General features: G+C 41.1%; 14 protein-coding genes across 17 annotated transcripts; 7 read left to right on the top strand and 7 right to left on the bottom strand.

Annotated features, from left to right (window-relative positions):
- Window positions 1-10199: 10199 nt before the first annotated feature.
- On the bottom strand, window positions 10200-19040 carry LOC115801359 (uncharacterized). 2 transcript variants are annotated; one of them, XM_030759137.1, is made up of 7 exons: window positions 18845-19040; window positions 17997-18030; window positions 16561-16637; window positions 14220-15193; window positions 13385-13537; window positions 12529-12621; window positions 10200-11265 (listed from the first exon to the last, which is right to left on the bottom strand). In XM_030759137.1, the coding sequence occupies exons 4-7, from the start codon at window positions 14361-14363 to the stop codon at window positions 10945-10947; spliced, it is 711 nt and encodes a 236-aa protein (XP_030614997.1). In that variant the 5' UTR covers window positions 14364-15193; window positions 16561-16637; window positions 17997-18030; window positions 18845-19040; the 3' UTR covers window positions 10200-10944. The 2 variants fall into 2 exon arrangements, with proteins under 2 accessions (XP_030614997.1, XP_030614998.1); XM_030759138.1 differs by lacking the exon at window positions 18845-19040 and adding an exon at window positions 18712-18820.
- A 4617-nt stretch (window positions 19041-23657) lies between these two features.
- Window positions 23658-32106, bottom strand: prox2 (prospero homeobox 2). The gene is made up of 5 exons (XM_030719446.1): window positions 32069-32106; window positions 29073-30681; window positions 27249-27356; window positions 25703-25897; window positions 23658-24069 (listed from the first exon to the last, which is right to left on the bottom strand). The coding sequence occupies exons 2-5, from the start codon at window positions 30627-30629 to the stop codon at window positions 23902-23904; spliced, it is 2028 nt and encodes a 675-aa protein (XP_030575306.1). The 5' UTR covers window positions 30630-30681; window positions 32069-32106; the 3' UTR covers window positions 23658-23901.
- A 3517-nt stretch (window positions 32107-35623) lies between these two features.
- On the top strand, window positions 35624-42682 carry dlst (dihydrolipoamide S-succinyltransferase). Its single transcript, XM_030719265.1, has 15 exons — window positions 35624-35779; window positions 36584-36617; window positions 36701-36743; window positions 36976-37037; window positions 37335-37409; window positions 37492-37547; window positions 37836-37944; window positions 38035-38205; window positions 38346-38431; window positions 38523-38620; window positions 40533-40663; window positions 41070-41143; window positions 41232-41315; window positions 41433-41600; window positions 42052-42682. The coding sequence occupies exons 1-15, from the start codon at window positions 35717-35719 to the stop codon at window positions 42184-42186; spliced, it is 1389 nt and encodes a 462-aa protein (XP_030575125.1). The 5' UTR covers window positions 35624-35716; the 3' UTR covers window positions 42187-42682.
- Window positions 42683-44640: 1958 nt separating this feature from the next.
- On the bottom strand, window positions 44641-50120 carry rps6kl1 (ribosomal protein S6 kinase-like 1). The gene is made up of 12 exons (XM_030719036.1): window positions 50044-50120; window positions 49236-49345; window positions 48930-49092; window positions 48546-48670; window positions 48243-48335; window positions 47924-47971; window positions 47482-47614; window positions 45869-47317; window positions 45691-45780; window positions 45433-45515; window positions 45232-45327; window positions 44641-45118 (listed from the first exon to the last, which is right to left on the bottom strand). Exons 2-12 carry the CDS (start codon window positions 49317-49319, stop codon window positions 45008-45010), a joined length of 2475 nt encoding a protein of 824 aa, XP_030574896.1. The 5' UTR covers window positions 49320-49345; window positions 50044-50120; the 3' UTR covers window positions 44641-45007.
- Window positions 50121-55245: 5125 nt separating this feature from the next.
- Window positions 55246-56129, bottom strand: olfm4.2 (olfactomedin 4, tandem duplicate 2). Its single transcript, XM_030759133.1, is given in 6 exon segments — window positions 55246-55298; window positions 55301-55362; window positions 55449-55588; window positions 55688-55890; window positions 55893-55967; window positions 56066-56129. Coding segments are annotated over 6 exon segments (597 nt in total).
- Window positions 56130-58426: 2297 nt separating this feature from the next.
- Window positions 58427-63550, bottom strand: lrrc74a (leucine rich repeat containing 74A). The gene is made up of 13 exons (XM_030719524.1): window positions 63440-63550; window positions 63085-63260; window positions 62907-63014; window positions 62704-62797; window positions 62484-62533; window positions 62294-62375; window positions 62118-62203; window positions 61855-62049; window positions 61673-61768; window positions 60790-60933; window positions 60505-60609; window positions 60294-60379; window positions 58427-59033 (listed from the first exon to the last, which is right to left on the bottom strand). Exons 1-13 carry the CDS (start codon window positions 63546-63548, stop codon window positions 58427-58429), a joined length of 1938 nt encoding a protein of 645 aa, XP_030575384.1. The 5' UTR covers window positions 63549-63550.
- A 5745-nt stretch (window positions 63551-69295) lies between these two features.
- Window positions 69296-74151, top strand: angel1 (angel homolog 1 (Drosophila)). The gene is made up of 10 exons (XM_030718753.1): window positions 69296-69404; window positions 69961-70716; window positions 70833-71062; window positions 71151-71220; window positions 71307-71749; window positions 71884-72019; window positions 72132-72242; window positions 72344-72377; window positions 73365-73528; window positions 73630-74151. The coding sequence occupies exons 1-10, from the start codon at window positions 69338-69340 to the stop codon at window positions 73788-73790; spliced, it is 2172 nt and encodes a 723-aa protein (XP_030574613.1). The 5' UTR covers window positions 69296-69337; the 3' UTR covers window positions 73791-74151.
- Window positions 74152-77784: 3633 nt separating this feature from the next.
- Window positions 77785-82407, bottom strand: vash1 (vasohibin 1). Its single transcript, XM_030718873.1, has 7 exons — window positions 81478-82407; window positions 81146-81234; window positions 80680-80736; window positions 80239-80313; window positions 79569-79950; window positions 78889-78998; window positions 77785-78732 (listed from the first exon to the last, which is right to left on the bottom strand). Exons 1-7 carry the CDS (start codon window positions 81697-81699, stop codon window positions 78660-78662), a joined length of 1008 nt encoding a protein of 335 aa, XP_030574733.1. The 5' UTR covers window positions 81700-82407; the 3' UTR covers window positions 77785-78659.
- Window positions 82408-82640: 233 nt separating this feature from the next.
- Window positions 82641-87098, bottom strand: fcf1 (FCF1 rRNA-processing protein). Its single transcript, XM_030718536.1, has 8 exons — window positions 86880-87098; window positions 86482-86546; window positions 86320-86391; window positions 86062-86210; window positions 85859-85931; window positions 85677-85764; window positions 83288-83382; window positions 82641-83160 (listed from the first exon to the last, which is right to left on the bottom strand). Exons 1-8 carry the CDS (start codon window positions 86880-86882, stop codon window positions 83112-83114), a joined length of 594 nt encoding a protein of 197 aa, XP_030574396.1. The 5' UTR covers window positions 86883-87098; the 3' UTR covers window positions 82641-83111.
- Window positions 86865-99592, top strand: arel1 (apoptosis resistant E3 ubiquitin protein ligase 1). The gene is made up of 22 exons (XM_030718535.1): window positions 86865-87028; window positions 87796-88021; window positions 88394-88562; window positions 89924-90144; window positions 90744-90815; window positions 91097-91323; window positions 91428-91665; window positions 91762-91931; window positions 92279-92459; window positions 92575-92819; window positions 92958-93035; window positions 93143-93284; window positions 93383-93504; window positions 96336-96411; window positions 96513-96622; window positions 96700-96879; window positions 97208-97333; window positions 97835-97964; window positions 98079-98137; window positions 98221-98310; window positions 98398-98573; window positions 99180-99592. Exons 2-22 carry the CDS (start codon window positions 87874-87876, stop codon window positions 99280-99282), a joined length of 3063 nt encoding a protein of 1020 aa, XP_030574395.1. The 5' UTR covers window positions 86865-87028; window positions 87796-87873; the 3' UTR covers window positions 99283-99592.
- An 18906-nt stretch (window positions 99593-118498) lies between these two features.
- On the top strand, window positions 118499-204082 carry LOC115772452 (latent-transforming growth factor beta-binding protein 2). Its single transcript, XM_030718715.1, has 40 exons — window positions 118499-118962; window positions 121644-121717; window positions 133960-134230; window positions 151496-151761; window positions 152633-152806; window positions 155693-155899; window positions 157377-157648; window positions 158726-158828; window positions 167425-167499; window positions 171991-172113; window positions 172220-172384; window positions 173834-174154; window positions 175094-175113; window positions 175356-175392; window positions 175883-175960; window positions 176807-176932; window positions 177371-177499; window positions 177660-177779; window positions 178096-178215; window positions 181027-181146; window positions 181343-181465; window positions 181577-181702; window positions 181817-181942; window positions 182148-182273; window positions 182423-182548; window positions 183045-183170; window positions 184166-184291; window positions 184551-184670; window positions 186634-186756; window positions 187401-187529; window positions 193176-193304; window positions 194444-194578; window positions 195522-195719; window positions 195863-195958; window positions 196284-196412; window positions 196667-196807; window positions 196963-197136; window positions 197294-197566; window positions 199430-199579; window positions 201092-204082. The coding sequence occupies exons 1-40, from the start codon at window positions 118499-118501 to the stop codon at window positions 201265-201267; spliced, it is 6117 nt and encodes a 2038-aa protein (XP_030574575.1). The 3' UTR covers window positions 201268-204082.
- A 1146-nt stretch (window positions 204083-205228) lies between these two features.
- Window positions 205229-215565, top strand: pomt2 (protein-O-mannosyltransferase 2). 2 transcript variants are annotated; one of them, XM_030719622.1, is made up of 21 exons: window positions 205229-206074; window positions 206165-206249; window positions 206335-206439; window positions 207025-207133; window positions 207339-207447; window positions 210025-210184; window positions 210279-210385; window positions 210485-210567; window positions 211397-211506; window positions 211612-211678; window positions 211796-211856; window positions 211959-212037; window positions 212208-212359; window positions 212441-212532; window positions 212627-212703; window positions 212783-212854; window positions 212939-212998; window positions 213096-213201; window positions 213280-213420; window positions 213887-213998; window positions 214872-215565. In XM_030719622.1, exons 1-21 carry the CDS (start codon window positions 205770-205772, stop codon window positions 214975-214977), a joined length of 2298 nt encoding a protein of 765 aa, XP_030575482.1. In that variant the 5' UTR covers window positions 205229-205769; the 3' UTR covers window positions 214978-215565. The 2 variants fall into 2 exon arrangements, with proteins under 2 accessions (XP_030575482.1, XP_030575483.1); XM_030719623.1 differs by lacking the exon at window positions 212939-212998 and having other exon boundaries at window positions 213075-213201.
- Window positions 215566-216225: 660 nt separating this feature from the next.
- Window positions 216226-230149, top strand: lin52 (lin-52 DREAM MuvB core complex component). The gene is given in 7 exon segments (XM_030719098.1): window positions 216226-216286; window positions 217081-217269; window positions 221032-221106; window positions 221192-221229; window positions 221323-221389; window positions 221594-221677; window positions 229767-230149. Coding segments are annotated over 7 exon segments (570 nt in total). The 3' UTR covers window positions 229823-230149.
- A 4769-nt stretch (window positions 230150-234918) lies between these two features.
- Window positions 234919-240384, top strand: vsx2 (visual system homeobox 2). 2 transcript variants are annotated; one of them, XM_030718872.1, is made up of 5 exons: window positions 234919-235431; window positions 235659-235743; window positions 236264-236387; window positions 238867-239047; window positions 239474-240384. In XM_030718872.1, the coding sequence occupies exons 1-5, from the start codon at window positions 235014-235016 to the stop codon at window positions 239788-239790; spliced, it is 1125 nt and encodes a 374-aa protein (XP_030574732.1). In that variant the 5' UTR covers window positions 234919-235013; the 3' UTR covers window positions 239791-240384. The 2 variants fall into 2 exon arrangements, with proteins under 2 accessions (XP_030574732.1, XP_030574731.1); XM_030718871.1 differs by having other exon boundaries at window positions 239411-240384.
- The last annotated feature ends 6280 nt before the right edge of the window (window positions 240385-246664 follow it).

Raw genomic sequence — 246664 nt, 5'->3', positions numbered from 1 at the left:
TTCTACCATCCTGCTCCCAAGCAGGACCCATTGGCCCTGATTAATCTGCTGCTTTTGACTTAATGAGAGGTCATTCACATATCTGATCACAGTGGCAGGAATCAATGACAGATAGCCACTTGGTGGAAAAAAAAGCCCCAAACAATTGAATCTGTTAAGACGTTAGATATCCCCCCTCTGTACTGTGCAGTTCAGTGTGCTGTATTACAGTGTTTAAAATATCTCTGTGGCACCTTTAAAAGCACCTAAGATCACTTCTTTCCACCTCTGTGGTATTATATTCAATACCTGTAAGACAAGTAACTCAAGCATGCTATTTAAATTCTTAGTGCAACACCCAGGAGTTGGATGAGGCAAGAGTTGTGACTGAAATGCGTGTTTGTGTGTCTTAAGACCACATACACAATAGGTCATTCAATATTATAGCAGTGATACACACATCTACAAAGAGACAGATATTGCCGGTATTGGCACACACACAGAAAAACCTTCAGTTAGGAGATTATGAATTGATTTCTTCCGCCCTATAAAGCCGATGTCTTCCTCGGTGAATGCAGTAATGTGTCCACTTGACCTTTCTTGGTGGACTCCTTTCTGGTGAATTGACTCCTAAGTGTTTGGCCCTGGCCTTTTCAGCACCGTGGGTGTCCTCCATCTGCAGTGTGGCCTGGCTGGCAGACATCAGCAGCCTGTCAGCACATCACGCTCGCCCTTACAAATGCAAGCACGCCCACTCTCACACACATAGGTGCATTTAACTGCTGAGACATAACACAGAAGGCCTTACTGTATAGTAATACAGTATGTCTGTGTAAGGCTGATACAATGAATTCAGCTGCAGTTGCATTGCAGGGAGACAGAAAACAAGATATTGCATGAGAGTACCATATGACAATTTATTTCGTTGATCTACACCATTTATGTAGCCTATTAGACTGGACTGTAGCTTATAGTTCCACCCAGCATAGTTAATACATTATGCAGTGTAAGACATGCGTATAGAGTATTTACTGCCACTTAATTTCCTGGTCTTTGTCCAAGTGCCATCTCAGGTCTGTGGAGTGTGGTGGCAATGAGAATGGTCAGTGACACCGAGGTCTCGGGCATCTGAACTAGCATCTGTTGCGGACAGGAGCAGCACAGCGGCCGCCCTGTCCTCGCTGCTGGTCAGACACCATCCCACACTAGCCACTGTCTGTCACACCCAGCGCCATGCAAAGTTAATTGTGAACTAGAGTGGCGCGTTGGGGCCCTCTCGCTAAGCAGCCCCTAATGACAGGCAGAGAGACAGCTACACATGTTCACTGGCTCTCCCTCTGGAGGAGGCTACAGATAGTGCTCCGGCACAGACACTGACCTGTCACGGTGCTGTCAACAGCCAGCCTGTCAGCCATGCAGCCCAGCACGCGGCCTAGCTATCCCAGGTGCTCAGCTGACAATCTCTGCATCCTGTTCTGTCGGCTTCTCTGCCAAGTCTGCTGCCACTAAGATTCATTAAGGCTTTATTCAATGCAGCCTTGGCCACTTCATTATGAACACACTGAAGTGCGTGGGACACACTTTGCAAGCTTTGAATTGCTATTCAGAGGCTTCTAGAGTCAATGTTGTTAAGTAATCTTGTATGGATGTTGAATTTCTAGAAAATTCTCGCTTCTCTGTTCCACTTGGTCTCCCTCGTTACGATGGCTCCTGAGATGCGCGTTTTGTGTTTGTGAAGGATTTTCCTGGTGGTTCAATGGAGCTCAGCACAGACGTATGGAACACATGTGCTAATATCTCCTCATAGGAGCCCAAATGAGCCATTACAGAAGCTAATCTGACAGGCACACAGTATTCGGTTCCCCATCTGCCATCCATGGTGTTGAGAGCCACATTGTGTTCCTTCTGAGTGCAGAGCTGGAATAGATCAGCCAGATGGAAAACACTCTACTTTGGAAACAAACTACTGACCATGGATACAGAGAGATGCAGGGAGGAAGAGGAAAATTGATAGCCTTGTGGAATTACCTGGACATTTGTTTGACTTAACATACAATTCAGCACTTTTGTGACTGAGGTGGAAAGAAATCCTTATTCAAAATGATATGGCACGTTATGAACCTGGGTATGTGGACCCCCTGCATCCTCTCCTTCCATGCAGTTTCTCAGTTTCTTCCACACTCTTAACCCATGGATATCAGGAGAAGAAAATGTGGAAAGAACAAAGGGTCAATACAGGCTGCTGTCTACCTCTTGGGGAAGAAGACATATAACATTAATGGTATCTGTTAACATCTCCTTAACCTCAATCCTCTTGCTTTTGGAGCACCTCCTATCCCCCTTTTTCCCCCCTGCAGCCAACCGCAACCCACTCACAACCCCAACACGGTCCCTTCTACCTCCACCCCCCTCAGGCTTTGCTCCCTGGGGGCCTGTTTGTTTCCCTGCCAGGGGCACAGGCGGTGGAACACTGATGAGGTGCTCAGGCCACCGTGAAATGCACCATAACCTGCCAGTGCAGGGGCCTGGTGAGATTGCCGTATTTACTTTTTAATCTGGCCGCCTTAATACATGCGATAAAAACTTTGTCACATTAGATGGTGACAGATGGGCCCGGAGATGTTATTACTGGTTGGGGGGAAGCAGGGGGAGAGGGTGTTGGGAGGAGCGGGTGTGGGCTGGGGAGCACAGGGCGGGAAAAGGGGGGGTAAGAGGGAGAGAGGCAATGCCCCCAATCACGATAATTTTTCATCACCCCAATTACATTGTTGAGTGCGTCTCGCGGTGGCATGTGCACACCCAGTCCTGCTGCTGGGAAAAGAGCGAGGCAGAGAGACATAAATAAAGATAAAACGAGGTGCCCTAGGTCTTCTATCCCGCTGACTATTCCTCTGCCATCTCTCCAAACTGATGGAGGCCCTGTTTAAATGAAGGCTAAATCTTATTTAGATAAGAGAACTGAACTGCTGCCCGGGACGAGAGCATCATTGTTTGTTACTGATGGCTGGAGAGGTGGAGAGTAGGAGGGGGAGCTCGGGGGGAGGTGGTGGGCCTTTGCATGTTCTTATGCTATAAGAGAGATTGAATGTTGTTTTCGTGTTTTGCAGGAGAACAGTCAAAGAATATCTGTCACTATAGAGATAGACAGGTATGGTTTTTGTTTTCTAAGTGTGCATTTGTGAAGTCAGTCCCCTGGTAATAAAATTTCATCGTAGTATATCTATCCTAATGTCATTTCCTACCTGGGAGCTCTTTGGCTCTGTATTGCACGGAATACAATATCACAATATAGTTGTTGTTTATAGTTTCCCGTTATAGATGGACCTCAAAATGTTTGTTTGCATCTGTGTGTATTTGTTGCACAAACATTTTTGCTTGAGCCGCTGAGCACGCAGCACTGAGAGGCCTCGAGCAGGACAAGTTTAGCGACTGTTTTCCTTTTTTAATTGTTGCGGAAATTAAATAAGAGTGTTTGTGACATGAATGTTGTAGGTAATGAGAGCCTGAGAGCAGCTGGGAGGCTACGGGCCTGCGTGTGCATCATTAGGAGCTCAGAGGCTCCCAGGCTCCACGCTAGCGTAAGCCGCTAATGAAAAGAATGTAGTCACAGATCTCATTTTTCAGGCAATTCTTGTGTAAACTGGAGATTTTCCAGTGTATGCACAGTGGAACAGGGGCCCCACATAAATCACACAGGCTGGCTGCCCTCAGTAAGAAAAAGAGGGGGTTTCGAGCGCATGCTAACCACACAGACATATGCTGCAGAAAAGTGGAAATCTGCAATGGCATAGCTAGAGGGAGAGCAACTCACAACACCTACACCTGTCTGCCCCCCCCACCCCCACCCAACACATTTCTCCCCATTTCTTCAAGCTCTCTATCCATCTCCACTGCCCTGCCCAACAGCCCCTCCCCCCACTAACACCCCCTCCTACCCGCAGGCAAACCAACCCGCAATGCCTGCATGCAAGCCACTGAAATGGGTCATTTTTTAATTAAATACAATATTAATTACTGCGAGCATCATTACCGATATGTGAGATTTGACTAATTAGTGTAATAGTTTTGGAGTCACGCTCATTAAATATGAAAATTACAGCAGTAGAAAGGATTGGTTCCGTGATCAATCTTGTATGGACAAAGAGGAAATGATTTAGAGAATAGCTTTTATTGTACAATTAACTCCATTACAACCTGCCAGACAAGAATAAAGAGAGCAGGGAATTTGGTCGATGTTAAGAGTTTCACACAAGCGCTGCCTTCGGGTGCCGGCTCCCTCACTTTCAAACGCAATCTTTTTCCTCTAACTAAAAGAGACACTTGCCAAAGCATACAATACGCTCCCAAGGAACCTTAGCCTCATCACCCACTCAATTAGGACAGCTGCTAAATGGAAGACTTGTTGATCTCTTCTATTTGACACCCTCAGAGTTCATTGTACTTTAGTTTGGCAGCTTTGCACGCAAAGAAAAAAGTAGGTCATCATCAGCTGACAGGCCTAAATTGTTCTGGGAAACTGTGATTTATTTTGAGGTACATCTAAGCTCAAAAGCTGTCCCTGGAAATTGCAAATTGACCCGCAAGCGAAAGCTCATCAACATGAGGAGGAAGATTTAGTTATTACACTGTGATTTGCAAAAGAAAAAGTCAGGGAAAAAATGTAGCAAACAGACAATATTGTGCAAAATGAACAGTCCACATGCCAGAAATAGATTATGGATGGTCTCCAAGGTGGCCAGTGGGCACTGAGCTCCATGTTATTTGTGTGCATCAGGGTCTCTCTCCACTGCCCTGGTAAACACATTGCATAGGACCACAGCCAGTGCATAAGAGCTGAACAGAGCTCCTCTATGTCCTCACCATTTGTATTGCTAAACACTGAGAAATTGGCCCTTTTTCTGCTGTGGGTTTTTGTGTGTTTAGCATATCAAAGCTGTGAAAATAACCATGTTTGCTTTGCCTCTTCCCTTTCCAGGTGGTCTATCATATCTGGGCCTTCAGACCGGATGGCACGAGCTGTGTGTGTTGATCAATATAGCATCTGGGTAAGGGGAACACCCCTGGCTGGCACTGCAAGTGTGGTAGTTTCAATAGAAGTGATGGCAGCCATGACAAAACAAACATGTCAAAAACCTCATTCAAATTAGGCTTCTTTTTACATAAATGTGACAATTTTGATTTTCAAATATCACCATCCTTCGATAAATAATTCACTGTAATTCACCTTATAAATTATCACTTCTTAATAATCATTAAAATCATTTATGTAATGCATCAATTTTTGTTCACTGGTCTCACTCAGTAGTAAAAAAAAAAAATGAGATTGTCATTTCTAATCACATTAAAAGGGATCCAAATATTATTCTTGTCAGTTGTTTTGTATTAACTTTGTACTTCATTGGCATCAGTTTGAATACAATTATATCCTCCTTGCAGTAAAACTCCCTATTGTTCATGACCTTGTACCTTGAATGTCTTTGTGACCCTCTGCTTGTATTCGTATGTACCATAAACATTTCCCCCTCTTTGAATATATGCAATAATCCTATCTCTAACCACATGAATACTGGCCCTCCATATTATTGTAATGCTAACCTCCAGACTGCATGCCTGATAGCCACTACTTTATCACAGCTTTGCCTTTTTTATGGGTCTGGTGTCTCTTTAAAATGATTGCCCCTGTTTTGATCTGATTAATTTTGTGTGAGCACAAACAATTACTTTTCATCTTTATCTGCTCAAGGAATCACCCTTTTTTTATGGGTATCATTTATTACAGGTGGACAGCTACTTGTTTATTAGAATTTCAAGCAGCCTATCGCTGCTGAGATCTCCCGCGGTCTATATTTACATTTCAACTTCAGCTAAACAGGTATGACAAACACACACAGCAAAGGGCCAGCCATGGCCACACTTCATTTTCATATTGCCTTCTCACAAGCCAGGCAGGCTGGACTTAATGCAAAAGTTCCTGACATGGTGGCAGAAGGCGCTGAGCAGGAGGGAGAGAAAAAGAGAGAGGGAAACTGAATGAAAGAGGAAGCATGAGGAAGTGAGGAGAGAGAGAGAGAGAGAGATGGGGAGAAAGGAGGTGGGATGGTGAGAGCAGGTTGACTGAGTATGTATTTGAGCTTTCAGGTGAGTGTCCATCATTCAGGGAAAGAGGATGGGTTCATGGCCTCTGAAATCCATCCATGGCAAGGGGGTCTTCACAGTGAATATAAATATATGTGTGTGTGCCATGGCCAGGGCCACTCTTGACAAGCCAACAGCTGTTAATTATGAATTGGCCTGCAGAGAGGGAGACAGGCTAGTGAATATGCAGAGCTGAAGGAGCGCAGAGAGCCCATGCAACACAAGTGTCAGACCCCCACTGCACCTAGAGTGGCAGGGGTTGACCTGGGTGTCAATCACAAGCTCTGGCCAAGCAACAGGACAGAGTTTGCTTGGAAGGGACCCAAAAAAAAACTGCAGTTTGACTCACACAGAAATTAACTTTTCTATTTGACAGTAGTAAGCAAAGTGAAGTATAACCCTTACCTGGTAATTGTTGAAATATTAAAAATTAAGACTCAAGGGTCAAAGGAGGCACAACTCAATCTATGTACAGTGCTGATGCAGCAATAAGCCAGTCACATTTATTTCTGCCATTGTCTGTGCACCTAAAGCAACTCAGAGCCACAGTTTCAGCTCCCATAATGTTTAAGTGCAATTTGTCTTCTCAGAATATAAGACAGCAGGTACATTTTAATAAAATAGAATAATGCACTTAAAATATATGTTACAAAGTCACATTTAAAAAGACACAAACAAGGCTAAGTTTAGCTAGCTGCTCTCGTAAGGGCTTTGTGCTAATTGCTAACATCAGATTAGCATCAGCCTTTGCTATTTTTCCTACTGTTTATCTTATTGGTTTAACCTGTTAGCAAAGATAAAAATAGCTAATGAGAAATCCAGTGAGGGTAATTAGCTGAGGGTTATGCAGGTATTTGGACTTAGACACAAAGTCAAATTTTGATTTATGTCTTGTGGATGAATGTCACTATATAGCTTCCATGCAAATTCATTTTTTTCATATTTTTAAGGTACTGAGTTTAGACCAGAGCAGTAAATCAAGTAAGTGATAAAATGCACATCTAAGCAGAGACTAATTTAGATGGGAAGCTGCAATTTAAATAAGTCCTAATTTCCCATTGATTTTGGTAGTAGATGATTACAGCTGATGTTACTTTATTTTAAGTATGGCCAGAAAAATACCTGAAATGTAGTGATATTATTCTATACTTGGGATGTAATGGCTCTCTCATGCAGACCGGTGCCTAACTATGCAAATATTTTAAACTATATATATATATATATATATATCCTTCCAGTCACTGCGGAGAGCCCCCGTGTGTATACACTAGCTATTCACAGTAGGACCAGGGTTAACAGGGCCTGTGCCTTTAATGACAGGAATATCTCCAGGAATTTTAATTAATTTTCCACTCTTAGCAGCTGAATCTGCGTTAATTTCCCCCTCAAGGACTTTTATAAATTTCATCATTAATAAAATCAGACATTCAATTAGTCCCAAAATCCAGATTGCCAACTGTTTCATAACAGTCGTGGTCTGATTTTCCCTTTTTTTATTAGGTTGGGTGAAAAAAGTTAAAACTAATTTCATTAATCTAATTGTCATAACTTCGAACCATCTCTTAATTAGTTCAAATTAATATGATTAATCACAATAATGACAAAAACTCATTCAATTACAGGTTTTCAATGGCAAGTGGATGTGTTCGGGGTGATAGGGGCATAAAGGATGAGGGCGGGAAGCTGAGCTGGCTGTGAGAGTCGGGATTGGTCGTGATTATTTCAGTGACTGACAGGTTATCAATCATGCTGCACTTTTAATAAAGGCTGCCTGAACTTCAGTGGAAGGCCTGGCTCAGTTGTCTCCTTTCTTGTTTTATTTCTTCAAAATCCTTTGGAACTCTCCTCATTCCTCTATGAAATATGATCCCTCTTTGAATGACTTGAGCTGCACATTTTAATGAAGAGAGTAGTGTGCATGAAAACAAAAATGGACTCATCCATATGTAAATAAAAAGATGGTAGTGCATATGCTCATCTCCACTACCCCATTATTGCAGAAAATTGCATACGTTTATGCACTGGAATGATATCACTTTATTTTCATTTGTCTGAGCGTTCACTAAAGCTGCAGATGAGTCTGCCCCCTCTTGTGTTCCTTTCTCTCCAATTCTCTGCAGACACATGGCTGTGAGAGGTGCCTGCTGCTTTGCTTTCAATCAGGGCCACTGATCTAACAAAGCAAGGAGCAGAAGCATGTCACCATTTGTCATATGCCACTGGGGCACAAGTCGAGCAGCAGGTACACCCTCGGGTGTGTTAGGCCAGGAGGGAGTGCTGCAGCTGCCAGTCTCAGGCAGGTTCCCTCTTGTCCCATGCTGTCCCCCTGGGACCAGCCACCCAAATGTCCCCAGTCAGTTGTCTGGGACGATTTGACCTGTGATCCACCCATCTGGAGAGAAGGCTTCATTCTAACGGCTGCTTAGTTTCCATCACCCTGAGGAAGGACTCAGATGATCAGTAAGTCCATCTGCGGTTTGAGATCCCCCCTGGAGACCTCGGAGTCCTAGAGATGTACCTCTTTTAGCTATTCATGCCCCCTTATTCCCTGCATCACTTCAGACATCCTGCTTTGATCCCTTCACTTCTGGGAATTGGTACTCAACAGGGGAATTCACCTGCCACCCCAGGTGAAGCCAGCCAAAGCTTGCTGGAGCGTTAAGCAAAGCATAGCATAGATACATATGTTATGTCGCTGTGACAGTGCTTATCATGGTGCTCAAGGGCTCCAATCCTTTACCCAATGGTTATATCTCACACAGCTTTGGATCCATGTCTGATGCATATCTTTGGTGACAACATAGTTGAAAGCCTGGAACATGATAGACATGTAAAAGTATATATTGTATATTGAACTGCAAAAAGCAGTGTGCACTGCAGCTTTTAAGTTGCTGTGCTCTGCTGTGGCATTTGTTTACCACTGGCATTGTTTATGGAACCTAGTGATTACAGGCTGTTGGATGTAATGCAGAACCACACAGTGAGCGGTGCCATACTTTCTGGATGTTGTGACCACATGGGACAACAAATGGAGCTAGTTCCTCTTCTCTCTCCAAGACTTTTTAGACAGGTCACTTGGGCCTTAATCATGCATTTTTCTGTATGAGGGGCAAGCTGGAGTATCTGTGCCAAGCTGGCTTTTGTGCACATGCAGTTTTTCCACCAACAAAGTCAATCAATAGTACCCAGTATCAATATGTACACACACACACACACACACACACACACACACACACACACACACACACACACACACACACACACACACTCAGACAAGAGCAGTAATACAAATACACACATACAGTTTACCTAAGTCTCATTTAGGAGTCTGTGCTTATTCTGTCTGCTATTCAGGCCGGCATCCTTTACCATTTCCTTATTGTCATCATGCTTTTTAATTAGAAGACAGTGGGAACTGGCGGATGGGGGACCATACCTCAGTAGTTTAGCCTTCCAGAGACTCAGGGACAAAAAGGGCATTTTTCAAGGTCTAAACCCACCCTCCCCTCATATGCACAGCCATCTCTAAGTCCCCACACTCTTAACCCAAATTAGTTGAGTTTACTAGAAAATCGCGTGGAAACTCGTTGCCTTAAACCATTCTAGTTTTTACACAAAGATGAAACTAAACATGTTTAGTAGTCTTTACTAAAATTGATTAGCTCATATAAATTTCTTCCTATTTATGAGAGCTAATCCATTTTAGTAAATACTACTAAACATGTTTGATACATTGTACTAAGGTTCTAAGTTAACACAACTAAACATGTTTAGTTTCATCTTTGTGTAAAAACTAGAATGGTTTAAGGCAACGAGTTTCCACGCGATTTTCTAGTAAACTCAACTAATTTGGATTAAGAGTGAAAATTACTTTTAAGCTAAACTGTAAAGCAAATAAGCAATTTAACATTTAAAGCTATTTATATTTTGTTAATATGATTAATAACATTTCCTCTTACCCTCTTCCTATTACCCTTTTTATGTTCAAGTTGTATTGAATGTAACACTAAATTGTAAAGAGAATAAATCAAATACATTTCAATATTCCAATATTTTATTTTTGCAGAATACTTACGCAAAAAGACAATTTTAACTATAGTTTGTCATCATGCTTTTCACAAGTATAAAAAAGTATCAAAACAGTAGCCATTCAAAAAAAAGTTTGCCATCCAAAAGGCAAGTAAAAATAGGCATATGTGCTTGAACTCAATTCTAACATGTTTAGAGGAGGAATACAAATGCAGCAGCATTCAACAAAAATATTTGCATCCTTTTGGAAAAACTGGACACCTTAAAATAGGACACAATCTCCAACTTGGAAAATGCACAGATCAACTATGTTTAAGGGAAAATTTTGCATGTTTTATGTAAATGTACAGTCTGTGTTGTTAGTAAATGTAATCAACTGAAGCAATAAATTCCTGTGCTGCTATTGACTGAAAAAACCTGTAAAATAAGCGGTAATGTTGCTGTTGAGGAGGAATTACATTATTTTGAATTTACTGCTTCAAATGACTACATTTACCATCAACACAAACTGGACATTTATATGAAAAGTGCTGAATTTTCCTTTAACTGTATCAACTAAATATTACTATGGAGCCCTGAGCATACACGTCTAAATCCTGTTTTGTAGAGTACAAGTGGCCTGACATTGATGTGTCTTATAACACTGTAAACTGAACATTACAAACTTTCTTAAGAAATAAAAGTTGAGGCAGTACTGCTGCACTGAACTGCATTAGATAATGCAGATGGAGTTGATAAAGTTGCTCAAGTATATTTTCAACCCCCTGACTGTTCACTGACAACAACACACAAGACATTTCTTTACATCGCAAGCTGGTTTTTCAATGTTTGTAACTTTGGTTTTAGTTCAACGTGGCCCAGCTCAAGAAATATCTGTTGGATGAACTGGAACGTGAACTTCATAGAAATGGGGTAACTGAGATGCATTGCATATGCAAGTCCAAAGAGAAGACACATAGCTTTTGGCAGGTCTTGAATGTTGTCCATCACCACTTCTCCCTCAATGACAATTTTTAGTGAGGCTGGACTGAGATGCAGGGAGGATGAGGGCACAGCACCTTCAGGTTGAACGAGGAGGATCCCAATGTCAATGTTGCAGAAAGAGTCATCGTCATCTGAGTCCTTTATAAATGACAAGAGCACAACAATGATATTTCAGTGACATCAATAATTGATAAAAAGAAATAACTTCCACAATCAAATTGAAATTTCTGTCATATCATCTGTTTTATCATACTATGCAGCCCTAGTTTCCTAGTGTAAATGTTGAATGAGTTGGAGCTCCACAAAAGAACATCTATCTAGCATCTTCATGTGCTAGTGCTAAGTGGAACAATACCTTATCCTTTGAATTATTTAAAACTATGCTCACAAGTTTTCTTTAATCACTGGAACTGCCATCTGTTTTCCCACGTCTGTCTGTCTATGCCCAAATCCTGACATGAACCCAACACAGCATAGCATAAGATATAAATTAAGATAAAAAAAAAAACTATCCCTTTAAAGTGGGTTGCATGAGGTGCTTACAGATGCATCAGCATATTTACCTACAGTAGATGGTGGTCAGCCTTTCCCCACTTTGGAGAAGCAGCAGGTGGATCAATGTAGGTAGATAAGCAATTACTGCTGCAGCTTGTATTTTTAGATAAGTCAAAAAATTTATATCAGTTTTAGTGGACGCATACTATTTTCAGCATCTCAAACTGCTGTCCAACGGACCTATCTGACTAGAAAATTAAGTTACAGCACTCTCTTCATGCCAACCAAATGCCATAGGAAAAATTAGTAATTTTACCTCATAGAACACAAGAGTTGTTAGTCTAGCATGTCCTTGATCCTTAAATGTGTACTACTGTGTGAGTTTAGTGAACTCAAACCAACCAAATAATAACACAATCGAACAGACTGAGGCAGCAGTAGAAGAGCCGTTCCTCTGTTCAGCAAAGTAAACAGATTTTGTCTATGAAGTTTGGCAGGAGAAATCTTTATACAACTTATATAAAAGTAATTTTATGTCAGAGGTCTGACTGACAGTAATGCAGTGAAAATATTCTATGTATAGTGTACATTTCACTGATCTAGATTTTTTAGGTGGCTAAAATAATGTTGTTAGAAACACTGATCACAGCAGTATATTGCTTAGTTTCCTACACCAGTACCTCTGCTGCTTTTCCAAACAGGGGCCATGTCAAATGGCACTTAATGCAAGTAATACACTGACTTTGGATAAATAGGTCATACAACACAGCTGCAAAACATTATTGCAAAGTAAATATTAAAGAATTTAAAGTATTTCAAAGACCCATGAGAACCATGTATAAGAGTGAAAATTCAAGATTGAGTTGTTATTGTTCCTTTAGGTAGTCTTTAAGTAAAATTACTTACAAAGGCTGGTTTGTAGAAGTCTGTGGGGTTGTCACCAAGGATAACAGGAAGTCCTCTGAGCACCAGTGTTCGAATATCAGTTGGCTCTGCAGTCTTTTGGGCAGTAAAATGACAAAAATAAGCAAGTAACTAAGCACAATTGATTGTATTAAACAATATAAAGTCCCCACACCTTCTTAAGCATCGTTATTACGAATGTACAATATATCGGCATTAACATCGGTATCAGCCAATATTAGTCATTTGTTAACATGTGAGTATTGGTCCGATAAATAAAACTGGGTCAATATTAACAACCCATATCTATTTCCATCTTCTTGACGGGCAGGGGAGGAGGTTGGTCATGTGGTATTTGTTTGGTCATGTGACAGCGATGCAGCGCAAGATTGTGAGGAGTTCATCTGAAGCAGAGAATCAATGTCAGCGGTGGGATTGTTTTGTTTTTTCCAAGGTGTCGAAAGGGTAGTGAAATATATATATTGTATACATTATCAGTTATCTGCCATAACAGCAATATTAATATCGGGTATCGATATCATCCCACATTTTAATATCAGTGCATCCCTAATGGTAATCAAGGACTTTTGAAGGCACATTCCCTAAAATTTAAGAAATACATGGCTCATGGTTAATTAACCCACTGTTACAACACTGAGAAGAACTAGCAGGTTTTACTGAAGTTCTCTGAAGGTTTTAGTGAAGTTCAGAAACTCAGCCTTGTTTTTCCATCCCTAAATTCAAAATCTTTTAATCATTTCAACAATCTATGGGAAGCATGAAAATGAACACAGTTGGACTTAAAGCCAAGTCATTACATGAGCTGTTGCACACAATGCAAGTGCATAATAGGACCAACCTTTGTTTGTTGGGAAAGCTGTGTCAACATTTGGCCAATGTTCCCTCTCTTGGATCGAAAAATCTCGATAAGACGAGGACTGTGCCGATCAATGCTCTCATAGAATTCCTGTTTGAGATTCTTGCCAACAATCCTGTTGAACTCCATGCATACCTGCAAAATACAGAAAATGCTCCAATATTACATCTTTACAGCTAATAACTGAAGGTGGAAGCACCAGAGTGAGGCCAGCAATAAAAATTGCACAGGTGTGGACATGGTCAGCTGTAAAACACAAAGCCCCCTTCAACTCACTCACTTTACACTTTAAATTTGGGGATATTTCAGTTATTCTAGTCAAACGTCTTTGACAAAAACTTTGTACCGCGCACAACACAGGAGTTGCTTTTCTACTGCCCTGATTGTTTGTGGTATTGTGTTACTTTTGTGTAGCAGACCATTGCTACATATAAACAGACTATTAATATTTTGCGTCAAATTATATATTTTTGTTGGCAAGTAACCTTTTAATAAGCAGGATAGCGTACTGTGAACAGGGAATTAATAGATGATAAACCTCTTCAGAATAATCTGAAATCAGAGTTCTGCATCAGGGTGTTGGGATTGATTTCACAATAATGACTAACTCAATATACAATATTCCTTACCAAAAAAGATAAAGGCAGCTGTAGATAGCAACTCCCATGTCCTGCATGGTAAAATTACTTTTTTTTGCTGACAGTGGGAATGGCTAACAGATAAATATTTTTAGGTTTTATAAAGGCAGTTTCCTAAGAGAAACACAGACACATATTTAAAAAAAAGTTCTCATTATCTTAATCATGAATGAACTAACCTGATCTTCTGTGAAAAAAGCAGGCCAACATTCCACCATCTCACATACAGCAGGTTCTGACTTCACCACCTCTTTTCTTCTCAATGCAAATGTCAGATCCATCTTCTCTTTCACAAGCTGTCCATTTGGTGTTCTCTTCTGCATTTCATTAACCAAGTCTTTGTGGGCACCCTCAAGGGCTACCTGATTAAATCCCTCTGGAAAGTTGGGTAAGAAGTTGATCTCGCCTTTCTTGATGTTCTTGTTGGCTGGTTCTCCTTCAGTTGAATGCCCTCCTCATTTCCCTGCATTTACTGCTACATCAAGGCACCCTGATCTTCTGCGCTTTGTTCTGTAATTAGCCATTTTAAATTTTAGACTATTTTTCCAGCCACTACAGCGACTAGTTGAGCCTCGCTCCTGGAGAGAGGGGTGCTTGCTTATGAGGGCTTGTGCAACACTTTCAAACTGAGCATTATTTGGGTATGCTGTGCAACTATACATGCTCTCTGCCAATCTTTCAAGAATCTCATGTTTCAGCTCTTTTGTTACTTTCAGGTGCGTACCATCACGAAGAAACTGATGATCTGCTTGCCTAAGTCTATATGCTACATCAACAGAAAAATCTGGGATATCAAAACAATCTGGCCACTGTTTCTGTCGCTCCTGCGAGGATGTAGAGAGGATCTCTGTATCTGCTACACTGGGTGTGCCACTCAAGATTTCTTCAGATGTTGAGACAGATACCAACTCAAGTAGAGGGATGACCTTGACTGTTGGTTTTTCAGGAAGATCTTCGATATCTGTCAGATTGCACACTTCATAATTGAATTCAGGATCTTGGTACTGGAGACTGAAGTTAAAATTAAGTCCCAGTGATCTTTAAGCTTGCCTATCAAATCCTCCACTGTAGTGGGTCTCGTATTCAGAACAACCTTTCTTATATCCGTCTCTGTGAAAATTACTCTCAAGGTCATCTTCTGGTGTGCTGCCATCTTGGAAATAAAAAAAATAGCTTATTAGAAATATATACACAAAGACATAGATATTCAGTTTAACATAAGGCTTATCAAAAAAGATACAAAATTACCAATTAGGCTTACATTTAGACTCTATCTAGAGCAATGCTAGGACTGACAACACTTGTGGTTTCTCAACACAGAATATAACGAGTGAGTGTCACTACTGAATTTTCTCCAAATCTGTATGCTGACAGAGGGAAAACATCATTCAGCTCTTTTAGTTCCACCACACATAAAGAGGGATTTGTGCTGCCACAGAGTTCAAATGATCTGAAATGTTCATGGTACCATGCCGTCATTGTATTGCACACAAACAAGATCTCTGTGTTTATTGCCACAATCTGCTTGATCTGTTTGAAATTTGGGGAGGCCTGAACATGAACCAACAGAGTATCATATCAGCATAATATCTAATTCCATCTACAGAGACTGATGATGCAACCATAACCTTTGTAAGTTGGGGTACTCTATTGCAGAAAACTTGTTGGACATTCTCGGGGAAAGATGTGATCAGTGCTGTGGTAACCTTGTCCAGCTCAACTGAGGGCTTGAAAAACGAACTTGTGTCCAAACAGTAAGCCATCATTTTCTGATGCTTTACAGCCAGTGTAAGTGCCACATGTCTGAAGTTGTGTGCATTACGAATGACCCGCTTGAAGAATTTATGTTTTCCCTCGAAACGCATTGTCCAGACATCTGACAGTGGGCCAAATGCCTTAATCATCTCAGGATAATGCTCAATGAAGTGGTGTTTTGGACGCAATTTGAAATTTGGGAATGTAGTTTGCAACAGTTCTCTGTGTTCTGACACTTTGCATTCAAAGAAATGTATAGACTCTTCAGTGTGCCTTGTTGCTACAGCCAATTCAACAATATCTTTAAGGAGCATCAGAACGTTCCAGGCATCGTCCCCCTTCAGGCACTTTATGGCCAATGAGAAGTGGGAGCAACCTGATTAGAGCCCAGTTCTCATGGCCATTTCCACCTATGGTCCCTTTGGTAGAGAAGCCTTGGGCAATAGGCTGAGGCTGGTCAGTTTTGTCATGAAAAGCATATGCAAAAGATGTGATAGCATGGTTCAGTGTTTCTAATGTGAAATATTTCTTAGAAATCAGTTCTGAAATGCAGAGTGATAACTCAACAGGAACAACCCCTTCAAAAAAGTCGTGTAGGATGTCAGGGGGATAGCCATGAACAACATGAAAGTGCTCCAGACTGTCAGTTAGTACACATCGTCCCTTTACACCATACTGTTTTGCCAAAGTGGGATCCTGCTGTACCTCCTGTACCTGTTTGTTGTGAATGTCTGCAGTTCGGGGTTCAAAAGAGCCTGAGCTTACCTCCTTGTCTTGGATCTCACTCATCGTTGCCATGCAGAACCTGCAGAACTTGTCCACTCCAAAGCTCTCAAAGAATCCTGCAAAAGAATGAGCAGCCAAGTTATCAGCAGCCACATACAACACTGTGCCTTTGACACATGCTCCCAACTTCTCAACATTTAGGCCATCTTGCTCCAAAGAAACCAGATCCTGATCAGAGGATGAAGAGTTTTAGCATAGCCATATTCTTTTACATCAGAGGCTTTACATAAAAGAGCCAAGTTGAATGGACTGGAGTGTGGACCTATATTTTGATGGCACATTGGCAAGCACCCAATACACTGCACTCATTTTATGTTTTTTCTTAGATGTCCCGAATGGATTAGACACTTCAAAATCATCTGTGTAAAGTCCAACAGCGATTCTGAATTCCTCGCTGTTAAGGGGCCATTTTCTTTACAGTACAAACCATCTCTGTATGTACTGTACTCATGTGGCACATGTTTTTGTACTGGAAGAGCTTTATCTAAAATGTCTGCCCTGTTCAACATTTTCTGTAACATGGCATTTATAGGAACATATACAGCACTGGATTTATTTTCCCTGGCAATAAAGTACTCAACTGGCATAACCACATCAAAGTTTTTGTTTACATATGCTGCTCTCCTTTTAGAGGTTGATAAGGAGCCACCCTTGCCACAATACTTTAGTATGATATTGCTCTCTGAGGCAGCCCTGACTACTTGTTTCACAGTTGAATCATCTACATCTGTGTGTAGCTTCAAAATGTCCTTGACTGAATTGTGCAGCAGTGGTTGGGACAGTTCACGTAAATGTAGGAGCTGTTGTATAACTTCATCGATAGAACTTTGTGGAATGTGGAGGATGGTTTGCATCTTTAAAAAAAGAGCAGCTAGGTTGTGCTCCAACTGTTTCCCAAGATCATGATGCTCTTCATCGCTGGACTCTTCGCTGCCTTCTAAATCAACAGTGTTGTTTGGGGGCCCAGGTTCCTCTTCTGCCACTTCATTGGTTTCACTACCAGACACTATTTCTGGTTTGAACATCTTCCAATTGCCTGTTCTGTGCTGTTTACTTCTGTGTGCATTGAATGTGGAGTACACAGTAGTATTAAAGTTACACCCATTATATGGACAGTGGACTCTGTGATTAACTTTTAAATGTGTACTCCGCAAGTGAGTGATAAAAACTGCCTCTGTGCAAGCAGCAGAAAAATCACAGGACTGACAGTGAAAGGTCAGTGTTTCACACAGTTGTGCATCTTGGTCTTTCTGGTGAATTTTGGATAAGTGGACCCTAAGTGCACTGATGGACTTAAATGTGCATAAACACTCTTGGTGTAAGCAAGGAAATGAATGGTACAGTTCTGGTGTAGCTTCCATGTTTTAGCCTGTAATGTTTTAAGAGGTAACCCCTTTTCTCTGATGTAAACTCACAGTATTTGCACTTCCACTGCATCTTCACACGGACCTGTAAGAACAAAAAATAATAAAGATTTTAGCACACTTGTCCACAACCATGTCATCAGCGATCAAGGAAATATGGTACTTTTAAATACTGTCTCCCTTTGAAATTTCTGTTCTCAGCCTGAAAATTTTGTTTTCCCGTTTCACATTAGAGTTAAAATATTGCCGAATGAGTTAGGCTTACCCTTCTGTCTGCAGACAACTGACAGGTTTAATAACGTTTCTAACTTGTTGTCAGTTCTGTATTTTAAGAGTCTGCAGAGGTGAAGAAGAACAACTGGCGATAACCTTAGCCTCAGCTCTTTAGTCATACAAGATTTCAACCTTTGTGTCCGACCATTACATTTCAGTACATACGAAACCGTATAGAAAAAAACGTGTACTATGTTAACACAAGCACATGCTGTTACGAACGATGTGAAACACTAAGCTAACGATAGCATTTAGCTGTCTTGACACTACTGGAGCGGCTTTTTCAATTAAAAAAATTACTCTCAGAGACAGGATACACTCGGCTTAAACTTGGTGTAGTAAAGGTTTATTTCAGCAAACTACATCTCTCCTAAAGTAACTGTCCGTTATAAACTGAGACTCGTCAGTACGCTAACACTAAGCCAATGCTAACATTCGCGCTCGCCACTCCACTCGCGATATTTAACTTCGATTCCAAAACCCCTCACTTTACCTTTACAAAGTGTTGATAATGGTGGCAGTAGGCTGTAACTATAATTTTCAGTTATAGCTGCACATGGAACTCAGCTATCTTTTAAGCAAAGAAATAGCTAGTATTATTTAAAATAGTTATTCTTCACACTTACCAGTCAGGAGCCGTTGAACTTGCCACGGTGCATGTTGCAGCAGTTTGAATATGCCCCGCCCCTTCACTTCAAAAACATAATATCTTTAGTAATCTCTGCTTAACAAGTTCATTACACTCTATATTTGTGTAGAAACGTACAGTTAACTAATTTGATTTAGTAATGGGACAACATTTTTACCAAAGACGAAAGAATAAGTAATGATTACTAAAACGTTTAATTACAATTAATATCTGGGTTAAGAGTGCAGCCACCCTTGAGAGGGAAGCACAGCTTTCCATGTGCATAAAGTTGAAATAAACTGCAGTCTGTATTTTCATTGGGGAAAGTGAACCCAATTTACACGCTGCTCCATTGGAGATGAGCACTCTAGCATACCCTAGCTGGTAATCTCGCCCAGATTCCCCCTTTGTGTCCTGCATTATTGTTGAAATAAATAACCTTTCACTGCAATCAGTGTGGGGATCTTCACTTAAATTATCGCCCCACAGATAGCTCACTCATGATCTGCTTCTATATCCATTAACTATCCGAGAAAGTGATTTATTGGTGAAGGGTAAGAAAAAGGGAATGAGGAAAAGAAGAGGATTCAGTTTGATTAGACAAGAGTGCCCTCTACTGTGTGCAAAGTGGACCACCTTGACGGAGGGAAGCCTGGCATCTTGCACTGATAACATCTTTGAGCAGTGATGCTGTGATGGAGTTTTAGGGAAGGCTTCTGTATCTTTTCTAAACAACAACAAAAAAAAACTAGTTACATCTAAGTCTAAAAATTCAGTTAAAATGATCAGACATGGCAAGATCAGTAGAGTAGAAAAACACTAATGAAACACCACAAAGGCCAGTCTATCCAATACTCTATTCAAAGAGACACCCAAAAACACAGAACTTTCATTTCAGATGGCACTATGGGCATCATTATGCCCTCTCTCAGCAGCAATTCAAGCCAGGGCTCCAGTACCTACCCCCCTCTTCATGCCTCCATCCTCTCCTCTGCAGTCCCTCCATCCCCACACTCCTGTGATGTGTCGTTACACGCTCGACTGGCTCCTCTTCCATGACAGACTGTTACTTCCTGGAGCGGAAACACATTTGATTGTTAACATCTGGGCCATTACAATTGCAAACTAGGGCTCTGTACATCAATCAGGAAGTGATTTCAAAACAAAGAGACCATCCTCCAATCAATCTATTGGGAAGCGGGGGCATTACATGCTCCTGTAATCCCGGCTAATTAGCGGGATAATGGGAATGAGATTTATGAATCTGCTGAGGAGAGTGGAGGTGCGAGGGAACACTCAAATTAGCAGGGATGCACAGCAGCCATTGCTGCAATAAGGAAGATGTGCTGTTGATTTTTTATAAACCTCTTGCTGCCTGGCCACCTTTGGCTTGGTGTCATTGTGAAGGAGGCATTACGGGGTAATGTACAGGAACTATGTAAGGCAGGGGTACAGTAATCAAAAAGAGAACCAGGACTATAAAAGCATGATCAGTTTCTTAATACTCCTGTTGAACATCTGGCCCTTTGCAAAGGAATATGGTGTACATGTTATTAAACAACAGCACTAAAATGATCGCGGTACTTTAAAGACTTGCTATATTGGATGTGTGGTGTTTTTGTAAGTATAGTTATTTATCTTGGTTTGTTTCCTATAGACCAGTTGTTCCAAAGTATTTTCATGTTTTTCACCTACCTAACACATTCTTGTAAGTCCTTCTCAGCTAAAAAGTACCAACTTTGTGAGCTATATTGCTGTACACATCAGTCAGCTTTGGACTGGAGATAAATGATTTGAATAGGAAGAGGCAGCCTGGTGACTTGGTCATCTGCAGGGCAATATATTAGAAATTCAATATTTTGGGAGTCTTGACTTCTTTTGGGATTTTCTAGTTTTATCATCATCATCTCATCCCTGTCTCTCTTCATAACAGACTACTTAAAACCTGTGATGGTAGCAAGAAAATTACACTCTAACAGCCATAGTCTCCTCTTTTCCACAACTGTCTGTATGAGTCAGTGAGGGAGAGTGTATGCACAGCACTTGCTGTGCGGCAGGAAGTGCATGTGAGGCAGTGGATCCCTGGAGGTGGCTTTCTTGGTGGGACCCCAAAGCCTCTTTCGCCCCAGCGGGCCCCGGGCCTGACCTTGCCCACTGGCGGGGGGACATCTCCCATTAAAGCAGTGCATTGTGATAAGGCCATTTCTTTTCCTTCAGCATCCCTTTAATGTCATCCCTGAAATATGAAGTCATTAAGCGATATTAAAACAGTGCTGACAAACTAATTAACAGAAGACATTATACGGGATGGGCTCGATTAATCCGCTTTAATTGCTCTTTTAAATGGGGGCTCCAATTAAAATTAATAAAGATTTACTGGTGATCACACCAAACTACACCAAGAAGTGGTTGTCTGAAGGGCAGCCTAAAGTCAGCGGCTTCCATTCTCAAGTTACACTCCCTTTTGCTCCGAGGGCCCTCCCAGAGTGAGCCTGCCAAAAAGCCCCTATCCATGAGCAGGAGATTAAACAGAGGGACTCTCCCAGTGCCCCCAGTCCCACAGCTCCTATTGTTTCTAGCTCAGGGGTCTTTGATCCTGCCTTTGTCTTTCCAGGACCCTGCTACGGAGACCAGATCTTCTTTTTTCTAAAATTTTACACCACACATACCGAGTGTGCAAATCATTCATGCTCCCCCAGCATCCATACGTGCATTTTGCAGAAGAAAAACCTGTTATGGCAAAAGATTTCCTTCAATATTTCACAGGGTCAGTTTCCTGGGGGAGTTTGCTGTCCTGATTCTCTCGGCATCCTCTCAGATTCTTTACAGTGACGAGTGCACCCCTGTGTGGAGGATTGTGTGCACGACACAATCCGATGCTACATATTTAATGCACTTAAACAGTATTTGTAGAGAAAATTCAATTTCTAAAGAATTCTAGCAGTTGGCTGGAATGTAAAAATGCATTTATATACATTGTACACATCAAAAATATCATATCAGAGTTGAATCAGTCAAGTTTGAGTCGTGTGTGTGTTACAGCAGACAATCACTAGATGATGCTGTTACCCTTCTGTGAATAGATGAATCTATCTCCAGGAACTAGGCGACTGGCTCTGATTTTCTTTATATTGAATAAACAACATCATGTTACCAAGAGTTTCCAAGAGTTTTAATCCAAACACTCAAACAGTGTTTTTCTTTTAATTTGATCGCACCCCCTGCCTTTTACTTTCCATTTCATCTTCATTACAAAGCGCGTCGTTTTATCTGAGATTCTCTAATACAGAACATAATTTCATATCGTGCCTGTTTAAGTTGAAGCCTCGCCAGCCGGAGGCAGTCAAACAACTGAAGGTATTTTCTTTGTTTTCTTTCATTATTTCAGAGGTGACCAAGTCTTGTTCAGAAAATGTCACACAACAAATTAATTTGAGCAAAGCACTTTGGTCCAATCAGAGGCATTTTAATTGAGTTGAGAATGTAAATCAATTTACTGAAGAAGACTGATCTAATTGAAAAGAAATGTCTATTAAAAGATTAGTGAGGTTTATTGTCTCCAGTCTTTGTCATCAACCAATCCAACTAATGTTTTAATTTCCTTAATGTTATCATTTCTGATGTAATTGGTGCTTGGGTGCCTAACAGGTTTTCCAATTAAATGTTTGGTTTTGGGCACTGACATTTGAATCTCACACACTGAAGAGAAACACTCAGCCTCTACTTTCAGGCTCTTGTGCATGGTGCAGCCCACCTTGTTTTTTTTTTTATTTGTTTTTTTTAATGCATTTCGCAACATTTTGCTATAAGTTTTAAGTGATAAATTTACCTGCAAATATTGAATAATAGTATTGACAATGTCCATTTACAGTGACACAAAAAGCCGGTTGTTGAATTTGACATTTAATTCGCTGCTGTGTGTTTATATTAAGCCCTAGGCATCAAGATGAGCCCATCTGTGATTTCTGTGACATCACCAAACTTGCGCGTGTGCACGTGTGTTTGTGATCAGCTTGCTCGGAGTGGATGCCTGGAAGAAAGAGTCAACGGGTTTGTGGAATTTTGCTTTGGTGGCACAACTGTGATATGAGGTCACCTCGGGCATTAGTCATTAGGAGGGAATGCATTGTGGCTGTTTTTAAGACATGGCAGTTGTCCGCATCCGCACGGGCCACACAATGAATGCAGGCCTTAGAAAGTTGACTTGAATTGGCTCTGGTGAACAATGTGAACAGCATAGTTTGGGGCACATTTAACAGCTGGCTGTTGGACATGGATTAGAGGCACCTTAGGGGCTCAGTACTGGGCAACAGTGTTTTCACAGGAGAGTTAAACATTTACAACCCAAAATAAAGCATGTACCTGCTGCTTCTTGTGTCTTATAATCATTAAAATATGCTCATGTAATGATAATTGTAAAATTAAAAAAAAATTAAAAACACACAACACAATAGCTTATATTATAATTTAGTGCATCTTTAATTTCCATCATCATCCAATACAATGTCTGTGACTGAAACATCTGAAAATGATTGTTCTTTACATGATGAGTCACACCTTTACACATGATAATAAAAAAAACACAACACTTGCTTTATTTTCACATGCATTCTGTCAAGCTAGTAGTTTACAGCATAATTATAATACAATATGCAAGGTACAGCAGGTGAATGTACAGTTAGACGACACGCAGAGCGATGAAAGAAATAGATTTAAAACCAAACTAATACTGACATATTGAATGAGTCCCAAACTCTGGCTACACTATGAATGAATACACATTTTTAAACCTTTTTCTTTTTACACACCTACAAACTCAAAAACTCTCAGATTATATGAGTGAACACTACAAAACTCCACGAGTGCATTGCTATGTGTTGTTTTCAGATGATAGATTTATAACTCTTAAAATTGTGTGGGGAATGGGTTTGTACAAATTGAATCTACAGTTCACCTCACTAAAACACACTACAATAAATTATGATATGAGCACTGCCAGATGACTAATTTCAAAAATCACCTATTCCTTCACCTGCACGGTTTCTCCACTTCAGCCTATAAGTAGGAAGATGTCTTGAACTCCTCCGGGACGTCGCTGTCCAGTTTGCAGATTACCTTGTATATGGCTTTTTTCCAAGAGGGATCTGAATCTTTAGCTGCGGAAATAGCGTTGTAAAACTCGTGCAAGGTAATTTCGGCAACCTCAAGAAACCTATCGGGCACCTGGAAAAGCAAAAGAAAGTGAATTAGTGAATCTAGTCAAAATCATATTTCAAATGCTTCAGTTTGAAATGTGCCAAACCATCTGTCTTCAGTTTTCTCAAAGTCAAAAATATAAAATTAAGAACTGCAGTGCAATTTTTCAAACACTCAAACTGATGAAAGGGAGCTCCCCTCTTTGTTCTCTGCACAAACACAATAAGTGCAATGCTGCAATAATTAACTTTCAATTAGGGGCCTCCATGATTAGCTTTTCGTGTTTTCTTGAACCTTAACTAATTACAGGTAAGCCTTCTTCCCAGGGACTCTGTCAAGGTTCCTATAACAAAGCCTTAGTTAAGAATTTCAATCGGAATATGGCAAGAAGCTCTTTTGCTCTTGTATAAGCCTTTAGATCAATAAAGATAATTGTGGTTGAGTAAAGATTTGTAGCGGCTAAGAGGGAATATGGGAGTGACAGGATCCATAAAAAGACATCAACAAGTAAAGGTTGGGTGCAAGGGATGCTGGGAGGAAAACTATCCTGCCGTGCAGCACTTGTTTCCCATCCACTGTCCAGTTAGCACAACAGTTGTTGGCATAAGTTATTTTTCTTTCCCCTCATCTCCTGACACAAAAGCATCCCTGGGAAAGGAATGTCTTGGTCCCAAGGTAAAGAAAACGGTCTCATCCCTTTCCCACCAAACGGCCTTCTCCCTCGGAATCCACAGCGTCTTTCTCAGCATTCCGCATCAGTAGCAATCTCTGTCTCACTCAGGCGTACTGGTCCTCTAATCCCGAGTTGTTTTAGTGGGATTTTGCGGCTTCCTCTTCCCACAGTTTGATAAAGCATCACTCTGGAGTTTAGATAATGGCTGTAAAGGCTGTCCAGCCACAGGTGCGGCATGACACACAGGTCAGCACACAGACATACATGACCACCGCCACATGGTGGAGGTCTGACATGGTTACTATTGTAGGCGGTAAATAATGTGTCAGCACTGGCCCTTTTGATTGTTTGACATGCTGGGAAAAACACATTTTGGTGGAGAGTACGGTGAGAAGATTTACACTCCTCTCTTATCTGTCTGCTAAATATAAGGCTGCAATCAACAGCTGGGTAGCTTAGCTTAGCATATCTGTAAACAAGTGGGAACATCCATCTCAACCAAAAGTTAAAAAAACCCCTCTAAATATATATATTAAATATATTCTTTATGCTTAATGAGTCGTGGAAATCAAAGTGCAAAATAAACAGTTTCAAGTGTTTCTTGTCTTTTCTCGCCATCCTCTTGAAGTCTATGCAAACAACTCCACAGCATCAAGGAAATGCCTATTCCAGCACATTATGACCCCAATAAATGACAAACTGAACAATGTGTTATTTAGATTCATACTTTTTTGCTTCATGCCTAGCACCCGCACTCCTTCAATGTTTTAGAACCCCTTAAACTGAGAAGTTTAGGAAATACTGCTGACACACCTTTACTTTGAAAACTCTGATTGTGTTTTAGTTTGAATGAGCAGGAACTGGGACTGCTGATGACACAGACTTCCATATTCACAGCATGAGAGCAGCAACTCCTGACTATAATACCTGCTAAGCAAACACATCAGCTGGAAAATAAAAGGTGGGTGACTAACAGGTGACACTTACATGAAAGTCATTGGCTTTATTGTAGTGCATGTTGAGTGCCCGGAAAAGCTCTGAGTCCCTGCTAACCGTGATGTCTTTGACATCAGCGACGCCGTCAACGATGGCCTGGCGGGCAAACTTCTCCATCTGGATGTAGTAGAACTCCCTAAAGTTACTGAACCACTTGATCAGCTGGGAGGTGATGCAGCGATTGAACTGGAAGGGGAGAGAAAATACTATTTGACTTCATGCGCTTTAGAGCAAGAGACTGCCCTGCAACTGATGGCCCTCGACTGAGAAGAAATTGTGCCGTGAATTGACAGTGAATCCCTAGCAGTTTAAGAAATGGTGTTTTGTTGCGTGGTGTTGCTGACCTTTGTCCTCCTTGCTGAGCAGACAAATAAATGCAGATTTCTTGAAATGGAATATATTATTTCAGAATTCAATTACAGAATTCAATAACAAATCTTGATGCTTTTTAATTAAAAAGGTCTGATCTTTTGGCATTAGCAACCATTTCCATTATTGACTAAAAAAATGAATTTAGTACCTGTAGGGCAAAATGCCACCTAATGGTCTGTCACTCTACGGAACATTAATTGCTCTAATCTTTTCCCACCAATGTCCGGGATGAAAAAACATCTGTCAGGGCTTTGTATTTCTAAACTCAGTCTTGACATTAGTCCTGTTTTTCTATCTTGTCATCCAGAAAGACAGAAAAAAAATGCCTAAGGGCTGGGCAGGCATCAAAGACGCTTCTTCTCTCTGGTGTGGTGGGTGAGAAAGCGGCAGCATAAGGACAGAAGGAAGCTTCCCTCTCATTGACTCGGGCTGATAGGATGGAATCAGACACTGGGATTAGGTGCTCTTTTGTTCAGTGCCACTTCCCACCACCGGATTGTAAGCAAGGAGGAGACGTTTGCAGGGCTGCAGCAACAGCATCCTCCCCCCTGACCCCAGGGGTCAGAGCAGATAGAGAGGCATGGGGCCCGCACTAGCTCAGAGAGACAAGATAGGAGAGGAGATGGAAGAGAAAGTTGAGAGGAAGCGAGAGAGGAGGTACGAGTGCGTGAGGCAAAAAGAAGGAAGCAGAGATGCATATGGGCTAAAAGAATAATGCTAACAGAGAGAAGGAGATAACAGAAAAGGCCAAAAGATGACATGAGACCAAAGCCAAAGCACACAGGATGTTGTGTTTAGGACGAGCTCACCGCAGCCTAGTTGCCACCGCGTAAGTCTCTAATACCAACTCTCTGTTGACACTCAATAGCAATGCCTTGCCTACAGAGTCCTTTGTCAGTCCATTTGCTGACTGGAGTGGCTTTTTTTAAAAGAGAGAATGCCCCTGTATCTCCCTCTGCCCCCCAGGACATACTAGCAGCTCAGTGCCTTTGTTATTTAAGCCCTCTGCGTTTTTGTTGCTCTCCTCCAACACACTGCTGATTGTTTCTGTCCCAAACACACACTGACAAGTAGATACCAGGAAGTTAAACAAAGGGCAGCCCTTCTATAAATTGTTTGACATGTTAAGATAAGAAGCGTTATGTATGTTTATAACAAAAATTACCTTGACATCAGGGAAGAAGGTCTTCAGCACATTGGAGCTGGGGTAGCGGGTGTAGAAGAACATGAGCTTCGCCTTCTTCAGATGACTCGGGGTGAGACCCTCCTGGATGTTCACGTTAATGTTAAGAAAAAAAACTGAGAAACAGCACGCAGCACACACTCCTGCGCAAAGTGATAGGACAGCAGAGTATTGTGTTGCCTCGATCTTCAGCTAAATTGAATTTCACTAAAGAACAGCTCGGCATTAACGAGCGAGTCAATAATGACCCTAACATGTGCTTATTGGCAAAACAGAATCGCAAATTAGATTAGGGATTTTTAATTAGAGAGTGAAGCACTTCAGGCCTGGCAGTTAAGACAGCTTGTTGTGAAATGTTTTGAAAAAAGGAGCCGATTTTCAGATATAATTGAGCTGATTTAAAGATGGCATATGCTGCTGTATGTTTGTTCATTCTATATAAACCTGGCAAAAATGGGAAAATGGATTCTCACAGCTTCTCAGGTTGCATGTTATATTTAAAATTATCTTTTAAAATAATTTAATTCTGTCAAACTTTAAACAATTTAACAGTAAAAATATTACAACATTTCCTTTAATTAATACATTTATAATTAATAAATGAAATTCTTCTCTAAGTTCCCCCCCCCATGGCAATAAAGGTGCTCTGGATCATTTCCTCTGTAGTCCACCATCTCGCCTTTGGTCATAATATTTCCTTATCAGGTCACCACACTAAACATTTATTAGGGAATCCTACCTTTGAAATATGGAAGTTTGATAAAAGATTGATGTGGTATTGTTCAAAGAGAAGCAGAGCTCTTTACACTGTAAAGATAAAGCAGCTCCTGACAGGATCCACATAGTATTCATCTCTAACGCCTTACAACTACACTTTGTTAATGAGCGGTATTAAATAAATTATTCTCTGTTGTCTTAGGAAAAGAATGGTGTTACTATTACTATTTCAATAGTATCAATTGAAGATATTGATGAGCAAAAATGTTTAAAAATTTCAAACAAAGCCCTTTTTTTTTCCTAAGGAAAAAAAAACAACTTGATTTTCTTTGAGTTCCTATGAGGTACAAATACTGTTATCTTACACTCAATTTCAATCATGTACATTCTGACAAAGGTATCCAACAACAAATGCTCAAGACAAGAGCTCAAGTGTTATGGTTTGGAAGCACTTGTGGTTTCCACCAGCACTCAGATGTGACCTTTTAGATGCACCCCTATCACTCTGATGATGGAGAAATAGATCCTGCACCTTTTCAAGTCTGAAAAAACCACGCTTCCTGAAACAGAAACCGATGCTTTCTCTGCCTTTGAAAAATTGGCTTTTGTTCCTGGCAATTCTTATCAAAGCCTTGTATTCCTTTTTATTTGTCTTTTTCTAGACTTAAAGTCATTACTCTGCTCAGATTAAAGAAGATGCTATAATTTTCTATGGGGTTAGTGAGATCAAAGAAAAAATTCTCCTTGAAGTTTGTTACTGGAACTGCTCATGCTGCAATGAGCCTCAGCCGACCATTGTTCAGATGGGAGAGCTGAAATATGTGGAGTTTGTATAAAAGAAAAGGTAAATGTGGTCTTTATAGGAAATTATCAAACACAATCTGCTCTGTAAGATTCAAGTTTTCACAGAAATATATTTTATATGACTATACTTTAAACCTACATTTGTTAAAAATGAACTGCTAACATACTATTATATTATTAATAGTGATTATGATTATAGCTACAGATGACATTCTGAGTTATTTATCCCGAATGAAGAAAACACAAAAAGCACTCTGACTCAGCTGTTATCAAGTGAAAGGATATGTTTAGAGACATATACGGGTTTCTTTCAGCCATGCTCTGCAGTTCACCGCACTCGATCTTGACGTGAGGGAGACACAGATTGTCGACTGTCACCCCCCCCAGGGAGGAAGGACGAGGGTGATGGCCGAGGTGGCTGGATGTGACCTTGGATCTCATTGCAATGGTGTCCCAGGGCAGGTCGACCGAGTCTGGGGAGGTTCTGTCCATTGATGGGGGCAGGCAAGGGAGACCCCCAAAGTTGGAATGGGGCCCGTACTTGAGAAGGTGCTCGAGGATGTGGCTGTCATGCAGAGGGGTGCTGTAACTGAACTGAAAGGGTGGCTGGTGCACAGGGTAGGGCCTCTTCACTGTGGGAGTGGCTGAACTCATAGGTGGCACCGCAGGCTTCCGCACTACCAGTGACAGCGCCTCGGTCTGGTCCTGTGGGCTATGAGCCTCAGCACTTTCATAGTACTCTAATGACCGAGATTTTATTCCAGCTCCCTCAGCCTGGGATTGGTCAAGGGCAGAGCTGGCTTGCTGGCTCTTCCTCTCTGCACCTGTGCTAATTTGCATCTCTGGTGATGAGCAAATATGCTGCTGAGGGGACAGGTCCAGGCCTTTGGAGGACACATTCTTGAATACCCTGTCCACACAATCATTAACAGCCCTGGTGAGCTCCTGCTTCAGAGTTTCCTGTATATTCTGACTTTCTCTTTGTTGTATCAGGTAATCAGCAACTTTCATTCGGTCCTTACACTCTGCAGCCACCCTGTTATTTTTCCTCTCAAAATCATCTTCAGCGCTCATGTAATGCGACTCTGCTCTTTCTCCCAGGATGTCACGCTCAACACCAGCTTCTGCTTCATCTCTGTCATATTCAGGTTCTTCCTGGTTGTAAACCTGAAGGAACTTTTCCTGGAGCTGACGCAGGAGCCGCTGCATGCTGTGGAGCTGTTCTTTCAACTTGTGGCACTCCTCATCCTTGGTGTTGCAGTTATCACTATTGCTGCTTCCAGGTTTTCTGCTCACCTGCCCCGCAGCACTGTGTTCCTGATGCTGAGGCAACCTCTGCTTACGTTTGTTCTCCCTGTATGCTTCTCTGGCCTCTCTGGTGTCTCTTCCATCCGATTCAGACCTCTCACTGTCTCCATGCTGCCTGCTGTTGGGAGACCCAACCATGACTCTGATAATGTTCTCCACTCTGGCTCTCTTGGCCTGCAGATGATCAGACATAGAATGCTCTCCATCTGGGCTGCCTCCCGTAGGGGCGTGACCACTGGGGGATGCAGCTTCGACTGTGCTGTCCTTTGAGGAGACACTGCTCTGGTCCTCCTGGCCGCAGTCAGCAGCAGTGGAGCTGGAGAGGTAGAAAGGGCATTCATCTAGTGCCCTCTTGTTGTGGATTGTCTTGCGGAGGAGTTGAGAAATGATGGATCCGTTTGAGTATGAGGCCAGAGGCTCATCATACATGCTTCTGTGGAAGCACGGCAGCATGACATCAGGTTTGTCATCGTCTAGGCAGCCTTCACTGGAGCTGTGCATGCTTTGCTCAGGAAGACTGAGGTTCATGGTCATTGCAGGGCTTTACACTACACACTGCTGAACAAGATACGTGATATACAAGAATCTGAAAAGACAGAAATTCAGAGCATAGTTCAGATAAGAAATAATAAAAATCTGTTATTTTCAAATCATAAAAACATTTATATCTCTTTATTATTCAAATTTAATTAATTAAATTAAATCCCATATGTGCCTGTTTATACTATCTTACATGTTTCTAAAAAATGCTTACGAAACACCTATTTGCTAGACAGTGGGAAAATAAACATTCCTAGTAATGTTGTGGAGTTATGACAGTTATTTTCCTATTCAGGTTTTCAATAGCAGATAAAAGAGTATATTAATTTGTGAAGAAAGTATATAAATGCAAAGTGTGCAACATGCAATGCTGTAATTTTGTCTAAAACTTGAAATTAAAAATGTTCCTTTTACTCTAACAGAAAAACAAGAAAAACAAATTCATAAATGCTGAGCGTACATAAGGGCGCATATTCTTTTATACCCTTTCCGTTTTTGGTTCTGATAATGGTTGGCATAAAGGTTAAAAAGAACTGTGATATAACAATGAAGGGTTATATTCAGGTCACGAGCAAAGGACTATGCAAAACAAAGAGCCTCATCTATACGTTACTCACAGGAGAAACTATGAAAATTTCATCACAATTTCATCCTACGAACTAACAAAGATCATCGATGCGCATGAAAACAGGCGCACTGATGATCACTGCCTTTATTCACATGCAGTTAATGTTATAAAATGCTTTGTGCTAAAGCACAAATTACTCAAAATAATAAAAAAAAAATACTAACATGCATAGAAGCCGCATTGATGGTTTTGAAAGAGAGCGGGTTGAACTTTATATGTACAACTTGTGTGTGTTTCTTGCTTTTCATATGAAGAAAGTGTTCAGCACAATGTGGCAAAAAGAAAGAAAAGACTTCATTTACACACAAAACAAAGTCTGGGAGTAATTTCAGCATTTACTCATTACAGTTTTTACACTTTCTGCAATATATGTGGCCGCAGACCAAATGCTTTGTGGGCAAATGCTGATTTCGCTGATGCGTACTGCGTGAAAATAGAACGTGCGTTTTGCAGTTGAAATTAATTTTCAAATGTTAAATTTAATCTAGATAAATCTATAATAGGTTAGGGTACAGACGGCTTTATCTGTAACACCCACAAGAGAACATTTATGAAACAGGAAAGATTCTCTAAACAATAAATAAATACTTAATTAGTCGATCAAGACCTTCAGTTAAGCCAAACATACATTTATTAGCTGTACTATGAGTGTGTGATTATTATTAAGATCTATTTCACGGGAAAAAAAAATGAACTATTGACTTTTGAAACAAAGTGAGCTGCAGGCAGACATTTTCACACTTCTACGGGTCTGCAGCTAAAGCCCGGTTCGCAGACAGAGTGAGCGGCAGTGATGGGACCTTACCTGTTGCGCTGCGTCGCTGCTGTCGAGCTGATGGCCTGCGCAGACTGTGAGTTGGGTAGCGAGAGTGGAGGAGAGTCGAAGCGATGAGAGTCAAACTGAGCTGGGGCGTGGCCACATGAAAGCAAAGACAGGCCAGTCAATCTCACTCAAAAAAAAAAAAAAAAAAAATTTAAAAAGGGTCCTATCAAAGAAGAACTACAGCGGTGATGTTTTGTAGTTTTTATTTTTCCTAATGCCTTGTGCTTTATATATTAAAAGTACTGGATGGTGGATTTGACAAAACATATTTTTTGAAGTTCAAAAGCAGTGAGGCCCTCTGGGTAGAACTTAATTTTGCATGATCTCTGTACACTGTCCAACATATTTAATTTGTTTACATTTTTGGGAACAGCCTTTTACTTTTTTTAGAGGATATTTTAATATTTGTGGGTGATGTTATGTTATTGTGATAATGCCACACTTACAGTTTGCTAAAGTGATGCTATGGTTGATTCATACATGCAATAAAGCTCGATGATATAAGGGGCCATTATTGGCCAATCACAGGTCAGTATACTTTAAATGTTGTCCCCATTTGCACTGATATAAACCTTTTTTTTTTTTCATTACAGAACATAATGCAGAAAAAGAACCTTTAGATCATTTAGAAATGCTGTCATTGCTGATATTGTTTGTCCAGCAGAATTCATTGTTTACAGTACTCATGCATTACCCATAGCAGAGCAGGTCTAAGCATCACAGCTAATCAGATGATGATGATGATACACAGCCCAATGTTAATTTAAGTTCATTAATATTTACACCTTAACAATTACTAAAAAAAAACACTGTTTGGTACTGGCAACTAAAATTCTGTTTATTAATACTATGTAATGAAAGCACTTAAGCTGGTTTATCAAGTTTCAGAAGATTTCAACACCCCCATCCTTTTCTTTAAAATTGTTTAATTCATCATAATGTTTAAATGGGGTGCAGGTTGTGGCAAGTTTAATATCAAGAATTAATCAGGAGTTTCTCTTTTTCAAAGTCTACATTTACCTGATGAGCTCTAAAACAGTGAAACTGAAGAAAGGACAGGGAGATGACTCTGCAGGGAAATTCTTTTAGCAGAGTAAGGGGGCCTTTGATGTGGCTCAAGTTAGGTTTGAAGAATCAGTGCTGCTTAAATGGGGAGATGTTTTTCATTTTCTCATATATGTATCCACTTTAAGCTTCTATGTATTGTATTGACAGGATCAGGCAAGACATGGTATATAAACTGTGTGTGACCATAGAACATGCAGTCATGGTAAAGGTACAGCCTCTTACAATTCTAAAATATCAGGACATGATGAAAATAATATCTGGTCCTTAGCAGGTGTTAAAAATGCTGTGCTTGGAATCATTGTCCTGTTCCATGATCCAGTGTCAGCCAAGCTTTAGCTGTCAGACAGACGGCCTCACATTTGGCTCTAGATAACTTTGATATACAGAGGAGTTCATGGTCAACTCAATGACTGCAAGGTGTCGAGGTCCTCATCACCCTTCCACCACCGTGCTGACAGGATAAGGTGTTTGTGCTGATATGCACAAACAGATATTTGGTTTTTGCCAAGCATGGTGCTGTGCATTATGGCCAAACATCTCCATTTTGGTCTTGTCTGTCCAAAGGACATTGTTCCAGAAATCCTGTGCTCTGTTCAGATGCAACTTTGCAAACCAAAGTCAAACTGCCATGTTCTTTTTAAAGAGAAGACCTTTTCTACTGCCAACTCTTACAAACAGTCTGACCTTGGGGTGAATTTGCTGGGACATCCACTTCCGGAAAGTTTGTTTTGAATATTTTGCACTTGTGAATAATCATTCTCACTGTAGAATGATGAACTGTAAATTGCTTGGAAATGGCCTTAAAACTCTTCCCAGATTGATGGGCAGCAACACTTGCTCTAAGATAATGCCTGATGTCTTTCTCCCTTGGCATTGTGTTAACACACCAGAACGCTTAAGACCTGCAACCTGCCCAAACTGCTGCTTTTATAGAGATGCTCACACTTGCTGATGATCAGTTAATCAAGTGCATTTGATTAGCAGCACCTGGCTGCTACTTACCCTCATAATTCCTATAGAAGCTGTAAGGGTGTGCTTAGCCTTTCACACACTGCTTCTGCATTTTGGTTTAACTTCCTGTAAAATAAATAATGACACAGTCTAATAAGACATGTTTTCTTGTTCATCCGAGGTTGTATTTACCTCATTTTAAGACCTGCTCAGGACTAGATGATTTTTCATCATGTGTAGGTGTGTAAAATTCTAGGTTGTCTCATTTTAGAAGAAATCTCTGGGCAGGAAGTGGTGTAGTAGGGCACTAGACAGCAGGTGAAGAATGGAAAAAAAATTTCTAAGAATAAGACAAGTTGTATGTGCAGAAAGTGTAATGTTACCGAATAGTTGTAATCTAATTTAATCAACTTTGTTTGGAATAAAAAAGATAATTTGAATGACATTTTTCCCCTAAATGACACAATTGCATCAATTATTATACATATCTGATGGCTGCATATGAAGCAACATAGCAGAAAACCTATATACAGCCATAAATTATATGAAATCCTGTTCAGATAGAGATACAAACGTTCTTGATGTGACACTGACATCAGGGCCCTAAATGTCAACCCCAGTAGTTACTATGATCCAATAATTACATAACTTTATACTCTTAATGTGTTAATTTCAGACACCCAGTAGGGGTGTAGTGCTATACTGCAGTTCAGTGATAAACATGGCAGTTAAAAAATTCAATATTGATCTCATGACAATTTTGTACATGTCATTATTTTTGTACAGTTACATACTGTCTCACTGCAACTACCTACTCTCACATTTTAGGAGTATTTTATATGCCAGAGGTGACACACACAATAACTAGAAATTCATTTGACTGATGGGCATCAAATTCTTACTCTTATTTCAACTTTTAAACATATTGTAGTAATACTGTTATTATAAATTATTTTGGTCATTATTAGCTAATTAAAACTAAACTGTGTGAAATGCATGTCACACATGATGCAGGCCTTTATAAATCAACATAAGCCTCGACATCTTAATTCTTTATTTTTTTATTTACTAAATAAATTACTACATTTGTACTTGTACTGAGCAATAAGAATAAAGTTGAATCTATCTATCTAATCTATCTAAATCCAAAAGTTCAATATGATAATATGTTAACTAGAAACTAAAAAATGTAATTAAACAATCCCCATCTATCTTCTCGTGTTTAAAAAAAAAAAAAAGCCTAAAAAGATATGCTTTGTCAATTGGAAATGCAGCCTAAGTTGTCTGTACCTTACCTTATTCTATTTAGATCTATACTATTATTTCCGCGTTTACGCTGTTACTTGTTGGCTGTCTGCGGGTTTGGCTGACGGTGTATTCACAGTGAGCTGTGCGTACACAGTCTGGGGAGCAGAGGCTCCGAGAGGATAGCAGTGTGGACTCTCCTGTTCCCCCCTTCAGCAGTATGGACTCCTCTACCCTCTCCCCCCCTCCAGCGGGAGCAGTTGGTTTATCCCACAGTACTTCCTCAATTGTTGCGCGTGCCTAGCTTAGCGGGTCTGTGTGACCGGAGTTTCCCTTCCGCTGACGGGTTGCTGTCACACAGATACCATGTTTTCCCATTCCCGGTGTCTCACCAGGAATTTTGGCCGCTCCCTCTCTGCCATCCGCCAGGTAGGCAGCAACCTAATAAAATGTCGTTGCCGTTCGCAAGAAAACTGCAGCCTCTTTCCGTTCAGCTCTATCAGAGCTAACATTAGCATTAGCCGGCTAGTTGCTGTAGGCCACGGAGAGGCCGTAACATTGTAAGCCAAGGACAGTATGACACTTCGTCTACAAGTACCTGCTGCAGCGTAAAGTTTAAAACCGTGCCTCCTGGATATGCTTGATTTCGCCTTTTGACATGCGTGTTGGAAGCCTGTGGTTTAAGCAGAGTGTAGTTGATCCGTATTCAAGTAAAATCATGTTATAATAATATTTAGCTGGCTTCCTAGAACATGCTAGCCATTCAAAGCTAAGTGTACGGATAAGTTGGCTAGCTGTCATTTTGACGAGGTCATGTAGTGGTATATTACAATGTAGTGGTATATTACAGAAATCGAAAAGTCTTTGGCTCTGTTAGAAACTGAGTCAAGACAGTTGCAGTTAGTCTAGATTGTCGGGTTCTTAATGCAATTACAAACGGGTAGTCAAGCGTTAATATAGCCAAGAGTCCTCATGCTGAACACTCGGTCCAGCTGTCTGCCAGATCATGTTATTGATCATGTCAAAGGTCATGTTACGTCTGGGGTGTGGACGTGACTTTTGACCATCAGCATTCTTCAAAAATAATTTATGTGGAGTCACAACTGTGGCTACTATTTAACTTGATATCAGAGTTAATATTTTTATGAGTGCATGTTTGTGATTGTGATTAAATAGTTAAAGCATTGCAAAGGTTGCAGCTGTTTTGTAATCCTTGACTGCGTCTTTTCACAGGGGAATAATGTGTTGGCTCGTCGAGCTGCGGCAGGTATACATTATTACTGTTCAGACCTGTTCTTCTCATTCTCTAGAGAAGTTATTTACATGGTTGTCTTGTCATTCGTCTGACAGCTCTATCAGCTACCAACTCTGTCATCATCAGCCACAACAATGTGTAAGTGCATAAACTCCCTAAACTAGAGCCTGGGTCCTCAATATCAGATATGTAATGAATGAGTTATGTGTTATTGGAGAGTATAAAGCTGTATTAGCTGGCAAAGTTTGATATAAACATGTTTTCCAATTATCAGTGTCTCTTCCCTATATAAATGATTCAATAAAAAAGTGTACACTTCAGAATGCATAGGTTTCTTGTCTCATTTTTTTCTCCCCTCTTTTAAATTTAGAAAACACAATCCCCGATCCAGTGTCTTCCAAATCCAGTACTTCAGAACATCTGTAGCCTACAGTAAGTATTAACGTGTTGGGGCTTTTTTTGGGAGGGGGGGGCTTTATTGTGTCAGGACAGTGGACAGAAGAGCTGGGGAGAGAGAACAGGGGAAGACGTGCAGTAAATAGCCTCAGGGCAGATTTGAACCTGGGGCTCTGCATTAGCTTTACAGTATATGGGTTGCCTGCTCAACCCAGTGAGCTGAGCCGGTGCCTCAGTATTAGCGTTTTGTAATGGTTTTTTTTTTTTTTCCCCACTAATTCACTTTCACGCATTAAAGAAATGAATTTCCTTTTACTTGTCTTTATCCCACAGGAGATGAAGTTGTCACAGTTAACACCCCTGCATTTGCGGAATCTGTCACAGAGGGGGATGTGAGGTGGGAGAAAGGTAACGGTTTTAATTGCTAAACATAAACTAGTTGTTTCTGCTATAGACACCACATGGATGCTAAAACTTGTTCTCCTTACAGCTGTTGGAGACACTGTCTCTGAGGATGAGGTGGTGTGTGAAATTGAGACAGATAAGGTAAAACTAAGTAAATATTAAAATGATTCAATGTGTTTATTTCTGGTGATTGTTGGGCTTTGGGAAAATATCCTATCCCAAAATCTGTTTTGTTCTTCCCGCTACAATACGAAATTATAAAATCATATCAAAAGGTGAAATTGTGTTTTTCAGTATTTTTGCTCTTCATTACATATGTTTGGCACATGCCAGGTCACATTCTGTTAAATATCCTGGAACTTTGTATATTTTTGTTTTAAACTTATGAGCTTTATTTTTTAATTGTTACTGCTTTCCCATGCTTATTAGACATCAGTGCAGGTTCCCTCTCCAGCTTCTGGGGTGATTGAAGAGCTTTTAGTCCCAGATGGAGGGAAGGTTGAAGGAGGAACTCCACTTTTTAAGCTTAGAAAAGGAGGTCTGTAGAACTAAATTTTTTATGAAAACACAGGATTAAACACACTCTTAAGACTTGGCTGTCACAACTGTTCATATCTCGATCTTTTAGCTGGTGCTTCTAAAGCCGCAGAGACTCCAAAAACCGAAGCTCCAGCTGCTGCAGCTCCTCCGCCACCTTCTGCTGTCCCTCCACCCCCTCCCCCTTCAGCTGTGGGCCCCATTCCCACAGCCATGCCCCCTGTGCCACCTGTGCCAGCACATGCTATGGACAGCAAACCAGGTTAGTTGTCATCAGACAGACGGCCTGTGTCATGTGAGAACTGTTCTGCTTGACAGCTGCGTTCTTGACCTCCAGTTTAGGCCAAAACGTTCAGCAGTTGTAAAGATACTGACGTCCTTTTGCCTCATCAATTCTCACAGTTTCAGCCATCAAGCCCACTGCTGCTCCAACTGCACCAGTTGCACAAGCAGAGGGAGGGGCCAAAGCAGCCAGGACGGAAAGCAGGGTGAAGTGCATAGCATGACATTTAGGTGTATATGATAACTTTCAGATTTGTTTAATTTGAGTAATAATTCTGTGTGTGCGTGTTTTTTTAGGTTAAGATGAACCGCATGAGGCTGAGAATTGCCCAGAGACTGAAGGAAGCCCAAAACACCTGCGCTATGTTGACTACATTTAATGAGGTCGACATGAGGTAGGAAATTCTAAATTAACTGACCTTATTAAACCCTCTGTACTATTTTAGATAGTCAGTATGAAATGTTCCTTGTTATGTGAACACACGTAAATTGAACATCTTAAGGAAAAAGGATAGACTTTATAGAGTTTATGAGCCCAACTCTGTCTAAATATTTATATATGTGTAAGCATGCATTTGTTTGTGGTATTTTGTATGTCGTATACATACTGTATCAGTGTTAAAAGCCAAAGCAACACTTTCACAAATGGTTATAGATTGGAATCTGCCCAATAGGAAAAGCTTTTTGAAACCCAATATCCTTTTAAACACTGGAATGTAAATATTTGGTCATAATTCCATCTAAAACAAAGATAAGAATTGTTAAAACAGGTTTTATTAATTTACAAGGAAATGTTATTGTCTGCACTTGCCCCCTGTGCTGAAGAGGACACTTTGAGGATTTCTTTTCCCCACAAATGTGTGGTGTCAGCTTTCAGCTATTCAGGGTTTTCTATGTATCCTAATTAGATTGACATCGACGGTCTGGAGGAAGACTTCCCAGGCTAGGGCTCATCTGGAGCCGAAGGAGCTAGTCAGAACAGGAGGCTGGAGCATCTGCAGGGGCCCACAGAGACCTGCGCTCTGAGTGGAAGAGCTGCCTCAACCGATATGGGCTTTTATGACAGCCCAATAAGATTTACAGGCCCTAGAAAGTGAAGATTTTTATCGCTTCTTCTCTCCTTTCTCGGAGAGTCTGTGTCTTGGGAGGGGCTAATTATGTTAGCGGAGAAACCCTAGAGCTTCAACAGGGTTAGATACAGGAAAACAAACAATTAAAAGAGAGATACAAGAGGAAAAATGACCAGTAGTGAAACAATTAGCAGGCCAAAAGCTTTTTTTTTCACTACTATCTCCACCAACATTCTTTTATAGCCATCAAAAAGCGATATGTTAATCTTCAAAAAACACTGTGGTTACAGTATTTAAAAACTGTCTTAAAAAAGTAGCACAAGAGCTAATTGTTGGTTTATCCAACAAGTGTATTTCGTATTTTATTAAAGCTCAAAGATGGTTAGCTGTTGCTTCGAAAATGTTATGTAGCTACCTGCCACAGCCCTGTCTCTCTCTGTGACAGGAAATTGTAGACAGACCAGTAACGGCCTTCTAACTGGAGTGGTTCTGCAGTATTTTGATCTAGTAAAGGAACGCTCTGTAAGAGTTAAATGGGATGTAAACACTCAACAGGAGGAACCCTTAAACGTGTTCTGCACAGACACGCGGACGTTATCCTGCAGAGACATAAGGCTCTTGGTGCTATCACTGCTAACGTGAGCCAAACTAAATATTAAAATGAATTAAAATGATATTCTTTATAAAATAATTATAGTTTTAAGTGGCTTCTAAGTTCTTTCGCAAAAATTGTAAATTCAGTGTTGAACCTCGTCCCTTTAAATGTGCTCGATTTTGATAATTTTCTGAATGTTTACTTACCTTTAGACAAGTCAGCAAGTCTTTTTTTTCTTCTTCTGTTTAATCACCTGGTAAATTACTCACCAAGACCATCTGTAGCTTTAGTATGCCTTACTAGCACGAGCCATGGTGTCTCTGCTCTGAAGCACCATTTAAATCTTCAGAAAACCATTAAATAACTTAAAAAAAAAAAAAACAGTCAAGTATATTGAAGGATTTAGCTGCCATAGAAATGATCTCTAAGTAGAACATATAAATGGCCATGTGAACATCTTTCTTTGAGCGCATCTTTTCTTTAGTTTTGTGTGAATGTGTATTCAAATGTCCAGATCTTGTTAGACTGATCTACTAAGAATTTCCTGCTCTATTGACTTCCTTCAAATCCAGTGTCTCCAGGCTCGATCTCCACTTCATCCCAAATTTTTAGTTAATTATACATCTTTTTGTTTTCCTGCAGCAACATCACAGAGATGAGGAAGACTCACAAAGATGCTTTCCTGAAAAAGCATAACATCAAGTTGGGCTTCATGTCTGCATTTGTGAAGGCTGCTGCCTACGCTCTGGGTGACCAACCTGCTGTTAATGCCGGTATATATCAACCTCAAAAGAATGAGAAGCCTTACTTGGTGGTGTCAGTTTCACACCACTGCTTTTGCATGTTTGGTATCAAGTCATGGCAAGTGTATGTGGTGAAGAAAAAGATTTAAGTTTCAGTATCTTTCATTGCCTGACCACAAAACCAACCCTAACTTATTTACTGCTCTTAGACCACCCTGACCTATTTAGATGGACCGCAGTGAAGCACGGGTGGTCTGTATTTCTGCCCTATATATAATTGTCTGTGGGTTTCTCTTGCCATGTTTTTTTTTTGCTTGCATGTAAACGAAAATGGTACATAAGAAGAGGAACTTTTGGTTGTATGCGTTAGTGGTAATTCATAATTTAAACCTGCCTACAGATTTTTATTGATACAATCTTTTTGTTCTGTTTCCAGTAATTGATGACACAACCAAAGAGATCGTGTACAGGGACTATGTTGATATCAGTGTGGCTGTGGCTACACCAAAGGTAGGACAAGTGAATTTTATGGTTGGGCTCGGTGTAAATGCTTGATGGCTCTTTTCCGAAATCTGACACATGTGACTTTTTTTCTCAGGGTTTGGTGGTTCCTGTAATAAGAAATGTAGAGGGAATGAACTTTGCTGATATCGAGAAGGCCATCAATTTACTGGGAGAAAAGGTAAGATTATGAGACATTTGAAATTTGTCATAGTTCTGTTTTTCTTTTTGTTGTTGTTTTGCCCTGGTTGTTAAAGGGTTCTTATCTTTGGATTTCTTCATTATTTAAATTTCGTAGGCCCGTAAGAATGAGCTGGCTGTCGAGGACATGGATGGAGGGACCTTCACCATCAGCAATGGTGGTGTGTTTGGGTCCCTGTTTGGCACACCTATAATCAACCCACCACAATCTGCTATATTAGGCATGCATGGCATCTTTGACAGACCTGTTGCAGTGGGTGGAAAGGTTTGTGTTCTCATTATTATTCTTATTATTCTAAAGGATTGTGCATGACAGAATCACTATTTGATGAAAATGTGCTTGGTTTGATGAATCTCCTTTTGCAAACTGCAGCTTGGTTTATCATTTATGAATCAGGTGCAGGTATCGCACTAGAATGCACTTGCATGACATTTAAACTATTAAGCACAAATCCCACATTAATATGCTATATGGAGAACAGAGTCACTATAGCTTCTTTTTTAAATTGTATAGTTTTCTTCTGAATATATGCTTGATGATGTGAAGATTGGTTAACTGTGCATCAAATCTGAAACAGTTGTTGGTACTTGACTCCCAACAATACAGGTGTAGCATCATAACAATGTCTTTTTATAATTTTCTTTATTAAAATAAACTTTGAGGATAAATACTATCAGGTAAATTAAGCCTCGACTCTCTTTATTGTCTGGTCTAGGTGGAAATCCGTCCCATGATGTATGTTGCCCTGACATACGATCATCGTCTGATTGATGGAAGAGAGGCCGTCACTTTCCTGCGCAAGATCAAGTCAGTGGTGGAGGACCCCAGGGTGCTGCTCCTTGACATGTAAACCTTTGTGAACTCCAGGTCCACGCAAACAGCAGCTGTACTCACCTGGTGAACATTACCGTAACTACAGTTAATGTGTTGTTGTATTGGTTAACTACAAGAAAAAGATAACACTTGGGTTGTGCAAAAGACATTTGCAAGGTTAGCAGTGATAAAGGGTTTGGTGCTGCTGTGGAAACTTGTTGGGGTCTGGGGTTTCTGGTGCTGGTCTACAGATCAAAAGAAAAGAAATTCTCATACTCACGTGCGCCATATGTCATTTTCTACATAGGACTGAAAAATTTTCCACTTATTGTGAGATGAATGGCAAACACAGGTAAAACTCCATAGAATAATTTTATTGTTTTAGTTGAGAGAACAAAGAGCACATATTGGGCTAGAAACCAAGAGAACACTGTTCTAAAATCTCCAAAGTGATGAAGTCCTCAGAGAACTTATGCCACCTGTTCTCAGAATAAAAGGAAGCTTTTTGCTGTGTAAGAAAAACTATTTAAGAAGAAAAAAAGAACATTTTAAACAATAAAAGCTGAATTACTCAACTATAATCCTTGTCTGGGTGTTTTTTATGCTTTCAGGATTAACCCAAAGACGTAGATGGCTTAGAAAACGGCTTATTGACGTGTTTCAAATGAGTGATGGATATGTTGGTTTGCAACATGAGTGTCATATACAGTACCAGTCAAAATTTTACACACACTCAGCTGTGTGTGTGAACTGTTGACTGGTGCTGTATGGCATGCTATAGGAAATAATCCAACTCACTGGATGGTTTTGTTTAAAAAATTGCAGCGAGAGAGAGCAACATTTTTGGACTGTCCACTGTGATTTACACCAGAAAACAGTGTTGGAAGTGCTTAACAGACGGTTTCATGTGAGTTTTGGTCAGAAATATAAATTTCATCAGAGCCAGATGTCTGAAGGATTATTAGCTTTGCAGTTGTCTTACTTTCAAATTACCCATGACCTACCATAGCACACAGAGCTCTGTGAGGCAAAGCGCCATGCTGGCACGCTGCTTTGATTTATGACAGTAATGTTCTTTTGTAATGACAGCAGGCTGCGTGAATGTGGGGGGAAAAAGGGACATTGTGTAATTGCTGTTATTTTTCTTAAGACATCTCAGGCTATTAATCTGTTTTGTAAGTTGATGGTTCATTAAATGTGACTGTTTTCAGAGTACACTTGTAATTATACCGAAAAAGTGGGAACTCTAGAGGGTGTTTTTCTAATTGGATGATTACAAAGTAGTTCTTATTTTTGTGATTTTTGTTAGGAGGAAACAGGATTAGAAATGAGTATATCATAGGGACAGCTCAGGTTGAGCATTTTGGAGAAGTGAGGTTGAGATGGTTTGGACATGTCCAGAGGAGGGATGTTGAAGATGGAGCTGCCAGGCAGGAGGAAAAAAGACCACAGCGAAGACTAACTGATGTAGTGAAGGACATGCAGAGGGTTGGTGTGACAGAGGAGAATGCTGGGAACAGGCTGAGGTGATGGCAGATGATCTGCTGTGGTGACTCCTAAAGGCACCGGCTGAAAGAAGAAGATGAGGAGGAAAATGTTTAGAGTAGTTTTACCTTTCCAAGCCACTTGAGATCAAATTGGACTTTATGTGGCTCATCTATTTAAAGTTAAAAATCCCTGGTTTATAACATAACATCGCAAAGTTAGATCAGCCTACGTGCTCAACAAGTTTAAAAAAAAAAAAAAAACTACAAGATTCATGTAAAGCAAATAAAGTGGATAACTGAAACCAAATGATGTGACCACCCTTCTGAGTTTGTGACACAGAAGCAGTCATAAGAAGATGGTACCCTGTGGTCATAAAGGGACATGCTCTGTAACAACACTCAGGCAGGCTGTGGTGTTTAAATGATCCTCGGGGCCCGAAGTGTGCCACGAAATTATCACAGCACCACCACCTTGTGTCTGCCTTGTGTCAATGGTTCAGGTTGACACAAGGCAGAATGTGGCAGCAGAAATCAATACCCATCAAACCTGGATATATTTTTCCAATCTTCTGTTGTCCAATTTTGATGAGCCTGTGTGAATTCCAGCCTCGGGTTCTTGTTCTTCACTGACAGGAGTGGCACCCAGTGTGGTCTTCTGCTGCTGTTGCCCACCTGCTTCAAGGTTCAACATGTTGTCCATTCAGAGATGCTCTTCTGCATAGCTTAATTATATTCTTATGTGTCACTATCTAGATGTATTGGATTAGTTTTACTATACTTAGGATTTTAGAGATCTAGGTTAGTATATGGGAATTTGTCTTTGAAATTATTCAAATTATATGTATTTCATGTATTATGTTTTGGGCCCCTATTAAATTGATTTGAATAAGCTGAAACTTAAAATTATGTCAGTCTTTGAAAGCACAAATAGCCTTTCTATCAATGACACCCCAAAATGACAAAGGCTTTATAACAGGAAGGGATATCCAACAGTTTATTGCCTATTTATTCATTGTTCATCATTGTTTTTCTACATTAAGTAGTCCAATTTTTTTTGTCACAAGTTAGGTTTAGTTGGCATCAGGTTTCATGTGTGGTGATAGTGAAGTTGATATGTAAAACTATCAAAATCACATCAAATATATTTTACGTTCCATCTCAAGCGTTTAAAATAATCCATCTGTTTCACTGTGTATGGGACAGTTCACCATTTTGTCTTTCAGTTTTTATTACGTCATATTTCTTTGGGAACCACAACATTCTGCTGAAACCAGCGTATGCTGCTGCAACCATTAGGGCCACATCAGGATGCTTGGATTCAGCCCAGTGTTCTTTTTCAAATCCGGTGTAACACGCAGGGATCGTGTCCTGCTAGCAGCTCAGAGCCTTCCAGGAGACTCCGTTGAAGAAGGGATGACATTTGATGTCACTTACACCCCCACCTCCAGAGCCCAGGCGATAACCAGCATCAAACTGGAGCAGCTGCAGGGCGATATGAGTGCAATTACAGTTAAAATATTTGCTCACATGTCAGTTTTGTTGAACATGCTCTTTATAACAAAAGCCCTGCAGGTGTTGCAACTCTTAACTCTAACCTCAGTGAGCAGAGAAGCGGCTGCAGCGCTCAGGTGGTCGGGGACGAGCAGCTGAGTGTGGGAGTGGATTCCTGCTGGATGGAGCTGCCACAAAGGCTGCAGAAGAATGAGAACCAATACTTTTTAGGGATGATTGCATAATACAAAAAATAAGTCAGACTCTGTTATATTATGAATATGCTTGTAGAGCTTTTAGCTTACCATTCCTGTAAGAAGTTCAAACAGCAAAGCCCCAAGACTCCACCAATCACAGGCCTCTGTAATCCTGGACACTCCACCGATTTCTGTCAATAATGAGTTTGAATTATGTCTGACATTTCTCCAAAGTGTGTTTCTTGTTATGTCTTTATATTCATTTGTAATGTGAAGTGCCCGACAGCCGACCAAATACACATTGCCACTAGGTGGCAGTTTGTGCTAAGGCGTAAGCTCGGGTGTCAGCTCAGAGTAAAGTTTTACCTGGAGCACAGTACATCTGTTCCATGGCTTTGGAGCTAATCTCTGACTGAACCTCGCTCCACTGGCTGAAGAATGTCAGACACACCTTTCCTGTGAAAACATTATAGCAAGTTAATCTCAAATGGAGAGCGGTTTTCTTCATGCGGTCTTTCACTGGTGCTGTATTTGATAGACTCACCGTTGCCAGTGAGCAGAACATTTCTAGGATTAAGATCCCGACACAGGATACCTTGCTGATGCAGGCTCTCCAGGGCCAACAAGATCTGTGCCCCCCAGACACGCACTTCATTCTCGGGAAGGCCCCAGCAGGTCTGCATGGATTTATCTGCAGGTCCAGGGGACTTGACAGGGAATCGAGGCAGGTGGCACCAGCCATCCACCTCTATGATCTGGTCTTCTCTTTGATCATCTGGTCTTTCTGGTTTTAGGAAACCATCCACATCCTCTCTCTTCCTGTTAGGTGGGGCTCCATGCGAGCCAGAGGAGAACCAGCCTACAAATGATCTGTCTGTTGGAGGTACACACTTTTCTCCAGGGCTTAGCAGCTCACAGGCCTCCTCTACACCATCTACACCTTTTGCCTCACTTGAGCAGGCGTCTCCTTTATAATCAACTCCTGAAAGAGCCAAGGGAACCCGTGAAAATACATGTTTTTTTTCTGGAATATTGTGGCAGAGGGAAGCTGAGGAAGTCCAAGAACTGTCTGAGGTGAGTTGTGTATCTGTATAGTCAGAAAATACTGCTCTGTCTGTGCTTCTGATGACTACCATCCCATTTCTTTCTTCTACAGTGGGACTGCTGCTTTCTTGCTTTGTGTTTATTTCAGCAGAGTTTCCACTTAAAACAGATCCCTGGGGAGAGCCATTCATATCCCACGATGCCCTGCCATGGATCTGGGTTTGGCAATGAAGAGGAAGATGCAAAATGGCAGGAGAAGAACTCAAAATATTTTCACTGTTTGGTGATCCTGCTTTAATAAATAAGTCCTGATTTGTTTGAGGTGCAGTTCGTTCTAGGGGTAACTCATCATCAGTCACTGCATAGGGGTTTATTTTCTCACAGTTGTGCACTGGATCCGCAGCTTTCCAAGCCACTTCAAAATCGGAGCTGCACTCTAACAGCCCCATTCCAGCTGTCTTTTTATGGAGCTCCGACATGACATCGAGAGCTTGACTGACACGAGTGCAGGAGAGAGGAAGAGCTGGCTTTTCCTGAGTTTCACTAGAGTGCAAACACAAACTAGGAGCTGGTGGGTGGATATGAGTTTTGACCTGTGTCCCCGTTGGGCCAGACAGCAGAGTGAGTCGATCAAGCTTGGTGTAAAAAGATGCTGCAGAGCGCGTGTTCTGCAGACAACCCGTTTCCTCGATGTAGGAGTGAGTCCCGCAGCTCTCCAGCCGCTGCTGAGTCTCATCCCATGAGATTGGGAAGTCTGCATCTGGGCTTTCATCGCTTAGCTTCTCAGGAATCACCGCTGTTCTTTTGTTCTGCTGGTAGTCTGTGTTGATTGAGGGCGAGGTGCGGCTGGCCTTCAGCTTGATGTTGTGCTGCCGAGATGTGAAGCATTCCGGGTGTTCCTTACCCTTCTCGTTTCTCAGCTTATGCAGCTTGGAGAAGAGCCTCCCACCTACAGAGAACGAACAATGCAAGAAAAACCAAAACCACATATTACACTCTATTGTTGTTATTGATACTGTGCAAAAGTGCGAATTATAATTAAGCACAGTTTTAAGCTCCAAAATTCATCCAACATTGTTTCAGCAGCAGTGAGAGCAGCGATCAAAAGCTCACCTTTGACATGCTCCAAATGCAGATATACGGCATCCTCGCTGACGTAGTATCTAAGCAGCTTAACCATGTATGGCACCCCTTGAGGAATGATGGTTGGCTGGTCTCTGCTCTCCCAGCTAGACTTAACCAGGCTCTGGAACATAGGCATAATGACTCATATAGTTATAAAAGTAAATGAGCATTTTCTAGAGGGTGGAAAATGTATGCATTATTGCTCATTCAGACATAGATTAACCACTGCTTGGATTGCCCCTTTAGGTACAAGTGTCTGTCTGTTGCAGTGTCTATCTGTGCACTGAAATATGAGATGCAGTAGCACTGGCTAAAAAGGTGAGAGCTCTTAGGCTAATTAATGCGGGGTGATACCCTGGAAGACGAGCATCCCTGACGAGCATCCCGCAGAATACAACAATTAACGTGTTACTCTAGAGCGCATACTCACCTTTACAACAAACATCTCCTTGTTGACCATGCTTTGGACAATCAGGACCTTAAGAATGACAAATGAGACCCTCAGGCTACCACAGAAAAGCAGGTAAATTATTACAGTATATTTCAAGGCAACATCCTTCAAGGTTGGAGTGCAGTTGATCATTTACATTTTCATTGTGTACTGCAAGGAGAGCAAATAGGCACATGATGGACACTCCAAAGGAGCTTAGGGTATAAATGCTGTGGTGTGTGGCATCGCTTTGAAATACATACATGCCTCTATACAAAGAAACAATAAAAATCAAAATTAAAAGAGAAGTCTTTCATACCTTATCAGCCACTCCCACAACCTTGCACATCTCCAGATCCTCTACAGGTGAACTCAGGTGTCTGATTGGGCGGAATCTCAGACTGCTGTAGCCCTGATGACGCAGTATAATGAACCAAATCTCAAGCAAGAATTTGAAACTTAGTTTGTGACAGTAGGCACTAAATGTTTTTTGTCCTTTGACAAGAGTGCAAGCAAATGAATGCTGACATTTTGATGCAACTTAAATGTGCTACCACCCTGCACACGGACTAATGAACATGATGCCTTTTATCCAAATAACAGCAAACGATGATCGCCTTACCCCTAAATGAGAGCTCCCCTTTCCCAGGTTATCCTGCAGATGTGTTATAAAGATTTCTTCCGCTCGCTTCAAATACTGGGTTGTTTTTCTTTTCACAGCCTCCCGCCGATCCTTGTTTGGGTCCACTGTAAAACAATTCAACTCAATCTCGCACCAATAAAAGTGAGTAAAACCGTTGCTTTTATAATTAAATTAACCTTTGATCTAAGAAACAGCACCTAAAATATCTGGCCAGCAAGCAAATCTGTGCTTAACCTTTGGTTTGTGACTTCCTGTTTTTATACTTATTCACATCATCCCATCACATGTCTTGTGCAAACATGCATTTCCATGTTCCCCATTCACTCTGTCACGCAGAAAAAGAGCCAAATATTTTCCACTTACACTGAACCCCATTCAGCAGTAGGTCCACGCCATTCTTATAGTAACTGAAAGCTGCCTCATAGTCCTCATTCACCTCACTGTCCAGTGCCATGCGGATCTGCTTGGCCGCCTCCACCAAGTAATCTCTTTTTGCCATTGCTGTCTTGTCTTGGTCCGGATGGGCCTGCACATAACAGAGAAATGACTGTTAAATCAGTGGAACTAAATTCAAACCCAGCTGAGATACAAGCCAGCTGCCTAATCATAATAGAAACAGAAACTGAATCTTAAACTTGGGTAAGTTATTCATACTGCTAGTTAGTTTACCTTTGCTCTTATCAACAGCAAGATGCATCTCTGTCGGCAATCACTGGAATCAGAGTGCGTCTGTTCCCAGTGACTCCAAAGCATGGGTCTTTACAGCAAGGCATGTTCCTCTGAGCGAGTGCAAACAAAGAGTTAACCTTCAGAGCAGAACAGGAAGTGAGTACAAGCTTGTCCCTACTAGTGCTGATGAATGGAAAGAAGCAGAGCAGAAAATGTCCAAGATGACAGAGAGATGACTGAGAGCACTGAGGCGTATAGCCATATATCTCATAAATAATTTTTTTTTCTTACAACATGATAAAAAAAAAATTAAAGGTAGACACAAGTATTCCCAATAGAATATGCTATAAAAAAAATTTGTAAAAAACCCTGAACGTCCACTCCCACACTTATACAAATCACATGAAATTGATCATTTCCGAAGAGCAGAAAAGTATTTGCTAACAAGAATCTTGATTGCATTTCTATTATGCCATAAATCCATGTTACAATACACAAATTAATTACCAGTGTGCCACTGGAAACTATGGCACCTCGGAAAACCTCCCATATATGAAGATCCTGCATTATTTTCCTCCCCAATACATCCTATAGTGAAACATCAACACATACACTGCCCGTCCAGCCGTGGAGGCGTCAGCATCTAAGGAGTGTGAGCCACACAGACCCATCTCCAGTCTCCTCCATTATAATCCATCATCTTCCCAACATTCACTTCCATACTCAGTAAGCTAGCAGTTTATCATGATACATAAATGCACTAACACCGTAGAAAACACGTGCACCCGCACAAAATCACACTGTGTACCTGATGCAAGGCGAGCATGGCCTGGATCCTGCGCCCCAGCAGCATCAGCAGCATCAGCAGCAGCCCGTGCCTTTAGCAACCAGAACACATCATCCCACGAGCAGGACAAGACGAAAGAGCTCAGGCGAGGCTGCTGATTGGTTGAGCATGATGTCACTCTAAGGTACCGATTCACACAGAGACCACCGCCTCCCCCTCTCATCCTGACAGATGCTGGAAGATTTAAAGAGACAGCGCTGTTTTTGTGTGGACTGGCTCAAGGCTGTTCTCAGCCCAGATTTTATTTTATTTTTTTAAATAATAGATTTTTTTCCACATTAGTACTAAAAATCACATTTAGAATTATTCACTTTATATAACAATCGCTTTACTTATTTGATGTCTACCATGTACTGTTAATGGAAGGATCTTCCTGTTCAGGATGCAGAAGCTGCTGGGTCTTGGTGGGTCCTTAGTACCAGATGGAGCCAGGCTCCAACCAGAGCACAAAGGCAAGTCCTCCCCCACCCGCTCACCCCACCCACCCAAGGGAGGGATTGGGTTACGGAAGTGGGAGGAAACGCCAGCATGTCCCTGAAAGAAGGGGGGGAAAGAGGGGCATGAGATCAGATGCTGCAACCTTATCCAAAAAGGGAGGGGTATTAGTCATCACAGAGGGTTTTTTTTCACCCATCTGCAAAACGCTAATAAATTAAAATGTATTTTATTTATTTTAATTCAGACTGAAACAAAAATACTTTGATTTTGATCCATAAACACTATCTAAGAGATTATTTGTGTCAATCACAACAGGAGGCCAAGAAGATGCACCAGTGTTAAATATTTCATGATGGAAACATGATGTCACTGTATTTGTAGATCCCCTGATTAGTGGGATTGTGTGCAGGCTTATAAATTTCTCCTGAAATTTCTGAAAGGGGATACCAACCTCAGCAGACCTCCTCCTCTGTCTTCAGACCTTCTGACCTGGTGGCATACATGACCCCACATCGTTCCCTACTGTTACAGGCACGTTGGGGTATTTTCTATTTCTATTCCTAATTTAGGAACGTTGGCCTCCACTTTGGTGTATATTAGCTACAATCCAGGCAGTGCTTTGTTGAGTGAACATTTCATTTGATTTTGTGATTTGGTGTAACTCAGTTCGAACTTTCTGAATGGATTAGGAGCCTGGTAATATGTGGTATTACCATGAATGCTATAGTTATTGTCAATATCTTCATACCCTTGTGGTAGACCATGGCATGTGAATGACAGCTTCTGAATGAGTTTCTATTAATCAGAATAGATAGAATTCAAACACAGAGGGAGTACTGCATGCAGTACCAGTGCAATTTAGTCTGAAAGCTGTTGGATTGCTGACCAAAGATTTCTCCCAGGTTGTAGTTATTTGAGGAAAAAAAAAAGAAATACAAATACGCTCAGCAAATTCAAAGTGTATGACCTCCGTGCTGTTCTCATCTAGTCTCCATTTGATTTACTTTGAAGGTTATGGTGTGAATCAGACACATGGTTTGTGCAGAATTAATAAAATGACAGCAGTTGTTAATCTGAGCCTCAAGCTCTTTTCATGTCTGGAAGCAGACGGTCCACAGTGGGCTAAGAGAGGCTGAGGCACCAGATCCTCAAACTCCTCCCCTCGGTTGCTAGTTCAGCTCCCCAGCTTGGCCACTCTGTCAGGTCCCCCAGTTCTCCAAAGACGAAATCTAGTTTTTTGATCATGTACAAGCTTAAGAACGCCTCATCTGTTTGAACACTGCACATCATATAGTGGTCATTGTAGAATAGAATAGAATAGAATAGAATAGAATAGAATAGAATGCCTTTATTGTCATTATACAGGATGTACAATGAGATTGGAGGGCCACTCCTGTTCAGTGCCATGTAACAGAAAATCAAACTCTCTAAAATGAAAATAAAAATATTATAAAAATATTATAATCTAGTATAATCAATATGATCAAGAGATATATAGAAAATAAACAATGTGTAAAATATACAAAAAATAGAATGTATAAAAATATATACATACATACCTACATTGGTGCATCTGTACATTGTAAGAAAGTAAATGTGTGTATACATATAATAATGAAGATGATGAATATTGCACTTGGTGAATGAATATTGCACTAGTGAATGAATACTGGATATTACACAATATAGGAGTGATAGATATTGTTCAGTATGAATAATATAATATTGCACAGAGATGTGGGTGTTGCACAGTTACGGTGGGTGAGTGTGTGAGTTCAGGGTGGTGATTGCTCTGGCGAAGAAACTGTTCTTGAGTCTGTTTGTTCTGGCTTTGATGCACCTGTAGCACCTGCCAGAGGGCAGCAGGTCAAACAGGTCAAAGCCAGGGTGTGAGCTGTCCTTGATGATGTTCCTGGATCTGCTGATGCAATGGGAGGTGTAGATGTCCATCAGGGAGGGGAGAGGGCAGCCAATGATTCTTTGTGCTGTCTTGACTACCCTCTGAAGCCTGACCCTGTCTGCCTCAGTGCAGCTGCCGTACCATACTGTGATACAGTACGTCAGCAGGCTCTCAATGGATGAGCGGTAGAAGGTCAGCAGCAGGTTTGAGTCCAAGTTGTTCTTCCTGAGTACCCTCAGGAAGTGAAGTCGCTGCTGAGCCTTCTTGATAACAGCTGTGATGTTATCTGACCAAGAGACATCAGCAGAGATGAGGACACCGAGAAACCTGAAGGTGTGGACCCTCTCCACACGCTCGCCGTTGATGTAGAGGGGAGCTGGGTCAGTCCTGTGCTTCCTGAAGTCGATGATGATCTCTTTGGTTTTCATGGTGTTCAGTACCAGGTTGTTCTCTGAACACCAGGCTGTCAACTTCAGGACCTCCTCTCTGTAAGCTGCCTCATCTCCCTTTGAGATGAGTCCGACCACTGTGGTGTCGTCAGCAAATTTGACGATGAGGTTGTTATTATGGGCCGGACTGCAGTCATGGGTGTAGAGGCAGTACAGGAGGGGGCTCAGCACACAGCCCTGTGGGGAGCCAGTGCTCAGTGTGCGGGTGGAGGAGAGATGGGGGCCAAGTCTCACAGTCTGGGGCCGGTTGGTTAAGAAGTCCTTGATCCAGGAACATGTGAGAGGGGGGAGGCCCAGGGTGTGCAGTTTGGTGGTGAGAATGTCCGGGATGATTGTGTTGAACGCTGAGCTGTAATCCACAAAGAGCATGCAAGCGTAGCTCTAATGCTGCTCCAAGTGGCTCAACACAGAGTGGAGCGCTACAGCGATGGCGTCCTCTGTGGATCTGTTTGCACGATATGCAAACTGATGGGTGTCGAAAGTGGGGGGCAGATGGTCTTTGATGTGCTGGAGAACCAGCCTCTCAAAGCACTTCATGATTACCGGTGTGAGGGCCACAGGGCGGTAATCATTTAGGCTGGTGACAGATGACCTTTTGGGCACGGGGATGATTGTGGCTGTTTTTAGGCAGGGGGGGATGACTGCTTGGGCCAGGGAGAGGTTGAAAATCCTCGTGAGAATCAGGGTGAGCTGGTGGGCACAGGCTCTGATCAGGTTGCCAGGTACTCCGTCTGGTCCTGCAGCCTTCTTGGGGTTCACTGCCAGGAGCACGCACCGTACCTCATGCTCCTGGACAGTGAGTGGGGTGCAGCCTGGTGGAGGGGGCAGGACTGGAGCAGATGGGTGGTCCTGAGGCATCTCAAAGCGAGCAAAGAAACAGTTAAGTTCCTCTGCTAGTGACACACTCAGGTCTCCTGCAGTCACATCACAGCCTCTGAAGTTTGTGATGTTCTGAATGCCCTGCCACACCTCCCGTGTGGTATTGCTGGACAGATGGACAGATGTTTTGTCATTTATCTTATCAGCAGTATAATAATAAAACAAGGTATTTAAACAAGTTAATTCTGTTATCTATCCTATAATATCCCTCTTATTATATTAGCTAAACCATGTGACATCATTTCACAGTCATAAAAATGTAATTAGGACACCAGCACTGACCTTTAAGATTAGTGCATGTGTGTCCATTATGTATACTGTCCTGGAACTACTACAGATTTATCATCCATGACAGTGTTTTTGTTTGTTTGTTTTGTTTATATTGATCTAATAAATGAAACAAACATGATCATGGCAAATTTTAATCTTAGTACTTACAGGGTGAGAAAATTAACCGTTTAGTTTAAGAAACTAAATCCTGTGTAATGCTGTGGTTTGATGTGAAGTACAGATGCGTATGTTTTTTCACATTGCATTATAATAATTTACCTCCAGCTGCAGTTTATGCTCTGCCTTTATGATATTTTCTGCTATCAAGATCCCTGATATACTATGAGCACAACAGGAATTTATATCTCTAGTTAAAGTTAATAATCTCAGAGCAAAAATGCCAGTCACTCTCAGCAGTCATGTGACATGTGACTGTTCTTTTCCTCAGTCAGTTTGTATATTGATTAGCTAAGGTGATAAGCTAAGTGGTTAAATATTATGTTCATGTTTTTATTAAGGCCTGGAGGAAGATTTAATGAGAAAACAATAAACCAACCAAATCTTGAATTTCAGTGCAGGAAAAAGCAAATTTCCTCTAAACTCTGCAGTAAGTGTCAGAACTCCTAATTTAGTCAATGTTTATCAGTGAAAGCTGAAGTGATTAATCTATAGTAATGGTACATTTTATAACTAATTTTATGCATGTGTTGAATTTTGATTGGGACTCTTAAAATGCACAGACACATATATTCACAGATATTATGTAATCATTTAAAATCTTGTTTAATATGTGAATTGTGGACAAATGTGGACCTCCTATAGGAACATTTACTATATTTTGGTCCATGTTGTCGCAGTGAGATACACAATTTTAATCTTTACCTAAGAATGGATTTTGTCAAATTCTGTATTGATTTATCTGTTTGTTTATTAGGAAGCAACTTCAGTAACATCAAAATGAATTGATCCCATACGGCATTCAACTTTTTACTGTTTTGATTATCTAGAAACATTTAAAATCAAATATTAAATTTGTGTATCAGAATTTTATGAGGACATAACTTATATGCATAAAAAATTGAGGCACTTCACTTTATTTGAATGCTTCAGTTTGATTTTATTCCTGAAAAGACAGCCAAAACCCTGTGCATTACAGAGCACAGCTTTGGTGGCATACAGAACTCCACAGGCTGTGAAAGTATTACCGGCCAACTCCTTAAACACACCTCAAAGAGGTTTGGAGTCTTTTCCCCAACCCCCATAAACATAACTTGCGCTTGAGCATCCAGCTGAACCACCATTGGCTTGCCGACAACCTGGATTTTTGTGTGATTGCAGTTGCCTGGAAAGAAAAATAAAAAGGTTTTCAATGATTAGTAATGTCAAGACTGCACAATAGCATCAATCCTGCTAAGGCAGTTGCCTTTCCAATATTTGGATTGATGAGCTCTTGGTCCTGCTGGCACTCCTCCAGCTTCTTCTGCAGCTTAGCCAGCTCAATGTGGAACACTGCCAGGTCGTTCTCGTCATAAGTCTCCAGTTGGTTCTCAGTGAGGGTCATGTTGTGGATCTAGTAAAAAAAAACAAAACAAAAAAAAAACCCTATGATGTCTTTTAAAAAAAAGTGTGATTCTGTAATATTTGCACATAAGATGAAAATAGTTTTCACCTCAGCTTACAGACTGTCAAATATGGGTGAGGAGGCGCTGAGGGAGTGTTTGAGCTGAGATACCAGAGTCTCAAATTCTCTGAGCTCAGTGCTAAGCAGCTCAACAACTAGTCAGTCCTACTGCACCTTGTTCATTTGGATTTCCACCTCCAGCATCAGATTTTTAGTGACTTCTTGTATGTACTCAACCTGGTCATCAGGGAAGGCAGAAAAACATGGCAAACACACTGACCTGACTCACCCAGTGATATGGTCACCTTTCCAGAGTCCCAGTCCTCCACTGGAAAAAAGGAAAAACAAACATATTTAAAAATAAATAAATAATAACAAAAATGATAATCATTGTGCCTGCATGCTTTAATTGAAAATTACAGTCACTTACAGTCCAGACCACCACAGGGCTGAGAGATGGTAGGAGCAGCAGCAGAAGAACTGGCAACATTGTGTCTCTCCTCATCTCCCAAGTGTTACTTTGGTGGTTTTGTCAGAGAGTTTTTAAAGAAAACTCTCATCAGATCATCTCAGACACCTTCTCTCTTCACAAATGTATTATCTTAGTTCAACATACACACAGGTGTTCATTCACAAGCAGTCTGTCACAGGCATCGTCCATGTTTGCTTACAACACGCGCAGACGACTCCACCACGTCACGTTTAATATGAATGAGGGGTGTGGATGAGAAACACGGCATGTGTAACTGTTTCTGGCATACACCTTGTGTTATGTTTATGATTTTACAGTTTGGTCAAGTATGAGGTACAGAATAAGAAGTAGTAATTGTATCTGGAGAGTGCACAACATATTTCATTCAGACTGATTTACTTTACATCAGTTCTGTTCATAACTTATACCTTTTAGACGTTGTCCTGAAAGTCTAAAGTCAGAAGTTAATGAAGATTAAGTAACTCATATTGCTTCACCATCTATGTACATGTGACTTGGGTGGTGTTCCTGAGCATTATATTTCATGGAAAGGAAGTATTGTGTCACAAGGAACGTTGAACAAACTGCTGACAACTGGACTGTTGATCTGATAATACAGAGTATTATCACAGAGGATAAAATTGTTTCCTGTAAGAAAAACAACAACTATCCAAATTTTTGGCAACAGAGACTTCCGACCAGGCAGAGCAGACCCAGGTTTTAAGCTCTGGTCTACCAAGGGTATAGCTAAGGTGTCTGATCGTTTTACAAACATCTTCAGGTTTGGAGTTTTATCTTGTCCAAGCAGCAAAATAATCTTGATCTACCCTCTTTATCTTCATTAGAAGACATTACTATGAAGCACCTATATGGTAAAGGACAGGTGTCCCTATTTTACTCTTTGTTTGTTGACAAATGTAAGGAATCTTCAATCAGTATTTTACAAGCATGGAGAACAGATTTGGGAGAAACTGTATCAGATGAGATGTGGTCAGAGGCTTGCACTTTGGCTCATACTCAATCTGCCAACTCAAACTCCAAATTATTACAGTACAAATGGCTAACTAGGCAATATATCACTCCGTCTAGATTACACCACTTTAACCCTAATATTCCTGACACATGCATTAAATGCACTCACCAGAAAGGGTCTTTATTTCACTGTATATGGGCATGCCCTCGGGTGTTACCCTTTTGGAAGGCTGTGTTGACTGTAATTGGCCAGATGATTGGTAGGGAGGTTCCTTTAAAAATGTGCATCTTGAATATCTATCCGGAAGAATTTGCTGTTTCAAATAATCTAAAATCCCTACTTAATGTTTGCTTTTTGGAAGCTAAACGCTGTATTGAGACCTCATGGAAGAAAGAGACATTATATGGAATTGCGCAATGGATTAAAGGAATGTCTTTGTACTTTGCTCTTGAGAAGATCAGCTACTTTACTAAGAACAAGCTTGATAAATTTTGGGCAATCTGGGCTGTTCCAAAATGATATCCAACTCGACATGTGAAAGAGATCTTGTATTATGGTCATTTGGTAAGAAAATCTGATCGTTATGTTGATTGGTCTGTTGGTAGGTCTGCTTTTTTTTTTTTTTTTTTGTTCTGTCTGGGGGTATATTTATGTTCATGTATACATGTATGAATGGGCATGTTCTCTTGCTCTTGTTAAAATCAATACAGAGATGATTAAAAAAAATAATAATAATTGTTTCCTGTACCACGCCAGCTGTTGGTTAAGGTGTGATGCTGAAAGTTTTTTCTTAAAATTAGGTTCTTGTAGTTAGTGTAGAACCTAATGTCAACAATCGAGCCACTAATATACCCAGAGTACCAGTACACACACTCTCTGTATGGAATAGGTTTTAAATCTTTCCCCCATCCACCAAATTTGTAGCCTGAGTATAGATGGGCATTCAGTTGGCTTACTATGGGCTTACTGACCTTGATGATAACTGATCTCAGTTTACAGAATTGTTACCAAGGAACGTGTCAGGATATAGCACTTACTCTTTAGCAAACAGATTATGAACCTCCGACGTTTGTTTAAAATGATCCCCAAATGTGTGGGCATCCACGAGTACGACGTTCCCAGGTACTGTGAAATATTGTGTTTCTGATAATGGCCCATCCCACTCAGGGTAGTGAATTACAAGTTGGCTAAGAGGTGACCACTTACATGAACGTGTAAACAGCTTGTAATTTTTTTTTTAAACCAATAAGATTAATAATCAAATTCTTTATTTAATTAAAAATAGTTTATGACAAAGAAACTAAGGTGAAAATGCATAATATAGCATTATACAGCTTTCACATCACTTGACAGTCACTGCAGGGTTCTTCGAGGCTTTATCTGCATTCTTCTTAGGTTTCTTTTTCTTCACTTTCTTGGTTTTGACTTTCCCCTGTGACTGCTTTCCATTAAGCGCAGGCCTGGACCTCGTCAGGCTGTTAGAAGTGGGGCTTAGCTTGCTGTGGCTCATCTCTGGATCAGAGCGAACACCCTGAGCAGAGATGGACTTGTTTGGAGCAGAGTGAGGGGAGTCAGCCGAGAGGTTGGGTTGGGAGTAAGAGCGCATTCCAGGGGAAGTGGTGGCACGGTAAGGTGTGCTGGCTCTTAGCATGGGCAGGTGGACATGCTCATTGCTCATGTTAACAGAGTAGCGGCTGCTGTTGGACATGACAATGTGGTGCCACGAGCTGAGAGGGGTGGCAGAAAAGTGTTGAGGCCCACTTGAGTCTTCTTTGGCACCTCCCGGAGAGATGACCATGGAGCTGCGAGGCGTTACCGCCTCCACGGCACTTTGGAAGGTTTTGAGAATGCGGTCGCTCTTTTGCTTCTCTTTCTTCTGACGGGATTCAACTTTCCTAAGCTGGCGGCGGTGATCCCTCATCATTTGTTTCCTTGTATCTGCCAGTCCCCTGCACAGAACGGTCAGATTATATTATAAACTTCCATGATTGTTTTGCAGCGTTGTACTTGGAACACCATCCAGTGAGAGATGCACATCTGTTCTTTTCTGTTAAGCCTAACAACCTCAGGAACCTCTCCTACGTCAGTGATTGTGCAAGTTTTTCATTTTCAAGACCTTCTCTAGCTGCTGTCAAAAAATGAAAAACATCCACATACTTATTTTCTCTGGAACATTTTGTTCTACTCTGATAAGACTCTCTGACACTTTTGTTTTTGTGGTACAACTTGTGATATTTCTTCAATCAAGCAAGAAAGTTGAATGAAAATAACATTTTCTTCATTTCTGTGAATTTCATGTTTAAAAGTATATCTACATTTTCGCATTACTGTGAAATATAACAATATATTATTCAGAAATTGTCACTAGTTATCTTTTGCAATGTGATGTTTTTAATTAGTGTATGCTCAAATATTGGACTTTATAGGACGGCTTGATTTTATTTCATATTTTGATGATAACAAAGGAAAATTTCAGACTTTTATCTTGAATAATTTTTTGAGATATTCGTTGCACTGCAGCAGATTTCAATGAGTGAAAAAAATAGCTTGAAAGTGGGTCAGCAGACCATTTTTCAAAAAATTATATCTTGAAAAGTATTTGATATATGAAACTAAAATTTCAGAGCAATCACTGTATATGTTCAAACTTAGAACCATAAATTTTATATGCCATGCAGAGATGGATGAGCAGAAAATGTTCTGAAATTTGCTGATTTGAGATGGAATAATCCGTGTGAAGCCCTACACTCCCAGGCTCCTGCATATATCACGAACCTTTTTTAATCTTATTCCAGCAGTCGGGCTCCCCACATATGATCAGGGTCTTTTAACGGTGCAACGCTCTTATTTTAAATCTAGAGGCGATCACACTTTTGTGACTGTAGCCCATCAGTGTGGCTGATCTTGTCAAGAAAATATCACAAACTAACTGGAATTTCAGGTCTTCTGAATCAAGGGAGTGATCTAATGCATGAAGCCTTGAAGAGGTACAGTATGAAGCTTTGAAGGGGACAGTCGGGGTTAAGATCTGGGCAAATTCCCAGGCCATAGAGAAAAAAACTCTTGTCTCAGCTATACTATCAGTCAAAGAGTGATAAAACCAATCAAAATGTCAAAATGATAAACCTTAACCATAACAGCCCCACCTGGAAAAGCAAGTACAGAAGCATGATCTGTGAGTACATTTTGATAGTATAGGAAATGCTCACCTGTAGTCTACAATTCCTGTCCTGTCCCGATCAAGTCTCTGAATCAGCTCCTCAATCTGGTATCGGTCCAGGGGAATGCTTGATTGCTTGGAGTTTCACGCAAAAAGGAAAAAAGAATCAGTTTTGAAGTTGCTCTCTTTATCACAACGGACTCTGAATGAAACTCTGACTCTACACAACTACACAACATGTATCAGTTTGTTTGGAAAACCTGAACTGCTTTCCTGAAGTCAGAAACAGAGACTCTCATGATGCCATCTTTGTCGATGTTTCGAAAGAAATCCCACAGCCGCAGTTTACGCTGGTCCAGATAATCCTTCAGAAGCATTGGTAGAAGGGTTTTTTTTTTTTGACAATAATTAAATGCTGTACATACGGAGCAAACTAAGTAAACATATAAACAGTAAATATACTCAAATTAAAACAGATATAATAGCGTAAAACAATAAAATTACGAAATTTGTGTCAGATCCTCATTAAATGATCTGAGACTGACCTGAATGATTTTCATTGGATCGACACGTTTTGGTGGCTTCTTAGCGATGAAGCCTCCCACGCCTCCGTACTGCACATCCAGACCAGGATGCTCCTGACGTGTCACCTCCAACAGATGCACAAAGTTCTCATTTACGAGCACATTCTGTACAGATACAAAAAAAAGTGCACCTTTGACTTAATATGAACACAAAAGGGAACTGCAGAAACAGCTAAAGTGACTGGCTTAAAAGCAAAGTTCACCTCAAAGTTAAATGTGTTTCCATCTGGCCTGTGGTGCAGTTTATCTGTCTAGACTGTTTGGATGTGAGTGTCTCAGTTTCAGTGGCATTGACTCTTTCCAGAAATGGCCTGATTGCTCAGAATATTAAAAAAATTAAATTTACAAACCTTGTTGTGGGCAGTTTCATTACTATTTTCTCTCCACTAAACAACACCTGCTAACTGTATAGCTGTGCAGAAGGAAGCGTGCATTTACCCATAATGAGAGCCCGGTGTTTGTGACAGCTTGGAAGAAGGTAAACGCTGATGATGCCCCTCTCTGATACGCTGTAATATCAGCTAGCTGCATATCTACTTTGGTAGAAAGAAAAACACTTCCAACAAGAAACTACTCATAAGGTGGGTTTATTGGGTAACCGGGTCTTGATTTGTGGAAGGAAACACTGTGAAGTCAAGTTCAATTTATTTTCAGTATTTTCAAGAGACATCTCTACAGCCAATATCTCCAAAACTGGGACCCTTGCACCAGAACAATCTACATTGATAAATAGCACTACAGGCCAGCAGAGCAACATGTAAATTTGATTTGTGGGCGAACTGCGCCTTTAGGCCTGTGGTAATTTGTCATGACATGAAGCAGAGCAGGATGCACTATCACTCACACATATGTTGATCTCCTCTAAGGCAGTTTTAGGCGTGTTCTTCACCACATTGATAAGGGCCAGTGCTCCCTCTACTGTCAAAGAGTTATAAGCCAGCTGCAGAAGAAAACGACATTGTCCTGTATTTCACTTGAAGCCACGAGTGTGATAGATGCTACCCCAATGCAACCCTGTCCACCCACCATCAGGACTCTGAGCGTGTCATTGAATTCAAGACCCCTGCACAGCATGCTGACACCTTCATTGGTGAGGCGGTTGTTGCTGAGGTTGAGATGCACCAGAGTGTTGTTGAATTTGAGGGCCTCACCCATTGCCAAGGCGCCCTCATTCCCGAAACCATTCCATGATAAGTCAAGGTGCTTTAACATCATGTTCACCTAAATGGGAAGGCTGTGTTTAAGTACTGTACACAGAGTCACTGACTGATTTTGTTAAGCAGCCCTACCTTTAATCCAGCACAAAACGCCACAGCCCCTTTCATTCTTAGATGATTCCAGCTGAGGTCCAGCACCTCCAGCCCCTCATTGTTCGCTTTAGAAATTAAAAGGCAAAGTAAATAAGAAACAAACAAACAAAAAAAACATCCAAGATGCTTTTAAGACCCAGTGAATGTTACCATACCAAGCAGCTGCCCCAAATACTCCCCTCCTTTTCCACAAAACTCATTATGGCTCAGGTCCAGTTGCTTTATCCTGGCATTGAGCTAAAGGTAAACAACACAGCAATATGACAGTTGCCGGCAGCAAACGAGCAGCCTTTATAGGAATAAATAAATAAGTTGTCAAACAGCAGGAGAGAACTAATAACTTACTGACAGGGCATCTGCAAAATGTTTAGCATCATCATCAATAAATCCATTCCCTGCAGGGAAGAAAATACTTTCTGTTAAATATACAAAACAATCATGACAATAAATAACAATAATTATTGCTTTTAAAGCCACCAATCTGGGAGGACATTGCATTGTCATCTTTTACCTCTTGTTAGGAAAAAGGGCAACCCTTAGTTAAATGTGTCAATGTGCACATTACCTGAAAGCTTCACAGATTTTAATGAAATGCTGTCCAGCAACATTTTAGCGACATGCTCGGCTCCAGTGGATTTCAGATGGTTGTTGGATAAATCCTGAAAAAAAAAAAAAAAATTTCAAAATATTAAATTTGGTGTAGCGCTCTCAAATTGTGGCTCGCAATACACTTGTGCCCTCCAGTGGTCAGCCTGCAATCTTACACACCAGGTGCTGAATGGTGAAATTAGCCCTCAACGTCTCCATGATGTATTTGGCTCCCTCGGCTTGAATGGAATTGTCTGCCAGTTCCAGGGTGTTGATGTGAGTATCAGTCTAAAATACACAAAGCTCATCAACAGTTTTCTACCTGAAAGTATTAACAACACTTGAATTTTAAACCTACCACTAAAGCAATAGCAAGTGCCTTGCATCCCAAAGGTCCTAACCCATGGTAGGTGAGCGTCATGGTTGGAGAGTCGAGGTTTCGAATAAAATAGGAAACTGGCACCACACCCACCAGCTTGCAGGCCTGCATGTACACTTCAGCAGTGTGCAGCTCATTGTTGTCCATCTCATTTGCTGCAAATTAAGGAAGCCATGACTATAAACTCACAATAAGCATCTATTTCATATTATCACATGAATTTAATATGTCTTACTAAAATTAATAGTAAACTTTATAGTATCCTCTAGTAACGTACTTAGTATTTAAACAAAAACTCCAAGGATTATTCTATGACTGAATTTAATATGCTCACCATCTGACTCCAAGTCTTTGTCAAACTCATCCTCCGAGTCTTTGAGCTCAGCTGGGGATGGACAGTCGTCATCGTTTAAGCGGAGGGACTCAAGAGACAGTGTCGACATTGCAACCAGCTCGTCCTGTTTGAAAGTTTCCGCACGCAAACGTGAGCTGCGATGTGCCTGGTGAGAGCAGGGACTGTGAAATGAAAGGGGCCTGTACTATGCAGCACGTAATTCTACCCCTCAGGTTATGTGTCTTGTGATATTAACAATTTATGCCTCAGTGCAGTTTCAGTCCTATGGTTAACTCCAAGCAGAACTTACAGTTACAGCACAGCAAGACAGACTTAGGGTGACATTTTTATCCCTTATTGAGAGAATATCCCGCATTTTCAAAATTCAACACATGCAAAGCATGTACTGACGTCCACTGAAACCCTGAGATGATCCACACAGAGCAGCAGCTGAAAAAAACAAAAACAAAACAAAAAAACAAAAAACAAGAATTTTAACAAAGGAAAGGAGGAATACAGTTTTTGGAAGTTAGAGATTTTAAAATCTGAGATACCTCAGTAGTACTAATGCCTACTCTTTTCCCCACATTTAGCTTGTTGGGATCAATGACTATATAAAAGATGGAGGGCATGGCTCCACTTCCTCCCATTTAGCACACGCTGTGGTACAGGCTTGTAGCTAGCTAGTTAGGAATCCTTCACACCTGCGTTGCTGTCACAGTCAACATTTCTGAATAATTAATCATTCTTTAGTTTTTGTTATCCTCATTTAAGACAAAGAGAAAGCCCAGAGTTACTGTAAATATCAAAGTTATCTGGAAATGAGAATGAAGCACTCAGAGCACTCTGCAGCCTGGCAACAGAAAACTTTAAATACAATTTTAGATTTAAAGACACACCACTTTCTTAGAAATGTAATTTGTTCTTCTCATTTAACCACTAACAGGACACAAACTCCACTTGATCATCAACAGCTACATTCACCCTGGAGCACAATGAATGAGGGGAGACTATCAGGGCCAAGCTGGGTCTGGATTCCTGGGTTTAGAGGTTTGGAGAAACTTCCTTTTTCTTATCACAGGTGGCCTGTGCCAGATGTTCTGTTGACCTCCTGAGGCAGACATCATGTCCGAATCATCGGGAGCATTGAAGCTCATCACAGGGATCGAGCAGGACTCACAGTCTTCACCTGCAGTTCCCTCAGAGGGAAATCTTCTTCATACCTCAACCTGCCCCAGAAGATAGAGAAAAACTGTGTGAACAGAGTCATAGCATCGTTTGTTTTGTGCAACATTAGAAGCACTGCACTTCATCCTCAAATAAAGCACCGAGGTTCTGGACTTTTACATAGTGATGCTATATTGAGTCCTGTAGAAAAGTATGCTCTTAAAATATATATTATATATTATTCTCTCTGGTGACGCTGGTATGAATTCCACCTAATTACTTACTTAATTACAGTAACACACACACTACACAGTGTATGTGAAAGAATTCCAGTTTTAGCTCAACATTCAAGTGAAGACCTTTTACCTTACAGCAGGTTTGATTAATGCTGTCAGAGAAAATATCATGTCCCGTTCATGGAGCTGACCAAATTCAGCCCTGTCCACAGGGGGCGAGGTTTGTGACCTATATTACAACCAGACACCAGGGGGCGATAGAAACGTTTTGGCTTCACTTTTGGGGAGCTGTCAGGCGCTCCGTGTTTTCTACAGTCATTGTCTCTTAGGCTGGCTAATAAATGGATAGTAAGATTTGTATATACCTAAACATGAATGACTTTATCTTATAATATAACATTATACTACAGTATAAATCTAACTAACTAGGCTGCTCATTCTTTTTTTCTTGGCAATACTTTCTTTAAAGTTACAACACATTCTGGGGTCAACCTAAAAGAAAGGCAGATGCTAATTATAAAAGTGAGGTCAGAGGTCAAATGTGACATGATTTTTGGATTCAAACTACAATGTGATATTTAGAATCCCCATGTACCAGCATCATTTCCTAAATGCTGCCAGTACAAACAAAGGCAATGATATATCACTTTGACCTTCTGATCAAGAGGTCAGAGGTCAAATGGGACATATTTGAAATCTTTATGGGGTACTTCCTATATGTTGACAGTACATGCCACATGCTTAAGAATCATAGTTTCTAAATTATAAGGCTTTTTGTCAATTTTCACTAGTAAATCATTAAGTTGACCTTGAAGACTTCGATGGATGTAAGGCTAATTTTAATTGATTGTTAACATGACACCGCTCTACACCCCCATAAACCTTAGAGATGGCTACTGTGAACAGTTGGCTAATCACTGATCATCTGTTACAGTGTTCCTTTTGTTTGATTTTAAGAATGAGGACATCTGGGGTCTGTTGGGGGTGCTGACTGTCGTCCACTTCTCCGCTCCACCTTGATTGAGGGTCTACTGATGTAATTTTTGGGGGGAGGTAGTTTAATGGATGGTCCAAAGAACATACATTTGTTCAGCCTGATGATCAGCTTGGGACAGAAAATATGAGACTGCAGCCAAATCTGCAAACTTACAGAAATAGAAGGTTTTATAACTGTACTTTGAACTGTGTTTTTACCTTTATTATATGTACCGCATATCTGTGACTGTTCTAGATTTCAGATTTTTCCTGCGTGGCATGTAACAAATGTTTTCATGCTTTTTCCATCAGGATTTCAACATAGCATAGCACTGCAACATCTCTAGGTAAAGTCTTGAGAGACATTTACATACACCAATTAAGCATGACATTCTGACCACTGACTGAAATGAAAACACTAATTATCTCTTCATCATGGCACCTGTTAGTGGGTGGAATATATTAGGGAGCAAGTCAAGTTTTTGTCCTCAAAGTTGATGTGTTTAGAAGCAAGGAAAATGGGCAAGCGTAAGGCTTTGAGCGAACTGTGATGGCTAGACGACTGGATCAGCGCATCTCCAAAACTGCAGCTTTTGTTCGGTGTTCCCGGTCTGCAGTGATCTAACTAAAGTGGTCCAAGGAAGGAAGGAACAGTGGTGAATCAGCAACAGGGTCACGGGCAGCCAGGGCTTACTGACGCATGTGTGGAGCGACAGCAGTCCAAGAGATGAGCTACTGTAGCTCAAATTGCTGAAAAGGTTAAAGCTGGTTCTGACAGAAAGGTGTCAGAATACAGATTGCATCTCAGTTTGTTGCATATGGGGCTGCATAGCTGCAGACCAGTCAGGGTGCCCATGCTGACCCCTGTCACCTGCCAAAAGTGCCAATGATGAGCATGTGAGCACGTAAGTCACGTGGATGTTACTTTGACACCTACCACCTACCTGAGCATTGTTGATATCACAGATGATCCCTGTCATTCTTTTTTATATTTTCAAGATGAAAACATTGTGACAGTATTTGTAACCTGTGAAGCAGGTATTAAACCATTCAGATCATTACATGTTTGTACTGTTACTAACACAAGGGCTGCAACTAATAGTTACTTCCATTAATCATTGACCTGGCAGTTATGCTGCTTCAGATTTCATCTTTTCAGTTTCTAAAGTGCCAGAAAAAGGTTCTCAGAGTCCAACGTGGCCTATTATATTTGCACTTCTTGCCCAACCAACAGCCAAATCCAAACGGATTTTACTGCATTGATGTAAAACAGAAAATTCTCACATTTAAAAGATGCCAGTGACTGTGAGGCATTTTTTTGTTTGATACTTTGTTTAAATGCATTGCTTAGAGAAATATACAAAAAGATGTTTTGGTTCATTTAACATTCAAATAAAACTTTCAAACTGTTAAATTAATCTAATGATCTCAGTCTCTAATATGAGACAGCTTCTTTTAAATTCAAACTAAGAAATGAATACAGTACAGTATTGTGCTGCTAACACAGCAGCTGGTGTGCAGATGATCAGTAGTGCATAAGGGACTTAAATAAAATATTTTATGATACAATTTTTAGTTTCTTTGTGGGATTTTCTATTTTAAACCATTAGTGTTCAGTGATGTTGGTCTCACATTTTTCATTCTTGATACTTTTATGATCAGCCTGTTACTTTTGTTCTTGAACGGTGAAGCCACGGTGAAGCAGCTGGTTAAAAACAAGAAATTGACTGCATTTGCCCTGAAATGATTACTGACTGACTGTGGTGTTGTATAATCTCATTAATTATGTAGGCCTTTCTTCTTCAAGAAAACGTGCAGGGCTTACAATCATTATAAGGCTTGTCTTTATGTCAAGACTTCAGAGGGAAAATTCATTTTTGAAACAGGTTTCAGTTCAAGTAGACATGTTTTTGAAACTCTGCCTATCTTACACTGCCCTCTGCCAGGACTGAGTGAAGGCCCTGTTACTGACAGTTGGAGCAATAACTGCTACATCCTGAGTTTGGTGCCAAATGCACAACTCTAAAGAAGAAGAAGAAGATGACTAAGCGTCTACAGCTAAAAAATCTATAAAGTCATCATTGCTTAAGAAAATATTAACATTTTATTGGGCAGAATGAAGCAGGAGGTGCAGAAAAATCGAAATGTAGGCTCTGCCTCCCATTCTACTTTTATATACCCTAGGAACCACAAGTAATCCAGCAGTTTGAGCACAGTGCTCTGTTAGGATAGTATGGTACTATGAGGTCTTTAGGATATGAAAGGACCCAATTATTTAAGACTTTGTATGTGAAGAGAAGGATTTAATATTCAATTATAGATTTTGTAGGGAGAAGCCAATGAAGAGAATCTGATACAGGGGAAATATGATTAATTTTTCTGGGTCCTGGTAGCACTCTCACTGCAGCATTTTGAATAAACTGGAGGCAGTTCAGGGAAGTTTTAGAATAGCCAAATGACTGTACTGCTGTACAAAACCATCAGCTTTCCATCAGGTTCACACATGGAATTGTTTTTGTTGCTTACAATAAGAATTCGCCAAGATTTTAGAGGAAAATTATCTGTCCTTCATCCATTTTGAGACCAACTGAACCCACAACGTTGAAGCTCCAGACCTCAAACTAAGCAAACTTCTTTTGATTAACACAATATTTTTAAGATCTGGTAATGTAATTGCAGCTACCCAGGGCCGAGATACTTTTACCCGTACTGGCAACAGGGGTCCTTCTACCTATCTATTCATTTTCAGATGTACAGAGCCATGTGTTCTATTCACTGAGCCTGGCCTCCAAGCCATGAACAGGCTGCATTTATTAAAAGTACAATTAGCACAAAAAGAAGCCAACAGTTACTAAACATTTGACACACTGAGCAGGAAAGAAGAAAGAATAAAACCCTTTTCCAATTTAGCCTATTTAGCCAAATAAAGAAACATTACATTTTGCCATATTAGTGTCTTTATCGTCCCATTTTGTCTTTCTCAGCTGATTAGAACAAGTTCGCACTTGTCTGTGCAGGGAGCGGCACCCCCAGCTCATTGTTTACAGTAAGAATTATTTTAGGGTGCTTTTACCGCCATCTCATCCTAAACACTTTACTATTATGTATAAGCAGAATAAAAAGACAACTAACAGTTATAAAAACATGTTTACACCCACAAGATTTTAACAGGCCCTTTAAATATCTTGAATGACAGAGCTTACATAACATGGGTGTTTTCTTCATTTCTTTCCTGTTTTGTGGCTCGTTTAAAGTGTCACTTGTATGTTTGAACCGTATAAACATTTTCTGTTTGCTTTAAGTAAAACAGATGAAAAATATCTAAAATATTTTTTATCTGTTTTTTTTTTGACCATATTATCGCAAATGAAAAACTGAAGAAAAGAAAAAATAGTCGAAAAACAAAACAAAACAAAAAAAAAAGAACAAAAAAAACCTGATGTTTTCCTCTTGGCCTCTCTACCCTCTCACAACCGTCAGGAACTTCGGGGCGCGCATGCGTTGATTTATATACGGAAACATGATTGGCAGCCTGATGTTCTACGCGCTCTACTATTTGTCGCGTTACCTGCATGTTCGACCCTCAGGTAAATCTAACAGCCCATTTGTAAAGAACTTTGAACTTACGATCGTCGGCTCAGCAAATCTGGACTGAACAAACCTACGCGTGCTTTTCGGGCGACGAGCTATGGGGAGCTAACAGTGCTAACGTTAACTTTAGTCTGTTGCTGAGTGAGTGACGTTCGTGCCATTTCTGCGTCGCTGACGTGAGATTTTTTGACTCCTTTCGCCCCTCATAACCTCAGTGTGACACTAAGTGTTGCGGTTTTCACCATTTGGCACGCATTTAACACTAAACGTGTCCTCTGTGAAAACGGGAGAGCATGTGCTGTTGTTGTTTAGCTAAATTTATGCAGTGCCAACGTGGGTTAGCTTGCACCTGTTCTTGAGGTCTTGACCCCTCCTTATGACGCTAAAACATCATCACGTGTTTTTCTGTGTTGTTTATGTCTTGTAAGCCCATCTTTCTTTACATTGGTTGCCTTTTAAGTATCGTGGCAAACCTCTCAAAGTAAAAGGTTTAGTAACTTTTCGTATATTGTGGATGCACACCTGCTCTCTTACTGTATTCTTGTCTTACAGAGGCCTCAAAAAAGGATCTTCCTCCTGCAGTGGTTAATGGTAAGGCTGAGTGGGATGCCAAAACCAGGAGGTTCACCAACTCACAGACAGCACAGCTGGACCAGTGGCTCAGCCCAACTGGTGGTTCGAAGGGAGAAACGAAAGAAAGGGTAAGCGATCTAAGCCTGGAAGAGGGAAAAAACACAAGGCTCGACATGAACGAAGAACCGCTGCTGGCTGTGCCAGATAAGGACATGGCGAGTGACGGAACCTCAAAAATGACTGAGGTGCAATCTGAAGTGAAGCAGAAAGAAACTGGGAAGCGACATGGAGGAAGTCAGGAGAACCTGGAAGATTCAAAACAGGAGGATGGAGAAATGATTACCCACCATAAGATGGAGGGAAATGGAGAAATCTCACCAACGGAGGAGATAACACCACAGGAAGCACTTGAGACACAGGCAGAGGACAGCATACAAGAAACTACCTGCCATCTACAGAAAACTAAAACTGCTGTTGAAGAAACGGAGCGCTGCGATGAAACTGCTGTTGAAGAAACAGAGTGCTGGGATGAATACTTAGTCCCTGCTGTAGCTGAACCACATGATGAAGGCATAAATTCTAAATTAGTGTTTTTCTCAAGCGAGCAGCACAATGCACAAACCAACTGGCACTTCCCTGTAGGGCCTGGTCTGACAGAAGAAGTGGAGTGCCCACTGTTGCCTTTTCCTTCTATGAGCTATTACCCTCCTGCAGAGCCAGTGCACCCCTTTGAAGGTAAGGATAAGGGCTATGTTTTTTTTTTTTTTTTATTGAATATTTTTACTCCAGTGAGCTTTGTTACACTCTTTCACAGTTCAATAACCAGCTCCATGTATATGTTTTTCTCCCAGTGATGTGGAGATTATGGGTTAAGATGGATGAGAGCGCTACTTCAGCAGAGTCTGCCATGATACCTTTCACAAAGGCCTCAATGGATTTCACTGTAATGTCCTACAACATCCTTGCTCAGGACCTACTGGAAGCTAACCAGGAACTGTACACACACTGCCCCCTGGAGGTGCTGGATTGGAATTACCGATGTAATCTGCTTTTAAAGGAAATAGAAAAATGGCTACCAGATGTGAGTCATGTCAAATGCATGTTTCTGAAATTTAAAACAGCAAAACTTTATATCCAATGTTAGGTGTTCACTAATACTGTGTGTGTAGATTTTGTGTCTTCAAGAGGTTCAGGAGAACCACTACCATGAACAGCTGCATCCTGCCCTGTCTCAGATGGGTAGGTCAGCTGAGACAAAACAATGAAACAGTCAATTTGGGGGATGTTTTGACATTCCACATATTCTCTTCATGTTGTTGGTCCAGGTTACAACTGTGTGTTCAAGAGGCGCACAGGAACCAAGACAGATGGATGTGCTACTTGCTTTCGTAGTAGCTGCTTCTCGGAAGTTGCTGCCACTCATCTGGAATTCTTCAGGCCCGAGACAAGGTTGTTAGACCGGCACAATGTGGGCATTGTTTTGCTTCTTCGGCCACTGGTCAAACAGGGGTCAAAAGTGAAGGAGATGGGCCCGCCCCTCTGCATAGCCAACACCCACCTGCTTTTCAACCCCAGGAGGGGGGACGTGAAGCTGGCTCAGTTAGCTATAATGTTGGCTGAAATTGACAGCATGATCAAGTCCTGTAAGGCTAAAGGTGAACACTGTAACGTAATAATGTGTGGAGACTTTAACTCTGTCCCATACATGCCTCTGTATCAGTTCATCACTACCAGTGAGCTCTACTACCAAGGCCTGCCAACATGGCTGGTAAGAAAGCATTAGGAGCAACAGCTATCACCATGTGAACTACTTTGTAGTTATTCTAAGCCCTTCTTGATTTTTGCTGTGATGCTTGCAGCAGATGCCTCTGTAACAGTGTCTGTGTTCACCATGTTTGACAGGTATCAGGCCAAGAGGATCTGTCATACAAGGCCAATTGTTACAGACTGTCTGCCCCACTGTGGCCCAGCTCTCTGGGAATCACTGACAACTGCCAGTACACTACTGTCAATGAGATATTTGACAGACAGAAATCAGGTTAGGTGATGTCACTTCTTTGTACTGTTCCTTTTTTAATTTTGATTAATGGAATGAGTCTCATTCTTCAGTGATATATTTTCCTATTGATGTAGTCCTTATTCTTGTGTAGGGAAATGTCAGTACAGCCACAACTTCTTGCTACAGCTGCGCTATTGTCCGGCTGCGTGTGTCCGTCCTCAGGGCCTGCAACTGATTCCAGGGGTGACTGACCACACACCAGGTAGTACACACATAATACAGAAACTACACATGCATTTTATCATTTACAGTTCCTGATTTTTATGTTGATATGTCTATTCTCTGGGTTTTCTTTGTGCACAGATGCTTCAAGGGCAAATCATCCTGATGAGAAAAGGTCAGTTTACCTGTCACAGAAGCAACTATAGACAGTAATAACATAATGTTAAAACTACTTTAATTGATAAGAATTCTCACCTTTAGCAAGTTACCCATCACACATAGTTAATATATTATGCACAAAATAAGAACACATTATTATACCAATTTCTAACCTCATATTTTACTCTTCAACTCTATTAAAGTAGCTTTGCATGATTTAAATAACCCTTATTTATGATGTAGTGACCGTCGTTGCAGAGCTTCAGTTCATCCAGTGTCTGAAACAAGCAGTTTTAGCTCCTCTCCCTTTAAGGCCGCCCTACAGTTCCTCTGATTGGCTACTCATAAACAAAATATTTGAATAGCAGACGTAGGGTGTGCTGTGCCCACAAACAGAGCTGTGTACCTGGGATGACAATAGTAAGGATGGCCACAATATTAAGGGATTTTCTCATAACATTAATTTGCGCCACCTCATCTTTGGCAGTTTGGGAAATGAGAGCCATACAGATCCAAGAGTATGAGGGGAAAAACTTCATAAAACAGATGTCTGAACAGTACTGTGCAAGCCACTTTTCATTTCTTCATATTTTGCTAGGAAAACGGGAGCAGAGATTTATTGATGGATACTGAAAATACTTTTCTGGGTTCATAATTCCAAAAATTTTAACAAGATCCTCAACATTACTGGCTGAAATGCAACTATGACAGAGCCTCCACTGTGTTTTACAGGTGGCTGTAGACACAGATACTGTCCATTTGCTGTAGATTGTTTTGGCTGCTTGGAAGCAAAATATAGAGAAATGAGGGGTGGCTCGAGACTTTTGCACAGAACTGTATATATGTTGATCTCATTATTTGAACCTTTGGTTAAAAAAAAAACAAACTGATGATTATCCATGACTGCAGCAGTATGGACACATGAAAGCAAATGAGTAAAGGAATAAAACATCCACTGTAAGCATAAATGAGAATTATTAATCATTAGTTGTGTGGTTCACAGGGTCAAACCTGCAGTCAGTCATCGGTTAAACCTGGAGTCGGTGTATAAGCACATTCTCCCAGGTTCTGGAAATCCAGAAGTGACAACCCTGCATTCAGAATTTGCACATACAGTCGACTACATCTTCTACTCTCCAAAACCTGTTTTTACCTCTGATCACAAAGGTATGAGGACAGCACATGAAGCAGCAGAATATTTGAGCTGTTACAACCCTAAATAAATTATTTGTGACATTAAATATATAATGTTTATTTCTTTTCCCTAGCTGGTGACAACTTTGCAAGTGATGGACTGAAACTCCTTGGTTGTCTTTCTCTTCTATCTGAGGATGTCTTGTGGTCAATGAATGGACTTCCCAATCACACATTCGCCTCTGACCATCTCAGTCTTATGGCCAAATTCCAGCTGGACATCAGTAGTGTGTGACTGGAAAGAACTGCGATTGAATCTCAGAACATATTTCCTTTCAAATTGTTAATTTATACAAGTTTTTTTTGTTTTGACTACCATTACTTGTGGTTCACTTCTATCAACAGGATCATAGTTTTTTAATTGAATAGAAATTAATATTCAACAAAAAAATAACACCGTTATTCAATCTTCTTTTATGCGGTTTTCATGAGATAAATATTGAAATATGACCAGGATATGACAATTCTTATTTCTTTGTGCGTTAACAGTTTATTTTTAGAATGTTTGCTTTGTTATTGGTGTGAAAATACACTGACCGGTTCATTTTGCTGTTGCTGAGTGTTGTTTTTCATTTAAAACCAATTTTGAAATTGTGGATAATTTTTCAGATGGTTAATAATGCTGAATAAATATTTTCCATAAATGTGTGACTCTCCCTGTGTTTCCTGTGTGGCCTAGTCGTGACTCGTGAGACTGTGACCCGGATGTAGGCTCTTATCCAGTCACTGTGCGTGTGTGTCTGGATGGTGCCTGAATTAATATTTTGTGTGTCGTTGAGTGTTAGTGCACGATAAAGCTTAGTATGGAAGGCTTAAAAGTTGAACTCTCCCATCTTAGTCTGACAGTGTTTTAATTCACTGAAGCTCATGATTCCCCTTTATAGAGTTGTTTGCATTGAGTTTACTTTGTCCAGTCCTAACAGAGATACTGTTTAGAGAGCTCAATGTGCTCTTGTTCTCATACGCCTTTGTTCTGAAAGCTGCTTTTAAGCTGGGGACATGCCGGGCTCATGATGAACTGCTGGTCGATAGAAAACTGGAAAACTGGCACAATTCCCTGCCTGGCACCCAGACTGTGGACTAGAGTAAGACAATGCTTACCTTTTTTTTTTCCCTCACTTCAATTTGATATATATTTATAAAGCTACAGTATTGTGCAAAAGTCTTGAGCCACGCCTCATTTCTTTTTATTTTGCTTCCAAGGAGCCAGACTTGTAATTTTATCAAGTGGACTTTCAAAGTTTTTCTTCAGACATTGGCTGCTTTTTCACTCATTTTCAGTCCAGTCCTCATACATAGCCAGTTTGTAAAGCCACCTAACACTAACCTATGGATCACTCAAGCAAAAAAAGACATCTATAACTAGGGATTATCCAGTGTTTTGTCTACATATAACAGACAAGCTATCAAAGCACCAATTTTAAATTTTAGCTTTAGACACTTTGCTACTAAAATCTGAGAAAAAGGGACAAGTGGAGGATAAAAGAAGAAGTGGCAGACCTAATAACTACAGCAGATGAGCAGTACCTGAAAGTCATATTCTTATGTACTTACAGAGGAGGTCAGGAGGGAAGTTCAACAGTGAGTGTCTACAGCCATCTGTAAAACACGGTGGAGGCTCTGTCAAGGCTTGGGGCTGTATTTCAGCCAGTGGTGTTGGAGAGCTTGTCAAAGTTGATGGAATTATGGAATTATCAGATTTTGATCCACCACGCAATACCATCTGGGTAGCATCCCAAACACTTGTACAAACTTTATTTTAATTTATATACTGTATTTCCATTCATGTTTGCAGATGGGAAAGGAATGAAGGGTGGCTCAAGACTTTTGCACAAACTATGATTTGAGAAAGATTTTTTTATATGAGTGGGGGGAAAAAATGACAAAGAATCCCTCCAAAACAAAATTTCCGGATCCAGATATAGATCAACTCCAGAAGTTAATCACTTCTAAGTTGGGCTAAGCTCCACCTCTGATGCAAATGTGTCCATAACTTGCAGTTATCACTAACAGACAGCGGAGGTAATAAAAGAAACAAAAATGTGTTGTCACTATCAGTGTGACCCTTTATTGTGATTCTGCAGATCAACAGTTTTTGATACAAAACAACTGTGTTATGGAACATGAAAATGGACAACACCTACTGTATAGATAAAAATGCTGACTGCAGCAACATTCGAAACAGTGTGATATACATGAAGCATTTACTGGTGATCGTCAACACGGAGGGTAGTATAAAATGACGGAAATTTCAATTAAAAAAAATTACAAAATGCAGGTAAAAGTGCTGTAAACAAACTGCTTTACACCTTTCGTTTAAATGGAAGTCAGTTACTCGGATACCACTTAAGGCAAGTGAAACATTTTGATAAAGTTGCTACAAATAAAAGTTTAGAAACATGTGCATAAAGCAGCTGTACAGTACACACAAACTCTTTTTGTTACTTTACAATAAATGCAGCTGCGTTACTCAACAGTTTGTGTGAAAGACTTCGTATTTATCAGTTGGAGTAACCGATGATGAGTGTGTTTAATTCATAGTTATGCAGAAAAGCAGAGCTGCTTTTGTGTTTAGTTGGACAATAAGAATAATGGGTTGGATATAAAAAAGTATTTTTCCTCCTCTTTGAATTATACAAGGCACGAGGGAAGTGGTTTGCAAACTAGTCACTACACAAGTAATCCTTGCCCAGCAGAGTCTAAGTGGATACATACTACATGACATGTATTTGCACACTTACAGTACAAGTAGACAGATTGCAGACGAGCCTCAAGAGCTTTTGTAGACAGCACAGAGACCTGTGATATGTCCAGCAGCGGGCTTACACTGAGTGGTACTTTTGTCCAGCTTCATCACTTTGTTTTAACAAAACTTTGCAGTTATTTAAAATGTTTACATATTACTGCACTTGTACTCCCTCTTTGATTTAAGTTGGGAGTATTACCAGCACCGATTACTCTGCACAGTAACTGCTACAGAAAAATACTGTAACGACACGGGAAAGCAGATCGAGGCATTTGTTTGCGAGGAGCTGCTGGTAACCTATTCGACACTGAAGCCTGTGAACAGGCCCGTGTGTACAAAAACTGAACCTTGGGTTAAATCACTGGCCCCTTGAAACAAGCGCGCGGTCAGATTCACGTGACACGTAAAGCATTTACCGCCACTTGCGTGATCTAAATCGAAATCTGTGGGAGCAAATTCAATGAGTGGCACAGCCAGCTGTGAGTGAGAAACAAAACATAGGGGTGGGGATGGGGGCAGAGAGTGTATCAAGTACTTACACAAGCTCCAGCCATGAGACAATTTACAAACTCTCACAAAAAAAAAATTTCTACTTGTATGAAATGACCTGATTTTGAGGGTTAGAAATTATTTGCCCCTATTGTGATAGGTTACTTTAAACACTCACATGGATTCCTGTACCTTGACTGATGGCTATTGTTACAGGAAGTCCAGAGGTGGGGAAGAAGGAGAAGAGTTAATGGAGAATTAATAATGCTCATAAAACTCCAAATTAACTGCTGCACAAACTGGAGCTCAACATAACAAATTCAAGTATATATTTGTAAAAAAAAAAAAAAAACATTTATCATTACATACACTATATTGACAAAAGTATTCACTCGTCTCCCTTCACATGCGTATGAACTTGAGTGACGTCCCCATTCTTAATCCATACGGTTTAATATGATGTCGACCCACCATTTTCAGCTATAACAGCTTCAACTCTTCTGGGAAGGTTTTCCACAAGGTTTAGACAAGTTTATGGGAATTTTTTGACCATTCTTCCAGAAGCACATTTGTGAGGTCAGTCACTGATATTGGATGAGAAGGCCTGGCTCATAGTCTCCGCTCTAATTCATCCCAAAGGTGTTCTATCGGGTTGAGGTCAGGACCAGTCAAGTTCTTCCACACCAAACTCACTCATCCATGTCTTTATGGACCTGCTTTGTGCACTGGTGTGCAGTCATGTTAGAACAGGAAGGGGCCATCCCCAAACTGTTCCCACAAAGTTGGGAGCATGAAATTGTCCAAAATGTCTTGGTATACTCGCCTCCACTTTGTTATAATACCACTAACAGCTGACTGTGGAATATTTAGTATTGAGGAAATTTCAGGACTGGACTTGTTGCACAGGTGGCATCCTATCACGGTACCACGATGGAAGTCACTGAGCTCCTAAGAGCGACCCATTCTTTCACTAATGTTTGCAGAAGCGGTCTGCATGCCTAGGTGCTTGGTTTATACAAGTGTGGCCATGGAAGTGATTGGAACACCTGAATTCAATGGTTTGGATGGGTGAGTGAATACTTTGCCAATATAGTGTTTTTCAGAAACAAGATGCTAAGATTGTAGACATTAACATACTGTTAAAAGTATGGTCTAACCAGTACATTTAGAAGACACCATCACCATCATTAAGCACTTTTTTTTGTAAAATAAAATAAAATAAACAGTAAGGTGAAATAAATAAAAAAATACCACAGTGGATTTGGAGCCTTTTTTACCCAAACAAATATCTCCTTACCTATTTTTGAGTCAGAATAGGTACAGTTGTTTTGCAGCAAATGGGATCAGTACCAAACTTGTGGGTCTGCCCTTCTTTCCTGATTGGATCATGAAATTTCAAATTTAGTAACAGCGAAAACATCAGGGAAGACATCCTTGTTTTTACGCTGAGCACCTTGTAAACTGATAAAAAAAACAAAAAAAACAATTGGATATTGCCTTTTTATGCTGCTTTAACATTATGCAACATACAGACTGCTTTACAGTTTTTTAAAAAATATGTTTAAAAAGTGACGCATTTGTCAGCTCAGTCTTGCCACAGCATTAACCCGTGAGAGCACGTGAATGTCATCCAGCACCATGTGCCATTCTTTGCCTCTCCATATGTTTTGTTTCCCAATGGCAGCTGCGTGCACAACTCCTGGTCATTGAATCTGTACTTCAGGACTTGTGAGTGAGTGGCAGTTAATATGTGCACATGTGAAATAATATTAATTTCCTAAAGAACATGTTCTGTCATGCTCATATTCTATGGCAAAATCTGACACCCTGTGTGGTGCTTTAAAATCCACTAGTTATTAAAAAAATCCTTCAGACTCGAATCTGATATCCGTTCATATCTGTTGAGGATTTTTGTTCCAAAACCTTCTTGTCTCCAGAGGGGCTGCAAGAAAAATAAATAAAAATATTAGAAACAATGAGGTTTATTCATATAAGAAGAAAACTGTGACTAATTCATGAGCTCCTTCTTTTCCCTTCGATCACAAGACATCTGCAGCCCAAGTATAGAGAACTATCTAGAGCATGTGATTAATCATACCGCCTCTCAACACGGCTGATCCTCCGCATGGGGCTGCCTGGTCCTCTGAGGGGTGAACCCATGCTGTTTCTCCTATCTTTGGTGGGAGAGGGCGGTGCAGGCTTTCCTATCTGCAAAAACACAAAAAAATAAGAGCTTCATTCATCTGAAAGCATCACATGGGCGAGCTACAAATACTCTCGCCCTAACTGTGCGTGTCAGTGGCTGAAGTACGTGTGTCTTTAATGTGATTGTGCGGAGTGCTGAGTGCACAAGATCAGCTAGTGATGGATTGAGCCAGCCTTGCGTAAAGTACATCAGAACAGAGTCAAGTCATCGCATTAGTTTTGTTATAGAGCTCAGCATCCAGGCTGCCTTCATTATCTTAGCATGAGAGGTGATGAGAGAGCACCGTTTGAGAGAGATTGCTCTTCAAACAGCAGGTCAACTCAGTGTCACTTTGCATGAAGATAGAGCATGTCAAAGGAAATTTGATAAGCAGGAAGGGCAGTCCATCTGCTGATGATAAATGACATCCCTCATCATTGACTTTAGTCCTCTAAGAGCTCCAGTAGAATTTTCAGTCTTCACTCTTCCAGTCCAAAGGAGACAAGCAATCAATAACAACAAGTATGGTATTTAATAGCAAAGCTATCAATATGCAGCACTCTATATTTATCCAGCCTACCACGGCACTGTACCTTTAGCCTCATGTCTCGAGTATGTCTCTCCAGCTCCTTCCGTAGCTCCTCCTTGGTGAGCTTGTCAACATCAAGTATCGAATGTTTCCACTCTATCTGCTCCACGCTGTGAGGGTCGTGGGACACGTACTGGCCGATCTTGACTTTTCGTAGGGTGTGCCAGTAGCCCCTGTAGGCTCCTTCAAATTCCTGAACCAAGTCCATCAGTGTTCGGAATTCCAGGGGCTTAAACATGAGGTCCTCTCTTCGGCTCATGCCCAGCGCACCAAAGCGCCCCCCACTGTGAACTCCCAGCACAATGTGGTGGAAGTGGTTCCCTGAGAACTGAGATTTAAAGCTGAGGGGGAAGCGCTCCACACCGGGCATGCTGTTGGTGAGGTAACTGCATCAAGCTGAGTCAAGGAGATATACAACTAACCTTTAAATGCTAAGTATAGATGTCATGCAACGGCAAAAAAGAAATAAATAAAAATCAATTTAGGGCCGGGCATTTCTGGTGAAGCCTGCTGCTTCTTGTTATGTGGAAAATCCATCTGAAGCCAAATTTGGTGAGTCTGCCAAAAAACACATGTATAAATCCACTTGCCAACCTCTAAAGTCACTGCAGTGAAACATAAAACAAAGCAATGAATGAAATGCCATGCCATGCCCTCTGTGGCCATAAAGATACATTCCCAAGATCACCGCCTCTAGACATTTGATTGGCAGAGCCTCCCGTGTCATCTCCTTAGCAATGTCCATTAACCTGTGCAAAACAAAAGAAAAACAGAGCACCACTTTTAATGTCATTCTGTGTTGTGAGACAGCACTGTACTGCATTGCCAGTGCCAGGAACACACTCTTATTGATTTCATGAAAACAAAAACGCTGTCCACGAGCCAGGGAAATAATATCGGCGCTACTAAATCTAATAAAGTGAGGTCAGGGAAAGTGTTTTCCAGGCCTCTGCTGATTGACATACACACAAAGCCCTGGAGTAAACCAGTAAAACATGCTGTTCTCCATGCATTAGCTCTCAGCAACACTGGCTAAATATTGAGAAATCAACAACCATCATCCCAGACATGCTGTGACTGCTGCCATAAACATCTATGAGTGAAGAATTCCTTACGCAGTAAGAGGTCGGCTTTTCTTTATCTCAAAAAACTGCGTTCCTGTGTGATTGTACCTGTAAAGTACAGTTAAGTTCATAGCACAAGAAAGCAACGTGGCAGTGTTTTAGGAGGGAATTGTGCCTCATACAGTGAAAGGAAGAGACAACTCCTAAAGTGCTTTGTGGGAGTCACAGGCTGTTGGTTTAATAATGGATGAATTCCTTCTCTGGCTGGAATCAAGCTTTTACTTAATATGGGCTCTGTGGTGGCCTACATTTCATTTCTGAAGTCTGGCCCATATTTTAAACTGTGATAAAACAGTGGGTCAGTGGCATTCTGTTGACTATAGACATTTACATCCATATATCTTACGATCAGTGTGTAAAATACACATCTTTAAATCTACAGATACATATTCTCAAAAGCATTTAAATAGACTCAGTTATCACTGTTTTGGTTCTAACTGGCTTGGTCAAAGGATACTGCAATTCCCTGATGTACTTCTGTATGGCTTCCAGGCGCTGCGGGATAGTGGTGGTAGGCTGGTATGTAGGCACACTTGGTATTGGAATCTGTGGGACAGAGCATCCAAACATCTGCATTACCATAATACAATCCCAATATTCATTGCTGCTGGAGAATGTAGTATTATTTGACCTCTATGCTCTTCTCTAATTGGTTTAACTAATGGCAAAAGTATCTTAAATGCTCTCATGAGAAATGAATAAAATATAAATTTGCTGTGCAGGGAAGTTTGAACAAAACATGCATTATATTCCGTGCTGTGTGACCAGTTGCATTTCCTTCCACTTTACCTTGGGCAGGTCAGTGGCACCCCTTATCTCCTTCATCAGTGCTTCACTGCTGGGATGGATTCGAGCTACATGGCGCCACATCCTTTCCCAAGTCTCCTCATCCACCGGGAAGCCACTTCTGTTCACGTAGAAAGGCACCCCTCCATCCCTCAACTCTTCTTCACCTTCGTCCTCCTGCTCCTCGTCTCTCTCCTCCAATGAGCCGACTGTGGCCAAGAGCATCCTCCTTCAGCAGGAAGCGCAGCAGAGTTCTGGCACAGAAACGTCCTGACTGGTGCCTTTAAATCCTTTCACCTCGATTAATCTGCTTGCAGGTTTAAGCAGGTTTCCACGACAGATGGCCAACTCATGACACCAAGTAGATCATGGCATTAGTATTTCACTAAAGGACGATGCAAAAAGGCTGATCTGCTATAATTAAAAATCACCTCTGTGATCTCAGCACGTCAATTTGAGGCAGTCGTTTAATAACGTGCATTAAGAAGAAAATCTGTATTAAAATCGTGCTGCAAGTATTCGACAATTTGAAAAAAAATAAATAAATAGAGGCCATTCAATGGCCAGCTAATTAAATAAATAAATGGAGACAATAAGGCTACTTAAGGTATAAAATGCTCGGCCTGCTGTTAATGTTCAACAACCAAACACAGGCCAGCCAGCACATCACTCTACGGGAGGATTGACTTTGCAGACAACAAAGTAGAAATTCCTAATTCCCTGTGCCGTTAGAGGTCATTCCCGCCACTGATATCCAGCAAATCACGGCTCTTGTGAATTCCCATCTCCCCCGCACGCCTCATACGTCCACTTAATGTCCGTTTCACCAAACGATTCCCTCCCAGGTCCGCCGGTTCATTGTTCATGCAGATGCTGTTCTTGGCTTCAGTGTCTGCGGTTATTCACATCCGACGAGCTGCTCAGACACTCCCCAAATCCCTTCTCCTGCGCATGCTCTGCACTTAGCGGATGATCTCAGCAGCTATAAATGCTGCATTTAGGTGCTCCTAGTAAGATATCAACGTGAGGTCTCTAGGTGTTAAAAACCTGTGGGTTACTGACAGCAACAGAAACGCAGTTTTGATTTTGTTTTTTTAATTTCAATTTCCCAATTTAACCCTATAAAAGAATTTGAACAAGAAAATACCACTGAAAGACAAAATTTATTTCAGTAACACATTTATTTAATAAAAAAAAAATTGACAATGTTTCCATAACAAATTATTAAACTTTTTTGCACCTTGAAATGTGATCAACCACCCCACCCGCACAAAATTAAACTTCCATCCACCAATTTTTTATTTTTATTTTTTTTTAAGTTTATCCAATCCAGCTGACACTGGGTGACAAGGAGAATACACCCCAGCTTATCTCAAGCCTCATCATCACAATCATTCATGCTCACACTCACACCCACTGTCAAATCAGAAACAGCCAGTTAAAGTGAATCAGAATTCGAATTAAACTAACACGCATGTCTCTGGACTGTGCGAGGAAGCAGGAGCACCCAGAGAAAACTTCAAACCTCAATATATATATATTTTTAATACAAATGAAAGAAATAATCAAAAAGGAAAAAAATCTATTTACACAAAAAGACGATGCAAAAAGGCTGGTCCGGGTCAGCTGGAGATATATTAAAATCTTGGAGCACCATAGTCATCAGGCATCCGCTCAATATTATACCTGTTTTTAGAATTAAAACAAATTAATTTAAAAATTAATAATAATATATTTAAGTATAAACAAAAAATAAAACAGCATGCAAACAAAGCTGCCATATACTTTAAAATAAAACCCAGAACCCTGTTACCTGTGGTTTGAGATGTACATGATGGGAACTCCAGGGATCTTCCTCACCCTTCTCTTCAGATCTCGGTCGACAGTCGCCAGGATGTAACACTTATGCTGCAGAAGTATTTTTATATAATTTACACACTATAACAGTGTCTATTTGGCAACAGTATTTTCCATCACAGTACCTGCTTTTTGTCACAGGTCTGTTTCAGAAAGCAGGTTTAGTGAACTTCCCTACTTTTCTTACTGGCAGGTTTTCTTTAATAAACCTCGACTTTTTTCTCGATCTCCACTTCTGAGCCTGAAGCAGCTGTCTGACATCTGTCTTTCACTTCCCTATTCACACCACTAAAATAACTGTATAACATATCAGAACACATTCATTTGCAGAGATTAGATGTATTTAGACAAATGTGAATGGCATAGATTAGTTTAGATATCAGTGTAAGGTCAGTAAAAGAGTCTTCTGGACATTAATTCATCTTCAGCTCAGAAGAAAACCTATAAAATTTCCTTTATAAAGCTGCAACTGTGCAAGCATCGAGAGAGCCATCAGGCTGTCAACAAGTCCCCCACACTGATCCCTGTCAGGCTGCAGCTGAAAAAATACATTTAAAGCTACTTTTGGCTGCTTGCTTATTCACGAGGGATCTCCACAGCAGTCAGCTCCGCATATTAGGAAACTTTTATGCCCAGTGCTCACAACTAGCTGCAGCTGACGATTATTTTAGTGATCGAGTATACTATTTTTTATTCTATTGATTAATCAGATAAGAAATAATTTTTGCCTTATTAATGACCAACAATAAACATTAAAAAGAGAAAAAAAATAAAATAAGGCATAAAAGAAAATAACCTTTACTGTCTTCTTGGAAGGCTTTCTTACAAATGTAGGAGGCAAAAAAAAATAATTCTGACAGTGTTGTATCTCCTAGTAGATTTGGTGTGTGTTAATGTGTATGTATTGTGTATGTGTGTGTGTTTGTCTGCACAATTAAGAATGCTAGTGAATGAATGTGTGTCTGTAAGCCTTACAGAAGAAAAGCGAGCATTTCAGCATTCTCAGATCTGGGGTTTTACACTGATATATAAAATAATCTGTGCTTTGATGCAACATTTCCTGCTGCAGAAAACAAATGTTCTGATAGTGTACATGTTCAGAATTAATGGTAATAATTAAAGTTATTAATAATTCAGTGTCCAATCTTACTGGCCCCATTTTTACTGGCCTACAAAAAGAAAGCCTTTATTTTTCTATTTCTAAATAGTAATACAATTTAGTTTAATTACTAGAATGTCTTATTTATCCATGCATCCATCCATCCATCCTGGGCTCACCGCCTCAGTAACAGCTCCGCCTATTTGCTCTTTGCCACGTGCATATACACAGACTCCAAATTAATCTATAACGGCATCATCGTCACTGCCGCTGTTCTGTTATCCATCTTTTTGTTGAAGAAAAAAAAAGGGGGGGGGGGGGGGCTACATGAGCTTAATGTTCTAATACTTTTTATTCTCACACATGCTCCGCAGGTCTATTTTTAGTTGCAAATGTGGATGAAGCTCCTGCGCTTACATGGTGACACCTGAGCGCTACAGAGTCGTGCATTAAACAAAGCCTTGAAGCAAAAAAATATTTTTATAATCAAGTTACTCAATGAATCGTTGCAACCCTACTTGCAACATATCACAAATTTAACTCAGAGCAACCACAGAATTAAGTGAACTAACCCTGACCAGCTGTTCTCTAAATGAAAACTCTGAGGTCTTATTCACAGATGAACCCTGGACAATGTTGGGAGAATCAGGTTTTTACATTGTCTGAAAGTGTCCTTTCTCACATATGACACACAGAAGGACACAGATCATGTCAGCTGGGTTTTTGCTATTAGATGTTTGGTTCAAGCCTGGGTACGGGGTGCAGGAGGTGGGATACTAGGGAGCTGTCAGACTTAGAGACAATTTAATATCCAACTGTATCAGACATTTGTGTTCCCACATGCACCAGTAATGTCTGAAAAGTTCAATGATGCAGTGCATTTGTGATAATGGCTTGGTTTTCCCATTTCAGGGTTAACCAAACTTTGTTATTTTGTTAAACCTCCTTTTTGGAACCTATCCCTACACTTGTGATGAGGCAAATACTAACAATAACATTTTATACATCTTTTATCTAATTCCTTTGTTTGGGCAATATTGTAAAGACTCTGTTTGGTTATTTAATTAATACAGCTTCTGTGTTCAGTTTTTAAGGATCCATGATTGTAAGAGTTTACTAGCTTACCATTCAACTGCTGTGTCTGTCGATAAGCAAGCATTTACCCAGAAAACAGTGGACGCAAGTTAATTAACAGACATTTAATTGCATATATTTATAGCTGTAACTTTACACTTAAGTATATTACCTGTGTCACTCGTTGGACTAAACAGTCATCAGCGTAAGTTCCCTTGTGTGTGCAAGGCAGACGCTCAAATCTTGGATCTTTTGCTATCCTGCAAACAATAAAACAAGCAAAGACCATTTCAGTAAAAATAACATTAAATACATTCAAGTTTGCGGTGCTTATTCACATCAAGCAGCTTCTACCTGAGCGCGACTCTGTATTTCATTCCAAGCTTTTCAATCTCAGCCATCACACAGTCTGTAATATATGGTATACCTGGATCAAACAGAATTTATGAAAGAAATTAATATAAACTTTCTCTATTATTGAATGCTTATGTATAACAAGTGACATGCATCACTTTTATTATCCTCATGAATAATTGCCACTGAGCACTAATACTTACATTTGGCGTAAAGGCAATCCATCATGGACTGAACAATGTCCAGTTTGGCCTTGATGGAGAAGTTTATAAAGTTTGTGTCAACTAGAATGTGGTACGGTGGGCCAAGCTGAGTGTTGTATTGGAAAAAAAGGCATGATGGATACTTAGTCCTGCACAGAAATAAAAAAATAAATAAATAAATAAACAAAAGGCGGGAAATTAAAGAGCCATCAACCACTTTTTAAGGATCCGATTAACGACGTTTTGTGGGTAACTTACACTTCTCTCTCCTTGAGTTGCGAAGGGTCTTTCTTCTTTTTCTCCTTTGCTTTCGCTCTGTCTTTCTCTTTTCTACAAAACAAACAATGAGCTGCAGTAACTTTTAAGTGGGAATTAGTCAAGTATTGAACCACAGGGGTCTAAATGAATTATGAAACTCACATTCTTTGGTCCTTGAGATTGATCATTCGTTTCATCGCTGCGTACCTCTTCGTTTTCTGCTTCCCCTGTGAGTGATCGAGATAAAAACACAGAGAGGAATCACAATCAACACACATAGCAGAAGCACCAACTGTAGGAAAACAGGAGTGCAACCGTATTATTGTATACTGTTTCCTAATGGACTGACAAAAGAGAACAAAAACATTAACTCTCCAAACACTGCGGCTGCAAGCCCTGATGTATTAACAACGCATGTAGCACATTGGCTAATGTTAGCTTAAATGGCATATCTGCCCAAACTCTCCAACCTTTAAGTATTTAAAAAAAAAACAGCAACTTTACCGAGCAACAGTTGTCAAGACAGTGGTGTAACTGTAACACAATAAGAACCTACATACCATTTTAAACTTCAGTGCCTCAAACCGCAGACTGTCTACACTACAAGTACAGCTCGCTACCCTCGTGCTAGCAATGTGCAGACGTAATCAAAAATCGACGTAGGTTCTGCGCGTTTTCCGGTGGCTACGCTAGCGCCTCGCAGACGAAGGTACATTCCGTGTTTAATAATAGCTTGTCTGTGTTACAGTATTGCATTCGCAGAATTTTGCTTCGTCTTGTCGTGCTTTTGCAAAAAAGGCACCTCACGAAGCTGTTGCGGCGTGCATCTTGATAGCCGCCCCGGGCTGGCGACGCGTTTTGTGAAAGGACGCTGACACTCTGGGCTAACGCGGCTAGCTGTTAGCGCCGTGTTGTCTGAATGTAGCAGTTGTTAATGTTAGCCCCCCCCCTCTGTGTCAACACACCAGTGAGAATTCATCATGTTGCAGTTAACCTTCATTTTCCGAGTCTTTAAAGCGGCTCTCCAATGAACTTTACTAAAGCTTTTCATTTGAATAGGCTATTTCTTTAATTTGCCAGCTGTTTGTAGCAGATGCTTGTGATACGTGTTGACACCTGAGCTAGCGAGTCAAGAAAGGTTATCAGTATCATAGGCAGCAGCTGGACTGCTGGTTGCTAAATGGATTTAAAATGTGTGGGACCTGCGTTTTCTTGACTCTAACGGTTTGCCCGTGGATGGTGAGAGCGTTGGGGAGAGCCTTGTTTCATACATATTTCAATGCTATGGATGTCATGTGTTATTCTGGACTGTCCTCCAAGTGAGACTTAAATATTCATGCTTTGTTGACAGAGCAGTCTACAGTCGGGCTCCTCGGTCCTTTCCATCTGCTGCTTACTTGAACAACCAGTTTGTGGATTGGTCTAAATTTTTCTTAAATATCCTGTCTGGCTAAACTAGTTTTTCTTCTGTTGTAGGAGGTTTGACAAGCTCACTGGTGTGTGGTCTTTTGTTTGAGCACGGAGAGGTCTGAGTGAAGGCTGAAAGATGGTCTGATGGACCGCCGTTTCTTCCTGACCTTCCTCTTCTGCTCACTGTTGTGGATCTTCTTCTGGGAAGTGCGCTGGAAGAAAGGAAAGGAAAGTCAGATCGAGGAATGGCTCCAAGGACATAGCCTCTCTCAATACAGAAACTTATTTGAAGGTCAGTGGATTACATTTAGCTGATAGCTCTTTCTAAAAGTAAGCAGATGTCAGTGATATGTGTAAGAAGACCTTTTGAGTTTTTGAAGAAATGCCAGAGACTCAAAAGTATGAAGTTTAACTGGATTTATACTATGTTTATTTCAGGGAGATTGGATTACCTATTGCTTTAACCCTGTTGATATTTTTGTTTTAAACAGTGACTATTCACACTAAATGGATGCCAGTGGCATGAACAGATAATCAGCACAGGCTTAAGCTTTCATTATAGTAGATTTTAATAAGTATTTAGACCTTATGGGGCATTACTGATGTTGATTTGCTGGCAAGTATGAGTATGGGGATTTTTGTGTGCTGTTCATGTGCCATCCAGATGTACAGACGCTTGAGGAACTGAGTCTGAGTGTGCTTAGTCGTTTGGAAGAGGTGGTGAAGGAACAGCAGCGCTGGAGGGAGATTGCAGAGGCTCACATCCAGCTGCTCCGAGACTTTGCCTTCCAGGAGTGGCTTTGCTCCCAGAACCTGGAGCACTATTACCATACGTAAGCAATGACAGGTCTTAACTTGAACATTTCTACTAATCTGGTATGAGCAGCAACCCTTTGATGTAGTCAAGTACTTTTTGGCATGTCATAAATGTAGGTTATTCTAGGCAGAGTCTTAAATTAAAAAAAAATAAAATAAAATGTTTGGGTAAATTGTTATGGTCATGTTTTATTTTGGTTAACACAGGCTCTGTTTATTTATGTCCACTTGAGGGCACCCTCTTCATTCACAGTTAGCTGAGTCTGCTGACACTGAGCTGTGTAGGCTGCAGTGTTTCAGAGGGTCACTGCAGTAAAAAGCATTCTTTAGAGACTGCATTTGTGAGACCCTGCAGTAATGCAGATGTTTCTGTATATGTGTTGGGTGCTTTATACTGATCTAAACAGAACCGGCTATAATTCATACCCTGCCGCTTTTTGAGTAAATTGTTATGTTTCTAAAGGTCAGATTTGTTTCAGAAACACGGAAAATTATGTTTGTATGCAAAACTGACTGACATCTTTAAAGGGCTACACTGTCACAGTTCTGAAGGTCATGGCTGTAACTCAATCGCTGCCTCTATTGCTGTTGACTTTTATGTAAGCCTTCATTGCTCACATCATTTTGGCTGTACTTTTGAGTCAGTGAACAACTGTAAAAGCCAAAGTTAATTATTACTCTCATTTGCTGGAAGTTAAAGTTGCTTTCAGTTTTAGTTGTACTATTATTAACTCTATATACATATTGAACTTGGGTCAACAACATGCTGGTTATTTGACAAAGGATAGGGAAGGCAGTCTTACAGTTCATTTTATTTCAGTTATTGAGATATTTTATATTACAATCTTTTGAGCCATAAGATCATACTATGAAAGCATAACAGATGCATGAGCTCGGTGTCAACTGACGTAGGGACAGTGTGAATGTTGGCAGCTTTACAACTGGTAACAGTTTCTGTTTATTTTAGAGATTACTGACAACAATCTGCTTAGTATTTTCCTCTGCTGTGCCTACCTGTGCTCATCCAGTATCATCCATCTTTATGTACACCACAGTAATATAATTAGTTTTTGGTTTTAGAGGCTAGATGCAGTATGCCATGCCATCTAACTTTTCCTGTTGGCATGTAATAATGCAGCAGTTTAACTGATAGGATTGAGACTCTTGTCCTGAATTTTACTTTAACCAGATTTTACTAAGCATGCATGACAGCTTGTTGTGTACAGTTGGAGCAGCATTATTGTTTAATACACCTTGAGTAAGATCAGTCATTGCATGGTTTCATTTCTAAAGGCTATAGAAAAAAGGCTGTTATTTAATGCTGCCATTCATTTCCATTAACTGCTTGACACGCTTTCACTTTTGTTTTACACTGCAGATTGAAGACCTTGGGTTGTATGAATTTGGATGATCTCTCTCAGTTTGACAGTCAACTGCAGCTTTCTTTAGCTGCTTGGGGCTACTATTACGAAGACTACATAAAGTTGTCCACGGGCATCAAGATCCTCCAGACCTCCAGGGGGAGTCGCGACCAGGACTACGAGATCAGGCTGGTGCACAGCCTTGCTGAGAGACGTCTGAATGAGAAGTGGTCATTTGGTGAGACGGGTTTTTTTGTTCTGTTTTTTTTTTGCCTTTAAAGGACAATAGTTGTGGTTGCTTTCCACAGCTGCAGAGCATCAACAGGCATTCAGAGATACAAAATATAAACATAAGTACTGTTTTCAAGTGTTTTCACAAATGTTACTCAAAGAAGCACAGGTCATTTGAATGTAGCTCAAATTCTCTAATGGAGAAGTTATGTGTTACTTCATCTCTATGCACAACACAGCAACTCTTTGTTTTTATGACTCTTCTATCTTGTAAAAACAGTACCTTCACAATCACCGTGGATAAATGGCAATCACATAAAACACATAAATGTTGTGGCTAACTTATTAGCATTCTTATTGTTTCCCATGGGGTGGTTCCCACACTAAAGGGTAAAGCTGGACATTTTTGTCACACCCTTTCTTTGCCTTTGTTTTCATTGTGGTGCAGAAGACCTGCCCAAATTTATATAATAAGAAAACTATGTGTTAAAGGAAAGTAGAAACATTAACATTGAATTTGCAGATAAGGAACAGGGAGCGAGTTATGTCTGCATTTTAATTAATCAGTAGTACATTGTGGGTTTTTTTTGTTTTGTTTTTCTTCAGCGGGAGCTCTCATATTTGGCTGTACTGTGGCACTGTGCTTCTTGATAAGGGACCTCATGTTTTACGTGATTGGTGAGTACATTAACTGATTACAAAAGAGGTTGGGCTGATATGACTGGTGCTTACTAATGTGTTACTTATTTTTATTCCTCCTCACACTTTGGCTTCAAGGCGATTCCACTAGTTTTAAATTGTCAAAATATGGGTTATGAAATGTTAATTCAATTTTAGTTATTGCTCTATTTTATTATTGAAACAAATTTTTTTTTTTTTTCCCCAAGACCAGAAAAACATTTTCATTGCAAACATGAGTTCCAACTACATTTCCTGTGCTTCTTTACTTCTTGTGGCAGGTGGAATTACTGTTTCCATCATAGCGTTTGTCTTTACCATCAAGTTCCTCTGTGAGCTTGCAGCAAGGGTGGTCAGCTTCCTCCAGAATGAGGATCCAGGGCGACGCGGTGATCGCAGCATCTACGACTATGTCCGGGGCAACTACCTGGACCCACGTTCCTGCAAGGTGTCGTGGGACTGGAAGGAACCACAGGAAGTGGGACAAACTATGAGCTTCAGAGTTCAGGTAACACCAGAGTCCAAATGTCTTGGTATTACAAAGAAAAAAGAAAGAAAACCTGCTTTCTGTATTGAAGTACAGTATACATATTTGAACTTCTGTCTTCCCAGCTGTTCTATAAGAATGGTCAGCCTTTCCCAGCTCATCGGCCTGTGGGGCTGAGGGTCAACATCACCCACATTGAACTGGCCCTGGACATCCCTGTTACACAGGAGGTCCTGCAAGAACCAGAGTCCAATGTAGTCAAAGTGGCATTCACAGTGCGCAAGGCTGGACGTTATGAGGTTGCTGTCAAGCTGGGTGGCCTCAATGTGGCCTATAGCCCTTATTACAAGATATTCCAGCCAGGTATGACTATGATTGATATATATATATAAATAAATGAGAAAGTTTTCATCCAATTTACATGTCAAAATAAATCTTTATTTTGGCTGATTTCTTCAGGTACAGTTGTTCCATCCAAAACCAAGATAGCCTATCATTTCTCCACTTTGGTGCTAACAAATGGCCAGCAGCACACTTTACAAATTGAGCCCCGGGACGAGTATGGAAACCCTACCAGTAACTCCACATCTCTGACAGATGAAGCAAACTACAGTGTCCATGTGCACGCAGTAAGCGAGTGAACCCATTTTTCTTTTACCCATTATACTGAAGTTATTTTCTTGATGATGACCATAAAGCCTAGGATTAGTTTTTATTCTGAATGTGTAGGTTCTCAGTCATCCAGGTCATTGTAGTCTCTGGAGCTTGAAAGAAGTGTGACTGGACCTCTTTTTGTTTCTTGAAGACGTTTCACCTCTCATCTGAAAGGCTTCTTCAATGAAGAAATAATCAAAGTCATTGAAGAAGCCTTTCGGATGAGAGGTGTCCCAAGCTTCAGAGACTTTTTATTCTGAAGATGCAGAATCCATTAGCTTTAGAACTAGGCTTGGATTCATTTTAGTCTCTCTTCTTTCAGCTAGGCACAGCGGATGATGACAGTCTGGAGGGCTTCTACAGCAAATCAGTTTCACTCAACAAGCAGCAGTGCCAGGTTCTGTTGAGACTGATCCTGAGGAAGACGGGCTGTTTCAGGGCTCGCATCACTTACAAGGATCAGCCACTCAGCAACGGGGAATTTGACATAATTGTTCTCAGTGGTGAGCAGTGTTTACATGCTAAAGAAAAATGAATGTGCTACTATATAATAAAATGTATAGAAATGCAGTGGTGTTAGCTACTGTTTTCAAAGCCTAATGCTACTTCTCATTGCAGAGAATGAAAAGGCCTGTGTGGAGAAGAATGTATCCACTCCAGGCATAAGTATCTACTTTGAGGCATACCTTTACAGTAGTGGGAACTACAGCAGTTCATCATGGCAGTTACCAGCCTCCTCTTTGTTGGCTCCCCAGAGGAGGCCCTCCATGGGAGAAGAGGAGGATGAACATGACTCTCCTGTGGAGGGACAACCGGAGAAGGTCAAGAAACCAAAAAAGGTCTATTGTTACATATCGCCAAAGGTAAGTGACCAGTGACCCTGTAATGGTTAGGTGCAGTTGGTGTAAGTTTTCTTGTCCCCTTCAAGTTCAGAGATCTTAAATCTCAGTGCAACATAATATGAAAATAAGATGTCACTGAACTGGAGTCTTTTCAAACAGCAATTATCCGTGAAGGAATTCTACCTGAAAATTATTCCATGGCGCCTTTTCACCTTTCGAGTTTGTCCAGGAACAAAGGTAAGCAGAACTGATAGAAGATGATCCTGGAGATTTTTGTTTTTATCCCTTTGTTTTACAGGTCATTATTATGTTTTGTTTTTTTTGTTTTGTTTTGTTTTTTTTAGTTTACCTATTATGGTCCCGACCCAGTTCACAAATACCTAACTCTAGTAGTGGATGATGGGATACAGCCTCCTGTGGAGCTAAGCTGCAAAGATAGGAACATCATGGCTGCCACCTTCATTCGCTTCCTGCACAAGAATATTGGTTTGTTTCAGTCTAATGCAGTTACTTTTGCCCTGAGCTGCACTTAGCAAGTGCTCTCTTTTTAAAAAACTGTATTAGTAATTTAATGTTTTCTTTAGGTGGCTCTGAAACGTTCCAAGACAAGGTGAACTTCTTTCAACGGGAACTCAGGCACATCCACTCCAAGAGACCTCGCACCAAGACCTGCCTAAAAGTCAGCCGACACACCATTCTAGATTCAGTAAGTGCTCTTCTTTTATTATAAACCTGTTTTTTGTTTTTGTAACATTATGCAGTACTGTGTGAAAAGTTTGAGGTGACCTGTCATTTATTTATATTTTGCTTCCAAGGAGCCAGACTTTCTTGTAATTTTTTTTAAAGTGGTCTTGAGCAATAGTTTTCCAGGCTTACTGAATGGCTTTGTTTGTTAAACCACTTAACTTTGGCCTGTGAATCATTCAATAACAAAGGCATCTGTTTCAAAGGATGGACCAGAGTTGTGTCTACACAACACAAAACATAACTTAAAGAACCAATTTTAAATAGTATCTTCAGGCAACTTTTTGCAAAAACACATAATTTGCTCCCATTTCTTTAGTTTAATTGATGAAAAATGCCAAAGAGAGCACAGTTTGACAAGCATAAATTGTATTTTTGCCAAAGAGTTATTGGCTGAAAACTTGATGTATCTCTGCATGGTGTGGAGCAGGGGTATTCAACTCCAGGCCTCGAGGGCCGGTGTCCTGCAGGTTTTAGATGTGTCCCTGATTCAACACACCTGAGTCAAATGGCTGGATTACCTCCTCACTATGCAGTCAAGTTCTCCAGAGTCCTGCTAATGACTTCTATATTTGACTCAGGTGTGTTGAAGCAGAGACACATCTAAAACCTGCAGGACACCGGCCCTCGAGGCCTGGAGTTGAATACCCCTGGTGTGGAGTGTGTTCTTAAAAAAATGTGAGGAGACTGGATAAGTGGAGGACAAAATAAGTGTCAGGCCTAGAAACTATCTACAGTGGATAAACAGTGTCTGAAAGTCATCTTATTAAGAAATAAGAAGAGAAAAAAAATCCAGCCAAGACCTGACACAGGACCTGAGAGATGTTATCTGACCCTTTAGCTGATCCATCTGCCGTTCACAATCAGTGACAACGGGTGTGATGGAGTGATGAAGTTGACATTTGAAGTTTTTGGTTCAAATCTGTGTCGATATGTACGGAGGAGGTAACAGGAAGTGTCTACGTGTAAAACACGTTGGAGCCTCTGTCATGGTTTGAGTCTGCATTCCAGCCAGAGGTGTTGGAGAGCTTGTCAAAATTGTTAGACTTATGAACGCAGGAAAGTATCATCCGACAAATGCAGCTTCATTTTTCTCCATGACAATGATCCCATGTACATTGTCAATGTAGTGACAGTACCTGGATAGAAAAATGCCCAGGGGGAACACGTGGATTGGCCTCCCCAGACTGTCGGAGAGTGTAGGATCGCATTCAAGGAGCCTGGAGAACTATTCCTGAAGAATACTTAAAGAAAGAACACTTGCAATTGGTGCTGCATCCCAGCCAGTGGTGTTGGGGATCTTTTCAAAATTGATGGAACTATGAATCCAGAAAAGTACCGTGAAATGTTGATCCACCATGCAGTTTCATCTGGAGAGTGTCAGATTGGCAGCAGCTTTATTTTTTAACATGACAGTGATCCCAAACACACTGCCAATGCAGTAAAAATATACCTGGTTAGAGAAAAACCTACAATGGAATACTATTGCTGCTTTTCCACTAGTCAGCTTGGTTTTCTGTTAGGTGGTATTATCGAGTCAGGCTAAAAATGTGACCTCAACAGAATGCGTTCCACTTATTGGCCAGGCAGTGATGTCAGTAGATGAGTCATGAGAGCACAATTACAATAATCAACCCCGCTGTGTTTGAAACCTGGCTACACACTAACAACATAAATGTGTTTGTGCTTGGTGGCTGACGACAGAATTCAGAGCAAGCTAGGCAGATCCACTGGTTTGTGTTTGTGTTGCATACAAATTACATCACTGGACTTCCAAGTCATCTTGCTGAGGTGGTACTCAATCGCAGGGGAAACCGAGTAGAGTCGAGCAGAGTAGGTACGAGTGTGAAAGAGGCATATCAGTCATGGACTGGCCTCCCCAGAGCCCAGACCTCAACATTACTGAAGCGGTGCGTTGAAGAATAAAGGTGGTCACACCAAATATTGACTTTCAGGCTTGTTAGATTTGAACACATTTTTTGTTTTTGCCTTATATACTGTATTTCCATGTATGTTTGCAAATGTTTCAATAAATCTCTGCACCTATTTCCCACTTTCCTAGAAAAATCTAGACTTTTGTCCAGTGCTGTAATTATAGAATTTTTAATATAATTAAACAAATGAATGGAAACCAACAAATGTGGTCCAGAGCAAACAGCTGTTCTGGTGAACAAACCTTTTCAAATATTTTCTTTTTTTTGAGTCCTTCATTAAATATTATTCTTTCTAGTGGAATAAATTGTCTAATCCAGTGTGTAACATGTGGTATGTGATTTTTATTTCCCCAAGACTGTTCCAAAATGATCGGTTTAATATTAAAAGGTTTAACATTTTTTTATACTTTCTTTTTTTTGTAATTGTGTTCTGATCATAATCCTAGAGAAAATAGCTTTGGGTGTAGAGGAATTCCTTTTTTTTTTTTTAAAATTATCGTCTCACATGTCAGTCTGACCTTTTTCCAGAATGTTTTTCCGCACTGCCAAACACGGTGAAGCAGTGTTCCCTTTTGTCTCTGTGCATTTAGTACATAAATCTGATATATTCCTGTTACAACAATTCACCTTGGCAGGAGTTTGCATTAACCAACTGGAGTGTGTTAAGGCATGATTTCACAATTTGAGTATGAGCTCTACACACACAGATTTCTTTGTCTTTGTTCCTTACATTTAGCTTATGTCAGCTCTAATCATAATTTTTATTTATTTTTAAATAAGTGATCCATTAGAACAGGTGTAATGAGTGACATGAATACTGTGATCATATAGACCGTTTCATTTGTCTTCTTTTGTTCAGTCATTGAAGGCCACAAGGAACTTCTCAGTGTCTGACTGGAGTAAGAACTTTGAGGTCGTGTTTCAGGATGAGGAAGGTAAATGCAGGATTAATATGAGTTCTAATGGAGTACTGACATTTTATTTAAAATCTAAAATTTCTTAAGGTGACAAGAGTGTTAAAATCTTTCCTGTGCAGCGCTGGACTGGGGAGGTCCTCGTAGGGAGTGGTTTGAACTGATTTGCAAGACCCTCTTTGACACATCGAACCAATTGTTCACCCGCTTCAGTGACAACAACCAGGGCCTTGTGAGTTACTCTTCTGAACTCTCTCTGCATTCTGTGTTCACTTGTGTTCACGAAGAGCATTCATCTTCATTTTCCAGGTACACCCAAATCCCGAGAGGCCGCCCCACTTGCGCCTAAAGATGTATGAGTTTGCGGGTCGCATTGTAGGGAAGTGTCTGTATGAGTCTGCCCTGGGTGGAGCCTACAAACAGCTGGTTCGAGCTCGCTTTACACGTTCCTTCTTGGCCCAAATCATTGGCCTGAGAATGAACTACAAGGTATGCAACACAGCGCATTCCAGCTAAAGAGACATTTCGCTCGGAAGTTGGAAGGTCACGTCTCCACTGTTTATCCTCTGGTGTCAGCTGTTTTATGTCATCATTTAAACATTCTTCACAATGCCAAGAAAGCTCATTTTCTTTCTTGGCATTATTTAACAGAACTACCCAATGTGTTTCGCTGTTTATCCTAATTACTTAGATTTCAGAGTTGAGAACTGAAGTCCACCCAATCATCTTTTTAATCCTTCCCTGCTAGAAGATGAAATACCATGTTTATTTAAAAACGTCATTTTCCCCGTGTTTTCGTTTTATTTTCCACGTGCAGTACTTTGAGACGGATGACCAGGAGTTCTACAAAACTAAAGTCTGCTTCATCCTAAACAATGACGTGAGTGAAATGGACCTGGTGTTTGCCGAGGAGAAGTATAGCAAGTCGGGACAGCTGGAGAAGGTGAGGCAACACTTTGGAAAGGAACCTCCCCTTTTATCCCTGATGTAGGCGATCCCAGGAGATCGAAGTAATAAACCAAACAAAAGAAGCCATATTGCTTGTTTGGCAAGAGCTTTAATTTTTCTGATAAGAGGAGGAGTGGTGAGTTCATTTAAAAAGATGGACGGGTAGAGTTTGGCATCCACGACGCCTTTTTAACCTTTGTTGTTCACGTGTAAAATATCACACAATAGATGGCTGTGTAAATCTGTGGTGCTGCAGAGCTCGAACTTGCATTTTTTAAAAATTTAAATAATGACATTACTTCATCTAATTGTTCTTTTGTTTTTTTTTTAAACATTAAAATTAATTACCCAAATATTTATAAATTGGCTGATAAGTGTGTGACATTTTTAAGAAGGTTTCTGGTCTTACATGTGCTAATTCTTTCCTCTGTTACTCACTAGTTTTCAAAACACTGTCGTTTTTAGATCATTTTCATCCCATCATCCTCTCTTGCAGGTGGTGGAGTTGATATCTGGTGGAGCTCAAATCGCTGTAACCAATGAAAACAAGATGCATTATCTTAACCTGTTGGCCCAGTACAGACTGGCCAGCCAGGTGAGAGACGAGGTGGAACATTTCCTCAAAGGTAAGGAAAGGAAACTAGCACAACTGCTTTCCGATATATTTTCTTGCCAAATCCTTTCGTTTGAGATCTCTGGTAATGTCGACATAATTGGTGTATTTTCCTGATCAATTGCAGGTTTGAATGAACTGGTTCCAGAAAACCTGCTAGCCATATTTGATGAGAATGAGTTGGAGGTATGTGTGATGGTTGTAATTAAATCCTGCTGACATGTTAAATCCACACCGGATGTTTAGTTATTTTGTTTTAAACCCTCTAGCTGCTGATGTGTGGCACTGGCGACATAAACGTGCAGGACTTCAAGGCCCACGCTGTGATTGTTGGCGGATCGTGGCACTTCAGAGAGAAAGTAAGTCACGGAGGTTTCCTCATCTTACCTTCTTCTCTAACAGCTGACGTAAATGTCTGATCTCGTTTGCTTTTTTTCTCGCCTCAGGTGATGAAGTGGTTCTGGGCGGTGGTGTCTAGCTTCACGCAGGAAGAGCTGGCACGTCTGCTGCAGTTCACTACCGGCTCCTCCCAGCTACCCCCCGGGGGGTTCAACACTCTTTGTCCCTCGTTCCAGATCATTGCTGCCCCCACACACAGCACTTTGCCCACTGCACACACCTGGTGAGTAGAAGCCTGAACAGTGCTACTCTGTTTTTCTGACTGTTGACAAATCCCACATCATGTCCAAAACCAACAGTGTGTTCACCTGTTTCAATCTTTTTTGACCTCTTAACCTTGTCTGTGGCACCCAAGTCGGCTCACTGAAGATATAAATCTTTAAAACCAGATCACACATACAGTAAATAGTTTTAATTGCACAAAAAATGTTATTCAAACAGGAGAAAGTTTCAGTGTGGAATAGTTTCAGTGGCTTATTTATACATTTCTGCTGCTCTAATTAGTTTTTTATGGCAGCAGCAGCAGAATGGCCTGTGTGGGACTGAGTCAAAATAAACTGTGTGTTTTATAAAAAAAAAAAAAATCCCTCACTGCAACACTATGGCTCACTGATATGTGCTTAATAGTTTCTGGAAAACAATGGAGCTCTGTGATGCAGTGGGTTCTGCTATATCATGTCTGGAAATGCTTAAAATCATTTCCATTTTTGGTCTTTATTTGGATTTGTTTTCCCATTTATTTAAAAAGAAATGTAATATCAGCACATTTTTATTTTCAGATCAGCAAATCATTTAACCACATGCTGACTCTCTGTGGTGCTCTCTCTAGTTTTAACCAGCTGTGCCTCCCTACCTACGACTCCTACGAGGAGCTGCACAAGATGCTGAAGCTGGCCATCAGTGAGGGCAGTGAGGGTTTTGGCATGCTCTGACTCGTCCATCACTGGCACTGTGGTTTCTCTCTCTCTCACTCACTCACTCACTCACACACACACACACACACACACACACACACACACACGACCAGCACTGCTTCTCTGCCCTGGTTTTCCTGCATTCATTCACATTTAACACATGGACTTCTTGCCCCACCCCTCCCACCTCCCCCAAAATATAAATATTCTCTCAAGATGAGCGAGTATTTCAGGAAGTCCCAGAATGCTGTGCTGAATCTGGGACTCAATTGTATGAACTCTAGTGCTACTGTATATTTAAAAAAGAAAAAAAAAAATTTAAATCCACTTTTGTAAAAAGAAAAGGAAAAAAATACAAAAATTTCTGCTGAAGAAGGTGAGGTTTGGACAGTTTTTATTTCCTAATGCTAAAGTTTGCTTAGTTTTATATGTTTGAGAGACAAATGATGCTAGAGCAAAGGCCTTGAGTATAACTGTATAACTGCTTCTTTTGCATTTTGCAAACTGAGGAACACTTAAGTGCAACAGCAGCCTCCACATGACGTGGGTGACACATGCATCTACAGCACTTTGGCCTTAATCGATCAGGGACTGATGTGTGTATGTAAATATATAATATCACTCTTTAATTTGTACATACTAGTGTGTATACAAAGGTTTTCATCTCGTTACTTTTTGATTTAATGTTTCAGGAGAAGGGATTTCTTTCTTGTTGCACGTTTGATGGTTGAGGTAAAATAATTTCTACAAGCTATTTTTTTTTTTTTCCTGAGTGGAAGTGGGTTTTAAAAGGAGCCAAGTGATATTGTTTCTATATGTTTTAACTTATTGTGTCTTGAGGTAAAGTTTTTGTTGACCCAAACTTTTGAAAATGAGTATATTTTTTATGTTTTTTAACCTGCCTTATTCATACCCTTTGCCTCTGATTGTATCCAGAGAGGTGCGTAGGTGAGAGAAACATACTCAACAATAATAGGTAGTAGTTATATTCTCACATTTCTATTATTACATGCAGAGGTTAGTGTGGGTGTGAGTGCCGGTCGAGGGGGGATGAGCCCTTATATAACAAACATTTTGTTATATATCCTTTTGACCGACTCATTCACAGCCTTTTATGGGTTTACCTCAGAATCTCCTTTGCCACCTATGCATCCTCTGACACTGGTGTGTATGTTTTCATGCACATGCATGGCAAACATGTGCATACAATCTGTTCATAGATGCCTCCTTCCAGCCCTGACTGTACAACCTTTAGCCATATACCCCCTCATCCTCCTGTAAGCTAAGCAAAGCATTGTAGCTTTGGAGAATAAGCCCGGTTTCTTTGTTATATTGTTGTAAAGCTATTTATTTTTATTGCTGTTAGTGTCATCAATATCCTCAGCCAACAGAATTGTGTCCTTGTTTGTTTGTTTTTTTTAAATTTGTTCATATTTATTAGCACTTCCCTTTCTGTTGCAGAGTTTACATGGTCATTGGCCAACTTGGAACAGTCTGCTGACAGCTTGTAGAACATATAGGAACGGTGGTGTTTACTCATAGCAAGAGGAAAATGTTAATAGATGATGATTTGTCTCAGTAGTATTTTGATTTGACTGTGTTCATGCTTCCCAAAGGTGGCTTTGAATGCTTTTTTTTTTTTTTCTCCCTCCTATGATAATTTCCACCATGAGCGGTCGACTTTGACTCGGAAACTTAGAGACTGAACTTCCTAAATGGCAAAGGCCTCACATTTTGACAGTAGGTGTTGCAGGTTGGATGAAGTCAAGTTTTGAGCTTTAGCTGTTCTTACAGTGTTAGAGGTTTGGAGTTTAGGGGTTTGTGATTGTTTGGGTTGTGCAATGTTGACCTGATTCATAAAGGGTGCTGTTTTCAGCACCAGTACCAATGGCTTAGATCATATTTATCCAGCACAAGTTACATGTATGACATGATCACTGTAAACAAATATTACTGAGGTCTGTCCTGTCATTTTATGTTTGAGGTTTCCCTTTTCCCGATCATTTACTACTCTGTTTAATGTTTAGATGCTTTTTGGATTTGATGACCTGAGTGTTTTTTTTTTTTTTGTTTTTTTTTTTGTTTTTTAAGCAATGTAGTTATTGTGAAATACTTGCCCATGACATTGAAGATTCTTGCATCATTTTTTTTTTTTCTTGTTGTTTTATAAAAGTTGAGCCTCTGCTGATGAATGTTTGAGATTCTTTGGATGGAGAATCTTTGTTTATGGGAATAAAAATTGATGGAATAAATTCTTGTCCTCTTATTTCCACCTCTGTGCGTCATATTTATCTGATGTGAAGCTGTTATTACACACCCTTTTTGATGTAGGGTTGGAAATGGCACTTGCACAAAATGTTTTTAAGCAATAAACTGCACAAAAATGCCTGATGTAGCAAAAACAATACAAAATAAGACTTTTAAATTTATATATATTTCTTTTAACTTGTCAGAAGGTTCAAGAAACACTCCAGTTTAAAAAAATTTAGAATTTTCTGGCAATTATTTCATGGTTCAGACTTTAGAGGGTTAAAGCAAAGTTTTGACATTGAATGATGGTTCACTGTAAACCAACGTTTGGTTCATTTAGGATGCTGGGATAGGTGTAAGAAGACTTTCTTGGCTAGATGAATGCATGTTTTAGACACAAGAGGGCACTGCCTCTGCATGTGACACAAGCTCACCATGAGTGAAGGATGCATGGCTGCTTCTTCTGTCATCCCTTGAGACAGATTAGCTGCAGTAAATGATGAGGGGGCTTTCCTGTCTTCAGCTGACCCTCTATACTTAAAGTCTTCGACACAGAGGACAGGCCAGACTGCTCCGTTACGAGCATTTCTCATTTCCCCACAAACTCTCATACCTCATGAACATTTGAAAATGAAGTTCATTTAAACTTGAAATGAAAATGCACATGGAGTGTGATGATTCCTAACTGCTGAAAGTAAAATGGAAAACAAAGGCTTCCATCATGTGGAGATAATCATCGGCCGAGATGTGCTCAACTGCTTGCTTCCTCAGTCAATGTCTGATAAGCACTAAAAAAATAATTTATGGCTGTGGCTGTGCAGGTCCTGTGGCCATCAACGCTATACCCACATATTCCTGGCATTACTCCTCATACTGTGGTCTGAGCACTATCAGGAGCCAGCAGCAAGGCATCTTGAAGTACTTGGAGGCAGAAGTCCAGTTATTTGGTCTTGGCATGCACCTGTGAATTTGCATAATGGTCTCTCTCAAATTTCCCCCAGGAATGCTCGCTATAGAGGGACCACAAATCAGAAAGTCATCCTCTGGCACTAAGAATAATGCACCACATTCGAAAGGTCCTCTTTCCTCACAGAACCTGTGGGAGGTGGCTCAGCTACAATACAGTATATTTTTTTGTACATTCATCTGATGATACAAATTCCTTAGAAAAATGTGTTTCTCAGGCAAACTTTCCATGTACTAGTCCATAAACAGCTCCAGACCCAACTGTAGCTTGGTTGCGAGGTTTAGGGTTGCCAAGTTCCCAAGGGAGTCAGTTTATGGGTGGTTCTCCTCAACCAAAGAATTTACATGGTCAAAAATGCAGCGCCTCATTTCCCACTTCAGACACCCCCTGCCTCTGAGGAGATGTCCATCGGTTTCTCTGATCAAAGATAATTGTCCGCAGACAGTGATCTACACAAGGCAGAAAACACAAATGTGGCACGCCTTATGCATCTTTAGAACATGACCGCGCTCTCTTTCCTGCTAAACAGCCGTGGGGTTGTCTGCTTCCCATTCCAGCATGCAGGTCCTCATTACCTGATTGGACAGTGCTGATTAACTGCCAACTGGATTGGCTGCAGATATTTATCATCTGCAATGATTGGGCCAATTTAGACTCCAGTCTTAATCAGGGTTGTTGAAGGACAGCAGCAGGCCGAGACTTACATTTGCTCCAGGAAGTTTACTCGATACTGTACAGCGTATAGTGATTTTGTGATACATGCAAATGGGGTCCTCGGCTCGCCGTCCAAACACCCTCAAACATCAGGTCTCTCCATATGCTCACATGCTGGTCCTCTAGAAAAAGCAGAGTATGAAAGAAGAGCTCTCTTCCCTCCGTCCACAATGACTTACCACAAAAGTGACTTTGACTGTTTGGCTTTTGGAGGGAAATTCTGCCTCAGCTGTGTCTTCTCAGTTGGCCTATCAGAGGCTGAGGAGTGCGGTTCTGCTATTGACGTTGTTGAGGATTATGGAGAAAACAGCTGTAAGAAATGCATATCACAGTGATGACAATGGTCTGGCAACTGAGTGCGGCACAGGAATGTATGGATGGGATGTTAGTGCTGATTAAAGAGATTTTTTCCCAGTGATCTCTTGATATTTCACAGATTGTCTGTTGCTCCTATCAGTTCTCTGTTATTTAACTGATGAGATCTGGCTCTCAACACCTGGGCTGAGATGCCGCAAGTCTACCTGGAACAGCATGTAAAAGCGGCCTGACAGAAGAAATGGCCTCATCTGAATGCATTCCTTTATCGGGAGCAGGACCGCCAACGTGTGCTTTGTTTTGAAAATGATATAAACGCCCGTGCGTACAGCTGAGGTCAGAGACAAGCAGAAGCAAGCGTTTTGAAAAACTGCTAGCGATGAGATTAAGTGTCCCTCAGCTGATGGCTGTCTATATTATATATAATGCTGGAAAGAGACTATTGATTCATGGGGTTAGCTGTCCTCCTGGGATGTGCAGCTGTATTCTGCTTGAATGTTGGGAAACATTTCAGTAGTTATATTTCTTTTGTAATAACAGGGCCTCTAATGTAGATTGTCAGTCTGAAAAATACCTCGTGCTGCTCCGCCCTTATTGTCAGTACAGTTGTTACCGTAGTGTGTGGTGAACAGGCTGTGAATTTGGGTTAATTCTCAGCACACGCGCTGATTTTTCTTCAACTGTTGGATTTGACAAAAAAAATGATACAGTTCATTTAATGCTATCACTAGGTCAAAAAAAAAAAAAATCTAACATAAAATTATGATAATTCCTTTCCTAGTCTCTGCTGCTCTTAGAGTTTAATACTACAGTGCTGTGCAAAAGTCTTGAGTCACCCATTTCTTTATATTTTGCTTAGAAAATGGAAAACAGGTGCAGCGATTTATTGAAATGTGCAAACATACATGGAAATACAGCATATAAGGCAAAAACTGAATGGCCACAATTCTAACAAGCTTAAAAAGTCAATATTTGGAATGACCCTTTATTCTTCAGCACAGCCTGATGTCTCTTTGGCAAGTTTTCATATAATTTCTTTAAGCAGTCTTCAGGAATAGTTCTCCAAGCTTCTTGAAGGACAAAACTTTTCTCTGGATTTTGCCTGCCTTTTGTTCCATTCTTTGCAAAATCTGACAATATTTTCATAATTCCATCAATTATGACAAGATCCCCAAACCTGCTGGGACAGAGCCTCCACCGTGTTTTACAGATGGCTGTAGACACTCGTTGTTGGGCATCTCTCTTGACCTCCTGTGTACATGTTGAAAATGATTTGAGCTAAAAATTTCAAAATTGGCCTGAGATCACTGATTTTCAGTCTAGTTCTTGCATTATTTGGCATATGAAATGAATGAAAAAGCAACCGATGTCCAAAGAGAAACTTGGAAAGACCTTCAGCAGAAAGCCTGGAAAACGATTCCTCAAGAACACTTTAAAAAAATCTAAGAAAGTCTGGCTCCTTGGAGCAAATTATGAATAAATTAGAGGTGTTTGTATATTGCAAACATTGATGCACTAACCAGCTCAAATAAGCAAAAGCTAAATGTAAAAATGCTGTGCGTGTTGGACATTTAATTCAAATACAGCCTTACAGAGCCACTACTCTGGCTCTCAACTCTTTCAGTGCTTCTGCCTTTATCCTCATAAAGTTCCCCATATCAAATTGTCCCTTTTACTGCATGCATGTAAAATGCCTCATACAGTTCCTGAACCATGAAGAAGAACAGGACTGTTTACAACACATTCTTCCAGGGTCATAAAAAGCTGCATAACTCTGTTGTAGTGTCACAAGGTCAGGATCAAAGTAGCTGTCATTAATCCTAACTCCCACAGTTATGCAAATAGTAATATTAAAGTCTAGTTGAAAATGACCAATAATAAGCCTGGCAAAAGTCTTCTTTCCAACCACATCCACGCCAAGTCAATAAAGTGCTCCAGGCCACTGGGTTGATCCCAAGTACTGTAACTCATCACCTGGGAAGCATACTGAGTTCAGCACAGTGGTCATATTTTCTACTGTACTTTCTACTCTGTGTATTACTACAAGCTTCTTTGGTAATTCACTCCTATTTTGAAGAGAAGATGACAACACAGGAGCATTAAATGTATTTTTGATTTATACACTGTAACAGTACAGTAGATTCAAATGCTTAATTTCTTTAAAAAGTTTAAATAGGAAGAGCTCTATGGTACGCTCTTGCATAAGGTTTATAGACGTCAAGCATCCCACAGTTCCCCCCACATTGCCTAAGACTCAGTATTTGTGAAAGGACTACACTGCTGGTCTGTGGTTTGGGCCAAATCACTACAATGTGGAAATTTGACAGCTTTTAGTCATCTTTGGAGGTACGGTTTTCTTACTCAGGGGGGAATTAATTCATTCATACTTTCTCCAGTTAGAGGAAAAGAGGCTTTAAAATGATTTCACTGACCACAGCAGGGCAAGCACAACAATAGTAACCACATCTGGTCAACACATGTACCATCCAGCTCACAGTGTGTTTACAGTGCAGAGCCAGATAGCACCTTCCCTTCTGTGCTGTGAAGGAGAAACTGGAGAGAAAAAATAGAGTTTGACAGAAGCATCAAAAAGAAGATGTCAAAAAAAAACAAGCCAAATAAGTCGTCGTCTTCTTTTTTTGTAATTTGCAGACATCTAGCTTGGCTTAGGGAGGGTCTAGGCTGGCACTGAATGTGACTCTACATACTGCCGCAGATCAAGGAAAGTAGAGGTACTGCACACCTGCTGGAAACTGCTGAATGAGGGGAAGTGTGTTCCTGTCTGCTCTGCCAAGTTATACCGACAAGAGATGGGTGACAGTGTTGGGACCACCCTGAAAAGAGAGAGCAACAGGGTGAGGCTCCGTTCGAACTGACAGAAAGATTGACGGCATCCTATCAGCTGCTACTTCCCCAATGTGTTCAGCCATTTAGATGATGGCAGTCTGCTTCCTGAACCCTGTGAAAAAGAGGCTTCATGTTCTCGCCCTGATTGCGTTTCAGCTATGTTCTCATGAACAGCAGATTCATATAGCACTTCTTGACTGTCGCTCTTGCATATAGAAGCTTGATGATTGTAATCATGGTGAAGAAGCTATACTTTTCCATGCATGCATGCATCCATTTTCTTAATTGCTTATCCAGTTCAGGGTAGCAGCAGGATTGCAGCTTCTCCCAGCTGTCATAGGGCGAGAGGTGCCATACACCCTGGAGAGATCGCTAGTCCATGGCAGGGCACTACACTCGTCATGTGCAAGACAGCATTATCAGGATGTGATGTATTGTATCCAGGCTCCTTTCTATGATAGCACTGTAGGCGGTCATAGTGGGACTAGCTCACCTTTTAAAATTGTCCTCATCCAATAGGATGACAAGAATACCATCGAGGACACTCGGGGGCATCCAGAAATAAGTGTGGCCACAGACATGGCACCAAGTGTTTGCTCTGCGCTGGGTGTGAACTATGCAAGACGTTACCTGTGTGTTTTTTTCAAGGTTACATAGAGGAATTGCTGCTAAGGCTCATCACATTTCTATACAAATTATATTAAACCAAAAAAAAGAAAAAGTACATAAAATCAGGGTTTTCAACAATACCTTTAAAATGTGAGTTAAAATATTGTTTTTCTTCATTTTCTGATTTTTTTTTTTTTTTTAGAGCAAGTTTAAAGTTTAGTTTTAATGCCATACACATTGGCATAAATCACCCTGTTGGTGCAAAAATACTATTTTATGTCTGTCAAACTTGTTATTGTTGGCACTTTTTGTAGATTCAACTAAAGAAATGGGAACAAATTATGTGATTTTGTAACAAGTTGCTAACAAATAAGATACCATTCAAACACGCTTCTTTGGTAAGTTGTCTGTTGTGTGTTATGCTTAAACAATTACAACACAGTCTGGCTCCTTGGAAGCAAAATATAAAGAAACGAGTGGTGACTCAAGATTTTTGCAGCGTATTGAGCATACATACTAATCCTCTTCTGGCATGACTGACAGAGCAGAGAGAGACGCTTGTAATTTGTTTGCTGTATTTGGACAATGGGAAAAACAGGGATAAAGGCCCACTGTTGACATTGTCCAAGCTGTGAAACCCAGTAAATACACAGAACGCTGGGTATTCATTATATCTCCTGCCATTAAACTGTCATCAGTCAGACTGGCTGTTAAAATGTTACATTTCTTGCCAGTTAGTTCACATATGATGGAATCCCCCAATTTTAAAAGGCTTCCATCCAAAGTGCCATCATCATTTCAAAAGCTTCCACAACATGGGCCAGCGTCTCCACAAGGACATACAAAACTCTTTAGATGTCCAACACTGTACATGGACTGTGGCTCAGACATTTTCCATCCACTGAATTCATCTGTGATGTTGTTATGGTCGTTAGAGAACGCAACAGCAACATTTTTGTGGCAAAGTAAACATTACCTCAACAAAGAATTTGCCCAAAGACTTCTCCGAGGAGGTTTTGCATGGAAATAAACTTCCACGTAAATACAGTGTGTAACACTTTTCAGTCAAAGTCCATAGACTGTGCTGTATTTATTATGGCATAAATATGAAAACCTTCCATTTTTGTCTTTTCCTAAGAATGAAAATGACAAAATAAAGGCTCTTATGCAACCAAAGATGTTTCTGGGTGTTTCAAACAAGGAGATTGAGCTATTTTCTGTTTAGGTTTGTGATTAACAGCCCCCAGGTTGTCTCCAGATGTGGTTTAGCCTCAGACACACACACACACACACACACACACACACACACACACACACACACACCCACACACACACACACACACACACACAATATCGACCAGTTCACCAATAATAAAGCGACCCTTCATGACACTATCCATCATCATAAGGGATGACGCAGTGATCTAATAAGAAGATCAGACTCCTTGCTGCAAACATGAAATCATTCTTTAAGCTGGATGGTGGACAGCTGGTTGGGCCTCTGGAAGCACAGCCAACAATTACCAAACTTCTCATCATATATTATTAAACTGGTGACATAAAAACAATAAGGTGTCGGGAACCAATAGGAGAGCTAATATGAATTCGACCATCATAGCCACCTAGAGCTTTTGTGCATCATTTATATTACGAGGGCAACTTAACATAGTCACAATCAACCTATAAATCAACAATTACAGACTGAGTTGTTTGTAAATAACAACTGCACCCTTTCATTCCCATCTCCGTTTTGCCCATTCCAAAATCCTCTGGAGCCTTAAATAGTTTCCAAACATAAAAGCCGGGTACACAAACAAGACGTGCAAGATTTTAAACCACTTTTTTTTTTTTTTTCCTCTGAAATGCATCTAAACATCCCACACAAGTCATATCATGCAAGTCTTAATATGCACGCCCTGTGGTTGATTCCTCTGGGTTATCTTATCTTCAGTTAAGTAGAAACAGTTGAAGGACAGTTTCATGAATTTATCATTTTGTTAACAGCTTTTCATAATTGCCACGTCAGCATGTATTTTTCCACTCAGCCGTCATACAGTTTTTATTCATTTAGTAATTTAGCTCTTCCTTAGATAAACGCTGATCGGGACTGTGCCAAAATAATCCATGGAGAAAGGAGGCTGGGTGCTACAGGAAGAGCACTCTGGGAGAGCAGAAACAACACTGCATTAGTTATCCTAAAGTCAACGTGCTCCATAATGACAGAGTCATAAAGTGCAACCTTGATATACTCTTGTGTGTTCTCATTTCATTGTGCTATATATTACTGGGGTCTTGCATCTTAACATTTGTCATAGAAAACAAACCAAAGCTCCCTCTGCAGAGATCCTGGTTTTATATTTAGATTTAATGGTCTAATGCTTTGATAAACCACGATCAAACACGCTGTTGGTTGATAGATATGATTGTTGCAGATTCGTATGAATATATGCTGCATTAGGGTCATTTACCCTTCTGCAGCATTTTCCTTGAGTAGAGAGGTGCTATTTCTATTTCAGAAACTCCATCTGATAGCCTTTGCTACCAGTCAACCTGCAGATTAGCAAAAGTGAACAGGCCAGCACCTATGATATCTCTAAATATGAATAAAGATGCTACATCCAGCAGAGAGTTAGCTTGGCTTAGCCTTACTGTAAGGCAGAAACAAGCAGCTAGCCAGGCTCTGTCCAATGCCTCTTAAACTGCTAGTTTTTACACTTTCACTGGGTTTTTTATAAGGATTAAATAGATAATAAATCTGGATGAATGATCTTAAGGTAGGTGAATTTACAGATTTGTGTTTATTTATTTATTTTTTACTAGATATTAATGACACAGGTGTGGCTTTTCTCTTTGTACTCTTGACAGAATTCATTCCACTCATCAAATCCACACAGTTTTTCCACAGACCCGTCGTGCTATTCATCCATCCAATCAGCACTGAAAAATCCCAAAACTCAGTAGCGTCTCACTGAGTCACCCTGACCTGGTGACTCAAAAACACCCACATCTTGTTTTGAGCAGCTTCTTGTAGGAAATAGATTCTTTGCACCTAACGTGTACAGAGGGAGGCCTGCAGCCAGTTAACATTGCAACTGATCCAAGAGGGATGCAATCCTGTCTGTCGCTAGTGAAAGCTGGAGACAGATGCACACGTCCTTCTGCACCATGATACTGTTGGCAGGTGTTGAACACTGCAAACCTAGGTCTAGATTTACCTTACAGCAGTTATTTAAACCATGCATATTTCACAGAAGCCATTCTGTTGCAAGATTAGTATTGTATAAATGTGCGTGCATGCACATTTACATTGTGAAAGTTTTAACAGGAGGACTTTAACTTGTAAAGCAGTACTTTTAAATAGTTCTACTGCTACTTCTAGCTAAAAAAAGGGGATCTGAAAAGTTCCTCCAAAAACCTTTTTCTTCCTGATGAGAGAAGCATTAGCCTGATGGCAGAAAGTTTCATCTAATTGCTGGTTTACACTGCATGACCTGCTGGAGACTAATTTAGGGTAAGCAAATAAACACATTTGACTCTCTTGGATGACCTTGAGGTGCTGTGACTGTGAAGCAAGTATGACACATGCTCAGTCAATTTTCCTCTTATAAATAAAAGTCGGAGTAAACATTGCTTAACTCTTTCATCTCAATTCCTCCACTTATACTAAGTATGTATTTACATCCCGATGGTAAATTATGTACAGTATTTGACCGCTATGTCCTGTAGATATTTAGATGCATTGCTCACGATGCCATGAAGTCATGAGGATCAGCACGATAAGTAAACTCACCTCTTCTGGCACTTGAGGCTGTTTAGCAGCATGTCTGTCTGCGGGCTTATTAAAACTTGGCTCCCTAATGAACATTCGCCCTTGAAGCCTGCTGAGTGCTTAGTGCTGCTCAGGAGACGGGGCTCTGGACGCACGGGGCCTCTCTTCCTGCTCCCTACTGAGCGCTCGGTATAAAACTCAGCTGTACCGGCAGGCTGGGTTAGAGTCATATGAATACTTTTACATTACAGTGAACTGGAATGTTAACAAAAGACAGTCCGCGGAATAAATTCTGTGCTTGTTCCTCCATGTTTTATTTTATGAGGAAATTCATTTGCGTGAGCTGGTGTGGAGAGCTGTATTGGCTTAGTGACTGTCTCTGCATGTCATTCTGTCAGTGTCATCTTGTCAGGCTTTGCCTTGGGTGATTTAAAACATTTAAAGCCCACTGCTGCAGCATCAGAGAGTCCAAGCAAAAAAAAACAGTTCCACATGGGCTGAGTGAGACCCTGCAGCCATGCCATGAATCCATACTACAACATGCTAAATGTGTGTGTGTGTGTGTGTGGGCGTGAGAACTGTAGCTGAAGCTGAGTGTTGCTAAATAACATATCCATATTTCTCAGGGGTGTGATCCAGAAACTGGGCAGTGACAGGAGGCATCCAAGAATTAAGTCTGTCTATCTATCTATCTATCTATCTATCTATCTATCTATCTATCTATCTATCTATCTATCTATCTATCTTATCTATCTATCTATCTATCTATCTATCTATCTATCTATCTATCTATCTATCTATCTATCTATCTATCTATCTATCTATCTATCTATCTATCTATCTATCTATCTATCTATAAGTCTGTCTAAAATAAGAAGAAGACCACTGCTATCTATCTATTTGTCAAAGATGAATGTGAGGCTAATTTAAAAAACAGTTCAAAGAGATTCCTGAAAAGTGCCATGATGAATGGGGCAGTTTCCCCAAACATCTGTTAGAGGCCTCGGTTTCTGTCTGCCCGGAGGGCTCTCGCAGACAGGTCAGGGTAGTCAGAGAGACTTCCTCCCTGAACCTCACATGCCTACTCTTCCCTTCAGTCCAGCCCTGTGGATCCCATGGTCGTAACAAGGTTTCATTGATAGCCGTTCCACAGGCTGGACTAAAGTTTAGCCTTTGTTAGATGCTGCTGTTGATGTTACCCTAACTGACCTTCATGCTGGAGGGATTCCCACTCAACACTGGTGACTGATCATTAACAAAAGCCTGTGGCAGAAAACACTTTGAAGTCATCTCAGCTAATCGTCGCGTCATCTCCTTTTTACTTGAACTTTGCTTGTGGTAAAGAGAAACTAGGTTGTGGCAGGCCTGCGGTTTGTTCCGACTAAATGGACTATGGGGAAAAGGTTTAATGGATTGAAAAATAACAAATTTATCATGCTTAATAGGAAGCTATTCAGGTCAAATTGACCTCATGCGGGGGGTTAAATCGCATCATAACTTTCTGGCGCTCGACCTTCACTGTTAATTGGGGGCAGTGAAGAAGATTTTTCATTCTCCTAACTGTTGCTGAAGAGAGCACATGATTCTTTGCTCACGGCTACCCAAGCATGAGGCCCGTGCAGCAGGACTAGTAGTCCTTAAAACATGAGCATTGCACGAGTGCTGCATATGGAAAGAAGATTATTCCTTCAAAACACAGCTAGCAATTAGTTTCCCTCAAACTACAGCACCATACCAAGTTTATGCGCTATCATGTTGAAGGCTGGAAGGCACGTGTCATCAGTGAGTCAGCCACCAAATAGGGTTTATGTCTCATCCATTCCCAGCAGTAAAGATAAACAGAACTTAACCTGCATTACTCAACAGGCTGCTGTCTAATATCAAAACAACTGACAATTTGTTAAATCCTTGCTTTATGGTGCATGCAGTCAGACTAACACGTGGGTGGCTTAGGGGTGAAATAAAATAACACAATCAATGTCTGTGCTTAAAAAAAAAAAGAGGTTCTACAAAAAGTGAGTTCCAGCTGACACCGCTGTAAATAAAGATAACATTTAAAGGCAGATGTACAGTTTATTTGTCACACATGCCTGTACTTTCCACATTCTAAGCATTACAGGCTGTTTGTTGATACTTGGCTTAAATCACAGTGACCCTCTGGAGGCAATTAAAGGGCTATAATGTGAACAGTATTTTTACAGGAAGTTCTTTAAAGCTAGAGTCTATTTTATAAGATGCTACCTGTGACTAATAAAGTGTAAAATAAAGAAGAAATCCAACCAGTGTAGCCTCTTAACTTGTCCCACTTGATGAAAAAGAAATGTTCATTTTGTCTTACAATAAGAAACCGCAGATGCAAATGTACAGTATGGCTGAAGCTTGCACAGACTGAATTCAGATGGTTATCTACTTAAAAGTCAGGTGGTACTTTGAGGTGACTGTCTCCTCTTTGCCCCGATTTCTAAAATAGCTGCATCATTTTTGTTGCCTGTTATGAAAGTGTGCTGAAGGGAACCATCAGTTGCTACTTTTGTGAGGTACACGTGTGGAGCAGTTTGCTTTTCTGTGGTGGGTGGAGGGTGGGTGGGTGAAGGGTAAATGCAGCAGATATCCATTTCTATCCTGCTGGTAAAGCTGCTAATGTGGAAAATGCTCGACCTTGATTTTCCATGGTCGGTTGGTAGAGAGACACCGTAAAGCAACAAGAACAGGGACTGAAGCTTTGAGGCACGGCCATCTATCACCCCCTTCAAGACAAATAGAAGTAGAGTCGGCACAGAGCGCCTTGCGGCCAGGTCGCAACCAGGAGGACCAGAAGGAAGAGCGCCCCTGGGGCCTGGGCCAGCGGCTCGAGATGCACGCTAAATCGAGGGTGAGGGGCCAGGAAAATTGAAAGGGAGGAGAGAGAAAAACAGGGAGGAGGAAGAAAGCTCTGGTTGAAACGCCAGAATGATCTATCACACACATTAACTCCTCCCTCTGCTTTTTCTTGTGTGAACTGAATACTCAGAATTTACAAGAATGCATGTCACCAAGGGCACTCCATCCCACTCCTATTTAGACATTACTGCCAGTGCTGATTTATGCTGTGACTGATTTCTGAACGTTTTAGGCTACATCTGGCTAATGACTAGAAGGCCCCGCATCTTTAGAAAATGTATGTTTTCTGGAAAGTTATTGCATGTTCTTATTTGACCTAATTGGCTGCCAGCATGATTCACCCTTTGAGTCTGCTCCAGCAGCATTTATCATGCAGTAGTGTGACATCATTGTGCATATTGTTCATTGGAGACGTTTTTAAATCAAACTTCAAGAGACAGAATTTAAGGCGAAAGTGGAGCAGCAGAATCTCCACTCAACCAAAGTCAAAACACATCAGCCAGTATGTATTTTCACAGCCTACCGAAGTCGTTCAAGATTAAAACAATACAACAGTTTTAATGTGATAACTTAGAACTTTAAATTTGAATGAATCCACACGAATCTTCCACTTTTCCTTGCGCGATGTAGGATTGTTGGTGCAACACGGCTCTCTGGACTCAAGAAATCTTACATGTTTGATTAGATTTCTGAATTAAATTTCAAATAGCGTGAATTATTTAGCAAATCTACACTAATAAGGATCTAGAAGATTAAACCAATTAATTAAACAAGTGTTTTACTAGTTGCATTTCTAGCCCCAAGACTGAATCACTCTTTCTATCTTTTTAAAAAATTGACCTCAGGAACCAGAGTCTACCAATTTATTCAGGGCAAGAGCTTCATGGGGGTTCATATGCTAGTGGATAGGTGGGTGGATGCCTTGCTTTTATCCATTATATTGTTTATTATACACAGTTCTGCTGCTAGGAGTTTCTCTGTTTTACAGACTGTGCTGCAATATGGGTTATAATAATACATAATGATTTCTGTATGAAAGCCAGTCTTTTGAAAGGGGGCAAAAGGATAATTTGTAAAAGGGAAGTACTTAATCTAATCTTTGTTACAGTTTTCATCATTCCAGTCAGCTAAAGGTCTTTGTTAACTTAACAACTCACACCCATAAATGAAAGAGCCGATCATTCAGCTGTGAAGCAATGCAGGGTGGACGTGCTGCCAGTGCTATGACATGCATCAGAAACATCGCCAGTGGTGCTACAATCTGTCTGACTTTTGTGTGTTTCTGGACCGCTCCACCATTTGAAATTGTAGATGGAGCTGAAAGACTTTCCTCCTGTTTCCAGCACTATACAGCATGGCTCGAAGGCAAACACACATGCATTTCTCAGTTATTTCAGGGCTGCACTTGTAACACCCACAAAAAGTATGACTATCATGAAAGGCAAAGTGAAGGTGGCCTTCTTAAGTAACACCCATGTGACCTACTTCTATTACCCAGCTGACAGCACTTCACTCACACAAGCTGGGAAAGACCCCTGTAGCCCATGTCCTAAGTGCATTACACTGATCCTGCTCTATCTTTAACTGTTTCCTCTTGTTGTGTGAATGCCTGTTTTATGTACACTGCTCGGTCTATTATGAAGTTTGATGGAGAACTTCTGTAATGATCCTTCTAAGGAAAAGCTGTCATGTTCAATGAAAAATAACACATCAATAAAGCACGTAATTTAAGTTTTTACAAAGTGATTTTGTGCCAAACGAACCTCCTTTTTCCACATATTCCCCCAGGTCCTCACCGCTGCCCAGTCTGAACAATGTCAGCATTATGTTAGCTCCTGGGCAAAAAGAAAAGAGAGTTGAGGTCTTTGATACAAACAGCAAAAGGTAGCTAATGAAGAGATTGGCGTTCCTTGTTGTTGGTGCTCTCTATTGAAAGTCAATAGAGAGCACCAACAGAGACTGATTCACATAGATCGCTTAAAATTCTGGAGGCGAGGCTAAGAATACACAGTTGATACTTAGTTAAAATGAGAACCCTACATTCTGGTAAGGATACTGTTTAGACATCTAATGGGTACATGTGACCTCCGACCCCTCACTCGTGCAGCAGTGATGAGGGGGTCAGCTACGCAGATGCAAATGTGACCTTGGAGCTGACAGCACTGGTTCTACTTGATGCAGTTAATCAGCTTCAACACATTTGCCCAAGATTACACCATCGAACGTGAGACAATCAAAAGCACTTAATAATGTGGAGGCGATTCAAATCCACTTCAGGCTCACTGTATCAAACACAGGCACGCACACATAAGCGGATCGTCAGTTCAGTCATGAGACTTGGATATCATTGCAGCTCTGACCCTGTGCTTTGTGTGAAACCTCGCAGTGTAATGCAGTTATATTTCTGCTCTGCATTTGAAAGATGATAGGAGTGGCTTGGTTGTCATGCCAGAGCTTTCAAAGGACTCTTTGTGTAGAAACGTCGGTCATAGCCAGAGACATCCTCCTGGTATTTATTCTAGAGTTCCTCCAGATGCTGCAAATTGAAGCCTATCAAATTGGGCCACATTAAAGTCCACTTTCATAACATGGATAGGTGCTCCACAGATCTGTAATGATTTCCAAACAAGGCTCATGTTAAAGACTCCATGTAGGGTAGTCTGAAGCATCTATCTATCTATCTATCTATCTATCTATCTATCTATCTATCTATCTATCTATCTATCTATCTATCTATCTATCTATCTATCTATCTATCTATCTATCTATCTATCTATCTATCTATCTATCTATCTATCTATCTATCTATTTATTTATCACTTAATCAGGTCTTCCAACAATACACCTGCCAAGATTCCTTAGATAGCTGAAGAGCAAACAGAGAGAAAGACATAAATTTCTTCATTTATTATTAAATGATACATTCTGAATGGTTGACAGGCTGCTAAAAGTGTTGGACAGATAAAGAATTGAACATTTTTGGTGTAGCTGATAAACAGCTACTGAATGTAACTACCTAAAATGCCCACCCCTAACTGAGAAAGAACGTAGAAGTCCAATTAATATCGTTAAAAGAAAAAACATCCAGTAAAAGCATCAATTCACATGAATGTAACCGGAACATAAGGAGGTATTTAATTGTGACAGTGGTATACACCTGCCAGAAAAGGTTGGCAACTTCTGCCCTACACAGATACAAGAGCACGTAACACGACACAGAAACAGATTAAGACATTGATTTAAACTCAGCGAGGAACACTTGAGCAGCAGCCAGCTGCTCATTCACGCAGGTCACTGAGGACATCTGTCTGTCCAAGTAGGGGTCGCCCCCATAGATGCTGGGGTCAGCAGGCCATCATCTTTTTGGTGCCATCCACACCAGGAAGCCATGCACGATTTAACCATTATCAGCCAAAAATAAGGTAGCAGGCAACAAGCCTGGGGTGGGATTGCTGGACATGTGGCATCCTTCTGTAATTAGATTACCATGGGTTGGAAAATGAGGTGTAATCAATTTTAGTCATTTGCATGGATGGCCATCAGAAAAGAGGAACAAAGATGTCACTTTTCAGGGGTTTGGTATATCTTCATGGCTGGGAAAAAGAATAAATGTGTAGAAAACAGTACTGTGTGTGTGTTTTGGATGGCAGTTCTGTGAGTGGCAATGGTGCTTAGGGAGTAGGGAGACCGCTCATGAAAGAGACAGGCGTGCATCTTTGTGGGTTGAATGAGAGAAGTGAGCCAACTCTCTTTGGGTAGTATTAAAATCTTATGGGAGAAGAGAAATGTGTTATTTCCAGACAGTGAGAAGGAAAGTGATGATGCAGCGGATGAAAAGAGGAGATGAATGGGATCTGTTACATAACTTGACCAGTTTTCCAAGGTTTCAGTTTGAGTGAGTTTGAACTGTGAGCTTTTCACTGCCAGATCAAAATATGTGCTTATGGTCAGGAAACACGTTTTACATATAACCTATAATCCATAAAAAGCATAGCGGTTCCACTGTAAATTACCTTTAAAATACCCTTCGCTGTTTATAGTGTGTCCTTGGACAGAAATTGGTTAATAAGATAATTAGCCTAATTAATTGAAACAATTATAAAACAGTGACTTTGGAATAATCAAGCAATCAGCTCTGTGGGATCCTGCAGAAAAACGTCTGGGAGTTGAGTAATATTTTCTACCCTGTCAACTTAAATTTAAATTGAAGTTAATGATTAATGCAGCTGCGTCCCTAAATCAGTCCTGTTCGCAAGAATGTCGGAGCAACAACATGTAACTTGGCAGGAAAAGTGTGTGCGGGCACACGGACCGAGCGATGCTGTGTGTAGAAGCAAGAATACATCCGACAAGGGGGAGTTTCTCCACGCAAAGCGCATGCAATCCCTACAAAAATTCCCAGTGACTTCAGATCCAAGGAGGTGGTGATATTCATGCGAGCACGATTCAAACTCTCAGAGTAAGAATTCAGCCTCAGCCGCCCTGAGCCAGCGCGCTGCTCTCTCTGCCCCTCTTTTCTTGTTTAACACAAACTAAAGCAGATAGAATGATGTTTGCTTAAAAAAAAAACATCTTTTTCAGCGCTGGAATAAGAAAAGCTGGTAGTTTCTCCGTTTTGGACTGTAGTTAAGTAAAGATTTGATAACCTGAAGACATTGTTTACGTCTCACCTGGGCATTATGAAGAGGTATCCAGGCTTTTTTCATTCTTGGGAGAGGATGCCGTTTTGCTGAGCTCGTGTAAGACTCTCTTCTCCCCCCCCCCCCCCTTTTTTTTTTTTTTTTTTTTTTTTTTTTTTTTTTTGTGATTTGCTCATATTTTAGTGGCTCTTGATAAAACAGTAACGCGATCTGCCCTTTTACGCGGTAGTTTCAAAACTTTGCATGCCCAAGATGGACCGTGCAGGATTTGCTGTTTTAATGGTTCTGACTGTGGTGCTCATGCGAGTTGGTGACAGTCACAAAGACACGACAGGTGGGAGTATAGAGGGTGCAGGGGCAGGCCGCGCGGTCTTTGACCAGCCGCAGTCCCGGGGGATCAGCCGAGGTCACTCGCCAAGGGGACCACGGGACGGTGCGTCCTCGAGAACATCCGGTGACTCTTCACCTGGGATCAGTCAGTCTAGGACTGTGGTCCGCCTACCCAGGGGAACATCATCTCAGGAAAATCGCAAGCACATATCCAAAGCCAGAGATGCTGCTGGCACCTCCGGGGAAGATCTTGTCTCTGCGCCGCTGGATGGTGCGCGGCGCACCGCTAGACAGCCTGTCAGCCAGCAGCAAAGAAACAGAGTGAACCGCAGGCAGAGCAGCAGGCGCAGCTCTGCCAGCACTAAGCGACTTATCGGGTAAGAGTGACAGCCAAGTTCCCCACTGTCAGCAATATAAACGTTTTCTTTGCTTTACCAAACTCTGCAAGTCAGTCAAGTTTACTTCATGAGCAGAAGGCTACTTCAGGAGGAATGTGTGACCTATTTAACTGCCGCTATTAGTCCATGTGATTTACTGTAAAGTTGTGGTGGCCCCTTTAGCCGACTACTCCTTCCTGTAAGGCAAATCAATTGATTCCTGCAAAGTGCTCTGTGTGCTGCGTTAATTTGTCATCCGGGAGGCGACTTCTTTAGGCCAACTAAATATGAATTATAATAATGTATGAGTTTCGTTATCAAGGTCATGGCAGAACATGAAATAATAGCTGAGGTCAAACACCGCTGATTACTGGGCTGATAGCGGGGGCGCTGTAATGAACAGCAAATGTGATGCATATGGGTGAACTGTGTTTGAACTATTTAACATTACATTATCACCATTTCCTCCCATTACCGCACATTACAGAATATTCAAATTGTAGTAGGAGAGCGGCTGCAGACTAGTTCAGTGTGCGTGCCCCGGTTTCATGCTGTTGCCTGTGGCCATGCATTGTAGTGGCTCAACCAAAGCGCTGGCTGGTGAGCATTTAAAAAATTTGCTTGGTGATCAGAAACACCTGTTTCACCAATGGCACTCACTCTAGCCTGCAAATCTCCTTTTGGGTCTCTGTTAAACTCTAAACAGGATGATGGGTTGTTTCCATATTAGACCTCTTTTCTTTTTGTTAAATGAAGCCTCCTGTATCCACTCCTGTTTGTTCCATTGGGACAAGGTTTGATACACACTGAAGGGGTGAATGTTTACATAATAATCAGAGGGAGATTTGAATGGCTCACCTTGGACTGCTGACACCGAAATATAAATAAAGCATCTTTTTTTGTGTGTGTGGCATAACAGGGCTTTGTGTCTTTAGAAAATGTATTATTTATTCAGGAGAGTGTTGGAGGATAATTTAGAAGAAATAGATGGATTTAACGAACTGGTTTGAATAGGCTTAGATATAATATGTGTATATGTATATTATGTACAATATAATAGCATGCTCTGAGTATGCCACAGCTGCCTGCTTGCTACTGGCCTTTGGTGAGCAGGACCTTGAGTAGTAGCATGTCCCACTAAACTCTATGAGAAGTCATAGACAGTGGTGATGTCAGCACTCATATATACCTTTTACTGATTCTCTCCATGCAGCAGATGTGTTATGTCGTTGTGGTCCGATCCATTACACGTTAAAAACAACACTCACAGTCGTACGGTTATATTGAGGTGCTGTCTTTTTAAAGCCGTGTGCAAAGAAAATAGCTCGGTACAGGATTAGATCCAACATGCTTTATTGCAGGATAGGGCGAATGCCTTGCTTGACGTTGCCAAAAACACATATTCCAGCGTTGAATGAATGGGGTTCTTTGAGTTTTCGAGCAACATAAAGGTGGGCGTTACATAAATCTGCAGGAACATTACCTTTTAGTAGTCTGCGCAGTGATTTTAACACTTATTAGTTCAGATGAATCATCTGCTGCTTGTTAGAGAAAGTGTTCGCATGACACATTTCCTCTGGGAATTCCCACTCACCTCAATCATTTACTGTATCCCGCAGCACTGGCAGAGCTGGGTTCACTTACTGTAAATCTCCTTTACATTGAGGTTGACTCAGTGTGTCTGGTTTTGATGCACCTGTCAGATAGGTGACTGATCCAGATTGCCCAGCAGTGAAATAATAGTCCACCTCCTAATGTCCAAGTTTAAATAAAAATATAACAAGTTGTGAACAAGGTGTTATCTACATATATTTTGGCCTTGGGCATGCTACTAATTATGTTGTGTAAAGGTCTCCATTACATGCATAAATCCCTTGATGGAATTTGAATGTGATGACTGATGCCTTTGGCACGGGCCTGACCTGATGTGTTTGATTTATGACAAAGCTAAGCTTGCCAGAGGGCCCTAATAACTGCATTTTATCCCTGTGACGCCTCAGTAACACTCGGAGCATCCACCGAGTGCAATCCAACTGAGGTCAATGAGTCAATCCCCGTTATCTTCTCAAATCACCATGACTCAGACATCCACTTACTGTAATATCTTGTGAAGAGATGATGGGGCACAGAGCCATGCCAGCGTGTTGACTGTTGCCCCAGAGTTGCTCTTGCGGTCTGGTGCCTTTTCATCTATCTCACCACAAAAATTGGCCCGGACTACCAGTAAGGATTAAAGAGTAAAAGAATCCAGTTATAACTGTTTAAATCTTGTCATCTCTCATTTGCTCCATGATTTATAGAAGACACAGGGTGTTTTTCATGTCCCATGTGTCTCGCATAATCCTTTCAGGGCTCAGATAACTCTGTATTTGTCTTTACTCTGCACTCTCACGTAACAGGACGAGGGACTTGCGGGTCCGCGTTCAGATAAAGTTTCATGACTTGCCCTTAAATTCTTTTTTATCAAATAAAATGAAATTATAGCGTAATCTCAAAGGTTTTCCTATCAATAGTCTAGCCACATCAGAAGGATTTGAAACTCTTAACAGCCATTGCAATCAGATCTGTTTGTCATGCAAAGAGGCCCTCTGCACTCACAGTTATCGTCTTATGGATTAATACCTGAAAACAATTAATTTTTATTTCACCCTGTTTTTCTTTGCATGCGGTCTTTTGTTCAGGCCTAATGTCTGCGGAGGTCACCAGTGCTGCTCTGGTTGGGCTTTGGCACCAGGAACCAACCGCTGCATAAAACGTAAGTATTATTAACTCAGTATCCTATGTAAACTTTAAATAAATGCACCTTGCTTGAATAGTCTTTGATTCAGCTACTCAGTTTGGCAACCAAGGACACACACGGTGGTGAAGTGGCATACAGTCTCACTGACATGCATTATATATAAGAGAACTTTCTCCACTAGTAAACTTTGCAGACAGAGAGGCTTTGCAATCTAAGGCACACAGACTGAAAAATAACATAGTAAATGGCTACTAATGACTATCCTGTCAAGTGGAATTGCCCTATGAAAGTTTTCCCTGAGTGTTATTGCCCCCATGGTCATGTTCATCATGCAGTGTTTGCCTTATTCTTTTCATGTAAGACTCTCACTTGGAAATTACTGACACTTAGCTCTTGGCTCTCTTTGTGACACCAGTCCTTAATTATGGGTGGAACTGCTGCTTCTTTTATTCAACCACAGCAGTATTGAGTATCCCAACTGCCAGAAAATTAAAAGTGGAATTGAAGGCACAGGCTGTGAATGAATAAAGAGCCACTTCTTTAAAATGTAACACTGACCGGGGCTTTTCACCAAAACAGTGTTGCTATTTCTTTCTTTAACTTGCATATGGACTATCACTGCAAAAATCCATCTTTTAGACATGCTATTTAGGATTATCTTAAAGTAAAAATTGCAACAACTCATGCCACAATTGCTCTTTGCATGTCATGTTTCAATTTCACTTTTACGACCACCACTGTGTGCTGCAGGCAGAAATAAGAGGTTGGAATGAGAGCTTTTTTTTTTTTTTTAAGTAAAAGTTATCTTTAAATTTTACAAGCACAGTTAAACCCACACTGTTAAGTGACATCTATCTAGCAGTAAAACTAGCCATGCTTTTTGTGGGGGTTTTTTGGACTCGTTTATTGTTTTCTCTGTTTTGTTTCTGCTTAATTATCCCCCCCGTGTGCGCTCACACATGCAAACTCAGTTCACACACGTTTCAGCCTATCGAGTACGCAGAAAGCTGATTGGCCCCAGCGGTCTTCTTATGCTCGTCTCTGCTCACCACAGAGCCTCCTTCCATTATTTTCCCCTTAATGCAGAGTTAAAGGCGCACTTACCAAGGCGTAAATTACATTTAACATGGAGCCACAGTTACCCAAATTAAAAGAGTAAATACTTTTAATCTGCCAGAAAATAACAGGTTCAGCCTAACGCGCCTATGTTAAACAAGGCGGTGGATTTGAGCAGGCCAGGGGACTGTCTGACCATCTGGACCCTCTTACGACTTGGCCCTCACCCAAGTCTGACTGGAGGCTATGCTATCATCAGCTGAGAGAAGCCCCACAGCCGGCAAGGTGCCAACATAAAGGCCCCAGACTGGAGCACGGACTGGAAGCCGTGCAGGAAAACAAGCTCGGGCTATCTTTATTTCGTCTTTGCCCGTGATCCAGCCTGCTTTATTATGAGAGGGCAACCTGAGAAAACATGTTCACAGTGGGGGAAAGAAAAGGAGCAAACCTACTGGGTGGGAGCAGAAGTAAAAACATAAGGTGGCTGAGTTGTGTCTAGGAAACTTTCGCTGAAGGGATTGAAGTAATGTCGAATATGAAGTATCAGCTGCAGGCGTCACCCGCGAGGCTGAATTGGGTGTCTAGAATCATGCTTTCCTAACAATACCTCCTTGTTCTACTGCATTGAGGTCAGAACAAACATATGACAGGAACTGGATCACTAGTTGTGTTGGGAGCGCACCTATTTTTATGCTTTAGAGCTGTGCCTATTAAAAGGTTTACGTCTCAGTCTTGGTCTTGCGTCTGATTAGAGGTCGTCATCTGTTCACTTAAGACTCGGTCCTGCCCACATCCTGGAAGGTCTGGTGGTGACTATCTCTGTTTTCAGCTTCAGGATTGATGGTTAACAGACTTGTTTATGTATTAAAGCAAATTCCATGCACCGAAAATAGCCAGTGTGTTCTGGTAGAAGGCTTTGAACCATCAGGAAGAACATTGCATTTCCTCTGCTGTGTCATGATTGTTTGCCTTCTGGTGACATTAAATGCCTTTATTACAGATGAAAGCTCATAGGCTTTTAGTGCCACGGTCTTACCTAAAGAATATTAATTTTATTCATGGTGGCTGAGAACCAGAAGTGTGTGTGTGTGTGTGTGTGTGTGTGTGTGTGTTATTTGGCTGGTAAAGTGAGGCCAGGTGTGAGCTTGGCTATATTTCCATCTGTTTACTCGTAAGAAGAGTTGAAGCTCCTGGTGAGATAAATGGGGAATCTTGTTTCTGGGTCAACACTTAAACTTGTTCCTCACTCTGATGATTCACATCTGTTCATCAAAAGTACTGTTGCACAGAACAAGAGCAGAGAGAGTCCATATTTTAGCTTCACTACTAATAGCCAAGCAGCAGTCTTGCCTTAGTTATAAGACAGTGTGCTGCATTATCGTTGCCGTCAACACCTCCTTGACTATCGGCAGCGCTCAGATGGAAAACTGCGGATAGTTCATGGTCAGATCTCTAGATAAAACTTAAGATTTTCCATCAGTTTAAAAGGCTTTTTAACCAACAGCTCAGCAAGACATTCACTAAATACATCAGTAGTGGTAAGCCATGAGGATGTTGAACAGCTGCCTAAACAATAGTTGGCAACAAAAAGAGAAAGCAGCATGTTGGTTTAGCACCAACAAATCTGCTGCATTGGCTTCTCCTGGAAATGATCACTATTTACAAAACAATGAGATACTTAGATATGGAATTAGAGGGGAAGTTTGAATTGCTGGCATGTTTTAGAATAAATACAGTAACCATCAATTAGATGTCTTGTACACCAGCGTAAAATTACAGTTTTAACGTTTTGGTTTAAAACACTTTGTGAATAAAGAACCCAAACTTTTAAAGCCCCTGTAACCGGAACATAGATTTAAATCACATCACTTCTTCATTCCATCTGTTTTATGCTTTTCTTTTTTTTTTTACACTCATATCTTTGCACTCCTGAATGTGGTTGGCTGTAAATCATTTTGTGGATAGGGTACTACACATTGCTCACACGAGTCTTTTTTTTTTGCCAAAATGGAAGCAGTTTGTTTTAGAAGAGTATGCAGCGACAACAGCGGTCCCGCTAACATGCAGAGAGTTATTTTAGCATGAGCACTGCAGCCCTGACCTTTCTAGACATAACGTAACCAAGGCGTTTGCTAGACTCAGTGGGATAAAACATTTAATGCTTTTTAGTGCAAAATAATAGTACAGTCAGTGTGATGTCTGTTTGAGAATAGCCATTGACCTTTGAATTCACAGCTAGCAAGTGGTCATCATATGTTATGTCCTGCACGCTCTGTCTGTTCTCCATCCTGTTCCTGAACAAAATTGAGTCTTTCCAGCAGCGAGAACGCGTCTGAAGCGGACCACCTTCTTTTGTGCGCTACAGAAGAGAAAGGAGACCTTTGGACACGGTCCCAACCTGATTCCTGACCTGAACTCTCTCAGCTCATGTGTGGCTGAATATCAGCTCATATGCTGATATTCAGCAGGTATTACGAGCATTTTTTAAATTTAGAGCAATGCATAAAACACAGCCGAGGCTTAAAGAATGTCACAAGAAGGTGAGTTTTTTTCTCATAAACTGCAGCATTTGGCAAACTGAAATTTTAAATAAAGCCTAAGGGATCACCAGAGTCAAAGCAATTCATCTCGAGGAGACATGAACATCGTTACAAAATTTTATCAAATACTTTTGTCACTAAAAATTAGCAGCGTACACCTCGTGATGACAGCAGAGAAGACGGAAGACCGTAGCTGTTTGTTATTTTAAAAAAAAAAAATCATAACGATTTATTCAAGAGCTCTTGAAATATTTCAGTCTGCGTGCTGAAAAGGATAGCTTTAACGTGGCTTAAAAAGAGTGGAGTAAAGTTGCTCTGTGTTATTCTGGCTTCTAAGGTTGATGGCTGTTTTACTAATCAGATTAACGGCATGGTTTGCCACACACAGAGTGAATGCACGGGACAATATAGAATACTTAAAGGCAGGAAACACTGGGGAAAGGGTAACTGCAGCACACACTGGAACCACCGTTCTTTTTTTTTCTACCTCAGCTCGTGGTGCTCCCTGAAGCACAAGCTTTTGGGTTCTGCTGCAGAATTAATTTCACCACACTATTCATCACAGTGTTTTGACAAAAGCACGTGATACATATGGCAGCATGCTGCAAGTACAGCAAACAGTAAGAGCGTGACCCCACAGATGGCTGTTGATTCAAACCTGTTGTCTCTTAGAGAGTGGAGATGAAAGGTGCATCATTCTCGTGGAGGGATAAAGTTGTTTTCAGTCTTGTAGGCTGTTGTTGATTGACAGAGTGTAAGGTGGAAGAGAGGAGTTTCTTTTTGATTCCCTTCCAGCTTTCTTTGGCCTGCTGTGCTCCTCAGAGCACCGTCCTGGCTCTAAAATAACTCCTCATGCAGAAAAATCTCCCTGTTTCTTACCTTTGCCATCACAAGGTAACTTTCCTCTCAAAGCAAAAAAAAAAAAATAAATAAAATAAAGCATGCAACATTTTTCTCTGATTCCATCATGTCCCCCAGGGTAGTATTCAGCAGGATTACAACTTTCCTGTCTGGAACACTAAGAGTATAGTAAAGGCTCGACCTTGCTGCTTAAAATTTCATGGTTATCCCTTCCTACCAAACCATTTAGTTAATTAAATACATTCATGGCAAAATAAAAAAAAAAAACACAACTCCTTCTTTGTTGAATTATTCATCACAGTGCTTCATGTTTGAACCTGATATTGTGTTTAAAATGCTGCACATGCTATACAGACAACACCTTATAATCTTCAAATTCAGGTGTTTTCAGTCCCATTGGCACAGGTGTAGAAAATAAAGCACCTATCCATGCAACCTGCCTTTACAAACACTTGTGAAAGAATGGGTCATTCTAAAGAGCTCAGCGAATTCAAGCCTGGTGCTGTAATAGGAGGCCGCAGTTGCAGTAAGTCAGTTCATGAAACTTCTTCCCTCCTACACAGTCCACGATCAACTGTAAGTGGCATTACTGCAAAGTGGATGCATTTAGGAACCATGGGAACTCTGTCGCTCTTACAGATCGGGATCACCAAGTGCTGAGGGGCATGCTGCGCAAAAGTAACCAACACTCTGCTGAATCAGTAATGGCAGAGTTCCAAACCTCCTCTGGCATTAACATCGGCACAAAAACTGTGCGCTGGGAGGTTCATGGCATGACTTTCCATGGCCGAGCAGCTCCTGCAGCGGTGTAGGTGGCCTGGTGCTTTTGTCCATGTAGTGTATTTTACTTGGCACATTTTTGGCATATTTCTTTTTTTGCATATCAAATGTTTGAACTAGTATAACTGGTTTGTCATGGCATCTGCACTTCACAGAATAGTATATGACATGCAAAAAGAGGTCATGAGCCAGGGGTCCAGCACATTGCTGTAGTGTGCAAAATGGCCTGCTGAGTGACCGCATCATACAGCTGCATGCAGTAGTCTTTCAGTGGAGTTGCTGATGATAGGAAAATGTGTAACTGTGTAGCTTTTAGATCTATGGCATTCCCAGGATCCCCTTGATGCAGAGCATTAAGAATTTAGTTCCCAGCATATATGATGAAGGGGAGTTTTATGAGGAACAAGACTAATATCACACTAAAGAAAAGATCATTAGAAGAATATTAAACAAAAAGAATCAAGAATATTCCAAAAGCTGTAAATTAAACTGACAGCAGACCAGTGAGATCCAGGCCACCATAGCAGCATTCTCTGTTTTACAAAAACAGGAAGAGGTTTTCAGGGTGCTTGTATTTCTGGTGACGTCATGTGTCACACGTGTGGATTTGTGGAGGTTGCACAGTTTACACTTCAGGGGCATGACACTCCTTTTGCAGTCCTGTAGAGAGTTATGGCCTGTTAGACAGATCCTGTAATCAATACACACCCCATCTTCCCAGACCCCATCATTAACATAGACACTGGACAGCTTGCTCTCAGTTTGTCTTCCCAAACCAGGAGTGCTGCTTTCTTCACTCCAGCTGGTGCATCTCTTTGTAGGTTGCAGTTGGGCCCTGTTTTGGCCTCCTGCACCACATGTTTTTCTAATTGCTACCACAGACAAAAGTGTGGTGGAAATTATGTACTACTCAGTGTCTGGACACAAACATCTACATGTAAAATGCCTTTTTTTATTTATCATCTTTCATAACCTGTTAAGAATCAAACAGTTCAGTGAGAGGCAGAGCATAATTAGTCACACAAAGCTTCTTCATTAACATGCAATAACACTTTATTCATGACATCATTTTGCAAGAAGTCCATCTGCTAAAGTAGATCTATCAGCAGTGACCCTAAGAAGCAAGCCTGAGCTTGAGTGACACTTACAGATGAACATTAACAACAAGCGCGGCTCTCAGTCTCTCACACACACACACACACACACACACACACACACACACACACACACTGAGGCCACAGCCTGTAGCCAACCATATATCACAGCACCCTCCTGCTTAAAGACCATATGGAAGTTGTTGGGATGTGATCCCTCAGGAGGATGGGGTTTGTGGGTTTTTGGTGAACACCACGTCTCACAGAGTCAGCTTTACTAGATGCATGCGCACTCCCCAGATACAGATATCCCCCACAGACTGCCCCAGCATGTGGCCCATTAGAGGCTGAATGTGGGAGTTTGAGGGGCGTGGTGGAGGCACACTGCAGCACGGCTAAACGTAATGTACACATTGTTATGGTTCAGATGTAGGTTAACAAATCCCCCCCCCACAGATTTGAGATGGGTTTGGAAAATAAAAAGCTTTTAACTACTGTATTGGACCAAAAAACCCACATTGTGACTGAAACTGTGCATCTATGACAGAGGCACCTTAATTTAGTGAAATATTACCCTTGTAAGCTCCACCACAGAGAGCAAATATGGGCTCAGTCAAACAGTGTCAGCCACACTCCCCTATGGTTTTGATTATAAAAATAGAGACGTTTGTTTTTGATCTTTTAATGAAGGCTTGCAAAGTTACAGTAACAGCAGTTTGGTTATAGACAGCAAAGTTAGCATTTGGGAAAGCATGAAATGATCGCACTCGCTCCAGCAGCCATGTGGAAATCACATGTTGTGGAGAGATTAACACTCACTTGAAATGGTTAGCATTGAGGGTCAATTGTATTAACTGCTCAATAGACCAATTCTTACTTCTTCAGTGGACAGTGAGTCCAGATGAGGGGAATTTTGTTTTTTTAAGCTTGCCTCTTCACTGTGGCCCCCGAAATCCTGAACACTTGACCTATTTCATGAGACCTGTCAGGTTCTGTGGTGACTCCTAAAAAGAGCCTCCTGCTGTCATCACATGAGGTTTACCCCACTACATATTGAGTCACAAGATTTTTACTCTTCCCTGGGATGTTCTGAATGGTTCTCGGAATCTCGAGCCTCTTCACAAATATTGCATCCACACGCAGATTTGACCTGCAGCAAGTTCCTTAAATTCCACAGATGTTTTTTTTTTTAATCTTTCATTCTTATTTTCCAACTTCCTGTCTCTCAGTTTCAGGGTTTTTGAAAGAGCCTTTAGTCGAACCCTTTATCATATTGTGCTAAATTCTAATCTCCAGAGCAGCTTTCAGACTCTAAATCTCATAATGGTGCATAATACTCTCAGCCTGTAGTGAGTCCTTCCCGAGATTACTGTGATTATGCTTTCAATATCAATATTATTTTCAGAAATGTCAGGTTACCTCTTGCAGACTTGTTGACCCGTGTAGAGCGAGGAGGTTTTTCTACATGCTTGTATTGTGTCAGATATGGTTTCAGATTGCCCTTTGCGGAATGAAAGGACTGTAAAGATTTAATGGGTTTTGTGACTTTGAGTCAGGGAGAAGGGAAGGCAAATCTCTGATGGATTGTAACGTGCTGGAAACGAGCACTAAGTTGGAAATGAGAGTCCAGAGGAAGAGGCACAAGAATCTGTCGTACTTACGTGCACATGCAAACCTAAAGTTATGAGGTAGCTGTAACCCAATAGAGAAACTATAAACAATAAAAAACCCCTGGCATTGCTTTTATAGTGGTAGAGAGTTACTATGCTAACAAGAACTTCCCCAAATGAAGTAATTTGAAAAAAATGTTTGTTTATTGCATAAGTGAATTTTGGATGGAGATTTGCATTAACAGTAGCTATCAAGCATTCCCTTGAAGATGCCACTCAAGCATTAAAGACTAAAGACAACATTGTTTCTGCGGTGCATTAATCATGTGTTTATCTTCTATTTGTGTGGATCAGCATGATTGCGTTCATCGATCAAAGCTTTCAATAACCGTCCAACAGTCCTCCTCTTTTCAGATGACTGAATGCGGACACAATCTCCCAAAACTTGGCCAGTCTGTCTCAGTTATAATTAATGCTGAAGTGGCAATGCCAGGAATGTTTGCCATTTCTTCTCTTTTATTTCCAATGGATTCTCATTTTATTATTACTCTCACAAAGTAATAACTGCTGCACATATTTGTGAAATGGATGGAATGTGAGGCAATTAGTTTTAATGATGTGCAAGACAAATCTGCACGACAGCAATTACTGTGACAATGTGTTCAACAGCCCAGAGGCAGGGCCCAGAGACAACACGGATCGGCGGTGACACTGCATATCATGGGTTATGCGAGATTCATATGGGGCATATGTCAAGCCCAGAGTCACTGACCTGTCCACGCTGTTGTCAGCACAGGCAGCATTTGTTTGTTTGTCTGGTGTTGATTTTGCACCTCGCAGCTGAAAACGGCTCCCGCGATTGAACATATCTCATCCTAACCCGGCCGTGAATGCGTTACTTTTGACTGCATCTAGTGTGTCCCTCCAGCAGAATGTCCCGGGAATCTGTGGCCTGCTTGATCAACTGCTTCATCCACAAACTTGAGGTTAAACAGACTCCGGACAAAACGGTGGCATCCAGCCAGCCCATGCTTTAGTTAGATGATGTATTTTGATTCTTGCCAAATAGAGCTCAGACAATCCCTGTTTTATCCCATGATGGAAAACTCGGATCACATACCAAGTTATATAAATCTACAACCACATTTCTTCCCATGTGTATACTTCATCAAATAGGGTGTACATTTTCCTCAGAGTAATTAAAAAGAAATGAATTAGGTGGTCTAAATAAAATTTGCTTCACCGTGAAGCTGAAGAAAGTGGTGAATGTCTGATATTTAATCTGCAATTTGTTAGGATTTCTCATCATACCACAGCCTGACGATGCGTAATGCAGTGGGTTTCAATTAACCATGCACATGCTCTAAGGAACACCAAAATACAGAGCTCCGAATACAAATTTGGCACTGTTTGTAGAAATATATCTTTGAAAATCGACGTATGACACCACAGTTGTTACACAGCACTGTCATGTTTCCTCCTGTCAGTTTGAACTCGTGACATCAGAAACAATATCCTCGGGGTCTGGTGTGCATTCGCTCAAGACTAAAGGAAACATAAAATGTCCAAAAGTCAGACCAGTAATGCAATAACAGGAAGTGTGCAGCAGGTAGAGCGGTGTTTGCACCCGATGGGGTCCGTCTGACTGCCAGCACGCCTCGCTGCCAAGAGCTGTGGCTCCGTTCCTGCCTGTGATTTGTCAGTGTCCACTCCAGCATCTGTGTCAATAGCATTCCATAGCCATGTTGACAGAGCGCCGCCGTTTGCTTTAGCCACTGCAGACCAGTGGCTTGATTTAGTGTTTGAGGATAATGTCATAAATCCTTAAAGGCCGACAGCTACATGCGTTTGTGTTGCAAGATCGAGAGCTTATTTCCTTTCAATTAGAGCCCGATCAATATATTGGTTGATGTTGGCGTACCATGGATACACTGATATCGACACAAATATTGTCTGGTAAAGCCGATATGAAAACTTTGTGATTCGAAAACCAATTTAGAGTTTGTCAAACGGAGCAGCGCTGACTCTGCTGTTAAATCACAGCGCTGTCTGTAGCACATGTAGCAGAGTCTGCAAGTCATTCCTTGCATCTTCACAATAAGTTGCTAAGGAGTCCATGAAATACTGAAAGTTAATAAACAGTCATTGCATAGTTATTTATTTTCAGTATGTCTTTAACATACCATATTATCTGTACAGTATAGAGTACTGTGCACAAGTCTTGAGCCACTCCTCATTTCTTTATATTTTGCTTCCAGTCTTTATACCTGACTATTTTCAGAATAATGTTTTTTGTTGTTTATTAAGTCACTTAACACTGACCTACAATATGACTCATTCAAACATAAAAAAGGCACTTAAGGGATAAGTTAGATGACAGACATGTCAAACTGTATTTTTCAAATAAGCTATCAGAACTGAAAGTGTCTACACATAACAGAAACTTTAGCAAAGAACCAAATTAAATTGTATCTTTAGGCTCTTTGTTACTAGCAGCCTGTCACAAAAACACATAATTTGTTCCCATTTTAGTTGAAAAATGCCAAAGATAACAGTTTGGCAGGCACATATTGGCATGGTGTGCAGTGTGTTCTTAAAAAAAAATCTGAGGAAACTTGACAAGTGGGGAAAAAAACAAGAAGTGGCAGCCCTAAAAGAACCATCTACCTACAGCAGGTCAACAGTATCTGAAAGTCAAGTCCTTAAGAAATAAGGGGAAAAAAATCCACCAAAGACCGGACACAGGAGCTGAGAGATGCATCTGGCCCTTCAGTTGATTCATCTCCTGTTCACTGAAGCCTCATCAGAAGTGATCTTAGTGGAAGGGTGGCTGTCAAGAAGCTGTTCTTAAGGAAGGGAGTGTCTCCGGCCATCTATAAAACACGATGGAGGCTCTATCATGATTTGGGGCTGCGTTTCAGTTAGTGGTGTTGGTGATCTTGTCAAAATTGATGGAATTATGAACCCAGAAAAGTACGATCAGATTTTGATCGACCATGGAGTACCATCTGGAAAGTTTTCAGCCTTACAATGAACCCAAATACACTGCCAATGCAGTAAAAGCATACCTGGATAGAAAAACAGTCAGTCATGGCCTGGCCTTCCCAGAGCCCGGACACTACTGAAGCAGTGTGGGATCATCTTAGCAAAGAACAGAATAAAAAGGAGCCAACATCTAATGAAGAGCTTTGGAAAGTCCTTCAAGGAGCTTGGAAAACTATTCGTGAAGACTACTTAAAGGAATTACAAGAAAGCTTGCTCAGGCTGTGTCGAAGGATAAAGATGGTCATACCAAATATTGATTTTCAAGATTGTTAGAACTGTACTATTTTTGCTTTATATATGGTATTTCCATTTATGCTTGCCCATGTGTCAATCAGTCTCTGCAACTATTTCCCATTTTTATTGGAAAATATAAAGAAATTAGGGGTGGTTGAGACTTTTGCACAGTAATGGATGTATGTAGGTCAAGAATATTGCCTGATAAATCATTATCAGAATTTTTTACTTGCTGAAAATTGATATCAACATCAGCCCCAGTATCAGTCAGACTCTCCTTTAAATTGCGTGCCAGTGTTTTCCAGTATTTGAAGTGTCTGGACTGTGATGAGAGGACATGGGTGGGCTTTTAGAGTGACATAGCTTATTTTTCCATGACCATGAAATAACCTCAGTACTGTGTATTTGCAGACTATTGATAAATATTATGCACACATTCATCTTTTAAGTACGGTAAGTCCCATCAGATTTAGTTTGTTTTTCAAATAAAGGATACAGCTTTGCAAGACATTTCTTTGATGAAGTGTCAGATATTTGCAGTTGGCCTCCTGTATAGTTTTTCCCATTTGCTCATTTTTTAAAATTTTTTATGGCTGCTTACTTTTTTTATCTTTTTGCACCAGCTGTAGCGAAAGCACACTCTGGACTCTAGACCAGAGACAAAAGGTCTTTTTAGGAAACCTTTGTATAGAGAAATACCAGCATCGCTTGAGTGAGCCATGAACATGTCTTAAAGGCTTTACCTCAGAGAGAAATTGGATGAGGGTCTAATGTAAGTGATTATATACATTTAGACTAAACAGAGCAGCTAAAGACATAAGAGAAATTGAACCTGACAGCCCCTGCAGGCTCTCTGTTGAATGAAAAGGAGCAACATGGTTAAAAAGTGAAACTAATGGCCCCTTGATTGAATCAATTTAAAGTGGACCCTTGTGTTCAGGGAAAGCCTTTTCTGCTTCTGCCCTTTCATGCACGGGGGGCACATGCTTTAACTTGACCTGCTGATAACTTGATCTCCATCTGTGGTTTCTCTTCAGCTGACTGTCAGCCCCCCTGCCAAAACCGTGGCTCCTGCAGCCGACCACATACCTGCGTATGCCGCTCAGGCTTCCAGGGCCCCCGTTGTGAAGAGGTGGCTCCAGAACAGGTGTACATCCGTGATGGAGGCGCCCTGAGGCGCATTCAACCTGGCACCAACCCCTTCCAGAAAGACCAACCACAGAGAAGGCCCTCAGAAAAGCATGCCGCTGAGACCACCAAGACCAAGACCACACAACCTACGGCTACCAAACAGCCCATCCACACTGCGTAAGTGATCACCTAACTCTTCTTATTTTAGGCAGAAGTAGCCTCATAGCTTTGCCAATAGCTTTGAGGTCTGTCACACCAGAAAAGTGGTGACATACGGTAGGTACTACTCAGAGATAGCAAGCGAACAGCTAACACACAAGAATTAGCCTACATTTACTCAAGCCAAGGTTAGCATTCCATTTCATATCACAGTGAATTACAGTTGCAGGTTATTAACCAAGACTGCAAGTCAGCACTTTTATTCAGAAATGGCGAAATTGTGCTATCAAGTCATGCCTGCAAGCACAGTTGTGGCTGTTTTAATGTCAATTTTGAGCCCATCAGATATTTCTGTTCAATTTGTTGAATGTATGTTAGTATGCGGCACTTGTGGTTTTGCACAAAGAGATATTTATTTTAGCTACAATTACTATCATGCAGGCAGGCTAACAGAAAACAAATCAACACGTTGCGCTATTAGAATTGATCTAAAGGCTTGTGAACAAACAGTAGCTCATTCCCATCACTTCAGTGCTGGATATGTATACCATTGCAATAAATCAAGCCAGATGACTGGGCTCATATGTTAAATCCTTAATACACTCTAAGTAGAATAAATATCAATTAAAGCAAGTAAGAATTTGCTGCCTTGCATTGAAAAGTATTAAGTTAAATCTGTAAAATGTAGGAAAATCTAACATGGCCTACCAGACAGAAGTATTAACCCATGATGTTTACTCTGAAAATAGTGCAGGAAGATTCTTTCCTTTCTTTAGGCTTTCACCATTTGAGTTTGTTCTTGGATTTATTGGAATAACTTAGTGACTATAAAGTATCCAACTAATAATTGCTCAGATGAAGGCCTCTTTCACAGTGCATTCAGCAAATTCTCCAAAGACTGCTAATCAGACAGGCTTAATAGTTTCTTGGCTTGGACGACTGACTGTTTTAGTTCCAATCTTGTTGGAAAAGACATTTTGGTTTGATTAATCACTTTACCATGACTAGAGCCATATTTTTGATCAGTGATGTTGAAATGGAGTAATTGTTTCCGGGAATAATTTTGATGGATTTTTATTGCTTACAGCTTCAGACTTATCTTTTCAAATTGTGCTCCACTTTGGGCTCAGGCCCAATGCCTTTCTAATCCGCTCAGAGTCGGCGTTAGTGCCATAATTTGTTTGGGCACTGAGGTCATCATTTACATTTTTTGGCCAGTTTCTCTCCACCAAACCACTGAATTAATTCAATTACGTCTGACATTTATGGTGTTCTTCCTGCTAATTGTGAGGGTCTTGTGTCATTTTGGGCTTTTTTTTCTGGTATCGTGGAATTATGCTCGATGAACTATCCATGTGTTTGTGGTAGCACAATAAAACTCAACTAAATGTTTTGGCAGATGGCTCATAAAAGAGATTTTTTTTTCACATCCTCCTTCCTAAAACAATTATCTTGAACTCATAGTAAATCTTTTAATCAATACAAGACTTCTGAAGATTGCACAGTTGCTATGCATATGTTTTCTTTGTTCTTGACTCACAGGACATATTTTCGCCCTGAGTCACTGATCTGGGATAAATAGTGAGACTCGGCTGCAGGTTCAACATTGTAAGAAGCAGACAGTGTTTCTGAATCACAAAATACCCCAGCTATGACTTCTTCACTGTCATGTTTCTGCTGAAGCTGACTAACTGCTTGTAAGAAGTGCTATTAAGTTTAAAGGGGGTGGGGGGGGGGGGGGGGGGGGCATTTTTCCAAGTATTAGTTGTTGTGACCGACATGTTTCTCTGTCGTTTTCTGAGCAGAATAAACGCTTCTGCCAACACTGTAAAATGTCTTCATTTAAACATTAATCAAATAGTTATTAGAATACTTGACTCTGAACACTTCCAGGAAGCTATTTGAGTGCTTGTATAATTCACGTTTAAAGCTCGGCCCTTGTGAACTGCTGCAAATTTTCTGCATTCTCAGCCTAGACTGATCTTTTAGAGGTGGAACAGTGTTCCCCCTGGAGAAGTGGTCGATGCAAGTCTTGGTTTCATATATCAGGCTGAGGTTCCACTGTTTTCAAAGCCAGGAAAGCGCGAGCAATGTGAGGTCACAGAGAGTGAGAGTAAGCTAGAAGGACCGGTGCCAAGGCTCAATGAAAGAGTAAGAAGAGTGGAGTAGGGAGGACAGATGTTCAGGCTGAGATGGATCATGCTGGCCTTGCCCCCACTTATATACTCAGATAGCAGCTTCCCAGTACATGCAGCATCAAGCTAGTCTCCTTTAGTTTTTCTGCTAGAGAAGGTGTGAGGTACTATATATATATATATCTTTCCTGGAGCAGGCTTGGCTTGTTATGTCAGCAGCACCCTGTTACTAACCCTGCCTGTCAAGTGGCGCCAAGAGCAAGACATAGTGTAGAGAAGGAATGAGTCAAACGAGGAGGGAAAGAACAAAAACAATGATAATAAGAAAAAAGCTAACAAGGTAACATAAAATTCCAGGATGGACTGCAGTTTAATCTGTTGTAATTCTTCTGTCCAGACATGCTGCTTGGCCTTTTAACTGTCCAGTCAATATTCAGCTTTGAAACCCAACTACATGCACACGTCAAGAGGCGGCAGACAGGGAAAGTGTAGTGTCTGCGGCTGAGGTTTGTCAACATCTCTAAGAATCTGATACTTTCCTCAGTTTTCAGCAGGCCAGCATCTAAAACTTGTGTGTCTGGACTCGAGCGTCCTTTTTGTTTTTTTTGACTAGGCATTGAGTAACCAAAATTCATATTGTGGTTTGGTAAGTTTGTTACAGAGTGCTTTTCCTCAACTATGTACTCAATAACCAAATAGAGGAGATTGCAACATCATCTTGCAAGCTGCTATTGTATGAAACAAATTACTGTGTCAGCACTTAACTAAAATATTTATTTGCTTTGGTTTTCCACTGGTACTAGATATTTTTAAATGTGTTATATAATAAACAAGAGAATATGGAATTACTTAGGCCTTAGTCACACTGGCCTAGAGACCAGTTGGCAAACTCCTGCCAACTTCCTGTTGCTGGGGAAAAATGTGTATTCCCCACCCAGTTGGTGAGCGGTTGCTGGCTGTAAAGAGGGTGCTGCACCAAAACCCTTTGTGATTGCTATGGTTCCTAGCACATTGCCCATAGTTTGTATGGAAGACGCCGACTTGTCTGCAAACCACTCGCCAACCGGCTGCAGAATACTCACTTTGCCCTAGTGATGGGTTGTTGCCAGGGGATCACTGACTGGTCTCTAGGCCTGTATGAATGGGCCTTTAGCATTCAGTTTCACAGTGATTGCCAGCAACCACTTGCAACCGCTCAGGGAATACACATTTTTCCCTAGCGAATGGAGGTTGCCAGATGTTTACCAACAGATCTCTAGGCCTGTGTGACTGAGGCCTTATTTGAGCAATGTTATGCATATCATCATCATAGAAACAAGTCTTGCAGTTAGCACCGTCTAAAATAATTTGTGTTAGGATTCAAAATACCTTAGCATAATGTTATAATGTAATATTACTCAAGGTTGAAAGAGTCAAACGTTGCTCTGGAGGTATTCTCACCTTTGAGGCAGCTAGATTCTTGCAAGATTCAGGAGATTATTGAGCTCATCTTACAAGACTTCAGTCAACCTTTTGTTAAGAACTGGCCAAAAATGTCACACAAGAATCGTCTAACAACATGCTGACCATATAGAGAGCTGCAGTGACTGCTTGCTAGCTTTCAAAGCTCCTCACACCGAGGCTTGTTTTTCCTCTTCGGCACTCTTTAGGTCCTGTGGTTTTTAGATTTTTGAAACTGCTCGCCCTTTTTCCAAACAGTTTTCTTCCCAGGTGGTTCAGAGTAACAATCTATGCATTCCTACTACACAAGCCATATTAATTTGTTACCTCTATAGTCCGCTCCCAGGCTCATGCATGGGTCACATGTATATCGTTTCATCTGATTTCTTGCTGCCTGTCACAGCCCTTTTTTTGGTAATTTCTAAGCTTGCATCAAGGTTTTTTTTTTTTTTTTTTTTTTTTTTCCCTGTTTAGAAGAAAACACAATTAATTCCTCATTATTAGCTCACTTTGTGAAAATTGTTTATTTTCAATTACCTGTACAGATGTTAGGCCTAGCTAAGCCAAATAATGTGCTTATCAGTGCTTGTGTGTCAGTCTGTGTGGCAGGTGTCATTTTTGCTTGCTTAGTTAGATCCAACATCTGTACAGCCAGCCATGCTAGCCAGCATTATACATGCTAAGTGTCTTTATGTTGAATCTGCATCCATTTTTTTAATCTAAAAAGTCCAGCACATTCAGTAACTCCTTCTTTATCCACATTGGTCTCATCCATGGTGGAAAATACTTCTATTGAGAAAAGTGTCCATCGCCATCCTTTTTCTTTTTTTTCTTTTTTTTTTTTGCAGGGAGGGGGGTATCTGAGAATAAGCTTCTCCATGAATACCCCCACTGAATGAATTTATGTTTGACAGCATAAAATAAAAGTCTTGGTGGGATGGACAAAACATATGAGGAGCCCCCTTTGCTGTGGGATTGTGGGACATGGAAGCACAACTCCTTGTCATACTCCCTCCTCCTGTATTCCTGTCTTCAGTCTTCTGCCTCCCCTCTGACCCTTTCGGCTGTGTCCCAAATGTCCCAACTGCCTGTTTTGTGGGATTAACTATAAAACTTAAAATTCGGCACGTCCTATATGCAACTGGCAAACCAATAACTGTTTCCTCCCTCTGACCTGTAGAAAAAAATCCATCTCACTACCTTGCAGTGTTTCCTATAATGTCTGTGCTGAGCTGTAATGAAAAAGTTTGTCCCTGTCAGCATGAGATCCTGTAGATCACAGGCCTCCAAATTGGCTCCAAGTGTGAAGGTCAGTGCCAATGGTGAATATGCCTAGCTAAGCTCAAACTGTGCTAACGCATAGAGGGCGTGTTCACCACCGCCACCGCCTATGAGTCTTTCATATAATCTCCACTGCCTTGCTGTTCTCTGACATCAGTATTCTGCAGGAAACAGAGCTGGGTAGAGCAGGATGTGTGCTGTATGCAGGTTACCCCTCTAAAGGTCATCTGTCTCTGGTCTGTTACATGATCTGACTCAGGGCTTGTGTCAGCAGCTACATAGATAACAAAGCTGCAATTCATAGCCCATATAATTCAAGTTATCCTTAGACTAGGCTTCAAGTCAGTGTGATGACTAAACTGATGTCTTTCACACTAATATGCTGGTGGCCCACTTTCAGAAAAAGTGCAGCATTGTACCTTTAGTGGTACAACAGCTTGTCACTGGGGTGGTGCCCTCTAAGTTACTGTCAGTGTACCCTTCACAGATTTGTAACATGAGGTTTTGTACCTCAGTGACATGTACAATAGCAAACCTTTTACAAAGGTGCAAACCAATTAACCTCGCATGTATTTAAACTGTGGAAGAGAAGCCCACCAGACACAGGTAGAAAGAAGGCCCCTGAAGGGCTTGAATGCAGAACCATTTTGCTGTTGCATCAGTGGTAAACTCTGTACATGAGATGATATTAAATGCTTTTCTTTTAATCCAGATAAAAAAAAATAATTTAAAACCTCAAAATCTAGAAGTAAAGGTATTGCACACTGATACTGGAGAAGAGGCAGTTTTCCAGACTTAAGGTAGAGTTTCCCTCTTTTTGGTTTACTGTTACTGTTTAATGCAAGAAAAAATAAATCAACCCCCTAAATTACAGTTAAAAGTCAACATTTCAGTTGCTTTTTGATTGTTTCATTTCAAATTGTGGTGGCACACAGAACCAAAATTATGAAAGCTGTGTCCCTGTCCAGACACTTTTGAATGGTTTAGCATCCATCCATCCATCCATCCATCCATCCTCTTCCATTTGTCCTTTTCAGGGTCATGTGTGCCAAATTAGTGAAGATCTTGGATAATGTGACTGTTACAATGAACTTTAAACCTTGCTGTTCAAAGACAGACAATGTGGTCATACCACTTTATTGAAAAACAAATTGAACACTGATTAGATTTAATGATTGCAGCAGCAATACAATGTAATGTGGTAAAACTGTCCATTAAAATAAATATACAATGTAAAATACAGTAAGTCTGATATTCATTTTGATGTGCATAAACTATACAACATGAATATAAATATATGTAAAATATATATTTGGGTTTAAATACCACTCTGATTGCAGGTACCTCACTTGCTGTACTAGATGAAGTGAAGTTGGATCATTGTGTCTTCGACACCGTTTTTGTGTTTAAAGTTTTTCACATGCAGTTCATTCATATTTGAAATAATAAAAACACCCAGTATTCAGGACAGGCTCTCTGCTTATATCGGCCCCACCATTTTCCTGGTGACTAATAAGGCTGGCGGTTATGTGGCTTGTTGACTCAAGGCTTTGTACATAGCCACACGGCCATTTCTCAGAGGAAATTGTGGTTATAGTGGGAGTTTTCCATGTTAATCATGGATCACTGGTTGCTTTCACTCCCACTCCAGACAAACCACACCACCAGCGCTGCCGGGACCTGTCAAAATCCCCTAGGTGTGCTCTGCACCTGCACTGAAATATTGTTTTACTATTATCGCCAATGTTTGAAGGAACAATGATCATAATGCTCGCTGAGGAATTTCAGGTATCAAGAGCAAGAGAAACAAAGAGCTTAAACACAGAAAGGCGGGAGTGGATATTCGCTCAGCGAGTCTCTGTTACTTTAACTGAGTTGAGAGGATAATAAATTAAGAGCAGCCCAAATCCCACATTAGCTTTACATCACATATTCCTCTTGAAACGTATAACTTTGATCAGATAAGTGTTTTCTTATGACTGAAATGTATATCTGAAGGTTCAGCCTGGGAAACTTTTCTGACTGTACCACCTGGCAGTCTGCTTTGCAACTCAAAGAGAAACTGTATAGAATCATCCTCTTTTTTTTTTTTTTTTTGGATGCCCACAAAAACAAGAGGAGTTGCACAGGAAGTTGGGTTAAAGTAGAGGGAAGAGGCAAAAGTTAATTCCCACAGGTTGTGTGTGCTGCGCCCCTCTGAATGGGGCTCTTTTCTAAACCAGGCGTATGACCGCATGTCTAGAGGCCTAATTTATGTCCCAGCGTGCAGTGAAATTGTGTGGGGTCAGGTTCACTGGCTTTCTGCTTGTTTATACAGTATTTTGTGCTGGTGTTGCAAACATGACATGTGCCCTGACCTCAGTCCCTGGTGAGCTTTTTTAATTTATGAATGGCACAGGGCTTCCTTGAGTATGGCTGAACATCATCTGTCGTAGTTTTATAGTATTTGATGTGGTAATGGAGGATGCAGGGGGTCCCTGTGTACCTCTGCAACTGTGGCTTTAACATTAATGTGGCAGAGTGGAGCAATGGGGGCTGCCCTGTCCTTAGGTGAACCCTTCACATGACAGAAAAGGAAATGATAAATTCTTCTTAACATGAACTAGTAAAGACTGATTAACCATGTGTTATTACACTTTCTAATATATGTGTTTAAATGTACTCTAGATCACTGGATGTGAGCAATTTTAACACACAACAATACTAACAGAGCCCGGCCAGGAAGAGTTGGTGTTTTTTTTTTTTTCCTACTAACACAGAGCCAAACGAGTCCCATGAGTGTTTGGCTTCCTGCTAGGCCAGAGGGAACAAAGGACCATAGAGAACTCAGCGCTCAGCATGGGACAGATATGTCTTTCTCCCCCCATCCCACCTCTCCTAAAACCCCATCTGAAACACACTCTCTGAGTCGCTGTGCCAGCGGGCTCTGTGTCCGTGGCCAAATCCACCTCATCAAGCTGGACTGTGCAGATGCAGCTGTCGGACGAACAAATACTGAACAGCATTTATAGAAAGAAAGAAGCACGCCTGTCCTGGAATGCTCTCCGGCCTCCAGCTCCGCCACCGAGGCAGATGGAGATAGCATCAATCAGCCTCAGTCTCCCAGATATGGGGCATGGTGCTGAAAGCATGAATTAGCGGTATGGCTATGCATGGGACCAGTTAATCCATTCAGATGTCAGGATGTTGGGTTCCTGTGGGTTCCCCGGAGGATGAAGTAGACCTCCAAAAGTTTGAAGCTATACAAGTCGACCTCTAAAAGCAGGTCTTCTTCACGTCTGCGGTGCTGTTCCGTGTACTCTGTAAGCCTGTGCTAGATCTCTTTTCACACTAGCATTACATACCTATTCAAAAATTTGCTTAATCACTTTGCTAAATGGAAAACCTTTTTGGCTTATTGTGAAAGCAGTTTGACATATGACTCTGACCAACACATATAGCCTCAGTCAGCACTTGGTAATGGCTCTTCCTGCTGACCTGTCTTGCGGCATTTTACTAAGCTAATGATCAGAGCAACTACAATAAACGGGAGAATATTGAATGGCTTCTCAGCTCCCCAGGCCTGCAGGCGGTTTGGTTCTGGCCCCTGAACCACAGCAACCACACTGATTTTCTTTTATCCAGATTCAGGGCTTCCTGGATTTCTTTTAGCTTGAAAACCCTGCTGTCTAAATGCTGAGGTGAAAACTTGGCTGATTGACTCTGCTACCGTCAAAAAAAGTTTAAAAAGGAAGGTGATTATTTCACAGGTGTTAGCTTGCGCTGCGTTTGAGCAGACAGCAGGAGTCATATGTTTTGATCGTGTAATGTCGGCAAACCTCAGTGAGGTCAGATTTACAGAAAATCTATTTTCATGCAGACGGTGGGGGAAGTTATACCTATAAAATTAAGTGGAACTTCATCTCTTCATTTGTCTGCATAGCACTCAGGCTGATCCAAATAACAGTCTTTGCTCAGTCGATTTCTCAAGACTTTTTTTTTTTTTTTTTTGCTTTCCATAGTGCACTAGGCCCAGTTGCTGGACTAATATAAGACTCTTCCCCTTGGGGAGAATAAAAAGCTTTCTGAATCAATCCAGCTCCATTGTAACTCATTTCACCCAGGCTCTGGCTGCTACTAGTGGGATTCCTGGAAGGCTGTCCAGACAGAGAGAACATGATTTAATCCAGCCTCCATAGCTGGTGCGATAAGCCCTTAGACACACCCATATTTTCACAAGGGGAAATATTCTGCCAGGACCCACAATTATCCAAGTCATAATGACTAGAGATGTTATCAAAGAAAGACTGGGCCTTAATTGCTCACTGATGTTTGGCCTTATGTGGCCACGTATACTAGAAAAACTTGTTTTAGTAGAGAGGAGCTTATCGTTAAAGCAGTGCACATGTTTCAGTTACTAGGTGTTTTCCTTTTGACCACTGGCACTACTGGCACATTTAAATTAAATCTCAAAGGAGCACTCAGTAAGAATTTGATCGTTTTCGTATAAGAGGTTGCTCTTCGGAGAAAGAGTGCAGAAATTTGGAAAAATTCTTAATTTTCTTTCTTGCCACAAGTTAAATGAGAAGACTGGTACCACTCTCTTGCCTGTGCAGCACAATTGTAGCTTAGTCGAGGCGCAGGTAGAGCATGCATTCTGAAATGTTGAGATATTTGTTTAATCTAAGACTCAGAAATTGTAAAAATGTGTGCAAGCTTCATGATTATCCTGCAAAACAAGCTGCGACAAAAGCCAAGACTCTGGAGGTTAAAACATTTACTACCCGACATTAAACATTCACAAAAAAGCTGTAATTTAGGGTAAGATTTTAATGTGACAGAGGCTGGTGTTGAGTTATTTCTGAAGTTTCACTGAACACAAACTTTACCACTATGTCACTGCATGACCTTGTTGCTATGAGGAGCACACAACAACAATAAAATGAAAGTGTCCTTGGGGTTGGATATTATATTTATTGGTGCATGCTTAGGATCAGACCTCAGGGTTTTATTGAAAGAAACACACAGGGAGCTCAGTGGTGAGTGATGAATGGATGAGAGCGTTCTCCATAAAGTCTGAGGAATGAGATGTGTGACCACAGTGAGGTTTTGACCACTGGTGGTACAGATGGCTTGGTGCATTGAGTGGGTTGGTAAGAAAGAATAAATTCTGTTTCAAGATTTCTTTCACCTCCTAAAATACACCAAGGCTGTTAAGAGAGACCAAAATCTCAGTCCCCCCCATTTTCCTTGGGGGGGTGGGTGGGGGGGTGGTGGACAGACTGAGAGGTAGATCAAATGTGGGAAATAAAAGGCTATCATTTCAAAGCAAAAACAAAATAGACTTAAAATATCCAATGAGTAATTAATTTCTTATCAAATATCAGATACAAAAGCTCAGATTTTACTAAATCAAATTCTGAAGTGAACAAGTCATAGTTGGCAACAGGAATCCTAGCCATCCTTCCAGGATCGTTCCTGCTAATCTGGAATATTTTCTATTTTCCTTGCTACATTGTAGTTAAAGTCTTTGACCATCACATGGATTCACAATGCTGTTGGGATTTGAATAGCAAAACACGAACAAGAGTCAAGTGTGTATGTCTTTGCTAATGTTCTTGAATAACACCTCCTGGGACTAGTTTCAACAGTCTACACTCTCCCTCCTTGTCCGCAGGCTTTAGTCTGTGTAATGCGGAACACCATCTGTTGTAGAGATTTTGCTGAAAAATATCTTTGCTGACATTCTCAGTTCTAAAATATTGTGCTTGAAGATAGATGATTTCTGTCTGTTTCGAAGATTTGGTTTAATAGTGCTTCTTACGAAAAGTAGAGGGTTTTTGGCTTTTGCTTTTTTGTTAGTTGCATGGTTAATTCTTTCTGGGTTCAGATCTCTTAAGCATTACTTTGCCACCTACCAGGAAACTCTGGAAAGCTTTGGAATATGGCCAGCATACTTCGTTATATCCAAAACTTTTCGTACCCCTTTGCAAAGTGCTCTGTACAGTTCACAGTGCTCCCTCTTTGACTGCGAAAGTGCATGTCCCAAATACACTCATAAATCTTCTCTTTTCTTTGTTGCCAACAGCAGTGTTTGCAGTGCTTGAGCAGTACAAGGTTTTCATTGTTTCAGCTGCTGTTTGCACATTTTTTTTTTCCAGATTTGTGCTTTTCCCTCTAGTTTGAGTGATGATATGCATATCCAAACACAACTTTTGAACTGAACAACAGTGTTTAACGCTTCCTCTGAACGAGATGGATGTGAGTAAACTCTGATTTACACTTGGTCTTTGAAGACCATCATTTATTTCCCCCATTTAACAAGTAGGCTTCAAATTGCCCTAATTATGTTCCGTTCTTATGTAATAAGGGTTTTGGCTGACGTTCCATGTTGGAAAGCGGTAAATGGAGCTATTTAACGTTTTGTTTAAATAAAAAGAATAATGATTTGATTTTCCTTAGCGTTATTGAGTGACTCCTGTTGATTGGTTTTCAACCTGCTGATGGATTCAGAGATTTGCCAATCATCACTCTAGAGGTTATGTCCCATTCCAGAGAAAGAAAACTCAAACTGGACAAAATGACAAGGCTGAGAGCCACTGACCCAGACTGGGATGCTTATGCCAGACACTTCTGCCTACTGTCAGACTGTCTTGTTTTGACAGTCTGGTCAAAGCCAAATGGTTCCATCTAACAACCAGACAAGCTCCTCATATCAACCTATTTTCTGCATTAGCTACTATAAGTCAACAACTCAAGCCATTACATATGCCTTCACACTTTGGTATTCTCAAACAAATCAAAATGAAAAATGTGCTTTACCAAAAGTTGGACATGTGCTGAGCTTCAAGTGCTGAAAGAGCTGGTGAAAAACCATTTAATATCACACAATGCTGACCTTTCCAATGTATTCAGCATCCCGAGCCCAGAAAAAAAGTGTTTCTGCCTGAAATACATTAAACTGACAAGTGTGCTTTATTTAGCTTTGAGATTTGGAGACAGTAGGTGAAATGAAAGCACCACAGAGACAGAGCTGTTAGTGAAGGAATCAGCTGTGGCCCATATTTTACTGTGCAGTGCTTCACATAAACACTGATCTGGCCTCGTCATGCAGCGTAGGCTACAGAGATAGTTTAAGGTGTAAACAGTTCTTGAAGATCTAGGTCACTGTGTGTGTGTGTGTGTGTGTGTGTGTGTGTGTGTGTGTGTGTGTGTGTGTGTGTGTGTGTGTGTGTGTGTGTGTGTGTGTGTGTGTGTGAATGTTAGGGGTGAACAAGATGATTGGAAGTGGTGCTTTTCCAGCCACCACTGTTGGAGTTTCCTGGCGCTTAAACAAAGCCACGTGACTGAATTTATCCACATTTGTCCCCACCCATCCACAGATCACAGTGTTAACATGAAAACTTCAAAGTACACCTGGCATTATGTTTGGAAATGTCATTGATTTAGAGGATCTCCAGCCTTTTTGACTGTCCTCCAGTTCTTGATATTGGCTTGTTTTCACAGTGCTTGACTATGTATTGTTTGTGCTCCAAAAATGCCTCCTCTCCAACTCATTTGGACCTGACAAGGCTGGAACAAGCATTCACGCTGCCTGTCATGCCTTTGTGAGAGCTAATATTCACATATTGAATGAGTTCAAAGATACAGTATGTTGCAAGCTGAGTGCCAAGGAATACTTTTTGCAATGTATTGGAAGCTTTGCGGTGTTGATTCATGCACAGCTTAGATTCTTGGCCATCAGTCTGATTTGTAATTTCTTCACATGTGATGAGGTTTAGCTCTAATTGCTTTCCATATATGTGAAATGAATGATAATGAGTGATGGTGGACACTGACAGTTACTTTATGTCTTAATTGGAGGCTTCCTTTGGTGTCAGATATGAACTGATGCTTTGATCAAGTGTTTGGAGCAAGATTTATCAGAATGCATTCTCTCTCTTTGAATATAATTATTGAGCACATGTTCTGAACATGAATTAATTCATGTTGTGTGCTTACCTCAGACAAGCTTTGCACCGTATGGTCGTGAACCAGCATAAAGAGTCTAAACTATAAAATGGATATAACCTGATTTCATTTCATGATTTCAACTGCTTGCACTATTTTGGCTCTTGCTAGTGAAATCATAAATTACATTATGTGTGCTTATTTTGGAGAGGAATATCTGATGACTACCAATTTCATGTCTGCGTGTTACGTTCTTGAATTGTGCTTTAGGGAGATGGTGGGGTCCTTCCCATGCTATAAAAACATCTCACCAGAAAATCTGATTGAATCTCTGGCACATTTTCATATTACTGATGCTTTAGCATAAGCCCACCCACTGCCCGCTTCTATAGCTTGCATTGGATTTGCGTTGGAGCTGCCACCCAATATGAAAAGCAAAGACATTTCCAGTCTTTGTGTCAGTACAGGTTTACTGCATCTTGTGGAAACGTACTGATTTTTGGGAAAGGGAATTAGCTGTTCCTGTAAACCTTCACTATTTAAATAACATGAAGCAGAACTAGGATTCAACTGAAGTCACATTTCTGGAGGCCTGGGTGAGGTAAGTACACTCTTTTTTAGCTGGTCTCAACTCTTGGGAAATCAAATGTTTGACTCCTCGATGGCTAGTTTCTACACTTCATTTCTACACTGGTTGGGCCTGTTTTGCCTTCAAAACTGCATTAATTCCTTGTGGCAAAGATTCAACAAGGTGCTGGAAACGTTGCTCAAGAGACTTTGGTCCATATTGACATGATAGCATCACACAGTTGCAGATTTCTTGGCTGCACATCCCCTACGCAAAGCGCCCGTTCCACCACATCCCAAAGGTGCTCTATTGGATTGAGATCCGGTGACTGTGGAGGCTGTTTGAGTACAGTGAACTCATTGCCACAATCAAGAAACCAGTTTGAGATGATTTGATATTTGTGATATGGCAGTTATCCTGCTCGAACCAGCCATCAGAGGATGGGCACACTGTGGTCATAAAGAGATGGACATACCAACAATACTCATGTAGCCTGTGGCATTTAAATGATGCTCAGTGGTACTAAGAGGCTCAAAATGTGTCAAGAAAATACACCACCAGCAGCCTGATCCTCTGATACAAGGCAGGAGGGATCCATGCTTTCATGTTGTTTAAAGCAAATTCTGATCCTACAGTACCATCCGAATCTCACAGCAGAAATCGAGACTCATGACCAAGTGGTCTTTTGTGGTCCAATTTTTGTCAGCTTGTGTGGATTGTAGCCTCAGTTTCCTGTTCTTAGCTGACAGGAGTGGTATCCGGTGTGGTCTTCTGCTGCTATAGCCCATCTGCTTCAAGGTTCAACATGTGCGTTACTTTTGTTGTTTGTGTTACTGTTGCCTTCCTATCAGCTCGAAGCAACTCTGGCAGGTCTGCTTTGACTTCTGTCTGGCATTTTCTCCCAGAGACCTGCCACTCTGGATATTTTCCTCTTTTTCAGACCATTCTCTGTAAACCCTGGGGATGGCTGTGCAGAGAAATCCCAGTGGATCAGCAGTTTCTGAAATACTCAGACCAACCTGTCTGGCACCAACAGCCATGTCACGTTTAAGTAACAAAAGTCACTTTCTGATGCTCGCTTTGAACTTCAGCAGTTTGTCTTGATAATGTCTACATGGTTAAATGCATTGAGTCACTGCCACGTGATTGGTTGATTAGATATTTGCCTTGACAAGCAGTTGAAAGTGTGTCCCTAGTAAATTGAATAAGCCAGTGAGTATCTGCTCTCTTCACCAATTAATATCACGTTGTCTGTCCTGTTTGGTGCTTGGTCAGTGGTTATTTCCTGGCAGCGCCACTGATCGGCGTGAAAGTAAACTAAAACTGTGGGTTGTATTAAAAAACAACAACAAAAAATGAAATAAAAACAAAGAGCTAATAGATGCTAACTTTGTAGAATTGAAAAGAACTGCAGCGTCAGATGATAACAGCTGCTGAAAGACAGAGGACTACTCGACTATTATTATTATTTTCACTTTTTTCCAGTCATTTTTATTGGTCTTATTTCTTTGTACCACGTGCTCAGCAGTTCTGTTATTGCTAACATAAGTGATTTAATTAAAACTGTATGGCCATCACTTGATACCCAAAGCATTATTTCCATCTGTCTGTACAGACCATGTCCCATGTAATCTTCAAAATTGCTTTCAAGTCACCCAGAACAAGGGAGGGGACTGATTCCGCTTTAAGCTGCAGGGACCTTGACGTTCCTAATGACGACACCAGAGTAAGTTGTGCTTGCCCCGTGTGCCCCCTGATCTGTGGGCAAAGAGGATAACCGTGAGCACGCCCTGGGAGGAAGCCCCTTTGCCACTGAACGTGAGAGAGGTAGAAAGAGCAACATCTGGCTATGCCTAGGAAGTGAGACAGGATGCTTGCAGGTCAGGTGTCACTGTTAGCGATGGAAAAACCCAATCATAACTGAGCATGGAAAGTGCAGCTCTCTTTGCCACCTCCCGTCCATCCTTACCACCTTGGCAGTAGCACCACTTGTTTCCCTGTGTCACATCCTTTCTCCAGAACACACCTAGGCCCTGCAGCACCTTGTCAGCTTTAGGTGCTGCCTAGATGATGTGAGAGAACATTATTACATGTTCGTCTCCCTTTTTCCCTTCTCATTTAGTGTCCAATTCCTCTTGGTAGCAGGAATGCGGTTTGTACTCAGTGAATAAAGAGACAGGCAGAGACTTGTGTTGCATCTAGTACAGCTGGGGCAGGGTGTGTGTGCGCTTTTGTGTGGACAAATATGCATTTTTGTGCGCATGTACATATGTTTATTTGCTTGATTATTGTGGTGCGTGTGTGTGGGTCAACAGAGCTGACTCAGAGCTTAAATACGTAATGTGTGGTTCAAAACCACATGTAATGAATGTTAATATGTGGTTTATGAACACAGGTGTGTTTTGTAGAGCTCTTCGTTTGATCTATCCGGCACGGCTCATCTTTGTCCTTCACTGCCTGTCTGTCAGGGCAGATCAGTGGGATCCAGATGTTTTTGTTTTTTGGGGGTTTTTTTTTGCAGGACTGAATCCCAGCACTCCAAAATCAATCCTAGACCCAGGTAGGCCTGTCTGCCTGTCTGTCTGAGAGGCACGCGCCTCCCCCAGGTCACTCACATGAGCTCAACTTCCAGGTCGTGCAACACTGGCTCAGTAATTGACCCAAATGAAATGCTCACCGGGGAAAAAAACGTGCCCCTTGCAGCCCTGGTCGAGCTTTGTTCGTCGACCCTAGCTTTAATACTTCCTCCAATTCAGTGCAACACTCAGGATGTTGCTCCCTGGTTGGCCACAGTCATACAAAACAAGGAGTTCATAATCTAGTCAAGCAGACACAATGGGTGATGGAAAGGTTTTGTAGATATGATGGAAAGATCTAATGTGTTTAATCACACACTTTTCCAAAACGAGCCACACACAGACTCACAGGCTGCCTAATATTTTGTTGGTTATCAATCTCTTCTTGTGAAATGGCTTTAAAATATCTGCAATATTCTATCATATATGCAGTGATACAATGTTTCAAGTAAGTTTCAAATAAGGAGTTATTCCTTTGAGCCGAAAGCTCGGCCTCAGACGGCTGTTGCTCCTCAGTTTCCAGTGTTTTTTTTAATTCTTGGATTTGTATGGGAGAGGTCGGAAGAGAGATCTCTGCGTAGGAATACGCTACAAGTTTTTTGTGGGTGGCAGGAATATTACTAGGTACACATGTAGACAGTTTTTTTTTTTATACAGCTTTTGATTGAAGGACAAAATCAGGTAATGAGCATAATCATTCGGGAGCAGACACATTGACAGAGACGACTGTAATTTTTGTAGCTGCGGATGTTCGTGGTATCCGCTGTCACGTTTCAGATTGGGCTCGAACGTGTATGGATGGATTTGAGAAGTTGACAAAACAAGAAATTGAGTTTTGTTTCATAAGATTAGAGTTTGTTTTTGGGGACCTCAACACCAGAAGTTGAAGAGGTGGTGCTCACAAGCACCAGATTCTGTTTGCAGATACCAGGGAAGTGATAGCCTCAGGAATGACCTCAGGGATCACACACAGATAAATGCTTTTCTAGTGGAAATCTAGAATAACAGCGTGGAGCTGAGCATACGGGATTGGGCCACTTTTATGTCAAAAGTATTATTTCATTCATTAGTGTGGGTTGTGGTCCTTAAACAATGATACAGTATTATCAATTCAATTAAACCTAAATTATTTCCAAATCATGGTTTCTATAAAATCAATTAAATAAAGCTGTGACCTAGACAGCCTGTTTGTCTCTTAGGAATCTTATTCTCTGGTGCACACACTGACCACACTAAAATGGATTTCATGGTGACATATATAACGCTTATGGGTGTATCTTTGTGACTGTATATATATGTGGGACATTAGCTTTTGTCTGAGCTCATAGGTTTGTGGTCTTCTGATAATTTACAGGACCCAAGTGAGACGGGGACCCCCTGACTCCTCCCCTCAGCAGACTGGGACCTCCCGTACTGTGAAACGTTATCCATCATCCTCTGGGCCTATAACCTCCAATGCTCTGCCCAGTGGCAATGGCCACTCTAATGGCCATGGCAATGAGCACGGGAACTGGCATGGACACAGGAATGGGCATACCAACTCACATTCCCATAATACTCACAGGCCTACCAGCAACAGCCAGCTGCACAGACAGTTCAACAATGCATTATTACCAGCAGGTAAGAACAATGAGACTAAATATGTACATATATATTCCATAAATATTGTAAATCTTGGCTCTTGTTATCATTTCATATCCACTTTCCATAACGGCTTCAAAACAAATCCATTCACTCTGAATGTCTGACAAAATTCAGAGCGACCACAATACAATGCATACACATCCTGTGGTGTCATTGTTCAACATTAGCCACAAGGAAAAATTGGCAGCATCCCAGGATGCACTTCCTTTCTGCCTCTGTCCACCCATCTCACACTGTCTGTGGTCTTCATCACACAGACAGACGTTTCATGTCCAAGCTGCATTCTCAGTGTGAGCATGTGTGAGACTGCACGGTTACATGCTTGGGAATCTTTGGGAATTCATTCTGACACCTCTCTGGCATGATAGACACTGCCTTTGGAAATGTGAACTTTACCAATTTTTTTTTTCTTCCTTTTACTTCATCATTTTTCTTTGATCCAACATACACAGCTGTCTGCTGTACTAGATCCCCCTGTTTTTTAGCCCTGTACCACGGCAACGGCTGTTGAACAGCTTCCCACCATTACACAGTGTTCACCTACACTCTCTTTGTTTCCTTCACACGTACACATATCCAAAACACCTTCTCTCAAAGATAAAGGGCTTGGAGGCTAGCCCAAAAACTAACAGTATTCTCTACCCCTTTTGCTGGTCTGTGGCACATCGCTTGTTCAGCTGCAGCGTGCCACTGGCCAACCATCAGCACACACCCTCACACTTATAAACCTCCCTTTTGCCCAGACGGGGAGTGTGTCACAGTGAAGCTGAAGGTGGAAGGATGCAGCTCGTCTCTAGCCTGTCTCTGCTGCTGGCCCTTCTCAACCAGGTGTGTGTGTGTTTTCCAGGGGCCAACCTCACCTCTAACCTGGATCGCATTAAGATCGTCTTCACACCTATGATGTGCCGCAGGGTGTGCAGCGGCGGGCGTTGCTATAATAGCTGCAAGAAGGGAGACATGACTGAGGTCTACAGCGAGACCTCGCCTCAACAGCCGCCGAAGAACCAGGGCTTCCGACTCTGTGAGTGTCGACCCCGGCCCTTTGTCTATCAGTATTGCTGGCCTTTCTTGTCTGCCTATTTATCTTCATAACACTGCTCTGTGTTGTCCCTAAGTTTCTATCTTTCTGTCTTTCAATTCGCACACACATTCTGTGTCTAGTATCTCATTCCTTTTTTATTGGGTGAGCTTGACAAAATGGGTTCCCAGTGGCATGCTGTCTGTTCTGAATACCAAGCTTAGAAAGGAGGCAGAGTGGTGTAGATTAAGCCTGAGAGCTATGCTAAAAACTTTCACTGTCAGAGAACAAGAAAGACAGGGTAGAGGGTAGAGCAGATTAAAAGCAAGCTCTGTAAAAAGGGACTAATCTCCCCTTGTATACAGACACGTGGACCTAGTGGTCCCACGCTCCCCAACACTTAGCCCCATCTCTTTGCGGTTTACACCTCGCGGTTGGCCTCGCCGTTAACCATTTAACATGCTCTCTGGGAGGGCAGGAATGGATGAAAAAGGAGAGGCAGAGGCAGAAAGAGAGAAAGAGTAGCAGCATGAACAGGATTTTACAGGGATTACATTAAACCTGTCATTTATCCAGCGGGCTTTGCTCCAAATTCACACAGGAGTGTCCATGGGAAGGCAGGGGGTGGCCAATGCCAAGGCGAGGGTCGTACCCCCTGCGTGTTTCTGGGTTTTCTCATCAGGTTTAATGGTCCAGCTTAGACTCAGACTGATTATGGATTAGACATGAAGGGTGCACATACCACACACATACATATATAGGTCGGCTCCAGTTACAACTCTCGTAAATATAAACTCAAACAGAGATACAAACATGCAAGCAACCTTCACTTAAATGTACTAGGCTATTCAGGGAGGACATCACTGGCTTATGAATATATAAACAGGCTGATGTTGCAGATTTATGTGCACATTAACAGGGTTTTGGAACATGCTGTAGATATTCTAAACACTTCAGCATCCTGGCAGAGACCCTTCGCAAGATTACATTCCTGGCATCTCCACTTCTTCCTCACTGGTTCATTTTTATGCCCCACTTTTATTCTCCAAAAAAATCTCCCTTCATTATGTAAAAGCATGTGTTAAAGAGCACGTTAAAAAGTGATTGCTTTCCATTTAGGCTCGCATCCTGTTTTTGCTTGGGTCTGCGTGTTCGTCCAGGAATGTCAAGTGGACAGCAAACAGTTATCTCATGCTGTTGTTACGTTGCCTAAACGGCGCAGTAAAAATCGGCCTGGTAATTGCAACAGTCCCTCTTGATGCACACCCTGTGTACAACACTTACTTTAAAGCTGATATTAGATTGGTAAAAGTCTGTTTATTGGGTGAGAAGTGTATGTGCTTGTGTAACGCATTGTTAGAGGTTGATAAATGGACAGAAAGATAGGCAGACGGGGAACCTGGTGTGGAAAGTCGACAGTAGGATGTTGTCTAAGAATAGTTCCTGCCCCATGCCAGGGTGGGACTGGCCTGACACAGACCAGTGCAGACATGCATCCCACATCGAAAGGTTTTAATAGCCACCTTGAGTTGATAATTTAGCCCGCATGTCAAATCACAGGAGGCCTTCCTGGGTGTCTGGACGCTAACACTGGACCTATTTAGTCTTTCTGTCATCTTTGTTCCAGCATTGTTTCACTCTCTTTCTATTTCTGTCTCTTTTCTGTTTTTAATCTATTCTGTTAGCATTCTCCTGTTAATCCTTTTAACGTCCTACCTGATACACGATTCTATTCTTGTTCTATCGCTCCCTCTTTTAGTCCTCCAGTCTTACTCTTGTTAATGCTGTGTGACAGGGAGCTCATTCCCTACATGCCATCGAGACTGTCCAGCGCCTCTCTGTTCCCTGTTTGCACCCTGTTAGTCTCAGTGGGACAGAGAGGATGCAGTTCCCTGCATGTTTCCATGACCAGTGTTCTCTTTAATCTCATAGTATGTGGGCCATTCGTATCTCTTACTCTCTTGTAAAACAGTCTGTTGTTTTTGTGGTATGTGTTATTGCTGAGCCAAAAAAAAAGTGCATTGCTTCACTTTCTCATCCTTTGTGCTCCAGAATAGTTCTATATTCGTCATGGTTGGATAGATTTTTTTCTTTTTTTTCCCCATTTGATTGCCTTTGATGTTTTCAGTTAGGAGAGGTCAGGTCAGAGTGAAACTGTAGATGGGAATAGGCCCAGGTATGTAGGGCGCTGGGCTGGCACCCCTCCCTTATGCCAAAAGATAAGGCAATGAAAGGGCTGTTAAAGCACGACTGTCAAACACCATCTGGCCACTGCTAGTCTGTCCTGTTTTTCTTTCCACGGTAAATTACAAAATATAAATCAAATTGCAGACAGAACAGATTTTGGACTTCGATTTACTTGGGTGGCTATGAGCCAGTTGCGTGCCTTTCAAATTTTGTACAATATTTAATATTTAGGGGAACTTTTTGCTTATTTGTCATCCAAAACACGTGTCCCAAATGGTATCTTGTTATTTGCTCCAAATTATTATAGCATGAATCATGCATCATCACTCAGCATCGTGCACAGGAGTATGTAATTACTGATGAGAGGCAAAACATGCCATTGAAGGAGGCACAGCATGAGGGGCAGGGCTCTGCCGCGAGGACAAAGTTGAGATTTGATAAACGTCATGTGGAATGAGGTGTCTGGTAGTGCCAAAGTAGAGAGCAGCATGACCGTTGCTAACCGTTTGCAAACAAAGCCTGTCCACAGGAAGCCATAGCACATGCCCTTCCTATTAGGACTACGCCTTCTGTTTCTTATTACCGGATACTTGTGTGTAAGGGTACATGATGCTGTGCAATTAAATGTGGCATGCTGTGTATGCTAAGGATTCTCTCACTTGTAACCCTTATTTCTCTGTTTCCTGCCCTTCATCCTCGCAGTCTTCTGTCAGATCCCCTGTCTTAATGGAGGCCGGTGCATTGGCAGGGACCTGTGCTGGTGTCCCTCAAACTCAACAGGAAGGTTTTGCCACCTGCCAGCCCCTCCTCCTGCCCGACCCACCCCTCACAGCCACAGGAACACCAACCACCAGAGACCAAAATCTCCATCCCACTCCATGTACACCCTCCCACTGTCCAATCAGCCAGGTAATCACCCTCCAGGATACCGCCCACTCACTTCTTTTTGGTGCAAAATTCTTCAAATTATGTGGGCTATAAGCTTGACAATTAATAGCTTTAATTGGGGAATTCCCATCATCGTAAGACAACAGTTTACATGCAAACTGTAGTTCTGTGTTGCTTTGTACAGGTTATTGGCCTTCAGATGTCATTCTGGAAATCGAGAGCTCTTAAATATGCAGAGTGACTGGAAGTTAGCTAGCTAGTTCATTTCTTAATGACTCTAGCTGTATCCATACCTCATAATTGCAGGTTGAGAAGCTTGTACTCCAACAGAGGTGTGTCAAAAAAAGAAGCAAAACACAGTTATTAAACAGTAATAAACAGTATTGTGTTCCATTGTAGATTTTCTGGCTGTTCCTTCCTCCAAAAGCAAAGAATCTCCAAAATGCTTCCAATTAATCAATTGAACTTAACATAAAATATTCACTTGACTTGAATTTTGCAACAAAATGTGCCTTTTTTTTTTCTTTTTTTTTAAGGCACAGCACTTCATTTTTAACATTGTTTACAGTGTAGTGTTCTAGCTTTCTGGGCCAGCAGCGGAGGTCACTTTCTATTTTAAGCAGAACAGCTAAGAGATGACTCAATATAAATCATTTTATTGTTCACACAATGCCGCTTTTGTCAGGGAGGACATATTAGAAACAGAGCAGGGCAACAATATGAATTCGTAAAAGACATAAATTCACTCACATCTCCTGGTATAAATTTTCATATCCTCCTTTCTTTGTGTCTCATTCTATTGAACAGTTAAGTAGAAACAGAAGGCCACTCTAAATTTATTCAAATTACCTTCAGACACATTTAATCCTCTTTTTTAAAAATACATTTCTTGAATAATTGTATTAAATGGCAAGTCCAGTGTCTGTGTTGTCATGTTACAGCAAGAAAATGACATATCCCGTCTGTATGCTTTATATATGAAATGGAGCAGTTGTTGTCCTGACTCCTGATAAGTTTTGCATTTTCTCCTTGGATTCTGCTGTCTGTCTGTGAGGTTATGATTCATGAGAGTGGGTTGGGATTCTGGGAAAAAAAACCTGGCACTCCCTGAAGATAGATGCTTACCCTCTGTCAGAAGGACAACAGAGCTTCACATTGCAACATCTTCTGAACTGTTCAGCAAAACTGTTTTGAGTCTTTAAAATTATTTGATTTAAACCAGAGAATCCGAAAACTCTTTGTGTTGTTGTTTTGTTGTATCTTAAGAACCTCTTCACTGCCGGGAATTCCCAATGTACACCAAATCTCATAACTTTGTGATGAAGCAAGTGTTTGTTGAACAAGTTTATCTAAGACTTTAGCCTAGATCTCACTGCACTGTGGTGTGTATATACAGATTTTATCCCTTGGCTGAGGATGCTTCCACTTAAACTATTAAAAATCTGACACTGTAAACTGTCTACTACACTGTGTAAGCTGAGGATCTCTTCTTCTCCAGCATCTCTCCACCCATCCTTAGTGAACGTCCACATTCAGCACCCTCCAGAGGCTGATGTCCAGATCCACCAAGTAGCTCGAGTCCAACCTGGGCAGAGACCAGCCACCACAGAGGGGGCTCACTCTGTCCAGCAGCGCTCCCAGCCTGGGAATGGACACGAACACTCCAGTGAGCACAGCAGCAAACACCCACATGGGAATGGCCACGCCACAACGCACATCCGTCAGAGTGGACACGTTGGAAGATGCTTTCAGGAGACAGTCGATGGACAGGTACTGTGCTATGTCATAAAAGCGCCCTGTGTAGACTGTTATCACTAGCTGATTTAAAACACCTGAAGTATTATTATGGTCGAGGTGTTGAAAAAATCTTTTAGCCACAGCTGCCATTACATATTCACATCCCCTCACCTTCTCTGCTAGCTGTCGTCTCGAGCACGGAGTTTGTTGGAGTGATTTATATGTAAAGTCCAGGATTTATGGGACTTGGCCAAGCTGGTCATCTCATGTTCCACTACTTCCTCAACAAAAGCATGTTATGAGTTAGGATGCATTCGGAGGAGGTGAAAGTGAGTCTTGAAACCTCGCCACGTGGCTCAAACAGGGAGACTTCTCATTGCCTGTGTGCTAAGAGTGTGGCACATTCTATAGCTTTACTTGGGAAATGGGGAAGGACTTAAGTGGCAGTGCGTGAGTTTGGCTAATCTGAGACCTCGTACAGCATCTGTTAGCTTGGCTGTTGTTGAGTCTTATTAGTATTACAGTTGCAACAACACAATGAGTTGTTTTTGCCAGAATTAGCTCTTTGAGTTTCTTTGTAGTCGAGTGCTGTTCCCATCCCCCCCCCCTTCCTCTGGTTAAGTAAGGAGTTTGAAATTAAATCACTTAGTCACAATGTCAGAGAAGAACCAAACTTCACCAGAAGAGCAGCGTGAGTGAGCTTCACCCTGTAATTTTCCATCCTATTCTGCCAGAATGCCAATGATCTCTTAGGGTTCATTTTTTTACTAGCCAAAATCGGACAAGTAGGCTTTGATAGGAATCTCGCTGCACAGTTAACCAAGAGCCTTAATGCAGCCCGCCAGGAGGCTCATAGTTGTTCTTAGGACTCGATGTGTTTATGCCCTTCTCAAACTAAACAGTCTCCGATGTGTCTGGTTCACTCTGCCCTTGCAGAAAGGTAGACACGCACACCCTCACACAAAAACATTTACACCCTTGCCAGCACACACACACACACACGCACGCACGCACGCACACTTGCACACAAACAAGCACGACTACCCAAACATGTAACACTCATTCTCAAAACTTGTTTCATAGATTTAACACAGATGTGTCCTGTTGTAGTGTGGCAAGCCTCTTCCAGGGCTAACCAAACAGGATGATTGCTGTGGAAGTATTGGTGCCTCATGGGGTCTAAACAAGTGCCAAAAGTGTCCAAGCAAACCAGGTAAGCCGTTCTGACTAAAGCCACCAGAGTTATGTAACTTTCTTTTTGTTCCATTGCATACTTTAACTAATCTGGTTTAATTCTGTTAGTGTAATAGTCTGTTTTGCTGTTGATGTTATTCATTTGGTATTCTTGTTCTGTTCCACACATTGACTCAAAAGGTAGAGTTTCCCCACTCTGATTGCTGTGTATTAAGGTGTCTAAAACTTAATGCCTTTTATATTTGTTATCAGCCATTGTTTATGCTTGGCGGAGTTTTATCACAGCATGTTTTATAGGCCCAAACAATACTAATGAGCGATGATGATTAGAACATAGCAGCCTTTGTTAGATTTCTAAAATCCTTTAAGAGCAACTGCGTGACTCGCCCGTGCAACCAGTTGTTAAAATGAAGCTGTTTTCACTTCCATAAAACCAAAACTGGGAAGCAAATGAAAACACATTTAGCATGAAGATGAGAGCCTGGCAGTCGTGCCACCCACCCTGCGGGCAGAGCAAGCCAATGTGGCCTTGAATGAATGAGGAAATGAGCAGCCGCGGCTCAACTGGTTCCCAACCAGAGCTGCGGTAGGTAAGAGAAAGAGCAACAGGGTGGTTGTATGTTGGCAGGAAGGCTTGGTGGGGACACTGTCCACTATAGATTGGGGGGGGGGGACAGCTCTTTTTTACTATTTGGAGAGCACGATTTAGTCTCTGCACTGATTTAGGCCTCCTGCAGCGTGCAGCTACACTGCCACATGGGAGATTCAGTTATTTCCCAGCTCTCTTAATCATATTATGGTCATACCCACAGATGCCTGTTTTGCTATTAGATTGACTGTACCCTCTTTAATATCTGACCAGACCTTGATCAGAAGCAGACATCATCTCCCTCTGTCTCCTGCTTTGATAATAGATGTCGATCTATTCTCTTCCCTCCCACACACTGTCTCCCCAGGCATGCCAGATTCCCATTCTTTCTAAATCCGCGGCATGATCTCTTTTGGCTCCCAGATGTTTTCCCCTGCTCCGTCCTTTGAAGTTTGGGGGAGAAATAGAGTGAATACCCAATTTGCTCTTTTTTGTGGCTCTCTTTTTTTGGGGGGGGGGGGTATATCATAGGCCAGGGTCGCACAATGGTGCAAAACTTAACTTAAAAATGAAGTCATGTGCTCTGTCCCAGAAGTCTTTGAGAAAACTTTAATAAGAGAAATACTTTGAATTCCTCCAGAGTGTTACGGTTCTCAGTTTAGAGACTGGGCTTTATCTCTAAGCTACATTCCTTGCTTACTCGTCTAGGTGTGTGCTTTCTCATGCGTTTGACAGGAATGATATGGAGCCTGGATTCAGCAGCTCCTGAAGGATGATGTGGATCTATTTCTTTTATAGTGACTGAGTCAGCTGTCGACTTGCAGTGAGGAGAAAGGTCATGTAGCTTTATAGGAGTCTCCTGTGTGTCTTGTTGAATATGTGATAATGATGTCATGAAAGCCCAGTCTGTTTCTAGGCGTGTGTTGCTACCATTGGTCAGCTTATTGCTAAACATGCTGTTGACTAAGAGCAAGGCTTGCTACTTCATTTTTTTATTATATCAGTAGAGGATGCCAGAATGACCGCAGTTTAATAGGGTGCTTTTGCAGAGTGGACTGTACTGCTACTGTTACAGCCTGGCTATGTCTCAAGTCCATAAATGTACAGTTGATCATATTAGATAGCTGGATATTATTTATTATTATGGAACAAGAATATTGTATCATTCAGGGATATTATGTGGGCTTGTTTTACTGTTTATGTATGTGTTTGTGCGTACATTATGTTAAGGGGCTCTGACATTGCAGAGGCATGAATGCCAGTGTGTCCCATCTCAGTGGGAGATGAAGTCTTAGCAGTTAGAGCCTTTAAAAGTCACATGCTGAGGATTCCTGGCCCGTAATGAGTTCCAGAACAACCACAATAGGCTGAAGTCAGCTCCATTTCTTTAGTTCAGATGATGAGGTGGAGTAACAAAGCAATCTTGTGCTTTTCTTGGATATAACTTGGACATTCCATCATTGCAATTTCTTTCAGTAATGTAGAGGTGGTCAAACTGGTCCTCAACTTTGAGAACTAACCAGTGACTTGTTAAGTCAAGTGTGGAAGAGAATAGGTAAGTTGGACAGGAGGTGATTTGGTTACACGAGCCCCATTAGGGAAACTGGATCCATTGTGTAGTGAGAGGAATTTTATCCTTGAAAAGAAGGCGATAGGGCTGCTTGTGTAAATCTTGGGTTCAGGATACATTTCAGTCAGAAAAGTTATCTGAAGGCAAATTGCTGTGGCCCAAGTTTGACCTATACTGCCATGTTGGCATTACTCTCTATAGCTGGCAGCCTCCCCTCACTGGGTTTCACTGCTCACAGAATTTCACAAGCCAGTTTTCTACCCATCTGTCACTGATGGGCAGCTTTCCTCTCAGTGACTCTCCCCATCAGTCATGCTGAAGCCTTGGGAGGCTTCCCAAGTAGTCAGATGAGAGGTCCCCAGGGACTTTAAGTAATCACCACGCCTTGGTTTCCTCTCTCTAACTCTACCTTTCTGGGTCATTAAGGTCATTGTGCTGTTACTGCCCTCACATGGTCTTTGCCCCACCCTCCACTTCGACCCCTGTCTGTGAAAGTTGTCTTCCTCTTTTGCACCCCAATCCTCTCTGTTTTCTGTCTGTAATGAGGAGGCTATTCTTCATGAGGTTTAGATCAGTAAAGTCAGATGGTGGTGGTGGTGTGTGTGTGTGTGTGTGTGTGTGTGTGGGGGGGGGGGGGGGGCACTGACAGAGCTCCACAGCTTCCAGATATTCCCACATGAACTCATCCCTCCCAAATCTTCCATCTATTCCCAAGACATTTAAACTGACCAGCCAGAATCTGTGCTTCTTGTTTTTTATTAGCACTGATCAAACATGAACACTTGTTAATGACCAACAAAAACCAGAAATGCAATTACTTTGCCTTAGAAACAGGCAGCCACAGAACAGATGCACTGGAACAGCTTCACAGCAGCTTCCTCATGGTGATCAGATAGAGATGTCGCATCTCTTTGACAGCATGTGATTCATTGATGTTGACTTAGTGTTATCCCTTAACAACTAGAATTATGGAATCTATTAGCTGGGCAGCAGTGTGGCTAATCAGCGTTGTGCTGACCTAACCACTACAAGAAATAAGTCCCAGTTGGAGGCACATGAATTTGAAATTTGCGATGCTTTACTTGATTGGATACAAGCTAAGTTAAGCATATTTTTTATTGGGAATGTACTGTGGCATGCCTTATTTTGGAAGAAGCCCAGGTGGTAAATATTCCACAGAGATCATAGAGGAATGTGGGTCTGTTTTAAATGTGTTTGATGCGGGGTACACTGTCATCAGGAGAAGGGCATTAAGCAAAATTGTCAAACTACAAACAATGACATAGCATGCATACTTTCGTGAATAGAGACAATGAAGAATATGTTTTGAGTAAAGATTTAATGTAGCAGAAAAATGAAATAAACTCCTCATCAAAGCTTTTTTTTTTCTTCTTAGCATCACATGTCCCATGGGATGGTTGTGTTAAAGCAATAAGATACAGATACATAGATGAGAGTGCTAATGATTGAGCAAATACAGTATGTTTTAGTTTATGTGTGTGCAGAGTGAGGTTGATGCTAACCACACATATCTTTACTGATTAGCGTTAGCTTCACTTGCAGGGACATATTTACAGGCCGTGCGATATGAGCCGTGCCAGATTGGCAAGTATGGCTTTTGCCAAGGAAACATTCTGTTTTGAGGGGAAAATGACTTCCCTTTTAAGTTGTTTGTTCCAATCAAGTATTGGCTCAAAGGCCAAGAAGAAATGTCTCTGCCATCGTGGAGATTCAAAAGACCTGAAACTCCGTGATGATTAAAGAGCTCCGTTTGCTCCTTCTTTCAGTTTGTCCTGTGGCGGAATGTCAGAAAGTAATTTGCTGGAAAGGATCATGAGGTCTTGGCTTTGCTCTTGGATCTTTTCTTAGAGTATACCCCAATGGAAGAGAAAAGAAGACTGTCTGCCGTTTGCATCCTGTGGATGGCATCCATCCCTCCTCCCTCTTGTCTCCCACACGTTCTCAGGTTTTCCAGTTGGTTAAGAGAAGAAGCCCAACACTGAGGCAAGTCCCTGGAGAAGCTGGTGAAGGGCTCTGAGCCCTGTGATTGATGGACCAGACCACTCAATCGTCTTAGAAGAACTGCCTGCAGGCCGGGTGGTCTACATTGTGATTGCACCAAAATTTGCAATTAAAGATTTCTGTATGGCTGAGAAACCCATCTGACTCTAAGCTTTCACCCTTCTCAGCTTCCTGTCTCTTTTTTTCTTAGCCCACTCTCTTATTTTGCATAAGCTGTCCTTTCATTCGAATACCCAGCAGTGCCTTTCACTAAACAAATTTTACTTAAGGGATTTATTCAGACTTAAGTTAGGATAGCACCAGCTATCAAGAAGCTTCAAGGAATCTGAATTACACTTTCAGGTCAGGGAATTTGAGCAAATATTATTGAACAGCCTTCAGTGGAATGCACAACACAACTGAATGGAGACGGACAATAAATTAGTGAGGCGTGACAAAGTCTTTTGTTGAACAGGGCTAAATGGATAGACAACAATTGAAAGGTTTTGTCTGTTCCCTCTGTGGATACAGACAAGTCTGAGTTTACAGTCTTTGTAACCAGGGGTGACACTAATGATGCGCAGCTTGAGCTCACTCTTGCAAGCCACTGGCTGTGGAGCTCTATATTTTCTACACAAATGATTGTAGAAACAAGCATGGGAACTGGCACACCATTAAATCAGGACACAATCATTCTTTGCTTTTTGGATATTAATGAAAATTACATGGCCAAGCTGTCGCTGATTTTTAGCTCTGGGGCTGATTATCCTTTCTTGAGGTGAATGGTTCAGGAGACAAGGGTCTGATTTGCAGATACAGTCTCAGTCTTAGGAAAGTCGTTGTGAATCTGGCAGGCAGAGGTTTTTATGCAACTTTTTTTTTTTTTTGCCCCAAACAATTTGGCCCTATGGAACAATAAACTTCAACTGAACTGAACTCCAAGCGCAACCATTTTTAGGTCCATAACACCCATAAGGAAAATTTAAGTGCCATCTTCCTGTCAGATTGTAATGAGGACTCGATCCAAATGCAGGATGCAGAATCTGAGACACAAAAAGCTTTATTGACTAACAATAAAGCTGACACTTTTGTCAAGTGTCATTTGTTCTTGTCAAGTGTCAAGAACAAATGACACTTGACAAAAGTAGGAGAACCCAGAAGCCCTACAGAGGAGAAAACCGATCGATACTAAGCAAACTAAACTGAGGCATAAAGAAACAAACGGGGAGGGAGGAACCGAGTCAAGCCACAAACTTAGAAATCTGGTAGGCACATGAGCATGAATAACAGATAATCTAACAAAGACAAAGAGGAAGAAGGACTCTAAATACACAGAGCAGTGATTACATGATGAGACACAGCTGGGAGCAGACAGGTGAGCAAAATCAATGGCAGGCAAAGTCAGTCACAAAGGAGAAAGTAAAGCTAATGGGAGACAGCAAAGAAAACCAACCTTCAAAGTAAAACCTGAAATAAACAAAAGACCTCTAAACCTATACACAAGCCTTGCAATTAACATGATAAGAGATGGTATGAGCATGTAGGCTAGATAGAGGAAACACACACAGGAAAATACTGAAGGAACTAAAGACACACAGTAATAATAAACTCAAAATATGAGCCAAAGCTCATAAACAATAAAGTTATTCAAAGATGCACCAAAACTACATAAACATAAAAAGTAAACAGGAAGCAGAACTCAAATAATAAGCTCACAATTACTAGAATCATAATGACATCAATAGGGGAATCCAAAACTCAGACACAAGGCAGAACCCTAAAACCAAAGCAAACTGGAGCCTATGTGCAAAAGTTTTACTGTTTGCATGTCTAGAATATGTGGAAAAAAATCCAGTGTTGCACCCCTCTTACTCACATCATTAGGTTTTAAAGATACAAAAGCATAACATATGACCTGTCATATTCATCTTAAAGCTGTTAGTCACTATAGGGAGTCTTCTTCTCCCTGCTAATAAGCTTTATTGAGACTCCTGGACCTTCCCCACTGTGCTTCCCTTGGCATGTGCGCCCCGCTGTCACTCAGACCAGACTTTCCTTGATCCCATCACTGCAGGAGGACGTGCCCGTCACCCTACCACAACATCTCATTACTCAGAAACTTTGGAGGGGGATTAGGAGGGTCTGGAGGAAGATGAGGAAGTGGGCAGACAGGAACAGGGGCGTTGCTTTGACACGGTTTCCCCCTTTTCTTGTTGCTTGCTTCATGCTGACCCACTTCTGCTCTGTCAACCCTCAGGTACATTGACCCTGCCTGGTCGACTGGGTCACAGCAGGACCAAAACATAACTCAGCTTCCAGGACTCCATTCCCAGAAAACCTCCATGTGCCGCACATTCCAGTCACTCCTGGGAAAATGACACAAACTCATGACTGATTGCTGGGTTTTGGTTTGATGGTGCATATTTACCAGACTGCCGTCTTGGCATTTTGATTCTTGTATACTGTACGGTACAATTTTTTTTTTTACAATGTACTGTTGAAAGTAAATAGTGGCTTCATGGTGTAGTGGTTTACACATTTGACAAACAAGAGAATGATCCCCAGTTATGTGTTTGTATAATATTTAATCTCTGGTGGCATAGGCAGAGAAAACTCATGGATTATAGAGGTGGGTTCTTGTCTGGTTCTGCTTGACCAGTTAGACATCATTTACATCTTACATCAGCAACACAAATACCTCTGCTGGCAAAGCGGTAGTGTTGTACGTTCTTGCATGCGTCACGTCTCTTCTCAACCCTTCATCACTGTGGCAGCAGATCCAAAGCAATGCATTTCTGTGGTATAATGTTATTTTTTACGCCCATAGTGTGAATCCAAAGATTGTCATCGCTGTCATTCTTTTCTTTAAGCAGAAAACCTTAATGTTCTTTCTTTCTCAGTGCATGATGACATGAAGAGGATGAGTCTCGGCCAAATCTGTTGTGTAGCGTGGGTGCTGAGTGGCAGTTGTGTTGGTGTGGTTAAAACTCCTGACTTTTAATGTGCTGTATGCTGGCGCAAGATCATTTACACTTAATATCCTCCCTCAGATGCTTAAGGCCATTACAAGAATTCTGCCTTAATACTCTGAGGGAGTAATGAGCATCCCAGTAGTCGTGCTCCTCACCTGATGCCCCACTTGAACAGGCTTGGACACTGCAGACTCTTATATAAGAAGACTGCTGTTTGGTTTCCAACACCCAGCTCTCATTACCTCCAGAGACATTTGCTCTCTGTATGCACAAATTGCGAATTAGCTTCTGCAAATTACCATAATGGGACTTCCAGAGAGCATTCCAAAAGTACCAGGAACAATGGAAGCACTCCAGATGTGCACAAAGAGATGACCTTGAATGGGATAGACCAGATTTAGTGCATTTAGACTTTTTATGGGCAGAGATGCAGAACTTTTGATTGCACTTCATATACTGTATAAAGCACAGGTGAGCAAAGTTTCATAATCATTCCTCTGAGCAGTCTGGTATGTGGTTATTTGATCTAGAATAACTAGAGACAGTTCTGTCTTAATAACAACCTTATCATTATTCTTTACAACCCTCTGGACCGAAACATACATTTTTTTTTCTTCCAGAATCAGAAGTTGGATATTCTCCTTTCAACATTTGTAGAGAATCTTGTCATCTGAGTCATGGAAAGATCTGTTACCAATAATCACCGTTTATGTTGAGATTGCCCTTCGTACAATTTCTCCCTCTCTCTGTTAAAAACAGATACGCATATATTTAAGCACAAACAGACTTTCTCTTGGCCACGTGATAGCCACATTCACCCCCTGTACATTTAATGGAGCGTGCCGGGTTTTGACTGGGTGCCGAATGAGTTTCAGGCTTCTCACACTGACAGTCTTGCTGCACTGGGGCAATAACCTACAAACCTGTTATTTACTGCAACACCTCCCGAGCGCACACCTGGAACATACACACATTATGGGATTTTTATTGCTGTGGCAAAAACAAGCATTTAGACATTCTGGCCAATCACTTTCCTGTGAGCAGTACATTAATCGCCATTCCTTGTGCGCACAGTTAAAGATTTAGTCTCTTGCTTAACTAGATTTGCACTGTGGTTGATGAAAACAGTCAGGGCTGTCATGTAGGCTTAGTCAACATATTTATGATGATGTGCCGGGGGACTGAGAGTTATATAATTTCAAACGGCATTGACTGGTATTACATTCTGCTGGATGACAGAGCTGTCTCATAAATGTACTTGATGAGGATCCTGTTCCACTCTTGCTGGAGTCCCTCAAGGCTCAGTTGTGGGTCCCCTTATTTTTCCTCTTGTTGAGACTATCAAATCTATATGTTACATGGTTTTCTCCTTTACTTGAGCTCCTTCTTTTCTCCATCTGCAATTAATACAATCCTCTGTAACAGCATGGCACTGTAACATAATTTAGCATCTCTAAACTGTTGTTTCTCTTTCTGTTTGCAGCATTTGCAGTGATTGCAAATGGACAAGTGGAATGTTCCAAAGGTTTTAAAAGGATGAATCTCACACACTGTCAAGGTAAGCTTGATCATAAAATATACTGAAGAAGGTTTAAAACTTTTAATAATTTACATCACTGCATTTTTATTTTAGCCATAACAAAGATATATTAAAAAATAATTCCCTAGCTGTGATAAAATCTTACTATCCATTTTTCCATGTGTACGTGGATCCCTGAGGACCTCTATAAAAGTACTACTTCTCACTATTTCCCACTGATTTAGATGGATTTTTTATTTTTTTGGCAATAACAGGGTGTGTGTGTGTGTGTGTGTGTGTGTGTGTGTGTGTGTGTGTGTGTGTGTGTGTGTGTGTGTGTGTGTGTGTGTGTGTGTGTGTGTGCATGCGTGCATGCGTGCATGCGTGCGTGCGTTCCACCACATCCCAAAGGTGCTCTATTGGATTGAGGTCTGGCCACTGTGTGGAGGCCGTTTAAGTACAGTGAACTCATTGTCATGATTAAGAAACCAGTTTGAGATGATTCAAGCTTTGTGGCATGGTGTGTTCTGATGGCATTCTGATGACAGTGGCATGGTTTCCTTCTTTAAGCGGCCATCAGAAGAGGGGTACACTCGTACCATCTTGAATGGTACTTGTCAAAGCTACATATGAACCAGTTCTCCACCTGCTGGAGGTTCTGCTTATAGTGATCCTGGAGTTCATCCGACAAGAGACTTTCTTGAGAGCAGCTGAATGACACAGAAGCTCTCCGACAGTAACCTGGTTAGCCTGCCAGTGGGGAAACACTAGATGGCAAATGAGTGAACTTTTAAAATCTTCAAAACATATTGTGGCAGCCACACATATACCTGGACAGCTCGCCTAATTAAAGTCTTTGTTTGGGAAACACTGACTTCTTGCTCCTCGCATGTCTAGCCTATATGGCAATCAAGTCAAGACCACAGTTAGGCTTTGTCAGGGGTCAGAGTTCAACAGCCAATAAGCATCTGGGGCTCCTGTTTTAATTGGTCTTGGGGTTCTGAGTTGGTATGGCAGGCTGTGATTATGGCATGGCTGGCTCTCTAAGTACTCGTGAGGGAGTCTTTTTTGCAAACAGCTGCTTTGCCTTTCGAAATGTGCCAGCAGCAAAATAGCTGTATGACTGCCAGCGTACCCATCCATCTGTATGCAAAAACAAACTTAGATTATTCCTGAACATATACACTGCGCTCTGCTGTTTGTCAGCTGGTGTTTGATTCAGGACTCAGTAATCACCCACAGTATCAACTGTCCCTCTAAAGAGTTCCAACCATTTGTATTTGTTGTTGGTGTTAGTAAATAGTTTTGGAATCGACATGAACAAATAAACCCTGGCTAAAAGTCACACACTTGATCTGGGAACAGGACCTAACACTGACAACTGATGTTGACAGTTTTGACTTAACAAAATGCGGCTTTTCTGACAGTTCACATAAGAGCCGTGCCGCTGACTTGATTAGTGCCATAATCCAAAGTGCAATGCTTACTGAAGGCTATGGAGTTTGAAACATAATGGTCCTGTAGACAGTTTTGACTGCCTCTATAACAGACCTCATCCTCTAGTTCAGCAAGTTCAACACGTTTTCTGCTCTGCAAAGAACAGTCACAATATTGATGATTTCAAGTAATTATTGAGCAGGGAAACATATTTTAATAAAAGAAAGACCTGTGGACAAGGATACTCCTGTTTTCCAATAATGTGTCAAGCAGCCAATGAATGTAGAAATTTATCTTTCTATTATTCATGCCTTTTCTTCTCTGATAGTTTCAAGATGTTTCTCCCTCTCAGTTGCTCATTTCTTGAGTTCCAAAAAAGCAAAGCTGACAGTTACCCACAATATTTACTAAAATGCTTTAAAGCTGCGTTCAGCTGCTGCTCCATTCCCCCAAATTATTTCTAATTTAAGGACTCTTATGAAATGCCAAGAAGCGGGGGAAAAAAAATCAGCTTTTCTGAAATTTTGTCATTATTATAAGGACGGGGTCACGTCTGCCTCACTGTGGCTCCAGTTTTGAGCTGCTCGTAATGTGTTTTATTGGAACAGAACGGAGCTTGTCTCAAATTTTGTAATAGTCCTGATTTACTGCCAGTCTGCCTGTGTTCGCTGACCTTTGCGGTCAGTGACATCGTTACTGCAGCACGATAAGATTCCCTAGCATCACCGTACTCTCAGCTCTCAGACTTCAGAGATGATCCCTTATCTTCAGGAGCTCCTTCTCAAAATCTAGGTCACTGAATTGGCCATTTGTAGCTGCGGTTGTTAGATGAAAAAGCCCGCAGAGATGCATGTGCAGGCCCTGTTGTGGGTGGTAAACTAGTGCCGGGAGCAGGTCACATTACTCATACACCACTTCAAAGAGGAGATTAATGGAGTCTTATGTAACTCTTTGGACATTTTTGATCAACTTAATAAAGGCTGCTTATGATTTCACAACACTGACATTTGACACTCATCATGTTGACAGCTGGCTCAGTAATCAAATTGAGATCCTGATATAGTAGCAGAAATTTGCCTGTAAAAACCTACTTTTCCCAGTAACAGCACTTTGGCTAAATTTTGATCATATATATTCACTGTTTATAAATGGATACACTTTTGGCTCCATTAGTTATGTCTGGTTTGAGACGTCCAAAGTAGTCCAAAGGTGCTCTCTTTACTTATAACACACAATACATAATATAAGGAGCAATGCTGCCAATTTACTTTAGAGTCTCCATAAATAATTCTGCAGGTGTTTATGTGAATTTTGGATGAGGGACGGTAAAGGTCAAGTAAGGCTGCAGCAGACTGTTTGACACATAAGTTAAGGAACTTTGTCGTGTAGCCGTAGACTAAAAAAACAGTCACGCGAAAAGCTGTTGATGCCTGGCAGTTCTTACCACAAGTGATGTTTGTCAGAGTAACCAAGCATAAATTCAGAATCAATGTTGAGATTAGTGCTGGTCACGACGGGTTGTCATGGAAGTCGGTTTCAATTTGAATCAACCCACCAGCAGACTGTAACAATAGCACTAATCTGGGACCATGTGATAAAGGCTGAGCCCAGTGGCGACTTGATCTGTGACCAGATGCTGCCTAAACTAAACTTAAGTCACTGCAATATCTGCATTCAGAATATTAAATGTAGACTCAGGGGAAGCCGCTCTTGTGCCAAAAAGTGATCATCTGCTGCCATTGAGCAGCAGAAATCACAACAAATGTAACATCACAGTTCTATAAAGATATTTAAAGTGGCCAAAACGGTCTGGATCGATTATGTCGGTACAACAACGCAGAGTCACAAAGATACTTGCAAAACAGGTCATTTCATTATTTTATATGTAATTCCTTCATAAATCCTGTTGACTCGATATTACGCATAAAAAACACACAGAAACATCATAAATTACTTTTTGGCAGCTGCTTCTGTTTTTTGGCATAACACACCTGGCATGACATTTGTAGTTTGCTTCATTGTCTTCACAGTATGCGCCACACCCTTACTCATCCAAACAGGTCATAGCATAGGAGCTGGAGACGTTGTCACTGTAAGGTAGAGGTAGAAAATGCAAAAAATCAATAAAAATGAAAAGGGGGCAACAAACAACAAGAGAGACTTTAAGGCATTCCCTGGATTTGTTTCAGCCCACTGAATTTATCAGCCTCGATCTTTTGCAGTCTCGCTTTTTCCAGCAGGAAGAAAAACAACAAAACAAGAGCAGATTCATTAAAACTGGGAAAATCTGTGGTGGCAGGTTGTCGGTTTCCAGCCGTCAAAGCAATGGGAAAAGACCTAATGATGTACTCTTTGTTTAACACGGTAGAACAACAAACTTTGCCTGGTCCCAGTGTGATCGCATGACTAAGCGCCTTAAGTATGTCCCCCTATGTTTCTGGCTGGCACATTAACAGGCTAGCTTGCCTCCATTTAGTTCAGAGACTCAGGAGCTGTCAGAGCAGCAAGCAAAGTCCGCTGGCCGCTGTATCATTCCCGCATGTGGTTTAGGCCAGACGGGGGGAAAAAAACCTCTTTAATGACTTTCACTTATTGACGTAAACTGAGGATCCTGTAACCATATTGGATGCTGTAAAGGAAAGATGCTGATGAAGATGACAATCTAAAACACTCTGTAATATCTTCTATATCTACATGACTGCATGTGTTCCCACAACTGTAATATTTTGCTTTCCATGCAATATGGGGTTTTGAGCGTGTATTGTCTTACACCCGTCAAATGTGTATGTTTCCCTCCTGTCATCACGATTTCATGCAGTTGTGTAACCTTAACGTTTCCATATTTCATCGCCTCCCTGCAGCTAGCGGTTTTGCTTACATGATCTGTTGCAATTTTCTGACACCTTTCAAAGTGTGAATTATTGCTGCTCAATGTATTGGATAGAAAATGCACAAAAGTTGATATCAGTACGTGCAGTTTGGCGGGGAAGCTTGAAAATAAATTTTTCCGGGGATAAACATGACTTCATGAAATTTCCATAGCCAGAATGTATCTGATATGACTGATGTACTGATGCACTGCATATTTCACAGACATCAACGAGTGCCTGTTGCCTGGAATATGTAAAAATGCTGATTGTATCAACAGCAAAGGAAGCTACAGGTGCACATGTAAACCAGGCTACATGTTGGACCCTGCCAGGAGCCACTGTGTCTGTGAGTGCTGCTTGATTTATTTGAATAATAACAAATAATCTAAGGCTAGGCTTTCTTATGTCCTTCTTGTGTTGGATTATAATGACCCTATTCACTTCTCTACCAGCGGACAAAGCAGTGTCTGACCAGAGGGCATTGTGCTACCGGTCAGTTTCGGCAGGTGCATGCTCTCTTCCACTTGCTAATCACCTCACAAAGCAGATATGCTGCTGCAGCAGAGTGGGCAAGGCGTGGGGACCTGGGTGTGATCGCTGTCCTATACCAGGATCAGGTACGCCCCCAAAAGCTTCCCTGTCTCTACTTCTGCTGACTGTGTCCCGAAGAGTTATCTTGTCTTCTATTTCTGCTTTTACTGTACTTCCCTTCTTGAGTTAAATGCTTTTGCAGAAATAAAGCATTGCATGCAATCTTATGCAAGGGGTAGCAATGGTAATGAAAGAACAGGAAAAAAAAAAATTTGCCACTCAGTCACCATTGTGTTCTTTGCCAGACATGTAAAGCAGTTCAAAATAGCTAACTGTGTTTGGAGTGGAAAAGGACCAAAAACATAACAGTTTTCATATTTTGGAGGCTACATAAGAGTGGGAGTCAGTCTTGTGTTATCGCTCCAACCCTCAGAGAGAAACCCCACTAATAAACCGGCAAAGCTTCACAGCAGAAATGCATAACCTAGCCAAGTGAAACATGGGAAGTAGTTGTCATCTTTTTTTTTTTTTCATCCTGATTTAATCTTCAAAGTCTCTGAGAGAAACAAGCTGGTTTTATGGAGTGTCTGTGCTCGCCAGTGATTCATGGGGATTGTCATAGATCAGATATCATAGACACAGACCTCCATGGTGCTGCTCAGTTAGGACCAACGCAGTCCACAGACACACAGCCTTTGATTACTTCGGATGCTAGCTTTTGTATGGTCTGAAAAGCTGTTAGACCCCTGAATGGCGCAGCCAGAGTCATTACTTGTGACTTGGTAACAGGAGCCTGTTGAGTTTAATTCCATATTTACTCCAAATCCTCAGATGTGGCTTCTGATCATATGTAGCCCCATTTTCCTCCTCTTTAAGTTCATCATTCAGTAGCCTATCATATCCACGTTTCCTGCATTTACACAAGCATTTACGGTGACCGCATATCTGTCATTACTCATATCTCTATTCCAGACTCTTTTGGCATAGAGTAGCTGGTTTCAGGTCAGATAGGGGACAAAGAGCCTCTCACTTGTAATGGATTCACCATTGCTGAGGTTTTTTGGACTCAGATACAAAGAGGGGCAGTATCCCTCCTTTTATCTAGCTGGCCAATCCGCTGTTAGGCTCTCACTCACATGCCTTTAGACCAAAGAGTTCAAAGGTCATTCACTATTATATGATCCTCCACTTCCTGCGGTGGCACGGTTGTGTGTGTTTGAGAGTGCCGATATGCTCAAATCTTTTCAAATCCCGTCGCTGGTAGCGTTCTGTGACAGCTGTCACTGGTCTGGCAGCTCGCTGGTTCTGCAGCAGTCACCGAAACCCAATCTCCCCATTCACAGCAGACCATAAAGTACAGCATGCCTGTCATAACTGTATTACATGGATGGCTTATGGTGTTACTTTGAATATCAGTTAGAAACACGAGCCACAATTATACTGTCAAAATTAAATGTTTCTCGAGCTCAAGCTCACAATATAGAGGTGATGCTTTCTGTCACTTACTGGTTGCTTCTGTGTTTTCTGTGCTACAGACCACTTCAAGGAGATCTGCCCCGCTGGCCACGGCTACACTTACTCACGATCTGACGTCCAGATCTCTCTTAGACAGCTGGATGATGTTGAGCTGCAGAGCATGGGAGTGTCACTCGAGGATGAGAGCCCAACCTATCCTCAGTTTCCATTTTCTCAGCCATCATTTCCCAGTGGGCCACAGTACCCCATCTACCCGGAAACACCGCAGCTACCCCAATACCCTGAGTACCCCGAGACACCACGAGCACCCCAGCCCCCTTTGACTCCACAGCACCCCTCTCATCCAGCCAGAGAAACACCTAGACAGCCACACACATATGGTAAGAATAAGTTTTATGTTGGTAAAAATTTGCACTGCATGCTAAAGAGATGAAATGGTGTTCCTGGTGAATGCTTGGTGTATATTATGCATTTAGGCCTTGGATGTTACCTAAATGTGCTTTTCACTTAAACAACTGGAGCTGAAATAGTGGTTAAATAGCATATGCCATTTGGATGCATAAAAGAGTATGAGCTGACCCATCAACTGATATGGGCTGGCACATAGATCAGCTGATGAGTCTAGTCTGTCTGAATAGCAGTGTGTTTGATATTTACCACAGCCTGTGACAAACAATTCAGAGCAGCTGCATGCATTATTACACAATGGTATTTTTTTTTAAATACAGAATGCAGTGCATTAGCATTATTGTGAAAATCTAAACAACAACAAGATGTTTTGATCTCCACGAATCAAAGCTTGATAAATCGAACATATTCACAGTCGTATTTATGTCCACCGTCCATCAAAAATGAAACCCCCCTGAGCTTCAAAAAATGCACACAAGTAATCCACATGGGTCGTGTATCTCGATCCTCAGGATTTTAAGTAAATGTATCTTCTTGATTTAATGCTTTTGAGATACTGTATTGGCAGTGCTGCAACATTTTGATTTGTGTGAGGAGACAGTTCTTCAAATATTTAGGGATTTTTGTCTTCATTATCAGATATATCTAATCCCGTGTTTTTCTTTGTGTTTTTTTTTTTCTTGGCCAACAGTGATCACGATCTCTCACATATTAAAAAAAATTAAATTCTGGACAATTTTTTTATTAGAAAAAATGAAAAGAAAAAAAAAAGGATCACCTAAGCTGCAGACCAGCGCCTAAAGGCAAAACAAGTTTTTGTGTGTATTGAGTGTGTTCACTAATGGTACTTGTTAATGCAAACAGAATTTCTGCGTTCAATACTGATAAACTTTTCCTCTTTTATGTGCTAGATGTGGAAATTCTGAGCCCGGTAAGTTCTCCCTCCTTGTCAGCCCTTTGGCACACGCCTTTGAAATGCTTCTCCTTTGTACAATATCTCAGCTGGTAGATTTGTTATGATTATGTAACTTATTCAGACCACATTTTGGTGGATGCACACATCTAATTACCACAGAATTTAGCAACAAACCAGGAAGACTATGAATATGAATATGGGGATGAAAAATTTAAAACAAAATGCTTTTTGATGAGTAATATTTGCTTGTTTTCTAGCCAGCTGTTGTGACAGACTCGCCCCCGCAGTATCCAGGTATTTTCTCTTCCTCTTTATTCATACCAATCATACAAAACTGCTTATTGAACAAGTGCCTCCAGCTGTTGTTTAATGCCTCTTTGGGTTTGAGGGCCAAGCTTGAGGGCCAATAGCAGTTTCTGTCAAGCACAGGCATGTTATGTGATTTCTATAAACTGCTCCCACACAGTAGTGCCATTCTCAGTCTTTACTTTGCCATCATGCCAGTGAAAACATTGACATTCAAGTCTGAAGGCAGACTGCATTCAGTGAGTCTACCTGATTTATTTTTGGTCATTGTAGTTTTTTTTAGCCTGGAAAAATGAGTAGATCACTTTTATAGTGTTGAATAATAAATGGCAGCTAAAGCAATAGTGGCTGGCAGAAAACGAGCAGTGTCTTGGTACGTAGTAGAGGCTACAACCTGTTGAAGTGTGAGACAGATTTAGCTGACTTTCTTATTTGTACTCATCCAGTGCTTTATGACTCACCCTAACTGTCTTAATAGATACACCTCCTCCAGAACCCCCGGGCACCAACCTGAGGCCAGACTTAAAGGAACCATCCCATACAGATTCAACTACGGGTAAGCTGTACATTAAAGGTATCGTTATAAGAAAGCAGACATGTTCAGCCCCACTGCTTACATCTAAAAAAAAAAAAAAAAAAACAACAACAATTGACAGGTGGGCAGGAAGTTCTGGATATTATGCGAAAGAGCACCACAGGGCTCAGCTCTTCATTTTTTATGCACTCTGTCAACTTCTGGCAGACAACAGCACAGCTCATAAGGAATTTTTGCAGGCTTACCCAAAGTAAAGCTGGAGAGAGCTTAATTTGACCTCTTTTCTCAGAGCCAATTTGGCTTGAAGCTGTTGTGCTGCACAGAGGGTGAGAGGGCGAGAAACCAAGAAAGAGTGTGCCTTTTGGAAGGGGAAGCAACTCTGAGCGGACAGAGGCCAGATTTATGAAAAACTGAGGAAGAGCATGGGACAGGGTGAAAGTGTTGGGGTGACAGATGCAGTGAGAGAGTGACAGGGAGATTTAGGAAGTGAGACGAATTTATGGTAATCCTATAGAGAAATACCCGTTTTTTTTTTTGGTTTTTTTTTCAACAACCAGACACAGAGGCCCAGTTTAACATCTGTTTTACCACACTCCTCTTTGACAGAAAAATACAAGTACAAAACTAATGTCAGGCTCTACTGTGCATGACCTGTTTCTTGCCGAACACTTTGTACGCACTCCATACCACCTGTTAGAACGCTACAGTGCTGTAAAACCAGCCCTCCCATCCAAGACCCCACCTATAAAACAGCAAGATAAGTTCCCATGGAGAGGAACATGTGTCTGTGGAATGCACATTTCCATTTTTTAGAGCAACGTTGTGTATCCTTAAGTTAAAAATATTCTTGTTTGTTGTTGTTTGTAGGTATTGACAAGTGCGCGACAACCCCCGCTATATGTGGCCGTGGGAGATGCATTCCTGTGCAGACCGGCTACACTTGCCACTGCGAGCCAGGATTCGAGCTCAGTGCACTGCAGACCAACTGCATTGGTAACTAATAAATGGAGTGAAAAATGAAGCAAGGCAGGGGTAACAGTGGGACACTCAAAGAGAAGGAGGAGCACACAAACACGCACATGCTGACACCAGATGCCACAGCAACTCTGTTCGTCATCATCGCAGTAGAAGCCCGTCTTCATCACTACTGATTAAAAAGCCTTGAGAAATTAAGTGAGCCAAAATGAAAGGGCTCTGTTTGTTTATACTGTCATGTCCTGTGATGCCTGAAAACAGCATACAGCCCATCCAAAGAGCTGATGCTGTGATCCTTTATTTCACAAAGGCCTTTGGACACAGCCTTTACTCCACACAGCTGGGCTTTGGCCTGTATCGTGTCTGTTACACAGAGGAGTTTGAAACTCAGTGCTTTAAGAGTGTATTGTGCTGATGACGTGCAACGGCAGTATGCTTTTCTTTCTTCTTCTGTAGATGTGAATGAGTGTGACGAGGATCCATGTGAAGGAAAGGGACGTTGTATAAACAGCTACGGGTCCTACACCTGCCAGTGCCACAGTGGCTACAGCCAGGTGATCACTCAGAACAGGAAGTTCTGTCAAGGTGAGACACAGCCCCAATCAACAGTAGGAGATATAATGTTTCCAATGGAAACTAAGCACTGCAAGTCCTTGTCTTTCAGCGCTGTTCATTTTAAAAGCATTCTGCCCTAATTAATGCTGCAGAGCACAACAGTAACTTTCTTTTCCATTCTCCTTGGCAGACATTAATGAGTGCAGCATGCCCAACAAATGCCAAAATGGCAAATGCGTCAACACTGAAGGATCTTACACCTGTGAATGCAACAGTGGCTACGCCAAGTCTTGGAGAGGCCTGTGTGAAGGTAACTTGCATGCATGCACAAGCAGTTGCGCACACAGACTCGAGTTCACATAACGGCGCAGTCCTAGCCAGACCTATTTGTTTGCTTCCATGAATTAGTTGAATGAGCAGGCCAGTAACAAAACAGTATTTTCCTTCAGTCAAAGCCAGGAAGAAAACTTTGTTCATTCCATGACAGACGGACTGTGTATGTGTACATTTGCAACCTGACACACCCTTTCTTCCATGCATGCACATATTGTCTTGGTAGCATTGTTTTAGTAACAACTAATTCAGATTTTTTTTTTCTCCATATTTTCCACTTTCCCCCGGAGCAGATACAGATGAGTGCAGGGATCCCAGCTCCTGTCCCAACGGTGTCTGCATCAACACTCCTGGCTCCTTCCAGTGCCAGGTTTGCGGACCGGGGTTCAGGCCTGTCGGTGAAAGATGTGTGGGTAAGGCAACCTCACACCCCATTATAGCAGTGGCACCACCACTGCTACCCAGGATCCTTAGGGTGTTTCCAACCACTCCATGGAAATAAGCAGGGTTTCCCTCTTATGTGTTAGGTAACCTCTACCTAGATGTAGCCGCTGCTCTTGGTTGGCATCACCAAAAAAAAATAGGCAACAGGCCATTCAATTAAAGACGTGTTGACAGCCGATGATGTAGTACAGTTACCCAAATATCACAAGCAGAACTAAATTTGCAGAATTGTGGCTTTATGCTCAAAGGGACTGCTGGTGTGTATTAAAATGATAAAATAAATAGTATTTTTGCTTCAAACGACTTCATATTGGATTTTTTATGTCCAGTGTGGAGCACTTCTGGGCCCAAATAACAGGCAATACCACAGTGATGATGGCTATATAGCATGGACTGAGAGCACAACTCCACCGACTTTGTCTAGTCAGTGTTTCCACGCGTAATATATCGACTCCTCCACCCAGCAGCCCCAGAATATCCTCAATATTGTTTAAACACATCCACCGTGTTATTGCCGATCTTTTGATATCACAGGCCCTGTAAAAAGATTGTTTGTAATACTTCAATTTGGGAGAGTCCAAATATTTTCTCCTGGCTACAGCCTTGAACAAACAGTCTATTATTGTTGGAGAGCTCTAGCCACTGTACTGTTGGGCCCAGCAGAGGCCGGCAAGGCTTTATTACCACTGCTGGTCTACGTAGGTGAGAGGGCCAGAGAGTTTCAGGAGATGTATGAGAAGGTCAAAGGATCTGTTCCCTGATGCTAAAAGGTCCCGGCATGCAAACAGATTTCCTCACTCACCCATGATGTTGTCTGCGACCCGCTGTAAAGGTCTTACTGCAGATTACTAGATGTGACCACACAAATGGTTGACAGATTACACTCGGTGTGTTTTGTTTAAGCTCACATGCCAGCGCCTACCAACCTAAAAGTGGCCCTGTTACATAACAAACCCAAATGGTGTTACTTACCACAGCCCCTCCGTATGACCTTGCACCCCCCTAATTTGTTTGGAAACTTAAGCTCCCAGAACGAGTGATGCAGAAAAGCTTGCGCAGCAAAAAAGAATGATGGAAAAATAGGGAAATGAACTTCAGTAGTGCTTTTGAGTCCTTTAAAATTGATTTCTCAGGTTTAAAGTCTCACAATTTCCTTGCTACCAAAGAAAAAAACTGCTTAAGCTGCTTTCTGTTTGCCAGTCTGCTATTATTACTATTCATTCTGTGTAAATCTGCGGTGTATAAATAGTAACTGAGAGGAACTGTGTAAATGAGGGCTAACACCAGAGGTAAATATTTTTGCTCCGGACGTTCACACAAGTAGCACTAACAGTCCTACGGTAGACGTCTGGCGCTTTGGGAGTCACATAAAACATGCAGCATTAGCACTGAGTTTCCAGCATTTGCTGCAGTCAATTGCCGACAGCACAGTGCAGTAGTTTGAATCCAATTGACCAAATCGTGGATAAGCCTAATTGTTGGTGTGATTGAGAAAACAGTTCCATTCCCTTGTTGGGGCTTATCGCAGGCAGGCCTGAGAGATTCCGGATGATAGCAGAAACAAAACATTGGGCCACACTGACAGACATCTGGCAGTGCCCTTGGCTAAGCAAACAAAACCCACTCTGTGACTCCTGTGCAGTTTCCAGTGTGTGCTCATGTGTCTCCGAACCTCTATCACCTCTCAGTATGGTCTTCTCCCTACGTCCTTTGCAGATCAGCACCCCCTTACCCCACTCCTCTTTCCTCTTTGATAGTCTCCTTCTCGGTCTCTCACATCACACTTCATTTGATTTCTCTTCCCGACAATTTAATCTAACCTTTAAAAAAAAAAAAAAAAAAAAAAGTCCCACCGTTAACACTTGATAAATTCCACTACAACACTATAAAACTCTGTTTCTGCATGAGGTTTTCCACAAATATAATTCCCGGGTCAACAGTTCTGACTCATGAGGTGGAAAAGACAGCTACTTCCACAAATAGTAAAAGGCTTTCATGAATGAGGCATGGTCTGCGCCCTGATGTAATTTACTGACTGCTGTTTGTAGTCATTACGCACACTAATTATACTATAATTGTTTCCCTTTTACTGCTAAACAATGCTGACACAGCCCTTATTTTGAATGGAGATCTAGAGATTTTTTTTCTGTATTGTGTTCAGTTTTCTGCTTCGAGGCCTCATTTTGATCAGACTTCATGGCTTGTATCTTTTATTAAAGTCTTGATTTACATAAAAGGCATTTTTTTTCCCATTTATCTCCAGTGGCATCAAGCCAAGCAGTGACATTTTTGAAAGATTTTGTAAACTTTGTGCGCAGAGGCAGATTTCTCAAAACATGAAAAAACAAATCTGTAATATTAGATACCACAAAATTGGTGAAAATTTGTTTTTTGTTCTATTTTCGGTGAGTTAAGCCTTTTAATTTGTCCTAATTCCACAGTACAATCGTGGCAGGATGAAACCTAAAATCTGTACATCCACCCATCCATCCATTTATCCATCCATCCATCTTCTTAACCACTTTTCCAACTTATGGTCACAGCCGGGGCTGAAGCCTGTCTCTGCTCAGATGACCAATCCATCACGGGGCTACCACAGAGACACACATAGCAACATGCTCTCATATCCACACATATGGCTAGTTTAGAATCACAGAGTAACCTAAAAAGCTGTGTGTATGCAAACTCAAGTTCGAACCCAGAACATTCCTATGGAGCGGCAAAGCTGCACACTACGCCATGCTGCTGCCCTAAAACCTAAAATATCCTTTTTGTATCAGATATGAACGAGTGCTTGAACCAAACCGTGTGCGGCCGTGGAAGGTGCGTTAACACGGAGGGCTCCTATAGGTGCAACTGCTTCCAAGGCTACAAACTCTCAGTGGACAGCGTTTGCCAAGGTAAATGTCAGTCAGAAAGTCAGTCAGACATTATTCACACTCCATATCAAAGTAACAGCTCTGTGAATGGTTCTCCACTGTCCTATTACAGAAACCTTGCGGTATCATTGAAGGCTTATAAAAAAAGCTACAGTTAGAGGTTGGCTTTATTTTCTGAGGGCCTCTTGTTTTTACCCCCCTTATATCTTCTGTCCAGATGTGGATGAGTGTGTGCTTCCGGGAGTCTGTCTCAACGGCCGGTGCGTCAATCTGGACGGAACCTACAGATGCACCTGTAACCATGGTTACCAAGTCACCTCAGACAGCAAATCATGTGAAGGTCTGCAAAGGATTATCTAGAGCTGTTGGGTGTAACTCATCACTGCATTCTTTTCTGCTCGTGGAGCACTGTCGACGGCAGCTTAATGTCTGCAAATTATTTCTCTGCTAGATGTCAATGAGTGCGCAACTGGTAATGCCTGCCCCGCGGGAATTTGCATCAACTCTGCAGGTTCCTACACTTGCCAGAAATGCAGGCCTGGGTTTGAACCATCTGCTGATGGACTGAGATGTGAAGGTATGAAATTGTCTGCCTAATAGTTTACACTAACATGCGGTTTTGAAGTAACACTGGAAAGTAGGGGTGATATTTCTGCCCAATTGTGATGAATTTCGCCTTTTTTGCTTCCAGATGTTGATGAGTGTACCCAAGGTGACTTGTGTCTAGGTGGGGTGTGTGCCAACACAGAGGGGTCCTACATTTGCACCAGGTGTAAGGCTGGCTACAGAGTGTCTCAAGACCGGCAGAGGTGTGAAGGTAAAAACAATCTCCAGCTGTTCTTGTCATTCAGCAGAAGTCATTAGTATTGTTATGACTATTAAAGGCTTACTCAACACGTTTGAGCGGCTCATCATTTCACTGTAAAATATTCTTTGCCGTGCAGCTGCCTTTTTCCCGCACATGTTAACTCTTTATACTGATATCCCTGCATGTCTGAGATGTGTGCATGTGTTTCCTTCAGATATTGATGAGTGCCAGTCCCCGTCTACCTGTGCCAACGGGATCTGTCTAAACGCAGAAGGCTCGTACACCTGTGAAAACTGCCCTACAGGGTACAGAGTGTCATTTGATGGAGAACTCTGTGACGGTTGGTTTTTCAAAAATGGGGCTTGACACAGGACTATTTTTATCTTATTATTTTCAGGGTCACAGTTTGAATCTTTTTGTTTGTTTGCTTGTTTAAAGCCTTTGTAGTCAGCCAGTGAATGTCTAAGTCTCCATATTGTTTCCCAACAGATGTTGATGAGTGTGCGCTGCCCACCACATGCCCCCGAGGAACATGCACAAACACAGAGGGTTCGTTCACATGTGTCGTCTGTCAGCCTGGTTTCAGAGTGTCTGAGGACGGACAGCAGTGTGATGGTGAGAGTTTGTGGTGGAATGTGCTTTGTTATGTTTGTATACTTGAGCCCAGGTGTGTGTGTACATGCTAGACTTCACCCAACAGAGTCTCAGTTGAGGTTAAAGATGGCAGCTCTGTAGATTTGTTTCCCAGCTGCTTTATGTTGTATGTAAATAATGTGAGATGTGGTAGCTTGAACCCAAAGTCTCCTCATCTGAGGCAACAACTCTAAAATACTTCTAGACATCACATCATAGCTGGATCCTGGACCCCTCTGCCTCTGGCACCAATCATCTGCTCCTTGCTCAACACAATGAGACACCAACCCTCAAATAGAACAGGATGATGTCAGGCAAATATCCTGCAGATCGCTCAGCTAAAAAGATAGAGGTGTCGACATTTGTGATTCCTAGCTGCAGTGATTACCCATCTAACTGATTACCACTGGAAAGCTTTATTTATCTGAAGCCAGAGATGGTAATCTGTGCTATGATGTGTCTTTGTATTTGTGTCCAGATGTGGATGAGTGCTCAGTGGCTAACTTGTGCCCGGGTCAGCTGTGTTTGAACAGCGAAGGATCTTACACCTGTAGGAGCTGCGAAGCTGGCTTTCAAGTGTCTGAGGGTGGTCATTACTGTGAAGGTAAGACTACGTCTGTATTTTAATACCTGCCTGGAAATGTTTGATATGTCACTATGCTTAAAAACTGAGCCAAAGCTGCAGTGGACCACAGTAAAAGATGAATGCATTAGGCCCAGAACATGATTACAGAAAATCTTTACAGCATCTAGTAATTTTTCATGACACGATTTATGAGATAAATGCAGTGAAATGGCTGCTTTGAGGAATCCAGTAAAGTTAGATCTGTCATGACTTCATGGGAAGCAGAACAGGAATGATTATTTAAATGGATTAAAACATGGTCTCGGTTAGTCTCGTATACTTTGGTGTGTTTAAATAGAAGTGTGGATCTAGCCTCAGAGGAAGATCCCCCACTGATTTGTCTTAGCGCTGGGAAAAAGTCGTGCAATAAAAAACAGAGTCCAATTCAGCCTCTGATAGGATTTTAATGGATGTCTCTGATGCCATGGAAAATATTAAGGACCCAATCTGAAGTGAAGTCAGCCACTCCCCTGCCTTTCACTTATTGCAGCAAACTTGCCCTGTTGAACTCACTCTGTTCACCCAGAGGCAAAAAATGGAGCCATCTCAATCACTTAACAATGGCCTGCACTATTTTCACAACAAGAAATACAATCCGCACCAGCTTGAGGAATTTTGAGCGATCACATAACAGCGAGCCAGTGACTGTTTGTAGATATAGTAATTATACGCCACCTGTAATAGCTTGCTGTTTTGGATTCAGCGACCGTCTCACATACTTATCTTTCCACCCTTTTTAATAAAACACTGTCAGTGCGATCTAATAAGGAAGGCTTTGCTTACCGTATGTTAGGTGGTGGGTTAAGCTAAGCCACACTCGGTCATTAATGATTTTTAACAGATAAGTGGAAGCACAAAAACTGGGCTCTTTATATATATATATATATATATATATATATATATATATATATATATATCTCTTTGCTTAAGATGATAACCTACAGCTAACCTTTTCTTCTTCTTCTGTCTCTTAGATATTGATGAGTGCCAGTCTCCAAGTGTTTGCCCCACAGGTGTTTGTGCCAACACAGAGGGCTCCTTCTCCTGCATGGCCTGTGATCCAGGCTTCAAGCTGGCATTTGACCGGCGCTCGTGTAGAGGTACAGTAAAATGGGTGGCTCACTGCGGTCACTCAAATTTATGATCTCTATGCAATCGTTTTCACAGTCATCTGTTCCAGTGTAGTAAGTCGTTACTTGCTGTGTTAGATGATGCATGACGTTCCTCGCCTGTTCAGTGTGGTCTGGAAGTTTTTGGTCTAGATGTCAAAACTTGGGCAAAATTTGAAGTGACGCACGGTTGATTTACAACTGGTGTGGATATGTCATACCGATGACGTCTGTGTATGTGTCAATTCAGATGTGAATGAATGTAAGGACGCCAGACTGTGCGTGGGAGGTCAGTGCACCAACACCATCGGCTCCTATAGCTGTTCCTGTCCCTCTGGTATGGAGCTGGTGGATGGGACATCCTGCAGAGGTATAAACATACATATACACATACAGACGCACTATAGCTCTAAAATGTGCCATTAGTGGTTAGCTGTTTCTCGTGGCTTACCTCATTTTGGCATGTTGGCGCAGCTGTGTGAGTATATTTGTGCTTGTTTGTGACGGATATCAACGAGTGTTTAACCATTGGGGGGATCTGTGGGGAAGGAGACTGTCTGAACACTCAAGGTTCCTACTTATGCAGCTGTCCTAACGGATATGCCACCATCGATGGAAGCCCCAGCTGCCAAGGTACCGTAAAGCACTGGAGTGACAAGGCTAAGAGCAGAGGGAAATCTTTGCTGTCTTGGGCTTTGTGTAAATAAGTGAAGCAGACTTGGGAGTGGAGCAAGTTGTTAATAAAGTAATAATGGCGTTTGCACATATTGCTTAAGTCATTTTACAGTAACATTGTTGGCTTGCTTTTTTTTTTTTTTTTTTTAATTTAGTGCAGACAGGCTGTTCTCACCATGCTCTATTGGGTGCTGAAGCCAAGCCTGGGACACCTGGCATGGGTGCATAGGCTGTAATGGGCCATGGCCTCATCAACTATCTCAGCTCACTCTCCCTCAGCTCGGACAGTTTGATGTTATTCCAGCCGCACCCAGTGACCCACTGGTAGTAGCCTGATCATCAGCTAAGGAAGGCTTTACAAGAATCTGGAGCAATTACTAAAACAATACATGAAATAACTCTGGCTAGAATGTCAGAATTGGATCAGTGTTGTTTCTGGTGGGTCTTGCAAGCTGGTGGAGGTGGAGTTAAGTAAAAGATGTCTGGCAGAGAAATATTCTGTCATGATATGAAACAGGTAGGCTGGCCCCTGCAAGATGCTGGCATGGTCATGCAGTTGGCTAGATTTACTTGCAGCAGAGGACAAGGGTCAGCCCTTGAGCAGGGGCATTCTTCTACAGAGGCTCTGGTCTTGGAGTGCTTTAGATATCGTCCACAAACAGAGCAAGTTTCCCAGTGTGTATCAGGTACTTTGCCCAGCCGCCATAACAAATACTAGGCCCTAATTATCCTATAAATCAGCAATTGTCATATATTTTCTTGCAGTCTGCCATTGTGTGTACAGACACACAATGAAAGCCAGGCCCCCTCTGACGTGAGCCTGAAGGCTGCGAAGAAGGGAGGATGAGGGTTTGTGAGGTTATGGGAATGAAAGATGGGTTTAGTCAGGTAATGCCAAAATGATGCTTGGCCTTGACCAGACCAGCCTTTCAACAAAAACAGAACATATGCAATAAAAGACTGACAGCAGACTGAAACACATCTAAACTTAATCCAAATCAACACATTCTGCCATAGCCTTCCTGTGCCTTTCAGTAAGACTTTGAAGCAGTTGAATATACTCCAAAACTATCCAGTCACAGCATATTTATGTATTTACATAAAGTCTGGAGTGTTGCTTTTTTTTCTCCCTATCACTGCAAATGGGTGTTTACCCTGTCGTCTCTAAAAGATTCATCTGATTATCAAAGGTTGGAAAAAGGAAAGCAGGCGTTTTCCTCAGTGATGAATTTCCTCTGGCTTCTTGTGTTTCCCTCACCTTTCACCACAGGTCCAAGTACCTTATAAGCTATGCTGTAATGCTGCAATTATCCACCCATCTACAGCTAATCAGGCATCTAGCATTCATTATTAATTTTAATGAGTCTGGGGGAAATGTTCTCAGCCTGAAAAGCTGAGGTAGATCTCTTTTCTGCTTTGTTTCCTGTTTGCAAGTATACCATTAAGTGCTCCAAACGGCCAGCGCGTCTTGTGGTTCAGATGAGCGCTTGATTGCATATTCTTTTTCCTGTTTGCAAGAAGAAGTTGTGCTCCCTGTGGACTTAATGAAGGTGGAGGATACGCGTGGATAATTACTGTTAATCAGTATGTTTCTAAGATCTTGATCCACACTTTCTCCTAATTTGTCTGCCTTGCTTTCCCACTTTTGTCTGCCTCAGATGTGGATGAATGCAGCAAAGATGACGTGTGCATCCGGGGACAGTGCATCGACGCCGAGGGCTCTTTCTTGTGCTTATGCGAGGCTGGCTTCAAATTTAATACTGATACAGCTGACTGTGAAGGTAAGACTGATTAAAACTTCCTTTTATTTTCAAGTTGTATTTGTCATGGTTGTTACTGACCCCTCACTCTGCCCAGAGTTTTCATCTGTCTGAGTAAAACAACATGTCAGCTTTAGCTGTTTGATTGTTACGCCACATTAAGGCTTAAGCATACGCAGTATAGCACAGTTGGATATGATTGATTATCTATAGCATGTCAGGCTCCAGTGAAAGTGTCCAAGCCTGGCTTAGAGGCTTTCCTCCATGGTCTCGGGACTGAGGGGTGCCTGGATTACGTGGCTGGAACCCTCAGCTCCCTCTCCCCTGTGGGAAGTATGAATGACCCCATTGTGAGCAGGAGGTGTTTCTCCCTCTGGAACATCTCCCTTTAGCTCCTTCACAAGTTCTTCGGTTGCTGTGATAATATTGTTCTTGGCCATTCCCCTTTGCCTGCTGCGTTTACTGAGGACAGCTACACCACAGGCCTCCTGGCCAACTCCTGCTTTACAGCCATTACACTGGGAGCAGAGGAGCAGTGGTGGGAATATGAGTTTGCGTGCGGGGGTGCGTGCATTTGTGTCTGATTGCACATGTGGTTACGTTTGCGCCTCTGTTTGTCAGTTACTGACAAACATCTGTCTTTCTCGCTCTCTTTTTCTGTATAGACCAGAACGAGTGCAAGGAGTTTGGGAGCTCAGTGTGTGGTACCTGGCGCTGTGAGAACACCATCGGCTCTTACCGGTGCTTCGCGGGTTGCCAGCCTGGCCAAGAGGGAGAACTCGCCACAGACTGTGGTAAGTGTTCAAAATTGCACCGTACTTAAAAAGACTAGCACACACAGTTAATTTGAGAGAAAACAGGCCTTTTACGCCTGTCTCTGTGCATAAGCAAATTTGAATGTATTAAAAGGGTCTATCTATTTATGAATTATGCATGACCCTAATTCATTCTGTTCCTGTATGGCTGTAGTTTAAGATAGAGCACAGGTTGAAATCAAGTCAACACCATACCACTCTACAGATCTCTCGCCCCATCATAGATATCAGTCTGGCATGCACACATAAAGACAGATGCAAGTTAAAAGCTATCAAGTGGTCTGGGTTTTCCCCACATAAAAGGCCACCATGGGAGATAATGAGAAGTAGCCCAATATTACACTGTCATTGGAAGCCAATTGTGAGGCCAGAAGCTGATAAAAGTCACATTCACCTGACAGAAGAGTTAATGGAGCACTCTGGCAGAGTAACAACGTGGAATCGGATCACTGCTGTTCTTCTAAGAAAAAAAACAAAGATAAGATTGCCGGGCCAGCTTAGATGGTCCCGTACTCTTTGTCCCCCCTGTAGAGGAGTCAGAGTCACCTGGCTTGGCTGGCTGGGTTTGTACTTAGGCTACATCTGTGAACACAGCCAGCCAGCAGCAACAGGCATATCTCTGTGACCTCCAGAATGCATGAAGACTCATGTGTTTCCTGGCAGGACTGAACACCTCGGGCTTAAGACATTTGCCAGGTTTGTTGCACAACAAATTGGTTTTATTAGTCTTTATTTTGTAGTGTGGTATTGCTTGTCTTTGTCACTCTCAGAACACCATAAAACAACAAATGGGGTTTATGAGTGACTGTGAGCAACAAAAAAAAACCAAAAGTCCAGATATTTTCCTCATGTTTAGAGGGGATCCAAACAGTCACTGGAGAGTGACAGGAGAAGAAGGGAAAGCAGACTGAGAGCATCAGAATGGAATGATGTGTTGGACCGTAGATCGAAGCTGTGGGTGTTTGTGGGTGATTGTGTGTGTATGTGAGCATGACTGTGTGTGTGCATGCGGTTAACTGTGGGTTTTTTTGCATCCTCCTGTGTGTGTTTGTGTTGGAGAAAGAGAACCAGAGACTGTAGTGGTTGCGGAGATGCACTCAGGGCGGAGTGCGGCTTCACATATTCTCATGACCCTGAGTTTTTATTGGACTATCGAGTGATGGAGCCCTTGAGGGAAAATGCTGCCACATGCGGTGTTGACCGGTGACAGATCGCTCCTCTGCCCCCTCCATCACACTGATCCTGTCTATGTGTGGCTGCCTCCTCGCTGCACTTTATGATGTTGTCTGTCTGGCACCAGCTAAAGCGTGCAGAGGCCTTTAGTGTGATAACGGCTGATTGAAACCAGCTGCTCACCTCTGCTCTTTCAATGTCAGAGTCAAAACACTGCTAAGCAGCTCATACAGGTTAAGGTCACTTTAGCGCTGCTGAGTGTGTGCATTAGGGGGTAAGGATTTTCTATGCCATGACATGTGCCTTAATCTTTTTTTTGTGTCATCTTGTTGCCTCTAGTGTGATCCTTTATTTACTCAAAAAGGAAACTCTTGCAAGAGTGGGCCAGGAACGGAGCAGAGAAACCCAAGCTCCAGGAGAAAGCTCAACCAAGCACGTGGAGAGCTCCACACAGAATCGTTCTGCCTGGGTTCGAACCATGAGCCCTCTTGCTCTGAGGTCGCTCACTGAACCACCGTTGTTTCAGTTTACACAGTTGCTAATGTTGTCTGACATGTTCCCTAAGAGTCCCGAGGTGTGGCCTGATTAGAAAATCTTCACATAATTCCTTACGGTGCCACAAAACTCTATTTATCTCATCTCTATGGGTGCTTAACTATCTTATGACCATCTTTCTCCTGTTGCTATGTTGTGATGCTGTTTTCACTAGATGCTACAACAAAAACACTCATACAGCTCGGCATTGACTCACAGCCCCGGTTTGAGAACCAAGCCCTCTTAGGTTTAAAAGCTGAGTGCTACACACAATAGTGGCTTGTTTCACCTCACGATGGGAAGTTGTGGGAGATGCTGCCGTCACCTCAATAAAAGTCCAAGGAGAGAGCGCAATTACTCCTGGGCATTTTTGTCGGCTTGTAAAAATCATCAAATATTCAAGAAGAGACCAGACGCTGTAATTTGCAGTTTCTGCGAGGGGGTATTGCTTTATTTTTACTCACCCGCCTTCGAATGGGGAAGCGGTTGTCGTTGGCTCCGCTCCCTGCACTCGTTTAGATTTAGAGTCCATGACACAAAAAGGAAAAACAGAGTTTTCGCCGCAGCAAACATCACCGCAACTGTGCTGTAAGGGCTACACTCAAATCTAACATGATCCTGCACACGGGGAATAGTTTTTGGATACGTGTGTGTGTGTGTGTGTGTGTGTGTGTCCATGTGTGCTGCAGATCATTGTTTTTAGCTTTAATTCACCGTCATGCTCAAAAATTCCCTCGAGCTATGCCTCGTCTTTAATAAGGCCTACCCAGGGGCGGAAATTGTCTGCGGTCACACTCTTGCCAGCCTCCCACCCCTGTAAATGTATAGAAATCTGAAGACTTTAACATGTGTGTGACTCCTTGTGCTGTTATGTATTTTTTTCTTTTTTGCCTTTTTTTTTTTTTTTTTTTTTTTTTTTTTTTTAGAAGTACATTCATGATACTCCAGATTGGTCATCATTGTAGTTAACCCACGACATGTTGTAGATGTAATATCTGATAAAAACCCACATACAAGCTTTCCTGAAAGCAAATACCTCACCTCACCTCATCCCTGTCCGGTCATGTGTGAAATAACCTCTGCATATGGGTCCAATCAGACAAGGGGTTGCCCAGAGAACATCAGAGAAGTGTGGACCGCGGAGGGTGAGTCAACAGCCATTGATTCCTGTATTCTCTTTGCCTGCCGCCATGTGCTTCTGATTAACACATGGCAAAGAGAGCAGTTTTTAACACTCCTCCACACCCAAATCCACCATCACCGGATCCAGGAAGCATAGCCTCCTGGGTCAGGCCATTAGAATGGGTTGTTTTTGGGCCCGTGTTGCCCCTTCATCTCAGCTTTTCCTATATCAGCTGAACTTCTCACAGTCTTTCCCACCTCACTTCTTCCCTCCAGGCAAATTACAGCACTGCATGTGTCCTGACGTAACTCATGATTGCATGGAAAGACTAAGAAAGGCAACCCCATGTCCTGCTCGTGTGAGACTCACTCTTGGTGGAGTTATCTCATGTTGTAATATTCATTTTTTCCCGCAAATCGTTAGCGCTTCAATTAGCGTGCTGACTTTGTCTGTGGATGACAGATCTAAATGGCTGGTCAAGTAATTCTATCAGTCAAACACTACAAGAGCTGGATACACCAAATAACAAAAGTCATTAAAACATTTTTTTGGTCTAGATTTTCTTGTTCCTGCCAGAGATGATACTTTGATTACAACTCATCCCAACATGTGGTTTGCAACAGTTTTTGTTCCATGTTACACATGGATGAAAATCTGCCTGCAGACACTGATTATTTCTTATATTAGCAGAGAGCTTTCATCGAATTCCCTCCCCGGACCTCCCAGCTGGTCTCTTCTGTCATTCCAACATTCCTAACTCCGCTTAAGAGCTTCACACTTGAGAAAATGTTCCTTAAACTTTGATATACAATACTTTTCCCTTTAATCGAGGAATATGACTAACTAAGCCTTGGGGATATTATTCACTAAAATTTATTTTTTCAATTCCATGCAATTCCGTAAAGTGTTCAAAAGCTTAAGGGCTGCTTCATTCATTCGGAAGCTCCAGCTGGAAAATGTACGTGCAGTAGGTTGGTGGTTCTTAGTATGCGCCCATCCATTTTTCTTAGAGCCATTTGAGCCCACAAGTCTATTCTAGCAATTTCGGTCCTCCAGTGAAACATTTTACAAATGACAAAGGCAATTTTGTCTCTGCAGTTTTATTAGCTTGTGGGAGACCCTGTCTCTGACCCCAGAGGCATGTTAGAGAAGTGTCCAAGTCAGGACAGAAACACTGGCAGAGGACTAGTCCCCCCTAACAAGCCTGAGAAAGGAGTTTTCTGCGTTGGAGGAGAGGACAGGGCCAAGTGTGCTGTTCAAATTAGATGGGTTGCGGTTTCTCTGTCCCACTTTCTTCTTCTCTTTTGCAATTGATGCGGCCTGTACGAGTGTTCAGAGGCAAAAATTGAACTGAGTTCGACAACATGTGAATGATGGTGCTTTTTACACCATAAATCATGTTGTCATGAAAGTTTGAGGTACCACTGGACTTAACATCTTGTCTTTATTACAGTTAGGGGCAGATGTATGAGACCTTTTAGTGGAACCGATCAAAAATAAATATTCAAGTTGTTGTGATTTCATTTTTTCCATATTTAGAATAGGTCTTCCTGTTTTTTTTCCAAAGCCTATTATCACTCCAGTGGAGTTGCTATTAGTCATGGAAACTTTGAATGGAATGCTCATGGAAGGTTGTTATGAAAGTTAAAAAAAAAAAACATAGACAGAAATCAAATTACGCTTACAATGAAACAGACATAGTGAAGTAGTGTCCTTTAATTTCATCAGTAGGATTCGTATCAGTTGAGAGGCCTGTCTGTTGTGAGTTCTTAACTTAATGCCTTGCAGAAAATGTGCAAGCACACAGCACAGCTTAACTTCTGGCTGTGTTTATTCCACATTTATTTTATCCAGGTTGTTGATCAAGTTACCTAAATTTATATTTGAGCAACCCAAGAATGAGGGAAACTGACCAGAGACTAATTTCATGTGACTAAAGTGTGACCATTAAACACTGATTGTTTTTTAAAACAATTATAATCAGCTTCACCTCCCCCCCAGCATCAGTCTTTGGCTGCTGCTGTGCTGGCGATGCCAAGAAATACTAAATCATGTATGTTAGAAATTGCAAACAAATGTTACCTTTTAAACGGCAACTGGTAGGGAAACGGTGCCGCTATGAGGTCCAGTGTTAACAGTTTCGACAAGCCAAAACTGACATAAAGCATATTTTTTCTCTCATGATTTTATCAAACATGTTTTATGATTTAATGCCTTGCAAACAAGAAACTACTGCAGACCTGCCAGATTCTTAACTTCCATTTTAGGCCCCGAAAATTCCTCCTATGCTCTCAGTCCTTTCAGTGAGAGGTTGTTTTTTAGTAGAATCATTGATTAGATTGGAAAGCGGTTCCTGCCAGAGGGCTGCTCTTAATGCCAGATCTGAACTCTCCAGCTGCTTGTAAAGTCTGGGTGAATACTGAATGTTGGCTTGGATGCTGCAAACTCCTCTGTCACTTCCCACTCCACTGACACAACCAAAGAACATTCACTTGCAGCTTTCCAGATCCACATTCTGCTAACTTACACTGTGTGGATGCAGAGAGAAAGTCCCCTTGAATCAATCCACGAGGAGCAAAGTTTGAAAAGCTTCTTAATGAATAGCCTGATCTGTACACTGTCTCTGACATGTTATGATGCCAGTGATTTCTGTTGTTATTGTATGGTCAGTATGGCAGTGGTGTTTATTTTGGAAAAGCAGCACACAGTGTTTACGGAGGCAGTTTGAAAGTCTGTTGTGCAGAATGACATTGTAAACATTAATGCTGTGCTCACCTCTCTGCCTGCTCTTCCAGATATTGATGAGTGTGACAATGAAACCATCTGCGGGAGCCACGGCTTCTGCGAGAACACGGATGGCTCCTTCCGCTGTCAGTGCGACCAAGGCTACACCAACCCACCCGGAGATATGACCAGATGTGTTGGTGTGTAACTGCTGTCCAAAAAGTATCCCAAAAGCCCAAAACCAGAGTACGGTCATTGTAGCCAAAGCCTGACACCCCTTTTTCCGTGGACGCTGAAGTTTTCGAGCTACTTGCGTGTCTTGAGTGACACTATATTCAAGAAATCTTTTATTGTGAATAAATTCAATTTTGTGATTAATATGTGAATCCAGAAAGTTTAGTTTGTTAATCGAAAACCTTTCATTTGTTGAACAAAGGCAACATTTTTGTAGTCTTGCTTCTGTACACCACCAGAGTGAATTTTAAATCACGCAATCAATATGTGATTGATGTGCAGACTTTCAGCTTTAATTTAGGGGGTTTTAAAAAATTTTGCATGAATTGTTTAGGAATTAGCCATTTTTATCTGTCCCCTATTTTCAGAGGATCAAACCTAATTGCACAAACTAACATACTCTTAAATGTAGGGATTTTTCTAAATACTTGGATGGGAATCATTTGCAGTCAATGACTGCCTGAGGTCTAGAACCCATGAACGTCACCAAATGCTGTGTTTCCTCCCTTGAGATCCTCTGCTAGGCCTTCACTGCAGCCTCTTTCAGTTGCTGCTTCTTTGTGTGGTTCTCTGCCTTCAGTTTTTATCTTCAGTAACTGAAAAGCTGCTCTATTGGACTGAGATCAGGTGACTAACTTGGCCATTGGAGAGTATCCCATTTCTCTGCCTTGAGAAACTCTTGGGTTGCTTTTGCAGTTTGCTTTGGGTCATTATCCATCTGCACTGTGAAGCCTGTCAGATCGGTTTTGCAGCATTTGGCTGAATCTGAGTAGAGAGTATAACCCTGTACACTTTACAATTCATCCAGCTACTTCACAACATCAGTTAGATGCTGTGAAATGTTTTTTTTCCTAAACAGTTAATGCAACATTTGTGCAAAACTCCTTAAATTAAGGCTGAAAGTCTGCACTTCAACCACATCTTGATTGTTTGATTTAATCGTTTTAGAAAACTGCTGGTTACATAATTTAAGAGTTCATAAAGAAATGCATGAAGTGCTTTTCTTTCATTTAGATATTAAGCACTCTTCCGATAACCATGTATGCACGTGTGTATGTGCCTGATCCTTTACTGACCTAAAGGCTTCCTGTCTTGCTTTTCTCAGACGTGAATGAGTGCGAGATGAGCCTGGCGCTGTGTGGGGAGGTCCTGTGTGAGAACTTCGATGGCAGCTTCCTGTGCATCTGCCCCAACGACAATGAGGAATTTGATCCCCACACCAGCCAGTGCCGTTCCATGGGTAATAGAGCAGGACTAGAACTCACAGTGACTCACAGGACTAAATTCTCAATCCCATCATTGGGAGACGGAGTTTTCCCTGGTTTAATGAGCCGTCTCTCATTATCCAAACAAGGGTGACGAGGTGGACATGGCTTACTCCACGTCTCTTAGAGTATCTTTTGACCTGTGTTTTTTTTGTTTTGTTTTGTTTTGTTTTTTTTATAAGCTGGGGTTATGGTTGGGTGGGTTTCCTACAAAAATTTGCATTAGCCTAATCGGGCAGACGATGAAGTAACTTCTCAATTATGGCCAAGCAAATGCCCTGGAGCCTTAGTGACTGTAAACCCATTTCCCCACCAAGACAAACAAGGATAAGGTGTAGCTATTAGCAATTAGAGCTAAAGACACATTGCTCTGTTCTGTGCTAAAATAATTTTGAGTGCAGAGGTTAAAGATATGCAATGCGGTGCAATTTCGGGATGACTAAATCCTTTTGAGTCATGGAAATATCATCACATTTCCAGTTTGATAGGCATATGTGTACACAAATTGGGGGTATTTACATTATTAAGCTACGTGCCCTCAGCAGGGATGTTTTTTCTTCTGCCTGGGCACTAAACCCCAGTTATGCCTTTGTGTACCTTTTCGCCACATTCCACTGTTTGCTTTTGACGTGTGTTAATCAATCATGTGAGACTGAATGGTGTGTTGACTCACATGCCAGTGTTTCCATTTGGCTAAGCCAGGAGCTTAACGGCGAAATGCCTGAGCCCATGCCTTTGGACAAATGAGCAGGCTCAGCAGTGGCAGGCGAGGGTAATGCACTACCTGCTGAAGGGATGTGGATGGATAAAGTGCAAAGGCCCTTCGACACTGTTATGGTGTAATGATGTGCAACTCAAGTGTAGAATTTATTGTAACTTTACCCTACTGAAGATCTCATCTTTTTTTTTTGCCTACAGCTGAGAGACACCCCAAACCCATTCCTGTGTTCCCTGCCTTGACAGAAGAGAGGAAGGAGTGTTACTATAATTTGAACGACGCAAACTTCTGCGACAACGTCTTGTCTCACAACACCACCAAGGAGGAGTGCTGCTGCACAGCCGGAGCAGGCTGGGGCGACGACTGTGAAATCCACGCTTGTCCTGTCCAAGGAAGCGGTACAACAAGAGCGTTATTATCTGCATAAAAACTTTATCAGAATAAAGTGGACAAATTGCATGTTGTCAGATTAGCCCCTCAATTTTTTAGCATTTTGACATCTTTGATTTTACTAGTTAATCCACTTGTCTTTGTTTTTCAGATGATTACAAGCAGCTGTGCCCATATGGCAGTGGATTGCTACCCTTGCCCGTTTCATCCACACAAAGTTTTGGAGATGAGCAACGGCCTTATATAGGTACACACTCTCGCTCATGAATGCTAATGCGTTTTGTGGATTTCCCTGCATTTTAAAGCTTCCCTTCACACAGAACTTTACACTGGAACAGAAAGGTGGAATGTTTTATTCTCACCTGCAGCAGCTTTTAAAGCCAGATGGGCAGGCTTCATGGTAAACACGCCCATATACTGTATCTGACTAGTTACTTTAATTGAAGGGTGTCCTTACAGCTTTTTAAAAGTGCGAAGAATGACATTTCTAGCACAGTGCCAAGGCTTTTAGACACATTTGAAACTTTCCAGCTCACTTATATCAAGCGGTGAATCTCTCTCTTTGCCCATAGATGCAGATGAATGTGAGATTTTTGGACAAGACATTTGTAAGAACGGGCAGTGTTCAAATCTCTTTGCTACATATACCTGCTACTGTCGCTCCGGCTTCTTCTACAACAACATCCGGCTTGAGTGTGTGGGTAAGAAATTATTATTTTTTATTATTTTATAACCTATTATAGCACTCATCACCACAACCAAGATGACTGGTTGCCTATTTCTCATTCCCCTGTTTTTTGCTTCTCGCTTTCAATACAGTCCAGAAATCCAATCCAATGCCAGTCACATATGTTCAAAAATGTATGGTCTCATTTGTGGTCTAATTTGAGTAATAATGCTAATGTGCTAAAATGTATGAATGTCTGTCTGACTCTCTCTGCTCTCGTGCTTTTAGATTATGATGAGTGTGAATTTGGATATGTGTGCGAGAACGGAGCGTGTGTGAACACGGCCGGGTCTTTCAACTGTTTCTGCAGTCCTCCGTTAGTCCTGGACAGCACACGGCGACGCTGCATTAATCTCAACACCACAGAGGGTGTGAAACACACACACACACACAAACCCATGCAAATTTTTGATCATTTTTTCCCCTGAATATTCAAAGAAAAAAAACAGTAATTTAGTTAACTGACTCTTTAGCTTATGTTTTTCTCATTCTCTTTGTTAAACTCTTCTCATTGTATACCCCAGAAGCTGTAGTAACAGATGATGACATGCACGTGGGCATTTGCTGGCAGCAACTCCAGGTCGACAAAATGTGTGCGAACCCGCTCACAGATCACAGAACTACATACACTGAATGTTGCTGTCTGCATGGTGTTGCCTGGAGCGAACAGTGTGCCCTCTGTCCCAGGAAAGACTCTGGTGAGAAGCAGGATTCACAGAAGTGAATAAGATCATGATTATTCTGTTTAATTTGTAATTTATGCAACATAGTATATTCATGTGGTAATGATTTTTAAATTTACCATTTGATTTAAAAAAGAAAAATGACCATTTCCTTGTGCGCTGGTATACACAGCTGACTATGCAACAATGTGCAACGTGAGAGGAAGTTCAGATAGTCTGCGAGAGCGACCAGGATATGAGTACGGTCTCGAGGGGATAGATGATCCTGTCCCTCCATATTGGGATAATTACGGCGGCGCTGCTGGACCCTATGATAATCCTGAGAGCGTTCCTCTCTTTAACGAGAATGACTACGGCGTCCAGCAGCCACCCATCCACGTCCCCATCCGTGTTCCCAGTGCACAACCAAGAGAGTACCAGCCACAGCCAGTGGATTCATATGCTGGTGGGTATATCCATTCAGTTTGGTTTTGTTCCAGTAGTTTAACACAAGATTTAATCAGCTTATCATATTTGGTATAGGTAAAACAGAAACAGTGCAGAGAAATTACTGACCTCTGAATTCTTTGTTGTTCTGTTTGATAGACTGTAACAATGTAATGATGCTTTTTTATTATTATTTAACTGTTTCTAAAACTTTATATTTAAAAAACTAGAAAAGCAAGTCTGGATGAACTGTATTGAATCATTAATAACTAATGATTAAATGCAGAGTGGTGTATAAACACAGAGAGAGTGAAAAAAGGTGGGTGAAGAAGAAACACTTAGTGCATCATGGGAACCACCAGCAGCCTAGGTCTATTGCAGCATAACTAAGGGATGGTTCAGAGTCACCTGATCCAGCCCTAACTATAAACTTTATCAAAAAGGAAAGTTTTAAGCCTAATTTTAAAAATAGAGAGGGTGTCTGTCTCCTGATTCCACAGAAGAGGGGCCTGAAAGCTGAAGGCTCTGCCTCCCATTCTACTCTTAAGTATCCTAAAAACCACAAGTAAGCGGCAGTCTGAGAGCAAAGTGCTCTATTGGAGTGATATGGTGCTATGAGGTCCTTAAGATAAGATGAGGCCTGAGTTTTCATAACTTAGTATGTGAGGAGAAGGAATTTAAATTCAATTCTGGATTTAATAATAAAGAGAAGCCAGTATGGGAGAAATATGCTCTATCTTTTTAGTACCACACTGCTTCAGTAATGTTGAGGTCCAGGCTCTGGGAAGTGTGTTTTTTATATCCAGATATGCTTTTACTGCATTTCTAGACGGTATTGCGTGGTGGATCAAAATCTGACAGTATTTTTCTAGGTTCATAATTCCATCTATTCTGACAAGATCACCAACACCACTGTCTGAAGTCAGTTGCGTCTCTCAGGTCCTGTGTCCGGTCTTTGCCAGATTTTTTCTTCTTTCTTTAGGACGTGGCTTTCAGATACCGTTCATCTGCTGTAGATAGTTTTTAGATCTGAAACTTCTTCTTCTGCCCTTCACTTGTGTAGTTTCCTCATGTTTTTTAAGAACACACTGCACACCATCCTGAGATATGCTAAGTTTTTGGCTTTCTGGGAATCCCCTTGTTGGTGCAAAAATACAATTTTATGCTGTCAAACTGTGTTATCTTTGACATTTTATGTACATTCAAATGTGCTTTTTGCAACAGGCTGCTAGTAACAAAGTGAAAGAAAGATACAATTTAAAATTGGCTCATTACTTAGTTATGTGTAGACAATGCTGCCTCGTCCCTTGAGTTAGGTGCCTTTGTTATGCTTGAATGATTCATAGGTCAGTGTTAAGTGATTTAACCAACAACTACAATAAAAATAAAAAAAAACATTCCTCTGAAAAGGTCAGGTACATGGACTGGATGGAAAACAAGTGAAGAAGCATGAGGAAATGAGGGGGTGCCTCAAGACTTTTGCCCAGTACTGTATAGACTAACAAAAACAACATAAACAGCACGTGATGAAGGCTATCAAATGACTCATCAGTGGATTAGATAGCAGCCTAACAGGTCAGCTGAACCCTAACAACTCAGTCGAGTTTGCTAGTATTTTAAATTAATGTTGCTGTGAAATTTTTTTGTTTCATGTGTACTGCACTTTGAATTGCATCTCTATTTTATGAAAAGTGCTATATAAATAAAGTTTAGATTGAGTGATGTACATTTGGAGAAAAAGCTTTTTTTTTTTCAGTCCGTTTGTTCAAGAGTTTTATTTGTCACTTCAAAAACTTTATACTGTGTGTTTTTTTTTTCTTTTTTGTAGTAACATTATCATAACCATTTTTACTTTTTGTCCATCTTATATTTGTCCAATCAGAACGCTATGAAGGTTTTGAAGGTCTCCAAGCAGAGGAATGTGGAATCCTGAATGGGTGTGAAAACGGTCGATGCGTCCGTGTGCGAGAGGGCTACACTTGTGACTGCTTAGACGGTTATGAACTCAATCTAGACAAGATGGCCTGCATAGGTGGGTTTTTCTTTTCCTTCTTTGATGTCCTTCTCAACAGGCCACCCACATTTTTGACTACGTATGACAAGTAAAGAATGTTCAGGGACTTCCTTGGATCAACAGGGGAATCAGTTGCTTCACATCTTCTTTCAAAATGTGGTGCTCAATCTTGAAACCAAACCACAGTGAACTCTCCTTTCAGATTTAAACCTTTTGGAGCCACGACTTGGGTTAATTTCAGCAGGGTAACTCTTCACGCTGTAAATCTTTGCGCTCAAGGAGAAGCTTTAAATTTAACAACCTTGCATTAAGTTATGTTTTATGGGAAAGTAATGAAAGCAGTGTATTCCACAAAACCATCGTGTGCTACCCTTTGGTCTGAAATTCCCTAGTCGTACCCTGCCAAGAGTAAGGAGGCCTTGAATCTCAGCCACTTGTGTGTTACATGAGATATTATATTTTTTTAAATGTACTTTCTTTGTTTTGTAAGAAAATTGAGACTGTCTTTTTGTAATGAAATGCTATGATTGCAATATTCTGACTGCATACAGGCTTATCGGCTTCAAGGCCAGCCAGTTTTCCCAAGGAAAGTCACTGAAAACCATGGAAACATGTGGGAGCTATGCTACTCATGCTCTGCCTCCTTTCATAAATATCACTTCTAGCATTTCTCCAGCAGAACATGACATAAACACAAAGAGGGTCATTTGAAATTGACTGCTATGAAATGACAATCAGACCGCCTGTGCTGGCAAAGGGAAAGAACAACCTACTGAAAGCCAAAAGAAAACACAATCCAACGCATTGTTAATTTTACTGTCATTTTTAAAAGTGCCGTGCTCAAGACTGCTGGGAAATAAAGTACAGATCCTGTCCAGCTGACACGCAACGTGATAGCATGTTTGATTAAAGATATGATATGTTATGCAACACATTATTGTGTTGAGTGAAAGTACTTTTATTGGTCACTTGACTGTGGCTAAGGAGATAGGGCGAGTTGTCCAGTTATCAGAAGGTTGGTTGTTTGATCCCCACCACCTCCAAGATGCTCCTCCAGGCAGGATACTAAAGCTCAAATTTCCCCTGATGCATTCACTCATATGTCACTAAAGAACTGTATGAATTGGAGATTGTATGTTGCAGTGTAAGAGTGCTTTGAATGGTAAGCAAGACTAAAAATGTGCTAGACAAACACAGGTCCACTGATTATATTATCACCGATTGATAACTGTATGCTCATATTGAATGTCTTATTTTGTCTGACCAATACTTCATTCAAACAATGCATCAAGAAAAAGACAAATGCCTAACCCTCACATTTGAGAAGTATTTTTTTTTAATAAATATTTGATTATCAAAAGCAAAAATGGAAAGCAAAATAAGGTAGCAGGAAGTAGGAAAGGAAAAGAAAACCAGTAGGAACAGAAAAGGAATTATAGTTTTAACATTGGACTGGTGACCGCTCAGCAGCTGGCAGCGTTACCTTCTTGGCTTCTCCCTGCTGACTAACTCGTGTCTTTTTTCCTTCAGACATCAACGAGTGTGAGGACATCAGCGACAAAGTGCCCTTGTGTCAGAACGGAGAGTGCATCAACACCGAGGGATCCTACAAATGCACCTGCTTGCCGGGCTTCGTGGCCTCTGCCAAGCCACACAAATGCATCCCAGCAATCCCAGAGTCTAGGCTTAGGGAGGCAGGAAACTGAGTATGTTGGAGTGCTGGCTTCTCTGCCCATCTCCCCCGGGGCGTGACTCTAAACCTCCAACAGTAATGCTGAAACGTCCAGACTCGTTTCCCTACATACCACACATACACACATACTGTACTGACACATGTACATATAGAAAGGACACACACACTTGCGTTCAGCACAGGATGCATTCATATCCCCCTCATACTCATTCAAGAGGACCAGGAATTGTGCAGTGAATGTATTACATGGGATTTAGCATTCTCCAAATATCCATTTGCCTTAAAGGGATTTTATGGACTGATCTTTTTTTTTTTTTTTTTTTTTTTTAATTCAGTAAGCCCAGGCAATTTGATATGCAGATATATATTTTCCACTTTATTTTCTCTATCACCTTCTTTTTTTTGTGTTATTTATTTCATTTACATGACGGGCCTCTGCTAACTACGAAAGCGACCTATTTCAGAGGGCATACTTGATTCGTCTTGTTTTACTTGTCTCAGTAATCGACTTCAGAGACAGTGTGGGGAAATAATAAAAGAAGGAACGTCACCAGATATCAGCCATACTGTATATCAGAATGCTCATTGCTGTCAAACCTCTCACCAATTTCTCAGTCATTATAATTACATTTACCTTTCAGCACAGAACCGTTCCCGCAGCTGCCTTTCTTTAACATTACCTACAAGCTACCATTGAAGAGGCTCTGGACCATGAACTGGGACCTCAAAACAGCCAAACGTGACATGGGCATGGAGAGACTGTAGATGTATAAGATGATGTGTGACATACTGAAAATATTGTAATATACTCTCACTGGCCACATCATTAGGTATACCTTGCTAGTGCTGGTTTGTGGTACAGATTCAGTCATTTCAGCTACTCCCTTAATCCCAAGAGGTTGCCACAGCAGATGGATCTGCATATTTGATTTGATACTGATTTTACGCAGGATGTCTGTCTTGTCACAGTCCTCCCAGCGGTGTCTCAGCAGTACACTAGCTTGTGACCCCCTGAGCCTGGGTTTGTGTCTTCCAGAATCAAACCACTGATCCATGCTTTCGTGTTGATTATGCCAAATTCTGACCCTAACATCCAAATATCAGCGTCTTCCCAATCTTCTATTGTCTGACTGTGGTGAGTCTGTGCGAATTGTAGCCTGTTTTTAGCTAACAGAAGGGGCACCTTGTTGTGGTCTTCTGCTGCTGTAGCCCACCTACTTCGAGGTTCAACGTGTCGTACGTTCAGAGATGCTCTTCTGCAAGTGTTGGTAGTAATGAGTGGATATTTGAGTTACCGTTGTCTTGCTATCAGGCTGAAACAGTCTGGCCATTCTACTCTGACATCAACAAGGTATTTTCACCCCACCCAGAGAACTGCCGCTCACTGGGTGTTTTCTCTTTTTCAGACCATCCTCTGTAAACACTAGAGATGGTTGTGTGGGAAAATTCCAGTAGGTCAGCTGTTTCTAAAATTCTCAGACCAGCCCACCTGGCACCAACAACCATGCCACATTCAAATTCACTTAGAGCACCTCTCTTCCCCATTCTGATGCTCGGTTTGAACTTCAGCAGGTCTACATACTTAATGCTTTGAGTCACTGCCATGTGATTGGCTGATTAGATATTTGCATTAAGAAGCCATTGCACAGGTGTACCTAAAGAAATGGGTGGTGAGTGTATATAACCTGTCTTCGTCTGTTTGACTCCATTTTCATGTGATACCAGCAGCAATGTAGGGAAACTGTTACTGACCCAGCACCTTTCTTATTAACAGTATTATGCTTGTTTTATACCAGGCGACCGTGACTTTTATTCTTGGCTTTGTCGGTTTTGAAAGTATGGGATGGTAAATGTTTTTTTTTTTTAATGCAACCACATCACACAGGACAGAAATGAGAGGATTTCTTTTTCACCTGTAATGCATTTGGAATTCAAATCTCACACCAGGCCCTTCCCATGTCTGCATCTCTGAACACATGTAAAGACAAAGGCTTCACTTGTTGGAGAGGTTTGGTATGTTTTGTACAGCTCTAGTACTATGTAATATTTTTGTTATGTATTCTCTTAATGCATTATAGCACAACAAATATTTTTGTTTGACATAAAACATAAAATGTAAGAAATATCTGTCATTATAGCTTTGTAGATTTATATGTCTGTAAAAATGTTTTTTTTTTTTTTTAAAGCATATCTTTTTATGTATGAGGAGAGTGGCTGACACTGTATCAGAGGAACTGTGTGTATACCCTGCCCTGTGGAGCAGACAATGAATTATATTTTTTGGAAGTGGCAGCACTGTTCTAATTACAGACATTCTGACTCCTTAACTTCATTACAAAGACAACGCATTTGAAATGCAAGCACCCACGTCTGTGCACCACAACTTTACAGCTAAATATTAGTAATTGTGAACTATTTGCTTTAGTCTGTTGAATCATTATGTCATGAATGTATCATAGACAGTATCAGCTTTCTGGTTTCTGAGTAACCATTTGTGCCTTGTACTCTTTGTATATTCAGGATGAAATCACAGCAACACAAACATTAAAATCTAATCCTGAATCTGGAGGATCACTAAAGTTTGCCATTAACCTGCATCCATAATCTATAAACCAGCAGTTGTACAGATGTTTTGTCTTGACACCCACTGTACTTTGCTGGTTAAATCATTGCCCGAACCTGACCCTAACTTTTAAGATTTAAGGTCAAACTAAAAGAATATTTAAAGTCTTTTCTTTTTTTTTTTTTTTCCAAACCCACGAACAGCCTGAGATAAATGTAAAGCTGTGGTCAGCGGAAACATCATGCTCATTCATTTTGTTCACCTCTTGACTGTAATCACTATCAGTCATCAAAATAAAACATAAAAAAGATCTGCCTCTTTGATCATTTACTTTGACAAATGGCACCCAGCACACATTGTACTCACCATGTGTATATGCGCAGAGTAATTTGGGAGTTTATTGTGATAAAACAAGAACGGTAAGTTTGTTTTAGTACGCAATATACAAATGATGGTCATTAAAGTCATTAGAGCTTATTGTTACACGAAACTGTGAGGTTCCCAAACAGTGTGGTGTAAGTATCTAAATCAATCATCAGCACATTATTGTGTAATTGTGATGTGCTTGGCCTTGAGTGTTGGAAGATTTTTTCAGATCCTTTAATTAAGTAAAAAGTAATGCACTACTTTAGATTTTAAAAAGTGCGGAATTGTACTATAAACTAACAAATTATTCAGACATAAAATTATTGACTCATAAACGTCCCTTATGGTTTTCTGCGGTTTCCCCTCACATATAAACTAATAGATTCAGCCATGTTAGTAACTACTGATGCCACTGAATTATTATTAAAATAAATATGTTTGAGACACCGTATAAGGTAGCATTTTATATTGATAATTTCACTTTTGTTTATTGGTAGTTTGATCTATAACAATGCATCTTATTTTCACTAATATGCTTGTTTTGAATGCAAGCGTCGACATAATCGAATAAACAAAAGGGCCGATAGTTTTCTTCAAACTGCTGTGAAGTAAAGGCTTTAAAGAAGTATGCGTCAACCTCGCAGTGCAAGACTGATCAGCGATGGACCAAATCCATTTCTTCACAAGCACGTGTCCCCTAGGTTAATCTGGTCAGCAAGTGCGTGCTGCATTAACAAAATCAACGGTAAAAAATTTCACCACGTTATTAAACTTATTTATTATACTATATTTCCCTCTAGTGGGCTTGTTACTGAACTACTTAAAATGGTGCACTGCTTTTCTACTTTTCCATGTCCTTTTCCCATTTGCCAAATAGAAATGTATTTCTTTACGATCTACAAAGCGTTTTCCTTAACTGACAATATGTTATGACCATGAGTATATTGAGAAGAAGTGAAGGGTACCAGCGCAACTACCGTTTGTATCAGGATTGAGTGCAAAGCACAGAAAGAATTCCCAACGTGACACTTCCGGGACTCCGTAGGTAATCCAGTAGGATTTTGGGAAATTGTGTTTATCCATTAATAACCCACAGTTCACGTAAATGCGTGGATATATTACACTGGAATACATCTCCTAGAAGTCAGCGTGTCTCCAGCGTGTTTCGTTGAGTCGAGCTACAGCCTCCTGTGAGGTGTTGGGTTGCTGCTAATGTAAATCACTGATTAATTAAACGGTAACTGTAGAATGTTCGCACCTAGCTAAGGTTGTGATGAACGTCGCCATTGGACGAGCGGGTACTTGGCTAGAAAGTAGAGAGGTGGAGTTTTATTGAGGAAATTTCTTATTAGGTTGGCGACAGTGTAACTGATATCATGTATAGTCATTTGTTGAGTAGAAAAAGCGTAACATTCACTGTTTCGTTTGTTTTGACACACAGCGCTGAGAAGTGATACTAGCCGCTCAAACATTTCTGCTAAATCTAGCTGGTCGCCCCTGAGTGTGCAGTTACATATAATCACAAATCATATGGTTAGGTAGCATAGTGGGGGTGGTTTTTTTTTTTAAACAGATTTATTTTCCTAATGGCAAAAGTAGAATGTACTCCAAATTGGAAAAAAACAGGGGACACTTCATCACTACGGAGCAGGAAAACCTGTCTCACAGCAGAAAAGAGCTTCCAAACCCCAGTCACTCCTGTCTCCAAGGACAAAGACAGCCAAACTCCTGGATGCTTAACAGGAGATGACACCCAGTCCTCAAATGGACCATCTGCTCAGTTTGTAGCCAGAGGAAACATTGAGTCTCCAAGCAAAGTGCTGCTGATCCTGGTGACAGGGCTGTCTTTCTCTACACGCCTCTACAAGATAACAGAGCCCCCTCATGTGTGGTGAGTAACGTCTTTGCATGAAGGGATATTTATTGAGAGTCTTAATTGGTGTGGCTATTCTTTACAATATAACTTCTTTGGGTGTTTCAGCTGGGATGAAACTCACTTTGGGAAAATGGGAAGCTACTACATCAACAGGACCTTCTTCTTCGATGTCCATCCTCCTCTTGGGAAGGTGAGATGGCAGAGTACGACTTTGGTCTCTCTTTATGCAAAGCTCTTTCGTTCTACGTCTGTTGACCTTTGTCACTCTGTTGCAGATGCTGATAGGCCTGGCTGGTTACATGACTGGCTATGATGGCACCTTTCCTTTCATAAAGCCAGGAGATAAATATGAAAACCAAAACTACTGGGGGATGAGAGGAGTATGCTGCTCTTCACACTTGGAAAACTGCTTTTTGGGTCATTCCGTATCAGTTGAACAAATTTAAGAAAGATTTCCTGTCTGACCATCTCTGAGCTGGATGCTGCCTGTATAAACAAAAGTAGGAAAATTCCATATGAATTCAAATTTCAAAAATTCATTTTGGGAAAATGATGCAGAACCCCCATCGCTGATTTAGGATGTTACAATCAGACATCCGATCTTGATAGAAAGAGTCAAATTTATCATAAAATTTAAGAATTTTATGATGAACTTCAGCTACACTTTTGAAATCCCATATTACTGAAGTCATAGCAGCTCCTAACATCATCAAATAATATTTTTTATGTGCGAGCTAATAAGAGTAGAAAGCTAAAATATGGAGGTTTCCCTGTGAAGAATCATCACTCCGCTGGAATTTTTTCAGGGAAATCCAATATGGTCCGGCTGGAAGCATTTGCTCGGTTGACATGGAATGATCCTTTTCCTAATTAATTGCCAGTACAGTCTGAATAGAGATATATAGGAATTTCTGATGGACAGTGTTCGGCCTGCTGTTTTGTTTGTCCTGACTCATTTCCTGCAGTTTTGTGGCGTGCTGGGCTCCTTCCTCCCAATCTTTGCCTACCTTATAGTGCTGGAGCTGTCTCAGTCTCACACTGCTGCTATCATCACTGCTACCTTGCTCATATTTGGTAAACTGTCATTTAATTATTTGAATGTTGAAAGTTTGTTTTTCATACAGTATTTTAGTGGTAAAGAAATGACTACACTATGTTCAAAGTGACTTTCAAATTATTTTCCATGCTGGCCATCGGTTTCCTTTTCAGTTAATATCTCCTTTGCTTACTGTGTATGTTGAGATGAGGAGAATCACTGTGTTGAACACCTTTCTGACAGACACTGGCTGCATCACCATCTCCCAGTACATCCTGTTAGACCCTATCCTCATGTTCTTCATCATGGCAGCAGTGCTGAGTATGGTGAAATTCAACCAGCAGAGATACAGGTAGGACACCAGTAGAACCTTTCTTTAATGTTTTTTATCCTCCAGCGCAAAATAAAGTGATGATATTGTCGTCATACTGTGCGCCTGTCCATCCTTTCATCCGTCTGTCCGTGAGGTTTTACCTTTTCAGTGTGGGGATATTTTTACTACTTCCATGTATCATCTATGCTTCCCTTACTGTTATCAGAGGCCCTTTCAATATTTTGTACTGTATGCTGGGTGGGTCTTTCCCACTGGTAGCAGCCTTACACATTGCTTCATATGCAGGACGGGAGTCCCCGCCCATAGCGGTGGGGCATCTATCATTCCATACCATGTACTGTGAGGACCACTCTTTCATTGCTGGGGCACTCATTTATTATCTCAATATTTTACTCTACTTTCCCCATGGCTAATTACTGGCCTGGGGAATACTGTATGGGAATATATCTACTCTTATTGTTCACCTATGTTATTTGTACTGTCACTATTTTTATGTTAATTACTTATGCTGAGACTATTTTATATTCTATATGGCCTTCATACTGGTGCATGGAGTCATTATTCTCATGTTTTAGATACCATGCATCACTTTTATGGCTTGTGCAAAGTAAGAGAAAGCCCCAGACACACACACACACACACACACCAATGTATAGAGTGCTTTATGTTCTCTGGGTCACTGGGGTGAGGGTGAGACCTGTTAGATCTTAGTTGTGTGTTTGAGGCTCTTGAAGAGTTGCCAGAGTGAGCGCTGCTCCTCATGACAACTCTAACACTATGTTATACTTCAGCAGTGTTTTATGATGGGTACATTCCTAAAATGGAGTTCCGTAGGCCCTCCACCCTCGCACTCTTCTGGCCAGGAGGGGGTAGAGATAAGACTTGGCTAAGTGGCGTGGTACTAACGATGTTATCCTAGCAGATGTTTGAGTAGAAAAAGTTCATCATTTGTGATACCTGTCTGAACTGTCATAAACCAAAAGGTACCCCTGTGATGTGTGCGCCTTGAACATGTGACTTTAGAGTCGGCGTAGTTTAACCAAAAGATAGTTGGTTGGGGTTCAGGTTTCATGGGCTAAGACTTTATGTAAATTAGGAGGGGTCAAAGGCAAGTGGGCAGTTATCATGTTTAGTATATAAAATGTTTGCCACTCTTTGTCTCACCTGACCTCTCTCTGTGTGCTCTTCTCTTTCCTGTCCTCTCTTTTCCTTTCCTGTTTCTGCATCTTTCTCTGTCTCTGTGTTTCCTGCTTCTCTTCTTTCTTCTTCTCTTCTCTGTGTGTGTGTTTCTTAGTCTCATCTATGTTACTGTCTGTGTTTTGGTTTTTGTCTGTGTTGTGTGTAACTAATATGTCTAATAAACAGCCTGCACCGGAACCTGCTCGTCCCAGTGAGTTTTTGGATATTTTGGGTTTAATTGGGTTTGAATCTTCGGCCAAAAGGAACAGGGAGACCCTAAGGAAATGTCACCGACATCAGTCTGTAGACTCCAAAACCACAAAGAGTTGAGCCATGAAATTTGGCATATGTGTCCTTTACTTTTCTAAGATGTGCAGCACAATATTCATGTTCCTGGATGTTTAGTACCCTTTGTACACTTTGGCTGTATTTGCCTGAATTGAAGAGTAAACAATATGAAGGGTTTCCGGCTGCTAATGCTATAATAATATATGCTAATGATGTGCCTGAGTGGCTTAGCCTGATCATCTGATTATTATTATTATTATTATTATTATTATTATTATGCTGTGTGATTGGCTATGACTGACCGACCATCCATCCATCCATTCTCTTCTGCTTATCCTGTTCAGGGTGGTGGGGGGTCTGGAGCCTATTCCAGCTGTCTTATGGTTAAAGGCAGGGTACACGATGTACAGGTCGCCAGCCTGTCACAGGGCTAACACAGAGAGCCAGACAACCATTCACTGACTGAAATGGAGAAAGTAGGGATTCCCCATATCTGGCAACTGATGTAGGTCACTGAACAGCTGGCGGTAGCTGATAGTGAGAAACTGGTGAATCTCAAATTTCTCTGTAAAGAGCCAGTCTATTTATAGTAACATCAGTTCTAGGCTGCAGCCTTACGGATTAGCCTGTGATGCCAGCTTCTGATTGGCTGATCATTGTGTAACATGTTGGTCAGGGATGACTCATGGCCATAAATGGCACAGACTATGACTCATCATTGAGCAATATTAAAGACATACCTACTGCTCAGCAGTATTGCTCAAATGTAAACAACATGGCTGCGTTATGTTTTGTACACGGGTACCTTATGATTATAGTGATGACATACATAATGCGTTAATAGCAGCAGATTATGTAGTATGGGTGCATTATATAGTATACTCCCTTGTGGAAGAGTGCAGTATGTACTTTCTCTAATTTGTTTACCATGGAATTTTTTTATCTGTTCTAGGATGTGATTACCAAAAGTATTTGTAGAAATGATAAAGATAATCAGAATATCAATCTCTTACAGCATGCTTAACATTGTTTTGATTTAATATTGATTTTGATATGTATTATACTCAAAGTGACTCAAAGTATTTGGATAAAAGTTGAGGGCAAAGTCTTTCTTTCCTCCCCCCCCAGGTCCTTCACTGCCTCCTGGTGGCTTTGGTTGGTACTTATTGGTATAAACCTCGCTGGGGCTTTGGGGGTGAAGTTTGTGGGTCTGTTTGTCATCCTCCTGGTGGGATTGAACACAATCTGGGACCTATGGAGACTTCTGGGAGAAATGAGCCTCTCACTGGTAAACAGCAGTTTTGAGCCTACTGATCCATGATAGTGTCAGTGAATACTGCTAAAGGATTGACCGCCCTTTCCCTGATGTTTCCGTACTCCAGGTGGACATTGCAAAGCACTTCCTTGCTCGGGTTTTTGCACTCATCCTGCTTCCCCTCCTCCTCTATGTTACCATATTTGCAGTCCACTTTGTTGTGCTGAACAAAAGGTGAGAGTGAGTGTTTAATAAAGCGTCATCAGTGCCCGTTTCACACCTCTTGACGTCAACTACATTATTTGAGAACTCATGATTGTCTTCTCTTGCCAGCGGACCCGGAGATGGTTTCTTCAGTTCTGCCTTTCAGTCTCGTCTAATTGGGAACAACCTACACAATGCATCTATGCCTGAGTGTGAGTCGCAAACAGAGCTCTAAATAAAACCAAATGTCATTGCAGCTGCAATTGTTTACGTAACCGCTACTCAGAAAGTGGAAAAAGAGGTCAAAGAGAAATGTAGACATTCCTCTCTAATATAATAGCCAGATGGGCTGAAAGGTTTGCTTATATTTTACTGTCTGGAGAAAGTCTTGTAAGGATTTCACTATCAAGGCTTTAATGCTATTAATCCCATTATTGGCTGGTGTGAACACCACTTGTTACTTTTCAAAACATTTTCAAATTCATTTTTAATAAATCTAATTATTTCCCATTTCCATGATCTGATCCAGTGACATGTTACAAAAACTGCTGTTGAGAAATGGGAAATTTATAGCTGATGCATGTTATTAAATGTTATTCATGATTAATAGCATTTACTAATTGTTTGATAGTTGGTTTGTAGAACATTGTTATTATAAAGTTGCAGCTGCTGCAATACTATTTTGTATCACACTGTTAAAACTTCTGTTTATGATATTTTGGGGTGGCATAAATCATAATGGAGCTGGAGACCACAATTTGGGTCCTGTTTCACTCACTGTTGAGTTTTGCTTTCCTGTAACTGTTTGGTTACGTTTAGGAAAAGATTGTGGTTTGAGGTGAAGTATTAGTTGGGACACAGATTCGTCTGACTCTCAGGATCAACGCAAAAAGAAACCTCGCAGCTTTGAGTAAACGTCAGCATTAGAATAAGTTACTTTTTACTAAAGTTTAAATATCTATCAGTGTACTTTTTTTTTTTTTTAAACAGTGGTACTCAAACAGTTTTAGTCATGATCCTCATGATGTTTTTCTGGTGCAGACCTGGCGTTTGGCTCTACCATTACAATAAAAAACCTCCGTATTGCTGGAGGCTATTTGCACTCTCACTGGCACTTATACCCAGAAGGAACTGGTGCAAGGCAGCAGCAGGTCAGGCTACTACTAGAAAAATTAAATATTTTATTTACTTACATTCGTAGTTATTCCTTTTTTTTATATATACTCTAAATGTTTTCCTCTGGCTTTTGCTTACAGGTGACAGCCTACCTCCATAAGGACTACAACAACTTGTGGGTGGTTCACAGACAACATGATAATGATTGTGAGAGGCTGGTGCTGATGTTCTTTCCAACACTGCCAAATAAGTTTTTTTTTTAAATCCAACTGAGATGAAGCATGGTTGTTTTATTGTTTATATCTATTGTTTATTTTGAATAAGCTCAATCTGGGAACCCTGATCTTGTTCGTCATGGTGATATAATTCGGCTGGAGCATAAAGAGTAAGTGATGACATTGATGAGAAAAATGCACCACCGATTTAACAGACTCAGTCTCATTCTTATCCCATATTTTGTGATTTTTCTTTTTCTTTTTTCTTTCAGGACAACACGTAACCTTCACAGTCACCTCCATGTGGCCCCTCTAACCAAGAAGCACTTCCAGGTTACAGGTTATGGCATTGTGAGTAGGCTTTTAACATAAATCTGCACTAAGAGTACAGATTCAATTGGACTTCTATTAAAGTTCCTTTGTTTTGGAATTGCTAAGATGTTTGTTGTCATACTGACACATAATTTTATCTTCTTTATTTATCTATTCCCAATACTAAAATGCATTCGGGTTATTCGTAGAATGGAACAGGGGACGCCAATGACCTGTGGCAGGTGGAGGTGTGCGCAGGTCGAAAGGGCGACCCAGTAAAGGTGCTGCGCAGCAGAGTTCGCTTTCTGCATCGAGCTACCGGTTGTGTGCTTTACTCCTCTGGCAAAACTCTCCCAAAGTGGTAAAACTAAGTTACTTTTCTGTTTAAGGTCAATTTGTACATGTCCAGTCAAAATGCATTACAAGGTTTGTTTCTGTTTAGGGGCTGGGAGCAGATAGAGGTGACCTGTAGTCCCTACTTGAAGGAGACCCCAAGCTCTCAGTGGAACATTGAGGATCATATTAATCCAAAATGTAGGATTAATGCATCCTGTGTACTCTTTCTTTGTGTTCGCACATCTTGATGTCAAACAGCAACTAACACATTACATGTTGTGTTTTCTGGCAGTACCCAACATTAGTCTGTCTGTGCTGAAGCCTAATTTTCTGGAAATCTTACTGGAGTCTCATATTGTTATGTTTAGAGTAAGTAACTACGAGAAAATAAATAAGCGCATCTGCTTTAAAAGAAAGTATATCTTCATTTCTTTTTTTATGTTTTTAGGGAAATAGTGGCTTAAAACCCAAAGACAATGAGATGAATTCAAAGCCTTGGCACTGGCCTATCAACTACCAGGTGCATTAAGCTCTATTTTACTAAATTTTTTTAAATGAACAACTAAGTTTAACTAAAAAATAAATGTTATTTGTTTCTGTGAAGGGCTTGAGGTTTTCAGGAGTGAATGGGACGGAGTACCGTGTTTACCTGCTGGGAAACCCTGTAAGGTTTTTTTTTTGTTTTGTTTTGTTTTTTTTTAACTTGCTTCATTTTCTTGCTTTCACTCTTGTCTAACCAGCGGATCAAAATGACCTTTCAGGTTGTGTGGTGGATAAATCTGATCAGTTTGGGCTTGTATCTCACCATGGTGGCAGTGGCCTCTATAGCCACCCAGAGAGGTTTTTCATTGGGCCGGAAAAGAACAGGTATGATTAATGATAATGGTCCAACTGTATGTTTTAGCATAGTGACTTTAAGTAAAGTATAAATGTCCTGTGTTTCAGAGCATTCTCATGTGCTTATGAGAGGAGGGGGACTGCTACTCCTCGGTTGGCTCCTCCATTATGCACCTTTTTTTATGATGGGCCGTGTCCTCTACTTTCACCACTACTTTCCTGCAATGCTCTTCAGCAGCATGCTAACAGGTACCAAACTGTGTTGAATTTTGCCTTCTTCTGGTGTTTGTACTGTAACATTTAGAGGGGAGGTTCCTTCAGACTATTGGTTGTCTGTGTTTCCACTGCAGTCTAGAGACCCAGGAAGATTAGGCAAATCCCTTGCATCTAATAGTGCTGCTGTAGACTCCATGTGAATAACCCAGTGAGGGACAGTGTGTCAATAATTCATAGAGAAGAGCAGCAGAAGTCTTAGCCTAAGCAAACAGTTTTTATAAACTTTTGAGGAGACTGACTTTGAGTATTTGATCAAAAAAGTGCTGCAAGCTCCATCGCAGAAAGTCCTCTGCCCTGACTGGGGAGCAAAAAAGTCCAAACAAACAAGTTTCATTTTGCACTATCAGTGCTATCAATGAATGGTTTGCGTTAGAGTTGACAGTGTTTGGGACACAGTGTTTGCAGTTGTGGTTGACTAGTTTTTGTTTGTTTGCTCCAGGAGTAACATTAGACATCCTTTTCCAAAGTGCTGACCTCCTCCTCCACCCACCTCATTCTGATTGGCTGCAGCGAACTGGGCAGATGGTGTTTCTGTTTAGTGTTCTTTACAGGTGAGCTGAGTACTAGTGCAAAACAGTTTGTTGTTAACACTGTCACAAATACTGTACATTAAAAAAATGTATGTCCAAAATTCTCACTAGTTGTCTTTTGAAATGTGAAGTGTTTTATTAGTGTGTACTCAAATACGGGATTTTGCAGGAGGAACACTGGAATATCCAGACCTCTAAATGGATTTCATATTTTCATTAATCACTGGAGGTTATCGCCATCAAATATGGGTCTTGTTTTTCATATTTTAACTCACCAATAATTTTTCTGATGTATCTGTCCCAAATTACAGATCCTGATTCATTTTGATGGTAACAAAGACCAGCAAAAGTTTCAGGCTTTTATTTATATTCATGTTCAAACTTTGCCTCAATTTGCGAAGAAAAAAAAAAGGCCATTTAAAAAAATAAATAAATAAATATAAATATATATATATATATATATATATATATATATATATATATATATATATATATATATATATATATATATATGTGCCAAGTATTTGATATATGATGATAAACTTTCACAGGACTCATTATATATGTTGAAATTTTGGACAATAAAATCTTTACACAAAACGACGACAGTCAGGCAGAAAGGTCGTGTTGATTTGAGATGGAATGGCCCAATAGGATTAATCTTCTCATCTGGCTCTCAGCAAGAAGCTCTTCTGCTAAACACCACTTGTATAAAGCAGTGGGGGCAGTTGAGGATCGTTAAATGCTCAAAAAAAAAAAAAAAGCACGAGTAACTGAGGGTCTCACACCAACTTTTCGCTGTTGTGACTTTAGCCCATTTTAAGACTAGAATAAAAAGTATCTACTTTGCATCTACTTTGTGTAAATGACTGTAATCCATTCACTGGCTGTCAGCTTCTACCTGTTTCATCCGCTGTCCTATGGCATGACGGGTCCACTTGCACACGAGCCGGGAAGCTCCATGGCTGGTCTGAAATGGATGGACTCCTGGGAGTTCTAGTTTGCTTTGACACTGATGTGATGAACACCAACTGTTCTGAATGTGAGGGACTTTAAATTTATCTGTGTGTCACAGAGTAAATAATTCTTTAAAGGTACTGACTGAATCTCTACCGACTTAGTATTTGTGTCACAGCATTTGCACGTGTTGTAGTCTCTCATGTATGAAGAATGCTTGATAAGACTGACCTGACTCAATGCATGTGAAAGCCAGATTGTGGAGTGTATGGAAATCTAGACTCTGTCCATCTCTGAGAAGCCTTAACTCACAACACAACTTCTATCCTGGATTTAATGTGTACTGTATTTCAAAACAATAAGCTAAAGTGCCTGAAAGGATAAAATGAATCTGAAAGGAAGCTTGGAAGGTTTAAGTGCTACATGTCCCTGATTGTCCGTTTTAACATTTTGTACATAGTTACAAGCTAGAGACTATTTTGATTAGGGATTGTCTGATCTTACTTATGACTTAGTATTTTGATACTGTATTTAGCCTTTAGTGCTGGGTGTTACAGGCTGTTTTACACTGTATAAGACTATTACTGACTGTGTACATTCCAGTGTGATCAATAAACAGTGATAGTGTATTCTGTGCTTACTTAAGCTCAATATCAGTATGTCATACTTAGTTTTCTACAAATTTGAAATTAAAAGGAAACCTTTAAACTGTTTCATATGTTCAGTACAGTAACATGAAGCATATATTTATTATTTTGAATTTCAACTTTTTAAAATATTTTATCGAGATTGAAAGGATCTTTTCAGTGTTGTTTGGCAAAGATAGGCAAAAAAAAATATGACTACTGAATGAGATACCCTGAAAACTCGGAAATGTAACAAATTTTGGGGAAAAAATGAAGAAAAGTCATACAGTCCAAAGGATCATTCTAGAAATACCCATGTAAAACCATAAAAAGTAATGTGGTCTTTGAGATGGTGGGTGGTGTCCTGGAGGATCTCTTTCCAGATCTTGACCAGGGCATCACTGAGCTCCTGGACAGTCTGAGGTGCAACCTGGCAGCGTCCGTTGAACCAAAACACAATGTCCCAGAGGTGTTCTATTGGATTTAGGTCTGGTGAGCATGGGGGCAAATCAGTGCTATCAATTCCTTCATCCTCCTGGAACTCTCGCCACATGAGCAAGCGTCTCCCCTATGGATATACCTCCCCAGACCATCATTGACCCACGACCAAACTGGTCATGCTGAATGGTACAGGCAGCATAATTTTCTCCTTTGCTTCTCCATACATGATCAGGGTGAACCTGCTCTCATCTTTGAAAAGCACCAGTGTTGGACCTGCCAATTCTGGTATTCTATGGCAAATGCCAATTGGGCTCCACAGTGCTGGGCCACAAGCAAAGGGCCCACTAGAGGATGTTGGTCCCTCAGGCCACCCTCATGAAGTCTGTTTCTGATTGTTTGGTCAGAGACATTCTCAACAGTGGCTGCTGGAGGTCATTTTGTACCTCTGTTAGTGCTCAGCCTGTTCCTCCTTGCACAAAGGAGCAGATACCGCTCCTACTGGTGGATTAAGGACCTTCTATGGCCCTGTCCATCTTTCCTAGAGTAACTGCCTGTCTCCTGGAATCTCCTCCATATACACTTGAGACTGTGCTGGGAGACACAGCAAACCTGGCAATGGCAACGTGTTGATGTGCTATCCTGGAGGAGTTGGACTGCCTTGTGTGGGGTCCAGGTATCACCTCATGCATCCAGTAGTGACACAGACCCTAGACAAATGCAAAACTAGTAAAAAAAAAAATAGAAAAGATGAGGAAGGGAAAATGTCAGTGACCTCCACCTGTAAAACCATTCCTGTTTTTGGAGTTGTCTCGTTGCTGCCCCTCTAATGCACCAGATTTTAATTTCATTAACACCAAAGCAGCTGAAACTGATTACTACTTAACTGACCAGATCAGTATCCCAGAAGTGTAATTGCCTTGATGCTATACTCTGATTAAAGTGTTCCTTTAATTTATTTTTTTTTTGAGCAGTGGATGTCCCCTTAAAAAAAAAAAGAAATATAGTGTAATTGCTTTGGTCGCAGGTAAAGGTTAGTTTTAATGTAGGAATCGAAGTCACCCAGACCATATAACCGTCAGCTACTGTTCGTTATAAATATTTTCCTGACTTTCATGCTGGATTTGTGCTCCAACAATAAACTGGCGGGCCGCCTGGTGGCGTGTTTCTGAAGCACACTGACACGCGTTAACTCCCAGAACTGCTGCTGCTGCCACCATTGGTTGTCGTTTGTCACGTGGTTATTCTGAAGATGGCGTCTCCAAATGGAGGTAAATTCTAATTCCTTATCCTGCTACGCTGTGTATAAATTGCAAAAATGACATTTTAAGCACACTAAACAGTTCCGGATTAAAATTCCGTCTTACTTGAACTCCCAGAGACGACAGAATACGCATGTTAGTGCTGTATTTTTCCCGTTTGGACATGTTTTTCCGTTGGCTAAAGCCCTCACTATCCCCGGTGTTGTGTGTCCAGTAAGCGGGAAGGAAGAGCGGACAGCAGGCTTGGATCTTGTGCTGCCTGGCACACAGAGCTGACTGTGGATGCTATTAGCTAAAAACATCAGCCTCTGGTTACTGCTGTACTACCAACGGGCTAAATCATCTCTTTTTACACTAGTTTCGTAACAACAGCAGTGTTTTTGTTTCGGTTGTCTCCCTCCCTCCCACACACACACACACACACACATTTTGAACATATCGTTATTGTTATTACTGCAAGTTGTGTTCTCAAAATTTATGATTTTGTACGTTTAACAGTAAAGCACCGTGTGCTATACTCAGTAGGTACTTTAATGGGTACATGTTTACACTAAAGCATTCCACTAATAATACGGTGCTCATGTCACATATGTGAACAGGGAAGACAAAAAATGACAAATACTGAATTAGTTCGCTTTTACTGGTAACCTTAAACCAATATATGACTTTACACATTTCTGACAATGTCACTGTGTAATACAACTGCACTTCATCTCTATAAAAGTGCACTTTAATGCAGAGCTATTGTACTGAATGGCAGTTGGTTGTGCAGCTGTACCAAATAAAGTTGCCTTTATTGTTAACTGGGGAGACTATCCTAGTTTATGCAAGTATATGAGGACAGATTTTAAAAATTTAAATGTAGAAACTATGAATGTGAACTTGCATTATAACTCTATTAATATATATCTTGTCATAGATTATACCAAATAAGTACATGTTTCATATACATATGTGCTATATTTCCTGTATACATGTATAATAACAGTGACATACTACAGTAAAAGTCTTGAGCCACCACTTATATTTTGTTAGGCAGATGGGTGCAGTGATTTACTGAAACATTTGCAAACCTGAATGGAAATGCAGTAGATAAGGCAAAAACTGAGTTTATACAAATATTGAATTTCAAATTCAATATTTGGAATGACCACTTTTATTCTTCAACACATCCTGAGCTCTCTGAGGCAGCTTTCTTGTCATTTCTTTTAAGTAGTCTTCAGGAATAGTTCTCCAGGCTTCTTGAAGGACATTTAAAGCTCTTCTTTGGATTTTGGCATCCTTTTATTGCGTTCTCTGGTGAGATGGTCCCACACTGCTTCAATAATGTTGAGGTCCAGTCTCTGGGGAGGCCAGCCCATGACTGATAGTTTTCCATTATGTGTTTTGTTGTGTTTTTTTTCCTATCCAGGTATGCTTTTACTGCACTGGCAGTGTGTTTTGGATCATTGTCACACAGAAAACTGAAGCTGTTCAGACCAGTCAGACACTTTCCAGATGGTATTGCATAGTGGATCAAAATCTGATGGTACTTTTCTGGGTTCATAAATTCATCAATTTCAACAAGATCCCCAACACCACTGTTCTTGTTACACGCTGCTTACAAACTGCCTAAAGATACAATTTAAAATTGGTTCTTTGCTGAGTTGTCTGTCGTGTGTAGACACAACACTGGTTGATCCCTTGAGTGAAAAGGCACCCAGTGTCCAAAGAAAAACTTGGAAAGAGCTTCAGAAAGAACTGCAGCTCAAGACCACTTTAAATAAGTGACAAGAAATTCTGGACCCTAGGACGTAAAATACAAAGAAATGAGGGGTGACTCAAGACTTTTGCACTTGTTCTACATGCAGATGTAGAACAGAAATATGTGCAAAATCATAATGTAAGAATGATATATTATTTTCATATACTACATGATTTTGCAATAACTGTCAACTATAGGTGCAGAATATTTCACCGCAAGGTGCATTGCTTCAAAATGTGGCTTGGTTCATAACTTTAAGAGAGTGCATGGTATATTTGTAAAATTTAATAAAAGGCCAACTATACATTTTTAACCACAGTGGTAACATTTTGACATTTGTTCTGATGAATAGGAGAGCCCAGACAGATATGCATTGACATAGACGCATATGTTGGTCCATCTGTGATGAATTGAAAGCTTTTTTGCACTATTTAAATAATAAAAACATGTCTGGGGTTGTCTTAGAAAAGGTCTTATCGTGTAATTTGCCCAGGAGAGTGGCTCTGACTCCATTGTTTACCAGTATTGTCATTAGTGTGTGCAACACAGAGTTCACATCACAGCTGAGCAGATGACGTGAGGAGTCAAGCAGTGTTTGTGAAAGTTTGCAAAAGACTTTGCTGGAAAGTTGCTAAACAGCAAGTTGTCCCCAGCATTTTTCTTTTTTTTTTTTTTTTTTTTTTTTTTTTTTTATATAACTGCAACGTACTGTATGTATCATAAGTTTGGACACACCCATGGGTGTCCTTTCAAAAGATAATTCCTTATTTGGTATTTTGATGATGGAGGTTAACAGTACTATGTAACACATCAGTAAAAATCTCCTGGTCCAAAATGTCTAGTGATTGTGAGGACCACAGAATGTGGTTCACAACTATTTTATACTAAAACCATTAAATGACCCCCTCGCCTTATAGATGGGATCATTGTTATCCTGGAAGAGACCACTCTCATCAACATAGAAGGGTTTTATTATAGGATAAAGAGTTTAACACAACTCTGTATTGATTTTAAGTGACTCTTGTCTCTACGGACAAGTGAACCCAAATCATGCCAGCAAAATCTCCTCCACATCATAACAGACATTGAATCCCTGCTCGCTACAGGTCAGCTGGTATATGTAAAAAGAATATCGGCCTGTATTGTAATTTTCTTAACCAGTTATTCGATTCAGTGTTACAGGGAATCTAGCTGTCAAGCACAGCTGTCATTGGAAGAAAGGCAGGGTTCACCCTAGCAGGTTGCCAATTTATCACAGGGCTACTCAGGAATTTTTATTTTATTAAAAAATTTTATTCCTTAAAAATCCATCCATCCATTTTGTGCCACTTACATGGACTGGGAATTGTCGTGGGGCAGCAGTCTGAGCAGAGGTGTTCAGATCTCCCTCTCCCCAGCTGTCTCTGCCAGATCATATGGAGGGACACCAAGGTTTTGATCTCTCCAGTGTGCTCTGGATCTGCCCTAGGGTCTTCTCCTAATTGGACATGCCCAAAACACCTCACCAAGGAGGCATCTAGGAGGTCTTCTTGTCAGATGCCTGAACTACCTCAACTGGCTCCTTCCTACGTGGAGGACTGTTCTCTGAGCCTCAGATGTGACAGAACTCCACATCCTACCTCTAAGGGAAAGCTGTTTGTATCCACAATGTCAATCTTGCTTTAAACACCCACAGCTCATGGCAACAGTAGGAACATAGATCTGCCAGTAAATCTACAGGTTTTTTGGATATTGGATCAGTCTGTCTGTCGCCCCCCCCCCCCCCCCCCCCTCCTTCTTTTCACACTTGTGAACAAGATCCCAAGATAATTGAGGACGAGTACTTTAGGAATCCATAAAACAAATAACTTGTGGACCACGGGAAATCCAGTGTCAGTCACGTGTTAATTTATCCATTAAAAAAAGAAACGCATTCACAGCTCTGACAGTTTATTGTAATGCCATAATGAAGTGAATTCATTACATTATATACAGAATAAATTCACCATTTTCTATGGAAATTATTCTTTTTTTCTTTGTCTTGATAGGTGATGATTTTGAGTCATCATTGCTGAGTTTTGAGAAGTTGGATAGAGCATCACCAGACTTATGGCCAGAGCAGTGTAAGTTTATATCCTGCTCCTATGTAACTGGTTACCATGGCATTTATTATGCATAAACTTTATTGTCCTGTAATCTCTCATGCAGTGCCCGGAGTCTCAGAATTTGCTGCATCTTGTAAAAATGTGAGTTAGATTTAATAATGCTGAGTTACACAGTAGATGTGTAAATAGGCACGACATACTGCATAATGCATGATCTCTAACTCTTTATCACAGCCCATCACCAATTCACCCCCAAAGTGGATGGCTGAGCTGGAAAGTGAGGACATTGAAATGTTGAAAGGTTGGTCCAAACAGCCAAAATTAAGTTTTTTGTTTGTTTTTTGGGTTTTTTTGGATTGATTTTCAGTTTACCTGCAATAGTTGGTGTTGAACAGAAAGATTGGTAGACAATGGGCAGTCTTATGATATAATCCTGTCAAATGGGATAACATTTTGCTAAAACTAGTCTAGCGCTTTCATTATGGCTCCTGTTATCCTTCTGTAGAGCTGGGTAGCCTGACCACAGCCAACCTGATGGAGAAGGTCAAAGGACTTCAGAATCTAGCTTACCAGCTGGGCTTAGAGGAGTGTAAGTACACGAACAGCGCATGCTAATGCACAGATGATCCAACCTTTAAAATGTGCCTTTGTATGGGGCCAGAAGCCCCATACCTTTGTACTGTTTTGAAATCACAGAGAACACTAAAAGAATGTGCTCACATGTTACCACTAGATGGTGCTCACAGGCCTTTCTTGGTTTTTGCTTCTCTAGCTAGTGGAGTTCACGGCATCCTTAGGTGCCGTCACACTGAAAAACCCCAACAGACTGACTTCATGTGGGCTTTTTATTTATTTATTTTTTTGTCCAAAGACAGAAAAGAAACAAATGAAATTGTAACTTCAACTCCCAAAACATAAGTTGACCTCAAGGTTGTAAATACTGTATTTAGGTCAGTTTTGTTAAACGTGAAAAGTAAGAAAGAAAAGGTATGCCCAGAGGAGACAAGTGCTCGAGCATTTGATGGATGCAAAATCTATTTTTTAATCCATTCCCCAGTGCCTCCATTGTCATAATCCTTGTGGAGTGTGGATTAGAGAGATGTAGCTAAGTGCTCATATTTCCCGAAGAGAAAAGTGGGTATTAATTTTTCAAGTGAAAAAGCATGTGAGTGGTGAAGAATTGCGATATACCCCCCCTCTCACTGGAAATACAAACTTATCGCGTATATGTTTACAAATGTACATGGAGAGTTTGCTATCCAATGTCAGTTAAATTACCATGAAAGGCCTGTACATAAGGGTACAGTGATCAGATTTTGCTTTAATAACAGTAGATATGTTGCAAAGCAGCTTCCAGACCAGAGTGCAGAGTGTACCCAAATAATGCTAAAAATAATTTAGAGAGGCTCTGATAAAATTTGATGGCGGCATAGGTGGCACACGTTTAACTGTAAAAATATTATTGGATTTTTAGACGCTTGAGTGGTTTTTAATGTAAAAGGTTTGCTACAATGCTCTGATCTATAAATGTCTGAAGAGACAATACATAAATATTAACAGGCTCCCTGTGCTGTAGTTGCATAACCCACAAGTTGCAAATGTATTTAGTTGAAAAACGCCTGATTTCCCAGACTTCCCTAAACCAGGAGAAGCATGTAATCTGGCTGGTATAAAGATGTTAGCTGTCATAGGTGCAGGACTGCAGGCTTTGCAATCATGTCATGTACCCCAGGATGACGGGACACAATGACGGTTATTATTGGTGTCAGAGCAGCCCTGTAATCGGTGCCTGTTTAATGCTCTCTGGTTTAATTTTCTCCTTTTCCGGGCTGTCAGGGGAGGCCTTGTAAATCTCAGCTACTTTTTCATCATGTTTGTGCACTCTTCAGTACCCGTAAACATACTCCGCAGAGGCATGGCAGAGTGAGGGCAGGGGACAGGATTTACTGCCCTTCCCCCCCTCAATGTGTGGACCATTAAAGTTGGAGCTGGTTAATGGGCAGAGCACAATCAAGTAGAGAAAACTCACCCACCCTACAGCAGTGAGAAAGATTTGAACCAGAAATTCCCCTTTTCCTAGAATGCGGTTAAGCAGCATTAGTGTAGATTTCTGCTTTTTCTAATATTTGTACATATGTATTAACATGGATATGAGAAGATAAGGACACACCCTCCTCCCACTACCAATCCTAAAAAAAGGGCTGTGTGATGCTGGCCCAGTTTGTCCCAGAGGGGCTTGGCGCGTGCCTATTCCTCTGGCCCCAGCTGTTACTCCGCCCCATGATGAATGCCCCTGTCGTGGGCCACTGAGCGTGGGCATCAAGCCTCCAGTCTCCAGGGAAAACTGAGGACTCTGATAAGTGCTGTTATTGGAGGTAATTGAAAGCTGAGTGTGCCTTTGGGATGCGCTGAAGGGCCTCATCTACTGAGACGGCTGGTAACATGGTCAGATTTTACACTCTCACACTTGTGGCCTCAACACTGCTGACTGCCATTTAATAGTTGTCTTTGTAGGATGTGCGATTAGCTGTTGTTACTATAGATTTTATTTTAAGCTTGCTTTAAAACACAGAACAGAAAATTAAAAAAAAATTATACTGTGGTCGTTCAGTGTTTTATGAACTTAAAAGCATGACATTAGCTGTCTTTCAGCAATAGTTAATATAAAATATTCAGAACAAAAGACATACACCTTTTCAAAGTTGATAAGCATATTTTGCCAAAATTATGTCAGGCGCTTGAACTAATAAAATACTTTTCTATCATCTCCACATTGTTATAAAAATTGTCAGAAAAATATATCATTTATAATTCAAGCCCAGCAAAGGATTATAATTTAAAAAAAACAAAACAAGCAGCATGACTTGGTGCATTCTGGATGTACAATCACCTGTTGTGGCTTCTGTTGCACCCTGGGTTACCTCTCTGCTGCCATAATGCCACCTAGCACATACCCAGGCTGACCCTGTTGCATCTTCTTGTGTGAAGGTGAGACTGGAGGTCACTCTGCTCTGACAGCTCCTAATGGGTCTTCATCCACCACCACCTCCTCCACACCCTTAGGATCAATCTCCAGCCTATTAGAAGCATGCCGCTGCTGAATATGATTGCATTCACCGGGCCCCACTAGTGCTAATGTGCCTCCATCAATCCATCAGGGTGGGCTGACCGCAGGGCGGGTGGTTATGAAGTACCTCAGCTGACAGTCGCTGAATGAGGAACAGAAGATGCCTCCCCTCCACCACTGCCAGTGCTCTTCCTCCTCCTCCTAACCTCTGCTATTTCCCTGTGCTTGTCTTTTTACCTGTCCCTTGCTTCTCTTTGGTCTCATGGTTGCAATGAAGGGTGGTGTTGTGGTGCATCTCATTCACAGTGGCACCTCCTGTGTGAGACAGGGAAATAAGGATCTAGGATAGTTATCTTCTTGATCATCGTAACCACTCAGTACCCTTAGGCTTTCTGTTGTTAGTTCTCTGAAACAGGCTCTCGCACAGGCATTGCTTAAATTATTGTGGGTGTTTTTTCATTACTAGCACTTATATTTATACACATCATCATCCATCTTGTAAAAAAATCTTAAGTAGTTCAACAGGCATTTTACAAAAGGATGACATGAGCATCTCCTTCCATGGTAAGCATGTTGCAGCTGTATCTGACAGCGCTTCCTCATATCTTAAACAGAATCAGTGTTGGAGCTGTGTGAGAGAAGAGAGAGGGAGAGGATAACACACACACACACACTGCTCCTCAGTCCTGCCTGCCTGCCGCCTCCCTGAGCAGATCGGAAATGACACCTCATTTCCATAAAGGCATTAGGAATTCATTGGATTTTCTTTCCCAGCTAATCATAGTGCGGGTGTAAAACCTTTTAGGCTTTTTAATGAATGATTTTTGACTGATTGCCTATTAATAAGGACACCTCTTGAACAGGCATAGGCTGGGGCAGGGGTTGGGAGGTGCAGATGTGTTTGTTTTGGTGTGTGGATGTGTGTGTATGTGTGTGTGTGTGTGTGTGTCAGCCAGGCGAAAATGCATTGGAGGAGGAGGAGGGGTGGGCCTCTCTCGGTTGGGACATAAAGAGGAACCAGTGGCTCCCCTGGGAAATCACAGCTCGTGTCTGCATCTTAAATATCCCTGTGAAGTATCAATAAGTGGGTAATTGAATTTTGAACACAAACATGAGCGTCAGGTGTATGTGTAGTAAGGCGGGGGGTGTTCGGCGGGCGCGTTGGCTGAATATGTGTGCCTCCAAGTGTTTCCATGCTTGAGTGTTTGTGTGTGTCATTTCCTCTGTGTCTCCCTCATCTCTGGGGAAAGGGGCAGTGAAAGTGGATGTTAAATCCATTAAATAAAGCTTACACCCCGTAATAGCCGAGCACCTCTCAGAGATGGGCATTGAGGGTCAGATACGTCCGCTTAACTCTTAATGAAAGCGAATTGGGGCAGTCAGGCTTGGGGTCTGCGACTTCAGTTAACCCAGGTGGTCATCTGTCCTGGCTTCTAACAGGCGTTCAGCAGCTCACTGGGAGCATGCCAAGTGGGGCGGGGGGGTTACAGTGTGATGATTACTCTCATTTTATACACAGGGGAGTGGTGGTAGGGGGCTGGGAGTGTGCTGTTACAATGACACCCAGATCACTTGTCGTAAATGAGGGGAAAGTGAGATGTTACACCACCGCGTTTCCTCTGCATTTACATTTCAGCCACATGGGATTTACCAAGTGAAGATGATTTACCGGTGTGGAGCAGAAAATTGCAGAAACATTTGGGCTGCAACAGTGAAGGCTCTGATACTTCAGAGGACACATTTCCTGGCATATTTAGCTGCTTGCAGATATAGGTTAATCTCCATTTTTTCAGTTGTCTAAATCAGAGCCAAAATCCACATCCAGAGGGTATGGGACTGCAAAGGGGAATATTTCATTTAGGTAAAATTAACATATACTGTATGTTGTGGCTGTGTTTGATAAACCTCCATAACATATGATGATGGAATCTCTGGCCATTAGGGCTAAATGATAATTAGAAGGTAACAAATCAACAGGGCAAGGTGATGGCCCACAGAATCCATAAGGTTCCATTTAGTATGGATGGTAGTCGTAACAAGATGCTGATTAACTTAGTGCAAAATTAGTAATTGACCTTTCTAATCAACTAAACAAATCTCTAAGTCTCCCTAATCAGTATTGATCTCTTTGGGTGTATGACAAACCGTGTGTGTATGTGTTTGTGTGTGTTGATCAGCATGCTTTTGTCTTAGTGGGCGCAGTCTCTTTTGATCAGTCGTGGAAAGTTTTCAGATAAAAATACATAATTACTGAAGACTAAACTTAGGCTATCCTAGCAAAATAAAAATGTTAATTTTCAGCCACTTATTGTGAAGTTTTATCTGAGATACTGAAATCCATCTGAATGTTTTTGCAGTGTATGGCACTCCTGGTCTGATGTTTGGGCTGTGAGGATACCACTTTGGTCAGTCTATATTTTGAACTGAAGTGAAATAATCTGACAGTCAGTAGACATGGACACAGGACCCAAATCCAAAATGAGTTACAGAGACAACAGACGGCTGGACATGAAGTAGAAAAGAGTGAAGTGCAGACACTCTGAGTGGGAGAGAACACAGGCTGTCTTTAAATTATCCTCTTGGTCACTCACACCCCCAATAAGAAGTGTAATATAGTGGACTAACTAGTTAACCACTGCAGACAGCTGTTAGCTTTTGTCTTTCTTTCTTGATAGTTTTTGTCTTTGTCTCTGTGCTCCTCTCTCTTTTTTTTTTGTCTTCTCTTCCCCCTCAAACCCCAGCCGGTTGTGGCTGCGCTGAGCCTGGTTCTGATGGAGGTCTTTTCCTGTTAAAAGGGAGTTCTTCCTTACCGCTGTCAGCAGGGGCTTATTTATATATTGTAGGGTCTTAACCTTACAATATAAAGTGCTTTGAGGTGACTCTTGTGCATTGAGACTTTATAAATAAAATTTAATAGAACTGCGCTGTTGACACATTCCACACATTACTTGGATTTACTACCACTCCAAAATTATGTATTATTATTATTATTATTATTATCTCGTATCGCCACATTTAAGGCTATGGGCTCAACTAAGTTGATATTTTTTTTAAGTATACATTGTAACTGTCATATCTCTCCACACGCATACACGACTAAATTCACCTACACGTGTATGCTGGGGACTGCAGCTGTAACTGTGCTGTAAATTTTCAACATGATTGAGAATTAACATCGTTCATGCAAAGGAGTCAAATATATATAAATAACTGTTTAAAAGCAGCAGCAACCCTCTCGTTATAGCTCAGATGCAAAAGGCTATAACTAAACTCTCAAACATACTTTTAGAATATCTTTTAATAAAAGATATGTTAAGTTCACATCAGCTGCTCACTGTATAATACACTGTATGGTATCTGCTTTGTGTTTGGTATATTATTTTATCTTAAGGTGCCATTATACCTTCAAGTGCAGCCTCACAGAGCCAGTGAGATGGTTCCAGACAAATTCAGTTGTCCTACATTGTGTAGCAGTATATTTAGTTATAGTTTATTTTCACTTTGCATTTCTATTTTTTTTTTAGCTTTATAAATAACACAGAGCCCCCATGCTGCCAGCACATCTCTTTTTTTATGAAAATAAATCCACACATTCCAAATTTCTAACTGATTGATGTGTAATGGGGTCTTTAATGTTATGATATTAGAGATTTGAGCTTCTATCTGAGAAAGGGGAGGCTGAACTGAACCGTAATTAATGAGACATTCAGCAGGGTGAGTAATCTCAGGAGAGGCACTGCTGTCTTTGATCTGTTTTACAGTTTGGGCTCGTCAGGGGTTGGAGAAAGTGATAACAAGAAAGAAGCATTTCATGTTAAAAATCTAAATATTAACTGCTGCCCTTTACCATTCCTGGTGATTGTGCTTCAAGTAAAAGTGACACCATCTTTCTCCCAGTTTAAGGGTCAGCCCAGTGTAATTGCTTTGCCTTGCCTAATTTTTGATGGCTTCACTTCAATCTAAAGAATCCTGTGCATGTCCAAGGGTCTGTTGATGACTGTTTAAGGTGATTTGAAGAGATGGAAAAGTGGAAAATGAACCCATCCCATTCCAGTTAGCATCATCTTCAGCCTAATGATGGACACCTCAAGGTGACATGGCCCCCACACCCAGATGCACCTTTATCATTCCACCCTAGGCAACTCATCTAAATTACTAAGTGCCCTGGCTTTTTCATTAGCCACCTTGGGCGGAGGAGGCGGGGCCCCCTCTGCACCAGCACACACAGACAGCAACCAGTTGAGATCCTAGTCACATTCTTCCTACAGGCATTATGAAGGTGGATGACTTTATGCTTAGAGCCCATTTAAAATAAGTTCTGTCTGCTACTCTGTCATCATATATTTGTGTGATATACAACGCTTGTAATGCCAAAGAAGGTGATCCTAGCTGTGTAGTTTATAAAGTCAGTAGTGGAGCAGAGAGGCCAATCCTCTTCTTATCTTGAGCAGAGTAATTACTGTACCTGGAAGGTTCCTCTCTGGGGTTTATGATGATGCTGCAGGAAACTGTAGTCTGTATTCAGACATGGGTTTGTTTTTGATAGAAAAGCATCAGCAATGATTGGTCTCACAGAGATAGCCAGTTTAATAAAGGATCTTCAGCAGGGACAATTCTGTTTCAAGACTGCAACACTGGCAAACCTGCTTCACTGATTAGTGTATGGATTTGAAAAAGAAAATCGCTGTTCATTGTACATATTTCAAATTGAACAGCCTAGATTCTGCTATAATGTAAAATTTAAAAAGGTATGAACTCTCATCTTCTATAGATACAATATTAAAGGACCTATTACGCTCATCCCCAGCTCTGTTTCTTCTGTTACCTAAGGCACCAGCTATGAGAGAAAAGGGAAGAAACAACAGATTTGAGACCTGATCATGTGTAGGGTATTAACTAAAGCAGTGACTGCCAATCTGTTAGCTTAGTGTGCTGTTAAGACAAAGCAAAAGTATCTTGTCCTGACCCATTATAATAGTTATAGTGCTGTAATAAACTGTGGATCTTTGTTTCTTGTCTGATTAATAAAATGTTTCTTTGAGAGGATGACCTGTCACAACCCCTTAAATTTATAATGAGACCTGTGGGTTGGCAACTACTAGGTTTCATTATTACAATCATAACAATGAAAGCTAGTGGTCTCATTGTTAATACTCATTCAAGTATTCAGCTTAATACTTGAATGAGTAAGTTTCTGTTAGTTTTTGTGACTGGTCATAGTCTGTAATCATTTGTATTGACATTTTTGCTTCTACACACTAATACTGGCATTTATAGACGCTTGGGTCCAAGTACCCGTATCACCCTACAGAGAGACAACAGTTTTGTAATCACAAGACTCTTTGGTAGTTAGGTCTCAATTTTATGTTGATTTTCATGTCCTGGAGGAACAGATGTTTGTATAAATTACCTCCCAATGTGACACTGGAGATATTAAATACATGCTTTGCGTTACTAACCAAGGTTTTATGAAGTTGTTAGACCTGTAGGCAAGTGTTGTGCAAGACTGATTTGTTTCTGATTTTAACAACTTATCAGATACTTGGACTGTTGAAAGGTCTCTGACGCTGTGCTGTGCTTTATCTTAAATATGTGTTTTCTTGTTTTCCAGCCAGGGAAATGACCAGGGGGAAGTTCCTGAACATCTTGGAGAGGCCCAAGAAGTGACTTATCTTTAAATTTTCAAGGGATGGGAATTGTTGGATTTCACAGTGATTGCAATCTATGCATTTACCAGTGTGCTATGAACATGTTCAGAGACTCTGCATTCTGATGATTAAATATAGCAAAATGCTCACTTTCATTGCTGATGTCCTCGCATCAGACTCCTCTGCACAACTGCTGTCCTCTAGATAGATGCTTTGACTTTTTTGGAAAGTTGTTACTTTTCACTGAATTTCTCTGACTTGCAGACCTACCTTGATTAAATGTTCTTATTTATTCACACTTTTAAACATGATTACTTTTTTTTGCAGTTTGTGAAATTATATAATAAACTATTAAATTGAAAGGATCATTGCCTTTTCTTTAAAAGTCCCCTATGAAGTGATTCCGTTTGCAGCCAAAGGAGCCAACTCTAGTGATGCAAAAGTTTTTAGAGACTTCAACTTTTAATTAGGGCAATAACTTCATGCCTCTGCCATTCCACAGAGTGCAGCACCTCTCTGCTGTGGACGAGTAAGGAGCTCCGACGTGGGAGTGCTTTCTCGGCTATCGGGGCATGTTTTCTTTTTAATGAGCATTGGAAGCAGGGTCTCCTACACAAAACATTGCGTAAAAATAATATTGCTCATTGTCATCGCCGTTAATAAGAGTTGACATAATTACTAGGACCATTTCTTTTCTAATTAGCACACTTCGGCGTTGTCGGAGCAAGCGGCCAGGCAAAAAGAGAATCAGACAGGCATGCCGAATGGGAAACAAAAAGAAGTCCATCCGCCATAATTAGGTAAGACAATGCCTCGGACTGTTCTCGGCTGGAGATGTCGCAGGAGCTCTGGCCGCTCACTCCCAACAAGTTACACTTCTCCCCAGGCCGCTAATAAGCCCCTAACCGTCTTTCCGATTCACACGGACAGAGGCCGCCATTGCCTCAGTTCCTTCACCCCGTGTGACCTACACGGACCCTGGCTCACCCCTCCGAAATGCATTACTCGTTCTTATTGGAGTGTCCTGGGACGCGCAACCCGGGGAGCCCGTGACGCAAAATGGGCATGGAAAAGAATCCCAGTCAATCTTTATTTATGGCCTCCAATGGCCTGTATATATTTTTTAAGTTTGACTTTTGTATGCCTCCATTCTTATGCTGAGAAACATTAAAAAGAAAGCAAAGAAGATAAATAAATAAAATTCAAAATTAGATCTAGTGCCAGTCTGCTTCCCAAGCGCCACCAATGACCTGTGCTAATAATGGCTTTATAGGGTTAAAGCTTTTACTTATGTTTTGGAGATCTGAAAGAAAGGAACAAATTGAGGGTTTCCACATTTATAGTCTCTCTTCTCGTTTCATGCGGTGCTTTGTTATATTTATTCAATTATTACTGCACACACTTCCTGGCTTTCTAAAAGGTGAATCCCTGCCAAACAGCCTACAGTATAAATCACTATTAAAAAAAATTAAACTATGGAAGCCTCCACAGCATCTCCAATCTCATTGTACATTCTGTATAATAACAATAAAGTCATTCTATTCTATTACAAACATATATAACAATATTATTACAAAATTTGTAAGAGTATTAGTTGAAGTCCCCTACACCCTGCATGCAAATTATATCACATTAAAGAGCTAATTTATGTATTTATTCGTTTATTTGTGTTGTACAGAGTGCATTTTTATCATGGCGTGATTCTAATCAGGCATCTTGATTTAAAACCTTCTTCTTGGCTATGGATATGGGCTGATTGGCTGTTCCTGGACTGCTTGCAACTTCTACAAAATGTGCGTTATTTTAAAGTCACTATGAACAACCAATGTCTGCGGCATAAATTCCGCATAGCCTAATTTTATTTATTTGTTCATTCACTGCAACTACTGGAGTGCCATTTAAAGCGGCCCTGCCGTCACTGGAACCGGCTGAACGTGGGCACCTGTTGATGCTGACTGATGAACATTGATCAGTCTGCTGAGCGTTGACGTGTTAAACGACCTGACATCCTCAATATGGTGCATGCACTGGTGGCTTCCTGTCACCCGCAGCCTCCCTCCAGCCAAGCAGTCGCCTCAAGAAACGGGTCAGTCCCAGCAGAGTTGGTCATCCATATGGGGGAGAAAAAAAAAAACACACTCCATCCATCCGCAGTGCGTTACCCTGACCTCACGTAGCCTCTGTTCCCCGACAAACGTCAATCCGATGTGCCCCGAGTCCTTAAATTAGCTGTCAATTAGTGCAAATTAATCAACTCCTCGCCTAATTAAGCAATGCCGACGGGCAGCTACCAAACATGCCATTGTGGAGGAGCCATGAGAAAGCTGCAGGACTTGCAAACTCTGGGGGAGGAGGGAAGGGAAGAGGGCATCGCGTAACATCACGCCCTGTGAGTGCTTTGGGAAAGCAGAGGCTTTGGCTGCGCTTTAGTTTCCCCTCCCTGACTCGGCACTACATGTGTGCTGTCATCAAGTTGCCTGCACCCTGTTTCAACACCGAGGATTCAAATTGATTGAGCACCCACACCTCTTGCGTAAGAGGTTTCTGTCCTTACTTTTTTTTTTTTTTCCTCTACGAAAGTAGCTCTCAGTGTGTTAGATTGGACACCTCAAAAGAAAACCACAGGCCGCGCGTTAAGCGACCAGAAGCCCATTGGGATGAATATGAGTTATGCAGTCATTTCCATTTCATCCAGCACGGCCCATCAACGTGTGTGACCTCACTAATACTAAGTTCATTCTCACAATCGCATTTCAAGCTTCGCCGTTCACATCAGCATAATATCATATTTGGTATGCACCACAGTGGGCGGTTTTATCTCACAGCTGTTTACCAGAGTCTCACCTTCTGCAGACTGCTGAAAGCTGCTACTTTGGAGGTTTTGAGGACGCGCCGTTTCTCAGTTTGCGTTAGGTCGGAATATGCAGCAATGAAGCAGGAGGAGGAGGAGCGGAGAAACGATGTGGGGCTGAGAGGGAGACAGGTTGTAGTGGGGTGTGTGTGCACGCGCGCGTGTGTGTTTGGGAGGGGGGGGGGGGGCAGATAAACAAACAAACACACACCCACACACACAAAAAAATCCAACAGCTGTTTGCTTTTTAATCTGCAGGCGTTAGATCCTGCAGGTCTTTGATGGGAAACCTAATCTACACGAATGACTGAACTAAATCTTCCGTCAATCGAGAGCCTTATTAGTCAGCCTCTCTACTGCATGTAAAGCAGCACGCACCCATTTACAGAGGAGGTGGACTAATAAAAGCACACACAGAGGAGAAACTATTCTACTATTGAAAAAAACAACAACTATAGATTGCAACAGGAGTGATGATGGAGAGAGGGGGCAGTAAGTTCCCTGTAATTGCCAGGTCCCTCTGACTCACCCTTCAATGTTAATAAATGACTCCATCCCAACGGGCTGATGTGTCATTAGCATATCCTAATAACATTGATTTCATCATTAATAGAATTTCCACTAAATAGGTCCTAATTAGTTTCAACTGGCCAACCACTGATTGCAGCAGCAATATTTTCTCCGTCTTAATAAGCAGTCAAAATATGACTTGGGAAGGCTGGGATCAGTTCAGAAGGCTGGGAGCGCCGCGCTCCCTCCAAAGTTACAGACACAATTAGTTTTAGTCTTCTTTCCATAATGGAGAGCCACATTTTCGCCAGCTTCTTGACTTAGTCGCACAGCTTGTAATCGGACTGATGTGCCTGTGATGGTGATGATGATGATGATGATGATGATGATGATTTTACCGAACAGATTGCTTTTTGCATTATAGAGCCATTGTTACCTCAGTAAAAGAAAACCAACACCTCTGCACGCAATGGGCCAATCCTGATTCCGCAGTGATTTCCAAATTTATTTCTAATAAATAAAATAAAGGATAGGAAAAGGAAAAGGAAAGAGTCAAATTAGCCTTATGAGATTATTTACTTTTGTAACCTTTGATGCTCTCATTCTCTGATTGGCCATGAAACACCAAGTTGAATGGATGGACTCGGTCTGCATCTTTAATTTAAAAAAGGTAATTAAAACTGTAACATAACGCAAAAAAACTTTTTCTTTTGTTCCATTATTCTAATAAAATAAAATAAAATAAAACAATCATACAGGCACTGACCAAAATGAAAATACACACAATCCACTATTATTATTATTATTATTATTATTATTATTATTATTATTATTATTATTATTATTATTATTATTATTATTATTATGTGTTGATTGATTTTTTTATTTGTTTAAAAAAATGCTATAAAAGTTTCTTATTAGTTTATTATTTATTTGTGTGCTCGTTGCTCATATTCTCTGTCATTTCCCATTTTCTCTAAGAAAAATCCCCCTGTGGTTTAATCTGTGTAGTCTGCTGCTGCTGCTGCTGCTGCTGCTCTGGGATTAACGCTGTGCAGGACCGCGCAGACTGGGTCCATATCGTCCAGCTGTCGTTTTTTGGGAGGGCCTTTGATTTGCGTGTGATGAGTTTCCCACAGCATCTGGAGATCAATTATCCACTCCTATGAGCCTGTGTTTGGGCAGAGAGATCATAACTGGCGTTATGTGTGTGTGTGTGTGTGTGTGTGTGTGTGTGTGTGTGTGTGTGTGTGTGTGTGTGTGTGTGTGTGTGTGTGTGTGTGTGTGTGTGTGTGTGTGTGTGTTAAGCGAAAGTCGTCACAGATTTATTGTATGAGATTGAGGTAATTTGCTAAACCTGCAGAGTTTCAAAATGGTGTAAAATAGACAGATTAATATATTTGGACTTCTAAAGCAAAGCAAACAGCGAATATAACTGTTTTTTTGTTCCCAGAGAGTCCAGTTTTAATGCTGTAGTTCCAAATCTGTTCCATAAATATCTTTAATCAGGAAGCAATTCTTAGTATTTCGCATTTCTTCCAGCAGGTTGCAACCTTAAAGATTGTTCGTTTCTCTTCACCTTGGATCTCGTCTTCATTTATCCACCCAGTCCTCAGGAAAATACAGATATGCATTCAAGAGGGCGTATAATACATCCACGATCCACAGGAATCCTGAATCCTTGCAGCTGATTGGCTGCTGGTTCTGCCTCTTGTTGGGATGGACCTGTTGGATAAAAGGACCATTTTCTAAAGGGCTCTTGTGTGTTACACAGAGGATCATGCACTGGGGACCATCGTGTTAGACGCTATAATAAGAAATAGGCCTTTCAAGGAACATCGAAGACGGTATGACGGGGAAACAGGGGGCCGTGTTGTCGGAAAGTTTAAATCTGTCGGAGAAAACCTCCCTTGGTGTAAATGGAGGGAGTAACAACCACCAGCCGAAGAGCGGTGCGACCAACCCACCGCCCAGGTGCACCGGCTTCGGCATCCAGGAGATACTGGGTCTGAATAAAGAGCCGTCAGCATCCCCGAGAAGCCCGCTGGGCTCGCTGTCGGCCGGGGCGCACCTGATCGCCGCCAGGTCCATGCTGGGCCCCGCAGGCGTGGGTGTCGGGATGGGATTAATCGGCCCTGGTGGGATTCCGTCCTTTTACAGCCAGCCAGCGTTTCTGGAGACTGTGTTGTCTGACGGGCAAGATGTTCACCTGCAGCCCCACAGCAGGTCCGTAGGGCCGCTGGACACCAGCCAGTCTGCCAGTTCAGGTGATCTGCAGCCACTTTCTAATTATTCACAATAAACCTGCAAGTGGTGCAACAGAAATAGGTGTTTATCGTATTTCCGTATTTCCAGATATTATTATTATTATTATTATTATGGTGATTTAGGTTCAATATTTCAATAGACTATAATAGCTTTATTTAACAACTGTGCTGCGTCATTGCAAACATATACTATGATCATGTTAAAATGCTTTATGCCTTCTTCTCAGACTCTGAAGATTTATCTTCAAATGAACGAAAACTCTCCAAGTCATCAGTGAGTCAGAACAAGAAACGGAAGAAAAGACGTCACCGGTTAGTGCTGATTTCTGCATTTCAGGGAAATATTACTGTACTTTTTTCTTTTTTGAAAATATTACATTTTAAGTTAATGCAGCACCGTTTTATTTTTAATAAGTTCCAATTTACTGGAGTCCATTGCTTTCAATAAAATGCACTGTATTTATTTTTTTGTCTTATTATTGTGTTGTTGACACTTATAGCTGTGCAGATAAGGCTTTACTGCAAATGAGCTTCTATTTTCTCAAATTATTGCCATCCAGACAAATTAAAAAAAAAAAAAAAAGGACGCAAAGATCTGAAATAAAGGGCATTGTTCTGATTTGTTTTCATTTAATTTAGTAAAACTGGCACTTAAAACGCCTTATTTAGGAAATTCATTTTTTCTTCTTCTTTAATTTTCCTCTCCTATAGGTTCTCTGTGTTAAGACATGCACGTCCCTTCCTTAGTTTGAATGCCAGAAAGAAAAATGTGGTTTGTTTTTCAGTGCGCAGTAATATATTTTACTAGCTTGAATTTAAACCGTTTCCACAGGACCATATTCACTTCGTATCAGCTGGAGGAGCTGGAAAAGGCGTTTAATGAAGCGCACTACCCGGATGTCTATGCCCGAGAGATGCTGGCCATGAAAACAGAGCTACCTGAAGACAGGATACAGGTATAATAATAATAATAATAATAATAATAATAATAATAATAATAATAATAATAATAGGATTAGGATATGGGTATTTATTGAATTTGCGTTTTGGATGTTTATTTTTATTATAGGGAGTCTAAAACTGGAGATAGTCCAGTTATTTTGTCTACTTTTACCCAGATATGCCTATAAAAATGTAACGTTTGATATTATTAATATAAAATTATTTTTTTTTTAAAGTCCGCAATATGTGCATTTAAAACATCATTTATATATATATATATTTTTTTTTTCTTTCAGTTGCTTTACAAAAATAAACAAGTCTTGGCTAATCAAAGCAAAAATAAACAGCAGTCTAAAAGTATCTCACAGTATCCGATTAATTTAATTGTATTCAAAGGATTTCAGATAATTTACATTTTTAGACACCACAATCTTAAAATCAGCAGCCTCTTTAAAACTGAATTCGTTTCTTTCTGAAATCATCAGCCTCGATGATTTGTGTGAATATTCTAATTGCTTTCCTCATGAATATGCACCTGTCGGGGCACACGCGCTCCCCTCATGCTTCACCTTTCCATCAGTGCTAATAAACCGCTGTAATATTTGAGCGGAGGCCGCCAGCTGCCCCCGATCCTGCTCTGATGTTAAAGGGACGGTGGCCTAAGTGAGCACCCGTAAATCGATCAGCGTCTGAACAAAGACTGCTCTCCTCCAGCATCCTCGCCAGGACAGATAATCTCTCATCAGGCGCAGTTGGATGTGAAACAATTTGTTCTCAGAGAAGGAGCCACTAACGACCTAATCAAGCTATCAAGGCGGAAGAAGATTGCAGTGTGACCTGGGCCATCCATCTGCCGGGGTGCCTTTTAATCTCATTCTCATTACGGGCTGCAACAGTACAGCCGCGAATAAATAATAAAAGGAAATAAATAAATAACCCCGGGCCTGCTCCCATCCTAAATAAAATTAACACCCAATTTTCTCATTGAGTGTAATTAGTTAAATCAGACGAGCTCGGGAGGCTGGCTGGCTGCTGCTGGAGAGACGCAGGGAGTTCAAATGAAATAACTACATTGAATTTATTAGCATGGGTCAATAGCGCTGATCCCACGAGTCCCGGTAGTTTAATTTCCCGTGATATTTGCCCGCCTGCCCACCATCGATTGGTCCTGAAATTAACTTATTTTTCAATCAGCCTCGGCGTGCCCCTGGGTCGCTCCTCCTTGCGGCTTACACACTGGCTTCTTTTGAGGGGCAGATAAGCAGTTTCTCATTTAAAAAAGTATCTTGTATGAAATAAGGGTTATCATCAGAATTACCAGGGAAAAAAAGAAGCTTGAAAACGATTTGATCGCTTTCGATTTAAAATCTGTCCCCACTTGAATCTTCTTTCTGCTCCCTTCCTCTTCTCACAGAGCCATCAGAGGTGCCTAAGCTGGGTGCTTAACAGTCCTGTGTTGTGCTATACAATCAATTTGGCCTCTCTCTTTCTCTCAGCACACGCAGACAGTCTGCAGGGTCTTAAGCGGTTGCTGGCTGTGGCCAAGTGAAGTGTCTTGTTGTGTCAGACCATCTATAATGCCACCAGGTAGTTTGAGATAAGCAGTGACAGGAGGCAGAGATCTGTTACACCTGTAGCCAGCAGGTTATAGGAAATCAATGGACTGAATCAAAACAGGACTTAAGTTGTTATCTTAAGTCACTTTGAATCAAGCTAGATTCCTGAACAGGTCATCTTTAAAATAGCTACCAAGAATAGGCATTTTTATCAAACAAGAATAAATATCACTTGCTAACAGGGCACTTTTAGAAAAAGGCTAAAATTATGGCCACTGTGAGCCATTAATTAGTTAAATTTGTGTGTGTGTGTGTGTGTGTGTGTGTGTGTGTGTGTGTGTGTGTGTGTGTGTGTGTGTGTGTGTGTGTGAGTGTGTGTGTGTGTGTGGTGATCATTTTTGCCATTTTTAAGCATCCATTATTGGACTAACTCCATGTTTTGAGTGGATAAACAAAAAAGCAAAGTGATTTTTCCACATTCAAAATTTGCTCTCATTGGTGGCTTAAAACATTAACAGATGATCCATCCAAAAAAAAAAGCCCAAACCTGTTTAGGATACAAATGCTTGCATCTTGCACATAATGCAACAGATTCAATAAGATTGTTTGCCATTCTTTAACAGTCCGCTGTGGCAAAAGTCCTCCAATCTCTTGTTTTTTTCCCCTTTCCCAAATTACTGAAAATCTTACTCAGAATAGTTCCAACAATATTCAATTCCATCTCACCAATTTACAGTAACTACTAATTCAAATTTAAAATATTATTTTAATGAATCAAATGTCCTGCAGATACCAGCATCCCCATACCTCACTCAGTGGTATACAATTGTGATTTTCTTCTAGGAAGACTATGCTACCAAGAAGAGCAGATCATGACTTAGACTATTCTAAGTGTTGCTGGTAACTAATAACTGTGGAACTCCTTCCTGTGTTATAGGTATGGTTTCAGAACCGCAGGGCCAAGTGGAGGAAGAGGGAGAAATGCTGGGGCCGCAGCACTGTGATGGCTGAATATGGACTGTATGGAGCCATGGTGAGGCATTCAATCCCTCTGCCAGAGTCCATCCTCAAGTCTGCAAAGGACGGCATCATGGAGTCCTGCGCCCCCTGGCTGCTCGGTGAGGCTTTTGTTTTACTGATTCTCCACCTTTTTTGTTTCTAATTCATCCAGTTTTATAGATGTACACCACATCTTAGCTGCACAGCTTAGTCAGCTGGTGATTACTCAGTAATCATGATTTTAGAACATTAGAGGTTGGATTTCATTGAGTTAAGTAGAGAGTCAAAGATTCATTCAGTTTTTCCACAAGTACCCCCCCCCCCCCCCCCCCCCCCCCAAGCATGACCTTCCAAAGCAAATATATCTCCTAAAGTGAAAACAGCATATGAAATATTTTTATCCAGTACCCTGGTCATGCATTGCTACTGTCCATTAAAACATTATTTTCTAAACCGCAACTGTTTTTGCTTGCTATTTCCAGTCCAAGATGGCTTACCAATCAACAGACGCTATTCTAAATCTGAATACCCGCAACTCTTTGCAGGGATGCACAAAAAGTCCATGGAAGCTGCAGCACCCCCACCGTCAGGAAAGGGCGATGCACCCCAACAGCCGAGCTCTCAGAGGGCAGAAGACGCAGAAGCGGAGGAGAAGAGATCAGAAGGCAAGTCCATCATTTCTAAAGAGGAACTGAGAGAGAACAGCATTGCTGCACTCAGGGCCAAGGCACAGGAGCACAGTGCCAAAGTGCTGGGAACAGTTTCTCATGACAGACAGTTGGAGGGCAAACAGGAGAGACAGGTGGCCGAGGAGAAGGCCAGTGATCCCCTGAGTTCACCAGAGGAGCAGAAAAGTCCGTAGAGACTATCAAATTCCTGAGGACTGTTATTTTCACGAGTGGATGCAGTGGTCTGGCTGCTTTAAGCATGGACTTACCTGGCATAACTCACTGTCCTGCAGATGGCCTGCGTCTGGACTCCTATAAGGAGAAAAACTCGTCTGGTTTGCTGCTGCACAGAAGATGCAAATGCACTTTTTCTCATTTTATTTCAAAACTGACAGTTGTTGCTTAATCAGAGTAGAGAAAGGTTGAAAAGAGTGGGAGTAAGAAATATTCATGTATATAGAGTCCATAATTATACAGAGAGAGCCAGATGAGCAAAATTGCATCCAGTGCAACTGTTATAGCACATTAATTACTTGCAATGAGCAGTCAGTGTGTCAAAGTATGCATTTGATTTTAATCTTGCTTGTACAGTTACTGAACGCCCCACCGACAGAACTCTTTTAAGAGAAAGAAGGTAATTGTTGTCCTATAAATGTGCTGTAAATAATTGGTATATTAATCTCTCCCACTAAGGCACAATTTGAAATATGTTTTCATGTAGTCTTAAAATGTTTGTGTTTTCATTTCAAAATATGTATCACTCAAAATACAAAGCATAAAATAGAAATCACTGTTTATTAAATGTGGGTTTTGGTGTCAGTTCTTCTACTTTAAATGATTCGATTATCACCGTGTTGCTGTGGCTCTCCAGTGGCATTGAAGATTCCCTCCTTGCTGGAGTAGCTACTTGTTGTCACTTGATGCTCTGCTGGCTGGACTCATTAGGAGACCGTCCCTGGCTGCATGCTTGGGTTGGCCCCCATAATCCGTTGCAGCTGAGAGCCTTCAATTTCAGATTAAACTGGGGGACCAGAGCTTTTGGGACAGGAGACAGAGTGAAGCAGGATGACCTTAGCCTGATTTCAAATCACTTCAGTAGATGCCGTTAATGTCCAACACTCAAGCTGTTTCATCCTCTTATCCAAATACTTACCCAAAGTCTAACAGCTTTATTTGTTGGTAATCTTCATTTTCCCCGGGCTGTTTATAAAACTTTGTGTCAGGGCATTTGAATTTGGCCGCATTAGCTGTAATCCATATCAAGTTTTATACTTCATCCTCAGTTTTCTAATGGGGCTTCATAATGGCTTCTATTCCAATTAAATGGAAAGCAATTTCAAAGGGCAAGTGATGACTATTGTCAGTGTGCTGCTGCATGTCTCCTCAGTGAATGGCTCTTTATCCCAAATCATAATGTCACTAGATAAGGAAATGGTTGTTAATTACATTGTTGACAGGGATAAGTATGGACACAATCATTAATGACAGCTACAAATGGTCTGAAAAGTGCCAGAATCAGGGAAAATGTTGATGTGATCTGAAGTGCAGATTTAAGAAGATTTTCTCACTGATGGTTTAGTCTGTGAGCTGCGATGTTAAGGAAGTTTAACTTTCTGATATATCTTAAGCAGATATTTCAGATGACATCTTTACTGGTCAGAGCATAAAACAATCAGCTGCAGAATAATCTTCAGACCTGATAGATTTAGTATTGAGGGACACTGCAGCAGGGAAACTGCATGCTCACAAGTTGCATCGCTGGTTTGAAGCTAATCTTCTTTTGTTTCACCACTGCGCAGCTAACCTAGAGATACAGCTCCAATTTTATAAGTCACTAAATGATATCTTATCTTTATGTATTTCATCTGATTTCTTTAGTAATGGCAGTGCCTTTCTGTTGGTCTGCCACTTTAAACAGGATATTTCAGCAAACTGTTGGAGGAACTGCAATCAAATGGTGCACTGACATTCATGGTCCCCAGAGGATGAACCCCATTGGACCCCTCGTGACTTCCTCTTTGGTGCCACTAAAAGTCTCTCTCCAGGGCTATGGGATGATTGTCTGAAAAGAGGATACTAGTGCCCTTTTTTAAATAAATAAATAAATATGATTAGATTTATACTAAATTAAGGGTATTTTATCAGCCTGTATTATGTATTATTTAGTGGTAGAAATCTTTAACCTGTTAATATTGCACAGCCTAAACCTTATTTCTTGCTGTTATTAACTGGCTAAAACTTGACGATTGTCGGTTACTGTCTTTCCTAAAGTATCCGAAAGTTAAACTCTTGAATTCCAAACTCTCTCTCTTTCTCAACCTCTTGCTCTCTTAAATTTCAGAAGAATGTAAATCCCCCCCCCCCCCCCCCCCCACACACACACACAAAAAAAAACATCACATGTGATGGCATCCTCTTTACTGCACCATCCTTAAAGAAGAACCCCCATAAGAGCCCAATAGCTATTTGAATGAGTGATTGAAATGAATGGCAATACACAGAGACCTCTACTCCACAGACCCTCAGCCCATCTCAGTTATGGAGGTCAAGACATATACAGAGTTAGGATTATTCCTCTAAAGTGCAAAGCTATTTAATCCTCCGAGAGTGGAATAGAAGGTTATTATAGATCACATTTGCTGAAGATCAAGCTGTTTACATTGGATATGAGGAGGTAATTCACAGTATCCCTTTTGATGGGCAGTCTGCTTGTTGAAGACCATGATTAGATCATCTCAATCCATGCAAAGCGATATCTAGGGGAGCTTTATGGAAAGATTTCTGACTAATGCAATATTAACATTCAATTTCTTTTTGATGGGGTTCTGAGTGAAATGACTTTATTGGTGAGATTAAGTGCATACAGATCATTTTTGGAAACCTCTTGGCTCCAGCTTCCTGCTGCCTTAAAATCAAACAGAGATGTAGCCAGCCCACAGTGCAATGAAATGTGGTGCTGTTCTGCCCCCTGCTGCATAAACCTATCAGTACATATAAAGCCTGAGCATCTTTCAGATTCTCTTCATTCCACCTTCACTGGAGAACCTGATGATAAGAGCTCGGCTGCTTTTAGAAATTCCAAAATATGTGGATCAAATGGCAATCCATCCATAAAAATAAAGCCACCACACGACTAGATCAGTTAAAATGCTCTCACTGTCCAGTGATTCTGTCATGTGATGAATATAAAATGGCTTTCTATTGTGCATCAGCAGTTTTTGCCAGAAGATAGATTTATAAACTCAGGAGCTGCTCAGGAGCTTTCCTTCCTCAGCTCACTGTACAACTTACTGCTAATGTTTCTATCCCTGTCTTTTTTTTTTCTTTTTCATTTGAATTATATAGATTTTTTTTTAAATTATATGTTTTAAAATTATACATATATAATTTTAAAACAAACTGTATCAAATCAAAAACTTGCTTTGGTTGCTTTGTATTGATGCTGGAATCACTGAGTTATTGTAGCCACACGGTGGCAGTCTTGAACTTCAGTCTTGATCACTTAAAATCAAATGTCCTGAATCTAATGTACATGTACATTTAATTAAAACATGGCTTCTTAATTACATACTTCACACAATCCTGTCTATGTACAGAAATCCTGAAAAATCATTTACATCTTATCATTGATTCATATGTGTCGGGATGAAGAAAAAAGGGGTCGCATTACAAGCTTCTGAGCAGACATGATCTGATATTTTGATCAATATTTGTCATCTCTTGTCACTCTTCTGCTGCTCTCTGTGATGAGGCTGTCTGCTGTGGGTTAATGGAGATGGAATTGATACTGCGGCTAAATGATCTGTGCTGCCCAGGGACTGATTTCATCTCCAAGGTTCATTTTTTTTTTGAAAGCCACACTGACCCAGCTAGCTCTCTCTTAGATTTCTCTGGATTAGAAATATTATCTTCTTAATATTTAAATCTCACTAAGACTGTGTTCTGAGTTTCTGCATGATATACTGGTCTCTTTGTATAATAATTATGCTTCTTTAACCCCCAAAGTCTGTTGATTGAAGTCTGCTGTATTGGGAAATATTGCATTTATTTCCCCAGTATGACAGATTAATGAGCAGTGGGTGAAAAAACAAAAACATTTCATAATGGAAAGTTTCCTCACCTGCTGACCTGTTGGCATTTCCGTTAGCATCAAGATTGTGAAATCAAGTAGCTAGAGAGAATTAATTTTTAATATTTATCACCCAAAATGTTAACAATTCCATGAAAACACACGTTTTCCCAATTTAAAACAAGCTGCTGGATTTCACCTCTATTTAAATATTATGTGTCAGATTTATAGCCTGATTAAAGGAGTGTAATGGGAGTTCTTTGTCTCTGGATGTGTGTCCTCTGTCTCATCTCAGTGCCATAGACAAAGACTCCTCTCTGTCACTGCTGCCTACTCTGCTAATGGATATCAGTTATCTCTTGAAGTCGGACTTGACTGCTTGTCCCAGAAAGATTTATGATGTGTGGCACGACACCAGCAGCCATCCACTGCAGCCGCCCTCCAGCCTTCAGTGCTCGGTATTTTCAGCAGGCCATCTGTGGGTAGTTTCAGATGCCAGCTCCAGTCATCTGGGCAGACATAAACTGTGTTAGACTCTGTTTACATTAAAATTATCTTTCCGCCTTTTATTACTTCCTGCTTCATATTTCTTGTCAAGGAAAATTACATTACAGCTACCCATGAGGTGTCAGGCACTCAGGTTGCAATTAAAAACCATCACATCTCCTTGAGTCTTATCTTAGAGCTGCATTAAATGCTTCTGCTGGCACTGGAATGCTCAGAGCACAGAAGCAAAAAAGAAGAACTGTCCAGTCTGTTCTTATCATGAGAAGAGAAACATGAACAGATCGACAGTGCTCCCTTGTTGCTCAAGAGTGATAAGTGAAGCCAGAAGATGAGACTGCGAGGCCCTTATCAATCCAGTGTGCGTCCCGGCAACTGTCGGCGCCACAGAGAGGGAGGCATGTTGCTGTGCGACAAAAGGTGTGAGGGCAGATAAGCATGAATGTGTGAAATGCTTCAAAGATGAGCTTAACTCTGACGTGAAAGTGCGGTTTGAAAGAGCGGGAGAAAGAGGGAGAGAAGAAAAGAGAGATGGGTCTGCAGAAATGGATGCTGACAACTGTTGGTGGAGACATCTTTATTTCCTGATGCATACTAAAAAGTGCCACAGAATACCTGTTTTGGAATACAGATTTTTCCTACTAATTTACTTGGATCTGAATTACAAGGACTGTAGGTTACAGTGTGAGCAATGCAGAACTCCACTACAAATTCTTGCATCATGTAGAAATGTATTATAGTCTAAATGTATCAAAACTAAAAGCTGACCATGCCACCAAAATACCTGTTATATATAATTTTGCAGCTCATATCCCAGACAAAAGGTATCACAGCAACTAATTACATTTCTCCTTTATAATTGTGAAACACTGAATGTGGTAGCCTCTTTTGAGCCATTAAATTCACTGAAACTTAATCATCTGGGCAGTAAAAGAGTTAAAACACTCGGCTTCATTTTAAAAAGCCAGAAAGGTCATAAACCAACGGTTTAAAAAAAAAAGGCAGCCAGTGCAGTGTCACAAAAGGTAGCGGTATGTCAACTACAATATTTGTCTGAAATAGTACAAAGTGGAAATATAAAGTCCACTTACTTCAAACTCTGCTTAAATATAATTATTGAGTAAATGTGCTTGGTTCATATTTTACTGTGAATTATTACACTGAGGTTTTTCATGAGAATTTTTTTTTAGAGGGATGCAAAGTGACTCTGTTTCATTTATAAAGCCAGAAAGGATGCAAACTACTAACAACTTATTCACTTGTGAATAATCTGTCCCACTGTAGAAAGATGAGCTTCAGATTGTCTGGAAATGGCCTTGTAACCTTTCCCAGATTGATGGCCAGCAGCAATTGCTTCTCTAAGATGATTGCTGATGTCTTTCCTCCTTGGTGTTGAGCTAGCACATACCTGAATGCTCCAGACCAGCAAACAGCCAAAACCTCTGCTTTTCCAGAGGGGGTCACACTTGCTGATGATTAGTTAGTAGAGTGCAGCTGGTTAGCAGCAACTTATTCTACTATCCTGCTACTTATCTTAATTCCTATATAAGCAGTAAAGATGTGCTTTTTGCCATGCGTATATATATATATATATATATATATATATATATATATATATATATATATATATATATATATATAAAACACTGTAACTCAGTACTTCGAAACCAGAGGTTTTGCTTTGGCATTTCATACATCCAGCAGCAAACACAATTTTAAAGTTCAGGGATCAGTAGCTATTTTATGTTTTATTAGGTGCACTGTGCTTCTACCACACAATTACTGCAGATTTGCCAGCTGCACATCCATGATGTGAATCTCTTGTTCACCACATGCCAAAGGTGCCCTGTTGGAGTGAGAGCTGGTGACTGTGGAGGCCATTTGAGTACAGAGAACTTGAGAATTGTGATGTTCAAGAAAGCAGTTTGAGATGATTGAGCTTTGTGACATGGTGCGTTATCCTGCCGGAAGCAGCCATCAGAAGATGGGCATAAAGGGACGGGCGAAGTTGACATCAATACTTGGGTATGCTGTGGCATTTAAATAATGCGCATGCTCATTCTCCTCTGACATCTGGCATCAACAATGCATTTTCATCCAAAGAACTGCTGCTTCCTGGATAATTTATGTTTTTTGGACCATTTTCTGTAAATCCTAGGGATGGTTGTGCAGGAAAATTCCAGTAGATGATTGGCTGAATAGATGTTTGCACTAACAAGCAGTTGGACTGGTGTACCTAAGATATGTAAATATATATAAAAAAGCATCCTTTAACTAAGCAAAAAGAGCAGCTCTGGTATATGCTGTGTATTATTAATCCTCTGGTTCACATATTTAACAACTGCATTTAGAATGAGCTGCCAAAATGTATCTCACATTAAAAGGACCCTGACAGACCCCCCCCCCCCCCCCCCCCCCCCCTCAAAAATAAACCCTTTCTATATTGCTCTGATTAAAGAAAAAGCAAAAAAAATGCTCAGTGATAGACAGCAACT

Source organism: Archocentrus centrarchus, chromosome 22, assembly GCF_007364275.1.
Source record: "Archocentrus centrarchus isolate MPI-CPG fArcCen1 chromosome 22, fArcCen1, whole genome shotgun sequence".
NCBI classification, from domain to species: Eukaryota; Metazoa; Chordata; class Actinopteri; order Cichliformes; family Cichlidae; genus Archocentrus; species Archocentrus centrarchus.
This window is presented reverse-complemented; position numbering and strand designations above follow the sequence as displayed.

What these genes read in the sequence shown, in the direction of transcription:
- LOC115801359 (XM_030759137.1), bottom strand. Translation starts at nt 14,363, where the DNA reads ATGCAGAAGAGAACACCAAATGGACAGCTTGTGAAAGAGAAGATGGAT. An exon ending in CTTTTTTCACAGAAGATCAG is followed by an intron (nt 13,538 to 14,219) that starts GTTAGTTCATTC and finishes TGTATTTTGCAG; the next exon opens with GTATGCATGGAGTTCAACAG. An exon ending in ACTTCTACAAACCAGCCTTT is followed by an intron (nt 11,266 to 12,528) that starts GTAAGTAATTTT and finishes TCATTTATAAAG; the next exon opens with GACTCAGATGACGATGACTC.
- prox2 (XM_030719446.1), bottom strand. Translation starts at nt 30,629, where the DNA reads ATGACCATGAACCTCAGTCTTCCTGAGCAAAGCATGCACAGCTCCAGT. An exon ending in CCTTCTTCCCTGATGTCAAG is followed by an intron (nt 25,898 to 27,248) that starts GTAATTTTTGTT and finishes CTCCCCTTCCAG; the next exon opens with TTCAATCGCTGCATCACCTC. An exon ending in ATAAAGCCAATGACTTTCAT is followed by an intron (nt 24,070 to 25,702) that starts GTAAGTGTCACC and finishes TTGCTTTTCCAG; the next exon opens with GTGCCCGATAGGTTTCTTGA.
- dlst (XM_030719265.1), top strand. Translation starts at nt 35,717, where the DNA reads ATGTTTTCCCATTCCCGGTGTCTCACCAGGAATTTTGGCCGCTCCCTC. An exon ending in TTTTAAGCTTAGAAAAGGAG is followed by an intron (nt 37,945 to 38,034) that starts GTCTGTAGAACT and finishes TCGATCTTTTAG; the next exon opens with CTGGTGCTTCTAAAGCCGCA. An exon ending in TCAATTTACTGGGAGAAAAG is followed by an intron (nt 41,316 to 41,432) that starts GTAAGATTATGA and finishes TAAATTTCGTAG; the next exon opens with GCCCGTAAGAATGAGCTGGC.
- rps6kl1 (XM_030719036.1), bottom strand. Translation starts at nt 49,319, where the DNA reads ATGCTTTGGAGTCACTGGGAACAGACGCACTCTGATTCCAGTGATTGC. An exon ending in ACTGCTGAATGGGGTTCAGT is followed by an intron (nt 48,671 to 48,929) that starts GTAAGTGGAAAA and finishes ATTGTTTTACAG; the next exon opens with TGGACCCAAACAAGGATCGG. An exon ending in AGGAGATGTTTGTTGTAAAG is followed by an intron (nt 47,615 to 47,923) that starts GTGAGTATGCGC and finishes CCTATGTTCCAG; the next exon opens with AGCCTGGTTAAGTCTAGCTG.
- lrrc74a (XM_030719524.1), bottom strand. Translation starts at nt 63,548, where the DNA reads ATGTCGACACTGTCTCTTGAGTCCCTCCGCTTAAACGATGACGACTGT. An exon ending in CGTTTTGTGCTGGATTAAAG is followed by an intron (nt 62,050 to 62,117) that starts GTAGGGCTGCTT and finishes CTTCCCATTTAG; the next exon opens with GTGAACATGATGTTAAAGCA. An exon ending in TAGAGGAGATCAACATATGT is followed by an intron (nt 60,934 to 61,672) that starts GTGAGTGATAGT and finishes GTATCTGTACAG; the next exon opens with AATGTGCTCGTAAATGAGAA.
- angel1 (XM_030718753.1), top strand. Translation starts at nt 69,338, where the DNA reads ATGATTGGCAGCCTGATGTTCTACGCGCTCTACTATTTGTCGCGTTAC. An exon ending in GGTGACTGACCACACACCAG is followed by an intron (nt 72,243 to 72,343) that starts GTAGTACACACA and finishes CTTTGTGCACAG; the next exon opens with ATGCTTCAAGGGCAAATCAT. An exon ending in AATCATCCTGATGAGAAAAG is followed by an intron (nt 72,378 to 73,364) that starts GTCAGTTTACCT and finishes TGTGGTTCACAG; the next exon opens with GGTCAAACCTGCAGTCAGTC.
- vash1 (XM_030718873.1), bottom strand. Translation starts at nt 81,699, where the DNA reads ATGCTCTTGGCCACAGTCGGCTCATTGGAGGAGAGAGACGAGGAGCAG. An exon ending in AAAAGCCGACCTCTTACTGC is followed by an intron (nt 80,314 to 80,679) that starts GTAAGGAATTCT and finishes TGTTTTGCACAG; the next exon opens with GTTAATGGACATTGCTAAGG. An exon ending in GAGGCGGTGATCTTGGGAAT is followed by an intron (nt 79,951 to 80,238) that starts GTATCTTTATGG and finishes AGCTTGATGCAG; the next exon opens with TTACCTCACCAACAGCATGC.
- fcf1 (XM_030718536.1), bottom strand. An exon ending in AATCTCAAGGACCAAAGAAT is followed by an intron (nt 86,392 to 86,481) that starts GTGAGTTTCATA and finishes TTTGTTTTGTAG; the next exon opens with AAAAGAGAAAGACAGAGCGA. An exon ending in GGATTGCCTTTACGCCAAAT is followed by an intron (nt 85,932 to 86,061) that starts GTAAGTATTAGT and finishes TGTTTGATCCAG; the next exon opens with GTATACCATATATTACAGAC.
- arel1 (XM_030718535.1), top strand. Translation starts at nt 87,874, where the DNA reads ATGGACCGCCGTTTCTTCCTGACCTTCCTCTTCTGCTCACTGTTGTGG. An exon ending in ATACAGAAACTTATTTGAAG is followed by an intron (nt 88,022 to 88,393) that starts GTCAGTGGATTA and finishes TGTGCCATCCAG; the next exon opens with ATGTACAGACGCTTGAGGAA. An exon ending in CTGGAGCACTATTACCATAC is followed by an intron (nt 88,563 to 89,923) that starts GTAAGCAATGAC and finishes TTTACACTGCAG; the next exon opens with ATTGAAGACCTTGGGTTGTA.
- LOC115772452 (XM_030718715.1), top strand. Translation starts at nt 118,499, where the DNA reads ATGCCCAAGATGGACCGTGCAGGATTTGCTGTTTTAATGGTTCTGACT. An exon ending in TGCCAGGAGCCACTGTGTCT is followed by an intron (nt 172,114 to 172,219) that starts GTGAGTGCTGCT and finishes CTTCTCTACCAG; the next exon opens with CGGACAAAGCAGTGTCTGAC. An exon ending in GCCAGTGGATTCATATGCTG is followed by an intron (nt 197,567 to 199,429) that starts GTGGGTATATCC and finishes TTGTCCAATCAG; the next exon opens with AACGCTATGAAGGTTTTGAA.
- pomt2 (XM_030719622.1), top strand. Translation starts at nt 205,770, where the DNA reads ATGGCAAAAGTAGAATGTACTCCAAATTGGAAAAAAACAGGGGACACT. An exon ending in TCCATCCTCCTCTTGGGAAG is followed by an intron (nt 206,250 to 206,334) that starts GTGAGATGGCAG and finishes ACTCTGTTGCAG; the next exon opens with ATGCTGATAGGCCTGGCTGG. An exon ending in TTCAACCAGCAGAGATACAG is followed by an intron (nt 207,448 to 210,024) that starts GTAGGACACCAG and finishes CTCCCCCCCCAG; the next exon opens with GTCCTTCACTGCCTCCTGGT.
- vsx2 (XM_030718871.1), top strand. Translation starts at nt 235,014, where the DNA reads ATGACGGGGAAACAGGGGGCCGTGTTGTCGGAAAGTTTAAATCTGTCG. An exon ending in TACCTGAAGACAGGATACAG is followed by an intron (nt 236,388 to 238,866) that starts GTATAATAATAA and finishes CCTGTGTTATAG; the next exon opens with GTATGGTTTCAGAACCGCAG. An exon ending in CTGCGCCCCCTGGCTGCTCG is followed by an intron (nt 239,048 to 239,410) that starts GTGAGGCTTTTG and finishes TGCTATTTCCAG; the next exon opens with TCCAAGATGGCTTACCAATC.